At 40.7% G+C, this 288,358-nt stretch overlaps 1 long non-coding RNA gene across 1 annotated transcript; it reads right to left on the reverse strand.

Annotated features, from left to right (window-relative positions):
* Positions 1 to 227,879: 227,879 nt before the first annotated feature.
* LOC144365347 (uncharacterized) lies at positions 227,880 to 230,332 on the reverse strand. Its single transcript, XR_013423662.1, has 2 exons — positions 230,243 to 230,332; positions 227,880 to 228,109 (listed from the first exon to the last, which is right to left on the reverse strand). It is a non-coding gene; the product is annotated as an uncharacterized LOC144365347 (long non-coding RNA).
* Between the last annotated feature and the right edge of the window lie 58,026 nt (positions 230,333 to 288,358).

A 288,358-nucleotide genomic window follows, 5' to 3' on the forward strand; every position in this document is an offset into this window, starting at 1 on the left:
GACATAGTTAAATGTGCATCCACCATATGCGCGTGCACTCATGCGCGCGTGCGTGAGCGCACACACACACACACACACACACAAATGTTGTTTGTTCTGAATATTGTTTTGAATTTTATCAAGCAGCAAGAGTGAAGGTATGAGAGTCATTAAGAATGTCAAAAAATGATTGGATGTTATTTATTCATTATTGCTCAGCACATTATAGCTTACTTTCTTTTCTATTTTTTTTCACTAATTCATTTTAATAAGGACTTCTCAAGGGTTGTGGTAGCCAAATACTTTTTTTCCTCTATTGAAGTTGTTCCTGTGTAATGTAATCGTCTCATGTAATTCTCAATTTGTGCTCTTTTACATGAAATTTGTAATACATCTTTGTTTTTCACTTAACGATTAAACTTTAGAAACACGAACTTAGTGCTATATGATGATACATCTTCGATAGTCTTTTATTTATAAGCTTCAGGAAAAAGAGGGGGAAGGCTTTGTTGTTTTCACCAACAAATTTCTACCATCTAAAATAGGCCTGGAGGGCTGGAGTTGTGGTGGAGCCCTTGCTTAGTGTGTGTGAGGCTCTGGGTTCCATCTGCAGCACCACATAAAAAAAAATAAATAAAATAAAGGTATTGTGTCCATCTACAACTAAAAAAAATATTAAAAATAGAAATAAAAAATAAATAAATAAAGTGGGCTTGGCACTTAGCAACCACTCAAATATATAGATACAAATTTGCTATTTTATCATTACCTTGACCAGTCATATATTTACATATGATTTTATACCAGCTGGGATAATTCATGCCTTTTTTTTTCTGGTGCTGGAGATCAAATGGAACCCTGGGTGCTTCACACCGAGCCACATCCAGAGCCCTTTCAGTTTCTTATTTTGAGACAGTGTCTAAGTGGTTGCGTCTTCTTTAAGTTGCTAAGGCTGGTCTCAAACTTGTGATTCCCCCTGCCTCAGCCTCCCAAGTTGCTGGGATTATAGGTGTGCACCATCTCACTGTGCTTATCAATAGAAATTTTAAATAATTTTCATTTATACATTTGTGCCAATGAATAGGAATTTTTAGATAAAGAAAGGCTAATCTAGGCAAATAAAGTGATGCTACCTAAAACATTGTGAAGGAAACAAACAAACAAAAAAAGGACTTTCCTCGATGATGTGTTGACACTTTAAAAATGAGCCATCATATTAAATAATCAATTTCCGTTCCTGCAGGTTACCTTATACCTTACTCTTTTTAAAAACATTCAATGTTTTTCAGCATTCACTCTGATGATATACAGATTCGGTTTCTGCCACGTGTAAAACTGGGGAAATGGTCATTTCTATCTCCCACGGTTATTAGTTAGATGAAAAGAAATGGGGTCTCTGGAGCCTTTGGCCTCTGCTGGGCATAGCAGAAGGGCTTCCCAGAGAAGTGGTCCTCACTTCACTTGTCCCTATCATTTTCTCTGCCCCCAAAGCCTCACTCTCCTGACATGGCGGAGTATCAACAATTGTGGCAAATAATGCTATCCAGGGGCTGCTGCAGGGCTTCCCTGGGGTCTCAGGTAGGAGATGGAGAGCTGGAAAGCAGCTCACTGATGATCTCAAAGCAAGAGCTAACGACGTTCTTTCACCAGCAACACTGCTTGGGCAGGTTCACAGACCTTGAAAGTACTCAGTTTCCAGTGAAATCTCCGACTAACTGTTTTTTTCGCTGTTGTGAAAGAATGTGAAGGCCCAATTAGCCCAGGGGACTCAGGTTTATTGCAATGACACTGTTGGCTCCTGTTGGCTCCAGCCCCTGTGTCTGCCATCTCACAGGCACAGTTGGGACAGCATGGCCCAGAGAGATGCCAGTACCTGGCCTTCCCCTTTGACGGCTTTGCTGACAGTTTAAAAGCCAAGCAGCCCACAGGAGCAAAACAGAGGAGATTATTTGAAATCTGCTTCTGTGATCAGGAGAGACTTCAAAGAGGAAGGGCGCCTTGTCCTTTTCCGGTCTCACATAAACACTCAGGCAGGTACATAGGAGAGGGACGCGCAATTATCTCCTGGCCCTGTCAGATCCCTGTGTGTCTGCTTCTCACCGCTCTATTTAGTCTTTTAGCTTAAGAAAAAAAAAATGAGGCTTAACATTTTTCTTGTAAATAAAGAAAGTGAGCCAGTGTTCTCCAGGGACCAAGCAAAATGTGGGATTAAATTGTAACCGAAAGGTCTTATGGAATAAAGCAAAAGAATTATTTCTAATAGCATCGTTGTTAGATGTTAGGAGAATTATTCCTACATGCCCTGCAAGAAGATTGTATCAATTATATTTTGGGGGTCAAATCAGCAGTTATATCACCAAACAGTGGATTTCCTAATACTAACTTAATTAAGTAATCAACTTTTGTCACATAATTATTTTTCTTCTTTCTCTAAATGAACACTCTGGGAGCCCAGGTCTAACATCAGAGGTCAGAAGAAGGACTTTGCTTCTCTATTCTCGGGTTGCATTTTCTTTGGCTATAGAAGGTGCACGAGGGTAATACAGAGTTTGGTAACTTAGAAAAATTACTTAAAAAGTGTGATTTAATATATATATATATATATATATATATATATATATATATATATATGATTTTAGGTATGTTACTTAAAATCATTGATTGTCTGAGTCTTCATTTGTAAAATGATAAAGATGACTGTCCTCACTACCAGCTCCCAAGATTGTCATAAATGTAGAAGCGGCATTCGAAAACTCAATTTGAAAGTAGAAAGTCATTACCTATTTATTCAGAGTGAAAATCATTTTCTTTAAGTAAAAGGTAACAATTTAAGTAAGTATTTATTAAGCAATCTTTAGTTATAGGCAGTTTTCCAACTCAGGGAGATATGTGTACGTGCATATGAATTCCATCACATTCTCTCTGAATGATGCTGGGAAGGTAACCTAGGATCCCTGAGCCTCAACTCCCCCATCTGTGAATTGGGGCAATAATAGCACCACCACCCCCTTAGAGCTGTGGGGGTTCTGTACAATCACATGTATCAAGCACACTTTCCTTGGCTTGTGACCTAAATGACACGGGTGCAGGCACAAAGCACAATGCCAATAATACAGGAATACATGGCACAAGCATTTTTCAAACATGAAAAGAGCAGCAATGGTTGTCCCTTCCAGCCCCTGAGATGTCATCTTCCTTCTTCAACTTGTACCCTCCCCCAGCTAAATGCTAATTATTATCTGCACAATCACACTGAAACAAAGTCTAAACCTCCCGGCCATAAGGATGGACTAGCAGAAGATGAGAAAATTTTTGAAAAGTTCAAGATGCTTCATAAATGCCAATGAGATCCATTGACAGGGCTTAAAGCTACATCAGTGATTAGAGGATGTAGGAGACACTCAGGTCCTGTAAAGGTGGGCTTGTCTGGTTAGATGTCTTGACTCTGTTGTAAGAAGTCAGAGGAACAAGTCCAGTCTCTTTGTATGTGGACATCAACCCCTGTTTTATTTTTATAATTTTCAGGATTTGGAAATGAAAATCATTTCTGTTTAGCTTTGTTCTCATGTTGAGACTTCACTAAGCTTGGTCCCCAAATTCAATTTCTGAGTTCATTCATATTTACTCCTAATAAATTTAGCTAATTAGATTACATGTGCTGTTTTATAAATGGCAAACTAAAGCAATTTGGTTGATTCTAAATTTGATTATTTTTCTTTTTTATTTAGAAGCAAATTGTGAAAAACGTATCATGTCAGTGCTTTGGGGGGCTTACCATTAATGAGATTAAATCCATTGACTTTTACATGCTTTTCTTGATGGTCTGGAACAAATTGAGCCTTACTGGTATAAGAGGGCTTGGCCTCACATAAATAGACTATCATTAGCAATGGTGTTCTTGAAACGCTACCAATCTTGAATGCTCCTAGTAAGTCTGATGAGTGTTTATGAAGCATCTCCATCTCTCTCTGCTTCCTTCTTTTAAAAACTCCATAACTATCTTCTGCTAGTCTTCCCTATACGCACAGAGTTTAGATTTGGGTGTAGCTGTGATTGACAAAGAAACAAAGTTAGCTATCAGTTCCAGGAGAGGGGGCAGGAGGAAAAAAATTTTTTTTAAAGAATTCCAGTTACTTAAAGAGGTTCAAAGGTGGCCCAGGGAAACTTCCAGACCTTGAGGTCATCTCAAGAAGGATGGGAAGACCAAAGTCTTCAATACTTTTGTGCTGATTGTACTTTTCACCTCCAGGACACTCAGGGAGCTTGGAACTTTCACATGCAGGATTTTTTTTTAAGGTACAAGAAACTATTAAGAGAAGGAAGAAAGGAGAGTTCTTTTCTGAAAGAGTAATTGTTTTTCCGTCTTACAGCATTTGAGGAGTAGTGGCACAGGGGCTAAAAACCTCAAGTAACTCTTTTAAGTGTGTGCCTGTGTGTGGCTCAGTTAACAAACGAAAGCTGTGACCCATAGGGCCAGCTTTCCGGTGCTCTTCCCACAATTCCTCAGAACCCAGTGGTGTGCTGGTCACAGGGTGAGGATGACCTCAAATGCCACTTGGATGTGTGTTTCCTTTTTCTTCGACTTTCATCTCCAGAAGAGGCTCTTTCATTTTCTGTTCCCACAGTTTTTATTTGTTGTGCTTTTTGAGGGGACCACAAAATGTCGCTCAAGATTAAATTTCTCCTCAGAAAAGGAATGATGGCAAAGAATAGGCACCGAGGGCAGGAAGACAGTAATGGCACCCTCAGTAGTTGCAGAAATGGTTGTGATGGTGGGCCAATAGGGGACATTAATGACATGCTACCCATGCAGCTGAGCAAGAAGTACAGCTGGTGAGTACTGTCAGAGGCGGCTCAGCTGAGCTGGGTCTCTTGTCAAGACTGGAAGGAAGGAAGAGGTCAGAACCAAACGGTGGCAAGAGAGGCACAGGCCAAGTCCTGAGGTCATGCTTGAAGGTGAATCCAAGGCAAGGGTGGGGAAGACAGGCCACGAGTCCATTTCAGCTGCTTTATGGACGTGGTCACGATTCATCTGTCTATCACTCTAAAAGGTAAGCAGTTCAAAGGGTATTATAAATACAATTATAAAAGCTGAGGAAACAGTAACATTTTAAAAAATAATCCTCTTAAAAGGTAAATTTTTGTATAGGTTATAAGCTCTGAATTTCTGAAACACAAATAGTTTTATTGGGACTGTGATAAACTTATTCCATAGCAAATTCTGACCTGAATTGATGTGAAACCTACTTAGGATCTTTATGTATCCTAGCTGGCAAGAGAATCTAAATGTTTCACTGCAGACATGACGTAATTATAGTGTATTTGCACAAACTTCAGTGTGGATTTTGCATAAATTATAGCCTAAAACCACATGAGTTATCTAAAATTTTAAAAGTCTAAAATCTAAAATTTTTCTGGTCCAAGGATTTCAGAGAAGAGATGAAGGACTCAATTACAGATGACAAGGTTGAGGTTCTTGAGAAGTTTAAAAATACGACTTTCAAGTAGACTCATGGCCCCAACAGTCTTCAGGTGGACCAAGTGATTATTGGTGGGACCTGGTGGCAATCGATGGAGGCTAGGGTTGTGTGAGCAAAACTGAAAATTATTTTTGTATTCCAAACCTTAAATATTGCTCTGACTTTGATCAAAGATTATAAATGAAGCAAAATAAACACAAGCAACTTCCACGTGATGATTTGTGACGGCAAGGATGGGGCATTACAGAGCCACTGCAGTCACGGGCCCTTCCGGGTCTGAACAGGTTCAATAGTGAAGGAGATCTGCTTCCTGTAGCTTCACTCATAGGTTCTGACTTTAGTATCTGGGGATAGGGAGAAGGAAGGAGGTAATTCAGTCATTGGGTTTCCTGAGGATTGTTGATTTCAAGGGCTAAAGAACCTTTCCAACGAAGCTTACAGGAAAGGTGGGGATGAGCCACGGTTAATTCAAGGACAAAGGACCCCTCTGCTGACCTAGCCCTGGACTTTCAGAATCTGGAATGTCATCAGATATTTTTTCTCCATCACTTCTCTGGGCTTTCGTAGTCTCTCATCTCCTCCCTGAACATCTGCTTCTTACTTAATGCATCTCACAGGTTCCAGCAGCACCGGCTTGCCATTGGGCCAATTCTGGTCTTGTAGCCAGCTCCACTGTCCCCAGCCATCTGACTACAATTTCTTTCTTTGTGTTTTTGAGAAAGGGAGCCTGAAACGTGTGGTTCCTAGTACCATGAGAGCCAAGAGGGCAGGGCCACCCTACATAGGCATGGCCCCTGAGGTAACATCATTCCACAGGAGTGTATCTCGTCCGTGTATCTACGGATGGAGACTGGTTATACCTCTAAAATAATATTTTCACTCATTGTGCCAGAAATTCTTTGAGGGGCTTTACTTTGTCCATAACATTCTTTTTTTTCTTTGCTCCCCGCAGGAGCAACATAGAATGAGCTTGCTCTCTTGATACCTAACAAATCTTACACTATCCTTTTCCTCCGGAGGTATTTTTGCTCTAGGAACCTCAGATATCTTTCATACAACACGGTCGGTACGAGTTACTATCCAATTTGTCAGTGCTGCAGAAAGAATCCATCACAGATATAAAAATCCAGTATTAACCCTAAACAGAGCATCTTCAGATATGACAAAATGCATCTGACTATGGTATTCTGATCATGAAAAGCTTTTGTTCTACAAAATGTTTTCTGGGTATTGACAACATCCATACACATTCATAATAAATTACTTCTGGTTCATTAGAAAAAAATGATAAATGAAACCTTTACAATACAAAAAAAAATTTTCAATACGTATTCCCTCTTGCATAGATCACATCTATATTATCACATAAAGATTTCAAGAGAAAGATTTATGATAAACAGTTTGTTTTAACTTGTTTGATGGGTCAGAGGTAGATGCCTGTTATTTCTGAGGCTTTGTAACTTCTAGGTCATGTAAAGAAGCTTATGTGAAATAGAAAAAAAAATGAATTGTTTTGGTATCATCTTCCTCTGGCTCAGTTTAGAGGTGAATGAAGTCTTAAGAACAGAAAAAAAAATAAATTGCCTAAAAGGCCTTGAAAACCTACCTCAAAGAGCTTGCAATTTGTTACCAGGCTTTCTCTTGGCCCTGTTGTTAAAAGCTTTTCTCTCATTCACTTGTTTATTCCTCCAAAGCTTAGTTTGTCATTTAAATCAAAATGATTTAGATGAAGAACTTGATCGGTGAAAATAAATTTACAGGTTTTCTTCTGCACAGAATATCTTATTTTTTAAGGTGATAAACTTAAAAATATGTTCGGTTCAATACTTGTGCTTCTCATTTCTCTTTCTAAATGATGGTGCGATGTTATGTCATTGGCTGGTAAATCACTGCAGCATTTCATTCCAGAGGCGACAGGATTTTTAATGGTCCAGAAAATGACACCACATATATCAATCTAAACGCATCTCACCTGCACACAGGTAGAAGGCAATATGAGCTCTGACTGATTTTTCTCCCTCTTGTTCCAATGAGTTTGGAAGGAACTCGAATGTTTTCGGTTTCGTTGCATGAAATTTCTGTTGCGTTGTAATAAAGAGTAAGGTGAAACCACAATAGCCATTGTTCCTTCTGTGAGATTTGGTAGGTCTGCCATACTGTGAGTAAAGAGCTAACACCTGGCAATAATAGCTGCAGGGCTCCACCAATATGGATGCAAGAAAACATGGAACATGCAAGACCAGTAGGAAATACTTCCCATAAAGTTATCTTATTCTATAGGAAGTATTTAATTTTCAGTCTAAGAGTTAATACAAGATCATGTCAAGGTTCCAGGAATGGGGTAATTCAGTGAAGTTGTTTGATTCAGTAGAGTTGATTCAGCACCCTTACGTGTTGAACAACCAAAGCATCCATCAAATTGAAACCATGTTTAAAGTAATGTTATATTTGCATGATAAATAGCAAAGATCAATCAGTGTAAGTGCCTGGGATGTGATGAAAACTCAGTAAGGAAAAAGATATAATGAGAAGTGTCCATGTCCTGCATAGAAACTGCTATGGTTTAGATCTGAGGTGTCTCCAGAAAGCTCAGGTACGAGACAATTCAAGAATGTTCAGAGGTGAAATGATCGGATTTTGAGAGTCATGATCTAATCAGTGGATTAATCCACTGATGTGAATTAACTGGGTGGTAACTGTAGGCAAATATGGTGTGGTTGAAGGAAGGAAGTCATTAAGGGCATGGCTTTGGGGTTATATTTTGTCCTAGTGAGTGGAGCTCTCTTTGCTTTCTGATTGCCATGTATTGAGCTTCCTCCCTCCACCATGCCCTTCTGCCATGATGTTCTGCCTCACCTCAGGGGCAGAGCAATGGAGTTGGCCATCTAGGGACTGAGACCTTTGAAACACTGAGCCAAATAAACTTTTCCTCCTCTATGTTGTTCTTGTCAGGTCTTTTGATCACAGCAGCAGTAGCAGCAGCAACAACAACAACAACAACAAGATTACTAAAACAGAGACAATGCCTGGAAGACGTTATGAAAAAATTAAAGAGAAGAGAAGACCAGGGAAGAGTCCACTTTGAAACAAAGCTCCAGTAATTCTACTGCCTCAGTTATTCCACATCTATGAATTTTATAAATGTAGAAAAATGCTTTCTGGTATATGATGTTCACTTCAAGTAGGAAAACAAAAAAGAGGAAACAACAGACACGTTCAATATCTGAGATGAGAAAATAAGTTTTGATGCATCCATCTAGCGTGATAATAGGTAGTCACAAAATTATGATGCTATAAAAAGATATTTAATGATAAGACTTAGTAAGTGATGAAAGTATATTTTAGAGTGTCATATATAATTTTATAGTATCTTGGTAGAAACAAAATACGTACCCTATAATATCCATGAATGAGTATCTGCCTAGTTGAAATTGTGAAAAGATATTTACTAAAATATTAATAGTGGCCATCTCTGGATACTGAGATTATAAGTGATCTGTCTTTTGTGATTCTTTGTATTTATACTTTCTAAAAGGAGAATAATTTAAAACTTGTGCAAGTAAAAATTAAAAAAATTAAAATCAGGAGCAATGCAATATATCACGTTCAGACAAAGACAGAAAATGAACAAGCCAAAATGTGGACAATCGATATTCTTAAATAGTAGACCATAAATGCTTTTATCTTCTCTCTCCTCTTGCTTATGTTTTCACAATTTTCCTAAACAAATGATCACAAATCAGTTTTGTCATACAGGGGTGAATACTCTACATTCCTTCGCTTTGTGTGACCCAAGTTCTTCAATCTTGATAAATTATAAAAATAATGAAGACTTGCTATGAGATTTTACAAAGCTTATGCTTTGAGAGTACCAATGACCTTTGTCTACTTGCCTCAGAGTTAAACATCCCTTGAATTCTCAAGTAATAATAAAGACAGTTTCCTTTTCATTTAACTTTAACTTCTTGTGTAGCTGGTCACATACATGATTCATTTGGTGTCATGTTGGTAGAGGACTAAAGGGAGTATATGGGGTGAGAGCTACAAAGAAAAGCAGGTTGAGTTCTTGACCTTGAGGAGGTTACAATTTGCTGAGGAAAGAAAGATGTGTCTGCAATAATGGTTTGAATAGTATGTGTGGTTTATGGAACTTGGTTATATTAGGAGGGCATAATTAGACAGCATTTCAGAGTAACAAATAAACCAGGGCATATAAATATAATACAACGAGGAGTAAGAGAGATCATGGAAGTCATATCCTACCCTAAAGGGCCCCACTGTACTACTAAGTCAGTTTTAAGAGGGTCAATCCACTGTAGCAGACTTGAAGCATCACCCCAAAAGAACCATAGCATATGCCAAGAATCACACGAATGTGAATTTTTTTCCTCCACAAAATGAACCTTTACTGAGCATCTTCTTTGACTGCTTTTTATCTGGAGATTTCAGGCAATATGCCAACCAATGCCAACATCGTGGATTTATCCTCCTAAAATTTCCATTTTACTTTACATAATTAAAATTTTTTTAAAAAGAAACAAAGAAAAATTTCTAAAATAATGAAATAAATTTCAGAACTAAATTCTGGGGATTGATTAATTCATAGATATTTTATTCAATGCCTACTAGGTGCTTCCATGGTTTTGTGTTACATGTCTACCATTATGGAGCCTATATTCTGCTGTGTTTGTGGGGAGACATACATAGAAGCAAATGTATATGTATGATACATACTTATTGGGTTAGGGTGGAAGATATGAAGCAGGCAGGATAAGGGAACTGTCATGGTGATGGGCATTGGTCATGATTGTCTTCAGGTCTCTGAATGAGAACAGGCATGATCACATATCTTTAGAAGATTGTTCCAAGGGGGAACAGCAAGAAAGGAGTCCTGGAAGTTAGAGTGTGTTTCATGAGTCTAAGGAACAATCAAGGGTACAGTATGGCAGGAGTTGGGTGACTGGAGGAAAAGTAATTGGAGCTGATGTGAGAGGTGGCAAGTACAGAATTTGGCTTCTGCTTTGAGTGGGTCAGAAGGTCACTGGAGGATATGAAGCAGAAAGACTTGGATATCCAGAGGCCCATCCTAGCTGTTATGCTGTGGTGGACAGTAGAAGTTAAAAGGGCCGGGACAAGGCGGGTGGGGTATGGAAACCAATTAGAAGGCTCTCATGAAATTCTAAGCGAGAGATGATGATAGACTAGACAATGGCAGTTAGTGTTAAGAAACAGTTTGAATGTATTTATCACATTTCCTAGTGAATGTGGGTGTTAGGTAGACAGTTAAGCATGACTATCAGGGCTTTGTGATAAGCAATTAAAGTCTGAATCTGCCATGTATTAAGATGGACTGGGGAGAAACAAATTTTGTATGCCTTCTTAAACGGAAACTAACGTCTTTGAGGTATTTCTAGCCTGGGATGACATACTTGGAGTGGCCCTCTCAGACCCTCTGAAGGATCCATTCAGCCAAACTGTTCTTTGATTCTGGAAGAAAAGTCCCCAGTGGAGGCTCTCCTCTGATTCTCCTTTTGCTTATCCCTTCCCATGGATTGAAGAATCCATGAGACCAAGAGAATATGTGCACTAAGAGTCCACTCTCCTTCTAGAACATTCTCCCAGTAACCAGAGCTCCAGATTCCTTACCAATGGCTGCCAACCCACTCTCCAGGCTCATGTGGGCTTCTTCACTGGCTCAACCCTCTTTAGGTTGACTGTACCCTGTACATGCCCCTAAGGTATCGGGGAGCAGTTGCCATGGTGTTTGGATAAAGCTTATACATGCAGGCTGGGAAGTCACACAGCACCCAGGAGGTCTCTCAAGGTACATTAGGAGTCCGAGAGGAGAAGGACGGGATGTTGGTTAAGTGTCATAGACTGGAGTAGGGCTCAGTCTCCCACGCTCTCAGCTTAGAAAGGGTGGAGTCAGAATTCTAATTCAGTGGCAGTCTTCTAGGTCATTATAAAGGTATATATGCCAAGCTAGGATATAGTGCTAATTTTCTTAGCAGTTTGTTAGCCTAATTAACAATATAAATTCGGATATTAGTAGTGTATGCATTTTACTAGGTAGGAGTGGCAAGCAGACAACTAAGATTAGCATAGGGTACTTATCTTTAAGAGTGTTCCTGGGTCAGTCCTCTGTTCCATCTGTCAGGGTTAAGCCTCCTTCCCTTGGAAACTCCCTGAGCATAGGAATCCCACCATGTGATGATGGCCACCTAGTTCTGGCATCTCATCAGCCTATGAGCTTCTAAAAAGGTATGCCGTCTTGGACCCTGTGGATTACCCTGTGGATTCTGAAGAATGGCAAGCTAGTGGGTATATTTTCAAAAATGTTTATGGGGAAAAAGAAGGGAAGGTAGGGAAGGAAGGAAGCAAAGTAATGATTAATGGGACAATTAGAGCCCCAGTAGCAGAGACCAGATAGTCAGTACTGCCATACTTGGAGGGACCAAGCAATGCCTTCTTTAACGGAAGCAGGCTACACATTTAGGCATTTCAGCAGTAAATGTGTCCTTTAATGTTTCCTAGGAGTGGTCCAGCAGCCAGACAGTACCACTGACCTTGGGCCAGCCAACCAACTTACCTGTTCTGGTCTCCATCTGTGAAATGGGGCTAATAATACTTCACAGAGGTGTTGAGAGGATACATGAGATAATATATGCAAAAACTCTCTTACTTTTTCAGAAGAAAGACACTATATAAACCTAAGGTATTATTATCATTCATTTTAACTTTGGAATAGCATCATCCTGTCATTTTTGATCCCATAATTACAATACATCAGGTAAGCACAGATTTTAAAATCAAGGGAGCGCTGTACAATGCACGGAGACATGAAAACTTTGTCACATGAGAACAGCCCTGACAACTTCAAAAGTGCCTTAGAGCTGCATCTATTTCCATATTAATGCAAGTCATATACATCACGGAAAAGAAATGCAAACGTGTGGTGTTTGCTAGCCCGCACCTCTTATTTGACAATCACACAGAAATGGCCTGTGTGGGCTTCGTGGTGAGGGGCAACGGCTGGAAATGAGCACTCTTTATTCACATCAGGAAATGAACGTGACTTTTGCCTGAAGGCATGGGCCACCACTGCCCACTGGGACAATCGAAGGTCTCTGACTTTAAAGGAAAACTTGAAATTTAGGGATCAATAGTCTTAGCCACCTTTTTTTCAAAATATATATTCATGCAGCTCAGTTTTGGAGAGATTTTTTTTTTTTAATGTGGCAATTTTCAGAAGTCATAAGTGCTAAGTATTGAAACTTCAAACCTTTCCCTGATGAAAATGTTTCAGATTGTTTTTGGTCAAAAACACTTTATCTGCTTGCCTTTGTGCTCCTGAGGGCATACATCATCTGATTAAATAGGGTACAAGAAAGAACACTAGTGTAGCAACTGGGAGGCCTCAGTTTTATTCTAGTAAAGTGTGGTCTCAGCCAGGTTGTTGGGCCTCAGTTTCCTGATCTGTAGAAAGCAAGAGTGGACAGAAGTCCTGCAGTCCTCTGGCTCACTCACAGAAGATAGTGCCCAGGGCTGAGCTGGCCCTAGTGGCTCTTTCCTGTAATCCCAGCAGCTCAGGAGTCTGAGGCAGGAGGATTGTGGGTTCAAAGCCAGCCTCAGTAATTTAGTGAGGCTCTAAGCAACTCAGTGAGACCCTGTCTCAAAATTTAAAAAAAACCCCACTGGGTATGTGGCTCAGTGGTTAAGCACCCCTGAGCCAATCCCCAGTATCCCCTCCCCAGGAAAAAAATGCCCAAGGGTTGATAGTATAGAGATTACAGGATACTGTCCTTTTGGACCTTCTGGGCACTGCCTGTACTCAACAGTGCTTTTTGAGTGCCCAAGGTTATTTTTGGAATCACCCTCAATTTAAGAAATGACACTGGAAAAAGCTTGAGTAGGGTTCTGTCCCTGGTGGGAACCCTGCAGTGATACGCAGCTTTAATTAACAGCAAGATGATGTTGCTTTGGATGAAGACCAAGAAAGCCCTCTGGGTACCTTTTTGGAATTCATTATGGAGAGTGCATGGAGATTCCATCCTGATGTTCCTCAAGGCAAGACAAAGATGCTGAACTGAAGTGCACCTGGGCAGCAGTGGGGGAGGGCTCCTCGGAAATCAGTGTTTCACAAGAAGAGTGAGAGCCAGGAATCTGCCCTGTTCTGTGAATTGAGCCCAAGGTGCTCCAATGTGCCTCTTTCATCCCTCGCTCTCTACACTCAGCCCCGTGGGTCAGATGTCACCTGCTTTCAAGTACAACTAACTGCTGGGTGGGTAATATGCACCCAGCTGTTTGCTGTCACAACTCCAGTGACTGAGGGCACAAGTGTTGCTTTTGGCCCAATTAATTAAAAAAAAAAATTCATAATGGACCTGCTGGGAGGTGTGTGTGGAGCAGAGATCACGAGGACTTTATCCTTTAATTTTTTTTCTTTTATTTTCCTTGTGGTATAAAATTCAGCAATATTGAACAGGTTTTATATTTTTTTAAAAGGGGGAATAATGAGTATGTTGATACTAATTTAAATTTTTTTTATTGATGATCCCAGAGGTAGCTCTTGATTGGAAAATTATATTAGTAATAGAAAGGACTCCTTACTTCTACTCCATATGGGCAGATCAGGGTAAAAATAGTCTGATGGTGTAATTTAGGTATTCTCCATTGATCCAAATGCATGATCCATTAAACTCGTTATGTGCCAGACACTGTGGAAGGACCATTTACAGACATTATTTCATTTAATTCTCAAATCCTTGTGCTCTAGCCTCATTTATAGGTAGGAAAGCTTAAGTGAGGAGTTAGTGAATCACAGCTGGGACGGGAAACCAAGCCTTCTGACTCCCTGCTCAAGACACCCTTTCTACTATAGACATACCATCCAGGACAAATGGCAGTTCCTTAGGGGATGCTCCACTTTAAGAAAGCAATTTTCCCAGCAACTGGAGGACAGACAGGAAGGAAAGAGGCTTAAATCCCAAGTGTAACCCAAATATATCTCAGCAAACTTGGCCAGTCCCTGCCCATTGATGCATTTTCCAGACACACATCCAACCTCACAGGTCTAGGTGAATAAGGGAAATCCTTCTTAAGTGAGTCTTTTTCTTCTGAATTTATTTTTAATCAACTTATATAAGCATATCTCATTTAAAGAATTAGAATACCACCAGGAATTGTAAAGCTCCTCAGATTTTCTTATTTGCCTCTTTTATGCACTATATGATTACTCGATTAATTGTTTTCTATTTTCTTTTTCATTAAAAAAGACTAGATATGTATACCCAAACAACAGGTAGATTTTTAAATTTTGTGCAGTGACACCCTTTGTGTGGTAAAGGAAGGTAAAATCTACCTTCCTAGCAAATTTCCAGTAACCATATGATCTCACATGTGGAATTTAAAAAGTAAAAGACCTAGAAACAGAAGGTGGGTTGGTGGTTAGTTAGCAGGAGCAGGAAGCCGGAGGAAGGGAGAGAGGTTGGTCAAAGGGTAGGAAGTGGGAGTGATTTGGGATGAGTAAGTCCAGAGACCTATGGTACAGCATGAGGACTGCCGTTAATGATATTGTGCTGTAACAGTGGAAATCCTTGTATGTTGTTTTCTTGAGAAGGTTGCACAAAAGTTTAACTCTGAGTAGCATATTACACAGTGAGATACCCTTCCATTCCTGACAATGTGTCTCCTGCCAAAAGGCTGCATAATTGCCCTGCTCTCTGCTCTCTCCCTCGCCTATTCTTTCGTGTGCGAGTTTCTCTATCTCAGTTTCTCCATGTGGGTGCTTCTCTCCATATCTCTTCTTCCCCTGCTTTCCTTGAACCCGGCATGCCATTTTTCCCTCCTTCTGTCCTGTGCCACCATTCCACTCACGTACACCACTCCCAACTCGTGATCCTCTGCTTCACACAGACCCCCGGGGAAGTCTGTGACTGCTATTAATCTCATAGGGAACAGGCGCTGGAATTTTAGTGAATAAAATTCTCCATCTCATTATATAGGTTAATAAGCTCCTAGAGCATGTTCAGACCCTATGAAATATTAATGATGTGACCCAGAAGTTGTGGGCCGAGGGTATCTTACGCTCAGAGCATTAAGAGCCTTTGCCAATTGAACATCAATCAGAAATTAAAACAAAGAAATGTTAAATGTATTATTAAAAGTGGATGGAAAATATGATTTCTACATGTCTGATATGGGGGAGCAAATCTGGGGAAGAAAACGTTGCTTCCTAAAAGAAAGTATATTTAAAACTGAATATGTATGAAAGTTTCCTTTGAGAAAGTAAACAGCAGGTTTGGGTTATACAGAGCAAAACAGGAAAGGATTTGGGAAATCAAGGAATAGACCATTAAGTTAATATTTAGTGACAACAGCTCTTTTCTTCTCCAGTGGCTGATAGGTTGTGGGGGACATGAACAGAAATCAGGGTCAATTAGTGGAATCAAGTCTTTTTGTGAACTCAGCACCACTGACTGACACGTCCAAAACAATAGACAGGTTTGCACATAAAACCAAAGTTCTTCTTGAAAGGGTTCCCATTTTATGTGCTCCACAAAAAAACAAACGTACATAACTATCACACCCTACTGTCCTATGTAGAAAATGGCAATGCTGATCAGAGACACCCCAGAAGGTGTTTTGCTCATGGGGGCTTTGCTTTTATTCTTTCTGTCTGTGCAAAGAGGCTTCATTGCTGCAGTACCTGGTGGACAAGTAAGCCATGACCAAGTCCAAAACTTCTGGCAAATTCAAAATCGTGCATTCGGTTTTCCACTCTTGAGCATCACTTATCTTAAACAAGCCCTCAATGGCCAGTTGACCTACCTACCTACAAATTCCCTGAAGAAACCTCCAAAGGACTGTTAGGAGTGAGGTTTGCAAAAGTCACAGGTTCCCTGTCATTTGCAATAGATTCTCGGTCCCATTGAAATTCTATCCACTTTTAGAGGGACAGTTTGGAGAATTTTGACTTTATAGACTCCGCACATTGGAAAGACCCAGAATGGCCAGATATTGACATTTTTTTTTCTTCTGTAGATTTTGGAAATTGAGCAATTAAGTTCCAAAATGTAGAGAAAATTTTAATAAAGAAAGAAAATACAACACAGAAGTTCAAGCAACTGGCAAACCGTGAACTTAATGGAAGTATTTACCATGCCTTGCTCTGGGCTCTGGATTCTTAGATCAGGGAATAACCGTCGTGAAACTATAATCTCCTCATAGTGGGGATCACCGTTTGCAGGATGACTCTATTCTGAATTCTCTTCTCATTCACTGCCCTGCATCTCCTTTCTTGCAGCTATAGGTAGTCCTGTGACACCATATTAGACAGTGGAGCCAAAGCAGAATCAGAGGAACACAGGAAGAAGGTCTTTCTTTATTAAAAGGAACCAATAAATCTTGCATCTGTCTTTGGCCCCCTGCCTTGAATGCAGAGTCCGTGCAGAGAGATGCAACAGCCATCTAGACCATGAGGAAATTCAAAGAGAATGGCAGAGATCTTGGATCTCAGCCAAGGAACCAAACAGTTGCCTCCTTCCAAGGACTCCACTGGAAAATAATGGCCAGAATCCCTGTCTTTTTGAACTACTCTATGACAGGTTTTTTTTTTTTTTTTTTTTGAGGGAGTGTGGGGATGGGGGGGGAGGGAACCAGGGATTGAACTCAGTGGCACTCTCGACCACTGAGCCATATCCCCAGTGTTTTGTAGTTTTGTATTTTATTTAGGGACAGGGTCCTACTGAGTTGCTTAGTGCCTTGCTTTTGCTGAGGCTGGCTTTGAACTCGCGATCCTCCTGCCTCAGCCTCCTGAGCTGCTGGGATTACAGGTGTGTGCCACCGCACCTGGCTATGACAGGGTTTTCTGACATTTGAACCCAATGTATTTCCAACTGACAAAATACCCTAGCTGTTGCTTAGTAAAAAGGCTTTCAACCAGCAAGGCAGAGGGGACACCTAGGAAACCAGGCTTCCATGACCATTTTAGCAGCAATTACTCTAAAACCCCACTGCTTGGATCAGTCTCCTACCTGCATTTTAGAGACACGCACCCCACTGCCTGACGGGCATTCCCAACAGGCAGACCCACAGCATGGGCTCTTCCTGTACCAAGATGGACCTCTCTTTTTCTTTTTTCCCCCCTGAATCTATTCCTTTGAGTTCCTGTTTTAATTAATAGCCCTGGAGTCCCTAATTGCTGAAGTCAGGCACAGGCTGCATCCAATGGTAGACTGTTGGGCTGGATCAGAGTCTCAACTGGAGATCCACACCTTTCTCTGTACCTGAGCCTTTGTTTTTTTTTTTTTTTTCTTTTCCTTCCTTTTAAATCTGGAGCCTGGTCCCATGATGAGCGAAGGAAAACAATGCAGAGTGGTTTGTGATTCTCTCACATCCTTGCTCCTCCGCATTTTCAGAGGCAAGGACAAAAGAGAAGTGGACAGAAGATGGGAAGATCCAAGCCCAGTGATGGGCTTCTCCTGGCTCTGCTCAGCATCTTTGCCTTGAGAAATAAGGGAACCGTGGAAAGGTCAGGACAGGGCCAAGCAACCAAGACCCTTCCAAAGCAAAAAGACTAGGAAAACTGCCAGGGAGGAGCTATGTAAGACCAGTCCATTACATGCTTGTTTTTGAAAACACATCCTAACCCTTTACAGAGAGGCCACTAAGCAGGACTCCCTTTCTCCATGGCCTCAATAACAGTTAAGACTCTTCAGATGGACGTAGTAGACGCAAGTGCACCAACTAAAGCAAAAGAAGGAAATAATTTAGTTCGCATAAAACACCCTTGATAAAGGAGGGATTGGAGCTAGCTGTAGGGTGGACTGGAACCCAGGTTCAAAATCCTTTCAGTGGCCTATCACTTCATTCTCAGTGCTATAAGGCTGTTTCACACATAGCCTATGGGCACAGGCCTCAGCTCAAGCACACAGAAGGAGAGGCATGGGTGTTACTCTGCCTCAGTGCTAAAAGATCCCAGGAAAAAAAAATCAGTAGTAGTTTCTGGGGTCATTGAGGCCAGGCTTTGTACATAAAAAACTGTTTGCAGCTACTTGGTTTCTAAGATAAATATTCAATATACTGAAGTAATGAAGTTTTTTTTTCTTTAAGCTTTTAAGTTCAAACTACAAATCTTATTATTCTATCTATAAATCTAATAAAATTTTAAGAGGCACTTTACAATTTTGGCAATTAAATTCCCCTAAACAGTCTAAACTACATTTACAAATGTAATATAGACGATTTTCTTTTTAAGTACTTTAAATACTTGACTAACAAGCAAAACTTTCCCAAGTACCTAAGCAGTTCTTATAAATCTAATAAATTAAACTTTAAAATATTGTGACCTTTAAGTCCTCTTAAATCTTTCAGTACTGTTTACAAACTCAGCCAACTTCTCTTGGAACTTTAAACTCTAAAGCTTTACCCTCAAATCAACCACTTAATTAGAGAATTAAACTAGAATCACATGGCTAATTATAAAGTCGACTCTGCCAGAATCTCTTAAACATTAAAAACACTTTACAAACACTTTAATTACCAGACATACAGGGACTATCTTAAGTTCAACACAGAAATGTTAGAAGTTGTAAGATTTGTTTATTTCATCATTTCTATGGTTAATTCTAAAACCTTCCAAGGTTGGAAAACACCATATAAGGTCCCAGTTTTATCATTCCCAGAAAATTGGAATACTTTCTAGCTGTTAGGTGTTTCTCATTAAACCTGCTTGTAGACACAGATGCAGGAGCACAGGAAGTAAACACCTTCGCTTCATAGCTCTTAGTAGACTCTAAGACACTATAAGCTCTTTTTGATCAATTTGTATGCAAGAGATGATGAGCCCTTATTCTACAGATGGGGTGCATTTAGCTGAACTGAGAATGCTTTCTTGAGGCTGAATTCTTAACTCTCTAGTTTATAACTTCTTTTACCTGTTTTCACCCTGTTTGGATCCATGAATTCAGTAATTTTCTGTCTAGAATGGTTCCTCACAGCTAATCCACTTAGGGTTTGAGTCTAATGCTACTCAATCCTGGCTATGACTCTGAAGGCCACTTTAATAAGATGAAGACTCTGGCTATTTGGGTCTCATGTCCACCCACCAGGCCAGAGGAGCTGAACATTGGGTGATGTTCCTTTGGTTCCTGAGTCCACCATCATGTAAGGAAGAGGAGCAAAACCTCTGATTTTCACTGCTTAGAGAACTGCCAGAAGCTAGCTCTGATGGCTCCCTCTGTCCACGCCACATGCTCCTTCCCAGCCCATCATTCACTCTGAACCCAACGTGACGTGGAGACAGAAATCTGGGCCTGCATGCTCCTCTTTAAAATCCTTTCCTGGACTGGTCATCATCTATACCTTTGGAATCGTGACCACATGAAGATAATCATCATAAATATAATCATGTGATCTGTGGAGATCTAAATGTGTTATAAGCTGTCACACATGTTCCTTTCTTCATGTTCACCAATTCCTGCACCTTCAACACCCTTTCTTTCCTTGTTGGCTCACTCAATTCCTGTTCACATCTCAAAAACCCATTCCAGGATCTCCTTCCTCAACACCACTCTTTCTCTGATTTGTTTCATCTTCTGGGTCTCCATAGCGTCACTGAGAATTTATTAGGCAGACATCTCAATGTTCGGCCATCATTTGTCATTATGTCCACTTAATACTAGACCATCCACCTCGTGAAGGCAAGGACCTAGGTTATTTCTCTTCGTATTCTGAAGAGTCTCCTTGGTACCTGTTGCATAGACACCTCCATTGTGAAGCCTCTGGGAGTAACTGAAGTAAGGGGACAATTAATACAAATTCCAGGGCACAGTGGAAATTCCCTATTATTTATATGTGTATATGCATTTACACGTGCATGTTGGGTGTGTGTGTGTGTATGTGTGTGTGTGTGTGTGTGTTTGTGTTGCATACACACTTGGCTTAAAAATGAGAGAGAGAGGACTTAGGAACTATAGTTAAATCAATGAATGACCTTAGACTAAGCAGGAATACTAAAATCATTAAAAGCACAGACAATATGGGCGTATGGAGTCTTCAAGGCCTTTTATGTCTCTTCTAAATTGTAATAATAGAAAATGCTTAAATAATGCTTACTATGTTCCAGGCATATATATAGGAAGTATGCTCTTGACCAAAATTCTATAATAGGTACTACTATTTTTCCTCTTTGAAAGAGGAGAAATCCAAAGTACACAGAAGTTATATAACTTCCCTGCTCCTCTAAATACATGCAGCACTGTTGAAAGCTGTGCTCTATCATGAGATGGGGCCATGTAGTGATAAGCCAAGAAAATAAGAAGAAAGTGCAGAAAAAAAAAAGAATGGATGGGAAATCCAGAAAAATAAGTTTCCTAGAGTTGAAACCGTCTTCATCTATAAGGAGACAGTCACCTTTGCATTGGGTATTTATTAATGTTATTTGATGTTTGTGATCACATCTGAATGAGCACACTCCATTTAAAATATTTACCATTTGCTTAATAGATGAGGTCCATATCTTAATATTTGAGCAGATCCATCAACAACAGCCCATGTAAAGTAACTATACTTTCATGGATTTTCCAAAAGCATAATTAGCAATCCCAGCCACTCCCACGGGAAGGTTTATATTATTTTCAACTGAGTTAACTATTTGAACTAGAATACAATGACATCAGCAAAGCTCAGTGTCCATCCTGTGATATGGATGGTGACCATTGGGGTCTCCACACACTCATCTTTTTGAGCCGTTGCCACACTATCACAGACACCTCTGCATCACCCCACCAGGGACAGGCTGAGACAGAGGTCAGACAGTCAATGGATCCAGACTCTAGGGATTCATGCTCTTTTTTTTTGTTGTTCGTGTCATTTCTGTAGTTGCTACAGAACCCAAAGGCTGTCACTCCAAGTGATCACTCTTTTGGTGGTCAGTCCAAACTTGTCACACAATTGCTATCAGGTAAGTCCAGAGCAGTAAAATCCTTCTTGGCAGGACTACTAGCAACAGGGACTATCGGGGGCTGGTTTCTGTGCTTGTGACATCAGTTGACACTGTGAACCGAGATGTGAGGCCAGAATTCAGATCACAGCAAGCAGAGAGTGAGGTTGGGGAGCAATCCTTTCCTGTTTTAATCATGTGCTGGCAGTTGTAGTAGTTGGAGAAACAAGGTCATTTCCCTGGTTACAGGTACGGGGTGGCTGTGCCTCTGTGGATTGTTTGGCTGATGGATGCCAGGTTGGGAGTAGATGTGTGCCTGTGCTGTGTTTGAAGGAGACTGCAGATGTCTGTAATTAATAAATGCTTTAAATTGGAAACTGTATATTTATAATCGCTCCCCCTTCTTGATGCTGGACAGACTCCAGTGTGCTTCTGCATGGTGGGTCCATTTTGGACACTATGTTGCTCATGAAGCTTCCCGAGGAATCTTCGGCAAATATCCTATCCCCTTTAGTCCACCAACTTCCTCATCTGGGAAATAGCGAGCTTTCAGCAAATCATCTTCCCTGTGTCTTATACTGTTGTAATTCTAGAATGTGAGAGGGTCAGCAAATACTTGAGGTGTTGTTCATTCTCATGTGTTAGATTCCTTCCATTTGTGATATATTTGACCCACAAGGACTAATTTGTTTAGAAATGACGCTCTCCAGGGGTAGAAAGAAGGATGTATTGTTTTGTTTATTGGTTGCTGATCTGTTTCTTTGACTGGCGTCTAACGCCAAAACGATTGGCAGTGAAGGTTGTTGGTCAAGTTGGTCAGTCTGCTTTTTGTCACCATGACCGAAATACCCAACAAGAACGCCTCACAGGAGGAAAGTCTACTTTGGGCTCATGGTTTCAGAGGTTCAGTCCATAGTCACCAACTCCACTGCTCTGGGCCTGAGGGGCCTGGGAACATGATGGCAGAAAGGCCCGGTGGAGAGAAGCTGCTCATGGCATCCAGAAAGCAGAGAGGAAAAAGAAGGCACAAGAGACAGATGTCATCCAAGGACACACCCCCAGTGACCTACTTCTCTAACCACACCCCACCTGCCTACACTTACCCCCAGGGAGTCAGTTCAATTATGAATCCATCAAATGAATTAATCCACTGATGAGGTCATGGTTCCAATCACTGGTTAAAATTCCCACCTCCAAACTTTGCTGCCTTGCAGATCATGCCTTCAAAACACAGGCTTCTGTGGGACATTAAAGATTCAAACCCTAACAAGTGATAAACAACTTCTGCTAAAGAGAGAGCTGAAGTCGTGGACGAAGGCTCTCCCACGCTCTCTCCATCTCCTTCGCCTGGGGCATAAACATGTCTGTGGAGAGTATGCCGTCAGATCTCTTTCTAAAGTTTCCCCTGGAATGGGATGTGTCCTTCTAGAATTCAGTCCTCTTCTTCAGTTCCCTAACTCAGATTCAAAAACGACCCTCTGGGCTGGGGATGTGGCTCAAGCGGTAGTGCGCTCGCCTGGCATGCGTGCAGCCCAGGTTCGATCCTCAGCACCACATACAAACAAAGAGGTTGTGTCCGCCAAATACTAAAAAATAAATATTAAAAATTTTCTCTCTCTCTCCCTCTCTCTCACTGTCTCTCACTCTCTCTTTAAAAAAAAAAAAATGACCCTCTGATCACCCAGGACCCTTAGTGAAACCTATAATGGCTTCTAAAATGGTTCCATAAGGTGCCGGCCCCTTTCTTGGCCACTGGGATGTGATTACTTTGACTTATTAGGAAGTGTTTCTGATTCTCACCGAGCCCTATTCCAGGGGCAGGAGCTAAGTGCCCAGCGTGGCCTTCATTAGCCTGGAATCCCTCTCTGCTCTGGACTTGTGCTTCATGTCCTTGTCACAGTTCTGACACCTTTGTTCCATCTGTCTTGTCATTGTTGGCTCATAAAATTGGTTGTATGCCAAGTCAGCCCTTCTCTCAAATCCTGGGTGTCCCATCTCATCATGTCTTCCTTTTATCACTGAATAAAGCACAGTTCAGTGTTACCAATATGCTGTGTTTCTGTGTTCTGTCCTACAAATACAAACCTCTCCCAACAGGAGAAGCCTGGGCTGTTTTCTCAACTATGATTTTGTTTCTCCTCACTTTTCTACAGCTAACATAGATTCTAAGAAAGTGACTTTTTTGAGATGTGTGGTTCTTTGTTCACTTAGAACATACTCCATCACTAAGAGAAGAATTCGTATTCTAAGCCCATCCATTTACTTAATCTTCCTCTGGGACATCTTGCTTCTCATTCCGAGTATTTCAGTCTGCATTACACATCCAGATGTTCAGCATCTCCGTCAGCTTTCCCTCTAGTCCTGTGAGCCAGGAAGTCTGTATTGTGAGTCCCTTTTGCCATATTGCTGTGAATTTTTAAGTTACATAATGTTCAGTGTCATATCGTGTATGTGTGTCTCTGTGTGTGTTGGGCTTTGGTTCATTTTCTTGTTCATTTTTTTTTCATTTTCTTTTCTGCTTTTCTCTCTCTCTCTTCCTTTTTTCTACCCATCAATGTTCCTACCACATTATCCCCTTTTACCCAACATCTGTGTGTCACATTTTAACCACATAGTCTAGGTGGGTGTATGTGTGAGGGTCCTTATGTTTCTCCGTGTTCATGTGACCATATGCAAATGTGAATATGGAATATAAATATACATAGAGAGGATGTTAGCCAGGGTCCCAGCAGGAAACGCTTGGCAACCTCCAAGGAAGATCTTCCAAGTGGAGTCTAATATTGGGATTATTTATAAAAGTGTAGAGGAGGCATCAAAAACGAGAAGGATGAGAAATGTGCCCCAGGGCTGTTAACATCCCTAAGGCTGAAGGAAGGAAGAAAGGAGTGGTGGTCAGAACCGAAGGAGAGCTGTACAGCAAGGGCCACCTTGAGGGAAGCCATGATTTTCAGAGACCTCTTTCCAATTGTTGGCCAGGGCTCTGAATGGCCAGCCTCACCCGTGGTCAGAGGCTTAGGAGATCTTGTTGGTGGGCCCCCTACAGGTGACTTTCCCTGGTCACAGAGCAGGGTGGGGAGAGCAGAAAGTGATCTCCAGCAGAGGAACAAAGACACTCGTTCTGGATTTTGGTTATTCTTGTTATTCATTTTCTATAATTGTTATTTTAAAATGCTTTGCTACAAATGCTTGACTGACTCCACAATCCTTGGTAGGTCTCCTTCCACATTAGTGGATGTAGTTTTCATTTATTCTTTTTAATGGCTGCACGAGAGTCCATAGTGTGGGAAGTTTCCAATATTTTTAAATTCATTTTGTTGTTGAACAGTGTTGGAATATGTATTAGGTAAACACGTGTGTGTGTGTATAAATATGTATTTGCATGCACATGTGTGGGTGTGCATGTGTACGTATGCATACTGGTATTTTTAAATATATAGTTTTAATTCTACAATGCTTCACCAAATTGCTTTCCCTCAAACTTTGACATTAACACAGTATACGGTTCCCTTTCCACTCTCCTACTCCAGAAGCTGGTGCTACAGTCTTTAGTTCTTGCTCATCTGAGGGTAAAGGGATGCCTTGTTGATGCTCCAATTTGTGTGTTGCTAGGAGTTGCTGAATGTGAATGTCTTTTCTCACTTTGGCTGATGTTTGGGAAGCCAGCTGAACTTACTGACCTCCAGGCTCCCTCTGGTTGCTGGTGACCCTTTTCAGGACTACAGTTCTCTTTCTGATATTTGTGTCCAGCTGACCATCACCATTCTTGTGTTCATTTCTCTGGTGAAGATAGCTTTCCATTATTAATGTCTTTCATTTGCTTATACATTTGCACTTTCTGCTTACGAGTGTGGGCCTTCTCTCTGTGCCCATGAGCAAAGCTGAGGAGCCTGTTTTCTTTGGCCTGAGGACTTTCTAGATGGAGTCCAACCTAAAACTGTGTTCCCTTCTGATCATCATCATTATGGGTGCCTCTGCAAAGTGGCTCTAAGGCCTCCCTCACTGCCATTTCTCCTGCTAGAGTCTCGTGGACTGTGCTATGACTTTAATGACACCAAAGTTATCACTCGAAATGATCCTAAGAAGGGAACGAAACAAAGGCTATGAGGTTACCTGTGATGTGCCCACCTACTATCTTTGATATCTCATTGATTTACCCCAAACCTTGAGAGATCAAAGCCCAACAAACACCAGTGTGCATAAAAGTCAGCTGAGGAGTTGGTTAAAATGCAGACTGCAGTTCAGTAGAACAGAGTGGGGGGGGGGCTGAGGCTCTGTATCTCTAACAAGCACCCAGGGTGCAGATGCTGCAGACCCAGGCACCCCTCCCACAATGTTAGAGTGGCAAGAAGGTGGATAACAGAGGTGTTAGTAGATGAAGCAACTTTTAAACAGATTAAGGTTTTGTATACCTACTGTATTAGTCCTTCGTCTGTTGCTATGATAGAGCACCCAAGCTGTGCAATTTATAAAAGAAAAAAGTTTATTTAGCTCACAGTTCTGGTAGCCCAGAAGTCCAGGAGGATGGCACCAACATCTGTGGGCTTCTGGTGAGGGCCCTATGCTGCATCAGCTCATGGGCTTGTGGAGGAAAGCCAAAGGGGAAAGGGTGCAGTTAGGCACAGACAAAAAACCAGAGGTGGCCTTGCTTAGGACAGCCGAGTCTCCCGGTAACTAAACCAGTCCCACAAGAGAGAGAACTCACTCTCTGGAATGGGCATTAATCTACCCATGCAGGCTCTGCCTCCATGACCCAAACATCTGCCACGAAGCCCTGCCTCCCAATGCTGCTACTTTGAAGAATTTGGGTCCAACACCTGAATCTTGGGGAACACACTCAAATCATAGTAGCTACTAAGTAGAAAGTAATGGATGACCACAGTCTACCTGAATCCTTCATTTCTGGAGTAATACTGGCCTGTGCACTTGTTTCCTGTCCCTGGAATTGGGAAGCCGGTCCTGATGGTATGGGTTCCTCTTTCCTCCAGTGCACCCCAAGCTGCTCCAGAGCAGAGGGTGGCTCATCTCTGTATCCCTAGCCTGGCACTGAAGTATGTACCAAGTGACAAGTTGCAGAGTGGCACAAGTAAGCAGGATGTGTGGGACCTGGGACGGACCTGCAATTGTCACATTCAACTGTGCATAAGAGAGGCAGTAGGAAAGAAGCTTCCAGAACCCGAGGAGCCCAGAACAGAGAAGGCTTGGATGCTGCTCTAGCAATGTAGAACACCACTTTTCCAGGGTACTTGTAACTGCCTCCCAGCTCCGTTGATCAAGGAGGAGGAACAAACTCTGTGAGATGATTTATGGACGTCAACGTAAAGCAGAGGCACACTTGTCCTCCTTGGGGGAAAAACAGCAGGAAAATTGTAGAATGCTGTCTCAAGGGCACTGAATGGGCACTTCTCTGAGTGCCTCTGAGCGCTCAGTTGAATAAAGGAGGCAGAGCCTTGGCTTCAGGAAGCTCACAGTGAAGCCTCTAAGGCAAAAGAAGGAACAGGATAGAAAATAAAATGATAGAAACCATTTACTGACAGAGCCAAGGTTTCTGTAAGGACCTTCCATATACCATCTTATTGTGTTTAATCTTCATCCCAACTCTATTGCTTTGAAGATGATAAATTGAGGTTCAGAGAAGGTATATAACCTGTGCAGATCACACAGCAAGATCAGAATCAGGATTTCTATCAATGTCCACCTGGCTTGTTTTTAAGTCTATTAAAGAAAATTAATTTGGTGCCTACTCCAGATTTAAATGTGCTATTTGTCTAAAGCATGTCTTTCCCACTGTACTTGGCTACCTCTTTCCCTTCCTCCATTACTTTTGAGAAAATTAAACTTCTTGAGATGGTTCTAGCTATACAAATTGAGGAAGAGAAAGAGACTGAATGGACATCTGATAACCCCAGTCACCTTTTTTCTGCTGAGAAACTCACATTTGACAGTTGGTTTATAAACACAGTTGCCTCATCTGAACCTGCTTATGTGGCTAAGGCCAGAGTCACCAACTGCTTCACAAAGGAAAGTCTTCCAGCTCTCCTTTACCTTCTGTGAGGTGTTTGAAAACTTTCCCAGAGAATTTGAAAAATATTTGATGATACTACAATGCTAACTGAATAAGAGAAGAAACATCTGTTTTTGTTGTGACATCAGTGAAAGAGCTCCAAGCACGAATCTTCTCAGAGTTGCGTGGGAGCACAAGCTTATTCCACCCTTAGATTGTGCTGGGTTATCCATGAACCACTCTGTCCTGGATCTCCATCAACAGGGGGTGCAAAGAGTGGGAAACTATTAGTTTCCAGTGATGTGAAGCTTAAACTACAATGTAAACCCCGCATGGTGCAAAGTTGAAAAGTTGAGTTCCACGAGAACAGACCCTTTGTTTGGTGGGTCCTGCTGGGGCTTGGTGGCTTGGTGGGGAAGAGAGTCTGCAGGCTTGCTCGGTCTTTAGGACTTTTATTATCTCCTCTGCTTTGGTATGTGAGGTCCAGGCGCTGAAGGAGGGGACTGTTCTCCCTGGGTTCTTTCCTGATCTTCCTCCAACATGGCTGAGTAACCATGGCGACCGTGAGGACCTGCAGGAAGAACAGGGCCAGCTGGGTGTTTTGTTCTGTCCCCACGTTCCATTCAGTAGCCAAAAGCTTTAAAACCAAACAATCTAGCTGGAGATATGGAGCCATCAGGAGCTGTACCCACTGTCTCTGTCTGAAGGCAGCCACAGAGGAGGAGAAAGCCGGGCTCAGGCAGAGCAGCAAATCTGCCCAGGCATCACCAACTGAGAAAACAATCTGATTTTAAACTCACTGATAAATTCCTTCCACTTAATCTTTATTTAAGGAAACAGTTTTAATTAGCTGTGACTATCTCATGTAATTATCTTAAAATAGGATGGGTATTACATGCTGATAAAGGCAATCTCAAAAAGCAATAATGAATTTTGTTACTTTCAAGTGTATTATTTAAACCAACCATAGGTGAACACGGTGAAGTGAGAAATATTTTTTATCCATTGACACAAACATCCATGATCTGAATTAACATTAGAATTAACACTAACATCCAGGAGCCTCCTCTGCATTCTAGATACCCAACAATTGCTTATTTAATTTTTAGATTCACATTTTAAAAAGCAGATCTCATTTTATTAACACTAGACACCAACCTATTAATCAGTAAAATATTTATTGAAACTCCATATTGCTCAAGTTTGAGACAATACACCAGAAAATAAGATATGAACATGTCTATACTGAAGAAGACTATAATCTACTTGGGTCGGGGAATGGTGAGGAGTTTTAAAAACTTAATCAAGGTGGTACTTAAAAAACTATGGAATAGACTCTAAACTTGGCTTTGTTTGGGCAAGAGTCTTTTACTCTTGATCCCTTGGCACTTTCTGAAATGGAAAGGAAGAGAAAGGAAGGGGAAGGGAGAAAAAGAGAGGGAAGGGAAGGGAATTTGCATGCATCCGAGGTAATAAAAGTCAGTCTTCTTTTTCTAAACATTCATGCATATGTGTGTGTATCTATGTAAATTTTATACACACATATATACATATATTAAGTTAGATAGATATTATGGACAGGTAGTTGTTGCAACGTTAGTGAGAACCAAAGCTTTGTGAGCAGTTATTTCCCTAGAATCAAATTTGGTGAGTGGTCAGGAAAGAGGAGCAACGTAGACAAAGGCAGGAAGCATGGAATGGGCCAACGAGGCACAGAACTGCAAGCAATTTGGTCTGGCTCCAGGATAGGGTACACAAAGAAGAGGTAGGAGATAAGTGGAGGGACAGGCAGGAGGCAGTGACAAAGGATATACTACTCAGTTAAGGAATGTGTGTTTGGGTAAGAGTGACCATGACAGGGAATAAAAGTGGGAGAAGTGAAAGAAGAGCTGACTTCCAGAGACTTATCCAATGCTCAACGTGGTCAAACACAATACTAATAAATATAAAGGTCATTTGGGCAGTTAAAAGGTCAAAGATTGCATTAGCTTCTCATCACTGCAACAAAATAACTGAATCAACTTTAAGGCAGGAAAGGTTTGTTTTGGCTCACACCTTGAGAGGCTTCAGTCACTGGTCCGTTGGCCCCACTGCTTTTGAGCCTGTGGTGAGGCAGAGCATGATGGAAAGAGCACACAGGGCAGGGCTAACTTCATGGTATCCAGGAATCAAAGAGAAGGAGAGGAAAGAGCCAGGTCCCAACATCCCCTTTAAGAGCCCACCCCATGATCTAACTTCCTCCACTCGGCTCCACCTCTTAAAGGTTCCACCACCTCTCAACATCACCATAGAATGTGACCACCCCTTTAACACATGGGCCTCTGAGAGACATTTAAGATTACAACCACAAAAGTAACCTTGGTTTCCTCTTTATCTTGGTTCCTTGTTTTATTTATTTGTTTATTTTTGGTTGTTTTTCTTTTTGTTTATTTTCCAACTATTTTCAAGGTCCCCCATGAAGAAGTCCATTACACTTAGCAACCCCATATTCACACAGTATATGAATAGAACAAAATTGCCTCAAAGAAATATATATTATTACTACGTACAAAGTGCTCTGTTGTTTTTCTTTCTTCTCTATACTATTTATTTATTTTTAAATTCTTAAGACACTAAATTGATTTCAAATCCAAGTACAGATTGGTGACCAATAATTTGAAATCGGCTGCCTTAGATATTAAAATCACAATGCAACTTCAGTGCTGATTCTCCTACAACAAAGGATAGCAATTCTTTTGTTGTGTACATCTGGTTTTATACATCCAGTGAACTAAATTTGATTTTGTAAAGGGAAGACTCTAACTCTTGCGCTTGTAAATATGTTAAAGCAAGAATTCTTTTCATTCTAGTCTCTACTTCAGACCCCCAGACCTTTCTCAAAAATGTTTTAAAAATCATTCATACTGGGAGTTGTAAATTGCTTTCTGAAACCACCTGTCTTTAAAAGAACAGGAGCACTCTGCAGTCACAAAGATTTTTGTGTGATTATGGAAGTACGGAGGACAACAAGAAAGGTCCAAACTGGAAGACTTCACTTTAAATAAAGAAAAACAAAACAATTCCTACTTTCAAAAAAAAAAAAAAAAGATCATGAAGGATTTTCTTCCTTCTTGAAAAGAATGGAGTTTATAGAATATGAGAATATTCCCTACTGGATCACCTAATGAGAAAATCAGAACATATTTAATAAAATTTTTGTGATGCATATACATGTTTTCTACCTTGAGGGTTAAAATGTTTAAAGTAAAAATGACATTTTAAAATAATAACTCTGCTCCTTTTTAAGAGTTTCGCAAACAAAGACAATTAAGTCTTTTTTTTTTTTTTAAGCAGTTGCAAAACCAGGTCATATTTAAGACCTTTTTAGTGCTCCGTGTGGAGAAAAGTATTTTAAGCAAATATTTATGTTTGATTAAGTTTACTTAAGATAAAATTTTGGCAAAGATTTTTTGGAGAGTCATCACATTTTCTTAGTTTTTAATCTTTGCATAAGTCATTTGTCATCGTTTGACTGTAGAGCTTGATGGGTATAAAGTTGATACTAACAGCCTTGTACCAGATTTATTACACTTCAGTATTTATAGGTTGGCTTTGTTATAAAGCATCTTTAAAGTCCTAGAGATTTTAGAAAAGTAAGCTTTCAATTTTGCCAGTAGGAAAGGTGCTTCCTAATTTTCACCCAAATTGAGTGATGTGTTAAAATTATATTTTGAAATAAATGAGAAGAACAGTAAAAGATTAAACACTTAATTTCTGCATCAATTTCTTTTGAGCAGGATAGAGCTATTTTGGGCATAATAGAGAATATTAATTGACTATGAAACCCTCTTAATTGACTTCTATGAAACAGAAGGAATAACTGACATTTGTCATTGATTCTGAAAAGCACACCCCCAGCCAGGGTGGCTGTGGGCAATTCTCCAGCACCAGCCTCTGCTAGGCCTGTTGGTATGCAATAGTCACGTACCTACCCAGGGCCAAGCAGGTTTTCTCCTGAGTCCACTGAAGCCAGGTATACTTGCTGTTCCCAATAAAGGGGAATTCCTTGTCCTCACCCCTTGAATGTATAATAAGGGATTTTCCCCAAGTATTCTCCAAACGCTTTCTTCTCCTTCACTCCTTCCAGTCCTGGGCAAATGGAGTGATTTATGAATGGCAATGTTGGAGAAAATACATGGGATAGTTTGCTCAGCTTAGTTTTTCTCTCTTGAGTGAATATGTCAAGTTCTGCTCCCTCAAATCCCAAGTCCAAGGCCTCTTGGGACTGGGTGGTTAAGTCTTTGGCTTAATTCCTAGCTACATTAACAACTAGGCTGAAGAATTAAAGTCAAGTCCTTCAATATGGTTCCTGTAATTATGAAAATGACATTTTGCCCTCAATATTTGCTCTTTTTTTATTTTCAAAAGGGGTATGCTATTTGTGGACTTCCCCTTTATGGAGTCCAACAACATGAATTGCATTATTGGATCCACTATTGCTTAAATTGATGAAAGATGAGTAGAGTGGTTGATTTGACTAAGTTTAAGTCTTTTTAAATACTTGAAAAGAGAAATCATTTAATAAATGCTATTGTTAGTTGGTAGAGTGATTGCCTCTCATGCACAAGGTCTTGGGTTTAATTCCCAGCAAAACACACACACACACGTTATTGTGAGCATCACAATTGTAAACTTTCATCAGGACCTGATAAAAATCTAGAATGCTACATACATATTATTTCTCCACTGTCTTAAAAAGCCTCCCTTCATTTGAAGCAAACTGAAACTGAATGTCTTATATGATGCTTATTTTTTAAAGATAAATACAAAATTCCAATTAGCTTTCCCAAGCAGAGAGAAAAAAGCATTATCCCTTCTTCCCCAAATGGAAAAATTTACATATGCATATGTTTTTAAAGTCTAGAAAGCGTTTAAAGTATTTATGTGTCATTTTAAAATATTTTTTTTTCTTTACTTGGTCTTCAAAAAGCTATTTCTCACAAAATCCCTTTTTTTTTTTCAAGTCACTTCTATTGTCATTTTTATTTAAAGCTTTTCCAAGTTTTCAGACCAGGAACTCTTTGAGAACCCAGTAAAAACTATTGATCCTCTCTTCCCTTAAAGTACATATGCACACAGCCCAAAGCTCACAGGACTCATGAAGCCCATCTTTGAATTCATGAAAGACATCCTGTCCTTAGGTGTTGATGGTCACGTGACAAGATGGCAAGATGGCCCTCAGGTTAAATACTTGTGATGGAAGGCTGCAGGAATGGAAATTTGATAGCTACTTAATTTTTATCTCATCCGACTACATATCTAAAGATTTGTTTAAAGTTCACATTTTAAGAAGCATATTTAAAAACTAGAACCTATTTAGAAGAAATGGTTAGAATAATGCAGGGTATAGAAACCAGGCCATAGGACCAGCGGCCAGGGTGGTTTACTTTAAAGGAGAAAGTCTCAGGGATGAATGATACCTGTCCTGGATGATGGAGGAGAGCATGAAGGTGTGGGGCTGTTCTGAGACAGCCGGAGGAACATGAAACGTGGGAAAACTACCCCCTGGCAGGTGGAGTCCTCGCTGCAGCTGGAGAGAGGCATGATCAATTAGTAATCAACAAGAGTTTATGAAGACTAATATCTAAAATTTTTTAGATTTTTAGATTGCTTCTCTCCTAAGGAGTGGATGTACTTTAAATTAATCTTCAAGTTCTGAACAAACAAATGCACTGTTATAGAAATTGTTTTTCCACCTGTTTGAATAAGTTATATTTTTATTCTCCATTAAAAAAAAAAAGAGTTACAAAAGTATTTCCGTCAGGGACTTCCAGAGTATTACATCAATTTTTTTTTGAGTATTTTGTTCTCGATTGGTCTCTTAGAAAAGAATTTTTAGCCTCTTTCTGGACAATCCTTAAACATAACAAACAAGCTAAATTTAACAGGCTAAATTTAAACAGTCTCAAATTTCCCTGGGAAAACCCATGCATTTTTTGATCTGCATATGAATCTCTTTTCTCCTCCCACCTTATCCAATCCTCACAGAAATACTCCCTATAGAAGGATTTTAGCTTTTTAGGCATGTGAGATAAAGCATGGGGGATCTAACAGGAGAATGATATGTTGATCACTCAGAAAATGCACCTAGTCTGGTAATTCTGCTACTCAGGGTATAATCACATCAATAATCAACCATTTCATCACCCAGAACTTCTCTCTCTGTCTAGACAATAGCATAGTGAGTTCATGGAAGTGCCACTGTCCCATTTCCTTCCTCTGGAAAGACTCAGATAGGCATGTGACTCCCGCCAAGTCCCACAGCCCCTTGTCTTGCCCAGAAATGGAAAAACAACAACAACAACAACACTCATTGGATTGGTGGGTGGCAAGGATCTGCAAATATCATTTCACATTTGTGGGCTGGGTGGAGTTAATTTGTCAAAACTTTGTAAAAACAGGAGACTCCCTCTGGGTTCCATGCCTGCTCTGGACCTGTGGTAAGAAGCGACTGTGGTATTTATCCCCACTCTTCAGACTAGAACTAGACTTTTTCTTGAGGTTTACTGTTAGGGAATAGGATGCTTGCAAGTTTTCTGGCTGCACATACAAAGTAGTATTTAGTAATCAGTGTAAATAATAAAGCAATTTTGAGATCTTTATTACTTGGTCTCATGATTTACTTGTAAATTTCCTTTGGACTTGAGAAGAAGAAACAATATCGCTTTGTCCCCCTCCCAATAGCTCCACAATAACCCCCTCTCTCCATGTACACGTGCACAACTGCACAGATATCTCCTTTCCTCAAACCTTTGAAACTCCACTCTGCTCAGACCTAGCCCCTTGAACTCGAGGGCATTTTTTCTGCTAATGAAATTACCTGTTCTATGAAGCAGAGCTCTACTAAAAAGGCTTCATTTCTGAATTGAGCACTTTCGATAATTGGTAGGCTGGCTTTATCTAGGCCCTTCCTCCCTGTGGGCCTTCATTTTTATCATCTGTAAGAAGAAGATGTGGATCTTGTGATCCTGAGCGTCTCTTCCACCTCTGAAATTCTCCAAATTATTGCTTTGGGATCAGGGTTTCAGGGTCTTTCAAGATAGTAGCTCACATTATCCCCTGGCAAATTAATCTGAATCAATACAATTATGTGAAAGACAAGGAGGAGAAGGTGCCAGGTAGCATATATTCAATGAGATCATTGGGATATAATGTCCAAATCTGTGTTAGTTAATCAGGAGTGACTTGTAGGGTACATATTTGAGGCAACAGATAAGAATGTTTCTCTGATGGTTCAGGAGGAGATATTTTGAATAAGTCTGAATTTCATTGAGCTTCTAATATCACACAACAAAAGTGAGCTCTTGGGTTTTCAGGTCTAGATGCACTATCTTATTTGAACAGATTAATTACTTTAATCATCTCCTTTGTAAATGTAATGTTTGGGGGGCATACCCAGGAGGCAGGCATGCTTCCAGGCACTGAACTGATTCAGTGAACAAGACAGAATAAAATCTCTTCCCAGAAGGAATTTATATTCTGCAGTAAGACAACATTTAAGAAGGAGAAAAAGCAGAATAGAGACTTGGCGATAGAGATCCACTTGACTATAGTTTTTGAATAAGGATAGTGTGATGGTGGATTTTATGTTCAACTTGACTGAGCTACAGGGGACCCAGACATTTGGCCAAAGATTATTCTGGGTATTTCTGTGAAGGTGTTTCTGGCTAAGATTATCATTTAAATTGTTGGGTGGTCTTTGAGTAAAGCAGATCACTATATATAAAGTAAGTGGCCTTCTTCCAATCAGTTGAAGGCCTAAGTAGAACAAATGATCAGCCTCTCCAAGCCAAAAAGAGTTCTCCAGCAGATGGCCTTTAGAATTCACCTGCAACATTGGCTTTTCCCGGTTTTAACACTGATAGCCTTTGCACTCAAACTGCAACCTCAAATGTTCCTTGGTTCTTAAGTCTTCTGGCCCATGTGAAACATTATTATTATTATTATTTAACTTATTTTCTTTTTAAATTTTTCATTGATTCTTCTTAGTTATATGTGACAATAGAATCTGTGTTTTGATAAAATTATATGTGCATGGTTTATAGCTTATTCTAAATATGACCCCATTCTTGTGGTTGTACACAATGGTGGGAGTCACTTAGGTTGTTTTTTTTTTTTTCATGTAAGTACTTAGGAAAATGATGTCAGGTTACATGACAGATATTTGACTTAACAACCTCTGTAATTATGTACATTCCCACACATACACACCCACGAAAGCACACAAATCCTCTTGGTTATTTGTCTGAAGAGCTCTGATAAATACAGAGAAGGAAAATGAAGCAGTGGACAGAAGCTCTGGTGGGTGGGTGGGCTCAGGACACAGTCAGGAGGTTTCTACTCCATTTGGCTTGCTCGGGCTGCTGTGTGCAAGATGGATTGCAGGAGGCGAACGTGAAAGAATGGAGACCAGACCGGATGGCACTACAAGTGTCCAGGCAAGAGATGATGGTGTGCTAAACTGTGGCTGGTGCAAATTCCTTAGTCAGAGGTTGTTTGATTTAGGATGCAGTCTAGAGAGAGCACTGACAGAAACAACACTTTGATCTTATACTTATCCTCAAATCTGAAAAACAAAGATTAGTTTCTTCTTTTGCAAGTGTACATAAACAGAATGGATAAGTGGATCCTGACTCTGGCCTAGAAGGATCTGTAGCCATTGTGTGTGAACTGAAGAAAACAAAAGTACTGCATGTTTGCATACTATGTCAAAACACACTCTAACGCCATGTATGTCTAAAAGAACAAATTAAAATTTTTTTTTGAAGATTTGTTTTAAAAGAAAACAAAAGTGAGGTTGTGATGGGGGAATCGAAATGCCTGTTGCTATGGTTTCAGTATGGTTAACCTCAGCTAAAATGCATGTATGTGGAGGCTTAGTCCTAGGAAAACTGTGTTGAGAGGTGCAGGAGCCTTGAAGAGGCATTAGTGCTTAATTCATAGGATGGAGTTAGGTCTCAAAGGACTGGGTTACTGACCACAAGTGTGAGCTGTTCAGAGCAAGACTGACACCTTCACACCTCCATTTGCTCTTGCAATCATACGATCACCCCCCAACACACATCCTTTCTGCTTTGCCACCACAGGTTGACACATCCTGATGTCATGATGCCCTTACCAAGAAGATGCCAGTACCCTGCCAGTACCTCTGGACTTCCCAGAGCTGTGAGCTGAATAAATTTTTTTTTTTTTTACAACTTATCCAAGTCTCAAACATTTTGTTGTAGCATCACAAAATGGAGTAGGACACCCATGTTTGTTCTGAGTCCCTCTGATGACACAGGTGTCTCAGTTTCCACCTCTACAGCAAGAGGATAATAACAGGACCTAGCACAAAATGTTACCATAAGAATTGGCACACAGGGGGCTTGGAACACTGCCAGGTATGCAGTGAGGCTCATGTAAATGTTGAGTTAATACTGTAATTGCTGTTATTATTATCATTATCATCCTTGTTATAATTGGTAAAAATCCAAAGCTGGTCAGACTTAGATCAAAACCCAAACACTGTACCAAGGTGGGCAGGAGTCACACCTGGATTAGTGAAGAACACAGATTAAACAGAGGTATATGAGAACAGTGCAGACTCTGTGTACTGAGTCCTGTCATTCCAGCAATAAGCAGTTCAGCATACACACACACACACACACACACACACACACACACACACACACACACACACTTGGCCGGGCATACAAATTCTCCAAGGATCGGATAATGCCCTAGTCCTTAGATACCATTCTGATTTTTTAAAAATTACTTAGAATAGTGATAGTAAAGTCTATTGAACACATTTAATGTTGACTGTATGCTCTAGCCTCTTTACATGTGCAATCTCCTTTTACCTAGTTTAACGGAGCCATGAACCAGCGAGAGACGTTGTTATCCTCCTATTACAGATGAGAGGACAAGGCTCATGTAACTAGCCCAAGAGCTCGTGCTAATAAGTGAACAAGTCACATCTTTGTCTATTTCACACTCCCTGCTGGATGTATCGATTGGGAAAGAATGAGGATCACAGAGAGATCCATAAACTTCATTACCAGGAAGGGAACAGCCTTCTCTGGGTCTTTCAGGAGCACAGCAGCCCGGACTCGGTACCACACCGAGGGGAGCAGCCGCCATAAACCAAGGGGAGGCACATCTGACGTTCACTCTTCCCTCCCTGCCTTCATTCCATCTCCCTCCTTCCCCCAAAAAACAGCCTCAGGGAAAAGCAAACCACCAGACCACACTCACTCACACTGCAATGCCCACTCCTGGCCCATCTGGAGGGGAGAGTGGCTGTGGGAGCTGCGGAGATGGGCTCTCTGTGAACCCCCCCACTGGGTCCTTGGCTTCTCCTCAGTGGAGCCTCCTCTGCACAAGGGACTTTCATTTGACACACAGGAGAGAGTGTAATTGTGACTTGAAGGAGCTAAAGAGACTTTGTTCCTTGGTGTCCAGATAATAGCTCTGGAGCTGGAGGGTAAGATCGGTTCCCTTGACTCCCTTCCTGAGAACCTGGGAAAGAACTAAAAGGTGGTGATTTTAGAAAGACGCATGTACCTTTGATTTGTTATGTGACTTCTCTGGGCACGCAGCAAGAAACATGCCAGTGAGACCTGGGGAGCACAGGTCTCCACGAACACCTCCATTCACAGAGGCTCCAGGTAGAGGGTGTGGGCATCCGGTCAGTCTGCACTTGCCCAGATACATCTAAGAAATATCCTGGTGGACGCACATTTCCCCAAGTTCTCCACAGCTCTCCACCAAACCAGAAACCAGCCATGTTGGGGGCTATTTATCCTGGTTCCCCATTTCTCCCAGGTCCCAGGTGCTCAAAGTGTGATTGGCAGACCAGGGTTATGGGCGCCACCTAAGAGCTCTGAGAAATGGAGAATCTTAGGCTCCACCCCAAAGCTGCTGAGCCAGGCTTACAGAGGATTCACCACAGGCACGTCATGGTGTGGGACACGCTGTGCAGACCATGAAGGGCTATTCTAGGCTCCTCAAGGGGGGCAAACTCACAACCATCAGGTGGAGAGAATGTGTGGAAATTGTCAGCTGTCGTCCGCAAGGGGCAGAGAGAAACACTGACACCCACACCCTTGCTCCAAGAATGTGCTGAAGTAAAATCCCTGGGCAGTTAGTTGTAAGTAATTTGGTTCAAGAGCCACCAATGACATAAGAGGTGGAGGTGAAAAGACCACAGCCTACCCGGAGTCCTCAGTCCTCGGAGCAGGTCTGATCCACTGATATGGAGGACGCGGCTACCCAATCAATGGCACCCACACCATCACCTTCCTCTGCCCCAGGAACAGCAGGTGGTTTCACATAGCAGCATCCACACCTTTGACCCTCCCTTCTGACATAGTTCCTGGAGCTCCTGTCCTTATACCAGACAAAACTGAGGCCCCCAAAATAGGAAAAGGGGAAGTTCCTGTAGTTTTCCCAGATGGATGTGTGCTTCTGAATGGGGTGTGAAGGGAGGAAGGAAAGAGGTTTCTAGTACTGATGAGAGGAAGGGAAGCCTGAGTCCTGCTCCGCAGAGGTCGGCCAGGAGGTCAGCACTCTGTGGCTCGCAGCGCCTAGGCTTCCTCTCCTCCGGCTCTACCGAACCCTCCGGCAGACCATCTTACTGATTGCACCACTTTCCAGGTGAAGAAAATGAGACCCTGGGAAGGAAATCTAGGTGCCTAAGTGGGAAGCCAGTTCTCCTCGCCACCCAGAAAGGCAAAGAGAGGGTGTTTTCTGTGGCTCCGTAAAAATGAGGAAGGCAGGGAGGGTCTGGAGAGGCCTAAGAGGGCAGGAAGGAGGGATGCAGGAGAGAGGGGAGTTCCAAGGGCACACAGAAGGAAAGGCACTGATATGTCACTGCAATTCCCTCACAGTGAATCCTCCTTGCTTCAGTAATTGATTCTTTTTTGACACAGTTCTAGTTCAAGTCACTGTTTACTTGACATAAAAAAAAAAAAGATTCTTTAGTAAGGCTAATTACTAATTACATAAAAGATGGAATTGAAATTTCAAATACTCTGATTAAGTGTGTACATTCCGACCAAAATTAGGACGCATGCGGAATCCAAGTGTGTTTTCCAAAGTTGCATTCATGTGACAGCTTGTAATTACAGTCAGTGCAAGTCTGCTTATTCCAAAAGTTTGAGGTGTCCTATCTCAACTCGTTCCAAGGTCAACGTCCTCACAGTGGTTCCTTGGAGTTTGGCCTGAAGAGAAAGAAAACACTCTTTTGTAGGGAAGTATTTAACACATGTTTATTGTTATAATTACAGATTCCATTGATGAAGAGAATCAAGATCCTAAGTCTACCGAACGCTAAGTATAGGGAAGAACTAACAGGGATCTGCTCAAACCATGGCATTTCATGCTGAGCGGATGGTGACGCATAGAGGGTACCAGTGATTTGTCCAGGGTTCAATACCTAATGCTCAGTTAGAACTTGAGTCCAGATGCTCGGCTCACATAATATGAAAAATTATATTAAGAAGTCCAATATGCTATCCATTGCACAGTGGGGCCACCTAAAAATAATCTTTTAAATAAGGTCAAGATTTCCCTTTATTTTTAGAACATTAATCTAATCACTCTGACCTCTTATTATCTAGCTTATTGAATTTTTTTGACCGACATGTTTTTGCCTGAGACAATTTCCAGGATTCTTCCGATAGGTTTTTGAATAGCATCTGGCAATGATTGTGGGTCCTCAGCACCTGCCCGGAAGCCTTTGCATTGGATTAGCTGCTGAAATAAAATAACTTCTTGAATCTCCACAGTCTTGTATGTAGTAGAATCTCCATTTTATTGAGAAGAAAACTGAGTTTTCTCAAGGTCAAGCCGCTTGCCCAGAGCAACACAGCAAGAACGCAGTGGAACCCTGACTGAACCCCAGCCTGTCCCACTTGATACTCGGTGGCTTTTCCCCTGCTGTGAGCAAACATGAACCCTGCATCTTAATGAGGTAAATGAATAAAGGATGAAATGAAAGACGTGTACCTTCACCCCAAGGTCTGGAAGCTGCATTAACCGTTTTAGCAAGGGAGTCAAAGAAAAAAAAAAATCTATACCAGTTTGATATCTCAATTGCTTGCTAGAATCACCAGAAGGAGACAAAACAGCTAGAAGGGATCATGATGGGAGATATTGACAGAGACTGACAAGAGCAGCCTTGCGTTCCTAGCTCCTGCACCGTCAAAGTGCCTCCAAAAGAATGCAGAGTCTCTGTCTCCCGCTCAGGGCCACCAGGGCAAGTGGCCAACTGCCAAACTGCTCTAAATCTGTTTTTTAATTTAACCTTTTCTCTGGCCTCCCCATTAGGATCGCTGCACAAACAAGGAAACCACAGGGAACCCCTCTGTGATTATTATCACCAGAAGAAATGTGGAGAATGAAATCGAAAGGACAACAGCAGCAATGGGGGCAGGGGGAGGATTATTTCGGGATGGCAGGAGGGTCTTCATAAATAATCGAGAGTGCAAAACAGGTTAAACTGAAAATAAATGTAGCATACAAAATTATCAGTGTTGCTCTACAAGGGAGATGTTTAAATACAGCCAGAATCCTTGGAACAGAACCAGAGGACTCCTGTTGTCTCCGAAGCTATTCACAATAAATGGCCCCTGTGACTGCAACGTGCCAATTAAACAGTTTGTTTCTGCTGCAACCTTAATTTGGCAGACAGCTCTGTTGTAAATCTGCATAGTGGGATGGAGAAAAGTTGATTCCTCGCTGCACCCCCCAGAGTTTACTCTTTGCTTAACACAGAATGTAAATATGTCATGTTGTTGACTGGGAGTCAAATGAAAGATGCCGATTGGAAAGAAATACCCCAGTCCCAGATTAATTAATGCTTGAAAATATTCTAATTTACTTTTGCCCGTGATGTATGTATCGGAAGAGGCATGGGGGCTTGAGGACCTCGAAGATGCAGAACAACTTCGGGATTTATGAAGGAGAGGACTAGAAACTCAATATCGCCGTCCTTTTGTAAAGAACTGGACTCACAGCAACTGAAGATTACATGGTGTCATTCGAGAGGCGTAAGACACCATCGGGGGCCAGAGTGGCCACTTGACATAATCTAATTTTCCAAAGGTCAATGATCCACATTTAAACATTTTTCACAGTGCTTCTTTCTTTTTATTGATTTTGGGGTTTGGCTATGAGAATCATAAATAGCTGCCTGCTAGACAGAATCATGTTGGCAGACTTTACGGGCCACCCATTTAGAGTTTCATTATAGAACAACTCTCTAGAACTCTCTAGAATTTAGAGATCTTTATCCTATACGGTGGGTAATGGCGATTTTCCTATTGAACAGATATTTGAATATTCAGATTAAATGTAACAGATATAGTGACTACTGGGGGATCATAAATCAGGAGATTGGCCCAGCCTGCTATTAACAATGCTATACCCAGCCCCCAAGTTCTCAGGAGAACTTGCTCCCTTCCATAAAGACAAGGCCTGGTTTGTGGCAGGAGAGGAAAGTAGTCCACCTACCTTCTACTTTAATTCAGGGGTTTGAAGTCTTTCCTGAGATAGGTTCCCATCTGCTTGGAATACGAATGAGATGACAATAACAGGCAGGCTGTACCAAAAAAAATGTGATGTATACAATGTTCAATTGTTAACTAAGTTTTTGTTTTAATTTCAAAAAACTGGATTTATAGAAAAGTTGTCAAATTTATTACAGAATTCCTGTGTACCCCACATCCATTTAATTTTAGATTATCACTTTGCCTTTATCTGAAAGAATACTTGTTTGTTACTATTAACTAGACTCCAGATTTATTTGGATTTTTTTACTAATGTCCTTTTTTTCCACTCCAGACTCCCATTCAAGATATTCTGTTGTATTTATTGGTCCTCTCTGCTTCATTGTCTCTGGTCTGTGACAGTTCTCAGTATTTCCGTATCATAAAACTGGTCTCTAAATCCAGCTGTAAGTGATAGGGGGAGGCTGGTAAAGAGTGACTGAGCTCGACTCTTGGAGTGGGCTTATCTATGGATGGTATTTTAAATTCTTCTGTGAGCAACATTTGTCTTTCCTCCTTTATTTATTTATTTATTCAATTATTTATCTATGTCACTGTGGACTCATGTATATTTATTTTATATATTGGTTTATAGTTTGACTCATGTATATTTATTTTGTACGATGGGTTATAATTCAATACAATGTTATTTATTTTGTTGCTCAAATTCCAGCTCCGCCATCCAGAGCTCTTTCAGTTGGCCACTGTGTCCCTTTGACATGTCCCTTTCCTTTAATTTTTTGGAGCACTTCCTTCCTGGTATTGCAAGATGTGCCAAGTTCACCTCATATTTTCCCTGCCCCAGCCTAAATTCAGCCATTTCTCCAAGGAATTTTGGTTCTTTTATTTGGAGAACAGTATTTTTGAATCAAGGTGTGGATGCTAGTTTTGCTCAGGGCTATTGGGGTGTCCCTGTTTCCAGGCCCTCTCAGCTCATGGCACTAGGTGCTCTCTGTGTATACGCTAAGATCCACAACTATACAGCCACACAATTACAGATAAGTGTGTTTATACATAGCTGTTTAGACACGTAGCCATCTGTGTATCTGTGAAGCTAAACATGAGTTCACTCTGACGTCTGAGCCTGGAGCCCAGTACCACATGTTGCCTTCTGAGCCTCACTTCTTGCTTATCTGTCACTTTCCACTGCAGTGGTGAGAGGCCTGATTCCCATCATCCATCAACCACCTTTTATGTGTCCACTGCCAGGACACATATCAAGCAGTACCAGGATTGTTAATCCATACTCTCACAAGAGGCAAGTTACTAACTAGAATCCGATGTTTATCCTCACATCTCCCAGTTAAACACAGTTTTCCATGGTTACTTAGGGCAGCTTCTCTACCCGCCACCCTCTTCTGTAAGTTTGTTTCTTATGTTAGCAATAGAATTCAATCCCTGTGGCATAGTTTGCATGGTATCTGATGGTGATTGATGTTTTTGTTTAGCTTGCATACATCAAAGCTCACTCTTTGTGCTATATCTACATTCCTATTGATCTGAGACAATCACTTAAACAACAACAACAACAACAACAACAACAAAACACAGATCCAAGTTTCTAAAATGAGCCAGTGCAACAGGAGTGGGGTTTTGAAGACTATCCTTCCTGGTTGAGGGTCCACCCTCCATCCCTGGTACCAGGAGAACTTAGACTCAGAATACTATAAAAGTGTAGTTGGAGCTGGTTGACCACCCAAGAGGGAAAAGAAAGAGTCACAGGGAAGAACTCTAAACAGAGGGTAGGGGCTGAGGTAGAAAAGAGCATTATGGTCCTTATGGTATAAGAACACTTTGCCAAGGCAACAGGCACAGAGGACAGAGAGCAACTAGGCAGCTTCCTCAGGAGGCACCTACGGAGCCCACACACTGGAGGTTCGCCACATTTGCCTCCCCTATGCGGTTCCAGTTGGGTTGTAGGCTGACCCCTCCTCCAGATGGCCTAATCCTGTACTTTGTCTCCTCTTGGCTCCTTCATTTTCTTACTATGCTGTCACACACACCCCTGTCCTGGGAAGACCAAGCCTCTGCCTGAAGAGCCCCCGGATTGCCTCCTCTGTCAAAATCCTTTTCAGACATCATCTGGCCAAATTCAGCATCAACTTCTTGAAGGGATGATTTGGGATTTCAAGTTTTCATAGAAATACCTCCAAATATATACTGAATTGGAACCATATGCTGGCTTACTGAAATAAAGAACAATGATATTTAACTATGGTAATAATAATTGCTGCATTTGTTGAGCACTTATTGTATACCACCTACTGTGCTAACAGTACTACCCTTACACCTGGGCACCCTTGTGAGGCAGATCATCTGTGAGGTAGGATAGGCTTTATCAGAGCCTGCACTGACCCCCACCCTGATACCACTACACCCTGGCCTTCCTGCTCCCCTTCTGGGTACCAGGACCTAAGAATTCTTTGCCCAAAGCCTGAAGCCAGCACCCAAGGTCAGCATGGGTCTCTTTCCTAGGTTCCTCCTCCTGGGTCTGAAAGGTGCCCTAAGAAAGGCCATGATGTAGGATAGGGGAAGGATGGGAACCAAGCAGCAGGCTAGAGAGAGGGGAGTCCATTCAGACCCTTGCCTGAGTCATACAAAGATATCAGAGTGTATCATGTGTTGCATGCTTGAAATATCTCATTTAATCCATAAAACAGTCTTATGGGCTGTCTACATTATCCTGAGGAGCAATAGGGCACAGAGAGGGTAAGGAGATCCTCTAAGGAGATACAGCATGGGGTGCCAGCCCAGATTTATTTAACTCTACACTTAGGGATTTAACCTCTACATTACAGCACCCTGCATATGGCAGGGCCACCAGCTGCGTGACTCCATTGCCGTCAGGTGAATGTGTACCCTACAGATCGGGGCTGTACAACCAGCATGGCCGCACCAGGTAGGCACAGCTATGGAAACAAACAGGTGGTCATCCGTGGCATCCTACTCATTCAGCGTGCTGAGCTGCCTCATTTATCATTACCCACCTGGACCATTTGCTCCCTTTGGATTTGTCCTTAGCCAGCAGTGGGGGCTGCTCACAGCATCTATGGTCAGTGCACATGCGTGTACTTGAGCATCCATGTGTCTTTCAATCACCAGGTTTAAAATGGGGAAGCTCATTCTTAGGGAAATGGCAGATATGCCTCTCCAGGTGGGAGGGCATGACATTTCTGCCTCGTGCCACCTCAGCCCCCCTTCACTCCCCCACAGAGGAGTATTTTAATAGAAGGTTAATGGAGGGCGCACGGAACAGAAAGAAAACCCTGTCATCGTTATTCCATGTTTTACTGTAATAGAGGTCAGCTCTCCTGGTTTCTTCCTAGTATCCATCTTTAAAATGAATTGTTTAGGCTATGAAAACAAAACTAGTTTATTTATGATGACAGAGGAGCTGTAAATGTGCTCCTGATCTGTGCATTGACTAATTAGATTAATTAAGCCAGCATGCATTTCAGAACAGGCAGGCAGGTGGCAAATAACATTTGAGATGATTTATATGATATATTCCATCAAGCTTACAGTTGATAAATAATATCACATTCATTCCATTAAGATATCGAAGTGAAAGGAAACAGGGCATTCTTGGCTCTGTGCTCTCAGCCCCAGAGCAACTGGTGAGGTTAATACACTGGGCATCATTCACACTACCCAGAACAGTCAAGGAAAACCATGTCAGCCAGATCACAAACTCAAGTGCAGCTCAGCGGTCCCTCTCCTTATGTAGGGGTGATCTTCGCCACTCCCGTGGAATTGGATTTTTGGAATGGGATGAGATGTAAATTTCTGAAGACATTGCAGCTCATTATCAAGTTTTGCAGGCAACTCCCAATCCACAGTCCTTGACTAGTCTACCTGCCTCCCATGGATACGCCTGTGTGTGGGTGAACTCAAGGTCTCTCTCTGTCTCTGTGGTCTTAACACTTCCTCATATCTAAGAGATCTCTGTTGACCTGAGTGAAAATTCCTGGGCCCTGCTCCTAATAAATCTGAATGGAGTCCAATAACCTATTTTGGATTTTATTTCGTGTTTGTTCTCATCAATACCTAAGATATCAGTATCACCCTTATCAAGAAGCTCTAACACCAAGCACTGAATCTTGTGATTTGGCCTTTGGTCTTTCAAGATCCTTGAGCATGTCCAATATATTATACCCATTTCTTATAGTTAGGGTTTTTCAACGTTTGATCAAAGGAATTAGAATTTTCTAGGGGTATATTGTAAAAATCCAGATTCCCAGGTTTCACTTGAAATCCAACAAGATCAAATTAATAAGGGTAAAGCAATAACATCTTCAGTTTAACAAACAACCGAGATTCTTTTATATGCTAAAATTTAAGAACCACTTTTTTGGGGGCAAGGAGTATTCAATAGAAGTGTAGCAAAAATAAATATATAAATAATGAAAGCGTTCCCTGCATATCCTCCCTGCAGTTACAGTCTGTCCTAGAAGACAAAGATGCATGTCTCACCCTGCCTAAGTCAATAACCTCTCAAAGAGCGAACAGTGCTGAGATGGACTGATCTCCAGGCCGCCATTTGTCTTCTGATACTTGATAGTTTACATATGGAGAACTCTGCAAAATCGCTACCATTTTGTTGAGAGTTGCCAAGGCACTGGGAAGGAAGTGGTTTATACCAGGAGACCCCTGTCCTACTGCTGTAGGGGTATAAAGGTGTGACATGTAGTTGTCACTGTAGCGTTTAATCAGAAATTGGTCTGTGAGACAGACCCTGATCAAAACCTGACATCCTCCCCGGCCCAGGAGGAGATGATAACCCTTCCCATGAGAGCAGAATGGCAGGCACGGTGGCAGAAGAGAAGCCTTTAGGGTGGAGTGACAGCCGGCAGCCAGAGGAGTGCAGCAACCAGGTGACTGAGGAAGGGACAGCCGCCTCCTACACAGCATATGAGCCAAAGCAAAGCCTCCTCCAAAGTCATTGGATAATATCTGTGTTTAATCTTTATGCAATCATGTAAACAGAGAGAATAATCTGAAAATCATAGTGAGAATTCTGATTCTGAGATGCTATCATGTCTTCCCAGATTGCATGGGACCAGGCCAAGCTGGAAGGAAAAGGAGAACTCGGAAGTCTGGGAAGAAAGGACTTTGCAGAAGACCAGAAGAGATGCCCTTCCCTAATGTCACTGGCACAACGAGTACTTGTTACGGTGAGAAGGAGGCAGAAGCGGATTTAAGAGACTCTCCTACACCCCTCCCAGTTCTGGCAATCATTTCTTCCACGCATTTCTGTGGGCTGCTTCTCCTCTCACAGTGCACATTCAGGTTATTTACAATAAGCCTGTAGGCATCTTAGGTCCCAAAGGAGGGACCTTCCGGGAGTCAGTGCATACTGGGACCAAGGTGAAGAAAATAGAAGATTCTAGTTCTCCAAGGGGGCAAGACCTGTGAACAGCACTGCTTTGAAGCATCTTTCCGAATGTGTGAGCCACGTCTTAGAAATGATGTCATTCAACCCTCTAAAAATAGATCCTAGCACATTTAAAATAACTGACCCCAGGAAGCATTGTTCTTTATTAAGCCATAATTTCAACAGTATTCATGGTCAAGCAGCATTCCTTTATAAACAGGTTTCTATTGGAACTCAATTCTTGAGCAGTCTGGCCATCCCTAGCCTCATCATACAGTGGCTCACCCTACCTTGGACCTGTCTGGCAGCAGAGAGAGGCAAAGTGAATCAGTCACAATCCCTGACAGGGTTTTTTTGACAAGGGCACATGATATTGTCCTATCTTCTCAATTGCTCTCCTCAATTAGGCTTCTATCTTCTTGTGATTGTATATGTTATAGACTTCATGTTCTGCCAGTTTCTAAAAATGGTTCTTAAGTGTTTTATACTAAAAGACATGCAGAAAGTAGATTTATTAAAAATTAAGCAGAAAATGTCAATTATACCTATAGAAAGTGAATTGCTCATCCAAAGGGCATTCTTTGTCACCATGATTGAGCATTGTGTTTAACTATTAACTTCCTCAAAACTAGGAGAAGCACAGGGATAAGATGTATTCTTGTTATTTAGAGAAAAAATATCTACCAATGCTGCAAGGCATGAAGCCATAAATTTAGTTATTTAAAATGTGAATTTTGACAAACATATGTAGTTAGTTAGGTAACCACTACCATAGTCCATACAACATCCCACCATCCCCAAATCCCTCATTTCCAAAAGCCCCGTCAATCTCCTCCCCCAATATCAGTCCTGGAAACAGCTTTGCTGACAGCCACTCTTTTTTGGCATTCTGTATAATTTCACGTAACTGGAATCATGCAACATACAGTCTTATATCTGGTTTCTTTCCCTTGATGCTTTTTGAGATTTGATTATGTTGTTTTCTACATCAGTAGCTCATTTCTTCTTACTGCTGAGTAGTAGTTCATTGCAGAAGTTATGATGTGTTTATCCATTCACCAGTTAACTTTTTCCCCAATTTTTTACTTTTATCAATAAAACCATTTTTATGTGCAAGTCTTTGGTGTGAACATATGTTTCTGTTTCTCCTGGGTAAATATCTAGGAGTTGTTCCATATACTTGCTATGCTTGGTGTCTTTGGGCTTTGAGGGCTTAGCAATTCTAGTGGGTGTCTAGTGATATCTCTTTGTGGTTTTAATTTGCATTTTCTTACTGACTAATGATATTGCACATTTTTTCACATGCTTATTTGCCATTCATATATCTTTGATGTCTGCTCGAAATTTAGTAGGCTTTTTATTAAGTGGCTTTTATTCTTCTTTGCAGTAGTATTTTCTTCCCTGAATTTCAATAGAATCTCCTGATTTTCAACACATTCCAGCTTGGTTCAAACGTCCACTTTCAAACCGAAACATAATTCAGATGGTAAAGGAAGGAAACATCAGAAAGAGAGTGAACATATTAATAAGTCTTAACTAAAATAAAAACAAATGATCCAGCAAACCACACACATTCCTAAGGGTGTTAAGGAAAAAAAAAATAGAATAGAAACCACATCTGGGTTCAGGAAACAGGATGGATAACCTGGGTTCCAACTGGGGGTCCGTGGATTCCCAGATTAATAAGACAGATTCAAAGATCACACTAAGACCCCATCGAGGACATGAAGATTGACGTGTAGTTACTGACCAAGCACTCAAAGCCAGACAGAGGACACTGGAACTGATGTTTCCAAGCACAGATGCCAGTTCTGGTGTCCTCTGGTGGCCACCTCTTACCTCCACTTGGTCCTTCCTCAGTAGGTGGAGACAGAAGCATCTGGTGAACAGACGGCGTCCAGAAGGACCAACAGAGCTTTGCCAGCCAGAGGAGACCTGATTCTTGATGTGGCGAGTGTCTTCCACAGAGGCTGTCTTTACTTCCTTCCTGATGTCTCTTAAATTCTGGGGACTTGGAGGAAGACTTTGGAAACTGGAATGTCCAGACTGGATATCTGAGAGCATTTCTGAGTCAGCACAGAGTGGAGGAAAGATCTCAAAGAGGTGCCAAGAGTAATGAAAGTAGATGTAGTTTGTGTTTGTTTTAACAGGGTGGCTGGAAATGGGGTGGATCAGTGAAATCATTTTGAAGTAGCATTTCTGTTTCTCTTGAGGGTTAGACTTGAATCCAACTTTGAGAAAAAAAAATGCTCATCTGTTTCAAGAAAACCATCTTAATGAGTTCTTTTGGTTATTTCAAGCTGAATCTTGAAAAGGAGTCAAACAGCCTGCTTCAAATGGAGCCAGGGGCAGGGGCCAAGGACAAAATGATCCCACACTGGTCCTGTGGACAGTCTCGCTGGGTAGATTCTAGTCACCCCGTAGCCCGTCCAACTGTTATCAGTTTATGTTTCCTTATTACCCCTTGTCTATGTTCTCTGGATTTCAGATTATTTGCATAAAAAGAAAGAATGCTAAAACCAAGGAAAAAGTATGGACTTCAGTTAATAATGATCACCATGGGTTTATTAATTGTACAAACATGCTATACCCTCTTAGTAATCTTTTTTTTTTTTTTTTACAAATCTAAAACTGTTTTAAAAATAGAGCTTTGTTTTGTCTTGATTTTTGAAGGAACAGAGGCTTTGGAGGACGGACACTGTCTGTGTTGCACCAACATCACTGGCTTCTCGATTTTTCTTTGCTCTGGTAATGAATACCTTCACATGTGTGAAGACAAATAGAAACAGTGGGATGAAGGGTGACTGTGGTGTGTTGCCCTGCAGGAAAGCAGCTCGGTGAGAAGAATGTGGCGGAGCAGCAGGACACATGCCAGAAGGCAGCACATAATTTATGATGATTTCCTTGTTTATTTTTTAAAGCAGTCAACTTGCATATAAAGGAGCCAGAATTCTATGGCTTCTGTCTCCTATTAGCTTATTAATTCCTTAAAAGTATAAGCCATAACTTCTTGGTCCCTTTTGTAGCCCACAATACCTTGTGCTTGGTACATCCTCAACAAATAGCTGTAATTTGAATAAATTCTATTATATAGAGGTATTGATGAACACAGGGCAGTCTGTATGTCTTAATATGAGAAAATATACAACAGCCAACTATTAGGCTCTTAACAAATGTTTGGTACAGGTTCTTAAAATTAACTGTTACTAAAATTATTAAGGCAATGAAGTCTACATCATGAGTTCATCATTTTGAGAAAGCTTCTCCATCCAGAAAAAAAAAAAATAGGTTTTCAATTCAACAGGCAAAAGTCATATTTTGAAAGATTAATTTCCATCTTTTTGACATCCTTGTCACTCAAAGCCAGAAAACTTGATTTAAGGGTTTCAAACCTTGTCACTTAGAACAAATTTCAAGCTGTGGATGTCTATGCAAAATTTCAGTGGTGGATGTTTTCCTGGCCAAGTTGTGGCGGCCTTCAAAATAGAAATTTGCAGCAAAGACCCTGGCAGCTTCTAAATGTAGCAGATTGAATATTGATGTCATGTCAACGGAGTTCCATAATTAAAGGTGTTTTTTTTTTTTTACAGCCGCTCTCTCCGTCCATTCATTAGCACTAGAAATATTTATTGAGCACCACCTATTTGCCAGACACTTGCATTAGCAAGACTCTCCTGTTTCTTGAATCAGATGATACTCCATGAATGAACGAGTGAATGACACATGGATGAGGGAGTGAGGAGTGGACATGTCCCCCACAGCCACATCACTCCATGGCTTCAGAGCCCACTTGAGGTGGTGAATGTAAAGGGGGGGGAATTGAAAAGAACAGAACCGTACTGATTCAGAAAGGGGTCTTTGGAAGTCCCTGTGACGGTGTTGGATGTCTGCACATCTACCAAGTACTTCACATGTCCCTTGCTATCTCTTCCAGATTTCAACACAGAAAAGGAGCTGGTTGTCTTCAACTGAGTCTTCTCTTTCCCTCTGTCTCTGGCAATCTCCTCCTGCAGACCAAAAAGGGCTATCCCCTCGCCAACTGCCAGCGACTGTTCTCAGGCCACTCCTCATCTCCTTAGAGACCCAAGACTCCAAGACTCTGTCTCAACCTGGTCTGTGTTTCTTATACTTGTTTTTTTGTTTGTTTGTTTGTTTTTTTGTTTAAACTTTGTATTATGATGCCTTTAGAACATACAGAAAGTAAACATGGTGTTATAAATCTCCATACAGCTGTCACTCATCTCCAAACACCAGCAACTCCAGGTCAATCCTGCTCCATCCATACCCACATCTATTTCTTCATTCACATAATTTTGAAGTAAATCCCCAGCATCAAATATTTTCAGTTATACCTTGAATTAATGACAGAAAGATTGGGTGAATAAACACCAAATTCCTTGAAGGGGGAGGGGAGCAGAAAACACTTAATACTATTATCCACTTACAGAGGGTGACCTGAGGAATTAAACAGGTTCACCACACGGCCCAGCTCTGAAGGGACTGTGTAATGACAGCCCAAGCAAAGGCAACCTCTGGGGACCAGAAAGAAGTCTGGAATTGTCTTCTTGCTCTTGTTTTCTTTCTACTTCTTATCCCTGCATTTTCTTCCTGAAGTAGTCAGACCTGCAACATACTGACTTTCATCCAGAGGGAACCAAGACTGCAGAGGCCATCTCTACACTTGCCTACCAGTAAGTTCTGGATTGTGAAGGAAAGAGACATTCATCTTTACCAACTTTGATCTGAATAACGCCAGGGAGGACTCTGACGGGTCCAGCTGGAGTCATGTGCCCTTCCATGGACCAATGAATGAGGTCAAGGCTCGCCCGCCACCCCCCCCACACACACACATAGTGAGTAACTGAAGACTGTCCCAAGACACAGTCATATGGGAGGACAAGGGACATGATGCCTATTGACCTTCTCCCATGTGGCCAGCGATATCATCATTTATAAAAAAGTCCCCAAAGATTGGTCTGATTAATTTGCATTTTTGAATGAGGAAAAAGAGGGAAATTAAGAAAAGTTAGGCAGCTGTCCAAACTTCTGCTCTTTTGGTATCCCGTCTCCTTCCTCATTCATGCTTCTCCAGAGTCTCGAGTACACGACGGGTAAAGAGGACATTTTAATTGGCAGACTACACATGATTTTGACCACTACGAACCTTAGACACATAAAGCCATCATATAAGGTCTGAGCAGCACTCGTCATTTCTCTGTGCCTCAGTTTCCTGGTTTGTAACATCATGGCAGCGACATTCACCTTGCCAGGCTGACGGCAAGGATAGAGAAGAGGAATGTGCATCATGCATCTCGCAGAGTGCCCGGCTTACAGCATGAAACAAGCAAACGGTTGTAATTATTATTATTACTATTATTATTGTTATCACCTAATGCTCCAGGTGAATACAAAGAGGTGATTATCAAAGGCAAAAATAAATCTAGGGTCACCAACTGTGATAAATTACTGTGATTGTGAAATGAAAACACCTTGCCTTTATGATTTCCTAAAAGGAGAGATCCAAACTACACAAAGGTGTTTGTTATTTCCCATTATCGATTAGACCCTTTCTCCACAAACCAAGAATTCACTGAAAGCTGGACCGAGGAGGGTAATGAGTTTTTTTTTTTTTCTTTTAAAAGGAGAAAAAAAAATGGAAAAGCACAAAATACTCACTGACTTAGAAAGTGAAATGTTTGAGTGGTTTTGTCAAATTAGGGTAGATATCATTCCATTTCTGGTTCTTATTTGAAAGGGAAGCCAATAAAATTGCCATAAAGAGGAAAATTGTCCCAATGAATGGTTCTAGCCTTCTAAATCTATGTGACACCCAGTGTCTCTATTTGCTGCAGACGAGGCAAATGCTATTGCCACAGCTGGGAAAGATTGGCAGTGAAAGCAGAAAGGCAATTCTGGATAAATACCACCCTGGGAATATATTCAGTACTCTAGATAAAATTGTCTCTGCTTCAATTTGCAGCTTGCCAGACACATTTTTTTTTTTTCGTCATGAAGGATACAACTCACTCTAGAGGGGGATTGTGTAAGACTGGCATGGAGAAATTTAAGTCCATACAATGAAGGAATTTCATACAGGCCCAGAGTGAAGGTTCTGGAACCAGAAAACATCTGTTTAAAGTCTGGAGCGCTTAGTGAAGCTTCTTTCTTTGCTGCAAATTATTGTACTTTCCTCTATAGATGAATCTGTGCCACCTTCCGTCTCAGCCAGATGAAGTTCTGAAATTCATTCAGCAACTTGAGTCACAGGATACTAGAAAATCTGATAGAGGTGATTAGGGATAGCAAAATGTTGGGCCCTGCTTATACCTGGTTACCTCCCTCTGTTTTGTTACCTGATGAAGGGAATGGAAACCCCCGAGGATTTGCAATGAGAAGCCCTGTGGTGCAAACCACAGAGGTACCCTTTTAGCAAAGAGGCATCCTCTATTTTCATGATGTTGAAACTGCCTGAAAGACATGCACTTGGAAGCAAGAATTATATTTTATCCAGAGTTTTATTCCTGGAGACAATTACTTCACCTAAAACCGATAAACAGTCCATGTAGACAGTACACATGAATGAAAGGCTGCGGCGTATAAGAAGACTCACATTCTAAACAGCCTTAGAATTGATCAGGAGCCTGCATCTTAAGCTCTTGTCAGCCAAATTCTGAAATAAATCTTTATTTTCCACACCAGAGAGACAGGCTAAGATTGGAAATGGGAGAGACAATAGCAAAAGGTGGAAATGTCCCTTTGCATCTGACATCTTAGGTTGACGCTGAGACTCAATGACTTGGATTCCTTTACTCTTTCATTCAAAAAATGTGTTTTGCTTCCTGACTTGATCATCTGTGCAAAATCCCCAGTGATGTTAAGAATGGGAGAACTGGGCAGAAGTAAAGTTTGTCCAAGCTCTACGATTCCACCAGGAGCAAGTTCCTCTAAGACGGGGGGAAGTCCGGCCGGTAGCACTGGGTTCCTTGCAGGCTTGTCCAGCTTCCATATAACAAAGAAATCTCAGTATAATGTTCTGAACTGGAGTGTGGGAGTGAGATATGGAGCTTGGTTGTGCCATCTGTGGGTTTTGACCTAATCTTTGGCCTCTCTAGCGATTCTTTTTTTTTTTCTCTCTCCCCTATCCTTTCATTCCAACCAGACTCTCAGTCTCCACACTGAGCCCTAGCAGGGATCTGCTTGTGACCATGCTGGATGGCCAGGGAACTTCTTTTGCCTCTCAAGATTCCCCTGGTCTTGCCAGTAACCCACTCTGGGCCAACTGCTCTATGCCACCCTACTGGCTGGGCCACAACAGCCCTGGAACTGTAATGCCTACGTTTCAACCTCTTGTTGGCTCTTGACCTACTGAGTGGTCAAGTGCTAAATACAAATAAATGATACTACCTTTAGCTACCAATTGGTAAGGCCAACATGGACTGTTATGGTTTCTTTTATTCAATTATGCCATTGTTAACAATTACTTAATTTTTAAAAAAATTATAGGAATGTCAAAAGTATGTAAAAGTAGAATGGGATAATGAACTAACATATACCCATCATATAGTTTCACAGTTATTTTTTTAAGTTTATTACTAAAAAATGGTTGCATAACCAGGAAATCACTTCAATGTCGCACAATTGCATTTTCAACTAAAGCTGTGTCTGCAACTTGGCAGTTCTGGCAGCCTCTGCCTTTCAAAACCACATCCTGCCTGGCTGGGCAATGATGCTCCCTCCCTTTTAGCCGACTTAGTCTAAACTGCTTAAGCAAATCTATTCAAGATATTATATGTTTGCTCCCTTTCTTAAAAATAGAAGTTTATTTAAAGGTCATAAAGTGTTCATTCTTCAGGTCAGTGCATGCGGACCCCCTTTTTTGTCTCTGATAGCAGTTTGGCAGGGGAACGTGATTATTACAGAGCCACAGAAAGGCCGACGAGGTAACACAAACCACACCAGCCGCCCTTAATCATTAATTACAGGGTCCCTCCATGACTTAATCTAAACATTTCTGGAGGCTGTTTCTATTCCTAGACTGTGCCAGTTCTGAACAAGCCTGATAGAGACCAATGAGATAAGAGAGCAGCATCAGAAGGTGGTGGGCAGACACAGGAGCCCACACGTGCCTGGAACACCCCCAGATGACTCTGGTTAAAGGGACTCCAATATGCAGTAGGTGAGTGAGCAGTTCAACCAGTCCAAGGTTTCCTTCATTAGTAAAGAGCTGATCACCTAAATCAATATATCGTCATATCAAGGTGAGCACACTTCTAAAATATTAAAGTTACTGTAAGGTATTTTATAACCCATAATGCAATCTCAACTTGTGGAGATAGGGTGTGTGTATAAGAGATCTCCCTGGGGCTGGGGCTGGGGCTGAGCAATAGAGCGCTTGCCTTGCACTTGTGAGGCACTGGGTTCGATCCTCAGCACCCCATAAAAAATAAACAAACAAAATAAAGGTATTGTGCCCATCTACAACTAATATATATTTTTTTAAAAAAGAAATCTTTCTGTCCTTATCTCCAATAGCCTTTTTCTGGACATTTATTAAGGAAAAGATGAATTGTGTGTGTGTGTGTGTGTGTGTGTGTGTGTGTGTGTGTGTGTGTGTAGTTGTTATTGCTTCTTCAGGTTAACTCTAATTCTGAAGGTGATGAATTTGTATTTCCAAATACACCTGTAAGTTTGCAAATAAACAACACCTTTAACACTGCCACAGGACCTACCACACCCCTTTGCTTATCTTTCCTTTTCCTAATACATGATGCACTTATCTTTGTAGGGTGGGAAGTGGGAAGGGGACAATAAGGAGATAAAACTGGGTGACTATGGGTGCCATGCAGAAAAATCTGTACCCAATTAAAAAATTCAAAGAAAATACCAGTGGACAATGGATTCTATGACATGTCACATAAAAACAACAAACACTTGTGTATTCTGTGTAATCACATTTTGAGCTAACTTAAATCATATTAGTTAGAAAAAGCATAAAATACTAATAGAGTCTTGCTCTAAGGACACATCTGATCTAATACAAATGCCTACAAACTGAAAATGTATTCATTATTATCTGTGTTCTTGCTTTACCACTTAACAGTACTGCTTTTGTGAATATCAAAATAACTGTCATCCATCAACAGGTTTAGTCTTGAACCATGTGAATTTGAATGAGATGTGAAAGCACCCCTTGAACCAAAGGCAAAGCTTCTTAGCACTGAGGATTGCTTCTCCTTGAATGGCACTTTATGATTTTAGGTTACTCAATGGACTTCGCTCCTTGAAGTCACAGGGGTCTCTTTGACAGCCAGAGGGGCCAGGAATGTCCATCTGCCCAGGTGCTAACTGGGGAATAATCCATTACACTAAAGACATAATTCAATGATGAGGAAGCTGGTTTTTTTAGGTTAATCAATTCTGTTCCCCAAGGCGAAGGACCAGGGCTGTGTTTCTGCAAAATCATGGGAAAGCTCTGTCCACTGCAGGGCACGGGCTCACTCCTGCAATGGGAAGGGCTAAAATGTCCTCATCTCCAATACAAACTCCTTCTCATTCTGGAGACTTCGGCTTCCCCAGGGGTACCACCCCCAGTCTGAGGCATTTTCAATCATCCACACAAGCACAGAACTCAGGTTATAGACAACTAATGTCTATAAACCACCTGTAAATACTTCAGCATACACTGTGCGCTTGTTGGTCCTGAGTTACATCTTGGGAGTGCTTAGTCCACAGCTGAAGGACCTTAATCTAAAACTCACATTGGAAGTGCGATTAGTTAGCATTCAAAACCTAGTAAAAAAATCTATGCCCCACAGGCAGCCACACAAAGGCTTCAGCTACCTCTCTCTAATTACTGGAGGGTTTAACAATCAGAAAACTGTATTTTTAAGTGAGTTTTCATTAGTTTAATGAGTGGCATTTAAAAAATATGGACTAGCTAGAAGCCACAGAGATGAGGTAAGGAATTGTGCTAGGCAGCCCCTTACGGTGTTTGGAAGGATGCCTTTGGTTCAGGAGGGCCTCTGGTTCCGGATCCAGATGGGTTTGGACAATGCTGATGTCTGAATCCTGCTGCTGGAATATTGTCACATGAATCTCAAGGGAATTTTTTCTGACTCGTGCTTTGTCAGAGCATGTAAAAGCTCAGAGGGTGGAGTGGAGACAGCGGCATCCGTGATACCCAGGTGCTGGCTGGAAATGCAGAATCTCAGGTCCTTCCACAGACCCACCACATTTTGACAAGACCTTTGGTGATTTCTAGGCACAGGGACTTTTGAGAAGCACAGTGTATTTAATGGCCAAAAGCTGGGATTTCATCCAGCTCACAGATACGTTGTATGAGTACTTTTTTTCCATTTGAATATCAGTCTGTTGATAAGCGTTGTGTGGCAGAACTCCCTCTGAGAGACTTACTGTCACTGTAACTGACACCAGGTTGAGAGGAGGTGAGTGGAGAGAGCTGCAGATCTCTCCAACTGTAATTATTGGAGCCCACCTTCATCTGCAATAGATAACATGCCCCCTTAGAAGAAGGTAGGATCCAGGAGGACAGTGCAGCTAACATCTTGTCTCTCCTGCGCCTCCCTAGTCAAGCATCAAGTACTGTTACTAGCCAACATGCCATCAATATTATTTGAATAAACATTGTTGAAGGAATGATTTTTCTGAGTCGGCAGGGGAAATAGATTTAAGCTTTTATGGGCTTTAGAACTTTGAACTTACTCTCAGTTGTTGAGTGGATAACGTCTTTGTGACTTGCCCCCCTCCTCCAATTCAAATATTTTCCAATCTCATATATTATGCACTTCTAGTGCCTTTACTGTGAAATTTGAGGTATAAAAATTAATTATTAAAAGCTTTTTCTTTCTTTCTTCTCTTTTTTCCTTGCACTTATCATCTCGTTGGTTGGAGCATGCTAATCTAGAATGCACAAGTTTATGATCACGGAATGTGTAGCTGCAGTGTTAAAGAGAACATTGACATGACTTCTCTGGGCTCAAGGAGGCAGACAGCCATTTACCAGAGGGAAGAGAGCCAGCCAATGGTGACAGGTATGGCTTCTCCCAATCCCAGACTCTTTTGAAATAGAAAGTCTTATCAGAAATATGTAATCAATTTAAGAGTATTTTATGCAAATTATACCTTATTAAGGAAGCTTGTGAACAAAATCTCTGAAAACAAGATTCCGCAGGCTTTTTTGGCACTGCTATGATAGACAGTACTAAACGCCAGCAGACTTTGCATATTTAAAATATTTAATGACGGGAAGAAACTATAAAATTAATTATCTTGGTGAGAAAAAAAATCTGTCAGACAGATAATTTATTAAAAACTATTTTGGAAAATTGTTACATAAAACATTTCCAAATAAGAGACATTGATCTATCTAATAATAGATATTGGGAATCTACCAAAATGGTGCCAAATTCAGATTCATATTGAGCTCCAATCCAAACAATAGATGACAGAAATTGTACTTTTAATAAGCAATTGGTTGTGCATGACAATTTGGGGCCACGTTATGGCTTGCCAGCTCATATTTGTAGGTCCTTATATCTTTCATATTATTTTTTAAAATTTTATTTATTTTTATTAGTTATGTATAACTGCAGAATACAATTCAATTCATATTACACAAATAAAGCACAATTTTTCATGTCTCTGTTTGAACACAAAATAGAGTCACACCATTCTTGTCTTTGTACATGTACTTAGGATAATGATGACCATTGCATTCCACCATTTTTCCTACCCCCATGCCCCCTCCCTTCCCCTTTGCCCTATCTAAAGGTCATCGATTCCTCTCATGCTCTGTCCCCAATCCCCATTATGAATCAGCCTCCTTATATAAGAGAAAACATTCAGCATTTGTTTTTTTGGCATCGGCTGACTTCAATTAGTATTATATTCTTCAACACCATCCATTTGCCTGCAAATGCCATGATTTTATTCTCTTTTTTAATGACGAGTAATATTCCATTGTGTGTATATATATATATACCACATTTTCTTTATCCATTCATCTACAGAAGGGCATCTAGGTTGGATCCACAATTTAGCTATTGTGAATTTTGCTGCTATAGACATTGATGTGGCTTTGTCCCTGTAGTATGCTGTTTTTAAGTCCTTTGGATATAAACTGAGGAGTGGGATAGCTGGGTCAAATGGTGGTTCCATTCCCAGTTTCCCAAAGAATCTCCATACTGCTTTCCGGATTTGTTGCACCAATTTGCAGTCCCACCCCTGAAGTCATCCCACATCCTCGCCAACACTTATTGATGTTTGTATGCATAACAGCTGCCATTCTGATGGGAATGAGATGAAATCTTAGAGTGGTTTTGATTTCTATTTCTCTAATTGCTAGAGTCGTTGAACATTTTTTCATATATTTGTTGATTGATTGTATATGATCTTCTGAGAAGTGTCTGTTCAGTTCCTTGGCCCATTTATTGATTGGATTATTTGTGTGGGTGTTTTTTTTTTTTTTTGGTGTTAAGATTTTTGAGTTCTTTATATATCCTAGAGATTAGTGCTCTATCTGATGTGTGAGTGGTAAAAATTTGCTCCCATTCTGTAGGCTCTCTATTCACCTCACGGATTGTTTCTTTTGCTGAGAAGAGGCTCTTCCATATTATTTAAGGGAAATCAAGTAACTTTAATGATCCAGCCATGAGTGCAAAGGATATATTTCAAAAGAGTATGTGCTGGTTTGTGTGGTTTATTCCCAGACAGTTCTTGCACAGGACCATCTTCATTATTCTGCTTTTAGTATGGGAGATTTCTTCCTGTTTTTAAAACCACATGTCTAAGAAAAGAAATATGCAGGAAAGAAATCCATACCCCATAATAATCTGTGGGTGAAGTGATTGAAATGGTTAAGCAATCCTGCATTATTAAAACATAACATTTTCTTAGACTTTCAACCTCACAGAGGGGTCTTGCCATTTGAAGAGAACCAACTATAATATTTTATTGCTTAGAGATATTTATGCACATAGATCCCTGAAATGGAAAGGCACACAGTTTATCACCCTGCTCCTATAACTCAAAACCGTTGAATAGATTTAGTATTTTCAAAATGAATTAAAACCAGACATAGGCAATTTAAGCCCCAAATCTGGTGGTTTCAATAAGGAATGTGCAGAATAAAATAGCATGATGGAAACGCTTTTGCACAATGCTTAGGTGTGTGATCTTACTTTGAAAGAGAGAGGATGTGTAACCTAGAGGTGTGATTTAGCCAAAGAAGGGGGAAAGCAAGCAAAGTTAAAAATGCCCAAGGGGAGCATCCCAGAGCCCAGGTCTTCCTCACTGAAAGTGGAGGCCACCCACAACACCGGGCATCTCTTGAGGCCCTAGTGTTGAAGAGATTGCCTTTCTCTCAAGATTGCCTTCACTCAATATTCCTGGGCTTGCAGATGCCATAACCAAAGAGGATCTACTGGAGTCCCTTTTCCTAGTCTGAGTTTGCCAAGCGGGAGGATGGATGGTTTTCTTCTTCTGTGTCAGTTTGCCTTGACCTGCTCAGCTGCACTCACAAACTGAAGGGAAGCTGGTCTCAACTACTTGCCCCTGCACACCCCCATACATACTTCCATTCTTTACTTCTTAGGAGAGCACCTCCGCTCTTTTGGACTATTGCAAATAAGTGTCTCAGAACTTTCACAGAGGATCTCCACACTGTCACTTAGGAATTCCTTTCACGGCAGCAGAGTGGCCTTAGAGAAAGGAGACTTGGATTCCCACCTTGTCCATTTAGCTTAAGAAATGATATGCACGTACATTAATGTGGTTATTTTGTCATCACACGTTTTGCAAACATAAAATCATAGTATGTATATTTTCTGTATCTTGTCTTTCTCATTTGAAAGTAGTGGGTTGCGTTTTCTCTAAGTTTACTTGTAAAATTCCTACCCATTCTTTTCATGACTGGGTAATATTCCATAGTGTGGACATACAATTATTGTTTCACTCATTACTATCAAAACCTAGAATTTCATCTATAGGCTTTTGCTGCACCAAACCTAGAAATTCACAGGCTTTTGCTGCATTAAACATTAATGCGTTTATATTCTTAGATATTTTTACTTCCCTGTTTGAGATTCCCAGAATCAGAATCGTTAGGTCAATATACACACATGCACATGCACATGCACACACATACATATTCCATTTTAATAGATGCTGCCAGGCAGGTTGCTTTCAAAAATATGTTTTAATTCACACCACCAATGTGTGAGAAAATATTCTTTCTGTATTCTTGTCAGTAGCAGATGTTTCTGCTTATTTTTTTTCAATCTTTAGGAATTGCTTTCTTCTTTTTTCCGCATCAACTTACATTTTTAAATACGTTAAAACATTTGCATGATTCAAGCTAGATAACCCTTGTATTCAAAGAAGGCACATTGCTACCAATGCCCAGTCCTGCTGCTTCTTCTCCTATACATAATAACTTTTATTCATTTTTAGTTTATCTCAGTCTCTTTTTCAAGTAGATTTAATTGCACTTATATTTTTGACCCTTTTTCTTACATAAGGTACCATACTATGTATACACCACTGTTCTTAGCTCTTTTCATTTAACATACACATCTTAGTTATCAATCCCCATGAGTGTGTAAAGAACTTCTTCATCATATTTTTACAGCTACACAATGCTATATTATATGAATGCACCATATGTCACTCAACTACTTCCCAATTGATGAACACTGAGGTTGATTTCAATCTTTTACTATTCTAAAAAAATGTCACAGTGAATAATCTTGAACATAAGTCATTTTATGTTTTTTCTAGTGTAATTTTAGGCTTGATTCCTAGAAATGAGATTACTGTGAAAGGGTACATGAATATATAATTCTTCTAGATATTAACAAATACCTCTCCCCTGGGTTTGTACATTTCAATCCCACCGAAAATGTAAGAGTGACAGTTTCCCCTGAGTCTTGCCAAAATTCTCCCCTTCCAAATCTTTAGATTTTCATCAAACTGACACTTGAGAAATGCATTTATCTTTTTATGAGAGATTGTGAATCTTCTCATATGTTTAAATATCACTAATGTCTTTTTTTTTCTTAGAATTTCTTGGTTGTATAGTTTGCTCACTATTTTGGGGGGTATTTGGTCCCCCCCCTCACTTTTAGTAGCTATTTGTAGCATTTTTGATAGAAAACAGTAACTTTTTTGATAGAAAAGTTTTTTGAAATTTTTATTTGGATTATATTAAATTCAGAAAATAAGTTAAAATCTGCAGTGGTGCATGCCTATAATCCCAAGGGCTCAGGGAGGCTGAGACAGGAGGATCGTGAGTTCAAAGACAGCCTCAGCAAGAGCAAGGCACTAAGCAACTCAGTGAGACCCTGTCTCTAAAATAAAATTTAAAAATATGGCTGGGGATGTGGCTCAGTGGTCGAGTGCCCCTCAGTTCAATCTCTGGTACCCCTCTCCCAAGAAAGAAATTAAGAAGAATTAACAACTTTATGATATTGAGTCTTCTTATCCAAGAATAGTGTGGGTTTTTTACCTTGCTTAGATCTAATTTGAGGTCTTTCAGGGATATTTCAAGTTTTTCTCATTTAGCTTCAGCACATTTCTGGAGTTTATAACTTGGTCTCCCATTGTGTTTGTAGCCATTTTAATTAGATCTCTTCTTCCCTTCTCTAATCTGTATCCTTGAACTCTGGAATAAACTCCACTTTGCAATGACGTATGCCTTTCTAAATGTGTTGCTGGAAGCAAACTAATCATGTTTTTTTTTTTTTAATTCTACATTAACACTCATATATGAAATTATGGTTTTCTTTCTTGTACACCTGCATCCAGTGTTAATATATGTGCACATGTCTCTTAAAAAACAACTGGGAAGCCGGGGGTAGCTGCAGGCACCCCTTAGAACCCCAACAGCTCAAGAAGATGGCAAGTTCAAAACCAGCTTCAGTAATTCAGCAAAGCCCTAAGCCACTTAGTGAGATCTTGTCTCCAAATAAAAAGGTCTGGGTATGTGGCTCAGAGGTTAAGCACCCCTGAGTTCAATGCTCGGTACCAAAAACAGACACCAAATAACAACAACAACAACAACTGGGAAAATTTCCTCCCTCCTGTGTATTTGACATTTTAAGCAGTCCCGCTGCCATGACAGGAACTGGGCAGAATGCTTCTGGAGCGTTATCTGGGGCCTGTGGCTCTTTCATGGTGGAGATCATTTAAACTTTTGTACCTGTTTTTTGCCTGCAGGAAATTGTTTAGTTTAGACTTTCTGTCTTCACAGAATCACTGGGGGCAGACTATATTTTACTACAAACTCACTCTGTTCATCTGGGTTTTAAACTTGTTGGCCTAGACTCGTACACACAGCTCCTCTCCCTCCCTCTCTCCTTTCTTCCCTTCTTCCTCTCCCTCCTTCCTCACTCTTTCTTTCTGTTTCTACTGGTATCATAACTTCTGTTTCCTCTCATCTCTTATTTTGTGTTTTGTTCTTTCTGGAATTTTTGTTGTTATTTCCTTGTATGGATCAGGTTATCTAATGGTTCACTGCTTTAATTATTTTTTCCCAATGAATCAGGCAATTTTGTTTTCACTGATTTCCCTTCCAAATCCCCAATGGCTGCAAATACATTTACTGTTAGAATCTCCCTTCCACTACCTTCCAGTTTACTTTGCTGTTATTTCCAAGTTCTTTAGACATTTTCATTTCACTTATTTTTTATTTGTGATACAGTTATTTAATGCTATGAGATTCCTTCTAACCACTTTAACTATGTTCAAAGAATTCTAATTTATGTTTTCATTAACATTGTTTTCTAAAAATTTTGTAATTTAATTGTACATTTCTCTTTGATGCTAGACTTGTTTCCTTTCCTAAAGACAAATTGCAGGGGAGATTTTTTGATGTTATTTTGTTGAATTGTGATCAGATAATTCCAGTTATTGAAATTCTTTGTTTATTTAGGGGTCTCAGTCAAAAAAGATGGCAAATGTTCACAAATATGTTTTGTGTCCATGTTTTAAAAAATTATATTCTTTATTATTTGGATAAAATTTCAGTCTATGTAAGTTCTATTTCATTGATTGTGTTGCTTATTTCTTCAGGTCCTTACTAATTTTTGTCCCATTGATCTCCCTAGAGCTGAGAGTCACATTTAAAGTTCCTTTTCTTTGTGGATTTTATATTTCTCTTTTCATCTCCTACATTTTCTCACTATAAGGGTTTCTGATATTTTTAGTGCATAGAATTAAAAATCACCATATATTTATCATGTATTATTGAATTTTGTATTTTAAATGTTTTAAATTTAGTACTTTATGTCCTATGACCATCTAGTTTTGTAGATAGATTGCAAACCTTTGTTTTTTTGTCTACATTTACTTTTCTATTTTTACTCAATTATACTTACCTAAGGATATTTATTCTTTTCAATATTCTAGTCTACTCTTTTATATTTGAACAATGACCATCTTCTATTATAACTCATATCTCAATAGTTTATTGGGGAGCTCAGGTTATAAACTCCAGAAAGTGTGTGTGTGTGTGTGTGTGTGTGTGTGTGTGTGTGTGTGTGTGTACCTTGTCACCTATTGTTATCTTCTAATAATTTATTATTATGATTCTTCTTTTCAATGGTATTTTTCACACCTTTTTGATTTTTAGCATATGTATTCATTTTCTATTGCCACATTAACATTACCACAAACTTTCTTTTTTTTAATATTTAGTTGATTTTATTTTTTAAATACATGACAGTGAGATGCATTACAACTCTTAGCACACATATAGAGCACAATTTTTCTTATCTCTGTATATAAAGTATGTTCACACCAATTCATGTCTTTATACATGTACTTTGGATAATGGTGTCCATCACATTCCACTATCATTGCTAACCCCGTGCCCCCTACCTTCCCCTCCCACCCCTCTGCCCTATTTAGAGTTCATCTATTCCTCCCATGCTCCCCCTCTCTACCCCATTATGGGTCAGTCACCTTATATCAGAGAAAACATTTGGCATTCGTCTTTTTGGGATTGGCTAACTTCACTTAGCATTATTTTCTCCAATGCCATCTATTTACCTACAAATGCCATGATTTTATTCTCTTTTATTGCAGTAATATTCCATTGTGTATATATGCCACATTTTTTAATCCATTCATCTATTGAAGGGCATCTAGGTTGGTTCCATGGTTTTGCTATTTTGAATTGTGCTGCTATAAATATTGATGTGGTTGTGTCCCTAATTTAAGTCCTTTGGGTACAGACTAAGGAGTGGGATAGCTGAGTCAAATGGTGGTTCTATTCCCAGTTTTCCAAGGAATCTCTGTATTGCTTTCCATATTGGCTGCACCAATTTGCAGTCCCACCAGCAGTGTATGAGTGTGCCTTTTCCTCCACATCCTCACCAACACTTAGTGTTGTTTGTCTTCATAGTAGCTGCCATTCTGACTGGAGTGAGATGATATCTTCAACAGCACATGGGATTGCACTCTCCATGGCAGAGTGCATGCTTAGCACAGGCAAGGCCCTGGGTTTGAGTCTCACCACCAAAATATAAATAAATAAGCAAATGGTACCCAGGTACTAGTTCACTGTCCTGTAAGTCAGAACTTTAGGAGGGCTCAATTGAGTTCTATGCTCAGAGATTTATTGCTAGAGCAAATCAAGCTGTGAGCCAGGCTGAGCTGTTTGTTATCTTAACACTCAAGGAAATAATCCACTTCCAAATTCATTCAAACTGGCAGAATTCCCTTCTATGAGTTGTCAGGGTGAGATCTTCACGGCTCCCCTGGCCGGGGCCCCTTACGGGGCTCTTCAGTGCACCCCTGTTCTTTCTTATGTGACCTTCTTCACCTTCAGCCAAACCACACTGAGTCCTTCTTGTGCTTTGGACATCTCTGACTTCCTCTTCTGCTTTAAGGCCTCATGGGCTTAGATAAGACCCCCTTGAATCAGTTCTCTCTCTTAAAGACAATGGTAGCACATGAAAACATCATCATGAAAGTGACATTTCGTACCATCCACAGGTTGCAGGTATTGCAGAGGACGTACTAGAAGAGGTGACATTTTAGAAATTCTGTGTACTGTAGTCTGTCCTCTAACTCCCAAAGACTCACATAGATGTCAAATGAAAAATACATATTTACAGCTTCTCAAGGTTTCCAACCGTCTTATTCCATTATAGTATCAACTCTAAGTTCAAAATCTCCTCTAGATCTCAGAAGTCCAAAATCACATACCTCCATGATATAAATCAAGTGCAGGTGGTTTTGAACTTAAGATAGAGTTACAGCCTGATGAAACTACCCTAAACTGAAAATATCATAAATTTAAAATGCATTAGACACACTTAACATATCAAGCATCGTAGCTCACCTACCCTCACTCCAGTGTGCTTGGAACATATATATCAACCTAGCATTGGACAAAACCATTTAAGACAGAGCTTATTTTATAATAAAGTATTGAATTTTTCATATATACTAACAGAGAGGTGTTTGGTAGATATGATGGGATGCAAAATCACAAAACCCAATATTCAGAAAGAACCAGCAACACGTATGTAGATAGTGGAGTAGTGGTCATGCACCCTTGTGATCATGTGTCTCCCATACTTGTCCAGCATGGAGAGACTGTCATCCTGCCTGTCACTAGCCCAGAAAAGGCTTAGAATTCAAAATCTGAAGCACAGTTTCTACTGAATGTGTACTGTTGCTGCATCATTGCAAAATCCAAAATTCCTAAATCACATCATGTTAAATTGTGAGCCACCTGTACAACTGAGCCTCCCGTACAACTGAGCCTCCCGACCTCAATTGCTCTTCATCTGCAGATCCACGGAATCAGTGAGACGGTTTTCTACTCCCAACCCAGGATGACAGGGCAGGTGGAGGGTAGTAGTTACAGACATTCAGATTCACACAGGGCTACACCAGTTGAGTCAAACCATCTATTCAGGGGCTGGGGCTGTGGCTCAGTGGTAGCGCACTTGCCTACCACGTGTGAGGCACTGGGTTCGATTCTCAGCACCACATACAAACAAATAAAATAAAGGTCCATCAACAAGTAAAAAATACTTTTTTTAAAAAATTTTTTCAATCATCTGTACATAGCAAATTTGAACTCCAGTGGGGCAAACATTTTAGGTTTTCTCTGCTTTTCAGCTCCACTCTCTGAGCGCAGCACTCCACCCTACACGTTCTTGGTGTTGCCCTCAGACTCAGACTCGTTCCTTCTTTTTCCTTAAAATGGTAACCCTGTAATTTCAGCTGAGTATTTCTGACTGCCTGCATCCAGTTGAGAGGTACTGGCCTTTGCAACCTCCTTATGCTTTCTCAGCCTGACCAGGCAGCATTTCTGCTAATGTGAAATTCTCCAGAACCTTCTGGATGTGGATTGCAGGGTTGTTCAGTCCATTAGATCTGCTCACAGTCTCTCTTCTACTTTTGACTTCTGATGGGAGAGGCAAGAGGCATGGTCCTTGAACTTCATGAGGGCCTCTGGTTTGACTGAGATCATCTGTGACCCTTAATTTCCTGTTACTGAGTGATCTGACCTTTTGATTTTTCAGAGTTTCCGTAAGAGGTTTCAGTAAAATACAGCCATGCCCTTGAACTTTTTCTTCATGTCATGCTATCAGAAGCAATTTCTTTAATTTTAGCATCATTTGCTATCTGGAAAAAAATGAGTTTTCCCAAATCATCAAGTCTTGGTTCCTAAAATTGCAAACCCTTTCTGTAAGGGGGACTTCATAAAATTTATAAAAATTTAATGCTTATTTGGCTTTGGAAAAACACAGAAATCAGTGATTCTCAACTGTGGGTAATTTTGCCTCCAGGAGGTATGTGGTAATGTCTAAATACATTTCTAGCTCTCCTTTTTGCAGAGAGAGGTTGGTGCTTCTGATTTCCAGGAAGTAGAGAGGCCAGAGATACTACTTAACATCCTGCAAAATAGAGGATGATCCCTCCCCCACTGGCAACAAAGAATTATCAGGCCACAAATGGTAATATTGCTAAAGTTGAGAAAATTCATAAGCAGAATCCAGAACCCACATTTCTTTCTTCTCCATCATTTGTAGCTCCATATTCATCAATTAACATTTGAACATAGGCAGGCCATTCATTTAAGGACATCTTTAAATATTTTCCACAATTAGAAACTTTTGATAAAAGTATAGTATTTCAAAATGAAGAATAATGATGGTAATCATTTCTTATCAGTGCATGAACAGCACTCCTGGGACCTTCTTCCAATGTGTGTATGTTCAACCCAGTGACAGAGATCGCGATCCTTTGACCTTTTACATTCTCAGTGAGCTTCTCTCCTTACATTTTATTTTATTCATCTAGAAAAATTCCAACTTCATAACTATGGGCTGTGTAAATTATCAGATGGTTCTGTCTGTTCAGGTAAAACATGAAGGCAGAAATAATAGAACTATGTTTATACAATGAACTCTTTTCTCCAAAAGCGTGTTACTCTCAAGGACAGGAAGGTGGAGTATTGCAAGTTGGGAAAGAATGGCAAATGGGTTTGGAGTCCCATCTTTGACTGCACTTTCTGTGACCTACTGTAGCATATGCCTGTGTGTTTTCTTCCTGCCCCCAAAGCAGCCAGCTGCACCACACTGGGCCTTTGGGGACTGAGTTTTCTCTTTGTCTTAATTTGTTCTTTTTAGTTATATATGACATACAAACATGGAATATATTTTATTCCAATTGGGACCCCAGTCTTATGGAGGTACATGATGTGGAGATTCATTGTGATATATTCATATATATAGAGAGAGATGGGGGGGATGTGTATCCAGCTCATTCTACTGTCTCTCCTATATCCCTTCCCCTCCCTTCCTTTCATTCCCCTTTTTCTAATCCACTGATCTTTTATTCTCTCTCCCCTTGTTGTGTGTTAGCATCTGCATATCAGAGAGAGAACATTTGACCTTTGGCTTATTTCACTTGATATGTTAGTCTTCGGATCCATCCCTTTACTGGCAAATGCCATAACTGTCTTGTCTTTATGGGTGAATAACATTCTATTCAGTGTAGATACCACATTTTCCTTATCCAAAGAAGCAGGCGGATATCAAGTTCAAAGCTAGCCTCAGCAATTTAGCAAGGCACAAAGCAACTAAGCAAGACCCTGTCTCTGAATAAAATATTTTAAAAGGACTGGGATGTAGCTCAGTGGTTAAGAACTACTGGGTTCAATCCCTGGTACCAAAGGGGGAAAAAAAAAGAATTCTCATTTTATGATTTCAATTGACTTTTCTTCTAAAAAACATCATAAACAAGGCAAAATGTCAGTTAACTATGCCCCCCTTTCTACTACAACTTCAGATTTTGAACAAATCCCAATATGTATGATAGAACTAAAATGGATGGCATATTACCCCTGAAGGTAGCACTATTCCAGGTATCGCATATGGCTGAGGTGCTCAATTTGCACAACTCATTGGAAGAGGAAGAGAAGTTGGGAGGAGGGTCCTAGGGACTGAGTCCAGGGAAGCTCTACCATTACCTTTGTATTTTTATTTAGAGTCTCTCTAAGTTGCCTAGGCTGGCCTGGAATTTAGGATCCTCCAGTCTCAGCCTCCCAAGTAGCTTGGATTACTGGCAAGCATCATCACACGCAGCTAGAGAACTAGCACATCAACTGGCTCGACTGACAGTATACATTTTCTTGAAAGTTTCTGTGCCTTTTCCTCAACTATCAGAAGACTCTATAGTAGAAAAGCAAGGTGTGGAAGTCACTGTCCATCATTTTGAAGAGTGCGGTGGTGGAGACTCCGAGATGCCCTGGGGAGGAAGGCTTTCTCATGCACCTGCTCGGAGCACTGATGCAAGATGGCTCTCACCTGTCAGACATTGCTGCAGGAAACCCCTGCTTTCTAGGGCAGCCCACATCCAGTGCACGATTTCCATGGGGCTTTAAGGGCCCAATCTCTTTCCTGTGGCAGAGCATTGCAGGAAGTTGGCCAAGATCTTCAATGGTGCTGCTCAACGTCTCCCTCTTCCCCAAGCTACCTCCTTCCATTCCATGTCCCAGGTACCAGTCCCAAGAAGGCTTACCAGTAGATATCCTGAATTTTCTTCACCCTCTCAGAGATTTCTTCCCAGGGAACCCAAGCTGGAAAATGCACTTTCAAACTGAGATTGGTTCTGAAATTCCTTTTCATCTGTTCTGATCCCAAAGCACTTTTCCAAGCCATTTTGGTTGCATAAATAATGCTGTTCCTTTAGCACACTTTTTTTTTTTATTTGATAATAAAAGAAGAAGTCATCAAATTTTCCTCCCACGTAGGCAATAGAGTGTGAGGGTAGAGGGCTGGAGATGGCTCCCGAGGGGCCAAGCTTTTCGGCTATACCTCTAAACTTCTCCACCAATCCCTGATTTTTCAGCTGTCAAGTGAATATAAGAATAGTGACTACTTCATAGGATTTGTAGTGTGGGTTCAATGAGATAGAGCACCTAATGTGCAGAGGTCAAAGGGGGTTCTCAGTTAATGCTGGCATATCTTTTGCTTACTTGGCATTAGCTGAATCAGACACGCTGCCCATGAATGGTGTCAAGTAACCACACAGCAAACTAACTGCTTCCGTTCCATAGCTATCCAACAGATTCCTTTGATAAAAAAGATTTCTCTAATAGCTAATATTTTTTCCTTTCCAAGCACAATATTTGCCACTAAATTTTCTAAGCTTGTCAACTCCAGTATACTGTGAGTGGAGCAGGGTTTTGTTCTTTATTTTGATTTGCTTTTTCCTTCCTATCAGCAGGGCAACTCTGAATAGCCTTTTCTCAGCCCACAGAAAGGAAGTTTATCCATGGAATGCTAGAAAGCATTGTTTGATTGTCATTCTGAAAAAAATATATATATCGATTAACTCTCTAGCATGGGGATCATGCTTCAGAATGATCTGAAAATTGGTGGTTCGGTGGCACGATTTCGCCAAGTTCCCTATCGAGTCACTGAAATCTGAAGGGAAAATGAAAGTTTGATACAACAAAATCAGATTTCCAGACACCCTTTGTTCTTATTTGCACTTTTTTCTTTTCAGCTCTTGAAAATGCATCCCCTTCCGAAATTCAGTTATATCAGCATTTGCAGAATCACAGCCTAGGTTCACATCCAATCTGCAGTCACCGTAGTTATTTGCAATGTTATTCAGAGTTGTGTATTTGCTTCACTATTTCCATGACTACTCTTATGCTTCAGTTGACAACTTCCGTGCCATGGATTCATTTCTGTGAAATCAAGAACATAGCACCTTAGAAAAGTAACAATGAAATGTGGAAATCTAACCATGTAAACCTGAATATGCAAATGAGGCCAGAATGAGGTAGTTGAGGTAAACCACATTCTGTTCATGGAAAGGATTGTCAGGGGGCAGAGGGCCCTGCCCCTCATGGAATAAGTCGGGTCTCCCGGGATATAATCATTCATCACATCTTTAAAATTTAGCAAAAATTTGCATTGCTTTTGAAACTGCTAGTCTGCCACAGACTGTGAGACCCACAGAAACCTACAAACTGGGCTCTGAGACCCACCTGCTCCACCCAGAGTTGCTTCCGTGACCCTTCAGGTACCCGTCTTGCCCAAAGCCAGGGGGCCCAAGTGCTGGATCACACTCAATCTTGGGAGCTGCCGTCGAGTTGAATTTGGCCACTCACCTTAGTAATGTTCAGTTCCCCACAAGACAGAGCTCAGGGCCACTGCTAATCGCATGAGCTACTTGGGCTTCGTAAGTGGGTCAAGGACTTTTCCTCATCTTCTTGGGCTATTCACAAAATAGATGCCATGAGAATTAGCAAAAAAATTTAGCTATACTTGAAGGGATCTTTCTGAAATTAGGGTTGCTTGGGCTAATGCCGAGCACACACCAGGGATTCCAAAACCTAACCCTATTCTGCAAGTGCTTTGTGGTAGGGATTTAAGTAATGGTTCAATCTCTTTTAACTCTGTCTGCTTCTTCCTCAGGATTGAAGAAGTAACTGTGGCTTTCCAGTGACAAAGCTGGTATCCGAAAGTGAAAATCGAACAGATTGGGAGAAAGCCCTTTCCCTGAAACAAGAAGCCCAAGAACGCTGCCGTGGTTCAAATGCGCTTTTGATTGGCGGGGTGTCATTAAGAGGTGATGGGGCTGTGAAGAGTCTCATGCCTTTCTCAAGTGACGGGGTTAACCCTCACAGTAGTGAGTGAGGGCTCCCTCACAGGAACTGGATTAGCTAGTGAGGTAAGGAATTGTCTTCAAGCCAGGATGTGCTTTGTGTTTTGACTATTCCACATGCGCCTGGTTGGCTCTTTTGTTTTGCACCAGGAGTTGAAACAGCGTGTGCGGCCAGATACAGCCTCTCAATCTTGGATTTCCCAGCCTTCACAATCATGAGGCAAATAAACCCCTCTTCTTTGTAAACTATCTCATCTTAGGTACTCTGTGATGGCAACAGAAAATGGACTAAGGCAATGCCCAAATAGATCAGTTTTAATTACTTTTACTTTTAAATGTAACAGATCAAACTCATGGACCTTAGAAAGAAAGTCGATGCCTGAAGTGAGCTTCTCACTTCCTTCTTATGCTCACACTTGGCAGAAAGGGTGGCTTATGTCATGTGAAAAGTCAGGCCTAGTGAAAGGTAGTTTGTCAGTCTTACAGATGCAAGAGTTATGAGATATGCACATTAAAATGTTTTCTCTGATCTAATAATTTCTGGAAGGTGGGATTGAGGGTATTAGCAGAGATAAAACTGGGGGATAGAAAATGAAGGGTAGCAGGGAGATCAGGACAGAGGGAATTTCAAGGCCTCTCTGTGTGAAAATCAACTCTCTTGGGGGAAGGGAGACCAAAGTGGGAGGGGAAGGGGGCCATCTGGATATTCCTTCACACTCTGCATTCACAATCAGACAACAACGGGGTTGTGTTCCTTGTGGAGAGATCACTATGTGGCACTCAGAGGTTGAGGGACAGGGTGACATCAATGAAGATGCAAGTTTGAGGGACCAGATTCCCTTTCCTTATCCCACCCACCCTGGGTCCAGCCTCCTGGCTCCTCTTCTGTTCCCGCTCACCTATGTTCTGGTCTGCTTGCAGCTGGGGGCAAAAGCAGGCCTGTTTAACTGGAGACCACTGCAGCTCACTGGTCTCACGGGTCAGAGCTGTTTTGCCCGGAAGATTTTCCCTGGGACTTGAATGCACCATTTTTCAAATGGAATGTTTCTATATCAACTCTGAGGATAGCAAGGGGAAAAAAAATCGGTATCTAGAATAAGACATAAAATCTAGCAAGGCAAGCACTTAAAACACGTAATACCACTGAATGATGTTTGAACATTTTTATTTTGGAAGCAGAAAAAAAAATAACATTATTTCTTTAGCAGAAGTTTCAAAAGCAGAATTCACTTTTCGGTTCTATAAACTTATCCTCTGAGCTTTGATTTCTAAATTTGGAAGAGAAATAACTCTCTCTCTCTGTCACATAAACCTGAACATTTTTAAGGTGAGGAATAGAAAAAAATAAAAGAGAAAATGACTTCTGTCTCTATTTGTGTAGGTGTTTTTAAAAACAGTCATCACTTTGGTATGAAAGTGTCATTGTCTCTGCACAGGATGACAAATTTCATTTTAGCTTCCTTATCTAGTCATATTCACGCAGTGTTAACAAGTCATTGCTACTCTGACTTGAGAGAGACAGCCACAAAAGCACTCAAAATAATCATAAAAATCAAGGAACTAGGTTTTTATAATATTTATATCTCTGACAGGTGCCCTGCTGCTTGGAGTGAGTTCACTCGTATCTGCTGTTTGTGCCTCTAGCTGTACCTGGTGCACCCAGCACACGTCCAGGGTAGAAAGCAAATCACACCCGGCTAGTGGTGGGGGGACCCCCACTCTCTCGTTCACATGCTCCTCCTGTTCCATTGTGTGTGCAAGAAATGATCAATTGCCAAGTCGTTTTAGAATCACCTGGGCAAAGGAAAAGAAAAAAAGAGCAAAGGAATCAGGTAACAAAAGCCTGGACTCAGGAATTTTAAAGTGTCAGCAGAAGGAAGGGATGTGGATCACTGTGAGTGTGTGTGTGTGTGTGTGTGTGTGTGTGTGTGTGTGTGTATGTTGTGTGTGTAAGAGAAATGAAGAGATATTGGTGAAACTGCAAAACAAAGGGAAAACTGTCTACAGATAAAGAAATTAGAGCTGATCTACTTTGAAAGGCCGAAAGAACAACCAGGAGTGTTTTAACTGGTCAATAGGCTTACGAGAAAGTCAGCAAGAAAGGCTAAAATATAGATACTCCTGCACCTACCGTGAAGCCACGTCCTGAAACATCCACGACAAATTGGAAATACGTTGAGATTACATTTTGTACATTTTAACCAGACATCCTCGTTTAGACAGCCAACCTTCAATGTGCTCAGAACACACATTAGCTTATGATTAGGAGAAATCATCTCACACAGAGCTTATTTTACCATGAAGTGTTGTGGAATGTCTCCTGCAATTTTTCAGGTCACTGTGTCCAAGAAACGCTGGCAGCACAGCACACTGCGGAGTGTTGGTTTTGGGTTTTCCCCTTGTGATCTTCTAGCTTCTGAGAGCTGTGGCTCTCTGCCACTGTCCAGCATTGGGGGGAAAAAAAAATCATATCACATGCCACCAGCTGGGGAAAAAGGTGAACATTCAAAATTCAGCTTCTCAGGAATGCATATTGCTCTCACACAATCATAAAGCTGAAGACTCGTGTGCGGGACCAGTATAAGTCAGGGAATGTCCGTACAGGGAAATGTTCCAGGTCGACAGAAAGTGTCCAAAGAAAGTGAGACTTTCAGGGAGCTGTTAGGAGTACCATGGTCCCGGGGTCAGTCAGAATTCCACTCAAAAGACAATACAAGCTGAAGCAAGGAAAGGCTGGAGGACCCCGATAGAAAGGATCTTGTTTGGCTTCTCACCAAGAGAATGAAAGGAATCCAGAAAGCTGACAGGCAACTAGGGCTCAGAGAGAGAGAGAGAGAGGAGGTTTTGGAGAAGGGTCTGCTCCTGGCTTGGGGACACATCCAGGAAGAAGACAGGGAGTAAAACTTTGGAAACCGAGGCCAGTTGAATTAATGGATGGCAGTCATACTTAGATCTAACGTTATTGTCTGATTCTGGAGAAATCCAGATCTTCCCTGCACTCCATGTTTAGTCATTCTGGGGTCATCAGAGGCTGGGTAAAAGAAAAAGAGAAAGATGAAGTCGACTCCTTTGCAAGTTCTCACATTTCTGAAAAACGTTTCCAAGATCTGGTTACAGAAGAGTCCTCGAGGGGTGGTCTTATATAAAACCCAGCAGCAAAAACTGGGTTGCCTTCCTTATGGGGTATCTGGGCCTCTTCGACCACCATCCCACCTCGGACTGGAGAAGAGAATTTTCTTTTTCTTTCATTTCAGCAACTTTGGAAGCCTCTAGCTACTGCGAGCTCAAACCAAAGTCTAATGATGTGGGATGTTAGAAGCAGGATGGGAAAAAGAAACCATGTATTTTCATCCAAACCACAGATGCCCAACCACCTCCTGCAATTCAATGGTAAATAAATAAAGTCATAGTGCTGGTTAATATTCCAGGGATTAGAGGACCGTTATTTGATCCCCATGACCCAGTTACTCTGAGACGTCACCCGTTTAAACACTGCAGACTTATTCCATACCATCTTGTGGGCAGGCTGGGACCATTGGGGCTTAAAGCCTTCTCAGCTTGGCCTTCTTTCAAGTCACAGCTTATATTTTCCCTGCCCCAAATATTTCATCCTCTGTACCCGTGATTAAGTCAAGTCAATAAAGATGAGAATTATATGACCGTTCCCACTGTCCAATTACTTAACCTAATTTATCTTCTTCAAACTTCTCTAGCCTCCCTCCCCCATCTGCTTAGCCTATTTCCCACTCTGCACTTGTACAATTAGTTAGAGTGATAGAGAATTTGAGGAGTAGGTCAAAAACTGCTTTTTTATTTTTGGTAACAGTTTTTCTTTGGGAGAATGCTCTTTGTTCGGTTTTTTAAATGGCAGCTTAGTTGATTAATGCTGTCTCACTCTTCCCATCACACAAACTTGATCCGGGTCTTTTCAAAGGTGATACACCCAGTTAACCCCTCCATGCAGAAATCTTTTATGTAGACCTGTGCAATGCTCATTTCCTTTGGAGGTTCCAAATATGCTCTCTTTCCATCCACGTAGAGACACTGATGACTCCGTAGATCATCTTTATGTCACCTGTCAGAAAAATATTAAGTCACCAGTGCTTCATGGCTCCTAAGGTCTGGAGGTGCCAACGCAGTCTCTGGTTTCTGGATTTTCCTACTTTCTTTCCCCACAGCCCTTTCCTGAAAAACTTCATCCTTGAGTATTTTTATTTTAAAAGGAAAACTAGCAGCTCTGCAAAGGCTGGGGCGTCCGTTTTGATGGCAACTGTGGGAGCACATTTAAGGAATGTTATAAAGTGGAAGACATATATTTCTTTTATGTGCCAAGTATAATGAGCTATACTGATGAGTCTAACTCACGGAGGCAAATCACGACATAGTTTTAAAAGGTCTACTCTTCAATGCACCATAATTAAATTAAAGTTAAAATACTGTAATTATTTAGAACCAGCATCCATTTTTTTTAACTGCCTGTGAACTTATAGGCTCAGATGAATGCGGAGATAAAATAGCATAACACAAGTTGGCTATATATTATCTTGTCTATCTTGTATTTGGAATTGAATTACTTAGGAGTTCAGAGGTTAATGGGAAACACAAGAACTATCCTCTGTATAACAGTAGCTTTACACTGAAGAATTTAAATACAAACAGAGCAGGATTAACTTGCTTATTTGCACAGACACTGAACCTGATGTGTGCACATATGCACAGGGTGATCTCCTCACCTTGGCTGAAGGTCTATTCTTATTTTTTTTTTAATTTTTAAAATTTTATTAATTCTAATTAGTTATATATGACAGCAGAATGTAATTCAATTCATATAACACAAATAGAGCACAATTTTTCATGTCTCTGAACACAAAGTAGAGTCACACCATTTGTGTCTCATACATGTATTAAGGTAATGATGTTCGTCTCATTCCACCGTCTTTCCTACCCCCATGCCCCCTCCCTTCCCCTTCTTCCCCTTTGCCCTATTTAAAGTTCATCTATTCATTCCATGCTCACCCCCATCCCCATTATGAATCAGCATTCTTATATCAGAGAAGACATTCAGCATTTAGTTTTTGGCATTGGCTGACTTCACTTAGCATTATCTTCTCCAGCTTCATCCATTTACCTGCAAATGCCATGATTTTATTCTCTTTTAATGCTGAGCAATATTCCATTGGGTATATATACCACATTTTCTTTATCCATTCATCTATCTACATTGGATCCACAGTTTAGCTATTGTGAATTGTGCTGCTATAAACATTGATGTGGTTGTGTCCCTGTAGTGTGCTGATTTTAAATCCTTTGGGTATAGACTGAGGAATGGGATAGCTGGGTCAAATGGTGGTTCCATTCCCAGTTTTTCAAGGAAACTCCATACTGCTTTCCATATTGGTTGCAACATTTTGTAGTCCCACTAAAAATGTATGAGTGTGCCTTTTCCCCCACATCCTCACCAACACTTATGATTGTTTATATTCTTAATAGCTGCCATTCTGACTAGAGTGAGATGAAATCTTAAAGGAGTTTGCATTTCTCTAATTGCTAAAGATGCTGAACATTTTTTCATTTATTTGTTGATTTATCGTGTATAACAAAAAAAAAACCATGGTATCGGCATCAAAATAAACTTGTAGAACAATGGTACAGAATAGAGGACACTGAGACAAACCCACATAAATACAGTTATCTTGTATTAGACAAAGGCACCAAAAACATATATTGGAGAAAAAATAGCTTCTTCAACAAATGGTTCTGGGAAAACTGGAAATCCATACTCAACAAAATGAAATTAATCCCTTAAATTAAATGAAATCTCTCACCATGCACAAAACTCAACTAAAAAGTGGATCAAAGATCTAGAAATTAAACCAGAGACTCTGCACCTAATAAAAGATAAACTACTAGGCCCAAATCTCCATCATGTTGGATTAGGCCCCCACAACTTCCTTAATAAGACTTCTATAGCGCAAGATTTAAAATCACGAATCAATAAATGGGAGGGATTCAAACTCAAAAACTTCTTCTCAACAAAAGAAATAATCAGTGAGGTGAATAGAGAGCCTGCAGAACGGGAGCAAACTTTTACCACAAGCACATCAGAGAGAGCACTAATCTCTGGGATATATAAAGCACTCAAAAACCTTAACACCAAAAGAACAATCATCCAGTCAATGTACGGGCCAAGGGACTGAACAGACACTTCTCAGAAGATGCTGAAGCTCTTCCATGGGGAGGAAAGGCACTTTGCGGACACTGCCTCCTGTAACCCACAGAGCCACGCTGTCCATCATGTATTATCAGCCTCACCTTAAGGATGCGTAACGGCCACTTGAGTGTCTCAAAGGCGGTCAAGCTCTAGCCCGAATGGAGAGAATTATGACGTCGCCCCATCCGGGCCCCTCTGCCTTCCCAGTCTGATCTTTCCTGTTGTTGACAACATTAGAGGATGGCCTCACTTTCCATCTGGCTGCAGAAGCCGGAAACTTGGGAGTAATCCTCTCCCTTCTTTTCTCCCTGACCCCCTCCTCAGCGAGGTCTCCCTTGATTCAGCCCTAGGAAAAGTCTCTTGTTACATGTTCTTATAGCATCCTCACTCTGTTCTCCATTGCACTTGACCTACTATAGGAGTACACCTTTCCCTGTGTGGTCATTTGACGATTGCTTGCCACTCTGATTTGACTGCAAATGACCTGAGGAGAGGAGCCCCGTCCTTGTGCATATTCCACTCTAATCCAATGCTTAGCAAAATACCATGGTTAGCAAATATTTTGACCATATGTTTGATTGTTTCTTTGACTTTAATTAAATAGTCTAACTAGTAAATAAAAAGGAAAACAAATTTCAGTAGCAAGAAGGGAAAGCAGGTGGAAACAAATAGACTAAACAGAATTTTGATTGAGGTAAAATGGATTTGAAATTCATTATAAGAATCAAAGCAATTGTGCAAAGAAAACATGACTGATATTTCACAATTCATGAGGAAGATTTTAGCCATTCGAATGTTTTGGAAGGTTGGGATCCTCCCCTCCTTTTAAGCATTGTGAGGTTGAAGGGGCCAGGTGCTAGAGACCTCCTTGTTCCCTTGAATCATGTATCCTTTAGATGGAAGGTGTCTGAGTAGGACATTGAATTGAAAAGAATTCTGTTAGTGTTAGGCACCATGATACGAAGTCAGAGCAGATGCCTGAAGAGAAGATCTTGGTAGGCGGAAAGAATAACACTAAAGATAACTTATCCAAGTCGCCACTTCACTCCAGGCAGGCTCTGGCATGAGGTATCAGAGAAGAAGATCTATGAGCCGTGAATAATTAATGCAGTCCAGGAAAACTGCCTAGAGATAATTAATCCAAAATCGAGAGTCCAAAATATTTATTGCCATCAATGTACACAAATGAGCCCAAGACCACTTATCTTTAGAAATGAGATGATCCTTTGATGAAATCGCTTTTAATGGCCCGCATGTTGCAAACTAGTTAGCACGGGGCTCAGAAGTGACACACTTCAAGCGGGATAGATTTCAAAGTATGCCGTGTTTTCTGCTGTGGAGTACATTAAAAAATTTCTCTCTTGATCCCTGAAGAGATTTTTTAAAATTAATTACAGGTTTCCTATAACTTTGGAAAGACAGGAACAGCATTTTTAAAAAAAAAAACATACTAATGATGGTAAAACAAAAAATAACAATTGAATAGACACCCTCAGAAATCTGATCTTCATTGAGATGGTAACCAATATATGCTTTATTGGATTAATAAAGAAAGTTTTTAATACAGAAACGTTAGATCATAACAAAGTTGCAAAACTCTGAAAGCTTTGCAAATAGACCTGACCATTACAAAGATTAGTCAACTGCAAACCACCACTGGATATATATTAATTTAAATTGCCAGTGAAATTTCTACTAAAATACGTTTACGACTCCACTAGTGTCATGAACTTTCACTACCCATAAAAGCCTATGCAATACATCCTAGCATTTCTCCAGCTAATTTGCAAACTGTTCTTGCATGGCCATAATAACAATTTTTTTTTCCCTAGAGGGTGCTTAGTGGGGATTTAACCCAGGGACACTCAACCCCTGAGTCACATCCCCAGCCCTTTTTGGTTTTTTATTTTGAAACAGGGTCTTGCTAAGTTGCTCGGGCTCACTAAGTTTCTGTGGCTGTTCCTGGACTTGCAATCTCCTTCCTGAGCCACTGGGATTACAGGTTGTGCACCACCTCACCTGGCGCCATAATGATTTTTGACACAATGCATTTCTAGTACATTATATTTGAAACAAACAACATATATAAATCCCATTCCCCTCTAATTGCTCGTAGCAAAAACTAAAATGATGCTCTTTGTTTTAACTTCCTGGATGATTTTTCCAGTTATTTTTCAAAGAGAAATAGGGAGGAAAAGAGAAAAGCAAATGGAATGGAACCTGTGGACAGCCTGAGATGCGACTGAGCGGGGTTGTCTCTGCACACGTACATAACCTAGCTGGAAGACTGCACGCCATGTTTCACAACCAATTGTTTTTGCTCTTTAATTGAATGCATGTGTCCAAAGATAAACTGTATGGGTTCAAAGGGCAGGGAATTCATTAAAAGAAGTTCCTAATAAAAGTGATTCAATCTTTGTATTTAGCTTTTAATATAAAAAATTAATTAACATTTACATTATGAGACTTGACCTCCCCAGAGAAATATAATCAATTTTCCCAATACAAGATGGCTCTGCAGAGGACATAATTTCTAATTGTGGTGCTGATCAATCATGTCAGTGGTGCAGGGGAACTGTAAATGATGTGCCCAACTATTAAACTCTAGGCTCCCTTAAAGTCAGTTGTCAACACCACAGTATATAAATATATACTTAGAGTGGGACAGTTTAATTATAATATTGATTAAATTATGGCAATTCCTGGCATAATACATGGTGGTGGTGTGCTATCTGGAAGGAATACAGGACAACTGACACACACATCTAGAGTGTCACAAATGCAATGGCAAAGGAAATTGTGCTAATGATAGCAGCCGTCAGGTATCCGCCCACCCTTACTGCAAGGACTGCATTGTTGAGAGAGTATGGAGGATGGGAGAGAAGACTGTAATCAAGAAAGAGTCCAGTGGAGTTTAGTTTTTTAGGCCTTTTTTAAGCTGTTATTTTATTTTTGCTATTTTGAAGAATTCCTTTTTTAGTGGTTCCTGATTGGTCTTTATGGAGATAAATTTCCAATAACATTCAGTGGGTTTTGTTTTGGTTTGGTTTGGTTTTGAGTTTTGTTTTGTTTTTTGGTACCGGGATTGAACTAAGGGGCACTCTAACACTGAGCCACATCCCCAGCCCTATTTTGTATTTTATTTAGAGACAGGGTCTCACCAAGTTACTATGGAGTACATTAAAAATCACCATTGCTGAGGTTGTTTTTAAACTTGCAATCCTCCTGTCTCAGCCTCACAAGCTACTGAGATTACAAAGATAAACTGTATGGGTTCAAAGGGGAGGGAATTCATTAAAAGAAGTTCCTAATAAAACTGGCCACTGCACCCAGGCAACATTCAATATTTTAACCATTTAGTATTGTAAATTTCAGTGGTTTCTAGTATATTCACAAATGCTCTATGACCACCACCACTATCCAATTCCAGACTATGTTCTTCACCTCCGAAAGAATTTCTGTACCATGACGAAATCACTGACCATAAGTGTAATTACAATATGTGGCATTTTGTGTCTGGTTTCATTCATTTTGCATAATAATTTTAGGATTCAATCGGATTGCAGCATTTATCAGTACTTCATTCATTTTATGACTAAACAATATTCTGTCATATGGTGCCACAGAATTTGTTTATTCTTCAGTTAAAGGTCGTTTGAGTTGATTCCACTTTTGCTCTTATGAATAATGTTGGGATGAACATGAGCATTGTTTGTGCATGAAGTTTTGTTTGAAGAAGTGTTTTTAATTGTCTTTAATGGAAACCTAGGGTTTTTTTTTTTAACATTTCAGGAACCACGGAGCTGCTAGCCAACATGGCTAATCTTCTTCATGTTCCTACCAGTGTTAGATGAAGGTTTGTATTTCTCTACATCTTTAAAAATGTTTGCTATTGTCCTTCCTCCAAAATCATTATTCCTGTAGCCTTCGCTATGGGTATTCAGCATTACCTGATTGTGATTTGGATCTGCCTTGCCCTAATGACTAGTAACACTGAGCATCTCTTTACAGCATCATCTTCATTGGACTGTCTTCTATATAGACATATCTATTCAGGTCCTTTGCCCATTTTTAAAACGAATTTTTAAAATACTTTTGTTGTTCAATCCTACAAGTTGTTTATATGTTCTAGATAGTAGGCCCTTACCAGGTTTCCAATTTTGCAAATATTCTCTCCCCATTCTGTATGCTGGCTTTTTACTATCTTGATAGTATGCTTTGATTCATAAACTATTGTAATGTTAATGAAATCCATTGCTTGTCATTTCCAAGCACTTATTGCCAAAGAAAAAGTCAAGATTTACACCTATGCTTGTTTCTAAGAGTTTTCCACTGTTAGCGCTTACATTTCAAGTGATATGGAGGCTATAATGCTGAGAACAGTGTGTCAAGAGGTTTTCCCAAGTGGAAATGTGCTAGTCCCATGGATGTCATACTGATGGTTTAAAGCCCTAAACTTCAAAAAAAAAAATTAGTAAAGTGGTCCAGTTGAGTGCAGGTTTCCATCTCATGTCCAGGCACATTTGATTAGGTTTAGTTAATGGATACCCTAGTAGCAAACCTCTCACGTGGAGTTATAAGTATGAAAGATAATTTTTTTTCAAGATAGCAAAAGAAAGGAAGCATGTGAGGTTCTTTGCCAAGTCACTGACAAGATTTAGACACTCAAGAAAATTCCAGTTCTCCCTCATGGTACTTAGCCCATGTAACCATTTATTCTTCATTTTATCAAATAATGAGTCTGCAACCAAATATCCACTCAATATATATTTGTCAAGTTAATGTTGCCATTGTAAATGACAGGAATACTAATGTCAGAGGGCGACGTTCTCTATCACAGCACCCCCTGCCCACCCAGATATGGAAAAGAACAATATCAAGACTCTTCTGATGTCGGGAAGGTCATTACAAACCCAGCAAGTTAAAGACCATTCCCTTGAGCTTACAAAAAGTAAGGATTAAATATCCACTCCCTCTTCCTTTCAAAAAAGAATATTACTATCACATTTTCATTTTTAAAGTTCTTTGTAAGAAAAAGAAATATCTGAAGCAACTCTGAAGAATATCACCGTGAGGCAGATTCAACATCACGTACCTTTAATGCAACAGCATTTAATCTTCTTAACGCATTTGTTCCAGGAATACTGAGCGAGCGGTGTTGCTGTGTGTTTGTGTGGGTGCTGATAACACATGCAAAACATACTGGCTGTGGTGTCTGTCCTCCCAGGGACAGTAGAGAAGAGTAGGGAATCAGGACATGGGAACAGACAATTTGAGTTGTATTAGGAGAACAAAAGAAGTGCTTCTATGCAGAAAGTGCTGGACACAAAGTTGAGCAGGGGCTGAGGATCAGGGGTTGCCCTCTGGAAGAAGGGGTGTCTATTGGGAGATCTGGGAGCCCACTAAGAGGTAGCCATGTGAGTAGAGCCGTGTGGGTGGACAGAATTGCTGGTGGAAGAAAAAGCACACATGAAGGCATCAAGGAAATAAAGAACGTGACCCACTCCAACACCTGGAGAAGCTGCTCCACACTTCAGCGTGGCAGGAGCCCAGAGCCAGTGTGGCCGGAAAGGGATGTGAGAGCACCCGTGCCGAAGGGAGTTTGAGCCTCTGTTACAGCGCTCAGGCTTTATGCAGAGGCTCTCAGGGAAACCGTTGATGTGTTTTGAGCAGGGAGCCACATGGCCTGATTTTCATCTAGAAAGATCTTTGTGTTTGCTGTAGGAAAAATAAATATATGGCATAGAATAGAGACCAGGCCACAGACAGAAAGATCATAGGGAGCTGTTCAAACAATCTAGGCAAGAGATGGTAGTAGAATGAATTAGGATTGGCCTAATTGGTGGAGGTGTGTCCCCCCAGAATTTATGTTGATCCAAAAATTTATTTATTTAAATTTATGTTGATCCAAAACTTCATAATGTGACTTTGAATACAGGGTCAAGTCTGGGGATCTAGCTCAGTGATAGAGCACCTGCCTAGCATGCTCCAGGTTCAAAGCAAAGTATGGAAGGCAGGAGGAGAAAATCTTGAATATAGTGTCTTTTGTATGTAATTATTTAAATTAAAATGAGGTCGGTGCTGGATTAGGGTAGCCCTAAAACCAATGCCTGGTGTTCTTGCAAGGTCATATGAGGACACAAAGACACACTTGCCTGAAGTCCTATAGCAGAGGTTATAATGACACTGTCACAAGCTAGGAAATACTTGGGACCGCCTCATGCTGAAAAAGGCAAGGGTAGATAATCCCCAGAGTTTTCAGAGGGAGCATGGTCTTGTTGAACACTTCATTTTGGACTTCTGACTTTAAAACAACAAAAAAATAAAATTCTGTTGCTTGGAGCCACCCCACGAGGTTATTCCTACAGCAACCAGGAAACTCATAAACAGGGGAAGAGGTGCACACAGGTGTGAGCTGATTTGTCCTGTATTTAAGAAGTAACTTCTGACTTTGGTGCTCACTTGGCTCTAAGTGGCAGTGAGGGTGCATGTCAAGAAAAACTAACTCCCAATTTTCTCACTTCAACTACTGGGCAGTCAGGGTCAATCCTTCCTCAGGGACCATGGGGGAATCGAGATTTGGAGAGGAAAAACTGACCAATTCTGTCTGTGGCTAATCCAAACTTATCAGATTTATCCACACAATGTTCATCAGTGGCTTTACCAAGTATAATTTTGATTGGGCCAAAAGCGATATTGCAGAGGGTTGGGGCATAATTGGCAGGTGAATGATTGAATTTGTCTATGAAAAAAAAAGTGAGTCCAGCAGCTCATTCAAGGCCAGTGATACATTGTGAATAACGCAAGATATTTAGGGGCTCATAAATAGGAAGCAAAACAACGCTGTGGGCACAGGGAGGAAAAAGGAAGGGATACTTTCTAACACTGAAGTTCATGGAATCTGTGGCATTTATTTCTGGAACGTCCTCATTGAACATCTCCTTTTCTCTTCAGGAAGTAGAAAGGATAATTTGTGAACGGGAGACAGAAGTTGATGGATTTGAAGGTTCACACCAGATCCCATTCTCTGCATGTGACAGGTAATAATGACATCGCATGGTGAAGCAATTATTTTGTAGTTCCGTTGTACAAAAAAAGCAAATGAAGTCACAGAAAGAGCATGCTGAATATCTTGCCCCAAGTTCCACTTTTGGTGAACGATGACCTGGGGTTGAAATCTGGGAATCGCCTGATCTCAGAATTCAAGTCATTAGCCTTGACAGTGGCTCTCAACAAGCTGACTTTATGATTATGAATATACAGATGCAGATCCTGGGAGTCCTGTGGATTTTCTCTCCCAAATCTCTCCCATCCAGGAATAAGAACTGGTAAAACAGCATTACAGATATGGAGTTTTAATAAGCAAGTTTCACTGGAAAAATAAAACCACCATGCTGCATGTTTTGGCCGTTATGTGAAAGAGTAAAGAGAATTGAAGGTATTGGTCCGCAGGAGAGGGGGAATCCACACCTTGAGAGTCCAAATTGTTAGATTAGATATCCACAGGGATGCTGAAGACATTTTAAAAGATGGTGGAATCTGGGGAACTGAAGGTCTTTGAGCAGCTTAGGGTCAAGCCTTGGGCTTATTCGTTCCCCATTGCCTTGCTCGGCAGTCATCCCACAGCCCTGTCCTTTGATTTCATGGGTTATTTTATTTGACAGGATCACATAAAATTGCCCATCACAATATTCACAGCGTAGAGCTTCCATGATCTCAGAGACTCACTGTTCAGCTCTCCAATTCAGGAAGAGAAAAAGGAGGCACACACTCTATTCAGAGCAGATCCTTCCTTTCAATTATTTCATTCCTGAGCTGGTATTCAAGATCCATTCGTGGGCTTGTCTGGGAGTTCGTCTTGGGGGAATTCTGAATCAAGGAGGAGGGATGTAAGAGCTCTAAGATATTTATTCACAGTCTTATTGCAATTTACCGGCTTGTGCTTATTCTCTCCACTCTTACCCAGAGTCCTCTGTGGCAAGAGGTTCAATGGGGGAAAACACACTTTGAAGATCATTCCATGCCCACAACCCAGCACAATTAATTTACTTAAAAGGCTGTACCACTTGCCACAGCCCTTAAGTGAATTTTAGTGGTTTGTCTTTCCTATAATTATAAGGAGCCAGCACAGTGCCCTCCCTGGCACAGTGAGAGGGGACTTTCCCTGGGAAACCTCAGTTCTCATGGAAGCATGGCCTGCTCCTTGGGAAATCCTGGGATGTTCTGAGATAAGCATCAGTTCAGCCAACCTAATGAAAGGGATCGGCCAACGTTTCCTGAAGCGCTGGCACGACTGAGCTCTGCTCTGTGCCATCATACCCTGCCTTTGGAGAGTATCCAAGAATCCACACGGACCATGTGTGAGCTTGCAAGCCCTCAGGGCACTGGCCGGCTTCCACCACCGCACACAAAACTGACAGGGACCAGCTGACAAGCAGGACACCCATGTGCTCAGGAGACGAGAGCCATAAGGTAAGAGGGAAGGAGAAGAGTGTCACTCATCACACTGAATCAGGATGACAAGCAACGGGACCCAGAATAATGTGGAAGAGAAGGAGCCGAGTCCCTGCGACCTGTGATGGGTTGCAAAGGCTTCCCGTCTTGCACAGCCTGAGTAGAGGGGGAGCTTGGAACAGCCCCATGCTCCTCCCACCATCGCTGGCACTGTGACTCGGGACACCTGAGAAATGTTCTGGGGGAAAAAAATTTTGCAACAATTTTTATTATTAAATTAGTGGCTATCTTTGAGTAGTAGACTTATACTTTTTAAATTCCTGAGTTTATTTTTCTATAATTAAAGACGTATATGATTTTTGACAAATAGGCTTATTTAAACTTCATTTCCCTTAGCTTCAAACTTGGTTCTTTTAAATTATCTTATCTATAGAATGGATCCTAATTCTGTGGGACACAATCCTCCTAGCAACTTCTGACCCAGGATTTGGGGCCAATAGGGGCTGTGGTTCTGCACAGGCTTCTTGTTTTATTGAATTTATGACCCCTGCAGAGAAGGTCCATTAGTGGGGGCAGAAGTGTTCCCAGTCCAAGGGAAAAACATGAAAGAACCCATCACCATCAGCACCGCCACTTTCCAGAAAAATCATACAGCATCATCTGCAATATTAGCATCTTGCCTGGTAAAGAAAAAAGACTTATATGCAAATCAAACTAGTATGTTCTGTATGTTTTGATCCCTTTAAAATTCCTTTGTGAAACCTTTACCTTCCAGGTGACAGTACTAACAGATGGGAACTTTGAAGGGGGCTGAGATCCAGAGGGCACGCCTCATGAATGCAATTAGTGAGCTCATAAAAGAAGTCCTGAGGAGCTCATTTGCCCATTTCCACCAGAGATGGTCACAGAAAAAAAAAATGGAGGATGCATCTATGAACCCCAATATGGGCCCTCACTTGCCGCAGTCCGGCTGCAGTGCAGCAAAATAACCGGAGGGTGAAGAACAACTTGTGTAGATTGATACAGCAGGAGTGGGAGCCGTTTATTGTAGGACAGGAGGGGTATATATACATTCCACACAGCTTATCTTAATTAACATAAACTGGATACAGCAGTCAACCAATAAGGAATCTCCACACTTAATGGCTCAGTGGTGTTACTTCACAAACCACTCCCTCTGGCAAAATGCCAGGCGCCATCCTGACTTGTTTACAGACCCTAACACTCAGCATCAGGTCTGCTGGTGACAGGCCTGGACCTCCCAGCCTCCTGAAGTGAGAGGAAGGCACTTGGGCTGTGTGCCCTCTGCCCAGCAATGGCACTCATCCTGGCAATCCACCCACTCTCCTCACTCCCTGGCTGGCAACACCCAGCCAGATCAGGCCCTGACCCTTGCTTTTGTCACTTTATGCTAATCAATTATACAAGACTTGACCCAGCTGTGTGATGGAAACATTTTCATCTTCATGCTCTGTTCACTTGAGAAAGAGGACATGAGAAAAGGGGACTAGAAGTGAACTTAGATACTTAAAGTTTATTTAAAAATATTCATTCAAAATATATTCAAATTCCCTACGTCTAAAGCACTCCAAATACAATTCATCTCACTTCTGATTGTGCAGTGCACACTACCTGACCCTCCCTACCTCACCTGCTGGAAAGGAACCTGTGAACAGCCACTGGTGCATGTCAGGCGTGTGAACCACTCCGGAAACCTTGAATAAGACTGGCTAGAATGAAATCTCGGTAGAATAAAAGTGAACACTTCTTGTTAGGTTAATAGAACTTTATGATCATCCTCTCATCTCTGTCCAAAGAGTGGTTTCTCTCTACAATAGGACAAATTTACATGAACTAAATCTTGCTAAAACTATGAAGTCTCAGAGGGAAAGAAAGGGGTATCTACCAATAATCAACAATGAACAGGTACCAACTGAGCGTTGAGCACTGTTCATTTAGTTATGTATCTCACTTTATTTTTTTGCAAAATTGACTGAGTTGGGAATATGGAGATGCAGGGGCCAAATAACTTGCCCAAGATCTTACAGCTAGTTAAGAGGTTCGAGGTCTATTGGAGCCCACAGCCACCAGTTCCTTCCTTCTGCACAACTCCATTCGTTTCCATGAGCTCCAATAACTGATGTAAACTTTGAATCAGGTGCATTTAGCCTCCTGAAGAAGTGAAGGTAGATAATAAAGAAAAGTAAATCCAACAAATAAAAGTTAATCGTAGTGGCTTGACTTAGTCTGATGCCTCCATTCATTCATTACAAATTTCTCCTTGGGGATGCCACAAGCCATCCCCCTCATTATTTAAACATTTTGAAACAGTCTAAGTAATTTCTCTTGAGGCTATAATAATGCCTTTCAAAAGGTCCTTCCTACTTACAACTTGTGGACCTTCTCCTTCAAAGTTGTAAGGACTTAATGTGTGATCAAAATTCATTCACATCCTCCTTATTCTCTTTACTCCTCATTTGATTCATTTAAAAAGATTCTAAGCCCGGTTTTCGAAATGACTTTTCGCAGTTTTTCATCTTATGAGATTTAAATTTTAAATTTATGTCTTTGTACTCCAGGCTTTCTCGTTTCCTAATTTATTTTTTACTTACTTCAAGCCATCAACATATCCCTGCCGTCAGGTTTGATTTATAATGCCTAGGAACATAATCCAACCATGAATCTTCCTTGGGAATGCCAACATGGCATGAGACAGGAGAGAGAGAGAGAGGAGAGAGAGAGAGAGAGAGAGAGAGAGAGAGAGAGAGAGAGAGAGAGAGAGAGAGAGAGAGAGAGCTCACTTTAATGATCTTTCTAGAGTAGAAAACAAAAGACAAAAAATCCAGTGAGACTTTCAAAATACTCTCCATCAAACTCTGAGTCGATGGTGATATAAGAAACTTGGCCTTTCCCTGAATCCACTCTGGAATTCACCAGTTGAAGTTATAAATAAGATCCCAAATGACCAGAACCCTTTCCACCTCCATCCCAGGTCTCAGAGCCTCTCCACCAACCCAGACAGACATACCTGGTCCCACAGTGACATGAGCATGGTCACCCCCACCAAAGGGTGTTTCTGTTGGTTTCTGTTGATTGCCACTTGTAGAAGCCAGTGTTAGTGACCCCATTATGAAGCCCTCGGGTAGGGCAAGAGACAAAGTCACTCGAGGGACATGGGAGCAGGACTCCAGAGCCTTTGTCGTTGCTACTCTATATTTAGGGTGATAAGATTCAAGGGCTCCCGTACTTGGTATCTCTTTGTCCAATATTTACTTCCTCAGGATAGAGGGTGTCAGTGAAGCTTGAGCCCAGTGACCCCCTGGGTCCCACCATCTTGCCCAGGGGCGCTGAGTCCGCGTACGGCCATCAGAGTCCAATGGGGAATACTGGGAGTGACGGCTCTCTGAGGAAGCCTCCAAAAGGGGAGTTAACAACTACAGGCTCCATGCCAACCACAGGTCTCCTGAGGCTACAGGACACCTGAAGGTCAATTTGCAAACAGGCAAGCACCAATGGGCTGTTTAAGCACCACCTTAATTAATAGAAATAACTATTTTAATTTAATTTAATTCCATTGAACAAACTTCAGTAGGGCATTTACAGAGTACAATACACTACGTTATATATAATATTGGTGAACAAAAGAAAAAAAAGAGACATATCCCTACCCTCAAAATAAAAATTTCTCAGTTTAACCAGGAAGCCCCAATTAATGGTTATTTATCCAATAAACATTGACTAAGCTCTAACTGAATACATGGCACTGTTCCAGCTCTGGGAAGTTCAGCAGTGAATGCAAGTGACAAAAAAGTCCCTACCCCCATGCAACATTCATGTTGGAGAAGCAAAGTAAGCGATGGTTCAGGTCTGCGTGTGAATCACCTGCTAGATGAGGAACTCACTTCTGAGTCTCTCTGTGGTTCAGCTTTCTTACTTTGACACTGAGATGACAACAGAGTGTGGTGATCCTATAGTAAGAGCATCATCAATTGTCTCCTTGTCAGTGAGATCTCCATTGGCTCTCACCCTAAGTTCCATGCCAACAATTCTCCTTCTCAGCTCCGTTCTGCCCGGGAATTCTGAACAACAGACTAAGGAAGCTGGGCCCAGGAGTTTTGGTTACATGCATATCGACTGTGTAAAAGACTGTGCTGGATGTTATGCTCACCAGAAGCAGAACTGATGTGTCCTTGAGACACAAGATGCTTATTAGAGAAAGAGAGCAACATGAAGAAGAGCAAGAAGTTGAACATAGGCCCAGGAAATTCTCCACCAAGCCTCAGGATGCTCTGAAGCTAGAATAGCCCATAAGAATGTCCCTTGTTTGCCTGAAATGGATTATTATTATAATTATTATTATTATTATTATTATTTTGGTTCCTTGCTATAATTTGCTAGGGAACCTGGAGGATCTGACCTGTCTCTCTGTCTACTATAGATCAAGTGAGATCTGAATAAGAAAAAAAAAACATAATACTTAGTGATAAAAAACAACTCAGTGTGGGTGAGAGGAGCTTAAGTGGATCATGATAAAGGAGAATGAGCTCCAGAGAAGAATTGCTAAGCATTGTCAAAGTTCAGATGGTAGAAAGGGTACTTGTGGCTGAGCACACCAAACAACAACGTTTCCCTCTGAAGGCCAAGAAAACATTGAAAGGTGGATTGAGCAGAAAATTAATAAACTCTTGTATGATCAGTGCATTAGGAGTTCTCAGTCACTGAATATTCTCTTCAATTTAACTGGTATGAGAATACCTTACTGTTTCTATCAATGTAATTTAATGTGTAATCTACAAATTAAGATGGTCTGCAACTTGTTGCAAGCACTTAATTGGATAAGTATAGAGAAAGCATTCAGAAAAAAAATTTTTAAGCAATTTATATAGTAATTTTCTGTCTGTTAGTTCTAAATAAAATATTATGGCTTGTATTTAGTACATCTAGATTTTCTACTTCTTTTATCTGGTAATACATTTTGATTGTATCTTGCAGAAGGGTTTATGGTGAACTAAAGTTTTGGTTTGTTTGTTTGTTTTAAATATACATTTTCCTTCACCATTAGCTGTTGAAGAAGTGCTGGTTAACATTGAATTTGACTTTATTATTAAAAAAAAATCTTTGTTCAATTTTTGGAAAAAAGTCTCCTGAAATCTGAATCTCTATTATGCTTGTGATTATTAATTTAGGAATAAAAGTGTATCTAATTTAAAGAATGCAGACCTAAAATTGTCTAAATGGAGAATTATTTTATAAAAGTCCAATTATCTACTAAGTTTCATTTACTTTTAAGAGAATCTGACATACAAGTGACAGCAAGGAAGTGAAATACGACCAAATATGAATAGAAAACGTGCTCACATAGATGGCATGAACAGAGAATTTTCTGATGTATTTCTCTAAATAAGTTATCAAGCACACACACAGAAATATCATGATGTTAAAAAAAATTTTAAATAAGTCCCAAGTTAGAGAAGAACAGCAGTGAAGAATTAACAGACTAAAGTACCCTGAGCTGAGAGTTGCTCTTTCAACTGTGTTTGACTCAAACTATTTACAGTAGCTCCCTCTGCAACTGAGAATTGTTTCTCTTCCTTTGTGGAACCCCCACAGCCATCATAAATCATTATTATTTACTTTAATGTGGGCTAAGAAAAGGAAGGAACTTAAAAATCATAGAGGTATTGAATTAAATCCAACGTACACTCGACATTAAATAAGACAGTAGAAATGCACGAGAAGAAAAAGGTCCCGAGATTTTTAAAAGAACATATCTGTATGGGTGATGTAACAATTAAAAAAACTCTTCCTTATAATTTTTAAGTGAAACATTTTTAAACAATGATTATTAAAACAAGATTCTTTTCAAATTACTAAGTACGAAGGTGGACATTTTAAAGAAACCCTAATGTAAGCACATCGGATTTTGCTAAATCAATGCATCATTTGTTCTGCAAGATTTCTACCTGTTTGAAAGGCAACCACCAGAGTGGTGGGGTTTTAGCATTGTTGCTTTGTTTTGTTTCTAAGCAAACAGTGGCATCAAAATAAAGGCTTGCCTGCTTGCTTATTTATTTTTATTTATTTATTCTTGTCGTTGAACCCCACCTAGAGACAGCAACTGGAGGAATTCAAGAATTTGGGCTCTAGCTCTGTTCAGACTCCACCAGGCTCCATAGACAGGTCTCATCCTCATGGTCTCAGAATCACTGCCAGACCTCTGAGCATTTCATCTGAGTTCCCATTTTGAAAGCTAATAAGGGATAGAAAGAAATTTCATTCCAATTGAATTAGGGTTTTTTTCAAATTTTAATCAGAAAAACACTCTCTTTCCTGGAAGCTCTACCAAGAGGGCTTGTGTCTGTATCTAACTGTCAGCACTATCCAATAGCCCTCCTGAAACCCGGGAAGATTCAGGAGCTGGGCACACCGCTGCTCCAAGCAAGCCCAGGTGCTGTCAAGAATGAGAGGATGGGGACACTGCGGGGGTCGAGTGCAGCAGGCTGGCGGCAACCATCCAGTCCACACTTCCATTGAGAAGAAGGGACTCGAGGTCTGAAACGTCAGGAGGATGAAGAAGGAGGCCGGAGAGCACAGGCAGACCTGCGGGGGTCCCAATGCCTGTGCAGCACGTCTCCAGAACACAGCTGCTCGGGCAGGGATCAGAGACATACAGGAAACCACCCTGAAACACAGCCATCTCCCAACAGACCTATGAGATTCAGACAGGGAGAGTCCGTGGTGCAGCTCATAAAGGAAAAGGAAATCGAGATCTTCGGGCTGTGTACTCCAATGAAGTGACAAACCAAAGAGGCTGTAAGTTGGCAAATGGACATCATTTTCTTGGCCTCTATGAGAAGGAGCGTCACTTGGGCTTCGATGGGAATACACTGTCTTCCAAGTCGTCTGGTCCCTCTGACACTCTCACTGAGACCCCTTTCTCTAATCCCTGGATGTCATTTTTCTTCTTGCCTCTCCTTTGCCTCATCTCCTTGTGCAAATGCACATCGCCCTGTCCTCCACTCCCACCTCTCATAGACCTTTTTCAATACATCCTCTCTCCTGGGAATTTTTCATAGTAATTTCTCTTCCCAGAGTCCAAGAGAAAATGAAGAGAACATGCAAAAATGACCCTCTGTCCTAGCAGCAGGAAAGCTTTGTGTTGCTAGGAAACCAGTGGTAGGTACTAACCGTCCCTCACTAAATGAGGGCAGCTCCCAGCAGAATAATCCTTTCTGGGGAAGAACCAAGACCAGGATTTCACTTCCTACCTCTAGCTGGCTCTGTCCACATGTATGTTTTTCTTCTCCAATAACAAGCCGCTGAAATGATTAAAAATGATTTTAGGAACATGAAATTGTGCCTCTAAGGAAGGTCAGGGGAGGTGTGTAGCATAATATGGAGCTACAAGGTTGAAAGATTTCCCACTCATCAGAGGTTTAGGTGGCTGCTGAGAAAGAGGGAGAGAGACAGACAGACAGACAGACAGACACACTCACACACACACACACACACACACACACACACACACACACAATGCACAGAGCAGATTCTATTCTGCATAGGAGCCAATCAGAAAAATCTTTAAATTAGCCGTGGGTTAAATATAGGATGAAAGACGTTGGCTGGGAGGTTTGACACTCCATAGAGACAGACACGTAGCAGTCATTAAATATGATGTGGTCTGTGTATAACGTGCTGCTTTGTCACTCAGAGGCACGTCTGTAAAGTTGATTTTCTCATAGTGTGTTTGTCACCCACATGTTGCCAGGAGTGTACTTGTGTCTGGACTGGAGGGAAGTGAAGTTAGAGGTCTAGAAAGACTGGACCACTGGGGCTGGGTTGTAGCTCAGCGGTAGAGGGCTTGCTTGCCACGAGGTTCCATCCTCAGCACCACATAAAAATAAATAAACAAACAAACAAATAAATAAAGGTATTGTGTCCTCTACAACTAAGAAAATTTTAAAAAGAACTGATAATGTGTGGTGGTAAATCTGAATAGTTACTGATGTTTAAGAAACAAAAGGATTGGGCCATTGAGAGAAAGCTTAGGGTTCATGGAGATGAAGAGATGGTTCACAAAGGAGTGAGTGGTCTGTCAGCTCATTGGAAGGATATTTGCATGGCGGCTTTGTGCCAGGCTCTTCCTGGATGTTGGAACCAGCTTGGATCTCAAAGTGCTCATATTTTGGTGGAAGATATAATTGATGAACAGCAAAGGTAAGCAAAATGGATGTGTTAAATGATTCCTGTGCTGCTGAAGGGGCAGAGTACCAGCAAGACAGTGGGATGCGAAAAGTTAGGCAGGTGCCTCGAGGGGATTTCAAACCAAGATCTGATGAAAATGAGGGTGCACTGGAGCGGGGATGTCAGCGGGAAGACCAGAGGGAACAGCAGGAGAAGGCTCTACACCGGAGTGTCCTTGACATGAGCAAAACATAGGAAGGAGACCAGAGAGGCTGGAGCAGTGGGAAATGGAGATACGAATGGTGGGAATGTAGGCAGAAAGGTCAAAGGTCATGGTAGGGGAGGGTGGGAGGACAGGGAAGATTCTGGGGTGCAGGACCAGAGGGAGGTGCATTTGCAGCGAGAGATGAGGAAAAGAAGAGGCAGGAGAAAGGAATGACATAAAGGCACCAGGACTTTGGCTCTTCCTCTAAGAGAAAAGGTGTGGCCAAGAGAGCTACTGCCCACAGAATAGCCACCTATTCTTCTATGTATCCCAGTCACCTTTGCAGCTGGCTTCATGCCATGTGCCTAGCCACGCACGGTAGCCCATGAGCAAAAACAGTATGTATCATTTCCAGGCCAACACAATTTAAAAAAAAAAAAAACTATGCCTCCTCCTTATCTTTCTGTCCCACTGTCATCCTTTCAAATTCAACTGTCCCAAGTGGAAATGGATAAAAGCCATCTGGCTTACATCAGACTTCACCTGAGTAGAAAATAAAACTGTGCTGCCTCAAGCCACTAAAATTGTTAGGGTATATATGTTTCAGCAGCAGAGCCTGACCTGCCTGACTAGTACAGATGCAGAACAATCAGAAAAGTTTTGAGCAGTGGAGTGTTATTAGACTCTCCAGCTGCCATGGGTAGTCTATCAGATGACAGTGTAGAGAGAGAGACAAATGAAAGAGGAGAGATCCCAAAGGAGTCTATTGTGCTGGTTCAGGTGGAAAACAAGGATGTTGGGCAAAGGTTGTTACAGTGACAGTGGTGGTAGTATCAAATCCCATGAGATTAAGAGTCAGGTTGTAAGGGAGAGTAGACACACAGAGGTTTTGACCTGAGGAACTTACCCAGAAGGTTGGAGCTGCCATTGACTTGGGAAATTCTGGGAACAGGAGGAAGATCAGAAACCCAATTAGAAATTAGAGATATTAGTTACTCAATCAAAGTGAGGATACCGGGCAGCCAGGTGAACAGCAGGAGTGTGCATCTGGGACCCAAGAGATAGAACTGGGCTGGAGACATGAATTCAAGTCACCAGGACACAGATTACTTTAGTCACAAGGCTGGATACGGTTTTGAGGTTCCAAGTATGTATAAGAGGAAAAAAGTAGACTGTGACTGTGGTGTCTAGTGAAAACAAAGATGCAGATTCCAAAAGTGACACAAGGTCAGTTTAAGCTGATAAATTTAACCTAAGAAAGGCAGACAAATGCTGAGCAGAAGAATACCTTGGCAAATCCTCTTCAATATTCCGAACTTGAGAAGCAGGTGGCAATGAACTCAGAGCAACAGGTTTGCACCTGTGGATCAGGACTGGCCTAGGTGAGGCAGAGATGCTTACGTGGGCTGAACGTGACTGCGGAGGGAAGAATTCAAGTGTTTTCTGCACACAGAGAGCGGTCATTAGCAACTGGGAGAGAAGGCATTGATATGAATGGCATGATCCCTCACAAGGAGCCATCTTGGCCCCGGAGCCGGCATTACCAGTCACCTTGCCACCTGCTGGCCACAAGCTATGAATGAGAAGCTCAGCAGGCTCCCCTCCAGAGGGGAATGGGTGATATCTTCACTCTGATTTGATTCTGCTTGCAAATGGACTCGAACCCATTTTCTTCTGGGGAGAGACCCAAATAGCCATTACACTAAATAACATGGACACCTGAACGTCTGTGTGTTTTTAGGATAAACCAACTCCTGTAGCCAACCACCTTATTACCTGAGTGGCAGAATGCAAGAGGATTCATTTCCTAATCCTATTGTGTTCCAACTGGGTATTTAATGAGTGGCCTTCCAGGTAATGATCCTGATACTTCACTCCATCATTTTCTGGGGTCTCAGAGTTTTTCAGAAGGCCTTCTGCATCCAGGCAGGGATGAGAGAAAAGAGTCAGCATGGAAAATGTCACAGGATATTCTGAGTTGTTAGACCTAGAAGTGGCATTCATGGCTTATATCCTATTCCACGGGCCAAACCTCAGTCCATGGTCTCTGCTAACTTCGGGGGGACTGAAAGTGGCCGTCCAGCCATGCACAGGAAGAAGAGAAACAGGCGTGGTGCGTGCTTAACCAGTCTCTGTCCTGAGTGAGCATCTGCAGTCTCACCCAGATTTGGGTAGATTTGTGGATGTGAACTTAAACCCCCACTGGTGACAAAACAGACGGAGTAACAAGACTCATCCAGCCCGAGGTTATCCATTTCCATTTCCATCAAGCAGAAAACTGAGGTGATTTCTCTTTAGAATACCATCTTGGAACCCACTCAGAACTTTTATCCCCTATTTATTCTTACATGATTGAACAAAGTTATTGCCATCTCTGACCAGACCTAGTTCTGAAGAGGAATAAGAAATGATCTCTTCTGCAGTGAACTCGTAGTTAACTGGAGGAAAAAAAAATGTGGGACAATATTTCATATATCAGAGGAAGGTGTGAAAATTAACTCCAATCTCCATGGCAAAGTTTAGGGCAGGGACCTGAAAGAAAACATCAAAAAGGAGGTGATTAAAATGAAATTCAACAAACAAGAGAGCATTTTACAGGTAGAAAAGGAAAGGAAGAGAACTACACAATGAAGTACAAGCCTTCAGAGTTGAGCTCCAAAGGGGACAGATGAAGGAAGGGGACAGATGAAGGACAGGACAGCGTGAGACTGGGGGAGGTCTGAGGTGCCCGATGAAGAAGGAATTCAGACACTGTCCCATGAGCCTAGAAGAGTTGAGGGGGACAAGCAAGAGAAGCAAGATTCAGTTCATGCCTTAGAAAGGCCACTTGGGCAAAGAGAGACCACAGAGAGAAGAGAAGCTGGGAGGAACAGGCCACAGGAGAGCAGTTGGGAAAACATTGCAATCCCATGCAGAAGGATGGATGGAGAGGGTCGGCTGAATAAGCTCTCTACCTGGAACACAAATTCCATAGGCCTCGATACTTGGGAGGACGGGAGGGGCCGGGAGCTAAAGCCAGCTTAAAACTGGAAACCCCTCCCTACCTTTGTATCCCTAATCCTTGGCCAGGAGCCTGGAACATTGCAAGTGCGGCTTTGTTCTCCCTGCCCAGGGGAAGTGGTTTCAGAAGGACTGAGAAGGTTTTTAGATATAAAACAAACTCCTTTCTCAAAAGCTTTCTAATCCTAGAAATTTGTTTAGTAAGAATTAAAAACCTTTACAGCACACTTGGTTGTTGAGGCTGCGGGGAGATGGGCATCCCACACACCACCAGTGGGAGGGCCCAAGGGTACAAAGAGTGGGGGCTGAATTGGCAATATATATATTCAAACGACAAATGTGTACCGTCTTGGGCCCTGTAGTCCCATTTCCGGGGAAATTTCCTACAGATAAATTGGCTCATGCTCCAAATTCCTTATAAAAGTATTTTTCATTGCATCTTTTTTTAAAAAAAAAAAACAGATTACAATAACTCCAACATCCCTAAATAGAAAACTGAGTGAATAATTCAGTATATCCGCAAAATGGAATTCTTTAGAGATATGAAAATAAAAAAGAATGAATATATTACCCATGGATCGATGAGGATCTTCAACGTGTGTAGAGAAGGTAGTCATGGGCGGACAGTAGATAATATGCTACCTTTGGAGTCAAAGAGGGTCTCAGAATTCATATTTGTTTTTACTTATTCTTTTCTAAAAATTCCCCAATGATATTTTTAGAAGATTTTTAAACTCTAGGAGTGTGTTGCCTAATCCAAAAAACAAATTAACGGACTCTTCCTTTCCACAGTTATTTGAAACGTAAAGAACTTGCCCACTATCATCCTTGTTCCCTGTCCCTTAGTCCCAGGTGTCACCCTGATTTAAATTTTCACCACGACATTCATAACAGCAGAGCCTTTCATAAAACCAGTCTTTGAGAGGCAGAAGCGAAGGCAGGAGAGATCAGATATGACAAGTCCTGAGAATTCGAAAACCTACAGAGGCGAGATAAGAGAATTTCACATTTGAACAAGAAAAGTGGGGGAGGCAGTAGGCACTGTGGGGAGACTCACCAACTTCATGATAGTCCTCCATCTTTAGAATAAATAAATTCTATCATAATTTGCGGGCTATTAATCACAAAGATACCGTTTCTTTGGGGCCTTTGCATGATCCACATGGCCATTAGTTAATCAGAAGTATAGGCAGAGTTTTCTGGAAGTGAAATATTAATAAACCTGAGGTTTGTGGTTCCTTGAAATTTTCCTCTAGGTGTTTCATAAAAATTGGATTACTCTTAAAAGGTAAAGTAAATTTGCCTGAATGTTCTGGCAATTTACCAACCTATGGGGACTTCATTGGGAGAATTTTGATAGATATATCTATTTTAAGCTTGGCAATTGGCCAATGTCTGTAGCCTCAAGACAATTAACTAGTGCTGCCCAACCAGCACTTTTTCTACAGGAAACCTTGACCCAGGATAGCAACAGACTCTTTGTTTTACCCATTTTTACACCACGGACAGTCTCAAAGATTCCTCCATGATCCTAGAAAAATATTCCAAAGTTCCTTGTCATAACCATGGAGAGATTCTACGTCAGCACCTCAAAATATGCTTATTGCCCCTGGAAGTTGAGTTGTTTTCTTTGTTTACCAACAAGACTTTGTAAGTAACTGGGTGGCATACAACCAGACAGTAAGTGAAGCCAATCAGTCAGCTCTGCGTCACTGTGACCAAAATACCTGCAAGAACCATGAAGAACAGGGAAAGTTTACTCGGGACTCATGATTTCAGAGATCTCAGCCCATAAACTCCATTTCTCTAGGCCCAATGTGAGGCAGAACATCATGTCCAAAGGGCAGGACCTTATGGTGACCAGGAGACAGAGAAAGAGGGGCGTGGAGATGGGGCCCCAGGGAAGAACAACTCGACCAGGGCAGGCTCCCAGTGACACCCCTCCTCCGCCATAGTCCACCTACCCGGGGTTACCACCCCGTCTATATCCATTCAAACTAGGATGGGCTGGTTAGGTCTCAGCTCTACTGACCTAATTATCTCACCTCTGAATATTCCTGCCTGTTTGAGTGACAAAGCCTGACTTTTCCATACAACTGGCGTCCATTCTGAAATTACAAAGGGAACTTCCGCCATTTCACCTCCAGCATAACATTCCTGTCAACAGGACCTGTTGTCATATCCATTTCCCTCCCCTAGACACCACTCTGACATTTCTCATGTGTTTCTGGAAGATACATTTGTCACCTCACAGACTGGTGGAACCTGGTGTTATCTGTCCTTCACACACACCCTCAGACCCCAAGGACGGAGACTCAGTGAATGTCACTTCCACAGATGGCCTGGAGAAACCCACGGGCCTCAACTCCTTCCTGGACTCATGAGGTATGGGAGGGTTGGAAGCCACTACCCCGGCTTCTGTGTCAAAGTCTCCTACTCAGCATCTGTCCACTTCAGCCTTTACTACTAATCAGACAAAACTGTGCATCTCAGGAGCAGAGAATGATTTTTCTTGATTTTATTATTATTCTTTACTAAGAGAAATTCTTAGTAAAGACTCCATGGGAAGAGAAAGAGAGCTTCCAGTTTGTTCCAGAGACAATGTCTCCAGGCAACGTTCTCAAGCTGAGAAGCATTGTGTAGCTTTAATTTCTCCAGGAAGATTGACTCACATTCCTTCATTCGTTCATCATAGGTAGCATCATTGTTCACTCTATATTATAACAAGCTTTAAACTCCAGCCAGTCTGGTCCACTGGATGGCAATTTTCTCAAAGAGACGAACTTTACTCATCTGAAACCATCACAGCCTCTGCACGGCCAAAAATTTGGCAAGCAATGGTTCTCATAAAATATCTGCATGTATTTCCAGGCATATGCATCAGGATCATTCCTCTGGTATCATTTAGCAAAAGACCTAGGAGAAGACCAAGCCTTAGGGAATCCCTCTAGTTCTGATTCAGGTATTTCTAGTTCTCTTATAAATATGGACCTTACTCTCCAATATTTCTGGGGCTTTATGTGTGATTACATTTTTATTTGTCACGTTTTTGGTTTTTTGTTTTTTTATCATATAGTTGCTCATACTCGGGGCTATTTCACCCTGTTTCAAAAGTGAAAGTTCTTGGGTTGAAAATCACCTTTATCTATTAGTGAGTCTACTTGGTGGAGAAAGCAAAGTTGAAATTTCTTGCCTTCACTTCACACTGCTGCAGCTGCTCCGTGGTTTTTGGTCTTATCAATGAATTAGAAACCATCACAGCCTCCGCCCAGCCAAACACGGTCAAACTGTGGTTGGGGCTCAGAAAATGATACCCCAAAAGCGTGGTACCTTGGCATGCTGAGTACTTGGCACCGAAGGACACTGAGAGACTCTGAAAAGCAAAGTCGCTGTCTGGTCTTCTCCCATCCTCCCGTCCCCATCCATCTTTCTCCTCCAAAGCGACTCATGGAAAGCGGAACTCCTCTTCCTCCACGTGAGTCAGAGAAACCAGAAACATCACTCTGGACTTCCCTGGCCTTTCTCCTTTGTCTGACAGTGAATTACAAACCCTCATTCCAGGAGCAAGCTGTCCTATGCCAGGGAGGGAGAAGCACTACACAGCATGGCGAGGAAGATTCCAGACCTTCCTAGGTTTTCCTTTCCGGCCTCTTACCGTTGGGTCAGTCCCTTGTTGTTCAATACCATTTGTACATAGTTGCTTATTCTTCCTCAAATCTAAACACCAAAAAGAGAGACCTCTCCCTAGGCCTTTGGGTTTCCATTTCTCCAGACTTCAGTGTTGGGTGAACCTTTGATGGTGTCACTCTGTCGTGCTTTTATCAACCTACCTTGGGTTCTCAGGGTGTCAGCTGTGACCCTTACAGAAAGGGAGAAATGTATCGCACTTTTCTGCTCCTCCACCATAAAGTTGGTTTAAAAAAATTTTTTTTGAAGAAAGGAAATGACCCCAAGGAAATGACCAGCAAAAAGCTGGAGAGCGAGCACCAAAGAGTCCACTCGTTCCTTCCCTCAGCAGGTCATTGCTGAGCCTGACAATGGCAGGAACTGTTCCTGCAGAATCGACTCCTTCCTCTGTGGAACCCTCTATCAGACAAGAGAGACTGGGGTTCATAAAATATGAAACTTCTTTAGACACAGAAGAAATGCTTTTATCTAGCTGCTGCCTGACAGTTGGAAGGAGGAAGCACCATGTTCTGTTAACTCTGGAAATGTCCTGGCTGATGCTCATAGTCTGCTGAGCACTTTTTGCCGGAAGCCTTAGCTCCTCTGTTCCCATAACACGCTTTCTGAGACTCAGGTATGTCTGTTCTCAAGCAAACCACGGATAGCGGTTGTACAATTTATTGTAATTCAATGACTTAGATATACATTTTACAAATCTATGAAATGTGACTGTAAAAAGAGTTATTTCTATGAAAACCAAGTGAATGTTATTGAAAGATGTGACTGAGACATGCTACTAAAAAGGCCATTAAATTCAGGATAAGACAACTGTAAAAGACTGGTGGCGGGGGGACATGAAATATAAAGGATTCTGCTTTCAGATTGCCTCCCAATGTCTTTTAGTTCTCTTTACTAAAAAATGGAAAATGTGCGACAGACACAACAAAAGATGACAGAAGATTCTGGTCAGCGGACCCTGAACTCCAGCAAAAGACCTCATTCTACACCACAGATTGCAGAATAGATGTTTTAACTTAAAAATGTTGATATGTTTTGTTTTCTCCTAATTCACTGCTTTAAAATACTTAATTTAGCCGACTGCTGGTCTGGGCTATCCAGATGAGGTTGTCTCCTCTGCGCATAGCTGCCTAGAGCACATGTCCCTGGGATTTGACTGGTTATGGTTCTTCTCCAGGCAAACGCTGAGCTTGCTTGCAGACATGTAAATAACTGGCGACAAAATAGAATCATTTTTTTTTTTTTGTAAAGGAAGGTATAAATGACAGTGTGCAATTCGTCATTTTTTCATTAATAACTATTAAGAATTTACCAGAAATATCAATGTCATGCTGGTGCAGCTGGTAGTTATTTAACTAAACCTGTGGTACCTGCCCCAAGTAGAATCGTGCAGAGGGAAGGGAGCCCCTAACCTAGCGTGTTCCTGCAAGGCTCCCTGGAGGGGGCACTGTTCAATCGTGGCTTTGAAGGTGCAGGGAGCCTCCAGTTTCCTGTGGAGAAGCTGGGGGCCGGGAAAGGGCAGCTCAGGTGGAAAGAAGAGCATTGCTAAGGTCCTGCGGCAGGAAGAATCTGGCTCCTGAAACTGAGTAGTACAATGAACAGGAGCAGAGGGTGAGTCTTGGAGAGGCGAAGATGGGGAGATGGAAGAGAGCATTCCCAAGACCCCTGCGAAGGGCCCTGGGGGTGAGAGAGCAGAAGAGGGCTCTGCTCCTTGATTTCTACCAGGTGGCAGCTGATTCACTTTCAACTGGTTTGGAACTCAGTGAAACCAAGGCCTAACGCCCTGCTTTCTCTCTTCTGTCACAAAAGAATTCAATGTGTCCCTGTTTCCTGAACTAACAAAATATTCACATCACAGTCAGCTCTCCTTATATGCAGATTCCACATCCCTGGAATCAACCAACCAAGGAAAAAAAATTTTTTAAAAACCCTAAAACCAATAGAAAATAATACAACAATTAAACAATACCAACAATTAAATTAATCCAACTATTTACATCATGTTAGTTATTATGAGAAATGTAGTGATGATCGTCTCCAGGAGGGTTTGTGGGGGTTAGAAGGAAACACAGTGCCATATTACCTACAGGCCTTCAGCGTCTGCCTCTGCAGATTTTGATATCCGTGGGGGTCCTGGCACCAGGCCCCCACAGATGCCAAAAGATGGCTCCACATGCCAATGCAGCCACTGTGCCACGAGCTGTCCCTGTCTGTGGTTTCCACAGTGAATTCCAATCCCCCCTTCCCACCTACACTAATATCACCATTCTTTTCAGCTACTTCTGGTACTATCTGGGGGCTGCACAGCTTCTGCCTTCTCTAAAGACATCTCCACTGCACTGCCCTCCCTTCGGCTCTCCACCCCCACCACTTCCTGGTCCTCCCACCATTCCACCAAAAAAAAAAAAAAAAAAAAATTGCTCAGGCCTCCAGCCAGGAAAAGTTGCTAAACCCTGTCCTGTGCAACTTCACAGCACATTTGCTTTAATACCAAAAGAGGATTCATCTTGGCCAATGAGAAGCAAATGAATATGCAGCGATTCGCCACTTGCTGCAGAGCCCTGCCAACAGTCCCCGCTGCTGTGTTCTCTTCTGTTTTTATAATCAATTAAAAAGGTTCAGTTCGTTAGGGGCCCTTTTTTTTCCCCTCCCTCCTGAAAATGGAAAGGAGAAGCAAGCCGCTCTCAGAAAAGGCACACAGCTCTTCTGAGAACTGTCTAGCAGACAGAGCTGCTTACAGTAACACTTTATTTTAATGGTTCTTTAATGCAGAATTGACAATGGGATTCCCGCTGAAGCCCTCACAGCAGCCTGGGTCACACTAAATAAAAATGACGATGTTGCCAGAGATGGGCCAGAACTGAGATCTCGCTGCCTCCCAGGCCACCCCTGTGGAGGGAGAAGTAAGAGGGGACCCCTCCCTGTGCTTGGGGAATAAACCCTCTCTGCACCCTCTCATTCAGCTCTCCATTTCCTTATTTATATGAGCATCCTTTATACATTTAGGGAATTATTCTTTGGCAGAGACTCCATAGGTATCAGCTTGCTGAGAATTGGATTGTTCTTCCCAGAAACCAAAGGGAGCCAAGCTGGTTTGAATGCTCACTTGTGGGTGAGCCAAGGAGACACAGCTCAGGACTAGCCGGCGTGACACGGTGCACACAAGTACCCAACAGCCACTCATCACCAGCAGCAGATTGAAGGTAATGTTTTAAGAGGTTTTCAAGCTGCTGGGAAATTGTGGGCTTGAGAAATGTTCTTTAAACCTTTTGAAATTCAAATTCAATTTCAGCAAAGATGTTGAAATGGTAACCAGAGAAAGGAACAAAAGATTGACAGTTCACACATTCCCCACCGCCCCTCCTCGCCTGCTCTTGCTCCAGGACCCACCACGGGGCCCTTCACAGGGCCAGTCAGGTTGAATCGCGCAACCCCACTCAGAAGCCAGTATGGAAGGAAGTCACAAGGGCAGGGAGAGCTGGCATTAGGAACAGCCTGGCTGAGAGTCTGCTTCTGGGGGGAGGGGGAGGTGCCAGGCTGCTTGGTAGCCAAAGCCAAAAACAAATGTGGGTGATGTTAACACTGTTTATTAAGAGAAGGAAGTGTCGGGAGCAGCCACCATGCAGTGTCGCAAAGAACAGCCCAGGCTCTCTGTTTCCTGGGGGTGACTCTTCTTACTGACCACCTCCCAGAGGAAGAGTGGACATGCAGATGCTGAGGATCCCAGGAAACAGCAAGGAAGCAAGTGTGGGCAGGCAGAACCTGGAGAAAGTCACAAGGTGAAAATGTCCATTTAGCCCGAATCAATAGAGAAGAGGTAAAATGTCACAGCACTTAAGGAAAAAGCAAAGAAAGTGGTCACCCTACGTGGAAGCGGCAGTGTATTACCTGGAACCACACAGAGCAGGGTTGATGGTCTTCCTCCATATTGAGTCGCTTTGTTAAGTGGAGCTACTCATAGCAACCAGCTCAGAAGACTGCCTGTATTATATAGAACAATCCCGGTCAAAGGCTTAACCCAGCGCCATCATAGAGTAAATACTGTAAAAATGGAAGTAGTCATTATTTTGTGTGTGAAGGGCAGTCTGATAACCACTCCTTGCCAAGAGCTTAGGTTTCTACCACCACTTCTAAATACTTAGGTTTCCAAAGGCACTTGCTCCCACCTGTGTGAGATGTTCTTGAACATACCTGTTAGCATTCCCAGGCACCTGCAAGGAGCACCATGGATTCTGTATTTCCTAGCATTGATTTTTCCATTTCATTTATCATCCTCCAAATCCTTCTCAGGCTAGCTGCCACTCGATATTAGATGTTGATTGGAGAGCAAGTAGCTGCTCCGATAGACGAGTATTAGCCTGGGATAAGCAATGAGGCCATCTGTAATGACTGATGGCTCGTCTGGCTTTGAGTCTAGGCAGATGTGCAGTTCTAAGATAAGACAGAAACACACCAGATCGAGTCTTATCCCTTCTCTGATAAGCAGCATAGACAGCAAGGTCTGGAACTGATGGGGAAATATGGTACATCCTGGTGGAGGGGAAGGGGAAATGGGGAGACTTCAACAGTCATCTTTCTTGTTCCAGAAAGCGTTCTGCTTTGCATCCTGGGGTAACAATACACCATCCAAACCTGCTTTGTCCCACATTCAACATGAGTAAAATAAAGTCATACTCTCATTCCAACCTGCAAGAGGTAATCAACTACAATGATGAAATATTTAGCAACTGCGTAATTATTTACCATCTTTCTACAACTCAAGTCCTTTACAAACACACTAAAAAAACACCAACTAGAAGAGTTGACTCAAATAAACCCAAACATTTCACTGCTTTTAACTCACTTCTTTGATTTGGCATCTAAAAATTAATACTTGATGTCATCATGGGCCTGATAGAATCCTTCACTGAAGTCCTAACACATTCACAGGGTTTGAATTTCCTGCCCATGAGTGACTCATTTATATCTTCTGGCATTAGTGGTGGTCACCTACCGTTCTATTATCACAAACCATGTTTCCTGAAAAACAAGTTGCAAAGGAAAGGGAGAAATGAGACCAATGTCCCATAGTTCAAGCAATGAAGATGTATGGGACAGTAGTCATCATTCACCCAGCAGATGCTCGGATCTCCTTTGTGAAGAATTGAGGAGGTAAAGGTCCTGGACCCCACCTGCAGAAAGGGTTCTTCACACAGAACCATGAGGAGTGGAGGTCCAAATCATACTCCTCCCTATAAACCAAGCCCTGAGCAATGAGAGCTGTTTACCTCTCCAGCTGGAGACTCTCTGTTGCCTCCCCCCCAGCCTCCCAGCACCTGCAGCAGACAGTCCAGGTGCAGTTACTACCATGCCCCCCTACCTCTTGCTCACACATGCCTTTCTTCCTGCTTAGAACAATCTCATCCCCTCTTCCCCCTCAAGAACTTCCACCAATGCTTCCATTGTCATCTTCTTTCAAAATTCATCCCTGGCCTACAATTAAATGGGATTGTATCATTCATGTGTGAGTCTCTGGCAAATATGCATCCCCTATTTTAGCATCTATCATAAATACATTAGTAAAGACTGGTTGCAAGATGTAAAAATTAACCTGAGAGAAGGTATGTAAGATACAGTTGTGGTGTCACACTTCTTAATCCCAACCTGTGAGAAGTAAACAGATACAGAATGAAGGACAGACTGAAATTGGGCCATGGGAAAGGACGAAAACCAAGAATTGAAAGCCAACAGGAATTTTTCTTCATAGTCTTGCAAAATTCTGCATATCTACTTCCTTCCTGTCTTTAGAAACCAGATTTCTCTGCTTCCTAACCATATGGAAGAATGTGACAGGGCACAGCTTCAGCTGTACACAGATAACAAAATGTCCCTAAATGACACTTCCAAATTTTTTGCCATGGTCTAATTGGTTCCATTTAAGTTGGGCATCTAAAGAAGGGCCCATTTTAGAGAAGAGAGCAATAACTCTGAGATGAATCATTACCCAAAGATGCACAGTACAATAGTATTTGTAATTGCCTGGTGTATCTGTATTCCTCACCATCAGTAAGCTTTCTAAAAGTAGGTCAATCCAACCATGCCTATTTTATCACCATTGTATCCTCTATGAAATGATGTCAGACACATAAAAATGCTCAATTTGTCAATTTGTAATATAGAAGAATGGCCTCTATAATTACCACCACATCAGTGACTGCTTCCTAGCTTTCACCCATTTTCTTTCTCCCACTTCTCTCTCCCCTTCACACACACACACACACACACACACACACACACACACACACACCAATACCAACTAAATTGATTGGTGACCTTACCTCTATTCCTCACATATTTTTAGACTCTGCAAAATCTTCCCTTATCCTCCATAAGCACTCTCAGGGACTTTGCACTTTGTAAGTCTTCCCATGTAGACTAACGGTAAGAAATATAAATTATTTATATCGGACTGTGTTGCAGGCATGGTGATAGGCAAGTTACGTACTTTATATCTAATCTCCATAGCACTCAATATTTTCCCTAGCTAAAGCTCAGAATTATCTGAATAATTTGTTCAAAATCACAACCAATAAATAACCCTGGTCCATCTGACCGCAGAACCTGATCTTTCTACTTTCTAATCTTTCCACTCATGTACCTATTAGGCTTCAAGTTCCTCAAATCCAACAATCATAGTTAAGCTTATTTCTATCTCCTTATAATCTAGCATATTTCACATTTCATATTAAGTATGCTCAATAAATATTTGTTGACCAACGAATGAATAAGTAGATACACTCTACTTAGAGAAAAAGAATATATTCATCCTGAGTAAAATTTTCTCTGTCCCAGCAACTTTATGTCAGCAAAACAATGAGATGAAGATAAATATCAATTCCAGATATATTGTAAACCTAAAATGTGGAAAGTAAAACAGTAAAAACCTCTAGAAGAAACTAAAATGAAAAAGGCATTATGATATTTACAAGAACAAAGATTTCTGAAATAGTCAAAAGAGCTCTTAAAAAGGGGACAAAGATTGGTAACATATGCTGTGTTAATATTAAGAACTTGTGTGCATCAAATATCATCATTAAGAAAGTATAAAAGCACAGTACAGATTGAGGAAGGATATTCATGATTCGTAACCAGAATATATAAAAACTATTTCCAAATCAATAATAAAAATAAAGATAGGTAAATAGAAAAATAGCCACATATGAATACACACCCCAATAAAAGAACAAATAAGGAATAAACATCTTAAAGTATGCTCAAACCCAGGTGCCATGATACATGCCTGTAATCCCAGAGGCTCAGGAGGCAGGAGGATAGCAAGTTCAAGCCATCCTCAGCAACTTAGAGACTTAAGCAACTTAGCTGGATTCTGTCTCAAAATAAAAATAAATAAATAAATAAATAAATACGGGTTGGGATGTGCCTCAGTGATTAGGCGTCCCTGAGTTCAATTCCCAGTACAAAGGAAGGAAGGAAGGAAGGAAGGAAGGAAGGAAGGAAGGAAGGAAGGAAGGAAGGAAGGAAGGAAGGAAGGAAGGAAGGAAGGAAGGAAGGAAGGAAGGAAGGAAGGAAGGAAGATTCAATATGATTAAGATTATATCTTTGATAAAACTGAATTTTCTAAAACTGACAACCAACATGGGAAAGTGTGTGAAAAAAAATTGTAACTATCAAGTCCTCTTGGTGGCAATGTAGACTTGCACAATCATTTAGTGAAACTCTTGACAGGATCTACTAAAGCGGAACCTCCATGTGACCCATGACCAGACTGTCCACACTATTCCAACTGATACACATACAAACGTACACCAGAATGCATATTCAAGAATGTTCATAGTGGCAATTTTCACAGTGCCCCATGGCTAAATCCAAAATCAGCAACAGAATGGATAAATACTCTGTGTACATTTAACAAGTGTTACAATTACATAACTTGTCTCAGTTCATATCCTCCAATAAGCAAATGATTGAAAAAATTAGGAGTGAAAGATATCTATTGAGAGTAAAGCCTGTGGAATAAATGGCACAGGGTTTGGCAGGATGAGGCTTCAAAAACCAATGGAAATCTGACATTTGTGAAAGAAGGAGAGGGAATGAGGTTGGGGTTGGGAGGAGCCTCAGTCCACATACGGTATGGCTCTTGAGTTTATCTCAGCTGATCCAGGGGAAAGCCCAAGTGCAGCACTGTACACAGAGGAGTCCCACATGGAACAAAAGTACTCCAGCCTTTACTCTCTCCTGCTGTGATTGGCCACTGGCTGGACACTGCCCACAGAACATGTCCTGGACTGAATGCTCCAGTGGATCCCAAAGCTCTGTACCTGGAGGCTGCCAGCTGACCACTCTGCTCCAGGCTGCTCCTTCCATGGCTCCCTACAGTGGAGCTCTGTAAACCAAAATCAAAACAAAGTGCTACAAATACTACATGGGAAAACCTTACAATCATAATATTGAGCAAAAGAGCCCAGGCCCAAAGCAGTGATTATTGCATGACTTCAGACTTACAGAATTCAGAAATAGTCAAAAAATGATTTACGGTGGTAGGCCAAAGAATATGATTTTCCTTTGACCAGAATATAATGTGGGGCAGGGGAGGGGGACACCAGGTGGGTTTCTGTCACTTGCACATAGTGGCCTGGGTGGTGGATAGATATGTACTATCTATACGGTGGATAGAGAGTAGATACGTACTTTGTAAAAATTCTTTGAGCTCTATGCTAAGATTTGTGCCTTTTATATTTTTATTTTGGGGTACCTATATATGTATGCCATGTTACAGAAAAAAAGTTACTTTAAAAAAAATTGGTAGGATTAGATAAAGGTACTCACAGAAATAGATGCCATGTGAATACAGAGAACAAAAGCCTAAGGAAATAAAGGCTTTATAAACTGTAGTGAAATATGAAGAGAATAAAATACAAAAAAAAATTTAAAAAAAATAAAATACTAAATTATACAATGTGAAATAAAAGTCTTTGGATATTTAAAAAAAATAATAAAATAAAATAAAATACATTTATTTTGACATAGAAGATACTGATAAATTTACCAAAATATTTCTATTATTAAATTTCCATTATTCATGGGAAACAGGTAAAATGTTGCTGCTTTATTTGTATAAAAGTTTTTCCAATAGGCTAATAGCTATGATTTGTTATCTGAAAAAGCTTGCACAGATCAACATTTGTATAACACATCACTTCTCTCCACTTCTTGCTGAACAACACCAATGAAAATAGGAAAACTACTATTATGATGTTCCTTCAACAAGACTTGCATTCTACTTTGCATAATAATTAATGTTTATGTTGTTTAAATATAATCTTTACAAAGTGCTTCTCCATATAAGATGTCCTTTTCCCTTGGTTAAGTCATATGTACTACTAGCGTTAAAATGATAACCAAATGGGGAAAGAAAATCTATAGACCATGGGAATATAGACCACAGTTACAGCAAGTATTTTGAAATGACTTCAAATTTATTATGTTGATTATTAGAATAGTTATTAAATAAATATCAGAACCTGCTGTGTGGTAGGTACTGTTTTAGGTGCTTTTCATTGCTGCATAAGTACATATAGGCTAAAAATAAATGAACGCAATTGGAACCAGGGTGTGAAATTGGAAGAAACAAGGCTGGAACGAGTAGAACTGAGTTTGGTCTTGCCTCTGCTACTTATTAGATCTCTGTGATGTTGAGCAAGTGACCGAGCATTCTGGCCTTTCTATTCCCAAGTTGTAAACTCAGGAAGCAAATTATGTGACCTTTAAGTATATTCCGGAAGTTCTACATTCTAGATCTGGATCCCCCGTCTCAGCTTTGTGTCCCTGTGCAGTTTACCTCACCTTTCTTGTCTCTCTTTTCTCATTTCACCAAATGGTTGTGGCAGATACTTATGGAAGTCGTCCCACTTCTTCCTTCCTTAGCAGAAATTTAATTGTGTTCTTCATTGCGTCTTCCTGGGAGGAGTTTTTAAAAAAGGTGCTGCATTCCAGCTCTGGCTATGGTGGGCTAAGTGGATTACACTGGCGTCCCCCTCCTCTTGAATTTGCTGTAGATATGGGTGCCCCACATGATGGTCAAAACCAGGGAATGTGCTGGGGGCACCCAGGGAAGGATGGAATTTGCTCCTCTTGGCCTTGTCAGATCTGAATATGATGATGGATCTTCTGTAGTCATCCTGGGACCTGGAGAGAGGCCAGGATGAGTCTGAGGAGAGGACCGAGCGAGCTGGCAGAGTGTGGAAGATGAGCAGGTACTTGACACCAAGTACGTGGGAACTCGGTAGCATTCTAAGCCAGGGTTTGTGCTGTGCCCAAAGCCTGCCCTCTGGACTTCTTAGTGAGATGATACATTTATAGAATGTTATGAATAACCTACTATATATCTTATCTTTAAATTAACAGCATTTTGCTATACTATCTAGAGCACAATTCAGAAAATAATGTATGTGTGTGTGTATATATACATATTATTACACAGATATATACACACAAATTGTGGTGAACTTCAACATTAAAAAGATTAAATCAATGATCAGAGAAGCTAGGCTTCCTTTTATAATCAACAATTTCCAAAGCTCTATTTAGGAATGTATCCCATCTGGCACTGCCTTCTCCCCCACAATCATCCCCTGGCTACTAAGAAAGCTGAGCAGCTACTCACTCAGCAGGTATTTCATAATCTGTTGTGTTTGGGACACTGGGAAAATAAATGTAAGCAAATGTCACTTCATTGCAGGAAATCAGAGTGCGTGTGCAGTAATAAAGAATAATTATTAGAAATAGCTAAGTAACAAAGGCCAACATCTCTGCAAGATTATTTCAGAAAAAGTGGAGATTATTGTGGATTGGAAGGGCTAGTTATATCTACTAGCAGTTAACAGATCGCCAGAGGCATCATGACTCTCAAATAATGACTTCATATTCCTTCAACCTGAGACATGTTGACTTCCTTCCTACCGCACAAATAGTTATGAGTTTAGATCAAAGGTGACACTTTAGTTAGAGAGTGGAAATACATGGACAAGAGGATCCATGTCTGGGTAGGAAAACGTTCAAAGATGGAAAAAAATGCAACAGTTCAATTTGAGATGGAGAACTGCGCCCCTCTAACTAGTCATCACCTGGTTGGGTAAAACCAGGCAAACAGTTAAAAGTAAGAATATCGCCCAATCAGCCATCAGATAAGGGAACTAGAGGTTTCCAATAAATCCACAGAGCAGTCTAAACAGAGAAATATGGCTTCATTCCAACATGCTTATCTGCTAATTTTATGTGAAGCCAAAGCCTTCAGGCAGTGACTGAGGGTTAGATTATGAAAATGATCAGACCAGTAGATCATCTGTTGTGATAGGATGTGTTTCAGTGCCACAAAGATTACACAACAGACTGGTCCAACCTTCAGCAATACTCCCATCATCACCAAATCTTACTTGCTCTTCAAGAGAAATGTGTGGTATTTTCTTATCTTTGCTTCTCTGTGGGAATGCGGAACTCCATTGGTTTATCCTTTTTTTTTTTTTTTTTGAAATAAAGAGCACTGCAATAAATGCTGAGCCACATAGAGGCATATCTGGTCTACTGGACTCTTTCACTTTAGTTCCCAAGTCATAAAAGACAGAACTTGCCCGGTGCTAATGGGCACCAAGGTCCTTCCAAGTCCCACATTTCCACAGTCATTAGAATGTTGAGTTTTGAGGAGTATGATGCATACCCATATATGATCTCTAGATATCATATATTTCTAAAAAGAAATTTAACATAGTTTCAGAAATACTAATACTTAATTTGATTTCATTGAAAAACTAAACCTATTTAAATCAAAAGTGATTGTCAAGTATTATTCCCCAGAGGTATTGTTTCCCAGAATGGTCTGTGAATTTTATGAAGGTAAGTAATTTTAGCAGCTATATTGATAAGTATTCTTTATTTTATTGGTTATATATTTATTTTAATGTATATATACATATATATACATAGAGAAAAAATGTAAATATATACACACAATACCTCTAGAATATTGAATTCATGATATAAACATTTATTTTAGCAAATGTATTAAAGTTTTAAAGTGAGTTGATTTACACAAAAACATTAAATAAGTGTGGTAGGCAGAATTATCAAATCCCCCCCCCCCAATTCACACCTCTGGTGTACATGACCTTAAAATTTCTCTTGGATGCGGGAGGAAATTGGATGTGATGGGTCAATCATTTCCATGATTAAGTTTTATACACAAGAATGTCAGTGTAGACCAAGGGATTGGGGGGTGGGGGGATGAATTTTTCCAACAACCTGAATGTGCTTGGAAGAGAAGAAGTCACTAGATGAGACACCTTGATTTCAGCCTTGTGAGGCCCTACGAAAGAGAATCTAGCTAAGCTGAAGTCCTCTAAATGTGTGGTGATTGATTATAGGACAACAGAAAATGAGGAGAGTAGATAATAGAACAGCGTTATGGACCAAAGGCCCAAGGCAGAAAGCTTGTAATGCAAATGGCTGGAATAGGAAAAACTCACCCAGCCCCAGAGGGTATCAAACCCCACAAACGCCTACACACAGAATGACCAAAGACGTGGCTTGTCTCGGGTCCTGTACTCAGTGCTGGCACAGGGTAATCAGAAGTCCGAACAGCATGGTCATAGCCAGCACCATTCAGGTCCCAGGAACATGCTTCTACCCTTTTCCCAGCCAGTGTCTGCTCTTAGTCTATTGGGGGTGTTGTAACAAAATTCCATAAACTGGGTGACTTAGGAGTGATATAACTTTATTTTTCAGAGTTCTAGAGGCTGAGAAGTCCAAGATCAAAGTGACAGCAGATTTTTTCTGCTTCTTCACCAATGGCTGTCTTCTCACCACAACATCGTGGCAGAAGGAGAAAATGAGCTTTCTGGATCTCTTTTATAAGGGCACTAATCCCATTGATGTGGGCTCCACCCCCATGACATGGTTCCCTCTCAAAGACTCCACTTCCTTACCTGGTGGGGGTGGGCCTTAGGATTTTAATATGTAAATATGGGGAGGGGTGTGCACAATCAGACCACAGCAATTCCTTCAAACCAAACTGAGGGCTGCAAGGCTTTGTCCCTTGCTCCACCCCTGATATCAGAACGAGACAAGGGCTTGCAAGGATTTGAGCAGGGGGAGGGGAGAAGCTTAAGAGATAAATCAAATAACTTGTAAAATCTTCTTCTCAGCGTGAATACAACAGCTTCTTGCATAAGGAAGTATAGTTTCCCAGTAGGGTGAAGAATCTTTCCTTGCTTCTCTTCAGGTTCCAATTTGTGGTTCTGTGGAGTACTAGGGAATTGATGGATAAGAAGGTACACAAAATAGCTGCAGAAATTTTTGCAATATTAAACAGCTCATTTTATTCTTAAATGTGTGTGTACACACGCACACACGCAACACACCAATTCTTTACATTGGCAACTAATTGGACAATGGATGCTAAAACTGCAAATAGTTGTAATTTGGCAAAACATTGAATAAGGTTTAATTAAATATTTAAAATGTCAAGTGTTAAATAACACAATAGGGATTCAATAAACAAAAAGACTGGGGAAAACTTGATAGAACAGACAACGGGGTTTCTTCAACAAACAAATTGCAAAGAGGCAGAGAGAAAGAAATAGGGTAAGAAAGAAACAAGGGAAAACCGAAGATTAAACAAAACTAAAGGGCATTTCCACAACTTGAATGTGTGATTTTTGTCATTGTTAATTGTATGTCAACCTGAATGGTTCTCAGTGTGACCAGTTGAAACATTTTTTCTGGGTCTGTCTGGGAGAGCATTTCAGAGTGAGATTAGCATTTGCATCTGTGGACACAGTAAAACAGATTTCCCTCTTCAGTGTGAGCGGGCATCCTCTAATCCACGGAGGTTCTGAATAGACCAAAAGACAAGAAGGACGAACTCACTCCTTCCTTTTGCTTTGCTGTGAGCTGGGACATGGGACATGGCGTCTTCTCCTGTCTTCTGACAGGGATTTGCACCACTGGGGATTCCTGCTCCTCAAGCCCACAGTATTTTTGGATCTTCAGCTTGCAAATGGCAGATATGAGGCTTCTTAGCTTCCATATGTGAGGCAGTCCTCATTCTCTTTCTCTCTCTCTCTCTCTCTCTCTCTCTCTATATATATATATATATATATATGTATATATATATAATATATATACATATATATGTATGTATATTTGTACACACACACACACACTCTCTCTCTCTCTTCCTACTCTGTCTTCTAACCACACTAATACAGAGCTTTATTTGGCTTTAATTTTTCAAACCAATTGAATGTGCAGGTATGCACACGCGCGCACACACATGCACACACACATTTTAATGTAACATTGGAGACCATTAGAATAGTAGACATTCAGTGGATATTTGTTTATATCAGGAATGGTTGTCATGAGTTAGGGGTGATGATTATTATGTGGTTATGTTAAAGATATATACAGATATATATAACAGGGCTATCTGTTAAAGATATATACAGATGTATTAATTACAGGATGGATAGGATTGGTTTCAAAAATAATGTGGGGGGGGGCTAGAAACATGAGATAAATAAAATTGCTCCTGAACTGATCATTTGTTGAAGCTAGAAAATAGACATATGGAGGTTCATCATACCATTTTGTATACTTTCATATAGTTGAAATTCTCTATAAGAAGGGTTTTTAAAGGGAAAAAAATGTAAGTAACATTAAAATTCAGTTTAACAATGTTATTTAAAAATTGCATAGTTATTACAACTGAAGTTTCTTTTTAACCTTAGTAAATAATTTTGAGTAAACTAGAAGATAATACACTTTTAACTTTCTGTAAAAAAAAAAAAAAAAATAAAGCATTACTTTCAATTGCAGAAAACATTTACTGGAGTATGTATATTCGGTGGAAGTTTCTTCCAGGGTTGTAAGCTTCACATACAAATATATTTTCTCCTTTAAGCCTTTAGATTCTTGAGAATGAGTGCAAATGGAAAGGACGATAGAAATGGAAACTCTTAGAGTGGCGTTCAGAAAAGAATCAAAGGTTGAAACTGTTTAAATTTTTGAACACTAAAAGCAGATAAGAAAAGTAGATTTGTATTCAACATGTAAAATTCATGGATGTTGTACAATTTACATAATTATTTTATGAAAACAACAAAAATGAACAAACTATCACTGTCCCTAAGCCCTCAATTTGAATTGGCAAACACCATCTACCCTTTTTCACATTTGCCTCATGAACATTGGTGATTTGCTAGTCCAGATGATGAGTGTATGAGGCCTCAGTTTACCTTTTGCCCTGGTCCTCACCCGGAGGTGCTAAGAGAAGAGGGCAGCCAGGGACAGGCAATGCCAGATGTCCTTGAGTATTCTGCTGTCCCTTTTAGAAAACAACAATCAAAAAAAGTTCAAAAATTGTTTTGTATAATAGGATTTCAGCAACTAAGAGAATTCTGTAGCTTAATAATTAAAAAAAAAAAAAACGGTGAGTCTCATGGAAGGACATAGGACTTGATCCAAGAAGCATGTCATTGGGTGGGCTGGCAAAGGTCATTCCAGGCATAAGAAGAGAGAAAAGTGGAAATGGAAGAAAGAGGAGTCCAAAGAGTGTATAGGATTCCTTCTGATTCATGGAAATAGGCCCCATCAATCTTACCCCATGAGTGAAAAACTAAGCTGGATTAGTCTAGCCCTGCTAAGTACCTAGTTTAGGAACTGAAATATTACAGGTATGGCATGGCCGGCGGAGGAAATGAAATGGAAGCCTATAAACTACAAAGTGTATAGCGGAATGCAAATTCAGAGAACTAAGTGTAGTTTTATTTGGGGGCCAGACAGTAAAGGTGACTTAGGTAGACCCAAGGGCCAGGCCCTGTGTGCCTGCATGCGGGCGTCTAGTGATCATTAACTTTTGTAGGAAAAAAAAAAAAATGCTACGCAGCCTCGCAAGTAAAAATGATTGAGGTATTTCTTGTAGCTATTTCTGTGTGTCATAAAAACAGCAGGATTTTTTTTAGAATGGGCTGATATTCTTTATCCCAGTCCTCCCTAAAGGGAATTAAAGAGCTGAGACCTGTAAGAATTTATTGGCCTGACGGGATGAAAACAGTACCAAAAGGAGCGCACACATTCCCTGTGACTCATTTGAGTCTCTATCTAAATGCAAAGCCTGGTCTTATTTTTTGAAACCGGCTTCTGGTAGACTGTTTAATAGTTAAGGGATTAGAAGAACAAGCCATTGATCTCTCACTTCTAAGGCTAGCAAAGAATTCCATATTACTACATCCAGACCTTGAGTTCTCCACCCACAGATTGTAACTGGAGGGGAGAAAGGAGGGTGTTTTGTTTCCTCTGGGATAATTGGAAAGCTGCATGATATTCTTGGTAAGGAAAGAAGGAGAAAACATTACCTCCTAATGCAAACATTTCTTCCCGACAGACTGTGGAAGATGGGATGACGCAAAGTTCTGTGAAGGATGAACTATCTTTTAAAGTTAAGCAGCACAATTTAATGCACACTTATGGCGGTCGGGGGGGGGCATTGTTTTTAGGTGGAACAGTTTTGGGTGAAAGATGAGGGACTTACAAAGAAGATGTTTCTGCTGCTCCATCAATGAAACAAGCTGAATAAGTGTTTTATAGTGTTTTTCACACACACACAAAAAAATTGTGATTAAAGGAATTATAGGGGGAGATCACCTGCTGCTAATGAAGTAGAGGTATGTTGATAACATAAAACAACTGAGCTTTAAAACAAATATACTAACCTCGTACATCTCAGCGAGTGTTATCTCCCCCAGAGAGGTTACCTGGGGAATCTATAAGCTTAAACAAGGCCACCGCAGTTCCTTCAAAGGTGTTCCGGCTGTCCCACTCAGCCCCCAGGGAGGGCAGTTCATTGTTGAGACTATCTTCATAAATAACAAAAAAGGCTCCAACACATGAACATAGATTTTTATTTAGAAAAAAAATGATCCAAAGACCAATGAAAGCAAGCCTGGTGACTGAGGTAGATGATTAAGTTGTATAATACTGGTTTTATCTTAAAACATGTTGTCAGTTGACTACAACAAGGTGACTTTCAAGCACCTTTAAAACTAGATCAGGAGAAAAATGTTTCCAAGAATCATGAAAGTGATTAGTTGAAATAAGAGGAAGGACTCACAGTCACACTGAAGAGAAAACTTACCGATCTCAGACTATTACAGAAACGCTTCACCCTTGAACAGTCTAATGTTCATGCAACCATTCCGAAAATGGCAATACTGAACAAAATAGAAAATGTGCCTGTCTTTTGACCTCCCAATTTCACTTCAAGGAACTTGTCCTAAAGATTGGTGGAGAGGTAAACAAAGATACACATGTAAAACTGTTCTTTGCTGAATCGGTAAAAATTCTAAAAACATGCTAATTATTTAAGTTCAATGCACCTAAAGCTGCAGAGTAAAGAAGCACAGACGAGTCATAAGCCCCTCTTGGGTGAATGCTCAGCCATCTCCAGCTTGAACTGTTTAATAAGTTGGGGTGAGAAAGTCCTCATTTTCATTTTTGCACAGGGCCCCAAGGAATTATGTAGCCAGCCCCACCATGGACTGTAACCAAAGCGTAGAAAGACACGAAAAGAAATATCCAGGCTGCTCCATCTCTCTTACCTTTAATTTTCTTACTGCTTCCGACTAACCTAAGGTAAATGAAGGCTCATGGGGAAAGAAAACAGAGTTTAGAGGGCTGGCCCTGGACAGGACAAAGCAGGAGACGGCAGGGCGAGGATCTGAGTGCCTGCAAGAAAATAACCATCATATCCAAGGTAAGGGCCTGGGTGCCTACAGGTGTTCAAATGCATCAGGATTTGCAAAGTTATAGACCATGAAAGAGTGTGTGATTCCATTTACCCAAATACATGTATGTCTACATTCATCTTCAACAGCCAGGCAGTGTACATACCAAGACGATTCAAAATAGTGGTTGGCAAGTAAGATTAGAGCCACTTTCTATACTTTTTGTTTAGACTGTGTTTTCTGACATTTTGAATATTTTCATGAATTTATTTATACCTCTATGTGGCTTCATATACACTATGCCTATTATAATAAATACAATGGCTTGTTTAATTTAAAAAATATACAAAGAAGTCTGGCTTGTTAGAGAACTTACTATATCTTATCTTTTCGTCACTGGGGAAACCTAGAACAGGTCTTAGCTGCTAACCCAGTCTTGTCAAATTCTCAGGGAGATGGCCAAGGATGAAAACTAGGGAAGCAGACCCGGGATGGGGTGACTGGGAGGATGCTGGGGGTGGCCCACGACACAGCTGCAGTACCTTGGTGGAGTCTGAAGCTCGACTCTATGTTGTGGTGAGGAAACAGAAGCCAAGGATGAAGGCCGTTCCTTCCACCACAGAGCAGGCTGAGGGAGTGACGGACTGAGTGCCACATTCCAGCCTGACTGTCACTTCCGGGGTCCTTTCTCTCATGATGTCAGGCTGTCGCTCAGTTTGTTGCTTGAATTCGGGAAGCTTGCAAGTATCCCAGTCTCTCCATTGGCTGGTGCAGATCCAGGGGAAAAAAAATAAAGAGAATATCCTTTTTTAAAATGTTTAATACTACCATGAAAATAGGTGATTTACATACAGATGTTTGCTTGCTGAATAAATGATCACCTTAAAAGTTAATTCAGGCAGAAAGCTACTCCTTTCAGGAACTGAAAGATGCTGAATTTGAAGTCAGCCACTCTCAGCTTTTTTAAGTGCTTGAATTTGTACACAGATATCTGAATATGCCATGTTTTTGTAATGCTTCAAAAGCCCATTTAGGAGACAAGTACACCTGTCTTCTTCCTGTCAATTCTTTAAAAACATGTCCTGAAAAATGTTACGATACAGGAAGAAAATGGTACTTGAGACTAAATATTGGCAAAACCATTTTAAAATGACTGATTGACATGAGCATCTTTCTCTTTTAGCAAAGAAGCTGAAGACTTAAGAAAGAGAACTCCCACCATTCTCTGTGCGACCCTCTATTAGATGGAAACTTCTGCCAGTTCAGTAAGGAGATTCTTTGGGAGGCGCTGCTTTCGTTTTACATTTTTTGCTTCCAGAAATACAATGCTGATCTATGTCTACTCATTCTTCTCAGAGAGAATCGTTAACCTGCCCTCCTCCCTTTTCGTTAGTGCACATGTAAGCCCCACTGAGTGTGACCAGCTTCCCCTCAACCACATGGCATGCACACAAACGCACCTCCCTGGGAGAAATGTTCCCTTGGCCCTTCCTTATCACCTACACGCAGTCTGCTCCGCCAGGAGACTGTGACAAAGAGCCACAAACGTGACGCTTTCCTTGAAAGATATCAGTAAAATTTGACATTTTTACCCTGATTGAGAGGAGAAAAGGAAGGTTCTTGAAAAGATGTCAGATTATCTTCTTTTGTCCGAGGTTAAATGGATAATTAATTTGCATCTGTGCTTTCCTTCAGCCATTGTACACCTGTCTAATAGAATAAATTTGAAACCGTGAAAAATGATGAGTTCCCTCATTTGGATTTTGCTGAATAAAACCTTTGAAAAGGTCTCTCTTTTAAAACTATTCCAAAATAATAAACACTAGGGCCTTGGTTCTGTCATGATCAGGTCTGGCTTGGGTTTAACCCGTGAAGGCTGGAGTGCTACTTGCCAGTGAGGATCCTCTCAGGGTGCTCACTAGACCGTCGCGTGAGGCAGAGAAAGGGTCACAGGCCACCCCAGACAAGGAAGCTACAGGCACAAAGAGAAGCTGTTATCAACAGGACATCCAGAGAAGGCTTTGTACAAGGACTGTCTCATAAATCTTGAAGTAGCCTTTGAAATCGGGGTTTGATGTCAACAGATAGATGTGCTGGGGAGGGAAACACTGATTGTAAGATGAATAAAAGGAAATAAATGGTAATGGATGACAAAAGTCTGTGGTCATGTTGTTGGAGCCTCTAAATGATATAAAACGTGTCTGAATTTGACCCTTTGGGCAGAGGAATACAGATGTTCTTAAATACAGAAACATGGCATGATGATAACTGAGTTTGAGAAAGAAAATTCCAAGAGCACAAAGGAAGGCAGATCACAGGGAGACAGGCCCGTAGTCAGGCAGCCAGGGTGGACAACTTCAGTGGTTCAGATCAGAAAGGGAAAGGCCCCAGCGGTAGCAGCCAGAGTTGGGATGGACAGGCTGGAGCAGGTAGGAGCTGGGAGGAAAGTGGGCTCTGGGGAGCCTGGCGGTGATTCACAGGTGGCACAGGAAAAAGAAAAACAATACTAAGATTTTACTGATGACTTTGACATAATATCTTTAACAAAATTAAGGAAGATAAGAGGAGTGCTTCTGAATAGGAGGTAATGTGCAAAGTTAGAAAAGTGAGGTTGGAGGATTAGCAGACACTAATCCTGTGGAAAGCACCAACAGAATGATGCATAGGTGACAAAAGTTCTATGGAGAGGATGGGACAGAAATAAGGACATTGGTTGTAATAGAGAAATAAAATAGATTTCTAATATTCTCTGCTGCTTAATCATGTGAAATTCTTACCTTTATGCAATGGGAGATGGCTGAAGAGCATGAAAAGAATCTATTTGGAAAAAAAGAGCCAGAAAAATGCGGGACCTGAGGTCAAAGGAGGAGTTTCCTCTTTGTCCGTGTGTGAGGGCTCCAGGTATGAATGGAAGGTGGAAACGTGGAGACAATTCATACAAAATGCGTGTTTCAGAAGTCTAGGGTGAAAGATGGATGAGGTGGTCAGTGGCTGGAGGGAGTAGCAGGTTCCAGGGAAAGTATTTGGGGGGTAGGTGTTTTAGAAAAGGAGAATTCCATAAAAATGATGTCACTGAAGATGTAAAAGGGGATTGTGGGTGGCAGCCAGCAGTTAGGTCATGCTCTAGAATGTGCCTGCATGAGGCAGAGTCACATTCTACCATGGGGGTCATCGAGCCCTGGGGGGTCTCTTGAGCAAAAGCTTGTCCTGAGTCCCTCTCTGGCCTTTGCAAGGAAGTCTGTGGAGCTCAGCAAAGAATTTTAGCCAGGCCAAAAATCTGCAATGAAGAAACAAAGGAGAGAAGGCGCCTTGCAGACTCCAAACCCAATGTTGGAAGGCTGAATAGGGCTGTTTCAGGTCCTAAGACCCTACAAAGATGGAAAGGGACAAAACCAAAGCCACATACGGATCTTATTTCTAGAGGAAAGAGGCCATCAACAAAGGGGAGGCGGTCAGAGTTGCAAAGGCTCATGCCAGGCTTCAGGGGGCATATGCTAGGAAATAGATGATTGACAGGTTTCTAGTAGTACTAAGATCACAGCTGTGATCAGAGAGCATCAATCTGCAGTGCATCCATTTATATATGAAAACTATATCATGTGCACAAGTGTTGGCTCTCTAGCCAAGAGCTAATGCAGATGTGCAATATTTTGTCTCCAGTAGGGGTACTTCGAATTTTTTAGTCAACTCCACAGTCAGACACAATCTGAAATTGACCTCTCTTCCCCGATGCTGGCATATTTAGTGAGGGCTGCCTCCTTGCCTCTTCCCCAAGTCAGCATTTCTTGTTTGTTTTTAAAAACCGAAAAGAATTGATTTGTTTTTCTTGGCACTTCTGAAATCACCCCATTCACAAAGTTGTATTTAGGAGAAAAGGAAGGGGAGGAAAAGTGTTTTCTTCTTGAGCATGCTTCAATTTTTGGCAAGAAAAATAATCTTCTAGAGATCAATGCTTGGACACCTTGGGTGGAAGGTGACTGATGCTGTCTTTCCACGTGGTCCACATTGAACCAGTGGGAATGTGCTGGCTCTGGGCCTTGGAAAGCACCTTCATTTGTCCTGACTCCGTGACAGCTGTCAAACACCTACCTACCTCTGAGCCTCTACCCTCCTGTTGGATTTGGCTGACATCATGTTGCAGCGTAGCAAGCAGAGAGAGGCAGAGAAGCAGATGGTGATTTGAAAAGCATTTTTCCCTGGGGTGGGGGGGGGGGGTTACGAAAAAAACAGCTTCTGTTCTCACCTAAATTAATCGACTAGGAAGCTCCCAACCTACTGTACCTAAAACAAATGAGTTGGAGGTGGGGATAGGTATTTGGTAGGGGCAGAATATTTTCAAGAATATGCTCCATCTCCATCTCTCTCTTTATGGAATGCTTAACAAGCATTTACCAGTGAACCTTCGCTGCAGACCCCAAACGACAAGCATCCCTTTGTTTTGATGGCCCATTAGGGAAGGACCATTGGTTCCAAGGACCAAGATATTTGTCTCCAAGCCACTGGTATTAAACACTGAGTCTCCAGCGAAAGAGGTCGTGGAGGTCAACGGCAAGGCTAATGCCTTTGATTCCAGTCCCAAGAAAGCATCTGATTTTCAGTTCTGCATTTTTAGTCTTCGTAATGCCAGCAACCACAATTTGTATTACCGGGCCCCAGCTCTGACCCCCATGCGCTCTTCTCATTCAACAGATCCTTCTGGCATCTAGTGAGGGCAGATATTATTCTGGTTTCCATGTGAGGCCATGAAACTGCACAAATATTAAATCACCAAGCCTAACAGTGGCAGTCGAGGACACAGCCCAGACCTCACACAAAATCGGGGCCAGAATTCAAAGCAGACGGCAACACCCCTTCTCCTCCTTGCGTTTTAAAGCGTTCCTGGGCATTTCATTTTTCAACCTTTGACCTAAGGGTCCCAATTTCTAAACAATAGTTATTACCATTACATTTTTATTGTTAAGATCATGGTGATAACGAGACGTTCCAGTGGTGTGCAGTATTTAATATCTTAGAGTTGATGCTTCCTTTAATTCTCACACACCCTGTGCACATGTGAATGCATGTGTAGTCTGCCAGTGCATTTCACATGTGTGACAGCTGGGATTGTGCCAGCAAGAACTTCCTGTGTGTCACCCTAGTGGGTTGGTTTAGAACAAGAAAACACTCAGGATTTTAAGTTATGGAATATAAAGGGCTGGGGATGTGGCTCAAGCGGTAGCACGTTCGCCTGGCATGCGTGCGGACGGGGTTTGATCCTCAGCACCACATACAAACAAAGATGCTGTGTCCGCCAATAACTAAAAAATAAATATTAAAACTCTCTCTCTCTCTCTTTAAAAAAAAGTTAAGGAATATGAAGCACACCTTAGAAAGTGACAAGCGAGAGGCTGGCAGCAGTCTTCTAACGTCCTTTGGACATACTGCGACTTCCTTTTATCTTATTTTCTCACAATGCAAAGGCAACAGTCCATCCCAGACCTTCTCTGTTGTCCACACAAGACAACAGAGATGGAACAAGAGTCCCATCTTCTTTGACTGATCAATGAGTAATTCATGTGTTGTTCTGAATGAAAGCCTAGTTATATAAAAATAACACCCCCAACTTCCCCAAATATTCAAAGTGGTAAGAGCCTTCATAATGCACAGAGGTCTATTCGACCCACTCGGAGTCCCCTGTCAGCTGCACTGGGATTCTGTCCTAGTTCTGATGGTCCAATGACTGAAGAGGGGGCAGGGCCCCCAAAATGATGTTTCATCATTTCTGGTATAAATATGATCTTGATGTTTAAATCATTTGCTTAATTGACAAATGGCTGTCACTTTTGCTTTTGGTGACTCTATAAACGAGAAGTCAATTTCATTGAAAAGGGAATTGCTAGGATCAGAACTTAATTCCACTGCAGTTGGGTAGAAGACAAGAAAGTACGGCCATTCTATGGAGATCCCAGAAAGGATATAGTGGGGACGGTTGTCCTTCATCCTGATATTAATAGTCAGTGAGGAGCGGAACATCGCCTCACTCCAGAGCCCACGTGTTTAAAAAAGATTTATATTTCTTGCCTCTTATGTACTCTCTACCCTCCATCAAGGAGTGACTAATGGCAGAAAGAGCTAATTGTGCTTTGAGAAGTTCCAGTCCATGAGGACAGTCCCCGGATCTCAGCCATGATAGTACAGTACTGTGCAAATGTCCCTGGGCTGGCCCCTGGAAAGCAGGGCTGGGCCCGCATTGCCTGGTACCAGCTGGGAAAGGTACTCAGCCTCTCAGCCCAGGTTCCCACATGGGTAACCAAACGTGGTGAGCCCCTAACAAATCGATGCCTTAAGGATCCTGTGAAATAAGTACTCGGTTAACCACGCATTTCTATACAGATATCAGGTGCCCTTTATTATCCCAGCAATCCCTCCAGGGTTATCACTATCTTTTCTCAGTAGTTCTTTCTCAAATGGACATTTTACTATAAAGAATAAGTATCATCTTGATATCCTCAAATAATGGTGGGGTACTCAATAAATAGCAGTTGGTACTACTCCCCTGTGAAGTTATGGAGGCAACGTGGTATAATGCAAAGGAAACCGAATTATGAAATGTAAGGCAGGGAGCCTTGATCTGACCATCCCCCTATAATTCAGATTTTTTTTTCATCTATCACACAAAACAATACCCTGGATTTTGAGAGTGAAAATTTTAAAATGCAGGTGATGTTTTTTGAAACTTGGTATACCACATAAATGCAAATTTTTGCTGTTAAATCTTTTATGATGGTGAAATCTATGTTCTCTGGTACAAACTGCATTAACAATGTGTTTATGATCCTTCTCACCAGTCTTATTGGAAGAAGCAACACACTGTCCATAATGAGCTCATCCATTTTTTTTCCTTTCTTCTGTCGTGACAGGTGTACTCTGGGTAAAGGGCCTGCAAGCCTTTTGTCCTGCCTAGACAGTTTATAGGATGAAGAAATTTGAAAACCGCAAGATGGAAAGGTCAATTTCCCTCTCTTAGCTAAAAAAATAAAATAAAATAGTGGGAGTTTTCCTTTTATACAGAATATAGACACAGGATATCAATGAGGCCTTCTTCTTATATTTCTGTCCAGGCATCATATCATAACCCAGCAGAGCAAGAATATACCCAAATACGCTTAATCAAAACTCAGAAATGGCAAGGAAACAAAACCTTCAAACTTACTTCCATTATAAGAAACTAAACCCTATTCAAGGTCACACTGACAGCTTCATCAGAGCGGATTGGGGACCAGGGGTCTCCGTCTCCTGACTCCTTGTGGTACGTCCTCAGTGCAGCTGGACCATTGCACAACCTCTTCAGGTGCTGATTATGACAGTTTGTTCCATGAAAAGTGGAAATCGTGTGAAACAAAAAAACAAAAAGAACCTTTACTAGTAAAGAAAGTCACTTACTGGAGCTAGGAAGCAGGCTATTTTTTAATTCAAAAAAAATGTTTTTTTGGCAATTGAATCATACCGCTTCTGAGCAAATCTCATTTCAGCTGATTTTCTTTTTGAAAACCAAGCCTCTGTCATCAAAAGCAAATGCTGGGAAGGGTTTGGAAACCAAACTTATTTATACAATAGATGTTCATCCAAGGAAACGGGCTCAGGGAAATTAGCATGTCTTGAATGAGGTTACTCCCGAAATGTCAAAATCAGTCATTACAGCCTTTGCTTCTCTGGTGGTATTCTCAAAATGGATTATTGTCCCTGAATTTTTAATAACAATTTAGTGGTTCAAAATACTGACAGTGATGTATGACAACATCTGACAAAAAAAAAAGTGTTCTGGTCCTCGATATTACATAAACAGAATACAATTGTCTCCCTCTAGCCAGTGTCAGAATCCTTCCCAGAGAAGATAATGTTGAATCCATCTGCCAAGAGAAGGTCAAAAACACATAGGAAATAAATCATGACGGAGAATAGGCTAAAGGTTAAGGATCTAAAGGACAAACACATATTGGAAAGCACCAATCACCCCGCATAGCGTAATAATTGAAATATCCCCACTTCTGGATGGTTTCAATAGCTACACGTATTCCCAGAAAAACTACAATGTTGAATGGAACAACAAATGGAAAATGTCACTGGGAAAGATGTCAGAAACTTTTAGCTCCATACATAGTGCTTTCACTATTTTGCATGGTGCCTCCAGAGTAGCTTTAAACCTGCATCTTCATAGTAGAGGAATCCAATAAATAAGCCAATAGACCCCAGACATGGCATCCCAGTGACATTCTAGAAATTTCTAGATAACTTAGTCATGACTGTTGGGGTGGCACACAGGACAAGAATTAGCCCACAAGAGGTGGATGTGGACCTTGAGTCCTAGAGACCATGAAGGAATCTCAGAGCTCAGTGAGCTGCTGTAGTGCCTTGTCCACTCAAAGAGTCTCAGCAGCCTGCAGTCATTGGACCATGTGAAGCCAGCACCATAAGTAGATCAATCAGCTCTGTTTCAATGCGCTCAGTCAAAAGGAGACGTGGGGAAGCCCACTGAGGGGGAAGTGTTGCAGGAACACGGTGGGCCTGAGCCTCATTTAAGAAAGACAATCACCAAAGCCAATGTTTTCTCTCCATTATATTCTGTAGCTCATTTTTGACAGAATTAATATTTATAAAACCCATATCTCCCAAAGGAAAGCTCTACAAACATAAAAATGTTAGTACAAAGAATGGATAAAAAAATAAAAGGAGAAGAAGAAGAAGAAACCTTTGTGCACTCCAGCCATTGACCTGTAACTCCATGTTAGTCCTAATCACATACCACCCGGAGCATAATTGATGTTTAGATACAACTTTCATGGCTGAAGTGTGAACGTGCTGAAGATGAGGCACTTTCCATTCATCTGCACACCAGGCTCAGATCTCCTGCTGTGCACATGAGTTGTGCTCAGGCCACAACTGCTCATCTGCCAACTATAAGCTTCAGGGACATCATTACCAATACAGTCAGGCACATAGTAGCTGCTCCATAAATACTTAGAGAACAAATAAGCCAATGAGTCAAATGGATCCCCAGCCACTTTCCTTCAGTCCATTCAAATAATCCCTACTTACTAAGTTCAGTATATTTTCATAAATGGGGCACAATGGTGCACACCTGTAATCCGAGCAGCTCAGGAAGCTGAGGCAGGAGGATCACGAGTTCAAAGCCACCCTCAGCTACATACCGAGGCCCTAAGCAACTCAGCGAGACCCTTTTCTAAATAAAATACAAGATAGGGCTGGGGATGTGGCTCAGTGGTTAAGCTCCCAAGTGTAATCTGTGGTACCAAAATTAATAATAATGAGGCCTGTCTCCAGTGGTCATCGCTTACAGGCCTTCTACACATACAATTTCTTTATCACAGGTAAGGAAAAAACTCTCACTCTACCATGGAGTTAATTTTTCTCCATTTCTTCATTTTAAAATCTTCATGCAAGCTAGTACTTGCTTATCTTAAGTAAATAAAATACAGAGGTATTTAACATAAAAAGCACAATACTCTTTTTGTCCATACCCCCAGCCAAATCTCTGGAACTGTCTATATTCACAAAGTGAGCAGATAAAATGTTAGAGTTTACATCTTAAATGTCCTCAAAGGCCATGTGTCGAAGGCTTGATCACTAGCCTGTGCCACTATTGGGAGGTGCTGTAACCTTTAGGAACTGGGCTCTGGTGACAGGAAGTTAAGTTTGGGGGATATGTTCTTGAAGGGGACCCCATCCAGCCTCTTCTCACCCCTCCCTTCCTTCCTGGCTACCTGCCATGAGGTGAACAGCTCTGATCCACCATGCTCTCCCCACCACCATGTTCCTCCTCACAGGCCCAAAGACAAGGGAGCCAGCTCATTGTGGACTGCAACCTTGAACTGTGAGCCAAAATGAACCTTTTTTTTTTTTTCCTTTTAAGTTGATTCTCTCAAGTATATTGTCACGATGACAGAAAGCCAATTAACACGCAAAATAAGATTCTATTGGGGCATAATTCAACTACAATGTGAATGTCATGAAAGACCCAGCCACTCTCTTGAGGGATAAAGGAGCAAGGAAGTGTTAAATTCCCATCCATTTAAAGTCCTAGCCAGAAAACAGAGAGTAAATTCTCTCCTGGACCGTCACGTGTTCACAACTGTCAATTCTCTGAGCAAAGAATTTTATAAGAGTCTTAGACTAACATAAAGTACAGTCAGAAAATCAATGTTAGTTACCAAAAGTACCCCTGTCTTGGAGGACCACAGGATCTGAAATGGCCCAATGCCACGGAAAGGTCTGTCCTTGCTGGAATCCCTAGCATCTCTGCCAGTCACACTGGCTCCGCCTGGTCCCCAGGGAGGGAACCTGGGCTAGGGCTCCCTCTTGGCCTAACCAGCCCGTCTTCTCAACAGCTGTTCTGACCAAGGCAGCAAACCAGAGCTCTCCCCGGCTCCCAGTCCTCCCCCAGCACCCAAGGCCCTCCAATACCTCCTGGGTGGGGCACATGCAGGGAGAAGGAAGAACCCATGCCATCTCCTCTCTTTGGTGGGACTGGTGACTTTGCTCTTACCCTTGGATCTCTCACCTGTCATCATCATGTCCAGGCAAAATTGTCCTGATGTCCTCTCTGAGCAGGACTCGGTTTTTCGTTCTGAGCTCATGAAAACTCAAGTGGTTCAGAGAGTTGCCTGCCAGGGGCCTCTCCCTCTCTGGAAAACAGCATGTCCCTCCTCCCTGGAGCTCTTGATTCTTGTCCTGAGATGCAGATGAAGCTCAGGTGCTAAAGAGCAATGACTCCTACAAATCACTTTGGGTTTCCACATTTTTATGATGAATTTGAAACTTACACTCCCTGTCTTTTTTTTTTTCTTTTAAGTTGTTGGTGGTGAAGGGGGGTGTGTGTATGTGACAGTCACTTCTCTTGAACTAGGGTTATGACCTTTATATGTTTGCATACTGCTGATCACACTGACCATTAACTGGGTGCCCTTAATCAATCAAATTCTAAAACACACAAATTTTCTTCCGGTCAGCAATACCTTCTTCTTGAGATTTCAGGGTATGACAGTGTCTGCGGATGATGGACGGTGTGGGAGTCCGTCCGTCTCTGGAATATCGCTATTTCAGGGTCTGCTCACAATACCTGCCAAGCTAGATGGGGTAGGGTGGAGTAAGGAAGCAAGTTGTACATTATCCTAATAGATTAGGAAAGTATAATCCCATTTGGATCATTTCCTGGGCCTCTATCCAAACCATGAGATAGCTTTGCTAATCATTAAAATGTACAGGGAGAGGGTGGGCTTTTTTTTCATAACTATATTGCATTTCTAAAGGGCACTGTATTCATTTCTTTATGAGTATAATTGAATCAGGAAAATGATTGATTCATAGGAGGATTGTTCAATAAACAAACTTGCCTCTGTTTTGGAGGAGAATAGCAAATTCTCTTCCCATTTTGAGATTTTAGTTTACCCATGTATGTGGATGAACAAATATTTTCAGGAAATATTTTTAAATATTTTCAATTGCTTCCTTACTGGTTCAGCAAATCTCAGTCACCTGGCGGTTAGGGTCAGGCCCATAAAAGCATGGACAAAACCTAAGTGTAACTTAGCTTTGGAAGGACTTGAAACACAACCTAGAATCAAATGAACACTTTATTTATGTCCTGGGCCAATAGAAAATAAAATGATTATCCATTAACATGACATTAATTTGTTATGTGTGTCCATTAAACAAGAATAACAATATGGGAGTGATTCACGAGGATGCCCTTTGGGTTCTATATTATTTTAATATCATATTTGTGTCCAACCTGTCCTGGGGTCAATGATAAATGGATTTATTGGTTGTGTTACCAATGTGACACCGAGACTATTACAATTGAATTCATAATTAGAAAATCCAGGCCTTCTGGCAAAATAATGTTTAACAAATAAATTTTGGTGGTTGTTAAAATTTCTAGGTGTCCTCCCTTGATTCTTTCTGTGAGTTCGTTACATGCAGTAAATAGCCATCTCTGTCTATTAGCTTTGCTCAACTGCCAATATCTGGGCTCACCCTCAAATCATGTTGTCCAAATGTATTTGTGAGTTCATTATTCCAAGTAAATGCATATTTTATTTCACTGTTTCAAAAAAAAAGCTTTATTCTTAAATGTGGTTTTAAAAGAAAGATTCTGACATTGTTTGATTGTTCAAGAGTGGAGAGGTCACTAGACAGAAAAGAATAGTAGACATAGTTAGCCGAGATATACTAGATACCAGGCATTGTGTTGCCCGGATTGTTTTTATTTAATCTCCAAAGCAACCTACAGACTAAATATTGTCTCTCTTTGATGGATGACAAAATGATGCTGTGATCACTAAGAAAATATGTGCAAAGGCACGCAGTTACTATGTGCAGAGCCTGCTGGGCTGTCAGCACGCCTGTGAGAGGCTGCACGGTGAGCTACAGTCCCTGAACCAGGCGTGTAAAGGGTGGCCGTGAAGGTGGTCTCCTTATTTCTTAATTCAGCATCTTGGCCACTAAACTAGTCAATAACCTCTCTGAAAGTAAGGACTTAAGGCTTCTTCGTCTATTCCAAAAGCATTCAGTAAATTTCCAAATGCATTTACAGGTACATGTGGATATTAGTCAGACACCTTCTGATTCATAGAAGTGAATGATACTCAAAATGAGTTCTGCAAAAAGCAGAGGTACAAAATATGGAGGAATAGATCTTGTTTCAGGCTCAGCCGGATCCAGGATTTTGAACAATGCCATTCCTCTCACTATTTCTGAGATAAGTACTTTCTGTGATGAGAATATCAGCTCATCATGACTTGAGGTTCTTATATATTTTTTTTATCATAGTAGCCCCAGTAGCAGATATCATTCTTCCTGATAACTCTGGCTGGACAGATATCAGAAAGAACTGTACTCTTCCCAGTTTGAGTTAGATACCTGTGTTTGAAATGACCACTCTGCCCAGTAAAATGGGATATGTCAGTTAGCTGTACTCCTGGAATAAGGAGGATCAACTCGGAGAACTCTAACAGAATCAGCGGCCAAAGATGAGGAACCGTTCTCAAAAGGAAGGAGTATGGACCAGGAAAGCAAGTAAAGAAAACAAAAGAAAAGAGGGAAGAAATGAAGGGAGGGAGGGAGAGAAAGTAGATCTTTAGAAATAGCAAGCTTTAAAAGAGTTTGTCCCAGTATCCCACTAAGTCACTGGGCACGACTTACTTGATATAGACAAGATACCTGAGGGGAGAAGTGGTTTTTCCGTGGCCACACAGCTGGATAGGGTCGAGCTGTGCTTTATTTTATGCTGAGCTGCCTCTGATTTTATTGGGTTTGAGAAAGTGATCACCAGAGAAGATGGAGATGATTGCAGTCTTTCCATAAGTCACCACTATCAGCTTCGTAGACTTTCCTTTCCTTATTGCTGTACAATGAGAGCATTCTCAAGGGAGAGAAAATTGCTGGACGAAAAGGAAAGCTAACATGTTCTCCAAAGGCCGTGCCCTTCAAATCAAATTCAATCTGACTCTAGCATAGCTATAATAAAAAGAAAGATGTGATCACACACATGGCAAAAATGGAGAGAAATTGAAACTTTCAGATACAGCTGTTGCAAATGTAAAGTGGTTAATCTGCCTACACCTACGTACACATGAATGTTCACAGCAGCATTGTTCAAGTAGACAAAAGTTGAAGTAATCCAACTGTCCATCAACTGAAGAATGAATAATGTGTGGTATGTGCACACAGAGGAATATTATCCAGCTCTGAAAAAGCAGTGAAGTACTATTACATGCTACAAGAAGCCAGGCACAAGAGACCACATATTATATGATTACATTATGGTAAGTATCTTGGAATAAGAAAACCAATAGAGACAGAAAATAGACTATCAATTGTCAAGGAATGGGGAAAGGGAGAAAGTGCGTGGTATAAAGCTTCTTTTAGGTGTGATATAAATATTCTGAAATTAGATAGTGGTAATGTTACAAAATTTTGTGAATATGGTAAAAATGATTGAAATGCACAATAAATTGGTCAGTAGTTAAGATTATAGATAGATAGATAGATAGATAGATAGATAGATAGATAGTAAGAATTCTATTTGGAAGACTTATTAAGGGCTTACCAAGTTACTTCTGGAGTTACAGATGCAAAAACAACTATGGCTCCTTCCCTCATGGAATGTATAGTCTAAAGGGAGATGTCTAACCTACCAAAGGAGAATGAAAGGAGTAAGGACAAAAGAAGAGCGAGCGGTTAAAAGACAACCACAAGAGTTTCCAAACAAACCAACAGTCTCTATCAGACATGGTGTATTCTCTATGGAGTCATCTCAACTTCATGCCAGAAAACCCAGGGAAGAGTGTATCACCAAGTGGGGCACAGCTGCGGGAAGCTGAGGCTCGATGCCCAGGCTTACTAGAAGATCATGCATTTTGCATCGTAGGATTCTCCCACTGAGGGACACTAGCTCCTTCCCCTATGTGAGTTGTCAACTGCAAAAAAGACTGGGCGACTCCAGTTGTTCTGGAAGTGGTCAGTATGTATAAGAACTGTCCACCCTAGCTGCACATGAGTGGGCCGATGACCGTTTCAGAAAACAGCATCAAAAATCAGTGTGTGATCTCTCCCACCCACAAATTCATTAAATAGAAAACCTGGCTATTCCCATAGGAATTTTCTCCTTTACAATGGAAGAGCAATGAAATCATGGAGTCAGAGGGAGAGTAATATTATCCAGATACTTGCCTCGTAAATTCCAAGTCTCTAAAATGAAGCCAGTAAGCATTGAGCTATGAACATTCTAGACTAGACTACAATCTGCGTTTAGAAGAACATTTCCTTTTCTAAGCACTGCAGGTTTTCATGAAGACAAGGTGGTACTGTCCTGGATCTTTCTTGACATCGTAAACTTCCTGCTTTGGAGATTGCTTTGCATATTTCTGGCATATCTTGCACAGACTTGCTCCACTTATCAGAATCAAGTCACCAGCATATTTACTTAAGAACCTAATGAACAAAAGAAATAAGTGCATTGGATCTTTTAAAATGGGGAGTCTGAACAAGGTGGTGCCTATGGGACCCTGTATTCTGGCAGAGAGTGAAGAAATGAGGAGTAAGGGTCAGTTTGGAGGTGAGGGCTGATAAAAGTGGAGGTCAAACGTGATGTCAATATAGACCTTTGTGGGTCAGACTTTTTTCCCTCTATTTTTTTTTTTAAGCTAATGTTTTACATAGTAATTGGGTTCATCCTGACAAATACCTGCATGGAAATCAATTTCAGTTCATGATCCCCCTTTTCTTCCTGTTCTCCCCTTTTCCCTTCCACTTCCTCTACCCTTCTAGACTTCCTTTCCCTGCTCTATTAGTTTGTATTTGACTGGTTCTTTGTGCAATCTTATCCTTCCCTCCCCGTTTCCTTTATTTTCCTCGAACTTCTGCAAATGAGAGAAAACATTCAACCTTGGAGTTTCTGAGTTTGGCTAATGTCACTCAGCATGAGATTCTCCATTTCCATCCATTTACCGGCAAATGCCATAATTTCATTCTTTTTAATGGTTGCATAGAACTCTATTGTGTGTGTGTGTGTGTGTATCACAATTTCTTAATCCACTCATCTGTGTTGATTCTATAATTTAGCTGTTGTGAATTGTGACATTGAGGTGGCTGGGATCCTGCAATATGCTGATTTTAGATCTTTGGGTAAAATACACAGGAATGGGATACCTGGATCATAGAGGTTCCATCCCTAGTTTTTTGAAGAACTTCCAAACTGCTTTCTGGAGTGGTTGCACTAGTCTGCAGTCTCACCATCAATGTATAAGTGTTCTCCTCTTCCCACAACCTCTCCAGAATGTATTGCTGTTTGTGTTCTTGATCATTGCCATTCTGACTAGAGTGAGATGGAATCTTAGTATACTTTTGATTTGCATTTCCCTGATTGCTAGAGATGGTGAACATTTTTTTCATGTACTTGTTGGCCCGTTGTGGATTTTTGCTCATTTGTTGATTGGGCTATTTGTTTTATTTTGGAGGTAAATCATACATTTTTAAAAACCTGAAATCTATTTATTGTAATTTTTTAAAGTTTGCAATACTTTGGTGCTACATGGAATTGCTCATTTCTTACCTGAAGTTTGCCTACAGAAACACAGGACCTATTCAGTATGAAAGGATCAATGTCAACATGACTGGGATGAGTCATGGACCAGAGATGGGTGGCATCAAGCAGCAGGAAGCAAGGCAATCCTGTAGCACGAGGTCCCTTTCAACAGAACCTGATGTTGGGAGCTGTTGGATTAATGGGATGCGACCAGCATCGCTGGGCACTTACTGTTCACCCAATATTGCTGCAGGCTGAGGACATTCTGTTGCTGCTCAAATCCAATCCCAGCTCCAGGTCTTAAAGAGCTCATTATCGAGACGAAGACGCAAATGAGCGTGGGTGAAGCCGAATAGGTGGCCGGCTTGCTCTCCCTGAGTAGATGCCTACGTCCGGCTGTCAGCTTTGAGGTTTGGGAAACTCATTAGAGCAAGTGTCGAGAGTGAATTGGTCACTCAGAAGTCCCAGGAATAACTGGCCACTGTTGTGTCTGTAATTTTGATTTTCTGGGCTTTTCTGCTGACTACCCACTCTTCTGCTAGACAAGCTCTTTCCTTGGGTATTAAATACATTCATCCAGCTGCAATGTGGACACTGTTAGTTAAGCCCTGGAGATTTGGGTTCAGACAGTCTAGGCTTGACTCCTTTCTTCCGGAAGCAAGCTTGAACATTACTTAATAGCTCTAAACTTCTAGGGTAACTCTAAAAAAGCACAAATTTAAAAAAAAAACACTTATTAAGAGAACTGTGCAATGCTTATAAAGGACATGGCTTGTACCTGGTTTATAGTAGGTGCTAAGTTAACAGAATAACTATGCAATCCATGGTACTGATGGTGCTTCTGTCGGGGTGACTGCCTTGAAGCCAGAGACCCAGTCCTGCTCCTCCTGTTTCCAAGTTTCCCAGCACATTCCACGTTAGTCTCCCTGGCTGACTCTAGCAGTAGGCAGGGGCTGTCATGAACAAAACACCACAGGCTACATGGCTTACACCACTGAAATTCATTTTCTCAGAGTCGTGGAAGTTGGAAAGTCCGAGAGCTGCTTCCCCACAGGATTCAGTTCCTGGTGAGGCTCTCTGTGCCTTCTCGGTGCCCACGTGGCCTTTCCTCTGGCCGCACATGGGCAGTGCAGACAGCATTGGTGGCTCTGGTACCTCTTCCTGCAGGACACTAATCCTCTCAGATCAAGGTCCCACCCACAGGACCCCATTTAACCTTAATTACTTCTTTAAAAGACTCATTTCCAAGTTCAGTCATGTAGCAGGTTAGAATTTCAACACCGGAGTTTTGAGAGATGCAAACATGCCTTCCATAACAGAGTCTCAACCAGATCTTAATTCCCTCACCCCATCAAACTCTGATTTCATCTCTAAGCAATGCTACCTCCAGGACCCTGGAACTACAGGAATCATCATCTGAAGAAACACGAAGGACACTGGCCAATTGACTGAGTGATTGTCATTGAGCAACCTAAATTCAACAATCTCTAAGATGGCAGCCTTTACCACAGAGAAAGCTAGAAAAGAATGTACTCCCTGTAGCAGTTGTATGAAATGTGTTTGTAGATTAGGCCAACAAGTAAAAAAAAAAAAAGATGCCTTAACTTTCTACAAAGGAAAACTCAGAATTCAGCCATTTACAAGAAAATGCACCTTCTCTCCATCAGTGTTCCTAGCATTATCGACATTTTTTTAATCACAGTGACGCTTCTAGAGCAGCATTGTTCCCAAGGAGCACACCATGGACATGGTCATCTCCAACATCATCACTTTCCCCCTTTCAGTCAGCAAAGGGCAGAACAATGTGATCACGTGAACCTGGAGCAGACTGTGAAGAGCTGTCTCTCTGGGGCAGGCCTTGCATTGTGCTGTGTCCCTAGGATAAAGGGACTATTTTTTAACCAAAAACAAATTTTCAAACCAAAACTATGAAAATGGCTGATGAATGAATTAGTTATTAAAAACAAAAATATATACCATGTGCACTCTATGAATGCAGTATGCATGGCTTCATGTCATTTGAAGAATTGAAAACTGTTGGGCTGAGATCACTTTCTGCATCTGATTTTTTTGTACCTCATGAACAAGTTACTCTAAATGAACAGCTGGCTTTTTGCACCAGGGTCAAAAAGTTATCCCTACGGGGCTATTATCTTGTGAGCAAATCTTTTTAAAAAATATATCTCCCACATTTTGCTTCACTTTGATCCTGGGGAACTAACAATGAGAGATACTTTGTATTTCTAACTAGTGGTTATTCTGATATTAGGAGTTGGAAAGGCAGATGAGATGACAGTGACGTACACATAAAGGTGTCAACAGGACTGATATTTGGCGTATTGATATTGGATATACATCAAGGCACTTTTAGCATTTTTAGAGAGAATTTCAAAACCAAATCCAATGATTGCAGAAGACTGCAAGGTGGACCTACCACAGCCAAGGAATGTGGTGAATACTACAGAAATAAAAATAAGTGAATACTTAAATTTGAAGCCTGCTTGTAGCATTAAAGACTCTTAGGTGGTTGTTCATGTGTTTCAAAAATTAAAACACGATGGTATATGAAACAGTACGAAATTACTCAGGTCACTCTCTCTACCAACCTCACCCACGGGGGCTGGTCCTGAAATCAAAGTGCTGTGGGAAAAGGAATTAAAGAATAAAAAAAGAAAACAAGACATTTGGGTTCTGAATCTCAAGTCTGTCACGTGTGACTAGAGGTGGGCTGATCTTTCTGCACCTCCATTTCCACAGCCATGAAATACAGGTGATGGCACAACACAGAGATGGCAGATATAAAACGAAAATGACATTGAAGACATGGTTCAAGTATATCACAGTCCAGCAGCCCACAGATGTTTACAGCCCCCTAGCCCCCTTTGATGTTATCTCTAGGACAGCCTGGTTCTTTTTAGTTCTGCATTGTAGTAGAATCCATTTTAACCTGATTATACAGTCTTATTTTAATTACAACCCCATTCTCATGGATGTACATGATGGTGGGACTCACTATGGTGTATTCATATATGTACATAGGAAAGTTATGTCCGATCCATTCCACTGTCTTTCCTTTTCCTATTCCCCTTCCTTCCCTTTCATTCCCCTTTATCTAATCTATCAAACTTCTATTTTCCCCTCTCCGCTTATTGTGGGTTAACTTCCACACATCAGAGAAAACATTCGACCTTTGGTTTGGGGATTGGCTTATTTCACTTGGCCTGACAGCCTCCAGATCCATCCATTTACCAACAAATGTATGTCCATGACAGTTTTTTTTTCTTTCCATAGGCAAGATTTGATGGAATTTATGATTGTTTCCCTTACCTGTGGACATGTTTGCTATTTAAAAAGTTGTATCCCTCCTATTTCAAAAAGTCATGGCAGACTGAGCTTATAAATTATGCAGCCCTTTATCATCTTTTTCTGAGAAAACAGGCAATTCTGCCTTAATTCACTGGCCCAAGGATTGGAGCCTGAACCAGGAGTAGTCCAATTCTGAGATGCCTTATCATATGTTGGCAGAGTGGATTAATCCAGTTCCTCCCCTTTTGAGAAAGCTAGAAGTAGGAAGCAGAGACCCTCAGAGACATCTTGAAAATTCAGGAGGGGTCAGACCATTGGGTAGCACCATGCAGAACAAGTTCAACTCCCCAAACCATGAGCCCTAGCATGAACCACACCACCCTAATGACGGGATATCACATGGAGCGCTCCCTATTGTTTAGTGAACCTTTTAAATCTGATTTGGACCAGGACTCCTGTGAGCCAACCACAGCCTAGGAGAGAAAACAGAGTAGTTGAACACTCCAACAGAAGAGGAGGGTTTTCTTTTTTATTTTTTCCCTCACCATTTCCACCAACAAAACCTTCGGTGACTAGTCTACTTATACGCTTTGGGATATAATATAAGGTGCACCATAGATATGCAAGCTGAAAAACATTCAAGTGTTCAGTAAATGTGTATTAAACTCCTGATCTGGTTATAGCAATAAATAAAACAAAGACTCCTTATTCTCTTGGATTTAATATACTGAAGAGATAGTCAATAAATAACTATGTAAAAACATGTACTGATAGATCCGGAAAGGGAGATCTAGAATATGCTCAGGAACAGGGAGTTGTGTAGAATTTTCTTAAAGTGTTGGTTTCACCCCAAAAATGTGATATGTATAAATTTTAATGTGAAAACCAAAGGACAGTGGCATACCAAATATCTAATGACTACTCAGAATAAAAAAGAATTTAAGTTCAAAGACTTGAGGAGTATAGGGAAACTATAACACTCCAAGACAATGAGGTACAGAGCCCTAAGGGAACACATTTACTCTCCTCTGTAATCAATAGCAATTTGATGGGAATTTGGGGAAAATGATGACTGGGTACATCTTTGATCTGTTCAATCAAATAAGCCTAAGAAAAGATGTATATCTAAGTCAGATACCACAACAGATACTACTAAAATCCAGCAGATCATTAGGGATATTTTGAAAATTTATATTCCAATAAATTAGAAAATCAAGAAAGAAATGGAAGAATTTTAGACATATATGATCTACCAAAATTGAACCAAGAAGATATTTTAAAAAGTAAACAGCTCAATTAAAAAAAAACAATGAAATTGAAGCAATAATAAAAAGCCTAAAATAAATAAATAAATAAAGCCCCTGCTGGATTTCACCTGCAGTGAAATCTAAGCCTAATCTCTAAGCATAATCTAACACTAATTCTTCTTGCATTATTTAATAATATAGAAATGGAAGGAATGCTTCCAAACTCACCCGATACCAAAACTGGATAAGGACATAATAACAATATTTTTAAAAAGCAAGTTATATACCAATATTCTTGATAAATATGGACACAAAGATCCTCAATAAAAATACTTGAAAACCAAATTAAACCCATGATAAAATTAGTCTGACATTATTATCCTATGTACATATATAACTAAATTACTGGTGGGATTATACATCATCTACAAACAGAAGAATGAGAAATCATACTCAATTTATGTATGACGTGTCAAAGTGAATTCTACTGTCATGTATAACTAATTATAACAAATGAAAAACATACACAGTGAAAACATCATACACGCTAATAGAACCAAATTAAACACACAGTAAAGAGATCATGCACTGTGATAGAGCTGGTTTTATTTCAGGGATGTGAGGCTTATTCATCATATGCAAATCAATAAACATAATGCACCATATAAATAGAATCAAGGATACAAATCCCATAATCCTCCCAATAGATGCAGAAAAATCCTTTGACAAAATTCAACATCCCTTCATGATAAAGTCCTAAAAAAAAACAGGGATAGAAGGATCTTCCCTCAACATAGTGACAGCTACATATGACAAACCCATAGGCAATATCCTACTGAATGGGAAAAACTGAAAGCATTTCTTCTAAAATCAGGAATAAAATAAGGATGTTCAGTCTCACCATTCAAATTCAATACGTGTTTTTGAGATTTTAGAAGAGTAATTAAGCAAGAGAAAGAAAGTGTAAACAAATAGAAAAGGAAGGACTTAAATTATCACTACTTGCAGATTATATGATCCTATACTTAGAAGACCCTAAAGATTCTACCAAGACTTTCAGATTTTAGAAACAAACTTAATAAGTAGCAAATACAAAACCAACATACAAAAATCAATCACTTTTTAATGCATCAGTAATGAACCCACTAAGAAAGCAATCAAGGAAAAAATTTCATTCACAATAGCCTCATAAAGTAATAAATACTCAGCGATAAATCTAATCAAGATGGTCAAAGACCTCTACATAGGGCCCTGAGAAGCATAGAACACTGAAGAAAGAAACTGAAGAGGATGCTAGAAGATGAAAAGACCTCCCGTGTTCATGAATCAGCAGATTTCATAGTGTTAAAATGGTCACGTTACATATCGGTCTACAGATTCAATGCAATCCCCATCAAAATACCAATGAATATTTTTCACAGAATTAGAAAAAAAATTCAGAAATTCATATGGAAACACAAAAGGCCCTGAAGAGCCAAAGCTGCCCTGAGCAAAAAAGAGCAATATTAGAGTTACAACAATACCTAACTGTAAAATGCTCCACAGAGTCATAGGAACAAAACCAGCATGGTGGGCTGACCTAAAACAGACACACAGATCAATGGAAGAGAGCAAAGGACACAGAATAAACCCACAAGCTACAACCATCTGATTCTTGACAAAGGTATCAAAACCAAATGTTGTAGAAAAGACAGTCTTTTTAATAAATGATGTTGGGGAAACTGGATATCCAGGTATAGAAGACTGAAATTATATCCCTATTCCCACCCCTTACAAAACTCAAAATCCATCAAAGACCTTCATGTAAAAACCGGAACTTTAATAAAACTGTTAGAAGAAAACTGGGGAAATAATTCAAGATACAGGCACAAGAACCACGTCCTGAATAGGACTCAAATAGCTCAGGACATAATAACAATATTGCATCAAATTTAAAAGCTTCTGCACAGGAAAAAAAAACCTCATTTTTAGGGTAAATACAAAGTCTACAGGGAGAAAATCCTTACCAGCTAGTCTTCCAACAGAGGATTCATATTCAGAATATATAAAGAACTCAATAAACTCAACACCAAAAAAATTAATAATAATAACTCAATCAATACATAGGGAAATGAGCCTGTAATCCCCATGGTCAACCATGAGGAAATGCAAATCAGAGCTATATTGAGATTCCATCTTACTCTAGTCAGAACAGTTATCATCAAGAATACAACAACAAATGTTTGTGAGGATACAGAGGAAAAGGAACTCTTATGTACTATAAGACTGAAAATTTCACAAAACACTAAAAAAAAAAAAAAGCTATCATATGATTCAGCTACACCACTCGTGGTATATATCCAAAAGAATTAAAGTCAACACACTATAGAGATACCTGCATACCCATGTTTGTCAAGGTAAAATTCTCAATAGTGAAGTTACAGAATTAGCCAAGGCATCTTCAACACATGAATGGAAAAAGAAAGGTGGTATGAATACACGTGGAGTAATTCAGTCATAAAAAGGAACAAAAATCATGTCATTTGCAGGCAAGGCATGGAACTGGATGTCATCATGCTAAGTGAAATAAGTTAGTCTTAGAAAGCATTATTTGATGTTTTATTTTATATATGGAATCAAAGAAAAGCAATGGCATGAAATTAGAATGGAAGCTATTAGAGAAGGAGGAAGAAAACTGGAAAGAGGTCAGGAAGGGTAAAAGGGAGAGGTGCATGACCAAAGACTGCTACATGCATGTATAATCAGGCCACAAAAAAAGCCTGTTATTCTGTAAAGTTAATATGTGTTAATTTTAAAAAAAAAAGGCCCAAGTAATTGGCTGCAAATCACCTCTTTTGTCTTATATTGCTTTGACTCTTTCCATTTTTTTTTTCAATCAGTCGTCCTAAATTATTCCTTCTAAGTTACAAAAATTTAACCAGTATTTTATTTTGGATTATTCAGCTACTTAAAATCTGAATAAAATAACTTTCAGCTACTGTTTTAGTCAGCTTTCGCACTGTTGTGTCCAGAAGAGCCAACCAGGACAACTGCAGAGGAGGAAAAGTTTATTTTGGAGCTCATAGTTTCACAGGCCTCAGTCCATAGAAAGCAGACTCCACGTCACAGCAGAACGTCACGGTGGAAGAGTGTGGCAGACGGAAGCAGTTGGTGATGATCAGGAACCAGAGAGAGAGCTCCTTTTGCCACATACAAAATACATACCGCACAGGTCCCCAGTGACCCACCCCTTCCAGCCACACCCTACCAGCTGCAGTTGACATCCAATTAATCCCATCAGGGAATTAATCCAGTAATAGGGCTAAGACTACCACAACCCCACCATTTCTCCTCTAAACCTTGCACTGTCTCACACATGAGCTTTTGGGGGACACCTCACATCTACACCATAACAGCTACCATCTTACATCCTGTGGGGAACCCAAAGTTGGGGTCTCTACTATTCGTTAGTTACTTCCAGCTCCATTTTTCAGCTTCCACTAAATTTCCTCTTTCTGTTTTGTGTCTCTTGGTTGTGCCTTTATGTTTTGCTTGGTGATTCCTCTTTACCACACTCCTAATCTCAATAAAAACACCCTCCAAGGGCTGGGATTGTGGCTCAGTGGTAGAGCGCTTGCCTGGCATGTGTGAGACACTGGGTTCAACCCTCAGCACTGCATGTAAAAAAATAAATAATAAAAGTCCATCAACAAACAAACAAACAAACAAACAAACACCTCTTTGCCACTCCTAAAAAGCAGTTCTTGATGATAAACACTTATAGAGATGAGATGTTTCACTAGACAGTCTCTGTTCTTTTTTAATATTTTTAAATTGTTTTTTTTTAATTTGGTCTTTTTAGATACAAACGATAGTAGAGTGTATTTTGACATATTACACATACATGGAGTATATCCTATTCTAACTAGGATCCCAATTTTGTGATTGTATATAATATGGAGTTACACTGGTCACGTGTTCGTATATGAACATAGGAAAGTTATGGCAGATTCTCAACTAACCCTTTAATAATTATTGTTTAATTTGGTTCCACACTTTGGTAACTTGATCTGGGACCCCCTACTTTCCCTTCCTATCCTATTTTATGCCCCCTGCTCTCCATTGCTCAGTCTGCTCCATTACTTTTATTTATTTCTTTGAAGAAAAGCTTGCCTAGTTCCTCCTTGAAACATAGTCCTAAATTCCTTCCCTTACACTTCCAAGCAGCTTATCAAGATATTTCCCCAAACAGATCAGACTCCTTTCCTCCAGGGAAGAAATAAACAGTCAGTAAAATGCTTTTATAACTTCCCTACAGATAGAAACTGGAAAATCTGAGCTCTTTGGGGTAAAATCTTGAAACCATCTCAACATAATCTCTCATTTTCCTGTTTAAGTGGAAAACAGCGTGGGTCTCATCATTACCGCCACCAATGTGGCATTTTAATAACAAATAGTCATATATTTTCATATCATATTTCTTCAGTTCACCAGGAAAACTAGGATGGCCATGCACTTCTTTAAATTAGATTTGGCCAAGCTTAGGGGAATTTCAGAGCTGGGACTTCTGTGTGCTAAGAGCTGTCCTCAAACTGAAAAATCTCAGTCATAGCCTCCAGCTCTTGGGCAGTTCTTGGCTCAAGAAGCCCAGGGGCACATTGAAAATTCAGAATAGCTGTGACTATTATGCACACGATGTAAACATTTGGCATCATTAGTGGGCAGAGCTGTGGTATGCAAGAGCTAGAAAAAAAATGTCATTGCCATATGTAGTTAGAGTTCACAGTAAGAATCAAGTTCATCCTTGACGTGTGTGAGTGTGTGAGTGTATGAGTATGTGAGTGTGTGAGTGTGTGAGTGTGAGTGTGTGTGTGTGTGCGCATGAGCCAGTGGTTACCCACTGGGACCCCTGAAGAATTAGGAGATACACCTGTAACTCACTCACACATCTGGAAAGCTCTTACAGGAGACTCAAAATGTCCACCCTCACCTGGACTCTGGGGTGAGGCTCAGGGTGTCAAAGGTCATGAATCGTGGAAGTTTTGGGACCTCATTTTAGACTTCCTAGCTCAACCTTGAGGAAATAGACTGCTGAGGGAGGGACTCAGTCATGGGATAAGACAAACCCTTGGTTGGTAAAAGGTATTTTCCAAAGATAGATGAAGATGGAGATGAAGGAGGCTCTAATAGAAAACATCTGATCAGAGGAGGAGAACGGAAAGCTGGGAGCAAAGGTATCTCCACGGCAGGCTTTGGTTTGCTAGGGACTTGGTTTCCCTCATGAGCTCTCTCCCCTGCAGTTCACTCTTTCTGCTTATCAGCCCCTGAGAACTGAGTGCATGCAGGGGACAAAAACGAGGTAGGTTCTGCTACACAGCCTTCCTCTGCTGGCCCCAGGGTTGCTGCCAAGAGGTCAGGGCCATGAAAGCCAATGGACACAGCTGGGAAGTGGCCCCTGCGGAGTCAGGAGCACTGAGATACAGCAGGAGATGGGGGACACAGCTGCCAGCAGGTGACTGGGGCGGGGTGACAGGAAGCCACCACTTCCATTCCCTGGCATTCAATTGCATCTTTGGGAGATGCAATTTTGGATTTGAACTCGAAGATATTTTTGGAAGTAGGTGCTGGCCATGACTTACTTAATAATACTAAGTGTTTTCCAATTTGAAAAGGACTAACGTTTGCAAAATGTATTGATTTAAAAAGGCATGGATCTGGTGGAAGTGAAAATGTCTCCTCTCCTCCCTGGGGAGGTTACTGGGAGAGCCTTCCTCTACCCCACATCACCTTCTGTGCTTTACTCAACTCCTTGGGGAAGTGTGTATCTAACAAATAGTCCACGTCAGACACCCCTCCTTTGGTCTCTTTGGATAGGACCTGGTTAACAATTTGGTTTCTGACAGGGAGTTTATGACTTCAGTCATCAAAGCTTATTCTGACTTCTCCGAATAACCAATACCATGATGCTTTTGTTGAAAGTGACATCACCGAACTATAATCATTTTCTAGAACAGAAGGGTTCATGAGGAAGCACTACCCCATAGTAGTCACCGAGTCCGAGAGTGGAGGTTCCCCAAGACTTTATTGTGGAGGGTAATTCTATGGGTCATTCACCCAGGCCGTGGTACCCTGATATTTATGGTCCATCATTATTCTAGATGTTTCTGGAAAGGTTTTAATTATGAGATTAACATGTAAATGAGTAGACTTTGAGTAAAGCTATCACTTGGCCTACCTTATAGCTTTTGGACTTGGCAGCCTCCACTATAAGTCACATGAGCCAATTCCTTCATTCATTAGTTCTCTCTCTCTCTCTCTCTCTCTCTCTCTCTCTCTCTCTCTGTCACACATACACACACACACTCTCTCACACAAACACAAACACACACACACACACACACACACACACACACACACACACATGATTCTGTTTCTCTGGAGAACCCTGGCTAATATAGATATTAAAAATGTCCTGGGGCTGGGGATATGGCTCAGTTGGTAGAATGCTTGCTTCACATGCACAAGGCCATGGGTTCAAAAAAAAAGAGAGAGAGAAAGAGAGAGAGAGAGAGAATGTCCTGCATTATGGTTATATCACTGATAAAACTCCATTTTTTCATTTTTATTTAGCTCAGAAAATACCATTTTATAAATCAAAAGAGAGTACCAATCTACAGTTGCAAAAGTTTTTCTGAATACCTACTCATTCTTTCTTGAAAAAGTAACTATAGCACGATATAAAATCAATACCCATAAATAAAATGCATTTCTATATGTCAGTGATGAATCCTCTGAAAGAGAAATTAGGAAAACTACCCCATTCACAAAAGCCTCAAAAAAAAAAAACCTTGGGAATCAACTTAACAAAAGAGGTGAAAGCCCTCTACAATGAAAACTACAGAACACTAAAGAAAGAAACTGAAGAACACCTTAGAAGATTAAAAAGATCTCCCATGCTCTTGGATAGGCAAAGTTAATATTGTCAAAATGGTTATAGTACCAAAAGCTCTATAGAGATTCAATGCAATCCCAGTCAAAATCCCAGAATCATGTCTTATAGAAATAGAAAAAGCAATCATGAAACTCATTTGGAAAAATAAGAGACCCAGAATAGCCAAAGCAATTCTTAGCAAGAAGAGTGAAGCAGGTGGCATCACTATACCAGACCTTAAACTATACTATAAAGCAATAGTGACAAAAACAGCATGGGATTGGCACCAAAATAGACTGGTAGGCCAATGGTACAGAATAGAGGACACAGAGACAAACCCACATAAATACAGTTATCTCATATTAGACAAAGGCACCAAAAAGATACATTGCAGAAAGGATAACCTAACAAATGGTGCTGGGAAAACTGGAAATCTATATGCAACAAAATGAAATTAAGCCCCTATCTCTCATCATGCACAAAACTCAACTCAAAGTGGATCTAGGACTTAGGAATTAAACCAGAGACCCTGTGCCTAATAGAAGAAAAAGTAGGTCCAAATCTTTATCATGTCAAATTAGGCCCCAATTTCCTTAACAAGACTCCTATAGCATAAGAATCAAAATCAAGGATCAATAAATGGGATGGATTCAAACTAAAAAGCTTCTTCTCAGCAAAAGAAACAATCAATGAGGTGAAGAGAGAGCCCACATTTTGGGAGCAAATTTTTGCCACCCGCACATCAAATATAGCACTAATCTCCAGGATATATAAAAAATTCAAAAAAAACTTATCACCAACAAAACAAACAACCCAATCAATAAATGGGCTAAGGTGCTGAACAGATACTTCTCAGAAAAGATATACAATCAATCAATAAATGTATGAAAATATGCACAACATCTCTAGTAATTAGAGAAATGCAAATAAAAACTACTCCAAGATTTTATCTCATTCCAGTCAGAAAGGCAATTATCAAGGATACAAACAACAATAAATGTTGGTGAGGATGTGGGGGGAAAGGTTCACTCATACATCACTAGTGGGACTGCAACCAATCTGGAAAGCAGTATGGAAATTCCTTAGAAAACTTGGAATGGAACCACAATCTAACCCATCTATGCCAGTCTTTTGTCTATACCCAAAGGACTTAAAATCAGCATATTGTAGTAATACAGGCACATCAATGTTCATAGTAGCTCAATTTACAATAGCTAAATCGTGGAACCAATCTAGATGCCGTTCAATAGAAAAATGGATAAAGAAACTGTGGTATATATACACAATGGAATATTACTCAGCATAATAAAGAACTCAGAATAAAATTCTGGCATTACCAGATAAATGGATGGAATTGGAGAATATCATGCTAAGAGAAGTAAGCCAATCTCAGAAAACCAAAGGCCAAATCTTCTCTCTGATAAGTGGATGCTAATCCATAATGGGAGGAGAGGAATGGAGGAACTCTGGGCAAAGGGGAGGGAGTAGAGGGGAGAGGGTATGGGGGCAGGAAAGATGGTGGAATGAGATGGACATCATTACCATAGGTATGCGTATGACTGCACATAGGGTGTGACGTTACATCATGTACAACCAGAGAAATGAAAAGTTGTGCTGCAATTGTGTACAATGAATCAAAATGCATTCTGCTGTCGATATACACCTAATTAAAATAAATTAATAAATTTAAAAATAAATAAGACACAAATCTTCATCCCCTCCATGAGCCACACAATCAGTAGACATTCCGTTGATCCAAACCAAATATCAATTGGTGTTCAAGATATTGCACAGGATTAGGTGGGAATTTCGATATGAGTAGCCAGCCTTCTCCAGACTATTCCAAGAGAATAAATGGGGAGACAAAGCTGGCAGCACAAGATAATGCAGTCTACCTGGTGTAGGGTGTGGACACTGGAGGAAGAGCCTATCCCACAGCACTGTGGTGAGGGAAGCTTTGAGTGGTTCATCCTATCCAAGTCACTTTACCTCCCATCAATCACAGAAACCCCAAAAGTATCACACAGCCAAGCCATAGAGTAAGAGAGAAAACTCTTACCTTCAGAACATGCCACCCGTGTGAAAATCCCCAATGGCTTAGCTTAAAAGCCAGACCCATTTGAAGGGAGACTGTCTTTCCACCAACCTTTACTGATAAGTAAAAAATTCAGAAGTAATTCTGGATTTGCCTTTTGTAAGATTCCTTATAAAAAGATAATAATTTATAGCACAAGTTAAATTAGAAGTTATTTTTTCCAGAAGTATTGATTTCCAAACCTTTTGGATAAAGGATTCCTATAAGTGTCATTTAAATGATTCATCAAAATGTACAAAATAACTGAGAGCAAGAAGTTAACAAATACATCTTCTAAAAACTAATATGCCCAGTGGGCAGCCATAATCACAAATGTTAATCTATAAATTATTTAAGTGTAAAATTTGCTAATATTTCACAAGGATTATCAAACAAATATAAGAGTAGAAAAATTTAAAGAATGGGGGATAAAAATCAATTTTAAAAGAGCTAGTATTTTCTTTCTTCCTTACAAGATATCATCTAGGACTTAGAAATTAAACCTCTTCAATTTCTGGATCTACTGGAAATGTAAAAGTGATAACTTTATTTTAGCTTGTTAAGTTCGAATCAGTCCGATGGGGCCTATCTGATCATTATAAGACTGCAATAGGGATATCGTAAAAATCTCTTCTCCCGTGTATGTTTCTGAGTAAGAGCTTTTCTAACGCCCTCAAGAACCCACTTCAGTGCTTCCTTGGAGCATAGCTTTGTATGTCTCCATTCACCACCCTTACCTTTGATGCTTTTTTTGGAATGGCACATAATGTTCTACTTTTGTAGCTCTATTTTGTTTTCGTTCTTTCTCCTGCAAAACAAATTTCATCTTCCAAAGGCAGGCACAGCACCTCATCTTCCTCTCATTCCTCTACACGCAGTGGGTGATCCTTGGAGCCGCGTTTACCCGATTCATCAGAGGAGAATAATTCACGACCTCACTCTGGTCGGAGAAAGCAAAATAACTTTAATGGTGACAAACAAATCGTGGTGGCCTTTATTCATAATGCATTTGCTCAAAAGGCCAGCTTGCCACAAATACATCCACAGACCTGTTGAACAATAAGATGAACAGGCTCTGTGACACAAAGCTCCATGGTCTTCTGACCCCAACCCTGAGTCCTCGCCAGCTGGGACAAAGATTTAACTTCACATACAAGCAGCCCAGGAGTGTGGGGGAGAGCAGAATGCACCCTGGGTGCCTGTCAACACTGATAGGAGGTACACCTATCATTTCCCAAATAGAAGGTTGGCACCTCAGAACTTTCCTTTTGCAGGGTTGAGCAGGTCTAAAGATATTGCGGGTCTACAGAGTCACATTCAAGATGCTCAGAACAAAACCATCAGAACTAAACAGAGCATGATGAATGATACATGATACCACCATTAGCCACGGCTCCGATGAAGTAATGATTTAGCCACTGTACAAGATGCAGCTGGTGGGGGCAAGTCTTATACTGCAGAGGACTATGAACCTCGCTTAGTTTCAGCAGAAGCCGAGTATCTCAGAGCTAGAAGGAAATTTCTCTACCCAATCTCTTTGTTTTTATCAAATACTTTTTTTATAGGTCAGAAAGCTGAGAAATATACAAATAGCTAATAGAAGAATCATAATTAGATTCAAGGGGAAAAAAAACAAGAGAGCCAACACCAGGAACTACTTTACTTGACATATTTAGCCCTGATGTTTTTGAAGCATATAGGCTTTAAATAGCTGGGGAGGTGGGGAGTTGAGAATAGGACCAGAAGGAACGTGTTCATTTTCCAAGTCATTTCAAGACCTAGACTCATTTGATTTAAATTTGATTTTTTATTGCAAAAGTAATGCATTTGTGATTAACTGGTTACACCACTGCAGAAGTGATTTTTTACACTAACCTATTAGTTGCTATAAAGAGCTACCTATGTATTGTTTCAAATAGTTTTCTATTAGCTTAATACACACGTTTGTATGATGTATACACTTATAAATACGTGTGTCAAGAATACATGCATATTAGCACATTCTAGTTTCATTACTCAGTAATTTGCTCTTCCCTAATAATGAATCATAGATGCCTTCCTGGAGTAGCATGCACATATCTGCTTTGGGTTTTGTTGTTGTTGTTGTTATTGTTGTTTGGGGTTGGTTTTTGGTTTTGTTTTTGGTACTGAGGATTGAACCCAGGGGCACTTTACTACTGAGCATCATTCCCAGCCCTTTTAACCTTTTGTTTTGAGACAAGGTCTAACTAAATTGCTGAAGCTGGCTTCAAATGTGCAATCCTCCTGCCTCAGCCTCCCAAGTCACTGGGATTTCAGATATCTACCACAGGGCCCAGCTGCTTTGTTCTTTTTAAGGACAATATCATATTCCATGACATGCATTACTGTTATTCACTCTATTGAGGGGAAAGTAGGCCATTTCCAATTAGTTGCCCTTGGGAAGAAAGCTTTCTCAAACATATGAACCCCAATGTGATGATTTCTTTAAACGAACTATCTAAAGTGGATTTTCTGGCTTTTACAGTTGAGTCATCTTACTAGGATGTATAATAAAGGCAGGGTTATTTTTAATGAGTGGAGATTTTTTTCCATACATTCAAGTAATACTTTTAATAAACTACTTGGACCAGACCCTGAATTGTACCCTTGGTGGGGTATTCTCTGGTCTTCTGAGGCCACTTTCAGATTACTTGGTTGTAGGAATTTTTTTCCATTTATATTAGAAAACCCCATACAATGAATGACAAATGAGCACATGTCAATGAATATTCATGGTCCCCAGTACAAGTGTTTGGAGATGATTTTTATCTTCAAACTCTGACCTAGTTATGACCTTCAAAATTAAAATATTGCACAGGGACATAAAACAGTTTATATCACAGCCTGTGAAACAAAAGAGTAAGTATCAGAGATGTCATATTTGGTGATAGCGGTGGGCCCTGCTCTTCACCTCCTTCTCTCTTGGCATTTCCTGGATGAGAGTAACATTAAGTTTTAAAAACTGTTACCTGTGCCATGTGCACCATGATACCTTGAGACAGCAACCCCGCACAAGCCTCATCCCACTTCTTTTCAAATACATTGCAGGAAAACTTGATCTTGTTCAATTAGGACTGTGGAGAAAGTGAGGAAGAAAACTTGGATTTATCAGAACTTCCGCAGAGGTGGGCTCTCCACGTAAGTCACCTCTTCTGTCCACAGACAGCGCTCCCAGGGGGAGCTAGCCACGATTCATCCTAAATGAAGGTTGTTCAGGAACCTTCCACGACTGATAAGTGATGGATCAGAAATGCAAACCCAGATCTCCCAGCTCTGAGATCTCTGCCTCTGGGGTCACCGATCCAAGTCTCACTACACCACGCAGATGAGAGACCAGCCAGCAGAGTATAAAGGGTTTTCTGAAACCCACGTAGCTATAGTTCCAACCTCCTCTTCAACATCTGGTTGAGTGAGATCTTGGGTTTAGTGAGATTTTGCCGCCGGCATTAAATGTGACTAACTCTCAGTATCAAAACGGATTTCTGTCTCCTCATGCTGCTTCACTTCAGAGTCACCGTGTCCCTCTCCACCTTAAGGGGCTGGTTTCTAACGTGGACGTGACTGACATTCTGTCTAGCTCCTTCTCTCTCAAGGCTCTCCTCTCTGTGAGTATAAATCGGATTTACATTTTGCATACCTCATTCCATTTTTACTGCTGAATTAGAAATCAGGCCATAGCTCACAGCAGTCTTAAAGCCACACGTGGCTAAAGAGAAAGGAGAAACCAAATGATCTTGGTGTGTCTGTCACTACCCAGATAGGGCTGGGAGCTGGAGCAGCAGCCTCACCATGGAGTTGAACCGGCTCAGTTCCAGCACTGAGGACAGAGGTCCTACAGAAGAGGCCTCTTGGACAGTCTCTGTGGTCCCCACTATCACTGCATTACTCAAAGTCATCAGCAATAAAAGCCACAGTCACTGTCTTCTGGGACTTTCTGGAAAGGCTTTCTGTCTGAAACTTCATGTTTCATACAGCTATTAAAAATAACCACTGAATAAATGGTAACCTCACCAAGATTCCTCTCAGTGTGGTTTTTATCTTCCGTGAGCAACTGGATTTGAACTGCAGCAATTTCCACTTTAGATAGATATATATACTGTGTAGTTTCTTTTTGTTAGGGATTTATGGATTATAAGAGGGCTCACATTTTATTTAAACTATTCATCAAAATGCACAGAACTAAGTGGGATTAAGTGGAATTTATTGTACACACTTAAAGGAACTAAATAACTGGCTCTCTTCTTCCAGTTAAAGGCACCAACTTGAAAATTATGTACTACATTATTTCCCAGCAAATTGGAGAAGATAATTGAAGTGGTGATCTTTTGTCTACATATTCAGGGAGGCCAAAGAAAAGTGCGTACACTCTCAATTTTCCTTTGAAATTATCCTCTACAATTGTTTTCTAGAATTTTTCTACATGGCAAAATCTGTTACAAATTTCCTGCTTCAACAAAACCAGCTATTTATCCGACTCTAAAAAAAAACAATTCAATAACCCTATGTGAGCTTAGATAAGGAAAGCCATGTACCTGGTAACTTTTTATTAGAAGCTTTGGAAGAATTAGTCTCTCGCTTTAGGGACACTGTTTCTCATCGGAATGAGCAGAAATATCATCATGAAAGATTGACGAGGGCCAAGTTTCGATGAGTAAAAACAACAGCACCATCAATATTTCAGGATCTGGAAAAAAAAATGTGGTCATTCTCTTGCCTTGAAAAGATTGTTAGAAACCATTGCATTTTAATGCATTCCAAAATAACACAGGAGATTTGGAGGCTGTCTGACTTCTGAAAGTGCAGAGATTAATCAGATTTTCCCTAACTTCTATTTGAGTGGAAGAGATCCAACACGCCCCTCCACAGACCCAGGGCAGCACCAGGTACAAGGTAACTAGCGATCTTTTCATCGTGGTCCTCGTAGACTCCTGGTTTCCAGGCAGTTTCAGCTGTCACAGTTACTTAGAGTTTACTGAGCTGTTTTTAGTTACTCACTCAAATATTCATAAGAAGCGAGGGCTGCCGTTTGCTGTCTGGTAACAACTTCATTTTCGGCTCACACTCTGCTGGTCCTTGCGGACTGCTTCTTGCAACCCAGATTGGACTTGCGGCAGTCACATGACCTTTCAAGGATAATGGAGTTTCCTTGGGAGTAGGCAAAAGAGACGTGTTCCATCTTTTATCTTTGCTTGGCTGGACGATGAAAATAATTACAGAAGACAGTTATGGATTATCAAAGAGACAAGTGAAATAATCAAACCTATATCAAGCACGGCTTTGTGCTACCCAAGAAGGCAGAGCCTTTAATTATTTACCTTGTGAGACTACGTCCACCCAGGAAATCCTAAAATGGCAATGTATTGGTGCAAATATTTACTCAACAATATTGTTACTGAACACAATAAGGAAAATATGTGGAATCTCTTGTATGTTCTTGGAAGAAACTGAGAGATCGTGCATTTCTTAGCACAGGGGAATCGTAATCCTGCATTGTGGTCTCTCATTGGATTAAATTTCTGGTTAAATAAGTCCTTTAGCTAGACACATTCTCTTTAGTTGGGAGTTAATATTTAATATGTGAATTAGTTGCAGTAACTCTACAAATAAGCAACAGGATAACAGGCAAAGTGTAATTCTTTAATAAAACAATGACGTCAGCTGTACACCGTAAGTTTATCAACCAAGATGCTGAAAAAGAAAGCACTTGGCAGTCAAGAGATGTCTCTAAAATGACTTTGTGCTTTGGCATTAAAACTGAATTATTCCGGCTGTTACATAAATCATATTTGGAGAAAGGAGTTGATTTTTGCCTATTTATTATTTATACTAAATAATGTTTATTTTACAAAAGGAAACCTACACCCTTTTCTTGATTGAAATTTGCAGGCTCTTTCTTTCAAAGCCACCGTGTATTTGCACAGTTCTCCTCAACCTGAACACACACTCGGGTGCTCCCGAGACCATTTGGGTTTTCTAAGAAACGACCAAGCAGGTAAATTGTGCAGTGCTTCGTTTGGACTGGGGGGAAAATACAGCCCTGTCTGAGGCACAGCAAAAGGAATTTCAATCTCGCAGCTGCTGCCAGATAAAAACCTGGAAAAGACCATTAATCTCATTTGTTTTCATTATAGCGACGCTCGTTATCACAACTTTAGTTAAGGAAGTGCCAACATTTATACCAGCGATTATATATCAGCAAAATTAGTTCTAAAAAAAAATTAACCTCCTGGTACCATAAACTCTGCAGTGTTGCCGAGGCCTTTCCTGGTTGGGATGGAGAAAGGTGCATGGCGTGAATACTTTGTGGAATAAACAGTCGAATAATGCTTGGCAGATACCATAATACAGTGTTCATTCCTAAAGCAAGTGCCAACGTTTTCACAGATTGGATAGACTCTTCTAGCCTTTAAAGGCATATTTTCCTGACATGTTTCTTCCACCTTTGTAGGAGAAAGTGTGAGAAAATGAAAAGATTCCCCCCCATTCCTGTTAGCCTCATCAACAGTCCCATGAATGAAAGCCTTCACCACAGTCAGGTTCTCACAGTAAGGGACTACGAAGGAGACACGTGTCAGCCGCATGCTTTACCTTAAGCACACGCAGTGACAATGAAAGCTCCATTAAACAGGACACCCAGCACTAGGAAAGGAATCTGATGAGGATGACCTGCAGCCCGGCTACAAAATGTGGTTCTTCCAGGGAACTTAGATAAGGCACTCAAACTAATATTTCAGCACTGCCCTCTTCACTAAAAGCAAATATTAATTTCAAGTCATAGTGGAAAGTGATTGTTAAGATTTAGTAGGTTTTACTGTTTTAAAAATATATGTACTGGGGCTGCCGCACCATTCACACTATTAAAGCCCACCCTTCCTCCCCCACCAGCTGTGAGCTCTTTCCAAGGAGAGTCCAAAAAGTTCATCAGTCTAAAGAGAGTGAAATTTCATCCAAAGAGGAGGTCTCGATGCCGACTCCATCAATGAGTGCAAGATAACGGTGTGCACTTAATGATGGGAATCATTTACTGAGAGGCTTTGTGCCAATGACTTTACAAATGTCAGCCTATTTAGCATTTGTGTGAACTCAAGAAGGAAAGATTGCCTCCGTTTCATCAATGAGAAAACTGAGGTTCAGAGTCACTAGGTGGAATGGCCAAGGTTGTTCCCCTAGTCTTTGGCAGAGTGAAAATTCAAACCAACTCCAAGATGCACCTTCTTTTCACTGTGCAATGCTGTTTCACAATTGAAATTGATGGGATTAATTGGTGATGGGCACTATCCTGTCCCCTGAGATGAGTATTGCAGCTACCTGGTACTCACCAAAGAGAACTGCTCTGGACATGTGAAGCAAGACTAAATAAACTTTCAGAGAAACCCCAAGCAGACAGCTGTGTGTGAAGTCAGCTGCTGCGGCCGATGGGATCTGTAAGAGACAGGGGGGAAAGACAGACATAGAAGAAAAGAGAAAAAAAGCAACAAAAAGAGATCATCTCACAAAATCCTGTTACCAAATAACAGAAGAGAGTTTGCATTCATCTTCTGGAGGTGCTTGTGGAACCTGTGTGTGAGGCCCTAGGAGCATTAACATGGATAAATCTTGACAAGCTGAAGACCCTTGCTTTACATACTAGAGACTGAAAACTCCCAGCCTTCAGTACATGACCAGCGATAGAAAGAAATGACCAGTCCATTAGAGATTGGCAGGGCTCCATATAGATTCACGACACTAAGTAGAAGATGGTAGTGAGCCTGATACTGAGCGAAGGGGACGCCTAGCAGGACCCAAGGTGAAATCCAGTCATTGTCAAATCTTGGCTCAGGGCTGAACTGATTCAGTCTGATGAGAAGGACCTGCTTCCTAATTGCTGCATAATACCATGTGAAGTTCATGCACCTATGTGTATTTGAATATAAGTCTTTTTCAAAGCATTGCACTATTTACTCTGATCTGTTACAAATTTTTTTTTAGTCTTCATTATATCACAAGTTAAAGATCACTGAAAATAAATGTTAAAGTTTCTAGACTAAACATAGCCAAATGGTAGTTTTAAGGCCTACTCTGATACCCAGAGAGAAACAGACCTCATACACTAGAAGTTAATCCTTTGTTGAACAACTACCAGATTTCAATGATTTTAATCTTTTAAATGATCCTACAAATAAATATTAAAATCCTTCTTCATGTAGGAAAGGAAGGTTTTAGAGAAATAAAAGATTCTATCAGAGTCTTCCAGTAACTGCTTACAGAGTTAAGATTTAGACCCACACTGTTGGCTTCAAAGTTCGTATTGTTGCCCCATTTCAAATCCTTCCAAGAGGAAGGCTCAATTCCCAGGGACTGACCTTAGCATTGTCTATTATTGGAACAAACCTGAAATCTAACCACAAAATGTTTCAATCCTTCTTAATTTTCCTGAAATTCTGGAAATAACCAAATGCAAGAGAAATTAAAGTATGGTCACAAACTTTAGAATACCGCTGTTTAGTGTTATATAATGATAAAAGGACTGATTAGTTCAGTAATTTCTCTTTGTAGAATAATCAGTCTAATGTAATGTCTGTAATCTAATAAAATGTCCATCATTTTCATCAATTCTGAATAATCATTTTCTCATGTTTACACCTCTCAAAGGAGTGCCTCTCACAACTGTTGTCAGCCAGTGGGAATTACAGACTAATTAGCATCACTTGCTCATGTTTGAACTCAGATGTGACTCCTAGAGTCTCAGTTGGCTTATCACAATCCTTCAGTGTTTCAGTCAACAAACCCACTTAGGTCTACTTGAGAATGGAATATGAGTTCTGGCTATTTTCTGAAAATATTCTGTTGACACCTTCTGGTATAATCAAGTAAACACAGGTATCAAAACCTGCAAATAAGAAACTCTTCATGTAATAACCAAAATGCAGCTAAATAGGAAGAAAACTTCTGCAACACGTCAGGCAACTAGAGTTTACCACAGTTTGCTGCTTATTTTATACAGAACAAGATGAAAAGAGTTCAAAAGTTTCCAACACAAGGAAATTCCAGTTGCCCTTATTGAACCATTACACATCACATACATTTATCAAATTATCACACTCTACTATAAGTATGTATGTATGAGTATTGAACACAATTTTTTTTAAGGAGGAAAAGTTTATTGGGGGTTCACAGTTTCAGAAGTCGCAGCCCATATTTGGTTGACTCCATTTCTTGGAGACAGAGATGAGGAAGAAACATGGCAGAATTTTTTAAAAAGAAACTATTCATCCAACAAGAGATTAATATCCAGACTATACAAGAAACTCAAACAAAATAACAGCAGTAAAACAAATAATCCCATTTAAAAGTTGATAAATGGCCTGAATAGACATTTCTCAAAAGAAGATGTGCAAATGGCTAACAAGTACATTAAAAAAAAAAATCTCAGTACCACGGATCATCAGGGAAATACAAATTAAAACCACAATAAGATATTATTTCAACCAGTAGAAAGGCAAAATAACAAATGTTGGCGAGAATGTGGAAAGAGTGCAATTCTCATGCTGCTGGTGGGAATGTAAGTTAGTACAGACATTATGAAAATAGCATGAAGACACTGAAAATAGAACTACTATATGAGCCAGCAATCAGACTACTGAGTATGCATCCAAAGGAAATGAAATCAGTACATGAAGGAGACACTTGCCCTCGCATGTCTCCTGCAGCATGATTCCCAGCCAAGAAATGGAATCAACCAAAGTGTCCATCAATAGATGAATGGACAAAGAAAATGTGTTATATACACATAATGGGATATATTGTGATATTTAGTCATAAAAAGGAAGAAAATCTTGTCATTTTCAGTAATATGGATGGAACTGGAGGAAATTATATTAAGTGACATAAGCCAAACCAAGAAAGGCAAATATTACATGTTCTCACTCAAACGTGCAAGCTGAACCGAAAAAGTCAATTGCACAGAAGTAGGGGAAAGAATAGAGAGCTTAACGGAGGTTAGAAGTAGCAGTGGGAAGGAGAAGTAAAGGGAGGTTAAAAAATGGGTTCCAAAATACAGCTAGATCAGAAGAATAATTTTATGTTCTATAGCAGAGCAAGGTGATTATAGTTTACAAAACTTTACTATATATTTTACAGAGAACTACAAGAAGAAAGAGTTCAAAGGTTAGGAACACAAACAAATGACCAATGTTTAAGGAGATGGAAATGCTAATTTACCCTGATTGGATCATTATACATAGCACATAAGAATTGAATTATCATAGTGAGCCCCATGAATAGGCACAATTATTATGTATCAATTAAAAATTTTTTAATTGATAATAAAGCTGCTTCAAATAAGATCCCAGAGACAATATTGGAGCAATCTTTTAAAGAAACGTTGCATCATTAGCCAGGTATTGTGACACATGCCATAATCCAGCTACTCAGGAGACCAAGGCAGGTGGGTCATAAACTTGAGACTAGCCTGGGCAACTTAGCAAGACCCTGTCTCAGAAAATAAAAGGGCTGAGGATGTAGCTCAGTGATAAAGGGCCCCTGGGTTCATTCCCCAGTACAAAGAGAGAGAGAGAGAGAGAGAAGAAAAAAGAAAGAAAGAAAAAGAAATTCTGATCAATCAATAGTCTGGATGGCATATGTACAAAATCATGATCATCAAGCAACTCTGAGTTAACAGTGATTTCACAGAATCGGAGTATAGATATGAAAAAATTTAATAAATACCCTATCTACTTTTACTTTTTTTCCCTTTTGATGTGTAGAGAAGACAGAAATATGGTTTCTAAAAAATATAGCCATAATGAAGTCTCAAAAAATTATTCAAAATATATAAAATAAAAACTGATAAGTTTTGCATTGAGGGTGTGTACCTGCAGAGCAGGGTGGGGTGAGAAGGAGAAGGTAATGGTACATTTTTCAATCAACAGTGTCTCAGATTTTATAAAATTTGTGAATTTTTTGTATATTCAAGGAACGTATTTACATCTCATTTTCATTTCTTTGTGTGTGGCTATATTTTCTCTAAACATATGTTAGGAAATTTAAGTTCTCAAAGGAGATATTCACTTCAATTTTTGAAGACTTTTAACCCTACATTTAGAAAAATATTTTTTTCATTTGGCCCTTAATTGAATTACTTAAAAAACTGTGGCTTTGTTATGGCTCTCATTATATATTGTCCATACAACAGCTACCATGTACTATAGATGTTATATAGAACATTATTGCAGCATTATTCACAACAGCCAAGAAATTGAATCAACCTAGGCATCCAACAGTGGATGAGTGGACAAAGAAAATGTGATATATATATGAATAATGGAATATTATTTAGTTATAAAAAGAAATGAAAATCTTGTCATTTTAGTATGGACAGAATTGCATGAAATTATGTTAAGTGACATAAGCCAGACCAAGAAAGACAAATATTACATGTTACCACTCAAATGTGGCAGCTAAAATAAAAAAAAGAATAATTTGGTTTCAAAGGCTTACCTCCAAGGCTATCCCCATACAATGGGTGTGTCTTCTTCCTGTTGTGGGTTGGTCTGGTCACATGAACCATAACTGGTATAAATTTCTATACATTTATATGTATGGACTTATACATTTATAGAGTATGTAACTATTCAGTGTTTCTGTTCAAATGCTATAGGCAATCCCCTTTAGGAGATTTAGAATCATAGTTTCCAATTCCAAAACATAAATAAGACAGAATATTCAAGAATGGAGAAAAAGAAGTCTACAGAAACTTAAGAAAATCGTCTCCATTTTGACATCATGGAAACAAAAAGTAATATGTCGATGACCAGTGCTCCTTTCACCCTGTGTACTAAAAACACGTTTCTTCATCCAGTTTCATCTTTCCATTCCTCACCCTACCTAGGAGTTTCTTTTGTTAACCAATCGAATTCTAAATGATGCCTACAACACAGGCCCAGACAATCGGAGTAATTGATGCTGTGTGCAAAAGCATCGAAAAATTATTCCAGTTTCAAGTTGCTGTAAATCTGCCTGCTTGGTTACAAGCCAAATGGGTATTGATATTTGCTGCTCATTGGAACAATGTGGTTGACTTTGAGAATTAAATATATGTTGGGCAATTTCAGGTTGCATATCAAAATTGGAATGATTAACCAATGAAAGTTACTGTTCATGATTTCAATTTTAAAATTAGACAAGCTAAGAAGAAGAAAAACACTCACAATGAACAAGTTAAGAAATAAAAAAATGAATGATTTATAGATTAATTTTCAACTTTTACCAAAGCCCTTGGGGATCCTTGGAAATGACTTGGAGTCGTTCCCAATTACCAGGTTACATACTGTTACTTAAATTCAGCTCTCTTCCCTACAGACATTAACTGAGATTATAGGATACATCGAGCAAAACTGGAAACTTGGCTTTTTACCATTTTAAGAGAATTAAAGTATAATTCTTTTAGGTAAGCATGTATGTGTATATATGCATGTGCATTATATGTGTATTATGTACACATATATTGTATACATGTTTATTTTTATATGTACATAAGTTGTGCCTCTCCTCTTTGGACCCTAACAACTAAATGTAATGAGTCGATCTGCTGGGCACTCACTGATTTAAAGCTCCTACATTCTGTGCACCCTGGTTTTAGCACTTCTTGTGATCCAACCATAATTTCACATTTGCTCTGATTTTATAAAAATGCACTGCTTTGACTGGCCTCTGGTGATCAAACGCAAAGAATCAACACATTGTTTGGTATCACCCATCTTCAAAATTCTATATCGGTTTCAGTAATGGAAAAGCTTCTTCCTACCCTGGCATCTATTCTGCTTTTCAAAAGCAAATATATAAAGGACGTGTTCCAAGAACGAAAGGCTGCTATAAGCTAAAATAAATAAGTCCTTTCTAGGACATAAGTAATAATTGCACCGTAAGTTATTCAAGCCTGGGTGACAGTACTCCCGCAAAGACGTCCATTTATCAGTCTAAGCAAGTAATTCCCTCTTCTGTGAATGGCAGAATGAGACCAGCTTCAACTGATTTATGAAGTGATTTTTTTCCGTTCTACTGAATGATTGAGACAAAAGGTCCTGCAGGAATGGCAGTTCATCTTTTCTGTTCAAGTGCCAATTCTTTTTATTACTTTTATTTTGTTTCTAGTGCAGATATTGTTGCCTCATTCACCATCTGCTAATGTCGAATAAAAAGTGTTTAACTCTGGGCTACTCACGATGAATTGCCCCAAGAATGTAATTGAATGGTTACCATCTTTCTTACATGCTGCTCCAAGTATTACAGAGGCGAAAGTTTCTGGCCTGGGAGCCAAGAGGAAACACGGCATATTCATCTTTGTATACTCTCTCAAGTCTATGGTGGCCCCTGGGACACAGGAGGCACTAAAAATGAAATTGTAGCATCAAGTTGAAATGTCCTTTGCACCAGCCGGAGAAGAAGCAGGGTGTGATGGGACCGGCCACATCCAGAACCTCCAAATCCTGACTCTGCCTCTCGCAGGATGCATAGACTAAAGGCAAGCTTTGCAACCCTGTGACCCTTAGTTTGCTCATCTATCAAACGGTAATAACAAAACTCTACCTTACAGGGCTGCAGTGGAGCTTGAGTGGAACAGTGTAAGCAAATTGCCAGTTACTCAAATAAAGAGGATCGGCCAGGCTTTTTCTAAATAGATTCAGACCAGGGGCTATCACTAAGAGAGACAATGATTTGGAAAAATGACCCTTGGTCTTTCCTTCCCCTGACATTGATAGAGGCCAGTGGATTCCAAGGGTTGCTTTAATAGGTACGTGCATAAGCTTGCTCACGCGTGTGTGCACATAGAATCTCAAAGGCAGCCTGAAGCCAGAAGGAAATGAAGGGTTGGTAGAGAAGAAGCTGGTCTGTTTGTCTTGGCAATAAACACAGGCCTGGGGCTGCTTCTGTATTTTTGCCTGTGGCTTCTTGTCTCACCCTCTGCCCCCTCACTAGCTGGGAAAATCACCACCTCCTCTTCTGTGCTGCCCAACTCACTTCTTAACCAATGACATTGCAGCCATATAATGGTTCTGCCAAATTCAAGGCTCAGAACACCGGTTCTACTTCTGTTCTTCCCAGAGTGCTGTCCCAGGGCCCCGGGTTGTATCTGCACATCAGGGGCACAAACAGCCTCAGAGAAAACCACGAGGGTCTATTTTACTTTAGGATTTGGGGTTGCAGAGTAATATTTTATAGACAAAGACAAATGCAGATGTACAATGGAGGAGAGAGTGATATGCTCATGAATTATTTAAGACAAAAAAATGTGAATATTCAAGAAAATTGAAGCAAGCTGGGAGAGGGCAGGACCCTAGGCTAGATCCTCAGAGGCTCCACTTCCCAACTCCTGAGTATCATTTCCCTCCCTTGGCCGTTCAGAGCAATTTGTGAACAAAGAGTAAGAAGCAGTGCTTAGTGGATTTCCTTAGAGATGGCTCTAAATGTTTGATAAGGAAGTGGGTGTTCTTGGGAAACTGCCATCTCTGAAGGTAGAATTCCATTGCACTGAGTAGCATAAAAATGTCTGCATCCTAGTAACATTTGCCAACTAGCTCTAGTCCCACTTGCTGATTATTGATTTATTCCACATATTAATATTAATTTTAAAGCAACTACAAGGTCAATTAGGGGGAAAATATCACATTCAGCCATATATCTGTATCTATCTATCTACCTATTTAATTGGTAAAAACCGTTGAATGGAAGTCTTCTTTGGGTTTAATTTTAGGCATTGATACAATGTTACATAGTCAATAAAATGATTTAACAAGTGCTTATACAGCAAATATTATTGAGATGCTACTATGTGCTAATCATTTAGGATTATTCAAGGAAGAATAAAACATGAGGATTTCCTTCAAGATATCCACAATGTAAATAAAAGCTGTCCAATAGAAAACTAATGTAAATCACATCCATCATTTTAACTGTCCTGGTAGCCATATGAATAGAAGGAAAAATAAATAAGTGACATTAATCTTAATAAATTTAGTATTGATTTCCATAACATATTTATTTCATCCAGTAAGTCTCAAATGTAATCATTCCAACATGTAATCAACTTAAAAAGTACAAATGAGGCACAAGTAGTGTCATCGTAAGAAGACATTGAGATCACAGTACCTCTCAACAGGACTCACCACGTTGCAAATGATCCGGAGCCACATGTGACTAGTGGCCATTGTACCAGACAACAGAGACCTTAATCTCTAGCATATAACTCTTGAGCACACAGAACCAAGGCTGCAGTTGCTACAGGAGTTCCTGAAGATAGGAGGTATTATCCCTGTCCTGGAGAGCACATATTCTAGGAAAGATGACAAAGAACAAGTAAAAGTCAATTGCAAATGAGCAGTGCTACCACAAAGGAAAAGAGCAAGGGGCGGGTCCAGGGTGGGAATGAGAGGGCAGGTTGCAGGAGGCCAGATGGGGTTCCGTTTTAACGGGGTGGTGAGAGAAACGTGTCTCTGAGAGCATGGCATTTTCAGTAGAGAGCTTGTATTTGCTTCCAATCACAGCTCTAACCACAAATTCCATAGCTTAAAACAACACAAATGTATGACCCTACAGTTCTGGAAGCTGGAAGTCTGTTGTGGGTCCTATAGGGCTGAAAGCAAGATGTTGGCAGGGCTATGTCCCTTTTAGAGGCTCTAGGAAAAAAATTCATCTCCCTCTTCTTTCAACTTCTAGAGGCTGCCTCCATTTCTCTGCCTAGGGCCCCGTTCCTCTTCAAGGCTGCCAATCATATCACCCACCTCTTACCTCCCATTTCCTCCTTGGATTTTAGCTCTCTTGCCTTCCTCATTCACTCCTAAAGATTGTTGTGGTTCCATTGGGCCCACCTGGACGGGTCAGAAGTCTCTCCCCATCTCAAGATCCTTAGTCACATCTGCAAATTCCCTTTTGCCATGTAAGGTAAAACATGCACAGGCTCCTTGGGACAAAGCTTTTTAGACTTCTTTGGGAGGCCACCAGCTGCCTATCACTGATGTGAATGTTAAGAAATAGAAAAAAATGTATTTCCATCCAGAGCATATAATAAGAAAGAATTTGGCAAATTCAAGGAACTGAAGGAAGATCAGGGTTGCAGGAGTACAGAATGTAACAGGGAGAGTGACATGGGACCAGGCGGAGAGCACAGCAGGGCTAGCTCTTAGGCCATGGGGAGGAAGTCAAGCTTATGCTATTTGCAGTTGGGAGCCACTGGAGGTTTTCAAACAGTGGAGTCAAGTGATGGAGATCATGTAGTAATTAGCTCAGTCTGGTTGCTGGAAGAGAATGGATGGGGGGGGGGACATAAATGGAACAGAAGACAAGCAAAGACTAAACACAAACTGTAAGTACGGTCGCAGGAGCTATGGACAGATGTGGCTCAACTGGTGCCAGTGCTGGTCTCAGGGGTTGGATATTTATCAAGACTTATTGCGTTAATTATATATGCATTTAATTGCCTATCAGATTTTAAATGTTATAAAATTAGTTTTTCCTCTACTACAAAAGATACAGAGAGAGATATAGGACTTTAGGCTTCATATGTTTAGACATCAACCTGCATTTGGAGCCTGATTTCCAGTGGCAGGTTGCTCAAAATACCGTGATGGTATCCATTTTATTTCAGCCTCCTATCTGTCCTTCCCTCCTCTGAGGAATGGACATTTTACCCAATTGTCAGGATGAAAACTCTATTGGGTCCACCTTCACTCATTAATTCTTTCATGCACACATGTGTTCTCTACCCTGGTTATTGTTCTAAATATTTTATGTATATTAACTCCTTGAATCCTCCCAACAATTCTGTCATGGAGCTATTTCTATAATCCCCGTTTGGTAGATGAAGACACTGAGACACAGAGATGAGTAGTTTGCCTACCTGGTTGAGCCAAGCTTGGAAACAAGTATCCTGAGCCCTGTGACCCTATTTTCTCATGCTCACAATGAAGTGCCAAAGGCACCTCTTTCCACCTGGTTCTGATTTAGGTAGTTTGGGGAACATCCTTAATAGCTTTTTCTGAGAAAAGGCTGTTGGCCAGGAACTAACTGTTCCTAGTAATTGCCAGTTGAGTTCAACTGTTCTTGGTCATCACCTAATGAGAGGCTAGAATGCCTTGGCCCACCTGCTGGAGGGAGGTAGTAAAGTCAAATGGATTGGGGTGGATTTCAGTGGCTAAAGAAAGGACTGTGAGGTTGGCAATGAGCCTGTAGCCAAATCCCCTGCCGGTGATCCAGTTTCTGTCTTTGAGAACCTCTGGAGCATAAGCATTCATTGCTGATATGCCTGCCAGACCCGTGAAGAGTAGAAAATCCTCACCCCAGGCAGATGAAGACCTTGGTCTTTGCTGCAGCTCTGCCCTTGACCTTGGACATCCCCAGGTTTGGGATGTTTCGTTTTCTTGCCCTTAAAATTAGAGAGCTAGAGTAAGAGGTCTCTGCAGCTCTCATAGACTCTGAAGTTACTGAGACACCAGAACAATAAATGTGGCTCATCTCCCATGTTTCTGGAAAAGAAGAATCATGGGCCTCAAAGATAGATAACCCTCGCCCTTCACAGTCCAGGAATTCCTGACACGTGGATGATAAAAGTAGGTTCCAACAAACAAAAGAGTTATTTTCTTCTGCAACACTTTACAAAACAGGGAGATTTTTATTGGGATAATATCAAATATATCTGAAATGAAACTCTAAAAGGAATGCAAAAATCTGATTTACCCAAATGTTCTGCCTACCCCCAAATTTGCATTTGCTTGAATCCATATACTTCCTTCTTTCTTTCACCTTATTAATTGTTCAAATAAGAGGCACACTGAACATTTATTCCAAGTACAGAAATTTTTAAAATAATGGATTTAAAATAATACACTTCTTTTGTGTTTCATTGTAATAAAACCTATTGTTTCATCAAGCTCATTGGAGTAGATTTTGACCTATACTACAAAACCCACTCAAATGTTCAAGCTTATCTGTGAAATGAGAGGACTCAGGGGACAATTGCCACTGTTTCCTCCCCCACCCAATATTGTGTGATTCTCCATGGAAATGTTATAATAGGTCAACAGCACTGTCATTTTGCACAAAGGGTAGGACCTCTTCAACAGGCTAGAAGCTTAGAAATAGGATACAACCAATGATCTCAGTGAATGCAGAAAAATCTTCATAATCAGTTAGGTACACGTTTTCATAATCACAATAAAATTTGAAGAAAGAGCTTAGAGGTCTCTCAGTCTGTTTCCTTATCAGAGTACAGAATCTAGAAAAATGCTCTTACAAAGAGTATTTTGATGTAGCTTTTTTTGTTGTTGTTGTCCACATCAAAAATAAAACACAAACTGCTAAAAGCAAAAGACCATTACAGAAGTTACCTCTCAAATCAGGCTTTCAGGAAACTACATTGCAGCATGTGAAATGAAAGCATCAGGACTCTGATTTTATTTACATTACAATTACATCATATCTGGCTCTTATCTTAAAATATGCTCATCTAAAAATTAAGGCCTTTTAAAAAAAAGTTTTTACTGGATACTGAATTCCAAGACTGGATCTATGTATTCTTTATACTTTTCAGTTGCCAAAGTGTCAGACCATATTGCCAAAGGTTCCCTTCATGTTTAGCTGCTGTTTCCACCATGAAAGTAATGGGCAATTGCATCAATAAATTAAGTGAATAAATAAACTGAGCATCTGACCCATATATTTCTAGCAAAAGGCAGCAAGCAACTTCTTGGAGCAGACAAATCTATTTTTTTTCTGAGTCTTTTATATTCCATGTTATTGTTTAAACCAAATAAACTAAGCAGTTATAATCTTCTACTTTTTTTGATAAAAGAAATCACATAGGAAAGGACGTGCTAAGAAATTAAAAGCAGATTCAAACATTTGTCAATGTAGCAAAATACTTACAGATGATATCAGTTTACTGATCACTCAGGAGAGAGATTTGGTTCTTTCTAGTGTATTGAATTCTTTCTTTCTTCGCTGCCACAGAAATCAACCTGCTGAGAGCAGCCCTGAATGAGGCATTGAGGCACACATACAATCGGGGTCCTAGAAAAATGTCTCAAGAAGAGGACTTGGATTTCCAACTCTTGGTCTTCAGATCCATGGCTTGGTGAGGCCACTAGAGATCAATTTGATTTCCATCCGACGGCCTGACCATCAACCCAAACACTGAGCCAATGGTGGACATTGAGATCCAGTCAATTTCCTGAAGACCCAAAATCTGCACAACAAATCCTGTCCCTCCAGTGAGGGTTAACCTGCACCTCTTCTCTGTATGTTTTTATAAATCATGTGTCTGTATTTTTTACATTAAGTGGTTATAATTAATATAATTTTGTTAGAGGCTGACTAAAATATAAAGCCATATCAATTAAGAATGCATAATATTCCATCTTCTGAAATAGCATCTCCTAAGAATTAATGCCTTCAGACTATCATAAATAAAACATTGCGAAAGATGCTTGTGCATAAATCTTTGACCGTATCTCTAATTTTTCTCCAGGAAGAGACTTCTGGAAATAATTCTGTCAAATTGAGAGGTAATAAAAATGTTCTCACTTAATTTGAATTTTCCTTCTTATTAGAGGTTAAGCATTTTGCATACGGTGGTTGCCATATGTATTTCTTCTCCTGTGAAATATCTACGTACATCCTTTGCTTATGTTTCTGTTAGTCTTGAGTTTTTAATATTTCATTCGGCTGCATGTGTAATTTGTAACCAAAAATATGATTGGGGGAAGGGCAGTTTACAAATGTGTCAACGTTATGGTTTACTTATTTCCCTAAAGCTTCCTCTTGAAGTTCTTTTAAAAAATGTCTAAAAATTTCTGTACATATGAGAGAACCAGACAGACGCCTGACTCCCAAAGGTGGTATTGGGCTGCCACCTAGCATTTCAGTGTGGTACTGCCCACCACACTCCTTCCAAGTTTTCCCATATTCTTCACATACTGCCAACAGTAAACACAAAAATGTCACCTTATGTCCTGAATCTAGATAAGGCTAAAGATGAATGTCAATGAATGCAAAAACCCAAAGCTCCCGTCGCCCGCCCGAGGGGCAAGAAATGCTCTCTGTGTCCTCTACAGTTCACACTTGTCACTGTTCACCTTGATTGAAAGAAAAAGAGCCCGACTCTGAAAGAAAGCTCCAGTCCTCCTTCTGAGCGCAGTGCAAACAGAGTGCATCATCCACAACCCACGAGTGGCCCCAGGACTCCATTTTTCCTAAAAAAAATAGAAGGAAAGATCTTCTCTCCCTCGCCCTCCTGCAGGGAGGGTGATGCTAGTTCTCAGAGAACAGGATGTGTCCAGGACGCAGTCACCTGGAAGGTGGGATGTGGCTTTGCACTCCAGGTCTTCCCGTCACCTCTCCTGAGCACAGTCCCCATGGAGATGGAAGGCACATCTCAGGTGGAAATGCTCAACCACAAACCACAGAGCTGCGGTCTCATGGAAAGCTTTGGAAGGATGGGGGAGGGAGACAAGGTGGTGGGAACTAAGGACCAGCGTGTTCGCGGTGACAGTTGCAATAGCCAAGGTCCCCTCCTCACACAGCATCCAGGGGCCCCGTGGACATTCATTACTCCCATGGGCTTCCCGATCCTCCCATGTTCTTCAGCAGCACCATCCTGTCCCCATGACCCTTCCACAGGCTGCAAACACTCCCCCAAAGCAAAGCGTGTCTTTCATTTGCTCTTGTCCCCTCACACCCTCGCCCTCAAAGGCATTACTTGTTTATACTTTTTAAACTCCTGGGATTTGATTCAAAAACACTTTACTCCTGGGCAGAACGCTCACTTCAATGCTGGTCGCCTGTGTTCATCTGCCCGCTGGAATTTTTGGTGGGATTTCCCATCCCTAGATCACCCTCCCTCGAAGTGTGATGCCAAGCACCAACTACTTGCCACACAGTTGTGTCTCCTGCTTGCTCTTTCCTTTCTGTCAAGAGAGTCTCCTCATGGCACAATGGCGAGGGTGGATCGCTATAATCCTACTTCTTTAGCTTTTTGTTCTTTTAATCCAGATCTCCCCCCCCCCGCCCCGCACACCCCCCACCCGGCAAGCAGAAGCCTGCTACCCCCCACAGTGCAGCACTGGTGTGGTTTTCTCTGTGTGTCCAACAGGAGGACGACTGGTAAGCCCTATGGGCCTCCGTCCTGCGTGTGTCTGACAAACTACACATCTCCAGCCTCATCACTAAAGTTCTAGCTGTTCATTTTGGTATTCTAGATCTTTCAACAAGGTCCAATTCTTTCTCTTAACCTTCTCCTTCTTCCTTCCCACCCTGCCCTACCAGGATTCCTGTGTTACAACCACCCTTGTTTCCCCAGATCCTCTGATCATGCCATCTAATGCCTTGCTGCTCAAAATGTGGGCTGTGAACCAGAAACAGAGACATCACCTGAAAATATTTTTTGAAAATGCAAATTTTCAGCCAGACATGGTGGTGCAAATCTGTAATCCAAGATACTGGGAAGGCTGAGGTAGGAGGATTGCAAGTTCAAGGCCCTCTTAAGCAACTTAGTGAAACCCTGTCCCAAAATTTAAAAAATAAACAAATAAATAAAAAGGACTGGGGATGTAGCTCAATGGTAAAGCACCCTGGACTCAATTCCCAGTACGGGATTCCTGCTTTTGAATCAGAATCCGAGTCTAAATTCTAATAAGATTATGGGCAATTAATATGCACATTACAGTTTGAGAAATACTGAATACAACCCCACCCTGTACTCCCTGTCTTTCCCTATCATTTCGCCTATTTCCTTAATTGCAATTCACAATCTAAAATTGACTTGTTTTTCTTCCTTTTCTTTTGTTGTCTGCCACATCACATTGGAAGGTAAGCTTCACAAGAGCCAAGATCTTGTCATACGGTGCCATGTTTTCCTAGTAGGCACTTGCTTAATCAATGATTATTGAATTAATAAGTTCAGAACTTATTGCCTTGTTCTCACTTTCATTTATGTCATTTCTAATCCATCTTGCCTCCTTTTCAGGCTTATCCATTCATCAAATCCCAACTTCAAAACACATTTACCCAATTGTAACAGGAAAACACATGCCAGCTTGCTAGGGGACTCGGCAATTCACCCATTCCAAAGTGTTCCTGCAAAGTAATTTGCCCCCTGATCTCCCAGAACTTGTATGATCAAGATACCTGATCACATATTCACCCCCAGTGTTTTTTATACACGTGCTTCACCTTTCCAACCAGAAATTTCAAGAGTGGACTTTGTGTTCTATGCTTCTTTGGTATTTGCCAAACTTTTCAGTGGACTCATCAATGCATTCATTCCATGCAAAAAGAAAGGCTCCAAAAAAAGTCTCAGAAAAAGACTGGAAAATAAAAAAACCTAGAAAAAATGATTTGACCAATCACTTTATGAGAACTCTAGAAGGTGAACGGACTTTGGGGGTCCCAGACCAAACAGGCATGTGCATTCCTGTTACAACTGGGTAAATGTGTGCAATTTAATTCTTATAAGTTAATCACCTCACTTTCAAGTTGTGTTTTACATTTTAATGTTATTATATAGTCTCATCAAGATTACTTTGAAATAACTTCTTATCATAAAATGAAATTGCATCTAAAGCTGGTTTGAGATCCCGTATTTCATTCCAGCTTAAGTAAGATTCAATTAGAATAAGTTTAACTTAGGATACGTACACTCCTAGTTTCCACTTTGATTTGTTAAGATCTTCCTAATTGTGAATTTGAAAATAGGGCTGATCTTGACAGTAGTGAAATAGGACCTCTTTACTGTAGGTCTCTGATTGTTTCAGTGTGTGAGAGAGGTTTGGAGAGCCCAGACAGTAGTTATGCCACTTTTCTGCCTGTTCTTACTCTGCCAGTTTGCTGCACAAATCCCAAGAAGACCAGGAGGGCTGATGAATCAATCCATCAGTCTTGAGAAAATGCCTGGAAATGTCCTGAGGAATTACACAAAGCAATAGTTTACAACAGAGACACACTACAAGCTGGAAAAAGTTTCAAGCCTTAGATGAAAAACACTCTGCAGTACCAATTATCCCCCTTTACCTGGGTTTTCCATCGTCTTTTCTGTCTTCAAGGTGACATTTAGCGTAAAATACTCACACTTTTTACATGATACTAAATAGAGAATACCTTTATATCTAGAAAATGAAAAAAAATAAAATTGTCAGGAGTAGTCAATTAAAATGTTGCTAAAATGAGGTTCAGGGTAGGCTGAGATCCTTTGCCCATGCACAGGTGGCGGAGGCACAAAGAAAGGAAACATTGGGAAGTAAATTCAGCCTCCTGATCTCAGTTTCTAATGGTTTTGATTTATATCAAAGCCAACTGCTGTTGATCCATTACTAATCAGTTACCTGGAAAGGAGAGAATGAAAGCATTAGTTTTTTTCATCTGGACCTCAAACTCAAATGAAATTCAGCAAGGAAAATTAAGTCAGAGATCCAGAGATTTAAAAAAAAAAAATTCCCTTCTAGGCCTCTGGACTGGAACTTGTATTTTGTGAAGTTCTGTTAAATCATTCATCTTATTATAGCACACGTTATCATTATAAACTGGCTGAGCTGGTTCAGTTTCAAATCTGGGTTGAGAGGAGGTGCTCTCCTCTTTGGTTATCATTCATCGACTAAGCAGAGTTTCTAATTAAAGCCTCAGAGATGTGTTGACACTTTTTTTTTCCTGAGCAGTGTATTGACCATTTCCTCATGGGGTCAGGACAGTGTGATCTCGGGCCTCCTGTGTGGCTCAGATGTGAGCCTCCAGACCTGTGCCTCTGTTCCGCATCCAATTGTCACTTGACAATTCCTCACTGCCTATCATCCCATCCAGGTGCCCCTCTCTGCTCTGCAGTGACCTGATGTCACCTGTCCTGGGTCAGCCCATCATCTCTGTGCTCTGGGTGCCTTTTCCCCCTGACAAGGCCAGTGCTTCAGTTTAAGCTGGTGGCAAGCAGGGGACAGAGGTAAAAGTGGCAACTTTTTATGTGCCCATTTCTCACAAACAACCACCTAATTATATCCAAGTCCATAATTAGATGACGTGTAAAGATAAGTATAGACAGAAAGGGAAGGGAAAGAAAAGTTGCCTTGGTGTTTCTAAAAAGCCAGAGTTATGGTTTGATTTGCTGCAGAAACGTATTATTCATTTTTATTTGTTTGTTTGTTTGTTTTGAGCAGGCAAAACTATTACTCCGCTAGATAATGGGCCCAAAAAGATCTAACACAACTTGCAAAGAGTAGCTGAGTTCACAAATTAATCTACAACCCCAGAAGAATTTGGGAAATCTGATTCTGTATGTATTCTTTTTCCAAAGGGTATAATCAAAATTAACATAATTGCCATTTACAGAAATTATTTAAAGACTATAAATTTTAATTGATCATAAGCTGCAAATTTCTTAACTCCTCTGAGCACTTCTGTCAAGTGGGGCAAAATTTAACTAATGGTTTAAAAAAAAAACTGCAAAGCAAGGAGACCTCAGAGATGAATCATAAATCAGAGTAAAAGGTTAACAGGTATAAGTCATCATCATCGAGTCGTGTCCTCACCCCCCTCGATCTTCAAGTTCAAGGCTCGGGGAATTGAGGAAGGTTTGCCAGTAATCCTGAGAGTGTAAAATGCCATCTTTACGAGAGTGGCTACTTGACCCTACTCGAAGGGCTGTACACCTGCACGGGTAAATCCCTCTGCAGATTTGATCAGCATGCCAAATAAGGAAAGCTGATTTCTGCCTTAGACTTGGAACTACCTCCTAAGAACATTCTCTGGAGAGGAAGGAGATAGAAAAGTAAAAGAGGAGACATCTCAGTCATCCAACAGTATCAAAATTCCTGCTAAACTGATACCACTTCCAAGGACAGACCTGGTTTCCAACTAGGAAGGGTATACTGATCTGGCCTAAGGTCCTTTTGCATGTATGCATGTTTTCTCCTCCCTAGCAATTAAAGAGTCACAAAACTATACAAAAAGAACTCAGGATCCCTGCCAAATCCAAGAGATCACAACTATTTGCCTCAAACATTTTCATGGATATTTTTGAATTGATTGGATTCACTCAAGTGACAAAGATTAACAAGCTAAGTGTCAGCTCTACCAGGGGTTCCAGCTTTGACAGAGACAAGACTTAGTGAATCAGCTTGTTGCTAAGAGTTGACAGCACCCCACCCTAACTAGCATTGTCCTGTGGAAGGGGACACTCTTGACTATCACCCCTACCCTCCTGCCCACACACAGCGCCCTCCAGCATGATATGAGATGGGACATAAGACATGGGGTGCAAGATGGAAAAGCCATTTCAGGCTGGAGATGCAGGTCAGAGGTAGAGTCCTTACCTGGTACATGTGAGGCTCTGTGTTCAATTCAAAGCACTGGAAGGAAAGAAAAGGAAGGAGGTAAAAAAGAGAAAAAGAAAATGTCATCTTCCTTCAGCCTAATACAGTAATTATTTTGTGTGATACAGGGACAGCCTGCTAAGGATGAGAAGCCCCAGGTGACAGTGATGGAGAGACAGGCTCAACAGTGTGGGTTGGCACTTGGGAGTGAGCAGCATAAGTGGGCTGGTAGGGACACCGTCAAAGCAAAGTATAGTACACAGTGACATTGGCCTCGAGTCAGAAGGACAAGACTAAGAATGAGCAGAACAAAGGCAAAGTGGAAGCAGATTGTGACTTACATGCAAGTCACAGACACATGCCTTAGAATCTGCAAGAGAACAGAGGAAGGGGAGGGCCAGAGGCCATGTCATGGGGCACGTGACCATCTCTCCCTCTTTCCTTTCTTTGTCCCTTCTTATACAATAGTCCATACTGGCTACTTCCACGTCCCCCTCTCCCATTCAGTCCTCCTCTCCAGCCACACTGTGCTTGTCCATTGAATCTGCTCTTGTCCCAGCTAGTAATGGATCAAACCCATTGGTTCTCAGGCTCACCTTCCTCCCCATCTCAGCCCTATTCTTTACAACAGACCCCTCTTTTCTTCCTGATCAACTCCTAATTCAGTCTCCAAAACACCAGTCTCCACATCCTCTGGCCTGTGCATTCTTATTTACTTTGATCTACCCTGCCGTTTTTCTGCCCTCTAAACAACTCCAGAAAAGTGTTTGCACCTCTTTCCCATGCACACTCACTTCAAAAATAATCTTACTCACTTCTGTGAGCTTTAAATATGTTGAAGTCCCCCCAATTTGCTTTTTTATCTCAGTGCCTTTCCCAAAACACCAGATTCACATATCAAAACACCTGCCTCCCATCTCCACTAGGACATTGAATGGACATCTCAGAGGTAGCATTTATAAAACCAATGTCTACTCCACTTCCACCCACACCCCTACACTTTCTCCTCTGCAGTCTTTGCCTTCTTGGGGTCCAGGAATGAAGATGCTCAGCCAAAAGCTTCGAGCCATCCTCGAAGCTTCTCCTTATGTCACATTTCATACTTGTAAACCTCTCAGCTGTACCTCTACGGTGAATCTAGCCATGTCTCACCACTTCCATTGCTAATACCCAAACCCAATCCGCCATATTGCAATAGCTTGTTCCCTGGCATCTACTTTCACCCTACTATAGACTGTTCTCACTATCACAGGTTGAATGATCCTCTTAAATAATCATTCAAATCATGTCACGCCTCTGCTCAAAACTCAAGCCATTCAGAATACAAAATCATTATTCTTGACTACATGCACTGCAAGATCTGACCCCCAACCACTCTTCTGATCTAATCTCCCATTAACTTTTATGTGAACTTCCACCAACACTTGCCCTCCTGCCAATTCTTTTTTTAAAAAATTCATATATATATATATATATATATATATATATATATATATATATATATATATATGGGATAGGGAAGAAAAACCAAACACATCACAAATCAGAATGCTGCACTTATTCCTCCCTGCCGATCTCCCTCTCCTCCTTGGCCCTCAGGCCTCTGGTTAAACACCCCTTCAGAGAGCCTTCTTTCCCCCTCGAGGGACCAGCACATGGTGCTCTTCTCTCATCTTGTGGCATTTTCTTCCTGATACTTTCACCATCTGACACATGGAATACCTAATTGCCTTGCTGTCCGACTTTTCTAACTAGGATATACGCTAACTAGTCTTTGTAAGGTATGAATTTTGTTGCTAGAGAAGTGCTAATTAAGATTAGCTAGGATTAACTAGAGGAGTCAAGTTCTCAGACTCTAAGGCCAAGCACCAATTAGCTTTGGGAGCCTCCATAAACCGGATATTCCCTTCCTGCTTGAAAGGTGCTATTTTTCCCTCAAATGCTTACAAACCGTTAGAAAACAGCAAGAATGGGGAGAAAGCTGGAGGAGCAAGCTGGAGCTGGGAAAACCCTTCCGGGGGAGGGCAGCAGCTCCCAGCTCCAAACAGCTTTCATGAGGGAATGTCACGGAGGAAGGGCACTGGCGACTCTGTTGACCAAACTCCCTGAGTTTTAACTCTCCTTTTGACACTGAGTTCTATAGAATGTTGGCTGTCCTTTGTTTTAGTGTCAAAGGGAGCTCCCCTGGCACGGCCACCCTTGAGACCAACACTGAGGGACAATCATCATGTAAGTCATCCTATGGCTTCTTCTGCCTGCAGGCCACTATTTGCAACCTTGGCTTTAAAATACTAGCTGTCTGTCACTGTGTTAGAAACACTGTCATGTCACAACCACTTCTGAAGCATGTCACAATTTGTGACTCATATAAGCATTAAAAAAAACAATATTTGCAAATTCTTTTGTTTTTAATGAATTATATTGTTTTGGGTGGTGACCACACTCTATTGCAATGTGCTTGCATTCTGAGATGCATCTGTGAACTGGAGAGAAATACCTTTCTCGTATGAAGCTACCTACAAGAAATTAGAAATATCCTATCTGTAGCATCTGCTGCAGGCTAACATCATTTTTCACGTCCACCATGATGGAATTGAAAAGGTTGAGAACAGTTGCTTTAAAATTATCCCTGTAAGAGCACGTAATATTTTCCATTAAATCTGGACTAGAATTTTTAATTATATATAAATTTAGTCCCATTAAATAGAAAGAAATGTCTTGGCAGGAAGTCAAGACAGAACACTTAGTCTGAACTATAAGGTCTCTGAGAAAACATCCCTTAGCACTTTTCCAACTTTACCTCCCACTCTAGACTTTTGATTTCCTCCAACAGCTCCCCGATTGTACCTTCCACATTTTACATCCCCGTCCCTGCCCTTGTGTGTATGCCTCACACCTGGCATCCACTTCCCCCTCTTAGCTTCTCTTATTTAAATCCTAGCTAGCCTTCAAGACCAGAGTGATTTTCATTTCAAATACAAGCCCTTCTTGAGCACTGTGGTCCCCGGCTCTGCCTGCCTTAGAGACTCGGGGATCTCCCCAGTATTGAGTGTGGGTCACATGGCCTGACATTGGCAACTCTCTCTTCGTGTGGCAGACGGGATCCAGTGGACTGATGTGGGGCCCCAGCACATCTGAAGCATATAAGGGCGGAGGCTGCAGATGCTGACGGTGGCTTCTTCACAGTCCCTGGGGCTGCCTCCAGAGGCCACTTTCAACCGTGACAGGGCAGGTCACAGATGCTAATAGTTTCCTATTTCAAACTCACCTCTCAGCCTGTTTACCGGAGGGTTCTCAGCCCAAGAACCAGGTCAATGGGCCAAAAGTGTCCATGAGTGATCCTCTTAAGAGCAGCTTGATCCTTGAAGGATGAGTTGGCAGATCAACACCCCAGCACCCTGGCCCCTGGGTGGGAAATTCCTGAGGTGTGCTTCCTATCATTGCTTATAGACCCTAATACCCCGGAACCCCACATTCACAGAATTATGACCTCTTTTAGGTTTAAGCTGTCTTCCTTCCTTTGTGCTAGGTTCTTCCTTTGTGCTAGGTTCTGATTGTGTCCTCAAAATCCATATGTTGAAACGCGGTCACCAATGTGATATATTCAAATGTGGGATCTTTAGGAAGTAAGTCAACCTCAGGAGTTTCCCTTGATGGGAGTCATGACTTTTATGTAAAAGAAGCTGAAGGGAGCTTTCTTGTCCTTTTTACCCCCTGTCCCTTCTTCATGCAAGGATACAGTCTGTCCCCTCCTAAGGACACAGCCACCAAGCCCCACCTTGGAGACAGACAGTAGCCTTCACAGGGCACTGTCTCTGAAAACACCTTGAACTTGGACTCCCCAGTCTCCATAAATGAATTTGTGCTATTTATAAATAATACATTTATTTTTAAGTATTCTGTTATAGAAGCAGAAACAGACTAAGGTACCTTCCTTCTGTGTTTCTTGGGTTCATTTCAGAAAGAAACCACTAGTACCTCAATCCTCATCTCGGAGCTTGCTTTTTACAGAATGCAATCTAAGAAATTCCCTGATGAGTGTACTTCTTTAAAACAGATCTTCTGTCTAGATTTCCTGTACAAACAAAGGAAAGCGAAAATGAGAGAGGAAAGGATTGACAACTCCTTCTAAGGACACATTCCAGAAGTAAAAGAGAACCCAACTTACACCACATAGGTCAGAACTTAGTCCTAAAGCCATCCTCAACTGTAAGGAGGTTTTATTCCAAGCATCGCTAAGCCAAGTTGAAATTAGAAATTGCATCAGAGATATCTTGGTAGTGGAGGAGAACGGTCATTGGGAGACAACTACCTGCCTCTGCCACAACTGACATGTCCCCAGAAAAACATCAAAACCTGCCTGAATCGGAACATAATGCTAAAAAGCACTACGTGTGTGCAAGTGAGAGGTACGTTCAGATTGTGCCTTCACTGACCCACCAACAATTTCATGGTCATGGGATGAGGATGGAAGAGGAGATGGAGATAGGATTTCAAAGTGGATGGTCGAAGTCCAATGTAAGCTCCTACTAGAAAGCCATGTATACATCTTTCAATGACACCAGTTACCAAGGAAAGATATCCAAACTTGGTCAGGCTGTTACTATCAGAACTGACTCTAGTGTGACTTATGGAGGACAGTCTGCCTGGAGTGCTCAGAAGAATTATCCAGAACATTCCAAAAAGAAAAGAACTTCAGGATTCCAAGTCTGTGCTGAGTTATAGCAGGTTGGGGAGATCATCTTCAGAAGGGACTTGAAGACCAGCAACCATTCAAATCATCTCAAAAGCCTGGCAGGGGCACCAGCATTTTACAGTGTAAAAGGGATAGACAGCACTGAAGCTGGGACTGGTCCCTTCTGTTATCCTACCTTGAAGTGCCATCTTGAAATCAGCATGCATCACGAACACTCTGCCCCTCCTTAGCTATGGAACACCTGCACCTTAGCTCACCATCATGACCAGTGTTCCCACTCTACAAGGCTGCAGGGAAAACTCTTCCTACAGGACACACCAGAAATGCAAGAAGGCAGGTTCAGAAGAGGGAAGCTTAGAGCAAGCTTTTGAAAACCAAGATGGAAATCGCATTGATGGTCACCTTGCTGGTCCTGGTATTAACAACTTGAGCATGGGAACTGGACCCTGCAGCCAAACAAGAATGTGTGAAGTGATATTGGATGGAACCCACATTCCCAAGCACCATCAATTTTGTGGAATCATTCCCAAAGTACCAACTCCTTGGCTGTCTTAAGGAATTCTGTAAGGAGGAGCAAGGTAACCGTCATTCAATGACTCTTGTTAAAGAGTAATCAATTTCAATTGCTGTAGGATAAATGCAAAAGTGATAATTTTATCAAAAAAAATCATCACAAGTGTACAATTTAATAAATTCACTCAAATATCCCAAATAAATAAATAAATCACTAATAAACATGTTTTCTCCTTTGCTCTTGGCAGTTTTGCTTGGTCAGGCTGTTACGCATCAACCAGTGTGAGCCACATCTGACTTTATGGGTTTTCACTTCCTTTTAATTAACTTTAACATCTTATTAACCCAATTATTAGCAATATGTTACAAGGCACCAAGACTGCAGCTGTGCATGTGTCTTTATTAAAAAGGCACTGCCACGAGTTAAGAAACTTTCAACATTATTATAAATTCCATCAAGGCTAGAGAGATAATTCAGTTTGCAAATTGGTCCCAATTCAAAGTTAGCAAAGGAATGCAAATTAGGTTCGAATTAATTTACTCCCCGCCTCCCTTTTCTTTTCTCAAAACATGTAATTCCTATTAGCAATTAGCATCGGTAGACTTTACACTGGCACTTGGAAAGGTGTACCCGCTCATGAAATAAGAACCCAAGGTGTGATGTTATTTTAACTTACGAACTGACGTGTGAAGAAGGAAATATGATTTTAGATGTATCCTCATTCCCAAGGGACACATAAATAACCCGAAATTTTACGGAGCTTGAAAAGCAGGAATATCGTAAACTGTTCTTAGCTGTACCAACCCAGGCATTGCTAAGAGGAATAAGAATGGATTTGTCATACACTCAGCTCCACAGAACATTCTAAATATAGAAGGAGCCCTGCCTTTGTCCACAGTTCTTCCATTCTAATAGCTTGACCAAGGGCTCAAACAGTGGGTTCCTTTGTTGAAAATGGAACTGTATCTTCAGGTGGAGAATATTTTGAAAGCCTTTTCAGAGTGAAGAAATAAAAGAAAATGGCTACACCAAAGACCTCTAGGGATCCATCTATTCTACTCCAGGTTCACAGAACGTCTGATCCAAAACATAAAACCGCAGGCTCTGCCTACTACCCTTTGACAGTTCTTACACATCAGAGTCCAGTAGTTCTTAAACATTAGAAGGCTTCAAATTATTTGCAATCTTTTGGAAAATTCAGATTCTCTGAACTTCCCCAGCAGGAACCTGACATACTGCATCACAGGCGGGACAGAGGAATTCTCTTGGCCCTGGAATTTGGGGTGTTCCTCAGGGTCATTTCTTGTTCAACAAGGATACACAAGCACAATCTTGGACAGGGACCCAGTAAAGAAAGAAAGAAAGAAAGAAACAGGCACATGAATATATAAATAACTTTTTATCTTGTTTGACCGCCCTGAAAGCAGGAAATTTGTTATTTACCAAAAATGTTCAATAAATATAAAAGCAAGTCATATTCTATGTCCAGTTACTTAAAATTTTTGCTGCATGTGATCAAGTTCACCAGAATGAGAAGCACATTTCATACCCTTAAAGCAAAGGAGCAAAATCTTTCTTTGCAACAAAATTCCAGGTAAGGCCTACTAACAAAACACAGCCATGTAATATGAAGAAATAGTTTGTTACCCTGTAATACTAATCCATAAAAATAAAAATTCTAGGTGCATTTGCATGTTTCTGAATTCCTGCAGCAACTCCCATAAGCCATTCCTCTCCGTAACTGCAGAGTTTCCAACCTTGGCGCTATTGACATATGGGTCAGAACAAATGCCTGCTGCTGGAGGCCATTCTGTGCAGTGCAGGATATTTAGCAACTTCCCAACATCTCAGCCTCCACTTGGGTGGCAGCTGCAGCTCTTGGTCCTCCAGATGTACAATCAAAATTTCTCCACATTGACTAGAATCCACTGGTGGGGAAAACCAACCCCAGTTGAGAATTGCTGTCTCCCAGTATTTCATCCCACTAATATTATACTTACCAAGTGCTCATATGCATAGTGTTATAAAGGGTTCATCTGATGTTGTTACTGCAAATACATTTAGTATTTATTATGATGGTACTATGATTTTTTAAAAAGAGGAAAAAATCACCTTATGTATCTGATATTGTTTAATCATCCTTATTAACTTCTTTTTCTTTTTTCTATAGTCAAGCTTAGAGAAATTAGAAGACTTGTCCAAGGTAGGCAGTGATTTTATTGTTCAAACCTGAAGTGTCTCCCAGCAGCTCATGTGTGAGACAATGCAAGAACACTAGAGGTGAAATGATTGGGTTGTGAGAGCCTTAACGAATTAATCTTCTGATGGGGATTAATTGGATGGTAGCTGTAGACAGGTAAGGTATTCCTGGAGGAGATGGCACCTGGGGGGTACCTTTGGGTATATATTTGTTCTTGGTGATGGGAGTTTCTCTCTCTCTCTCTCTCTCTCTCTCTCTCTCTCTCTCTCTCTCTCTCTCTCTCTCTCTCCTTCCTGTCATGTCTTGAGCCGCTTCCCTCTGCCATATCCTTCCAACCTCATCTCCTGCCTCATCTCAGGCCCCAAGGAATGGACTTGGCCATCTATGAACTGAGACTTCTGAAACCATGAGCCCCAAAATAAACTTTGTTTTTCCTCTAGAATTGTTCTTGTCAGGTCTTCTGGTCACAGCAGTGAAAAAGCTTTCTAAAACAGTGGTAGAATGGAGCTTCGTGAAGCCTGGGGGCTTTCCTCCAGAGCCCACAATTTCCTTCCATGACAGTAGACGAAATCAAAATCATGACAACTGTGACCACTAGGATTTTCTTTCCAAAATAAGCAACACTCACAAAGGCCTTCACTAACCAAAATAACAAGCACCAAGCACAGAGACAGCTGCTCAACAGGAAAAGGATATGAAATTCTGTGTTTTTTTTAAATGGTAGACAATAAACCTCCTTAATTCTGACTTTATGAATTTATAATTTGCCATAATCCCAGAAGCAGTCAAGCCAGCATGACTTCTCTACTATTTACCAATTTTTTAAAAAAAAAAATCTGTGAAGTGACAATATAGGTAAGGTAAGTAAGTACTGGGGAAAACATAAAAATGTCCACTTCTACACAATCCAGTCACCATCCATGTAAAGGCCAACCCTGCTTAGAGGCTAAGAGCAAATGATTCATCTAGTTATTTGATGTCAGTGTCTACTAGGCCACACTGCTTATCTAGAGTGATAGTATCCACTATGATAATAGAAGTGCATATCTTTAAAAAGAAAAAAAGGATGCAGTTGTGCTTTCATACTGTTTGCAATCTCCCCCTCCCGCACCCAGACTCAGAGCCCACTGATGACTCTCCAAGGCTGACACCATGGCTCTCCGCACAGCTGCCCAGGAAAGCCATCCCAACTGATCACTGTTTCCATGTCCTGTGCACACTGGGATGAATGAAAATTTTAATCTGTTATATACATCAGCATATACTCTGAAAATTTAAGGATGTTTTTGGGTTTCAGTCACTGTGTCAGAAGGTGGAAATACAAAGAGGAGCTAAGCACAGTCTCTCCCCAACACACACGCGGAGTTTCACACTGGTAGGACAGTCAGACCAAGGAACAGGTGAGGGTGACATGTGCCCAGGTACAATGTGTGCTGGGTCCAGCTACAGCACAGAAGGACGGGTCCTAGAGAGATTTCCTGGAGAGTTCCTGGAAGATGACTAAAGAAAACAGGCTCTCAGAAAAATGGAAAGAAGTGATTACCTGTGATGATGCAATTCTGAGAAATTCCTATTTTCTTTATGCTTTTCTGTATTTCCCAACATTTCTTGAGGAGAATGTACTTTTGAAAAAAAAAAACTAGGAAAATAGAATTTAAAAATTAAAAATTACGTATTAAAGAATAAAACTTAAATGAGTGAGAAGAAAGTGCGGACAACATGTAGATTATTATGACATATAGATTATTTTTATGTTATATATAATTAATATATAATATGATAATATATGGATTATTATTTTTAAGAACTTTGCTACATAAGAAAGGAATGAAGTAATAAAGTGGATAAAAGGTTATATAAGGTTGAAAATTACTTTTTCTTTTAGTCTCCTTTTTAGGCTAAAAGTGATTTCGTAAGCTATGGGAAGAAAACACAAAAGAAAGAAGGACTAACAGATGGAAAAAGTCTTGCTCTGTGTTGGAAGAGGTAAGAATCTGCCTGTTCAAAAGAGCCATTTGGAAAGATTAGTATTAAATCAAAGAAATGGTACTTGTAAGGAAAGGGGAGAGAGCAGGTTTATCTACACAGGGAGTAGGAACTGACTGCTGAGGTTACCGAGGTCCGCAGGACCACAGTGGAGATGCAGCCCATCAAGAATGGAATTACTAATGCTACAGAATCTAGTTCCCAAAGGCCCATTCTCTGCTTGAGATTCCCACAGGCCTTGGGGTGAAAGATGCTGATCAGTCTGACAGATTTGCCAACAAAGTTGTGTGACACTTCCCATGCATGTAGTGAGATTCCTTTCCCTCCCAGGGGTGTGAGGTGCATCCTTCTCTCCGTGCCAGGAAAGAAACTCTCCACAATCCTCATCTCCAGCATCCATTTGTAGCTGCAAGCAGGGGACAAGGGCATTTCATTACTTGACTGGAAGTTCACTCAGTGGCAGGCTTACGTCTCCTTACCCTGACTTTATGGAATAGAAAGCAAGAATGTGAACACGGTCAAGACAACACATTGATACAGCCTGTTACAGAGGGATCCAGGACCACTGTGTGACTTCCCAGTTTATCAAAGTCATCTTCAGCTTCCAGAATTAGACCAAGTGGGCAAACCTGATGAAGACACTACTACCTGGATCAAAGCAGCAGAGGGCTGAGCTGGAAGCCAGGTTAGACATCAAAGGCAACATTGGGCTGAGCTTGAGAAGCAACCACCCAGAGCACTGCTTGAGCTAGCTTCCTCTTCAGGGAAATATTTTGGGCCTGCAACCATCCAAAATGTACCTGTAGGCCATGAGTAATGCCAATAATGACCACATCCCTTTCCCAGTCCTCTCCAACATCACAGAGCAACCAAAGGAGCTGAGGAATGGGACGGAGGGACCCTCACCAACTCTGGCTGGTTGGCTAACTGCTGTAACCACAAAACAGCCCTGCACTGAAACACAAAGAAGGTTTGTAAACTGGCTATAAAATTTAATATCTCCCAGTAGGCTGTTTTCATCCTGAAACATGATTGAAAGCCTGGAATTATGCTAATTTGAATTTAGATAAACCTTCTATCCAGTGGGAAAGATAGGCCAAAGAAACCTGTTGGAAGCAACTGTGGGGGAAGGGGGAAGCATTTTCTTTTATCTTGTGATTTGAGGCTCTTCAGGTTAATCCTATATGTATATGTGTGTACATGCACATGTACATACACACACATACATATACATGTACACACATGCATAAGTCATCACTATAATGACCACAGATAAGGCAACTTGTGAAGGAAACTTTGTGTAGTTTTAATAGAAACTAGAAACTAATTCTGTCATGGTTTATGTACAGTATTAAAGAGAGAAAAGATGACAGTGAGTAGATCTGTATAATTTAACCCTTCTTAATCGATCTTTAGAATCAAGATAGACATTTCTGAAACCTAACAACAGAGACAGTTTCCCTTCTTTTTAGTGACTAGATGAGCAAGAGGCACTTGGGTATTTGCTCTCTGGACTGGATTCACTTTGTTCTTGAATAGCCGAGCCCTGACTCTGTGCTTCCTGTGAAGGCCAATAAGCTCTGCTCTGGGACCTCAAGGTTCTGGCATGTCCCCTGTAGGGACCAGTCACCCTGCTTTGGATCTATTTCCCTTTGATCTGTCCTCTACTCTTGTTCCCAGGTCATTCTCCTGCAACAAAGCCTATTGCAATCTTTCTCCTATTAGAAATCCTCAGGGGCTTTCTATTGTCCAAAAGACCTTTTTGCAACGTGGGACCCAGCCAGGCTTTCAGTGGCTGCTCTGCAGTATTTGTCCCCTAACTCAGGACACACCTCTAACACACTGTTTTCTGTGCCTGTGTGTTGTGGCCCACGCTGTCTCACCCCCATTCTTTAGTTAGCAACGCTCATCCTCCTGAGCTCTGTCTAAATCTCATTTCCCTTGCAGAACCTTCGCTTTCTCCCACACCTCGTCCATTGCTGCCCTTCCCTGCAATTCTTCAGATGCACTTGGGATGTGGCTAGGTATGTGGGGTGAAGTCACCTCTGACTCACCACCTGCTGTCCATTCAGTAGTGAATGTGTAATTACAATCTAAAGGAAGGGCCAAGGCCACAGAACCAAATCGAACCTGGGTGGTGTGTAGATCTGGCACACCACCGGATAGAACCAGGCAGCAAAGAGTGAGGACCAGGGCGGCAGGAGTAGAGAGCCATGTTCCCAGAAGCTCCATGACAAAAATGTGTTTTCTCTGAAAACAGAAAGAGGCCCATGTGGCTGGGGTGGCTGAGCCAGTGGGAGAGTAGTGTGAGGTGGGCTGGAGATGTCCGTAAGACCCAAACCTGCACAGGCTCCAGAGACTTCCTTCTTCTGTATCTTAAGAACAATCAAGAGGCAATGAAGAGTTTTGTCTCTGGGGAATTTTATGATTCTATTTGCATTTGAAAACAGCTAAGCTTCAGGGTGAAGAATAATTTAGAACAAGACCAGAGAGGATGTGAGGAGCCTTTTAGGAGGTTGTTGGGTACAAGAAGAAGATAATAGAAGCTGGAATAGGGGAGAATCTGGATGGGTTCAATTGAACTTCTTTCCAGAATTTCTAAGAACCAAATAGATCAGGAGCTCACATTAAATACTCAGGTGCATAAAAGAAGGTTTCATATTAAAATTACGATTACTCTGAGCAGCATATCATAAAATAAAGTAGTTAAAATGGAATTGGTTAAATCTTACTATACAGGAGAAAGCAAAGGATGAAAATATATATGTATAATATAGAGGAGACAGTAAAGCTATCTCTCTTAAGCTCTCTAGTTAAAAGAGCATCTGTTACCTTTGAGAGCTCCAAGGAAGCTCTGAAATGAAGAAATAAAGTTTACAAAACCTTAATAGCTGACTATTGTCTTATTTTATAACAGCTTTTTGCAATATACTTCCCACAACATACAATTCCCCATTTAAGTTTACAATTCAGAAGTTTTTAGTTATTCACATAGTTGTGTAATTTTTACCAGCTAATTCTAGAACATTTCATCATTCCCAAAAAGAACCCCATTCCCATTGGTAAGTTTATGACTATTCTTTTTTGTAAATCTACTGGGTCTATGCCACCACTAAAATACCTTATATACTTATCAATCTACCTACTCTGGGCATGTGTAAATGGAATTATACTATATTTGACCCTTTGATTGACATCTTGCCCTTAATATGATATTTTCAAGGCTCATCCATTTTAGAATATATATCAGACTTCCTTTTTATCACCAGATGATGTTCCATGGTGTGAATAAGCCACATTTATTTTTCTAGTCATTAGTAGATGGGTATTTAGTTGTTTCCACTTTTATATTCCACTCTATGTTTCCAGCTATTATAATGCTACTGTGAACTATTGAGGGAAATATGTTTTCTCTTGGTCACATGCGTAAGAGTGGAGCTACTGGGTCATATGGTAACAATGTTTATCATTTGAGGAAATGCCAACCTGTTTCTCAAAGCAGCTGTTCCATTTTCCATTTGTATCAGCAGAGTGTGAGGTTTATAATCCCCATAAAATCACACCAACAGGGCTGGAGTTGCGGCTCAATGGTATAGCACTTGCCTCATGTGTGTGAGGCACTGGGTTCAATTCTCAGCACCACATACAAATAAATGAATAAAATAAAGGTCCATCAACAGCTAGAAAAGTATTTTTAAAAAGATCACACCAACACCTCTTACTCTCTGCCCTCTTTCTTTCAGCCATCCTAGTGGGTATGAAGTGGACCTCATATTGGTTGGATTTGCATTTCCCTGGTAGCGAATGGTACTGAACACTTTTCATGCATTAGCAAGCCATTCCTACATCTTCTTCAGGGAAAGGTCTATTCAGATCCTTTGCCCATTCTTAAAATTTTGTTGTCTTCTTATTGTAGGGTTGTAATGTTCTTTATAGATTCTAGATGCAAGTCCTTCATCAGATACATGATTTAACCAAGTTTTCCCTCATTCTGTGGGGTATTTTTTTTTTACTTTCTTGATAGCATACTCTGAAGAACAAAATAATTTTTTTTAAATTTTGATCATTATCTAATCTATTTGCTTTGTCTTCTGTTGATGTGCTATATTCTCTCTTAAAGAAGATTAACTTTTATGGAGCTGTGGGATCATACAAGTGAGTTTTGTCAAAGATTGCTTTTGTATTTTTTTTTCCTACTAACAAGAAGAAAATGCAGGAACCATACTCCCCAAGGATTTGTAGTCATTTTCTTTAACATTTGTATTGCTTCTCCAAAGTTAAAAGACTATAACTAATGTCAGCCAACTCTATCTTTAGCAAAAGCAATTAAGTAGCATTATTCAGGCTTATCAGTCCTATGCCATTTTATTAGCTAAAGCAATTAGAAGAACTTATCATTTTTAAAAATCACATAATTATTGACTATCACAGGCCCCGTTACTGAGAAAGGTGTTGGCTTGTAACACTGCTAGGAAGTCAAATGAAAATAGACTGAAAAAAAAAAAAAGCCTGAAAGATAGAGGTTAAGGGAGGAAAGAAACATAAATTACAATTAGAGTGAAGCAGTGTGGAACCTTAATGCATTTTTTAAGACCCTTTAAGTCAAATTAATAAAAATGAAAGAGACTCAATATTTTCGTTGGTAGAATCTTGACTTTAAAAGTTAAATTATTTCTTTGAACTGCACCTCCTACCCATTCTTGTACATCTAAAGCCTTTTAGAAGGTACAGAAAAATACTTTCAAGATTTTATTTATAAAATAATAAATAGCAAAAGATGCAGGCATGAATCTAGCAGAGCATACTACAAATCTTCACTTCGAACATTCTAAAGTCTGTGTGTTCCTTGAGAGCTGGCCTCCAGGGTCATTCCTGTCTGTGCCCCAGTAACCAGTATGTCACTCTTAGAAGGTGCTCAAACCCCCAACATGTGAATTAAATTAAAATCCTGATTTTGCCATTGTATCATCTTTTTCCCCTCAACGATTCACTGAATACCCTTCAGAAAACTATTTTTTAATATTTTTATTTGTTCTAATTAGTTATACATGACATTTGAATGCATTTTGACACATCATACATAAATGGAGCATAACTTCTCATTCTTCTGGTTGTGCATGAAGTAGAGTCACACCAGTCATGTAATCATGTATGATATATAATGTCAGATTAATACTACTGTCTTTCCTACCTCAAATCCCTTCCCTTCACTCCTCTCTGTCTAATCTAAAGTATCTCTATTCTCCCTAGCCACCTCCCAGACAGTGAATGACATGGAGAATTACCTTGGCAAGAATAAATCATCCACATATCAGAGAAAACATTCGGCCTTTGGTTCTTTCTCTGGGATCGGCTTATTTCGCTTAGCATAATAATCTCCAATGCATCCATTTACTGGCAATGCCATAATTTCTTTCTTCTTTAAGGCTGAATAATATTTCATTGTGTGTAAATACCACCTTTTCTTTATCCATTCATCTGTTGAAGGGCATCTAGGTTGGTTCCATAGTTTAGCTATTGTGAATTGAGCTGCTATAAACATTGATGTGGCTGCATCACTGTAGTATGCTGATTTTAAGACCTTTGAGTATAAACCGAGATAACTGGCTCAAAGGGTGGTTCCGTTCCAAGTCAGAAAACTCTTTTTAGAGCTGGGACTATAGCTCAGTTGGTAGGGTGCTCGCCTTGAATACATAAGGCCCCAGCACAAAAAAAAAAAAAAGAAAAGAAAAGAAAAGAAAAGACAAGAAAAAAGAAAAAGAAAGAAGACTGTTTTGACATTGATTTATTCTTGCCAAGACAATTCTCCATGTCATTCACTGTCTGGGATGATTTGGATAATGTTGATGAAATGGCACGTGGAAACAGCCTGTCACTCATCAGCTCAAAACCTGACATCTCACCTCCTCTATCTGCTCCAGGGATCCTATGTCCTTCTCCATTGTCTTCCAGCAGTAGACGGGGATCATAAACAGCAGCTATTGACTACACATCTGTCCCCGATCACCTGGACCCTTTGGTCCCTCCTTCTCATCTCCGTCTTGCTCCACTGAAAATGGTTTCACCTTTCATCCTCACTGTGTCTCTGCCCAATGATCAGGTCCATGAATTCTGGAGGTTTCGCTCTGCTCCCTTCCCCGCTGTGCTCCTCCACCCAGGCAGAGTGAAGGAATGATGTGCACCCAGAGCTTGGAAGCACCATCTGCACACCATGCTCCAGAGAACCTGGTGTTTGTTGTTCAAACAGCCCCAAGTTCACTTTCAGGACCTGCACAGGGTTCCTTCCCTGGACCAGACTCTGTTGGAAAAACTCCAGGCTTGAGGAATAAACATGGAGCGGTTGTTGGCCGGACAGACAGAGGCAGAGCTGAACTGCACAGGCTGAGGGTCTAAGGGTATTCATTTAGGCTCTGTCAGGTGTAGATGGCGCAGAGCATGGGAGAAGGGTGTGGGCTACAAGCATGGATGGAAGGCCAGGGCCAACTCTGCCCATGCTCCCAAAGGCCCATACATAACTACAGAACTCTGACATTCACTTGGTCTTGCTTATTCAGGAGCATCAGCTGTCAAGTTGGGCAAATAGAGCATAATATACACAATAAGTTGACCTGAATTCAAAATATCTATATATAAGGCATGAGGGTGTCTTCTGTACTTCCTGACAATGAAAGCAGCGAGCCTACAAGATTTAGCATCCAAGTTTAGCTGACTCATTAAAAATATTTATTTATTTCCTACTTTATGCTCTCTACTTCTTTATGCCCAGGAAACAGCAGTAAACTGAAAAGAAAACATCCCTTGACCAAGGAATTTACATTCCAAGGAGCAGTTAGGCAATGACGAGGTAAACCAACGCACTCACTCACTCGTTCCACAAGTATCAGTCAACAGAACTTGGCTCCAGGCATTTGAGACTATTAACAAAATAGGCACAGATCCCTGATCATGACGCTTACGCTGCAAGGTAATTTTAGGTAGTGAAAGAATAAAGACAGAAATTCAAAAAAGTGAAATGTTAGACCGTAATAGGCCCGGGGATCATGGGCCCCACAGATGAGGTTGTTGGGAAGCCACAGGGGGGTGTATACAACTGAAGGATCCAGTAGTTAAAAAAGAATCCATGAAAAGAGCCATTTACAGAAAAGATGAGCAGACACAGGAGCCAGGAGGAGGGACCTTGGAGTGTTCAGGAGGAGGACAGACATGTGGCAGAGCATTATGAACTAGGAGTTGAGTGTCTTCCCAGGGAGGCAGCCGTGGTTTTACTCCTATGTGCCCCCGCAAGCCCCTTATTCTTGTGTTCTGTGAAAGTCACAAAAAATCAACCAACCAGGACACTGGCAGCAGAGCAGCAGCAATGGAAGGAAGGGCACCGACCTGTCAAGGTCTCTATCTGAGCTCCGTCCTTCCTGGCAGCCATGCCACAGGGTGTCACCCAATGGACAAGGTGATCAGGGTGAGGCAACTTGAAGGGGTGTCCTCTCAGGTTGGAGGTCCACAAGGCTGAGGCCAAGGTCCATAGTAGGCCTCCAACAGTCTATTGCTAGCAGTGGATAAGCTCCACCCAGTGAGCTTCTGAGGAGTCTGGGCTGCTGTCCATGGTCTGTACCTGCTTCCTGTAGACAGGGCTTGTTCTGGAGCGCAACCATCTTACTGCGGTGCCTAGGCACCAAGCACAGACTCCGTGCGGCCTGTGCACTTCCTCATGCTAGTGAACTCTCTCACAAATCAATGATTATTGGATAAGAGAAACCAGGGTTCAAAAGAGGAAGAGACACCTCAAGTGACATGTTGGCTACGTGGTGGGTCTCTGTCTTGATCTGATGCTGCCCGCTGCAGCGGACAGAACACAGACATCGAGCTGACTTTTGCACAAAGAAGGAAGTGTTCAGCTCTGGAGCAAAATGTATCCAGTATCTCAAATTGGCCACTGTGCCACAGTGTGACCTTGATCAAATGGCCGCACTTCTCTGAACCTCAATTTCTTTCTCTGAAAACTGGAGATAATTGTAGTAACCATTCAAATGGTTGTGGGAAGACAGTGCATGGCAGGTCCTGGAACAGAACAAGAACTGAACTAACATTGGCTGGCTGAATTACTCTCATTTTGATGTGCTCCTCTTTTCTGTACCTACCAAGGAATATCAGATGCTTATCCATCCCCAGTGCTTTTTGAACATGAGCCACCAACCACCTATTTTTAAATGTGCCAAAGCTTGTCAAGTAGAGTGCTACCAAGAAAGCATGAGCCATGAATCCTTAATGAGCAAACCACCCATTTGGGGAATCAACACTAATATTCACCCAGTAAGTGAGTGGTAGGCAGTGAGTCACTGAGGCATTAAGAAATGATTGCCCCAAATAGATGCACCCTCTTTGCTTGAGTTATACTCCCAATTTTTGCTGGGAAGCTCAAGCTTCAGGGGGACTCTCTAATCCAGAGCCTGCAAAGTTGATAATGAGCCTCCCAGGAAGACCACACCCCTGTACGCATCAGTGACCTCAGAGCTTTCACAGGGCTAGCCCGTTCTAAGAACTCCTGGGTCAGAATACAACTCTACCATATGCTTATGCAGACTTGACTCTCCACCCTTCTCTATGGCTTCCGGAAGAGGTTTGCATATTTCTTCTCTGTCCCAGATATTTGAATTTATTTAGAACATTGAACACATACTTGAAGCAGAAGAGCCCTGGATGCAATTAAGGAGAAGGCAGAAGGCGGGAAGATGAGCTCCATCTCCGCACTATCTCTCAGTCACATCCACTAACAGCTTGGTGGTCTGCTCCCTCATACACCCCTGGGAGTCACTCCCAAGTTCCTTCTTCCCATCTGCAGTGACTTCTCTCTGGAAAGTTCACAGGACCATTGATACTCTACATGAGATCATATCACCCATTAAATGTTTGTAGTGCTTAGGAGGGAAGGACACAAGGTAAACTCAGGTGTAATGGTTAATTTGAATTGTCGACCTGATTGGATTAAGAGATGGAAGTATTATGAGGGTTATGGGCCTGCCAGTGAGGGTGTGTCTGGAAATGATTGACATGTGGAATAGCCAATTGAAATGGAGACTCTCCCTTAAATGTGAGCAGTACTGACCAATAGGATGATGGCTTGGATGGAATAAACTTGGAAGAACAAGAAAGCAGCTGGTAGATGCAAGCTCCATTCTTCTTGAATGGGTTCATGATTGCTGTTGCAATCCTCTGAGGATATTCACCTCTGGCTTCTTCACTATTCCAAAGTGGATTCCACAGAAATCTTTGCTCTCCGACTAGGGTAGCACCACTGATCCCTTTTGTTCTGGGTCTCCAGCCTCTTGGACTGTGCAGCTATGATCCTTCCAGCTCTCCAGCCTGGAGACGGCCATTGTGGGCTATCCATCTTCTGGTTGCATAAGCCAACCTAATAATCCCCTCCCCTTTTAATTATACTTCCTGGGATTCTGTTCCTCTAGAGAACCCTGACTACCTACATCAGGGTACTTGGTATTTCCTGTTGCCTCCTCATTCTCTTCATGTGAGTGAAGTGGTAAGTGGCCTAATGCAGTGATTCTCAAACTGTTTCACTTGCTAACTATAATTAAAAATAAAATTTAGCTCTTAACCTAGCAACTAACCCTAAAACTAAAGTTTTATTCTGTGGGATGTAGCTTTCCTGAGTGCCTTATACTCTGAGAATTTCTATTCCATTTATTTTAAAAAAATAAGTTATTTTCAGTTTATTTAGTTGATCTTACGACCTGCTAATAAGTTATGACTTTCAGTTTGTAAAGCACTGTTGAAAAATCTAAAACACATATTTGTATCCTTTATAAAAAAGTGAATTGTGCTCACATCATACATATCCCCTCTACCAACTAACGTGTATCTGAACACTCAAAAACCACCCACCCTTTTCAGATTAAATAAAATTAATCCAGAATCATTGGTCACTTTCCTGATTGCCCTCATGATACTGAAAGAGAACAGAGTTGTTCATTAGATGAAATATTTCCATCCATCCTCAATATGTTGTTTTATTTTAGGAATACAAACCACAAAACATGAGCCTTCTGAAAAGTATGCATATTTACATGTATTTCTGCTTAAGAAATCTTGAACAAGCAGATTTTTCTCTTGAGAATTTGGAAGAGCTTATTTCTTAAGAGAAAATGCAAACATGCATGTTCTCATTTAAGGCATTGAAATTTTTGCTTTATTATGAAGGAGATGATGGAAAAGAAACGGGTAACCAGGGGAGAAAGAAAAAAAAAAAGAAGAAGAAGAAGAAACTCAAGTGAAAAGGGAAAAGATTCAGACTTAAGATACAATTTGTTGCTTATAATTTTTTTTCAACATATTAGGGTAATTAATATTAATCAAACATCCTATCCTTATAGTATAATACTAGTTGAATTATAACTCATTAAAGGGAATGTTGTTTTTCACAGAATTCGAATGGGGATAGTCCCAGGCAAATGAGGGTGGTTGGTTACCTTAGTAACCCTAGTTATAATCCCAGGAATAATATTGTAATAGAATTCACGACATGTTTAGATGCTGCTTCTTGCTTTATAAGTTCTTTCTTTTCTCAACAACAGACAATTTAGAACAAGATAAGCTTGGTAGTTTTCTTTTGTTGCTTAGGTAATGAAACTTCATTTTTCAATCAGTGTTAGGTTCACAGGAAAAGTGAGGGAATAGTAGTTCCGCAAGCCATAGCCCTGACCCTAAACGCAGACGTTTGTCATCATCAGTGAACCCACTCTGACTGCCCGTTATCACCCACCACCTGTAGTTTACCTGAGGGCTCCTTCTTGGTGTTGTGCATTCTCTGGGTTTGAGCAAGGGTACGATGTGTGTGCCACCACACTGCTACCTTACAGGACAGTTTCACTGTCCCCAGATTCCTCTGGACTCCATCCCTTTCTTGCCCCTAGCATCCCCTGGTCCTTTTACTGTCTCTACAGTTTTGCCTTCTCCAGAACGTCACCTAGCCAGAGTCATGAGCACAGAGCCTTTGCAGATGGTCTGCTTTCACTTAGAAATATGCACGTGCGTTTCCTCCGCGTCTTTCCATGTCTTCATCCGTGGTTCCTTTCTTTTTACCACAGAGTCATATTCCACTGTCTGGATGGACCACGGTTTGCCCATTCATCTACCGAAGGATCTATTATTGCCTCCAGGTTTTAGCAGTTGTGAATAAACCTTCTATAAACATCCACATGTAGGTTTTTGTGTAAATATAAACTCTCAGTTCATTTACAGAAATAACGAGAATGTCATTGTTGGGCAGCATGGTGAGGGTATGTTGAGTTTCCAAACTATCTTCCAAGGTGATGTGGCATTTTGCATTCTCTCTAGGATTGTCAGGATTTACTGTTGTTTCACATCCTGGCCCACGTTTGGAATTTTTAGTGTTCAGGATTTGGGCCACTTGAAAGATTTCAAGTGGTACCTCATTGCTGTTTTAATTTCAACTCCCTAATGACATATGATGTTGAACATCTTTTCATTTGCTTACTTGCTATTCTTATATCTCCTTTAGTGAGGAGTCTTCTCAGGCCTTGTGTCCATTTTGTAATCAAGTTGTTATTTTTCTTATTGTTGAATTTATGTTGTTCTTTATATATTTTGAATCACAATACTTTATCAGGTGTTTTTGCAAATATTTTCTCATAGCTGTGACTTATTTTCTCATTATCTTGATGCTTGGTAGTTTTAGGCATTCCCAAACATGTTGAGTTATGTAGCTTCCTAAAGAAAAGAGAAATCTTTATCTAGTTTCCAGATTGAATTGTGAAGTAAATTAATCTCTGGTGTTTTACTTTTATCATAACTGATTATGAGGCCTTTGAATAAATCATGTTCCTTTCAGAAATGAAAAGTAGGCTGAGAAAAATAGATTTTGTTATCATCCCCAATTTGCCTTTTCAAAGACATTTAGTTTTTCATAGCCAGTGAAATATCATCACATACAACCTGTTTGTCTTTGGAGAGGGGTATAGGCAATCAAAATGTGTTTTCAATAAAATAAAAGAGGTTAGCTTTAGAACTGTTGTATAAGACAAAACTGTCAGGGGTGTCTTGATTAAAAAGAGGTTGCAAATAATGAAAAAATCCTCTATTTGAGTATAGATATATTTCTACACATGAAAAATATAAACCCCATTCTTCATGTAACTTAGTATAACTAAAAAATATTTTAAAAACTTATATCTGTTATTATTGTGTATAAGCATTTAGAAGTACTTACCAGATTCCTCTGCATTTCCACGTTTATCTGAGATGTCATAAATTCTGACTCCAGGTATGTATAGTCAGATTGATTTTTCAACAGAGCCATGAAAACTACCTAGACGGTTAAATTACAATTAATGTAAATATTAAATTTTTATTCTCATGGCTCCAAAATACATTATCTAAATTAAACACCAAAAAAAAAAAAAAACCTGTGAATTGGTGAATAACCTTATGTAATTCCACATACGAAAAATAAGAAGTATTCAGTAGGGACCATTGTTTGGATAGATTTTCTCTCTAATGTTGACCTAAGTTTATTTCCCCCTGATGCTGTGTGCCTGCTGTCCTTAGGGGTCCTATCTACCAGTGTTGGCCTCAGGTTCTGTTACGGTTTGAAGATGAGGTGTCCCCCAAATGCTCACGTGTGAGACAATGCAGGAATGATCAGAGCTGAAGGATTAGGCCATGAGAACTGTAACCTAATTGGTGGCTTAACCCATTGGACAGATTGATAATTTGAAGGGATTATGGGTGGTTCCTGTAGGCAGGCAGGGGTGGGCTGGAGAAGGTGTTCTGGGGGCAGGGCCTTAAGGATGATATTATTCCTGGCTCCTGCCCCTGGAGATCTTCTCTCTGCTTCCTGGCTGTCATGAACTGAGCAGCTCTCCTCCCCTACACCCTGCCATGACGCTCTGCTTCACCCCCGGCTCAGAGTCGTGGAGTCAGCCAGCCATAGACTGAACCTCTGAAACCTCACACCACAGTAAACCTCTCCTCCTCTAAGTTGTTCCTGTCAGGCCTTTTGATACAGTAGTGGAAAGCTGACTAACACAGGTTCCATGGAAGGTCCAACTTACCTTTGCACTGTGGAGAGAACACGATTCACTCACCAGTGTTTGGGCTCTGGCCAGCAGGCCTTCTGAAACTGCCTAGGGGGAACTTAGCAAACGTACAAGGATGGTGTCAGGTAAGACACAAAACAGTCGAGATTCCCAGATGATCACAAGATTGCCTGGGTCTAGCTCAAAGAGCTGCTGCTTAGATTACTTGAAGTCCTAGGCATCCGTACACAGATCTGGGGGTTGGGTAATGGAACCTGTCAGGTTTACCTAGAAGCAGTTCTGAATGAAAAACCCAAATTTGAGAGAAACAGAAGCTGAATGAATCATACAGGGACCTAGAACTCTCTGTGTACTTCAATTATTCATGAGGCTGTGGATGTGGAAGCTTGACCTGTAAAACTCTTAGAGGTCAAAAGACTTTGCTTCTAGCCAAGACTCCAAAAAGTACCCCAAATTACTTATTTTTTCTGCTCTAAATATCAGTCGTGGGTGTCTTTCCCAAGCTTGTCTTTACCTCCTGTCCTCAAACTCCGAAAGAACAAACCAAGTAGCTGTTTTAAAAATATATTGAATTCAACTAAGACCCCGCCTTGGGAATTCTGAGAAAGTGACCATGGGCTCCCGGCTTGGTCCTCATGGGAAAAAGACCTTGTCAGGGCCCTGGGAGGCCAAGGAAAAAGCAGCATCCCCAGTGTGAGCCAGGACTGCCTTAGCCAGGACTTCTGCAGTCCGTGTGACCCCCGTGTCTGGATTTTCATCTCTGGGAGCTAATTAAAAACAGGGAGAGTTCAGGGTATGAGAAAGCTCCAAGTATGAAGGGGAGAACGGAAATGAGTGTTCGCTGAGAGCCGACTATTCAATAATAATAAAATCGTAATGATAAAGCAAAATGCTAGCACACACAAGCTACTTAACATGTGCCAGGACTGTTCGACATGGTGTCACTTAACACAAAAGGTCATTTCATCCTAAGAGCAAGCCTGGAGTGGGTGCCATTTCTGTTCTCTGCCCTGGCCCTGTGTCTTTCCTGATGCTTGGCTCTGTTTTTCACCCTACTCTAAAATAAAAAGTAACTGCAAACACAGGAGAGAGCAATGTGAAATACTGTTCAGAAAGAATCTCACGGGAAGGTGGAAGACGACGTCCACATCACACAAGGCTTCATCCGTGTACACATCAGGCATCTCAGTTCTCATTCCACCAGCCCCTTCTTACATAGGACTTGAGTGACCAGGCCCTCTGTTTGGAGTCCACCCAGGAAAACACACTAGCAGCCCCCTGTCTCATCCCCCACGTAAAGCAGTTTAGGAGCAGCACTCTGCTTCCAGGTGCCCACCTCTGCCTCTGAGGAGCACATTTTTCACTCAGTCTCTGGGTCTTTTCCTTGAGGGGAAATCTGTGGCCAGGGAAATGAAGTGTCGTCCCTGACATCACATCATGCTCCGCGCACTTGCAGGGGCCGTTACTAATTCCTTGCCATGGCACTGTCCAGCAGCTATTATCACTTCCTAGTCCAAAGATCACGGGCTTCAGCTCTACACAGGGGACTACTCCCATTTTAAAAAGGGACATTTTAAGGTCCTGGGAGACTCCCCTATCTTTGTCACTGGTCACCCTAACACTAGTAAGGGAGCAGTGGTTGGTTTCCAGCCCAGGTCTTCTGACTCTCCAAGTAGCTATTCAATGAGCACCTGCTGTTTTAAATAAGGAGTGAGGGAGACCTTGGAGGAACCATGAAGGGAAAAGGAAGGAAGGAAAGAAAGAAGGAAGGAAGGAAGGAAGGAAGGGAGGGAGGGAGGGAGGAAGGAAGGAAGGAAGGAAGGAAGGAAGGAAGGAAGGAAGGAAGGAGTAAAAGAGTGTAAAAGAAAGTGAATGGAACAAGGGGGAACTAGAAGCTCCATGGTGATTCAATATCTCAAGAATCTTCTTGTTGACGATGTTCATGCAAAGTGATAGGTACAGATATTTGGTTAATAGTTAAGGGTTCCTCCCTAATCATGAATGGTTACATAGCATTTAAACTATAAGTGCTTGAATTATACCTAGAATAACACTTCAGAGTTGGATTATCTACATAGAGAATATTAGAAATAATATTTCAGACATGAAATTAGCATCACCTAACCACAGTGGACGAGCGGGGGGGAATCCAGCAAGCCCAGCAGCTTGCCTCTCTTTCCAAGTGGCACTCTTGACCTCGAATTCAGTCCCAAGTCCTGCAGCTTGATGGACGATTCCATTCCCTTACTCCATGGAGACAACTGGCTGTTGAGTCTATCTCCAGAGAACCTTTTATGCAGAGAACTTACCACCAGGCGGTGTGAAGCAATGAAAGACAGGGTCTGAAGGACAAAGAATGGGGTCTCAGTGACTCTGCAAAAGCAGGCTGCATGACGGCTTTGCAGTTGCTTGCTGATAACTGCTTGCATGAGCAGAAGATGGGATGTGAGACAGGTTTTCATGATAAGAGTGCCTAGTGACAGAGCTGTAGGGAGAGAAGCCTGCAGCCCTCACCTACCTCAAACCACTGAAGGCATCTGTGATCTATCATGATAAACTTTCTATTTGTGACAGGTCAGATTATTACGGGTCTGATCTCACCCCTCATTACATTTAAAAAATAGAAAATTTAAAAAAATTGCTCCTCTGATGAATCATCTATGAAAGTTACTTGCTTTAGCCAGAATGACTTTAAGCAGTTGTCTATAAAATAAGACTTCCACAAAAGCTGTGATATATAAGCTCTTAAAGAAAGAATGAAGGAGCAATGATGATAGTTATCCAGCATCTAATTAAAACAAAAGAGCCTGAAATGGCTTTCTTCTTATAGTGGTGCCATTAAAGATGACAGACGATCTGACGTGCCTTGCTTCAGCAGAGGACATCCTCTTTGCTTCTGGGAAAAGGAGAGTCCGTCCGAACAAAAGAGGACTGTTAGAAATCTCCGCCAAGTCCACACTTGGAGATTTGTGTTTCATCCATTGATTCTTTGACCACCTTTCTTACTTTTGCCAACCCACTAAAACCCTTGTCAGGCCAGAAATTCAACTTCTGTAAAACGGCAGTTCCTTCTTCACTATAAAACATGTAATCGAGTTCATATTTCAAGGCTTTCATTACCATCCTAAGGAAGCATTAATGGGGAGAGGGAAAAATCACCAGTCAGCAAAAATTCTATGGCTCTCCCTTCAGTGGATGTGACCATTAACTCCCTCCATAGGAAGATTTCATTTCCTGAAGGATCTGAATGATGATGAGCTCCAAGGGACAGTTGAACCAGCTGAGTACAGAATCGCAACCCAATACAGGGAGAGAGGATTCAGAGCAAATCCAAATTTTTTGGGCAGGCCTCCTACCTCATGGAGAACCCTTTACCCAGAAGAAGTAGGTAAAGCGTATCACCACCTAGGGGCTCACCATCTGCCTTCTCTTACAGGTAAATCTTGGACTTCCCTGGGTATCTTTCCAGTTTTGCATATTTTTGCATATTTAACATTTTAAATCACTATTAAGTCCTTCTGGATGTAGATGAGTGTGGCAAATGCCCTGTGGCACAGCAAATCTATCTTTAACAGAACTACTTTCTCGGCAAAGATCCCTCGAGTGATGCGTAGGTCTGAGCCTCATGTCCCCCAAAGCAGGAAATTTTTAAAGTAGTAAACATATTTCTGAGGTTTTTTTTATGCTTAAGACTAAGAAAAAGGAGTGTTTTCTTTTTCCCCTGCCTTGAATTTTAAGGTCTACACAGACTCAATCCTAAATAGCCCACAGATCTATTGATTTGAAAGATTTGATCTCAACTTCAGCCACAAATTCTGCATAGAAATAATGATGGCATTAGGCATAAAAACCAATTTAAAGTGAAGAAAGAGTCCACTTAGGAAATTGGGGCTATTTGGTTGATAGGAGCTTCTACACTTTCCACAGGAAAGATGGGCCAAGTGGGATCCAGGGGGAAACACAGGATCCAAAGAGGGAGGGGAGAAGCTGGGGCTGACAGGCAGCAGCTGGTTCTAGATCAGGCTGCTCTGATCACACTGGGGATGCTGCTCCATTATGGACACTGCACATGGAGAAGAGCCTGTTCAACATCTTGCAGAGCACTTAAAATTAAGAAAAATAAAATCTAGTAAATTAAGTCTGGAAAAGAAACAACCACAGACAGAATTCCACAGTTACTGCTGAGAGAAAAACGAGGACCATTGCAGGCAAAATACGGGAAGGCATATTTCAGCATAATCAAAGGAAGAACTTTTGGTTTTTGGAGTTGTCCAAAAATGAAAAGGTTCTATCAGGTATTGTAGTTGCCATTACCAAAGCTTTCAAACAGGAACTGTGCAACCTCTTGCCTGAAGTGCTGTTTGGGGAATTTGCATGCAGATCTGGAGGTGGAGCTAAGTATTTCTGGATCTCCTTCTGTCCCATCTCTAAAATTCTGCAGTGCTTAATAGGGTAGATTTAATGATATACTGGACCACTGGGATGAATAGTCTATATCTGAAAATTAAATAAGAACAAGAAAAATCCAGCACAATAAAAGCACAATTTACAGTGGCTCCAACAAACTGAGGTTAATTTTGCTTTCCTAAGGGAATATCCAGCCTCAGGCTAGATCTATCAACAGAATGACCAGGGTCCCAGCAAAAAAACAGCTTCTGGATACAATGTAAGCAACTCATGCCTTCAAGAGTAGTTTCTGTGTGCAGAAAAGACCATTCAGAGTTACACTTTGCTTAGTAAATGAACTTTCTGAAAATGAAACTCACACAAGCTGAAGCTCTCAGCTCAGCCTATTATCCTTATTTTATTTATAAGTTTAACAAAGTTTCAGGGTTCAGAATAAATTTAGCCCAATTTGCAAACTTAATTATATACCTCCAACATTTTTAACTGCATTATAAATGTACCAGGCTTTAAATACTTTAATTTTCTGCCAGAACAAAACTTCTCAAGTACCTAAAAATTCCAAAAAGTCTAGTAAATTAAATTCATAGGAGCATTAAATCCTAAATTACCTTAAGTGTCCTAATGAGATTGTGTGTGTGTGTGTGTGTGTGTGTATGTGTTATGTAAGAAGAGGTGGAAGTCTAGGGATTCAAAAGCTAAACAGTCTATAAAAAAATAAATAAGAAGAGATAAGAAGAAAATGGCAAAATAAAAAATTCAACTTACAGTTACTCAAATACACTGGAAACTATTTTTGTGTATGTTTTACATATGTCATAACTATTATATATTCACAGATATGTTGCCTTTCAAACAGTGAAAGTAACACAAAGCACAAGCTGGACTTTTATTTTAAAAGTCAAATTCTCTTTAAAATTATACATATATAGAAATACCAAATATGTAAAAATCCCTTAACAAAGTAATTTCAATAATACAGGTTATTTTTTTAATCATACCTATAATTAATTCTAATCTCTCTGTGATCCAAATTTTTCTAATTTATTTAGGGAATTTTTATGTCATTCTACACAATTTGTGCTTCTTTTCCTTATTACTTATAGTACTGTGGATTCACATGTGGGTTGAGATGTCCACTGACCAGAGATTCTATCCAGATCCGTGGCAGAAGCTGCTAAGAAAATACTGGAAGATTATTGCCCGGAAGTTAATTCTTATTTATGGCCAATTTTCTCACTAATAATAGTTTCTGAATTTTAAAAAGAGTTAAGAATAGGTGACAGAGATGGCACAAGAAATACACAGCCTTAAATATTTGCTATCTGGCCCTTTTCAGAAAAGTGTACTGATCCTAAACTATATGAATGACATGGGTGATACACACCAGCAAAGAAATGTATGCTGTAAATTCTAGAACCAAAAGTATAATTGATAACATGATTAATTTGAAGTATAATTTTAACAGCAAATTAGAGATAACAGAAAACCCAGTGAGCTGGAAGACAGGTGTCAACAGATATCATGAAACATCAAAAACATTTTTAAAAAAATGAGCAGAATTCAAGAATCTGGATAATGTCATCAAATGATCAAACAGATATAATTAGAGTCCTAAAAATCAACGAAAAATAATGCATAAAAAGTGACCATAATGTGGACAGCCCCGCTGACCCACACGGAACCCAGGCAGGACAGCCCCACCAAGACCTTCAGAGCAGCCACAACACCGCTCGTACAGAGCTGCATCCCTTAACACATCTCCCAACGTCACTGCCCGGCACCCCCCTACCTGATGGGACACTGCATGGCTGAAAGCAGTCGCCTCCATCTTGGGACACCTTCGTCACCATCTTTAGTTGGGGCAACTCTCAGCTTGGAACACTGGCTGGGCAGATACCAATAGTCCCCAAGTCCCCTCTCTCCCCAGGTGCTGCTAATGTGGCACAGCGACTGCCCAGTGCTAAGCATCTCTCCAAGACAGGTGCGCATACATAGAACATAAGGAAAACCAAATACAAGAGGCAACCCACAAGACCTCTGGAGAGAAAGGTCCCTGATTAGGAAGAAGACAGGGAGAGGGTGAGGGAGATACAGTTTAGAGACTAAATTAAAAACCAGGAACTGTGAGGTTTACGGCAATATAAGGAGATAAGACCAGGTGCCCACATCACACGCTGAGCCCCAAAGGAGATCCTTACAGTGCAATGTCCCATTAGGGACTGGCAAGTGCTATAGGCCACTTTCAGGTGCCCTGCACCCAAGACCAACCCTCCCACCCTAGTAACCTTCACCATCCTGAGGCTGGAGATAGCAGCAAACAACAGGCAACCACAACTATTCAATGAGAAGGGAAGCAGGAAAGATACTGCTCTCTAATAAAAACAATCCTTGATTCTTTCTTCAAGATTATTTTTTCTTTTTTCTCCCACTCACACATTTCCAATGTATGTGAAACTAAGAACTTTGCATGACTTAGGATACTGAGGACTTGTATCTCAGATTAGTATCTTTATAGTTGTGTTGTATATTCTTTTATCTCCTATTGTTACATTTTTAAATTTTTCTTAATATTCATGTGTGTGTTTCTTATGCACATTATTGTCTTCCCTCTTACTTGACTCCCCAGAATCACTTCCTCTCTCTTCTCCTGCTACTAACCAACTTCTTTAGATGCCTCTTTCACACTTACTAAGATCTAATAACTCTCTATCCTCACCTCCTACCCTCTCATCTACACCCCACCCTGGGTTCTTTGTCCACCATCAGAAACTGTAAATCTTTTTGCAAACCTACTATTTATATTGTAGATAATAATTGAACTCATAATTTCCATATATTGTGACAAAACTGTAAATGTCTTAATAACAGAAGAAATGAGAGAGAGTTCAGACTGTACATAATTAAAATGTTCTTTGAATTAAAGGATGATATAAAAGAGCAAATACAGGCAGCAACAGATCATTTTGACAAAGGGCTACATAAGCAAATACAGGAAGCAAAAGATTACTTCAATAAGGAGATAGAGGTTCTGAAAAAGAAAATAACAATAAACCAAATTAAAAGCAGCTCAATAGAAAGCATCACCAACAGATTAGACTAGTTGGAAGACAAGACCTCAGACAATGAAGACAAAATATATAATCTTGAAAAGAATATAGATCACACAGTGAAGATGTTAAGAAACCATGAGCGGAACAATCAAGAAATATAGGATAGCATTAAAAAAACAAATTAAGAGTTATTGGAATAGAGGAAAGCTTAGAGTTACAGACCAAAGGAATGAACAATCTATTCAATGAAATAATATCAGAAAATTTTCCAAACATGAAGAATGAATTGGAAAACCAAATGCAAGAGGCTTATAGGATGCCAAGGCACTTTATAATGAAAATGCCCAGCACACAAAATAAGAAGAGAAATTTAAAAGCCATGAGAGAAAGAAATCAGATTACATATAGTGGGAAACCAAATAGGATATCTGCAGATTTTTCAACCCAGACCCTGAAAGCTAGAAGATCCTGGAACAACATGTACCAAGCTCTGAAAGAAAATGGAAGCCAACTGAGAATCTTATATCCAGCAAAATTAAACTTTAGATTTGATGATGCAATAAAAACCTCCCATGATAAACAAAAGTTAAAAGAATTTACAACTAGAAAGCCTGTACTACAGAACATCCTCAGAAAAATATTCTGTGAGGAGGGAATGAAAAACAACAATGCAAATCAGCAGAGGAAGGTATTACACTAAAGAAAAAACTAATCAAAGGAGAAACAAATTCAAGTAAAAGAATAAAAATAAACAAAAATGACTGGGAATACAAATCATGTCTCATAATAGCCCTGAATATTAGTGTCCTAAACTTACAGATCAAAAGACATAGACTAGCAGATTGGATTTTTAGAAAAGATCCAACAATATGCTTCCTCCAAGAGACTCATCTCATAGGAAAAGACATCCACAGACTGAAGGGAAAGGTTAGGAAAAATCATACCACTCACATGGACTGCAGAAGGAAACGGGTGTTTCCATCCTCATATCAAATGAAGTAGACTTCAAGCCAAGTTAATCAAAAGGGATAAAGAAGGATATTCCATACTACTCAAGGGAACCATTCATCAACAAGACATAACAATTATAAATATATATTCCTCAAACAATGGAGCATCTATGTTCATCAAACAAACTTTTCTCAATTTCAAGAGTCAAATTTACCATAATAAATTAATTCTGGGTGATTTTAACACATTTCTCTCACCACTGGATAGATCTTCCAAACAAAAGCTGAACAAATAAACTATAGAACTCAATAATATGATCAATAACTTGACTTAACAGACATATATAGAATATTTCATCCATCAATGAGCAAATACATTTTCTTCTCAGCAGCACATGAATCCTTTCTAAATAGACCACTTATTATGCCACAAAGCAACTCCTGGCAAATACAAAAAAGTAGAGATACTATCTTCATTCTATCAGATCATAATGAGATGAAATTAGAAATAAATGATAAAGTAAAAAATTAAAGCTTCTCCAACACCTGAAGACTAAATAATATGCTATTGAATGAACAATGAATTGTAAAAGACATCAAAGAGAACATAAAATAATTCTTAGAGGTAAAAGCCAGGTGTGGTGGTGCATGCCTGTAATCCCAGTGGCTCAAGACACTGAGATGGGAGAATCACAAGTTCAAAGCCAGCCTCAGTAATAGTATTGGTGCTAAGCAAGCCAGTGAGATCCTGTCTCTAAATAAAATACAAAATAGGGCTGGGAATGTGGCTCAATGGCCAAGTGCCCCAGAGTTCAGTCCCTAGTACCCCCAAAAAATATTCTTAGACATAAATGAGAACACTGATACAATATATCAAAATCTCTGGAACCCTATGAAGGTAGTACTAAGAGGAAAGTTCATTGCATGGAGTTTATTCCTTCAAAGGCAAAAATGTCAACAAATAAATGATCTAATATTATATCTCAAAACCCTAGAAAAAGAAGAACAAATCAACACAAAAGCAGTAGAAGACAGGAAATAATAAAATCAGAGCTGAAATCAACGAAACTTAAAAAAAGAAACAATTGAAAAAATTGACAAAACAAAAAGTTGGTTCTTTGGAAAAAATAAATAAAACTGATAAATCTTACCCATGCTAACAAAGGGAAAAGAGAGAAAACTCAAATTATTAACTTCCGTGATGAAAAAGGAAATATCATGATGGACACTACAGAAATACGGAAGATAATTATAAATTGTTTTGAAATTTTGTACTCTAATAAAATAGAAAATATCAAAGGTATAGACAAATTTCTAGAGTCCTATGATTTGCCCAAACTGAATCAGGATGATCTACATAATTTAAGCAGATCAATTTCAAGCAATGAAAGAGAAGATGCCATCAGAAGCCTACCAACCAAGAAAAGCCCAAAACTAGATGGATGCAGAGCTAAGTTCCACAAGACCTTTAAGGAAGAACTAATATTAACAGTCCTCAAATTATTTCATGAAATAAAAAAGAGGGAAAAATTCCAAATTCATTCAATATCACCCTGACTCCAAAACCAGACAAAGATACACCAAAGAAAGAAAACTTCAGACCAATATCTCTAATGAACATAAATGCAAAAATTCTCAACAAGATTCTGGCAAATTGAATAAAAAAAAATATCAAAAAGATTGTGCACCATGATCAAGTGGGATTCATCTCAGGGATGCAAAATTGGTTCAACATACAGAAATCAAAAAAATGTAATTCACCACATCAACAGACTTAAAGATAATCATCTCAATAGATGGAGAAAAAGTATTTGACAAAATACAGCATCCTTTCATGTTCAAAACACTAGAAAAACTAGGGATTACAGGAACATATCTCAACATTGTAAAAGCTATCTATGCTAAACCCCAGGCCAAAATCATTCTAAATGGAGAAAAATTGAAGGCATTCCCTCTAAAAACTGGAACAATACAGGGATGCCTTCTTTCATCAATTCTATTTAACATTGTTCTTGAAACATTAGCCAGAGCAATTAGACAGATGAAAGAAATTAAATGGATGTGGATAGGAAAAGAACTTAAATTATCACTATTTACCGATGATATGATTCTATACCTAGAAGACCCAAAAAATTCCACAAGAAAACTTATAGAATTAATAAATCAACTCAGCAAAGTAGCAGGATATAAAAACAAAGGCATTTCTGTATATCAGTGACAAATCCTCTGAAAGAGAAATGAGGAAAACTACCCCATTTTCAAAAGCCTCAAAAAAAACTTGTGAATCAACAAAAGAGTTGAAAGACCTCTACAAAGAAAACTACAGAATGCTAAAGAAATTAAAGAAGAACTTAGAAGAAGGAAAGATCTATAATGTTCTTGGATAGGCAGAATCAATATTGTCAAAATGACCATACTACCAAAAGCACTATACAGATTTAATGTGATTTCAATCAAAATTCCAATACAAAAAGCAGTCATGAAATTCATCTGGAAAAATAAGAGACACAGAATAGTTAAAGCGATTCTTAACAAGAAGAGTGAAGCAGGTGGCATCTCTATACCAGACCTTAAACTATACTACAAAACAATAGTAACAAAATCAGCATGGGATTGGCACCAAAATAGACTTGTACACCAATGGTACAGAATACAGTTACTCATATTAGACAAAGGCACCAAAAACATATATTGGAGAAAGAATAATGTCTTCAACAAATGGTACTGGGAAAACTGAAAATCCATATGCAATAAAATGAAATTAAGCCCCTATCTCTCACATTGCACAAAACTCAACTCAAAGTGGATCAAGAACCTAGGAACTAAACCCAGAGACCCTGAGTCTAATAAAAGAAAAAGTAGGCCCAAATCTCCATCATGTGGAATTAGGCCCCAACTTCCTTAATAAGATGCCTATAGCACAAGAATTAAAATTAAGAATCAATAAATGGGATGGATTCAAACTAAAAGCTTCTTCTCGATAAAAGAAACAATCAGTGAGGTAAATAGAGAGCTTACAATTGGGAGTAAACTTTTACCACACACACATCAGATAGAGCACTAATCTCTGGGATATATAAAGAACTCAAAACTCTTGACACCAAAATAAAAAAAAAAAACCAAATAACCCAATCAATAAATGGGCCAAGGACCTGAACAGACACTTCTCAGAAGAGGATATACAATCAATCAACAAATATATGAGAAAATGTTCAACATCTCTAGCAATTAGAGAAATGCAAATCAAAACTACCCTGATTTCATTTCACTTCAGTCAGAATGGCAGCTATTAAGAATATAAACACCAGTAAGTGTTGATGAGGATGTGGGGGAAAGGTACACTCATACACTGCTGGTGGGGCTGTAAATTGGTACGGCCAATATGGGAAGCAGTATGGAGTTTCCATGAAAAACTGGGAATGAAGCCACCATTTGACCCAGCTATCCCTCTCCTTGGCCAAAGGACTTAAAAGCAGCATACTACAGGGACACAGCCACATCAATGTTTGTAGCAGCACAATTCACAATAGCTAAATTGTGGAACCAACCTAGATGCCCTTCAGCAGATGAATGGATAAAAAAAAAATGTGGTATATATACACAATGGAATATTACTTAGCATTGAAAGAGAATAAAATCATGGCATTTGCAGGTAAATGGATGGAGTTTAAATAGGTAATGCTTAGTGAAGTTATCCAATCCCAAAAAAATCAAATGCCAAATGTTTTCTCTGATATAAAGATGCTTATTCATAATGGGGATGTGGGGGAGCATGAGAGGAATAGATGAACTTTATATAGGGCAAAGGGGAGGGAGGGAAAGTCAGAGGGCATGGGGGTAGGAAAGACAGTGGAATGAGATGGACATCATTATTCTAAGTATATGTATGAAGACACAAATGGTGTGACTCTACTTTGTATAGAACCAGAGACTTGAAAAATTGTACTCTATATGTGTACTATGAATTGAAATGCATTCTGCTGTCATATGTAACAAATTATAATAAATTTTAAAATGTTCATAATGTGATAAAAAAGATTGAATTATAGACCATAGAAATTCAGCAAACTCTAACCAGGATTAGTGCAAGAAAAGGAAACCGCCTCATTGAATATCTGCCGATATCCACATAAAAAAGAAAAATTTTAAAGCAGCCAGATAAAAATGACACATGCACATAGAAAATGATATAAATAAATAAAAGCTGATTTCTTGTGTGGAACAAGGTAGGCAAGAAGACAGTGGAACACCATTTTTAAAGTGCTGAGAGAAACAAAAATTTTGAAGCAAGTATTCCATAGTCAGCAACACTATTCCTCTAGTACAATAGTCCCACGAAAGGACGTGGTCAGCTAAACAAAAGCTTAAGCAAATGTGTCACTAGAAGAAGTGTACTACAAGCAATGTTAAAGGAAGTTTTCCAAGCAGATAGAAAATTATTCCAACTGGAAACCTAGATCTTCAAAAGGAAAAGTAAAATCATCTGAAACAGTAACTATGTGATTATTCAAGGAGCCTAACTATGTTGTACCAAACAGCTGTGTGTTAGTTGCCCTGAGTAGTAACCAGAAATGACTGGTCATGTTCCTAATCAACTCCCTCATAGTCTTTCATAGTGGTTATTCCAAACCTTTACCAATATTCTTACACTCTCTACTACACAGTAGCTTCTTGGTCTCAATACCTGATCTTGCCCCTATTCCACAGAGAATAGCATGGTTATTCAGCCAGCAAAAGAGCATCACTTTTTGTTAAAGGTTATAGTAGACAAATGTTTATCGATTAGCATCTTTTTCTTCAGGGCAATTCAGGTGCATATTACAGTCACCTAAGTCAGACCTTTATTTTTTAACGACATTATAGAATTATAATTGGTACTCAAAGAACTGCATATATTTAATGTGTATAATCTAATGAGTGGACATACGTAATCACTACAACAGACATGTCTATCATCTCAAATTTCTCTGTGTCTTTTTGTTTTTGTTTTGTGGTAAAAACAATCAACATGAGATCCACACTCTTAATAATTTTGAAATGAACAATATCCTATTGCTAACTATAGGCACTCTATTGTACAGGAGATCTCTAAAACTCACTCATCTAGTACAGATAAAATGTATAGTGTTTGAACAACTCCTGACTGCCTCACTACCCTTAACACCTCACAAGCACCATCATTTTCTCTGTTCTTAGAAGTTTGATTATTACAGATGCTTCACATAAATGGGATTGTGCAATATATGTGCTTCTGTGACTGGCTCATTTCACTTGCTCCAGGTTCATCCATGTTGTTGCAAATGGCAAAATCTCATTCTTGTTCAAGTTGAATAACACTTTATCATCATATATATGTACATATATGTTTTCTTTATTCTTCTGTTTTCCAATGGACACCTGGGTTGTTTCCATACCTTAACTATTATAAATAATGTTTCAATGAATATGAAAAATTGAAATGGAAAAAATCTCTTTAAGACATTGATTTCAATTCTTTGTGATATAAACTCAGAAGTGAGATTGGACTTTCTTGTATAGAAATAGAAAAAAAAAGGACAATTCTAAAATCCAAATGGAATCACAAAAGATCCATAATTATTAAAGTGATATTGAGATCAAAAGCAAAACCAGAAGCATCACTTCTTTCTGATTTTAAACTACATTACAAAGCTACAGTAATTAAAACTCTATAGTATTCTGTTCTTCCCCTTCCTACCCTCCCTTGTTGTGGGTTAGCATCCACATATCAGAGAGAACATCCCAGCTTTGGTTTCTTGGGCCTGGCTTATTTCATTTAACAGGATATTCTCCTCTTCCATCCATTTACTGACAAATGCCATAATTTCATTCTTCTTATGGCTGAGTGATATTCCATTGTATATATACCACATTTTCTTTATCCATTCATCTGTTGACAAAGGGGAATGAGGTATGGTGGGGGAGGGGAGTAGGAAGGACAGTAGAATTAATCAGACATAACTTTGCTAGCCTTGTATTTAAACACATGACCAGGGTGACTCTGTCATGTACAATCACAAGAACAGATGCTAATTAGCATTAGTTATACTCCATGTATGTATAATAGGCCAAAATACACTGTACAGTCATAGCCTCTCAGGTGTCTCTCCTAAACTCCTGCCCTCCATCAGCAGTCCCCTCACCCACCCAACTCCTCATCTGTTATGGTTTAGATCTGGAATGCCCCCCAGAGTCTCATGTAGCTTAAAGGCTTGGTCCCCAATACAGTAATGGCCAGAGGTTAGGCATTTAGGCATCAGTGGGTCATGAGAGTTCTAAGCTCATCAGCACATTAACCCACTTGAATGGATTATTGGGAGGTGAGACCTATCTGGAGGAAGTGGGTTGGTGGGTGAGTGCTCTGGGAGGGTGTATCATATCCCCAGGCCCTGGCTCATGAACTCAGATGGCTGGCATCTGCGTGTGTTCTCTCTCTCTCTCTCTCTCTCTCTCTCTCTCTCTCTCTCTCTCTCTCTCTCTCTCTCTTCCCCCTCTCTCTACTCCCTCCCTCCCTTTCCCCTTCCACCCCATTTCCAAACTGCCATAAATGTAGCAGTTTTCCTTCTGCCATGTCCTTGCACCAGGATCTTCTGCCTCATGTTAGACCCAGAGCAAAGGAGCCAGTGACCATGGGCTGAAACCCCTGAAACCGCAACCCTACATGAACCTCTCCTCCTCAAAGTTGTTCACGTCAGATGCTTTGGTCACAGTGACAAAAAGCTGACCCACACACCTTTCTTCAGGATTCGACTCAGGCATTGCCTCTTCCAGGAAGCCTGTCCTGATTCCCCATTCTCTCTTGCAGGATCTTGTCACCACAATCTACACAGTTACCCCACCCTGTAGGAGCTTTCTGTTATAACTCTCCAGACTGCAAAATCCTTGTGGCTGTAACTATGCTGTATTTATCTTTGTGACTGGCATATTAAAAGTATTCAGGAAAGATTTACTGGAAGAATAAAAATGTAATGGTTATTGACCATTGCTGAGCCCTGTACATGGACTATTTTGTTGGGCAATACAGCAGAACACCATTCTAGAATTTCTTCCTCATAGACTGGTCAGCTGGGAGGGCATTTTGGAACCTCATTTTATCTGTTCCTGATCTAATGCATAACTCTGTGACATTTATTGCTCAACTCAAACAATAAACACTATTTATGTACATTATTTATGTCTTTCTACTTAATAAGAAGAATCATATTTTTGTCAGCTGTTTTTCTGAGGTTAATGTGCCATTCCCCAGCCACTTCTCCTGGGTCTCCTGTGAGCTGAATCAGTGAGGAAACACTAGGAGAAAAGAACAGAAAATGGGAGGCCCCTGGACAATGACCAGCTCACCCCTTGACTCTTCTGGGTCTGGTGTGGACTAGAGATTGGGAGAAAGTCAATGAAGGAGTTGGCTATGGCCCCTTATTGCCTTCCTTTTCTTATTTACATCAGTAATGTAAAAAATCCTCTAAAATAAGGGACTCCTTTTACATTTTTTATTAACATGTAATAATTGTATACATTTTGAGGTTCAGTGTGACATGTCCATACACATACACAGTGTACATTCCACCCTTCCCCACCCACACACTCCCTAATCTCCAATTCTCCATTCTATTTACACGTCAAATGTTTTAGCTTTCTCATAGGAGAGAGAAAACACACCATATTTGCTCTCTTTGTCTGCCTTATTCCCCAGAACATGATGTCTTCCAGTTATACCCATTCTCCCATGAACGACAGGATTTCATTCTTCTCTGTGGCTGACTAATACTCCATTTTGTATATATACCACTTTTTCTTCATTCATTCTTCTGTTGATGAGCACTGGCTGATTCATACCTTAACAAACAGTGCTACAACAAGCATGGACATGCAGGTATAGCTGTGGTATGCTGATTTCATTTCCTTTGGATGCATACTCAGGAGTGGGGTATCTGAATCATAAGGTAGTCTATTTTTAGTTCTTTGAGGAAGCTGCATACTGTTCTCTGGAATGGCTGTACGAACTCACATTACCCCCCAACTCTGTATAAGTTCTTTTTTCCATATCCTCACCAGCAAATCACTGGCTCTTCCCACCCTCAGGATTAACTGACATTCTTGCTCTGTATGACCCTGACTGATACCCAGTGGCCTCTTCCTACTATATCCACTCAATTCTACTCTCACCCATGGAGTTGTTCACTTCCCAAGAATAATTGTATCTGTTTCCAAAGCTGCTCACACCAGTTGTGCTTGTTATTGTTTTGTAACACCGTGTAATTGTCAGATCAACTATAAAAGTGCAAAAGCAAAGAAGTCCTGAAACGTCCCCTCTTTTTTTTAACATATATTCACACCATGAGTGATCTCAACCTGTCTCGTGGCTATAATTTTTATTTATGTACTTAACAATTCCAAAGATATATCTCCTGTCTGGATAATTCCTTGACATTTTCACTTTAATGACTAAGAGTCTTCACTATTTTATTTGTTCCAACCTGAACTCTGACCTCTACCCCTACCTGGTCTTTTAAACCCCTCATGGTGCCCATCTCAATTTTGTAACTCCATTCTCCAACTTGCTCCACCAAAAAATCTCGGATTCATCTTAGCTCTCTTCTCTTCTCTCACATCTCATATCCAATCTGTTGAAAATCCATTGCCTGTACCTTCAACATATGAACAAAATCCAGCCGCTCCTGCTCACGCCAACCATCATTCGTTGGTCTGAGCATCTTCATTTCTCACCTGAATTACTGTGACAACTTGTGTGATCCTCTTGACTGTGTTTCCTCGGCTTAAACCCTTTGGCTTCCCCGTTCTTCTTGGAGTAAAACCAAAATCCTTGTAACAACCACGAGATCTGCTCCCTGGTCCCTCTCTGAGTCCATCTCCTGTGACTTTCCTCCTCCATGGTGCTGTGCCAGCACTCTGGCCTCTTGAATGTCCCCTGAGCATTCCAGACAAACAGCCACAGCAGAGCCAGGGACCCAGGGATCCTCAGATGCTTCTCCTCAGATAGCTTATCTTCAGGGCCCACTCTGTCTCCTTTCAGTCTTTGTTCAAATGTCAGGGTTTTTTATTTTAATTTGTTCTTTCTAGATACACATGACAGCAGGGTGAATTTTGACACATCATAGATGAAGTAGAGCTTGTTCCAATTCAGGTCCCTTCGTGTGGTTGTATATGATGTGGAGTTACACTGTGGCTGACTAATACTCCATTTTGTATATATACCACTTTTTCTTCATTCATTCATGTATAAGGACAGGAAAGGTATGTGCAATATGTTTTTACCCTCTTCTCTATTCCCATCCCCTCCCTTCTCTTCATTCTTCTTTGTCTACTCCAATGAACATCCTCTGCCTTTTTGTGGGTTAGCATCCACACATCATAGAGAACATTCTGCCTTTGGTTTTTTGAGACTGGTTTCTTTCACTTAGCATGGTATTCTCCAGCTCTATCCATCTATGGATGTTCTCCAGAAAATGTCATTATTCCATTCTTCTTTAAGGCTGAGTAATATTCCATAATGCATACCACATTTTGTTTATCCATTTATCTGTTGACAGGCACCTGGGTTGGTCCCATAGCGTGACTATCATGAATTGAGCATCTATAAATATTGAATTGGCTGTGTCACTGTAGTATGCTGATTTTAATTCCTTTGAGTATAAACCTAGGATAGCTGGGTCAAATGGTACTAGTGTTTTGAGGACTCTACATACTGTTTTCCAGTATGGTTGTACCAATTTGCAGCCCCACTAGCAATGTGAAGTGTACCTTTCCCCCACATCCTTGCCAGCATTTATTGTTACTTGTGTTCTTGATAATTGCCATTCTGACTGAAGTGAGATGGAATCTCAGTGTAGCTTTGATTAGCTTATCTCTAATTGCTAGTTGAATTTTTTTAAATATATTTTTGAAATGTCAGCTTTTCACTAAGGGTGACTCTGCCATTTAACATTGCAGACCTTCCAACACTCCAGTCCTTCTTATCTTATTAGATTTTCTCCCACAGCTTTTAGCATCTTCTAACAACTTCAAAATTTGAATATGTATCATGCTTAATGCTTAGTGTTTATTCCAGTAGAGTATAACCCTCCCCTATGTACATAATTGTAGCAGTTTTCTTCACTGATATATCCAAGGCACTCAAAACAGTAGCAAATAACGGGATAGAGGTTCAAATAATTGCAGAAATGGTCTTTTAAAATGCTTTAAGAAATGCAATACTTTGGAAGTGCTATTTTTGTTAATGTGGATTTGTTTTTGATTTTGTGTTTCTTAATTATTATTGTTGTTGTTATTGATATTGTTTCACCTATTTGGTCTTATTTGGCACTTTTTTAGAAATGAAGAAAAGCAGAAGAAAGTGTTGTGAAATTCTGGAAGGCAGAAAGTTTTACAAGCTCAAAATATAACTGTGCTTAGAACTACTGAATGGAATTTTAAAAGATGGGTTTTCTCATCAGAACATAAAAGTAAAATAGGAGCTATCTTTTTTATGTAGGTGAGTCCTTATAACTCTTTTTAAATACTCTATAAAATTATCATTCTTCCAGTTCCAGGTCTGGGAGATCTTTCCCTTTTAAAATTCTTCCATTAAAAAAAAAAGTCACAAATCTAGTATGACAGGAACTCTTAAAACCACAGATATGATTAAGGCTCAGTTCCCTAATAAATGTGCAACGAGACACTTGTCAGCCCTTGAAATAATGAGCTCTGATCTATGAAAAATGTGCCAATAACACATTTTCCAGGACAGCATATTTCAGATTGGTAGGAAATAGTTGAATCACAGCAGGATCTTATTTTTACACAAATTACTTCTAAACTCCAAACACATCTAAAATTAATTTCTTTCATCACATTAACACTGGGTTGTTAATCACTGGAATGTGTGCGGGTGTTTGACAGACATAAAAAATTGATTTGCATTTGCAAGAGGAGGAGGATATGCATCAAAGAAGCATGTTCCTAGGGTGCAATAGTTTTGCATATCCAGATCCATAAAGCATATTGTTTGTTTACTAGTAACAGATGATTATAAAGGTGACTGTGGTAATGGCTTAAGAACTTCCAATTAAAAGAGCTGACCTTTCTTTAATAGTATGCATGAATTAAGTACAATGTCTATGAAAATATGTCTGTAACACAAAGTGAAATTACAACGTGCTTAAGCCTCTCCAGTTAATTTCTGGGAATTAATTTATTCACTCATTCAGTCCTGACTACTCACATAGAACAAATATTGGATTTCTATGATTCCCTACTCACATGGAGCTCCAAGTCCAAGAGAGAAAATAATTCAAAGTACCTATGCAATCATTGCTAAGATAACGAAATGTACAGAAGCGGTGGGAATATGGAAAGGAGACACTACCTCATCTACAAGGAAAGCTAACCGTAGTTTCTATCTCAGAGGATCAAGGTGAAGATAAAACAAGCTAGTGCATATGCAGCTGCTTACACAGAGCCTGGCCCACGGTGAAGACCCTGTGCATACTGACCTGTGGGACAGGAGGGCTGTTCAAGCCACATGTTATTAAATATCCATGTTTATGGTGGAACTAGCCACACAGAATACATCAGTAGGTAAGACAGAGGTGGCCCCTACCATTGCCCAGTGTTTGTAGCCTAGCGGGGAAATCAGTCTAAAGTGACAAGTGTCCCAGGAGAAGATGCAATGGGTCCTATGAAAACAGGCCCCAGGTTCCAAACTTCTAGGAATCCAGCAAAGGCCTTGCATGCTTGTATGAGGACCACTGGGTGCCCCCCTCAGGATCCCCTCAACCACTGGGTTTATAAAGAATGGGCTGAGTTCCCTGGTAAGAGAAAAAAGGACAGTATTCCACAAGAATTGAAAAATGAAGCCAGCACGTGCCAGCCTATGACTCTTGACTTTCAGAGTCTGACTTATTTCAGATAGCATGATGTTCTCCAGTCTATGTACAGTGAACAGAGTCCTTAACATGCTTGGTATATAGTGGTTCACACTGTGTTCACAGACCCACTGAGGGCCTTCATCCAATACCAAAATGTATGATTGGGATCAACAAGCGTGGCGGTTGAAACTTGCTCTATGGGGTAAGTAGAGCTATTGAAGTGGGAAGGAGACATAGAAATCTGTGACCAGGTTAACAAATGAAAAGCAAAACTGCATCTCTGGGGGATGGCAGATGTGAGTGATCTTCTTAAGGGACTGAAGGATGCAGGGTGACAGCCCCCTTTATTCCTCCAGTCTGGCCCCGTTGGGCTGGAGAAGGAACCCTGGAGGAAGACAGTGGACTTCTGCCAGCTCAGCCCCAACTGCCTCACTCACTCACACCGGGTGTGGCCACTGATTTGGAGAAGCTGTTCATTTCCATCACTCTCAGAAAAAAAGGATAAGACACAGATTGGATTCACAGGGACTTAAATACAGAACTTGGGTTTTCCCTAGGGCTACATTAACTCACCTGCATTTTGGCACCAAACAGATCAGAACGACACATCAATTCATTCCATCAATGGCACTATGTTGGTCAGTCTGGATGAGTAAGAGGTGGCTCACGTGCTGCATCACATGTGCCATGAAGGGTGAGAAATTAACTTTGCAAAGATTCAGAATCTGCCACATCTGTGGATGTTGAGAAGTCCATTGGTGAGTGGCACATCACGGCATCCACATAAAAGCACTCTGCCCCATATCAAAGAAAGCACAAAGAGGAAGGGGTCCTCTGGTATCCAGCTGCAGCACATTCCAGCCCAGGTTACACTGTGAGCTGAGAGCTCTGTGTGTGGCCTGAAGCAGAAAAGGGTTCTGAAGCAGGTCTGAGGAATTACAAGCAGATGCCATTGGGCAAAGTCAGTCCAACAAATACCAGGTGTTATAAGGATCATTAGTGAGCAAGGACGTTGTGGAGAGTCTGTGGAACACCTCAGGTGGAGAGTCGCAGCAGAGGCCCTGTACTGAAGCAAGACATGGGCAAGTCTCCTGGAGAATGACACACCTTTTGGAAAACAATCCCTGTCATATCGCTTGGCCCTGGTAGAGATGGGACCATCAGCAACCATTCAGCCAGGATCAGGTACCTGATGAAAACATGTGACAGAGGCATTATACCTTCCTCAGGGTGGTCCTGGAAGACAAGGTGGGGGAGATCCTTGTAGGCAGAAGGTAAGGAAGCACACCTGATCATCTCCTTCATTGGGAAAGGCAGGCGCTCTTCTCAAGGGCAGTGGTGCATGAACTGGTCACCTGGGCAGAGACACAGAGATCAATGGTTAAAAATCCTGGGCCCAGGCGTGGAATAATAGTTGGCTCTAGTAGGTGGGTAGGAGCCAGCTCCAGTCCATGGCCAGACATGGAAGTGACGTAGGCTTTTTGCTAAGAAGCAGAATGAAGACATGAAATAGGAAAGTAAAGATGATGAATCTTCATACATTACTTGTATGGCTTGTGCAACTGATACTTGCTATTTTTCCCTGATTGCCATGTCCCAGAAAGAAATAAAAAGGATTGGCATGTGCCAGGCACGGTGGATTACATGTGTGTAATCCCAACAACTTGAAGGCTGAGGCAGAAGAACTGCACATCAGGGGTCAATCTCAGCAACTTAGTGAGACCCTCAGAAAATTAGTGAGACCCTATCTCAAAATAAAAAATAAAATGGGCTGGGGATTCATCTCGGTGAAAGTGCCCTTGGGTTCAATCCCCAATTTCCAATACCAAAAGAAAAAGGAAATTATTGGCGTAAAGTTCAACTCCAGGTGAAGATGTGCCCAAGTCCACTTCAAACAACATAAGGGAGGGAAAGACAGAGTCCTGGGGAATGAGAGTGATCAAACTCTTGTGTGTATGTGTGAAAATAGCATAAAAAAATCCACCATTCTATATCATTATAATGAACCGATAAAAATAGTGTGTTGCACAAATGTAAAAAAATTAATTGATATTAATTTAAAAGGACACAATATAAAAACACAGTAATTCTGCTAAAATTTTCAAGTATCCATATATTGTATGCTAATGGGATTAAATGCCTGTCACTGAAGTTGTAAGAGAGGATCACTTCTCTGCCTGTTCTCCACTCACCAGGAACAGGGTCTTTTATAATTCATAGCACAGGCCACTAGGGTCATAATCTTGATTGAAGTTATTTAGTTTTAAATTAAATCAAATCAAAAAAAATCAAAGCAAGATTCTATTTAGCATTCACATTATGACTACAACTATAAAAATACCACTTGGTAAGTATAAATTGAACTAATTCTGAAAATTTGACTTGTCCTCCATGACTTTCAAAAGCCAGAGGAATATATGCTATTATAAAACAAAAATAATTTATTTAAAGATCAGTACAGGATCTAGTAGCCAAGCTAATTTAAAGAAAGGAGGGTTTAATTCAAAGCAAGAAAGAAATAATTTAGAGAATAGTTTTCCCACAGTCTACCAATCTGTGCGCCATTTTCTCCCAAGACACACTAGAGGGCGAACTTTCTCTTTTCTAGAAATCTTCCTGGGTGCATCCTTTCCAAGGGATGAGATGATCTTTACAGAGGAAATTGGCTAATTTCCAGGAAATCTTCAGAACAAACAAGTAGGCTTAATTAGAAAAATCTGCATCAGAGGACTCCAGGAGAAAGCTATGTTACAAGCAGAGTTAAATTTAAAAGAAAATAGCAAAAAAAAAAAATCCTATCCTCTATCAATAAATAATGTTTTATACTTGGCACATTATAGAGTGTGCTATGAAAATCACCTCCCATAATCTCACAGAGACCCTAGGTAATATTTCTGCCCACTTCTAAAATGAAGAAGTCAAAGCTCAGTGGTTTTAAGAGACGTGCTCAAGGTCAAACAGGCTCAAGGCAAGAAATGAATTCAGGTATGATTTAAACCAATTTCTCTTCTCCCAGTTCAGCTCATTTCATAGCTCACAGTTCTCTATAGCCTTTCATCCAAAAACTCAAGCTGTCTCTGGGCAAAATCCTGGCTAGACCTTCTTAGACGAACAAACTAGACCGTAGCTCTCCCCATGTTATACAAGCTAATGAGCAGAAACCATCCATGACATCCGTCTCTCTCCTAAGGCTACGATTAAATCATTGACTTAAAATATAATTATAAGTATGACACATCGATGATCATTTGGCCCCAGGGGAAAATATTATAGGATATGTGCTAATTTATTTACTATATTAAGCAAAGATTTAGAAAGAAGCTCTTTAGGTTACAATCCAAATTAAGAGAAAATATGAATTAGAATGTGATTCCTTCTGTCACAGAGGGTCCCTTGCTTTCAAAGCCTTCGCTCCAGGGTTCCTTTGAGCTGAGAGCTGCCCAGCTGTATGTTAAATGAATCTGTTTACTGTACGAGGGTTCAATTTACATGGAAATGCCCCATAGCTATTATAGTGAGGTGCATCTGCACTGTACTTTGTATGAGCAGCAAGATTAAAATTTATGGAAAATGCCACACAGGAGCCTGTCTCCAGCTGAGGGTAGCTCCCCCTGCAGCCCATAAGCCAGGAGGTGGTAATGATTCTAAAGACTCATCAGGTTTCTCCCTTTGCCCCCAGTGCAGACCTGGGCCTCAGTTATCTTAAAGTCATAGTCTTCTTCCTGTTGCTACAGGCCCCCACTCAGCTCCTCATCAGCACATTCTGCTCAGGGCCAGGCTTGGAGTAGTGCGTGGAGTGGATTAAAGAAAAGGTCTATCCTCTCCCTTCCTGGAGGTGACATTCCCCGGGGTGCACAGGTGCCTTCTCAAGCAGAGCCCAAGCACCCACATATGGGTAATCCCAACAACTTGGAGGCTGAGGCAGCTGAACTCAGCTGAACAACAATAGGTATGAGTGGATGATTTAGTCACATGCTCCCCTCTTGGAAAATACCCTTGTGCACATCAGGTCTTGCGTTTGGTCCCTGGTATCTCCCCCGCTCTTTGTGGAGGGTTTGTGGAACAGGTGCAACCAGAAGGCAAGTAGAAGACAAAACAAAATGGAGACAGGGTTTCCAAGGTCAGCTTAGGGATTTGTTTACTTTCTAGATATTAATGTACTGATTTTTTTTTCTCGGTGCATGCATTCTTTGCACCATTTAAAGGAGGGATTTAAAGAAGCAAATTTAAAGAAGCACCAGAACACAGTAAATAGAACAGCAGAGGGAAGGGGGAAGAGAAGCTAAGACAAAGGAGAGGTGGGTTTTCCCATAGTGTACATAGCTTGGTTGTCCTCCCAAAATATTTCTGTGGATCCTTGATCTTCAAAAGTTCAGACTGTTTTTTAAAATCCAGCATGGGTTTGGATCTCAGCAACCCATTCAGGGAGGAGAAACAAGGTCAGTTACACAATTTATATCCAATTACAAAGCAAATCAGCTCCTCAAAAGAGACCCAGTTCTTCCCGGCACCAAGGTCTCTGAGAAATCACTTCCTCAGTCTTTGATGTTTGGGCCACAGCGCTCCTGCCCTGGCATGCTGGGAGAGACACACCACCTCCTCCTTCCACCAAGACACTTGGTATGAGCCCATATTAGGTCAGCCACAAGCTGTTTATTTTTCCTAAGGACAAATGCAGTGGAGGAAGAAACACAGAATAAAGAATATTTCTGGATGAGCCATTTGGAAGGTAGCATTCACCCTGAACCTTAAAGAAATAATAGATCCTGTTTTTACTAAGCAAGCAGATTGGGCTCCTCAAAGGGAAGAAGACTCCACCTATTCTCATGGTCTCTGTGTCCACCTGGGGGCTGGCCCAGCACACCACACAGTGGATGCTCTACGCTGTGGTGTAACAACTGTCCTTGACGGCATAAAGCCTGAAGCCCCCTGCCTCCTTTGCAATGATGAGCCAGATAACCTCCCTGTGGCAGATTCTGGAAATGCAATTTACAGGGAGCTCGGCTTAGCAGGGTCCTGCTCCTAGTTTCGTGTTCCCTTGTCACCACCTGGAGAGAAGTCATTGTAGAGAAGGAGCTCTCATTTTTATCTTGCACCAAGCCCTAAAAATAACCTCGACATTTATAGCTTCTCTGCCTCCCCAGTAGACACTGTTGGTCACTGTGGGGAAGATACTGAGTGTTCTGGGGTTTTGACAAGTGGCTGTCTTCCAGATAGAGCAGACACCCTGGTACCACTGGGGGCAGGTGGGGGGCTTGAGAAAAGCAGCTGGAAAGAGGCTCCTTCTGACAGTCGCACGGCTCCAGACAGAGGCTGTTGGTCATGAAGCAGAGCCTAAAAGATCTGTCATTTCTTCACCAGGAAAACCCCCAGTGTTGTGCCCATTCCTTCCACCGAAGTCCTGGAGACTTCCCAAAAGTCACCTTCGTCATTATTTTGAAGGCATAGATACCCTTTCCAGCTCCTTGATGAACTGCAGACTCTCTGAGAAAAGGCTGCAGTTTCTATGATCTTGCATGCCACCGTTGTAAGGGTCGTATTATGGCCTGTGCTTAATAACTAATACGGAGATCTTACACTTGCATCCCACGTCCTGCTAAAAATACCTTCCTGTAAATCGTCTCGACTGAGGATTGCATAACCCCATGAGTTCGGCACAGCAGGCCTTTTCTTCTCCTTATCCAGATTAGGAAATCAAAGATTAGAGTGATCCTAGTAACTACCTCTACACACCAGATCCAGCTCTGCTGTCCAATTCTGCCTTGTCACTGTTGAACCCTGGACCTCTCCATCCTGCCCTTTCCACGCTCCCAGGCCTTGACACCAGGCCTCACTCAACAGCCACCCCCTCCCTGCTCAAGCCTGCTCCTCTTAGAGACTCTTCAGCATCCTAACATCATCAGCATCCTCCCAATTGCCCAAGCAAGACACCTGGCCATTGTCTTGCACCCCACCCTGGCTCCAGTCCTCCAGGGCCAGTGGATCTCCAAATCCTCCTGCCCTCTCTTCTCTATTCATCTTTCAGGACACCAGCCCCCGGCGCAGGCTCTGACAAGTGTTGGTGTCTTCAAACATTTGGGTTGGACTGAATTGAAGTCCTCTCAGGCAGTAATGGTGGCCACAGTGACTTCCCAGCCATTGCTGGCACGGCTCTCCTGGTGGGAGAGGAGGCAGTACTTTTGCATTTCCTGTCAGCCAGCTTTCCCGGGGTAGGTGGAGATGGGTGGGAAGCCTGACAAAGGAAACCTCTCTTCTCCCACGCAGGCCTCTTGTGCTGTCAGGCTCTTTCCCTATTTCCCTGTTGCTGTTGGTCTGTAGGCGTTTCTCTTCATACCACCATGTCCCCCTCCCAGACATGGAGAGGTCTGCACATCCTACAACCCTAAAACTCTCCATTCCCAGGAAATTTTCAGACAAAGCACACCATGCATACGTAAAAGGATGGAAATCCCAAGGGGTGGCCATGAAGACACCAAGTGTTTTGAAGGTCCCAGGGTGGAACATTCCAGAGAAACTCCTGAGTAATCCACTTGGATTGTGCCAGACAAGGAGACTGGAGCCTGCAGCGATGATCTAAAAATATAGACCACCAAGAGCCAGAGTTGAGTGGCCTGGACCAGGGAGAACAGATGGTGTGAAATCTCAGGAAAGAAAAAAACAGGACCAGGGAAGAGGAAGAGGGTGGACAGGAGGGAGGGAGGCGAGTGGCTCTCCATGGGGAGCCCCGTGGAAAAATAGAGGGAGAAGTAAGACAGACAAGCTTTACTGGGTGAGTAAAGGAAGCGTAATTTGCTCAGTGTGGCTTTATTTAGGGTTTGGGGAGCTTGCATTTCTCTGCTTCCTTTTAAATATTTTTTTCCACTGTTTCTTTTCTCCTCTGTATCTGTCTCTGTTTAGAACCTCTCCCTCCCATCTCTGTCTCTCTGTCTCTGTCTCTGTCTCTCTCTCTCTCCCTCTCTCTCTCTCTCTCTCTCTCTCTCTCTCTCTCTCTCTCTCACACACACACACACACACACACACACACACACACACACACGGTCACCTACAGAATCTGCTGCAGCCGTGTTCCTAAAAATCAACCAAGTAACTCGCCACAGCTAGTCCACCCAGGGTAGGAGCAGGAAGCTAGGTGAGAACTTCAGCTGCGGGCCACTCTCTGGTCCCCATGAGAAAGGCTTGTTCCCCATGGCCACTCCTCCTGTCCTAATGCCCAACAGAAGCAGCAGATGGCAGTGGTGGGTCTCTTTAATTACAGGACAAACAGCCACAGATATCTCCAGAGCAGAAGAAAGAGCCCCAAGCTCTTGGCACCGAGAGCAAGACATTCAATTACAGGGAAGTGTGAGGGTCTCTGCATGGAGTCAAGGAGACTTCTCGGAGCCTTCAAGTGAGACTGGTGCAGAGAGAAAACGCACGTGGAGGGGGCTCGGCCCGAGGACGATGGTGGGAGAGAAACAGACAGATTCCAGCACCCCAACCCAAGACTCAGAGGATGGGAGTGCTGGGGTCTCCAAAATGAGCAGCCGGCCACTCAGCTCAGAGCTAAAAGGAGAAGAGACAGGCTTAGAATCTGCTTTCTCATGAGGCTAAATTACACTGTATTCGGCAGCTGGAAATTTTCTCTGGGGAATACTGGGAAATGCCTAACAACTATGATGCACATGTTGTAAGGTTCACAGTGAAACCCAAGGGAGGTGACAACCGAAAAGTTTTAACCACAGCTTAGGACGGGAGGAAAGGAGGATATCTGTTAGTATAACAGAAAGAATGACTATACACAAGGACAGCCTTTGACAGCCCTGAGGCCAGGCAGGGCTTGGCACACAGGGAGTCCTCCATCTCCGCCTATTCTGTCTCCTCCATGGGAGAGAGGCCGATTTTCTCACCAACTGGTCTACCAAGTCAAACTGGTACTAACTGTGGCTTTACAGCCCCTTTCCAACTCTGCAGGCCCACTGGAGAAAGCCACTTGTGGGCTGTTGTGAGAATGCTACCTTTGGGGTATTTTTTGGTGTGCACTGAAGTAAATGCTCAACTTTGGGTATTTTCTAGTGTTCCAATGATCCACCCAGAAGCAGAGAGAAAAAGAGCAAAACTCAAATGTGTGTCCTTTGGTCTAGCCTAAATTATCTGCATGAATCAGGCTGGAACACGAACCAGAGTGTGGCACCAAGGTAGATGAGAAGACAAGCAGAAGAAAACGTCTCAATAGAAGCAGGACAGAGACACACGCACCACCCAGCTCCCCCAGCCCAAGGCGCATCGGTGTCTTTTGTGGCAAGTCAATACCAACAGGGCCTCTTAATTTTTGGTAAGCTTTCTGTCCTGCATTATGTGTAAATAACAAATAAATGTGTAACATACATTTACGGTTTAAATACATTCTTGGTGACAGCACAAGTGGAATGGAAGGCGAGTCCTGATGGGTTCAAGTCATCCTCCTGTTGTGTCTACAAACCCCTTGAGGTACTGCTCAGGACCCGTACCTCCGACCCACTTGAGGACTGAAATCAAGACGTGGGCACTGGGAAAACGCGAACAATTTAGAAACAGAGGGTACAGAATTCCCCTGCCCCCAGACACTCCCTGTCTGGGTGTGACATCCACTGTGGCTGTGACAAAGCATTATGAAACAGGACAGCTGGAAAGTCACACCTGAGTAGGCACCTGGGAGGGAGAAATAATGGCACTTTGTGTTTAAGGACAGCCTTTCTTCCAGAGAGTTGAAATTCTTTGAACAACATTATCTCATTAAGCTTCCAAGAAAGAGCCCAGGAGGGCCAGGCCAGGCTGGGGGAGGGGAGATGAACAACCTTGCCTTAGATTTTGAGCTGAATAGCAGCAAGAGGCCTGATGAAGACACAGTCAGCATCCTGCCTCCAAGAGCTACTGGTGATGGGTGTGTAGACGGGTCGTGAGATGGAGGGGTTCACGGGCTTGTGAGACGAGATGTGCAATAGAAACAGAGTCCAGTTTAGAGTCCCTACCCCACAGTGGGCCATGTGTTAGCCCACAATTTGACAAACTGATGGCTAGTTTTTTTCCAGAGCGGGCCTGGAATTAGGTTCCTGTGCTCCTTGTTCTTTCTTCTAGAACGTTTCTCCGTTCTAAAAATTGCCAGTCCTACAGAGATTCCTGCCATCAGACCAGTCCCATTGCCACGGTTCTCCCCAGCTATAATCTAGCCACTTCCTAGTTCAGCCACTACTCCCTGATACCAGTCTAGTGACTTTAGCATCCAGGTCGATGTCCCCAAGAGTGAACAAGTGTTAGCCCCACCCAGGGGCACAGACTTGGACCGGATGTCCATCTCACTCCTGGTCTCCAAAGCCGACCTCTAACTGGAGACCCACAGCAGTGTTTATGTCCCCTGGCATTCATGAGCGCACACGAACACACCCGAGACCCTGTGGTCCTTGGAAAGTCTGTGTGCTCTGTCTTCCCAATCCTGTTACCCTGTCACGGACTCCTTTGGGGAAGGTTCAGGGCAGGTTTGTCATCTCACCCTGAACTTTCTTCAAGGGGTTCTGAACCCACACCTCAATCCATGAGCTCACTGTGATTTTCCATTTCAGTAGGTGACCATCTTACTAACGAGCAGGTGTCTTCACTATATTAATGAGCAGCCCAATAAGCTAACATCTGTCTCCCCACTAAGAAACCAGATCAGGCGCCATCTTCTCAAAGCCCTGAAGGTCCATGCACCACCACTGTCCTCTATGCCTGCTTCCCTTTGAATCGATGCCTGCTTTGTCTCTGATGGTTAAATTTGAGCCCTGACTTCTACCACCCCACAGTACCACTGTTCTCAATGCTTCCGGGAAGTTCAAGAAGACAGCTACTCTGTGAGATTATCAAAGATGCCAAAGCTCCTTACCAACTTGTCTCTTGTCTTTTATGAAGAAAATGTCCTCTGAGCTCTCCTCACATGGTAAGTCCATCCCAACAGTCCCTCTTCCCTGCTTCTAGCCACTCCTTAATGCCTTGCTATGGTAGTTCTGCCAGCTCCACCTCAGCTTACCAAAGGCCACCATCTTGGCAAAACCCTCAAGAGCTATTCCAACCGTGGTCTGGGACTAGTTCCAGTCCTGGCTCAAATGTCAAACTCCAAGTCAAAAGAAAGTAGTCCACATTAACTCCTGCTTATACAGATTTATATTGCATCTCACCACCCCTCCCATCTTGGCCACCCTGACAGATGGTGTGAGATTCTGAAGTGCATCAATGCACACCTTCACATGTGTTCCCCTGATTCCCACCAATTCATTTTAGACAGGCGCTGGAATTCCCCCGCGTGGAAGCTCTTTCTTCCATCACACTTGCTCGATCTTCCAATTGGACTGTGATAGGACATGACCCAGGTCCGCCTAGAGGGAAAGGAGTGACAAGGGAATATATTAAGAAAGCCAAGTGCATCCTTCTAGTGAGGACTTGGGGTGGCTTGAAGAAGTTTATGCTGGAATGTGACCAGGAGTAAAGGATAGTGGGAATGAGAAAGACAAGGAAGAAAGGGAATATAAGAATATTAGTTTGCTGCCCTTATGGGTAACTGGTGCTCAGGCCACTGAGATCCTCTGAGGAGCCTTGCAAGATGCATCTCAGAACTGCTCATCGGAGCACTGAGAGTGAGAAGTGTGAATCCACTGACCCCCAGTTCCCCATCAGGCAGGGGTGATCCTGGGCACAAGTAAATCCCCTGTACTTTCAGTCCAAACCTGAGTGAGCTCAGAGTAAGTTCTTGGGTGTGATCCCCCCAAAGCCTCAGGGCTGCAGATAGAGGTGCATGAGGTAGGTCAGAGGCAAGACTCCGATTGCATGTGGGAGAAGATGGTCCAAGCTCCAGTGGGCATTGGTGGGGTCCAGAAGCTTCTCAAGAGGAGCACAAAGTGCCCACTCTAATGTCAATGACCTCCTTAAGGACCACTGTTGTCCTCCTCTCACTCCTCCTCCTGCAGGGTTGGCCCCCCATTCCTCCTTGAAGGCCTCTTCCCTTGGCTCCTGAGCTATTGGCCTTCCTCTTACTGTTCCAGCTCTTCCTTCCTACCCCATTGCTGATTCCTCGCCTTCTCCACCTCTAGAGTTTAAATGCCCTGGAGCTTTACCCTCAGACTGTCTGGTTTTTTGTTTGTTTGTTTGTTTTATTTTTTGTTTCAAGAGTCATTTGCTAGATTGTAATTCCAGCAACTTCCGAGGCTGAGGCAAGAGGATCACTAGTTCAAGGCCAACCTCAATAATTTAGCAAGACCCTAATTAACTTAGCAAGACTGTGTCTCGAAACATAAAAAGGGCTGAGCATGTGGCTCAGCTGTAAAGATCCCCTGGGTTCAATCCCTGGTAGAAAAAATTAAAATAAAAAAAATTAAACTGAAGAAGTTATTTCCTAGGGTTATGGGATTAAATCCAATCTATAAATTGCAGAATCTCGTATTTAGATCTCCATCCCATACGTCTCCATCTTCAGATTTGAGTGTCTGTCTACGCAACACCTCAGATTTGACTTGTCTACAGCAGAACAGGAAAGCTCTGTGGTGGAAATATTCACTTTTCCCTCAGCTTCCTCCAGATGTAAACTGGAGGAAGTTCATCAGTTTCACAGGTGAAAACCTCAAGACGGCCTTCACAGGCTCTCTTTCCCACATGCCCCCCAGACCCTTTAAAAACATGTTGTCTGACTCTGCATCATCACCACCCTTCAAGTCCAACTGCGGAGCAGACCCTCTCCAGAAACACAGCAGAAGCTTCTCGCCTTCCCACTGCCGTCCCATAGCTGTCAATCCACCAGACAGCAGCCAGGTGATCTGTTGAGATATGAATAGATCAGATCCTCATCCCACTCTGAATTCCCCAGTGACTTCTATCACACTGCCTTTCAGAGTCAAAGTTATTCATGATATGCAACGCACTGTCTTTCCCCAACTTCTTCCCAGAGTCAGTAACACTCACTCCACTAACTCCACCTCAGGGCATTGGCACTTGCTCTTCCTTAAGGTTAGAGTGAATTTTCTTCTATCCCCATCTATTGCTTTTGAGCCTCTGCTATCTCTTTTCTTAGCACTTAATATCTCTCTCTCTCTCTCTCTCTCTCTCTCTCTCTCTCTCTCTCTCTCTCTCTCTCTCTCACATGAGATCCCTGGAGGATGCACTGTCTTCTCCCTCTGCATCCCCATCACACAGCACAGTAATCACCATGGAGTAGGCACTTGGTCACAGAGACCCAAGAATCTATAAATGACTGGAACAAGATGGCACTAGAAACTGGGACAGTACCACAATGAGGAACAGCAAGATTTTTCGAACAATATGAAAGTTAAATATTATAAAAGTCAATTTACAAAAAAGCAGAAAGGAAACCTGTAGAATTTGGAAAGAATTTAAAAATTAAAACTGTAGAGGAAGAAAAAAATGCAAAGAACAAAAAGAAGAGTTCATTTTAAAATGTAGATATTTAAGAAATGAAAGGTTTTTAAGATCAGAGTCCTGTAGTAAAATATTCTACTTACCAGGCCAACCTTGTCAAGGTGTTTATAACTGACCACTCTTGTTTTTCAAAGAATACCATGCATTTGTGGCACCATACAATTGAAAAATTCTTCCACGTGCAGCATTTCCTTTGACCTTTAAAATGACCTTGTGGGGTTTATCAGACTAGTGTTCCATCTGCATCTCAGGCTAATGACAACAGAGATTTCTGCAAGTGAGGACTTGGTCCAAAATATCTAGCAGCAGCTATTGAGAGGCAAATTTACCAACAAAGTTTTTACTCCAAAGGCTAAGTACTAAATACTGTGTCTTCCAATTTGGAACACCTAAGATGATTATTTTGCAAGATATTCAAAACTACAATATTTTGTCCTTGGATAGATGTAAGTGTATGAAAAAAATTTTGTTTTCTATCTTTTAGCAATTCTTTGAACAGGGAGGGAATATCTTGGTTTTCTCAGGAAAAAAAAAAAAACTACAGATCTGTACAGGTGATAGAAAGTTTCATCAGCATTTTGAGGAAAAAACCCACATGGTCTCCTTACTCTTAACCTTGAATTTATAATAAAAAGTACTGTTCATGTTGAGGACAACACTTAAAGAAGGCAATCTTGAATATGACACATTACTACACAAAAATTGTCTTCGTATTTTTTCATTTAAATGACCTTTAAAAAATAATATTCCCCTGGGAATTTAAAACTGGGACATCCAAAATTCTGACCATGTGTGAATCACCAGGGATGTAAATCTGAAGGTTCTAGGTTCCAGTAAGCTTCTTAAATGACATGTTAAGAAACTTCACTGTTTCATAATGATCATCCTTTCCAGATTTCCAGATTCAACCTCAGGTTGAGTCATGAACAAAATGTGCTCTCCTGTCTATGGCTGGCCAGGCTGCCCATCACTGAACTTGAGACTAGTGCTTTCAATCATCACCTACCATGCACCCTGGCTTTCCTTTGTGATTTTTCTGATGGCTACAAAGAGTAAGTTAACTACATGGAATCAAGTACTCACTGGTGCTTCTCAGTAGCCTAAATTTAGGGCTACGGAGAGAAAGTTAACAAAGGGGACTAGATCAATACTGTTAGAAAGATTGGAGAATCGTAACCCAATCCCTGAATAGAATTTCAAAAGCCAAAATGAGTGGGAGAAGAGACAGCTTTAATGTCTGGTGAAATATACTCTAATGGACAAAAGCAGAACATCATACAGACATGTGCATATATTTCTGCATATACTATATACCCATATACACTGCTTTACGGTATTAAGTAATTTTTCCAAGGGTTTCCAGATTTTTTTCTCCTTTATATTCTTTCAAATACAATAGAACTACAGAGTTTGTGCTCCTTTACACAGAAAAACAAACACAGCAATCTATTACTGGTGGAAAGTATTTTGTCTTATTTTTTAATTGATTTTTTAAAAATAAATGACAGCAGAATACATTACAATTCTTATTACACATATACAGCACAAATTTTCGTATCTCTGTATATAAAGTATGTTCACACCAATTTATGTCTTCATACCTGTACTTTGGATAATAATGTCCAACACATTCCACCATCCTTGCTAAGCCCCTTCCCCCTCCCTTCCCCTCCAATCCCTCTGCCCTATCTAGAGTTTGTTTATTCCTCCCATGCTCCCCCTCCCTACCCCACTATGAATCAGCCTTCTTATATCAGAGAAAACATTCGGCATTTGTTTTTTTGGTATTGGCTAACTTCACTTAGCATTTTCTTCTCTAACTCCATCCATTTACCTGAAAATGTCATGATTTTATTCTCTTTTATTGCTGAGTAATATTCCATTGTGTATATATGCCACATTTTTTTAATCCATTCATCTATTGAAGAGCATCTAGGTTGGTTCCACAGTTTAGCTATTGTGAGTTGTGCTGCTATAAACATTGATGATGTGGCTGTGTCCCTGTAGTATGCTGTTTTTAAGAATCTCTTATTTTAAATGCTTGGGACAAGAAGTGTTTTGGATTTCAGATTTCTTTTTTCAGATTTGATAATGTAATTTGAAAATACATAATGAAATATCTTGGGAATGGGAATCAAGTCTAAACACTAAATTCATTTATGTTTTATATACACAGAATCTGGAGGTAGTTTTATTCAATGTTTTCAGTGCACCTGTGTTTTGACTGCAGCCTGTCGCAGACGCTCAAGCAGAGAATGTTCCACGTGGGACATCATGTGGGCACTCAAAAACACTTGGATTCTGGAGCATTTCTGAATCTGGATTTTTGGATTAGGGATGCTCAACATGTATTACTGTGGACAATTTTTACTCATTTACTGTGATCATATTTTGGAGCAATACAATTATGAAGTATGGAAATTACTCAAAAGCAGTATCTAAATATTCAAAAGATATTCTATTATAAAAGGAAAAGAGGGTTGGTGTGATTCAATAACATGGACCATAAAGACCACCCTTCACCAATTTTAGGATGAACTTTATTCACATTTTAACCTGTCTGAAATTGGCCCATATCTTACCAAAAAGGCCTCTTGTAGTGAAAATCATCAGAACATTTGCTCTACCTCAGTGGATATCACGGCTGAGCTTCTGAAACAGCACCTCATTCCATGGAGCAAGTAGGCACCTGACAGACGAAGCTTGTGGGCCATTGACCAGGTTCTGATGAAAAGTTTCAGCTCATCACAGATTCTGCAACTTACCATCAAAATGTGATGTTCCGCTTCCTTGCACAGCACACACAGGGTGACTGCCTACTGGGAAGGAGGGTTTGCCAGAAGCTTCCTTTTTACTGTATCAGTGAACATCAGTTTAGTGTGGGTTGACATAGACACAAAGAAATGAAGGGGGTTGGGAACTGCCAGGTTACATCCTCAAAAGCTGAGTCGCCTTCCAAGTACCCTCAGTCCTATTGATCTAAAGTAAGTGAGGTTGAGGCAAATCACCTGGGTCCGAGACTCTCCGCCCCAGCACTAGTGACTTTTTGGACTAGATCATTGTTTGCTGGGCTGTGGAGATTTCCCCAAGCGCTGAAGGATGTTGAGAAGCAAACCTGGCCTCTCCTCACTGGATGTCAGTGCCAATACACTACCTGACCCTAAGCTTTGCCGTCAAAAATGTTTCCAGACACTTGTCTAAATTCTTACAGAGCAAAAATCACCCTGATGGAGGGCCACTACGCTAGGTATTTTCTCATTCTTCGGTACTTCCAAAACTTCAAATAAGTTATATAAATAAATGCAAAAAGTAAACATCATTCATAAACGCTCCTTTGAAAATGATGGAATCGATTTGAAGCTTCATTGATGCCTTCAGGTATCTGGGCTGCTCAAGACTAGTAAAAACTCTACATATAGCACTCACTATCAAACTTTTATCTGTATCACAGTTAACACTATGAAAAACAAACTGATAGGTCTCTGATCAATAGGTAAACTGGAAAAAAAGTGTTTGATTTATTTGATTGATGTAATTGTGTTTTCCTTTATTATTGTCATTTCTGCTGTGAGTCATTAAAAATTTCCTGGTTTTGATTATGTGATAATAACTAAAAACAACCAAAATGAGAGGGGAAGATGAATTAAAAATACCACAGTGTGGTATCTCACATTTTCATAGCAAAAACTTATTACCAGGCACAGGGCTCTGTGCTTTATACATTACTAAACCATTTAAAATGTACAACATTCCTGAGAGACAGACACCATCCCATGAAGGGAACTTGTTTTACTTAACATGACATAGTTTTTAAGTAGCAGATTTTAAAATCAAGCTCAGAGCCATTCAACTTCAAACCAAATCACTCCTGACAGCCACACTTTATAGACACCCCCTTATTCTGACAGCTGACACTCTCCTACTTGAGCTCCCCACACCAGGAACTGGTCTATTCCCAGTTGCCACCAGGGCACCTTTCATTTCTAGCTCTGTGTCTTTGTTTATGATGTTTTCCCCAGAGGAAAATTTACTTCTCTCAATTTGCTTTTTCCTAAATCATATCCTTTACCTGATCCTGAGATTTATGACCATTTCCTCCAAGAAATTTTCTAAGGTTTTTCTAGCTATAGGGATTTCCCTCCCTCTGAACACATTTTATAACACACCAAATTAGATGTGTATTGCACAAGATCTCAATGTATTTATTCCAAATAACAATAACTCCCATGCATATGGATCTTAATAAAGAGATACAAACACCAAGTCACATTATTTTATCCTCATCTCAACCTGCTTTTCTGTTAGTCATTTCACAGATTAGGAGCCTAAGGGTCAGAGTTAAATGGAGTTTTCAAGGAGTTACCTGATAAGTGTAAATTTAAGTCTTCTAACTCTAAACCTCATATTCTTCCTAAAAAACACAGACCATATGGCAGAGGTAAGAGAAAATCTGCCTCACTTATTGCATTGCAATTTTCTTTTTCTAAGTTCTTCCACTTCTTTCGCTCTTGCCCAAGTACTTAGTCAGCACTTAGAATAATTGTTTCTCTATTGGATGAGCTTGGCCTACCAGGCTTTGGAGTATAGATCAGTAATAACCATAATGACTGATGTTCATTAATCTCTGAGTGCATGGTCCACTCTCTCAGCAGGACACCAGGAATACAGGAAGAAACTGGATATAATAGAAAGCAGGGGATTTTAAAAGTTGCCTGTCACTTGAAACTCCAGTCAATCTACAGTGAGATTTCTGTTTGAACTTGGTGGACAATAACCCCCCAATAATTAGCCAGTATTCACATCTTCTCAGTGGTTCTTTCTCAAGTAATTCTGCCTGCATTTCCGCCCCCGCCTTTCCCCCCGAGTTCTGAAAAGCAAACAAACAAACAAAAAACACTACAGTGTAAGAAGTTACCCTTTTATTCCCATTTTAGGAAGAAAATGTGTTAAGTAACACGTAGAAGGTTGAATAAAGCAGATTTTAACCCAGAAGCTCACTGTTGACTTTTGACTGTTCTTCACCACAGAAAGCGGAGATACAACTCTAAAACTTGTTTTTAGATCAATCATGAAAATGTATGCAGTGAGCCATTTATACCTACGGGCTCTGATCTGCAAATTCAACCCACCCCAGAGCAAAAGTACTTGAAAACAAATTGTGCCACACATGTACAAATTCTTTTCCTTCTCCGTATTCCCTAAACCAATACGGTATAACAACTACCTACACAGCATTCACATTTTATTAAGTATTACAAATAATCTAGAGATTACTTAAATAAAACAGAAGTGCATAGATGATGTGTGAGTACTATGCCATCTCATATAAAGGAACTGATCATCTCGGATGGACTTTGGTAACAGTGGTACACCTTGGAACTCATCCTCCATGGTACCAAAGCACAAGGTAGATGTACCCTGCTGTATTCAAGTTTTCACACCGGAGGTGATTTCTGGAGTCCTGGATTGTGTCACTCTACAAGTGCTCAGACAGAAAGAAGAGACTGCCAGAGACAAATTCCAGATTGTCAGTTTCGCCTGGTTGAAGATTGCAAGCACCAGCCAGTCAGAGAGAAAGCTCTACTTGAGAGTCCCTAACAGGCTGGGGGTGGATCCCCACAGGGCTGTGGTCGCTTGGAATGGAGTTGATTTCCCTGAACCGGTTCTCCCACCCTGGCCACACATGGGACATGAAAAATGCAGGCGCCTTCATCAGGCAAGTATTGCTGGTAATTTCCAGTTGTCTGAGAGCTGTTTGGCACATTCTCAGGAGCTGACATCCAAACAATAAGTAATCTGGTTTTCAATAAGGTAATTACCACAAGGCTGCAGGGTCTGGAGACCTGATCGGTGTGTTTCAACACACTTGCACAAATAGCACACCTGAGTAAGCTTGTAGTCACCAGAAACTATTATCTTTAGTCGCAAGATTATGACAAAATTTCTCTATTATTTGTGTGCAGGCTTAAATCCCTGCTCTAAAACCACATCGTCAATATTGGCTCACTCTCATTTTTAGGGCACTGCTAATCTTGAAGGTATTTTTTTCTGCATTTGTTTGTTACCTATCAACTTAGTTCAGGTACCACAACAGTGTGACCCAAGATCACATCCTCCCATCTGTGTGTGTGTGTGTGTGTGTGGTGTGTTGAACTGGACATTGAACCCGGGGCCTCATACGTTCTAAGCAAGCCCTCTACAACTGAGCTACAGCCCAACCTTCAGTGTTTGTCTCATCAAAAAGCACTGCTGTTCAGAGGAAAATTGGGCTGAAATTTCATACCAATCTTCCCATCACAGAGCATCCTTTCAACCTTTTTATATAAAAATAACACAGTAACATAGGAAAATATAGCTATTCCAGAGGTCAAAAAAGAATGTCTGCTCTTTTTCCATCAGGAATCACAAACCCCTTGACACTGGAGAATTGATAGACTAATCAGTGATCATATCTGAGAATATTTTCAGAACACTTTGCTGAAATCAATCAACTTAGAAATCACTAACCACTTTCTAGATCCATCTTACCCATGTGCAGAAGTTCATTATACATATATGAGTTTCCCAGAAATTAATTTTAATGGGATCTTAGAGTATGAAGATTAGATCAAAATCCAGGAATTTGGGGGTTTTGTTAAAGAGATTCTCATGGATAAACTTGATTCTTTGTGTCTCCCCAGACCTTAGTTCCCTTCCATTCATTAACTGGCAATGTATTTGTGGTTTCTCCTATTGCCAGATACTATAGTGTGGGCTCTGGATAAAACAGATAAAAAATTCTGCTTCATAGATCTCACATTCAACAGGAGGAAAGTGAATAATGAACAAATGTGTAAGTATACGATGTGTCAGATGGTAAAATCCATGAAAAATAAAACATGAAGAAAAATAGAGAATCACAGAGTAGAATTCTAGACACGAAAAGGATTGCAACTTTTAAAATGTTTTATGAGTGCATTATAGGGTTACAGTTAGACAGCATATTGGGGTTCATTTTGACATAATTATAAAAGTATGGAATTTAATTTGCTCCATTTCAGTCCCTAGTACTTCCTCTCTCAGTTCCCTCTTCCAGCCTCCATCCCTTTTCTCTATTCAACTCTATTCAACTTCTATATATGTGTATTTTTTTTAATTAGTGCATTATAGATATACACCAAGGGGAAGTTCATTGCTGTGTTTGTATATATATGTACATAGAATAATTTCATCCTTCCATTCCTCCCTTTACTCTCTCCTTTCTCCCCTTCCATCCCCCTCCTCTGTCCCACTGATCTCCTTTCTATTACCATAACTTCTCTCTCCCTCTCCCCACACCTTATTTTGTTCCAGCTTCTGCATAAGAGAAAAAAACATTCTACCCTTGACTTTCTAGGTCTGGCTTATTTTACTTAGCATAATGTTCTCCAGTTCTATCCCTTTACTGGTAATGCCATTATTTTATTCTTATTTATGGCTGAGTAAAACTCCATTGTGTATCTCTCTCTCTCTCTCTCTCTCTCTCTCTATATATATATATATATATATATATATATATATATATATATAATCTTTTCTTTATCTATTCATCTGTTGATGAGCACCTGGGTTGGTTCCATAACTTAGTTATTGTGAATTGTGCTGCTATAAACATTGATGTGACTATAACCCTATAAAGTGCTGCTTTTAGATCTCTTGGGTATGTACCAAGAAGTGGGATAGCTGGGTCATAAGTTGTTTTCATTTCTTTTTTTTTTTTTTGAGAAATCTTCATATTGCTTTCCAGAGTGTTTGTATAACTTGTAGACCCACCAACAATGTATGAATGTACCTTTTGCCTTATACCTTAGAAGCATGTTATTATTTGTATTGTGACTGGAGTGAGATAAAATCTCAATGTAGTTTTGATTTACATTTCCCTAATTGCTAGACATGCCAAATTTTTTTTTCATATATTTGTTGGCCATTTGTATGTCTTCTTTTGAGAAGAATCTAATGTATTCTTTTGCCCAGTTATTAACTGTGTTGTTAGGGAATTTTTAAGAATAAGTTTTTTAGTTCTTTATATATTTTCGATGTTAATCCTCTGCCTGAGAAATAGGTGGTAAAGATCTTTTTCCCATTCTGTAGGCCCTCTTTATTCTCTTAATTGCTTCCTTTGCTGTGCAGAAGCTTTTTCATTTGATGCCATCCTACTTACTGATTCTTGGTTTTATTTCTTGCACTTAAGAAATCTCATTAAGGAAATTGGTGACAGTGCCAAAAGGTTGGGGTGTCGGGCCTAGGTTTTCTTCTAGCAGTTGCAATTTCTGGTCTAATTCCAAATTCTTTGATCCACCTTGAGTTGACTTTTGTGCAGGGTGAGAGACAGGGAACTAATCTAGTTTCCTTCTTCAACATAGGGATATCCAGTTTTCCTTGCACCATTTCTTTAAAAGGCTGTCTTTTCTCCATTGTAAGTTTTTGACACCTTATGTCAGGTATCTGATGACTGTGTCTACATGGGCCTGTCTTTGTGTCTTCTATTCTATTCCATTGGTCTTTGTGTTTGTTTTGGTGCCAGTGTGCTACTGCTTTTATTATATAGCTCTGCATTATATTTTGACATCTGGCATTGTGATGCCTCCAGCATCAGTCTTCTTGTTCAGGATTACTTTAGACATCCTGGGTCTCTTATTCTCCAAACAAATTTTAAGAAGTGTTTTGTTTTTTTGTTTTTTTCTGTGAAAAATGTCATTGGTATTTTTGTGGGAGTTGCATTGAATCTGCATAACACTTTTGGTAGCATGGCTGTTTTGATATTATTAATTCTGCCTATCCAAGAATATCAGAGGTCTTTTCATCTTCTAAGCCTTTCTTCAATACCTTTCTTTTATATTTTCATTGTAGAGGTCATTTACCTTCTTGGTCAGATTTAATTCCAAGTGTAACATTTTTTTGAGATTATTGTAAATGGAATAGTTTTCCTAATATCTTTTTCAACAGATTCATTATTGGAGTACAGGAAATTGAATGATTGATTTATGTATGTTGATCTTGTGTCCTGCTACTTTTCTGAATCTATCAGCTCTGAAAGTCCTTCTGGTGAACTTTTTGGGGGGTCTTTTAAATATAGGATCATGTAATCAGCAAATAGAGATAATTCGACTTCTTCTTTTCCTATTTGTAAAGGGATTACAATTTTAGAGAGGGCTATCAGAGATGTTTTCTAAGAAAATGACATTTGGGTAAAGTTATAAAGGAGTAAGACAGCAGGCCTTATGGATATATAAAGGAGAGCATTCCAGGCAGAGAAGAAAAGAAATGCAAAGGTTGTGAGATACAAGGTTGCCTGGAGAAATTCCAGGATTAGCAAAGGGGCCAGTGTAGCTAGAACAGAGTGAGCAAAGGGAAGAGGAACAGGAGGTCACGTCATGTTGGGTCAACATTAGGACGTTGGCTGAAGCACTGGACCGGAGTGTGTGTTTTCCACAGAATGGCACAGTCTGACTTGCGTTTGGAAAGGTCTGTGCTAGCTTTTGTGTGCAAATAAGGCTTCATGAAAACATAAACCCAAGTGTTCACTCATCAAAGAACATCAAGTAGGAGACAATTACAATAATCAGGGCCCAACACAACAATGGTTTGGATTGAAATAAGACTGGTGGATATTATTGGATTCTAGATATATTTTTGAGCATGCGTTAACAGAATTTTATTAGGAAAAAAATGTGGGTTATGAAAGAAGTCACAGAAAAGTTCAAGGTTTTGACTTAAGGAACTAGAAATAGAGAGTTGTCCTTTGCTGAGCGAGGCAGACAGTAGGAGAAGTGGATTTACTAAACAAGGGTGTGAGGGAGTCCGTGGAAGTCAGTTGGAACATGTTTGGTGTGAGTTGGACAATCAGGTGCAGAAGGTTAGGAAGCAGCTGGTTATCTGACTCTGCAGTACAGAGGATGGAAGTGACATGGGACATCATGAGAGTTGACAAAAGTGTGTCTAGGAGGAGGGAGGGAGTCAAACGCTGCTGAGAGGTCTCATGAGATGAGGACTTGGAATGGACCTGGAGCAGCAACGTTGAGGCCATGAGGATCCTGCTGAGAGTCTTTCTTCTAAAGAGAATTAGAGGACAGGAATGGAAGCTAAGAGTACATGACCCTTTCCAAAATTCCACTCCAGGTGGAAGCAAGAAAAAAAAACAGTAGCTAAAAAGAATGTAGAGTCAAGAGACTCTCTAAATCAATTTTATTGAGGTGTAAACTACATTTAATAAAATTCACTAAGTTCTGCATTTACTTCAATGACTTTTGACAAATGTGTGTTCCCATGTAATCACAACCACAATCAAACTAGACCATTTTCATCATCTCAAAAGCCTCTCTTGTATGCCTTCTCAATCAATCTTCTCACCCCTGAACCCAGGTGCCATTGATCTGTTTTCTGTCACTCTAAATTATATATGTTTTAAAGTGACTCACATAAATAGAATCATGCAGTATACAATCTTTAGTTTCTGGTTTATTTTGTTTAGTACGTTTTCTAGAAATACCATGTTGATATATGAAATGGTATTCGCGCCCTTCAATTGCTGAGTAGTATTTCATTGCATGGATATACCAGAGTTTACTTATCAGTTTGCTTCTTCACTGTTGGGGATCAAAGCCTGGGCTTCATATATCCTAGGCAAGCACTCTGCCACTGAGCAACACCTCCAGCTATAACAGAGTTTTCTGGTTCATTCTCCTGTTGATGGACCTTTGAGCTGTTTTCCAAATTTGGAAACTATGTTGAACATGTCTAAATCCTTTGCAGGTATTTGCTTTCATTCAACAGAGTTTTTTTGTTCAAGATCAAAGAAATTTGGGAGTTAGCATTTTGATTAGGTTAGTAATGATGATATAATTCCTTGAAAAGTCAGTAAGCGTCATTCATCTATAATCATTTATTTAGTATTCCACTCCAATGAACTATCAGAGGATATTCCCAATGCCTTCAAGTACACATAGCCTAATGAGTAAAATAAGAGTGAAATTAAATTGAACGAAGGTATGTTCCTTAACGGTTTGGGCAATCCAGGGTCTCCTGGTCACAACTTTAAGTAGAAAAAGTTTGTAGGTAATGATGCAATTAGTCTTCCCATGTACATAGATGGATTCTTCATCAGTGTTAAGGCTGGGTATGAATATGATTCATTCCTGACCCTGAAGATAGTCACCATCCTCATTGACTGCACCCACCACTCTTGTGTACCTCGTCCATAAGTCAGCCATGATTTTGATGACCAACCACTAGTTTGGGATTGGAGACACTTATCATATATTGTTTATAGTCTGCCGGTTCACCATTTGCATGTTACATGGTAACTTTCCTAACTTGGTATCCCACTGTTTCTTCCTTTGTAAAATGAAAATGACATTTGAGTGATATTAATGAAGTGTTATGGAATGTATTGTATTTCCTGATGACAGAGTAAACTATGAGAGCTGACAGCAAGATATTAATTAGCATGAGAACATGCATTTTCCTGTTTCTCCACTTTGACTATAAAAATTTATGAAATCCTATTCCTTCTAACTGTCTAGAAATATATGGAACACAAGAATGGGAAAAGCAGACCCTGACATCTGGGAATTGGCCTGGCACCCAGTGGTAGGCCTTAGCATTTCTTGCTGAATATGAATAATCTCAAAGAATAGTGACAGCAGACATAGTCCCTGTGAAAGGTGAGGTACAACAAGATCACTTCACAATTTTATCTAAGAACAGACAAAAATATTCTGCAATCCACAAAATGCCAACCTGACTGATAATGTGCTCACTGCTTCATCAATTACAGTTTTATCATTGACCTATACTCTTCTCCTTATAGATAATACTTATTGAAATACCTAATCACAGAATTGTCCCTGCTGACAGCAGCCATTCCAGAACAATCCACTACCTCCTCAGACCCTTCTTACACTTAAACCAAGTCCAGATCCCATAAGTGATTTCTAACCCCCTCTCACTGAGAGGTCCTGCAGATGCTGATGGTTTATATTCTTCCTTGGTACAGTGAGAAACCAACCCAACTTGTCCAACCGCAGACATATCCCTGGTGGTCTTTAGAAGACATTGGCAATACACTTGCTCAGGATTTTCAGTAAGGAAAGGGGAGACTTGAGGCAGTACACCTCTTGGAAATATTTCTATTTTACAGGCTTTCTTTGGGAGCTTATAAACCTTCCTGCATTGGAGAACTGGTTCCCTATTGGCATAATAGATTCTTCAATGAGGAGTGGAGTAGAAGTGACAATACTGGAACTAAGGGTACCAAAATATCCCTCTGCTAATTCCAACCTTCTCTGCCTCACAATCCCTGCTTCCCTGGCCAATTCTTGACACCACCCTGCCCAGGCTGTGCAGCAGGGCAGGGATTAGCACCAGCATGTGGAGTCTGGAATTCATCTTCCCGCTGTAGGCCTGTGTCGTGTGGGCCCCCAGCACCAGGCTGCAGCCTTGCTCTCTAACCAGACTTCAGCCTCAATTTCCTGCTTAGGATTCCAGCCCATGGCTGGGCCTGGACCTTTGCCTAGAATCATCCTAACCAATTTGGCAGGGGTCCAACACCTTTCTGTCCTTGCTCCTGTCCCTTGCCTGGAGGCTAAAGCTTGTTCCCCATATTCCCAATTGCTGCCAGATCTGCCAATTCCAAACGGGCTCGCTCCCCAGAGCCATGACGTGGCTGACCTTTCCACCACTGGCTTCAGAATGAGTGTTTCAGCTGAGAAAGTTCTCTAGCCTCTTCCCATCTGGTCCTAGGATCTTTCCATACTTCCTCTTGGCCAGTGCCAGCATCCCTGATGGTAGAGCCCACCCAAGTTCTAACAACCCCAACTCACTACGTACAGTTTATTCATGTGCAACTGGACACCTTGCTTGGCCATCACCCAGCAGGGAAAGTTGCTACAAGAACGAGACTGCTGAGTCTTCAGGGCTTCCAGACAAAAATCTCAAATTCAAGAAAGCAGCAGGAAACAGGAGGAGGTTAAGTCCTAACACATCAAGGATCACGTAACAAGAATTAAAGCCATTCTTCTACGTGCCTATATCACTTCCTGGGAACCAATAAATGCAACTTCAAAAACAACCCCTGTGACTTAAATACATGAGAAATTGATGAATACCTACAATTTGAGAATTTACTAGATGTCTGATGACTTCATGGCAAGTATTCAACAAATATATGTCTGACTAGTGAATGGGGTTGACAAATGTAGAGATCAAGGTATAATTTCTACTGCTTTTGCTCAGGGTCACCCAACTAGGTATGTTAAGAACTAATCTGCCTTAGCTCTAATCCAGACTTCTTTGCACTGAAGCAGAATCATTATTAAGTAGATACTGGTTCTTTCGTAACAGCACAAACTTCCAAATAGATTTTTTTTGGATTTTTGCCTCTAAAATTATTAAAGTCTAACTCGTTTTTGGAAACCAGTACTAGCTTCACAATCACTTCATCAGAAAACATGCAATAATTATACCTGATTCTGTGACAAAATTGGGAAAAGAACCCATCCACCCACTACCAAGAATTTATAAACATTTTTATCCGCAAAAGAAACTTTATTGAGTACTGTTATAAAACTTGAAGATTTTTATGCCTTTGGATCACAGAGTGAAAATGAGCTCTGGGAAAAAATGAGACATGGATGGGAAGAGGCAGAAAGGGACACAAAAAGGAGGGAGAGGGGAGGGCATAGAAACAGCTTGGCGGGTTCCTGGAACTGAGCCTGTCCTCCCCCACTTATCACTTCTGAAAAGGAGGCTTTAAGGCAAGAGTATGGGTTACTCCACTGTTCTTCCTGCAATCCTCAAGGATTGCTGCAAAAGACACACCTCTGTGAGTGTGCAAAACCCAGCTGTGTTAGGCCTAACACTCATTTACACTTTAATTAGAAGGAATCCCTTTAATCAGATGATCCAATTGTCTTGCTACTCAAAAGTGTGATTCGCAGAGGACCAGTCATTGATGTGATGCAGACTCTGGACTCCCCCAGACTTAGTGATGCGGAATCTGCAAGAACCCAGATGACTGGTATTTGTACTGACATGGAGAGGCATCCCTCTCACTCAGGCGTTATATGGGGGCAATCTAGACTGGCACAGGCAAGAGGTCATTCTGGTTCTTTAAAGGCCTTCAAAGAAGGTATGGGTGGTGGGCACTGACAAGGATGAGAAAAGGTGCCAAAGACAAATTTACCTTCTCAGCAAGTTTCATTAAGGATCCAAAGGCTTGCAAACCCTGCCTCCGCCCAAACCGCCTGAGTTGTGTCATGGGTTGCTGAAGCCTGCAAGGCTATCTGACTGTGCTGAACTACAGACCATGTACATAACATGTATAGGAAATAAAGTAACAGAATCTGTGTGATAGGCAGTCAGATGTAATACTGGACAAGAGAGATGATGTGATTCTCCAAGGCACCCCTATCACAGCCAAAGTGCACCCAGAAATAAGGAGGATCTGGCTCGTAAATGCCTATGAGTCTGTGTCAGAAGTTCCGATCAAACTGCTGATCCACAATCCACACCACATAAAATTCAGCATGTGCAATCAGCTAGAGAATGAAGATCAAGGGATGCTACTCTGAAGAGCTGAGCAAACTACTTGAGTTTGCTTAATCCACTCACACCAAATTACCTAGGCAGCAACTTCTTACACTTAATTACCTACGTTTGCCATTCAAATAAAAACAAGCATTTCTACTTTTATAATATGCCTCTCTTCTTTCTCTCTCTCTCCCTCTTTAACCTGCTTGTCAGCCTGTCATAAACCTCTGAAAGCTTTAATTACATGTTTTCCCTGGGACCGAGTCTAAATCTCAAGCGTTAACTAATGTCTTTGGCCCGTGGGGGGCAGTGAAGGACAGTAGAACTGGAGGAGGTGGCTGGCGACTGACTTCCTGCTGGGTGGATTTAACCACACAGTCACAATTAGAGACCGGGAGATCAGCTGTTGAGTTTGGCGCAGGTAGGAGCGCTCTAATTAAGCAAGGATGCCTCAGAAGGAGCCAGTGATCCCAGAAGAGGGAGTGCTGAGAAACAGCTAGAAAGGAGGCGAGGAGAACCAGCCCTGATTGCATCCTGGGGAGAGCAGATCTCATAAAGCCCTAAGGCTGGCCTCCAGGGTCTGCCTCCTGGAGCTTCCTAAATCAGAGGTAGGAAGCTCTTCATTTTCAAAAAATAGCTCAGTATGGAGCCACCAACTCCCTCATCCCTCTTGCAGAAAAAAATCCCCTTGTTTCTCCCCGAGGAATGCAATGAAGGTTGAACCAACCCGCCAATTAAGCCACAATAAGAGGAGCCCATAGGGCTTGGAAGGGGGCATGTGTCCTGGGAGCAGGAAACCCCTGCTCACCCACACAGAAAGCTTGGAGGCAGGATGTCCATTACTGTGCATCACCACCAGCCCCATCCTTTGGGAGTGAATTTGGATTCAGCTTTATGCATGGGTATCTTGGTAAAGACGACGTGGGAGCAGGTGCTGAAATTTGAATTCTACTTTCCCAAATAATTTTTAAAAATAAACTTCCCTCCCACGTGACTCCTTTAATAGCAGTCTGACTGCATCTGCATCTGCAGTGCCAAACTTTCCTTCTCAGGCTTCACCCCCACGCCTCAGGAGCAGTATATACATGGTTTCTCATTCATACAAGAAGCCAGAGAAAAATTAAAATGTATAGATATGCTTTGCAAGAAGTGGGTTATTTTTTGGAGATCTATGAATTCCTATTAAGGAAAAACTATTCAGTTGTGATTCTTCCATCTTCCTTTAAATTGACTATTTCTGAACTTTATAATCTTTCTCTCTTTTTTTTCAGGATTTTTTTGATCAAAATATTCCACAGATTTGTGTAATAAAATCTCATAAAAATAATAATCACGCTTTCTACAATTTCACCAAACACTGTACAAGAGACCATTGCCCTGTTTGCTTGATGCTGACATCCACATATTAGAGAAAAGGAAAAAGTTCAACAAGTACAGTTATTTCATTTACGGGAAATAAATGGAAATAACTATACTTGTTATTTCATTTATTTCCCATAAATTAAATAACTGCCTCCTTGGTTAATTCTACAAGTAAATACAATACTCAGTATTATAGCCACCACAAATTTACTGCCACAGACTAGCCTCCTTGTGATGTTCATAAATGTGAGTTTAATCCTCACAAAATCTTTCTGAGATACCTGCAATTTCACCATGGCGTAAATGAGGGAACAGCTCAGCCTCACTTCTCATAGGTGGCAAAGCTAAGAATCTAACAGGGATCTCCCAATGCCAGTTTCAATGTATCTCCACGAAAACCCAGTTGCCTCTCCACTAAAATCTAATTGTATCACAAACAAGCAAAATACAGAAGGTCAAGCTCACTTTCGCAGTATTGCAGGAGGAGTCTGTCTTACTGCTAGGCCTTCGTGGTCACTGGTATGCACTGGACTCTTCCTGGAAGATAACTAGGATGACAGTGGAATTATCTCAGGTAGCCATCAGCAAGAATTCTACTCAAGCCCTCTGCTGAGATGCAATAGCTATCTATGCACTTACGTGAGTTTGTTCCTTATTCCTTGACTTTTCTTTCTTCGTTAACCAAATAGGCATATTTACCCGTCTCCTCACCCTCAACTTTGGAAATTAAATTCCAGGAAGTCAGGAAATTTATCTTGCTCAATGATTTTATAGCAAATATTTTTTAAAATAGTATGCAGTTACAATATTTTTGTAGAAAGAATAAGGAATAAGTTTGAGGCAAAGATCAAATGAGTTCATGTGCTTGAAAATTCAGTTGATTTTCTTTTTCCTCCCATTCCAGTGTGGGGTTAACCCTCAAAGTAGGTTGGTTTAGTCTTATAAACATGCTCTTTCTATTTATCTGGATATGCATTCTCCTCCAACTTTTTTTTAAAGAGAGAGAGAATTTTTTAATATTTATTTTTCAGTTTTCAGTGGACACAACAACTTTGTTTTATTTTTATGTGGTGCTGAGGATCGAATCCAGTGCCAAGTGCATGCTAGGCGAGCACATTACGGCTTGAGCCACATCCCCAGCCCTCCTCCAACTTTTGAAAGATCTTAGCCTTTAAGTATACTCTGAGAACTTCTGAAGTATGAAGATTTTTAAAATCAGGTAAGTGAAAAACAATGGCCAAAATATTTTGATTTGTGTTCCAGTCACTCCATTTATATGACTTTGAGTTGGGCACATAACTCTCTGAGGTTCTAAAAATGGGCATACTATTTCCTTATTTGGTGCTATTATAAATTATTGGTTAAGAAAGTATATGGAAGTATATCCATGTACTTTCTAGATGAAAAATGCTTTTAAGGCAGGTGTGTTCATTAAAACTGATAGTAGTTTAGATTATAAATTCAGGTCATTGCCTTAGTTATTTGACAAGAAACTTTTAAACTTAAGCACGTTGTGTAATAATCACAAGAGCTAATAGCTTGCTGGGAATTTGTCAGGGCTGGGGGCATATTTCAGCACTTTACATATAGAAGTCATTCAAATCTCCCATCCCTATGAAGTGAGTGTGGCAGAGGGGTAAACTGAGGCACAGACAGGCAAAGTAAAAGACACAACTAGAAAGTGGCCTTTGAACTAAGCAGCTGGATTGAGAAACAGCTTTTAACTACTAAACTACATGTGCTTCAGCTTCATGATTTAACCATCTCTTCACATCCATATTCTTCACCTTTTTGCACCATGAATCCTTTTCACAATCTAAGGAAGTCTACAGAGATCTCCTGAGAATAATGTTTGTAAATACCTTAAATACATAAGATTGTAAAGAGAATAAATAACATTGAAAAATTATTTAAGTATTCTTTAAAGCTAATGTCATAGTATGGTAGCATATCTGTTTCTCTGGTACCCATTAAATAACAAAATATTGTGTCAGGGTACTGTCAAGGACTGCCAATTACTGGTAATGAGGAATATATATTATAAGATGAAAATATCTGCTTTCTTTTGGTGTCAAAGTCTCGGGTATTGCTAAACTATGGTTGTTTGTGGCCTACATTCCTGATTGTAGGAAATGCCAAATTTCAAACATGGGGTAGTTAAAATAAAGATGTAACTTTTTCCCATTTGAGTCTATGGACCACTGAATCCTACCTTGTTCCTCCTGAGCAGACCATTAGTTCAGTAGTCTAATTTTAGGATCTACTTATTGGTTTTTTTTTAAAATTTAGTTGTAATTAGACACAATACCTATATTTTTATTTGTTTATTTTTATGTGATGCTGAGGATTAAACCCAGTGCTTCGTACATGCTAGGTGATTGCTCTACTGCTGAGCCACAACCTCAGCCCCAAGGATCTACTTATTGTTTACAGGTAACAGAAAACTCTCATTGACAAGACATTCTAAAGTAGATAAGGCTTGGCCTCCTGGTTATTCACTTGGTAATTTTAACAAACTGCTCAAAAACAGAGAGTGCACATGTTGAAAATACATGGAAGGGCTTATTTTCTCTATGTGAGCCTGAGTCTCTCACTCCTCTGTTTAGACTTCATCATCAAACCTGTGCAAAGCTGCCACCAAATCCCTTGAGTTTCATTATAGAGTGGCTTGCTGGTACATTTCCCCAGTACTTGAGATTCCTGAGTCATTCTCTAATTACTAAAATTCTCCACATTGTTCCATATAACCACTAGATGGCACTGATTGTTTGATATTCTCCTTTCTGCAAGAAATTCTGCCCCAGGCTTCCCACCCAAAAGTTGATTTGCAATTGAGAAAGATTATCTGGCAACTTTATCCACAAACACTGAGAGCTGACATCTCTCTCTCTGAAATGAATTAAAGCTTTTCTCATTCTGTTCTTTATTTTATCTTTAAAGACCATTACATCATTCTGCTCTTCCTTTGATTCTCTAGGGGCTTTTTCAAATCCATTAGAACTTCAGCAGTTCAAGATGTTTCACACCAATTAGGGCTACCTCCTCCAAAATGCCCTGTGCTTTCCAGCAAGGACAAGGAAGCATTGCTGCCTATCTGGGTCGTGGCAACTGAGGCGCGTTTAGAGCAGCAAAACGATGGGGTCCGATGCTTTCCTGCAGCTAGGTATTGTCCTCCATTGCTTCAGAGAAATCACATTTATAGGCTGATGCTTCAGTTGTGGGTCATAAATAGGACAAGGGCTGCACTCAATAAAAGATTGGACCAAGCACTCTTGGTGGTTGGGATTTGCAAGAAGTATTTTTAAAGGAGTAATAAAATGTAACTGTGTTTTAAAACTGTCTCTTGAAATAAACCCGGTCATTATATTAACAACTGAAGTCACATACTAGCGAGAAGCATGATAAAGATATACTCCCAGTCTCACTGAAGTCCCATTGTATTTGCTTGATGCAAAAAAAAAAAAAAAATTATAGCTGTTTGCTTTGCTTATTGCACATAAGACCAAACTTTGCTTATTGCACATAAGACCAAATGGAATGAATCAAAGATGTACGCTGCTATACTCATCAGTCTGATCAAGAGGAAAGAAACTGGATGGTCATCACTGAGGGACTGGTGCCTGCATCCTCTCTGCCAACTTAGGAATCACCACTGGAGCTGTGCCTGACAACCCCACATCGAATGTGCACGATCTGATGGTAACTTCTACATATTTATACCCCCCTTTCTGTCCCAAGCTAACCTTGAGCTTCCCTTGATGTAAAATTCAATCCCAGGATATATTCACCTGCCTATCACCTCTCTTAAAGAGAAGATGGTCAGAGCACAGGCTTCTGATGACATGGGTTTTCCTTTCTCACAAGGAAAGAAAGAAAGGAAAAGGGAAGCAACTCTCGTTGATATCAATGCTCAATATCTGTTGCTTCTTCACTGACTTGGGGCAGAGACCTGTGTGGGTACTTTCAGGAGAGGGCAGCAAGAGAAAGAGGGAGCCGACCCCACACAAAAGCCAAACATGCATTTCACTAAGTGAATGACCTGAGATGAGATCACAAATGGAGTTTGTTCCATCCCCTGGTTTTCTTGTGACTGTGCCTATCTGTATACTGATGAAGAACTATGTATCTCCTCATGGTATTCAAAGAGCCTTGGCTGCCATGTCTCCTATTCCCAGCCGGTGTGCCAGTCCCAGAGCACCAAAGTCCATGCTGTTCACCGCTGATGGCAGGCGGGGGTCCCAGGATTCCCCAGCACAGCTCTACAGGCTGAAAGGGAGATCTGTCTCCTGGCCAGGAAGGGGACAAAGGGGACAATCCCAGAATGCACTTGGTGCTTTCCTCACAGTGGTTCCTTGAAACATTCCAGTGCAGCTGCCCCTATAGGGAGAGAAAGGAAGGAGCCAACTCAGTCCCCGGAGGTAGAGCATTAGAGAATAAAAGGTGCCTTCCACTTCTTTGGAAGACTTCTTGTCTTCCAAAATGCTTCTTATTTCTACTGCCCCCACCCAAAGTTAATTAGCTTAGGGTCTGGGTATGGGAAAAACACTTTCACGGGTCCATTTGATTAAGTACTTTTTTAATTATTTGTTTTAAATTGAGCTTTCCACTCTTCTTCAACATGCCCATAAGTCATCACAGACTTACAGACACTTCCCAAAGAAAATGAGATGGAAAATAATAATAATGGCAATAAAGATATGGACCAGAACTCTAAATCTTAAAAGAATTTGTTTTCCAATAGAAATAATGGGCAATAGATATTCTGAATGTGTGTGTGTGTGTGTGTGTGTGTGTGTGTGTGTGTGTGTGTGTGTTTGTGGGTATGTTTGTTATACACGTCATGAAAAAAAATGTATTTCAACAATTTTCTTTCTTTGGAAAATCCACTTTGCTGGAGGTAGGCTCATCTCTTCTAAATATTTTTGGATATGCCTACTAGTCTTTCCTTTCCCTGGGCTTTTCTCTCTGGCCCACTTGTATAATTCGACGACCAATCAATCACTATGAGTCTTCATTCTCTGCAATCTTTAACTTAGTGCTCCATGATGATTACTATGATCTCACCACGGTCTGCTTAAGCCAGACAATTGGATCTGCCATTTACCTGAGCCTGTGCCAGGAGGCGAACATGTACTACATTTCAGGAAAAACAGACTGATTTGTTCAGGTGTGAGCAGTGGCTTCTCGGCTGCCAAAGCATTCCAGTTGAACAAGATGTTCCAGGAAAATATAATTTTGGAACCAGTCGGTTCAGCTCTAGGTAGGAGAGGCTGCTTAATTACTCTCAGGTGGTCCAAGCAGGCCCTGCAAGAACAGAGTCCAAGCTTCCCAGCAAGCAGGATGCCTGGAGCAGGTAGGCAGGCCCAAGGCCTGAGCCCTCTCCAAGGCCAAGACATGGAAAGTGAAGGAAGAAAGTGGACCAGGTCTGTTTCACAGTGGAAGTTACTGGAAAGTGCCAGAACTAACTCTTGGGCAGAGAGTGAAGGAGGTACTAGGTGGAGGGCATAGCAAACCTGAATCAGATTTGTCTCAGATTCCCCAAGATCTTATCAGAGCCACTCTGTGCTGTTTTACTGTCTGCATTCCTGCCTCTCTCCTGCCACTTCCCATTACTTTATCTCCCACTTGAAAAGATTTCATTGTTAAATAATCTGCAGCATTTCTACTAATGAATCCAGTCCAAGACAAGCATGTGCTGACACTGCTATCTCCTTCATTTCATTCCACATAAACATGATCAAGCAGAGGGCAGTGGGAGAGAGACATCACAGGAAAATACACAGCATAATGAATTTGCTTTGCTGCGATGCTTAGGAATATTCTGAAACCTTAGTTGAGTTACCAAATTTTTACTGAGCTACCTTCTATTAAAACTCAATCTCCTCCCTGCTGTGAACCTAAAGCACATCCTACTCTAAAAAGGGATCAAGAACTAATAGTGGCCAAAGAAGAAGATAAATTCAAAGCTGTAAATTAAGAGGCAAGAGGCTATTTCCTGGAAACCTAGTTTACCTAGGTACCGGTGTGCAAGGTTTACTGGTCTGTAAGAGAATAAAAGGGAGAAACCATTTGAATTTATGAGCTCAGACTACGACTACTACAGAGATCATGAAAAACAGAGTTTTGGAAAGGGTGAGAGAGAAGGTAAAAATCTTTCAACAGAAACAAAACCAAAAGAAAAACAAAAAAATAAAATAAAAGAGTTATATAGTTCACGGCCAGGGTTTCTCATCCTAAGCAAGTGTTCGTAGAGATCCGAGCTAGAGCCAAATCTTAAATAGATCACAAATGACAGCCTGTCTGAGGTGAGATCTACATGCACAAACTAGTTTGGCTCTTTGACATGTATGAAAATCATTTTAGTTCTAAACAGATTAAATTCACAAGAGTCTTTCCTCCACTACATATTGCCAAACTGGCTAAACTGATTTTTTTTTTTAAACCACTGTATGAGCATGGGATAAATAATCATCTGTATATTCAGAACACAAAGGGAGAAAGCAATAATGTCTAAAGAATTTGAATAAGGCTAAGCCAAAGCCTGGGGCCCTGATGCTTTGAGAATATACGGCAAATCAGTGAGAAAATATGACCAATGTTACTCACTGTAACACAGCAACTGCTCTTAGACAAGATGCCAAATGCTTTTTTAAAAAAAGATTTTCCTCATCTTTAAAACTCATTAACAGTATTTCTCATTTGCCTCCAAAAGATTTGAAGCAGCACTCTGAATCCTCAGCATGAAAGATGCTTTATTAGTTTAAGATTTTTCTTCAGATCAAAAATTTTTTACTTAGTTTGGATTTATACATCATCCTTCCTTCATACAATGTGTAACTCTCTAAAAGAAAGGGAGTACATTTATTCTGCTAAATGAACAACAACAAAAAAGGAAATAGCCAGTTTTATAAATAACATGGAAATTTGAATTCAATTTTAAAGCAAGATAAGTATTCCACTAATTCAAAAAATAATGAAACAGTACTATATACAGTTCAGTGCAACTGACATTATCAGGTGTTATTGGTGAATTGTAATTAGCATCAGTCTTGGGGAAGCTATTTAGAAACAGATATCTAATGATTTTTAAAGTTATTAAGAACAACAAAATTTATAAAACCCTAAAGTAAAAGAAATAAGCTTTAAGTGCACAGATGTTCAACAAAGAACACTCTGCAGTAAAAGAAAAATTTGAGGCAGATTTTAATATTGTCTGACAGTATGGCTGAGCAAATTACAGTACAAATTTAGAACCCCTGATAATACAAAAGTGCTTATTTTCCAAGAGGCCGTGGAGAAAAAGGCTCAAAATATAATGCAATCTTAAAAACAGAATGCAGGGCCTGGGATTGTGGCTCAGTGGTAGATCACTCGCTTAGCATGGGTAAGACTCTGGGTTCGATCCTCAGCACCGAATACAGATAAATAATTAAAGGTATTGGGTCCCATCTACAACTAAAAAGTATTTTTAAAAAACCAGAATTCAATTTAACGAATGTTCAAAATGATATGTACAATGCTCCCTTAACCATGATTAAAGATTAATATGAAGAAAAACAAAATGGCAGATGTAAAAATAATAATAATTGCTACGTTAGGATAATGAGATTAAAGGGTTTTTCCCCTTTCATTCAATATTGTCAATGTGCGTTACATTTTTTAGAAGTTTAAGGGCCAGGCATGTAGCTCAGTGGTAGAGTGTTTGCCTGGTATACACAAGATCCTGGGTTCCATCCCCATCAAAAAAAAAAAAAAAAATTCCCAAATCAAAGAAGAAAGGGGAAAAAAAAATCTAAAAACTAGAAACAGGATAAAAGTCATTGCCTTATCAGAAAAATACCCAAACCCAAACCAATGTATCTTTGTGGAAGTCCCAGCTGCCAAAACACAAATCTAACCTCAAGATTGTCAGTTGATTCAGGCACAGTCACTGACGGATTTGGGCTGCAGCGTCAGACACCGGTTTTACTTACTCAACTTGAAAACCACCTCCAGGTTGTAGGGGAAGGAGAAGGGGGAAGCTCAGGCTTCTGAAGAAAGACTTGAAAAGTTAAATATGTTTCGTCTGGGAAAGAAGACGGAGAGGTGATCTCATTTCAATGTTTGGATACCTGCAGCAGATACTCCAGGCCCAAGATGTGACCTGTCCTACCCACTCAGAAGCAAGACACAACTACAGAAGGAGAGGGTTACATTAGAAAGATCTGCTCTCAAACATAATTAGACGTTTATTCCAGTTTTAGTCTGAGTGACAGGATTACAGCCCCCTCCCATCTGTAATCCGGGGAGACTAATGCTTGCCACATACATTTTAATGGATAGAATACTTTGAGCATCTGTAGAATACTTTGAGCTCCTCAGATGAAAGATGCCGTGTGAATGCAAAGAATTATTGTTATGATTTTTGTCTTCTGCCTTCCCTGTTGGTATGAGTTTCCTCGTGACATGAATGGGACCCCTCCAGCCAGCCAGCTGTTCTGTGGCATGTCATCCCAGTGATGTTTTAAATCCTCACGTGGTTCCGGTCCTGCCCAGAACAAGAGCTGCTTAAATGTTAATTGTTTGTCCTGAAGGAAGTAATAGTGCTCACAGCATCTGTCTGGAGCTCAGGGTCAAGGTCTTTGCTAACATGCACTTCCACTCGGCCGGCCTTAGAGGGGTAGCGTGGTTGGTGCGTGTTTATTTCCTTTGAACATCTCTGAAGGCAGAGACTGGGACATTTTTTTTTTATGATTTGTCCTTTGAGAGTTTGCATTCACATGCCACTAACACGTAAGTACCGATTCAGAGTATACCTGGAACCCTTGGCAGATCTTTGACCCACACTATCTCCTTGTTTTTTAAAATGACTTTTCACCTTAAATAGCAATTTATGCTCATTACTTTAAAAAAAATGTGGAAAATACAGAGGAAGTTTTAAAATGCTTTAAAAAAATAGAGCTTACAACCCCAACATCAAAAAAAAAAAAAAAAAATCACCACTGACATGTTGTAAATATAGCTCATTGTTTTTTATTTACTTTTTCTGTGATGTGGGTGCCTGTGCATGTGTCTTTTGCCCACTTAATATAATTTCACAAATATTTTCTCATATACCCAAAGGACTTAAAAACAGCATACTACAGGGACACAGCCACATCAATGTTTATAGCAGCACAATTCACAGTAGCCAAACTGTGGAACCAACCTAGATGCCCTTCAATAGATGAATGGATATAAAAAAAATGTGGCATATATACACAATGGAATATTACTCAGCAATAAAAGGATAAAATTATGGCATTTGCAGGTAAATGGATGGAGTTAGATAAGATAATGCTAAGTGAAGTTAGCCAACCCCAAAAAAACAAATGCTGAATGTTTTCTCTCATATAAGGAGGCTGATTCATTGTTGGGTAAGCAGAGGGAGCACAAGAGGAATAGACGAACTCTAGATAGGGCAGAAGGGTTGGAAGGGGAAGAAGGGGGCAGGGGGTTAGATATGATGGTGGAATATAATGGACATTATTACCCATAGTACATGTATGAAGACATAAATTGATGTGAATATTCTTTGTATACAACCAGAGATAAGAAAAATTCTGCTCTATACGTGTAATAAGAATTGAAATGCATTCTGCTGTCACATATAAATAAAAAAATTAATTTAAAAAAATATTTTCTCAGACACTTAAATTTTCCCAACAAAACACAAGCAATCAGAGCAGCATAATATTCCATCCTACCCTGATGCCATAAGTTTTCACACTTCTCATCTGGTTTTTATAACATCAACAGTTCTCACGAATATGATCAATGGATTATTTGGCTAAGACATTTATTTTGTGTCTTTCAGTCCATATTTGGTCCTCAAAATAATGCTGTGCAATAGAAAGAGCAGATAGTCTTCTCATTTCAATAGATGAATGGATAAAAAAAAAAAAAAAAAAGTGGGCCTGAGGGATAAAGCCCCTGTGCCAGGTTCACACTCCAGGAGACTGAAGAACAGAACTGAGTCTCGTGACCAATCCTGGGCTCAGGGTCTTCCCTGGATCATGTCTCGTGGCCTCAGTGCACATCACCAAATCCTGATCCCGTGCTTGATGGCATTTGTTTCCACATCTATTGAGCTTCTCAAAGTGCATGGATAAAACAGAAGTAAAATAAAATGGCCCTTAAATAAGAGAAGGTGGATAATTAGAGGGATTTTGAAAACAAAACAGTCATGGACATTCCCCCACCACCTGCATTCAGGTAGCATGTGCATTCTCCCTCATGTTTACAAAGCACTTTGTGTATTCATTACCTTTCATCTGACCCTCAGGCTTATCTTACAAACCAGGCAGGAAATAGTGTCCCCCCTCAACTTAGGATAGAATGGAGGTCCAGAGAACATAGGGACTTACTGAGGCCACTCGAGTGACTTTGAACAGAGCTGCTGCTCCTCGTCTGCCGCTCTCCCCACCACATCATCTTTGCCTACAGTTAACATGGGTCTCTCACCTCCCAAGGCTTCGATCACTGTCGATTTTATTACTCTTTCTTTCTTTGATACAATGAATTTCTGGCTCTTCTGTCTAGAAATGTCTTCATCGTGTTTCCTTCTCCAAAGATCTTCCAGATTTCCTAGATATAATGTGAACTGCAAAACAGTTTTCCTGACTGTAAACTCCGCAGGTCTCTGCGAAAAGGGACATCAAAGTAACTAACAGCCCTTTCTTTGGGTCAGGAAAAATGGCAAGGCTTGGTACACATTCTCTCATTTAATCCTCCGAACAGTTCTTCATCTTACTAATGAAGCTTAAAAGAACAAACATCTTGATGGAGAGATCAGGAAGGTGAAACTTGAACGGTTGCCATTTTGACCCTTAGCTGTTAGCAGTCGGCTTCTACTTCTTCATGGTGCAACATTTTGCCAAATGTAGTTTACTTAGCCTCACCTAAGAAGTAAATAGAGGATTTCCTCCCCCTTCTCAAAAGAATCTAAAGCAACCTTCGGTTCAGAAACAAGTGACTAGAGTAATTACTGTGGACTGAATGTCCGTGTGCCCCCAAAATTCTTAGGCTGAAACTGAATCCTCGATGGGATGTCACTGGGAGGTGGGACCTTTGGGTGGCTGTTAGTAGTCATGAGGGTGACACATAGTCAAGAATTGGATTAGTGCCCTTAAAAAGGGGCTGAAAAGACCAGAATTTGTCCCTACTGCCAAGTAAGAAAGAAAGAAAAAAAAAAATCCTCGTGTCTAAACCAGGAAGCGGGCCCCCACCAGATGGCAAATCTGCCAAGGTCTTGACCTTGGACTTGCCAGGCTCCGGAACCGTGAGAAACAAATTCCTGGTGTTTAGAAACCATTCAGTTCGTACATAGCACTTTTTTATAGCAGCCTAAATGGACTAAGACACGAATAGACCTAATATGACAAGAACACACATTTGGTGAATGATTTTTATTTTTCAGACCAAAAGCTTAGCCAATAAAACTGAAGAAACGGACCAGGAAACAGATCCAGATTTGTGTGCACTGGTTACCTCTCAGGCGGAGCATATGCACTATTATTCTCTTCTGTCCCAGCTCAGTCCTGCTCTCAATTCTGACCTGGTCACAGCTATAATATTAGATTGATTGATATATTCGTAGATCAAATAGGTAAATGATAGATATAAAATCAAAAGATTACACAATCTCATGGTTTGTTTTAGATCAATTCAGAAATCAGTGATAAAGAATAAGTGTGTCTGGATATGTCTAAACATAGCTGAGGGATACAAGAATTTAGGTCATATTCTACAATCAAAAACATTCTCAACAGCCTTTTTTACTTCACAAACCAAACTCCTCAATTCCTGGCTCCCAGTGTAACAACTGGGATGAAACTTTGGCTTGAGTTCTAACATCAGTTAAATAGAACCACATATACACGAAAACAACTGGAAGAACAGTCGGCGATATAAGGAAGCAACTTGTAAGTTAATTATAACCCAATTGGAATTCCATCTTTCCATTATCCCTCACACCTTCTTTCCTTTTCCTTCTCACTGGTGACCCATGATGATTTATGTCTTTAACCCCCTGTGCCAGGATGATTTGAAACTACCTTTTACCTATTTCTCAGATGCAGATGTTACTCTATTCTAATTAGCCTCGAGAATCACCAGCTCTTTAATCATTCCAAAGATTGACCAAATTCTAACTCATCTCCTAGTTCCTATCCTCTTGCCTGGTGGTCCATCCTTCTAGCTGCCTCAGAACAGTCTTCCCCAAATACAAAGCCTCCAGTGCTTCCCCATGTCAGAGATACTGACAGCTAAATGTTGTTTCCACAGGTTGCTGGACTAGCTCTCTAGACTCTTCTCACAAGAGTCTCCTCCCCTGGTCCCCACATCTTTCAACTCTGCCCTCCCATCTACAAAATTTATAAGAGAGAGGAAGGAAAGAAAGAAGGGGAATATTTGCTCATGCACTAAAAGCCCAATTGGCCATTAAGGGTCTCATCCTGCACCACGGGCTCGAGGCAGGATGGTTGGATCAAGTAGGTCACCTGCAGAGACTGCAGATGAGGAGCTGCTCAGTGCAGTGATAAATGCAAGGACTGACAGGGTAGGAGAGAAGCGGCAATGGGACTTGCAGGCAGCAAGAGCTCCTGGAAGGAACCAGCCAGCTGGGAGCACAGTCCCCTTCCTAGCACCTCCCCTCGTTCTCACAGCCAGGCCCCCGAATCCTTGTCTCCCGCTTGCTTCCTGTCTCATACATTTTCTGATGCTAAAACAGAACACTGTAAACTGGGTAAATTATGTACAATAGAAGTTTGTCTGTCTCCTGGTTCTGCAGGCTGAAGATTCCCAGAGCATGGCATCTGAGGAGGGCCTCCGTGCAAGAGAGCAGAAGGGCAACAGAGTAAGCACAGGACAGAGAGGGGAAAGAAGTGGTAACTAACCCACACCTGCAGTAGGGGCACCATCCATTCTGAGAGCAGAGCCCTTTCAACATGGTTCTGGAAGGGCCTTTCAAACCATCCTCTCTCCGTTATCATTCTTAAGCCGTTACCTTTCCATTCTAACACAGCCCCTGGCTTCATTGAGGTTATCTTTCTGCTCCGTCCGTCCTCTACCCCTCTCTCCCAGAAATCACAGCACATCTCACCTTGAAAGACCCGGAGTCGGAGCCCAGCTCCCAGTCTTATTTCATGGACCACCTCAACATCCATATCCACAATCTCTCTGAATCACTCTGCTCAGATTCCCTAATCTCTTCACAGCCATGGTCACCCCCAAAATATCGGCACTGTCCAGAACTGCTTTATTGTGGCAACTAATATATATATTTGTAGTTGGACACAATACCTTTACCTTATTTATTTATTTTTATGTAGTGCTGGTGCCCTGCACATTCTAGGCAAGCACTCTACCGCTGAGCCACAACCCCAGCCCCTATTGTAGCATTTTTTACTCCAATATGACCATGTTTAGCTTCTCCAAGCCTCACACCTCTCTTTGGGAACCCCAGTTTCTCAGGCCTTCCCTTTCATTCATTCTTTTGTGCTCTCATGGTGTCATACCTTCTTATCCAGCTCAGAGCCATGAAGCCTCATCTTAAACCCTTTCCTTCTGGTCCATTCTCTCTTCTCTTTTAGGAAGCATTTGACTTCCAACTTCAAACATAAAACAAAAGATGAGACTATTGGTATATGCTTCCTTGGTTTATATATATATATATTTTTTTTTTCTTATTTCTATATATATTTCTGATTTCTAATATATATATATATATATACATATATATTATATTTCTTATTTCTAATACATACATACATAGATGAAACCTACCACATTCTATTCTAGGCCAAAGGGAGGCCTGTCCCCACTCCCAATCAAGGCTACTTCTCTACCCGGCTTCCTCCACCAGAAATCACAGCCCTTGCTCCACTGGCCATTCTTTCTTGCTCTTTTATTCTCAGTCTCTCCCTTTTATCTGATTCCTTCTTTATGGACTCTCAGTAGAATCAAGAGCTTCGCTTAAAGAATAAATTTCACTTGTCTGCTTCCCCCACCTTCTAATCCTCTGGGATTGTATTTCCAGGTAACTTCTTAGAAGGGGCAGCCCAGGCTCTAGCCCAGGGCTTCTGGAACTTGACTTATGCATGAATCTGGGGATTTTGTTCAAATGAGATTATAACTCAGTAGGTCTTGGTGGAGAGAGAAAGTCTGACTTCTAACAAGCTCCCAGGGGAGACCAACGCAGAGGGTCTCTCCACGATCTACTTCTCAAATTCACATTTTCTTCAGTCCATGTAGGTCTCATGGCAAGGTCACCAACAACCTCCTAATTGTCACATGGAACAGGCATCAACCTTTATGACCCACGGGGCGGGGGGGGGGCATATCCAGTTTACTTTTCCCTTTGTGAGACTCCTCCCTTGACTTCCATGACACCACTCTGCCTCGGTGTGTTCCCTGCCGCTCATCACTCCTGCTCAGGCTGCAGAGCCAACGCTCCTCCTCGGTCCTCGTTTACTTGGGGTGTCATAACAAAATGTCAGCAGACTGGGAAGCTTGAACAACAGAATTTATTTCTCACTGTTCTGGAGGCTACAAGTTCCAGGTTAAGTTGGGGCAGGGTGGGTTTCTTAGAGGGGTTCTCTTCCTGGTTTGCAGATGGCTGCCTGCTCCTACTGTCCTCACATGGCCCTTCTCAGAATGTACCTATGCAGAGGAAAATCGTCCCTATCTCTTTCTTCCTCTTCACTTGAGGTCACCCATTCCTATAAGATTAGGACCCCCATCCATATCACTTCATTTAATCTTAATTCCCTCCTAGCAGCTCTATCTCTGCATACAGTGACAGGGGGGATGAGGATTTCAACATATGAATTGTGGGGTGGGAGGGAGGTGACACAGTTCACTCCATAGCGTCTTCCTTTGCTGTCTTTTCGAAAGTCCACATCTTCTGTCCTACTCTTTCTCTTCTGGTCCTTATGCCTTCTCTGGCTAATGTTATTCATACCCCTGGCCTAAAGCACTAGACTCATTGTTTCTCAGATTTCCCATCTGTAGGATGAGGGTTACAACCTCACTACCTCCATCATTAGGAGGTCATAAATGAAATAAGCTGTGTGAAGCTCCAAGCTGAGCACATACCAAATATTCTATTAATATTAGCTAATATTGTAACTGTTTGCTCATCGTTTGTGCTCTTTCTAGAATATCTGTCTCCTCCCTCAATTCTCTACTGGACCTCATTTTACAAAATCAAACTCCATAGAAATGCTCTTAAACTGGTAAGAATTGTAAAAGTTGGTTAGTTGACTGAACTAATCTTTAAACTTGATATGAATGAGTTATATGATTATAAATTATGCCTCAAAAAAATCATGTTTTTAAAAAATGTTAAAGGTCACCTCCAGCATGAATCCTTTTTATTTTTTATCTAGCCTCTCTGGACTAATGTCCACTCTTTCTCTCTCTATCCCCAGTACCTATATCTATCCCAATTCCTGTACTACTTTGGGGCATCTATTGTTTACATGTTTGCCCCCCCCCCCGTTTTTAAGAGTTGACATTCTTAAAAGGAGGAACCACACATTATGTCTTTGTATCTCCAGCTCCCAGCCCAATTAAGTGAATGACTGAATGATTGAATGTCAATGTCTACAAAAAGAAGTGTTTGTTATCCATGCAGGAGCTCTAGAAAGAAGTCACTGGAGAAGAAATTATATTAGCTATTCTGCTGTTGGAGGCTCAAAATCAATGATACTTTGGTACTAGATATGAAGAATTTACTCAATCCAACCATATACCTGATCCCGGAATCTATTAGAAAATTAAATTGAACATGGTTCTTTACTTGGGCTTACATTCTACCAGAAACATTTTCAAATGTCCTCCTTACAAGTATATGTGTGTGTGTGTATGTGTGTGTGTGTGTTTTCCTATGTACTTAATATATTGCAAAATCCTTAAGGTAAAAGACTGAGTCTCATTTATTCTTATTATTCTTATTTTAACTATCCTCAACCCCCATGTTTTGAGATAAGAAGCACAAGTTTACTTTTTAAAGGAAAGCTTTGGCCCATAACATTTAGCCTTTAAATACTTCAGTATTATTTCCAACCAATAAAAAATATTTTAAGTATTATAAGCACAACGCATTATCAACACCTTTAAAATAAACTATTTCTTAATATTACCTTATGCTCAGTTGGTTTTACAATATGTTTGCTTGAATAATTGTCCAGTGTTCATGCATTTCATTTTATTGATATTTATCTCTTAAGTTTCTTTAGTATGCAATAGTTAGAACAGTTTCCCACCCTTTTTCTCCATGTTATTTATTTGTTAAAGAAACCAGATTGTTTATCCTGTAAAATTTCCCACATTCTGCGTTTGGCTGGTTGTTCCTGTGATATTAGTCAACCTGTGCTTTCCTCCTTGTTTCCTATAAACTCATGGTTAGGTCTAGATTATGTCAACAACTAGGAGGGGTCAGATGAGGTTTCACCTCATCTGCAAGCTGAAATCCAATATGCCCAGTTTCATGAATTTTGTGAGAAGACACAAGACTCCTGGGTCACAGACCAAAGACGACTACTACTCAGAGCAATTGCAGTAGCAGGGGTATCAACATTTCTCCTAGTCCCTCAGCCCCAACTCCCAAAGTGTGATGCAAAAAGAAATTTGATAAGACCCTAAATTGATTGAAATGGTCAGTGAGGCTTGAGCACCACTAATTTAGAGGCTTCACTGGATTCGGTAAAGTCTGGCTGTCCCATTATTTATCATTATACCCACAATACCTAACCGTGTTCCTGGCACAAAGTAGGTTCCCTATAAATAATAGCTAATATTTATTGAATACCTATCACATATTCTAAGCCTTTTATGATTTTACCACCTAATCTTCTAAACAGTCCTTTGAGTTAGGTAGCAGTGTCACTATTCCTCTTTATATCTAAGATCATAAGGCATAGAAACATTAAGTAACATATCCAAAGTCAAGGAAGCAACAGAGCCAGAATTAACCCCGGGCCCAAGTGTGCATGTTGCTATCCGCTGCACTGTAAACTATGCAGGATGGTGGAAAGAATATGAATGAATGGGTGAATCTCCTGGCTTCCTTGACCAATGCAGTATATTTAAGAGATGTGATAACAGCTCAAGAAAGAGAGCTGATGCCTATTTATCTTCCTTGACAGTTAGACCTAAAAATATCTTAGTCCAACTTCTTTTAATTTTTTAACAAATAAAGAAGTACAAAATACAAGATCAAGTACAAAATACAATGCAGATGAGAAGCTGGTAAATGCTCTGACGTGGACAAAGACAACGACAATGTGGGAAAACAAATATGGCTTTTCTGTGTCCTTTGAAAAAGTGGGAAAACACATGCTGGAGTTCAGAGCAAGGAAGGGGTCTCCAGTGCAGAGGTCACTTGCCCCAGTGCACCTTTCCTCTTCTCCTCAGAGGGCATCAGCGTGTGAAGGAAAGGCCTTGGGTGCCAGTCCAGGGACATGGCCACACCACTGACCTCCGTGGATCATCTCTGAGAGTTGAGAAAGGAGGAAGTAAAGGGAACTTGAGGGAGCAGCATCCACTCACACCATCCATCCTGTGAGTGCTCACGGGGGGGGGGGGAGGCCAGGTGCCTCCCCTTCCATGAACTCAAATATAAAACACGTGCACTTCACATTTGCAGCCTGAGTTCAAGAGCATCCCAGGGCAGAAGCCATTGGGGGAGCACGTTTAAGGAATAAACATGTCTGTTAGCTGTATTTTGGCTGCCTGCCATTTCATTCGCCTTCCCTCCATTACTTAGAATTACCTGGGGCACGTGGGGCAGATTTAAGTTCCTGAAGGAATAGGACTTTTAAAAATGGATTTTTTGTTCATTTGGCCATTGAAAAAAAATTTTTTGAACGTTGAATATGTTGAACCACCTGTGGCTTGCAGGACATCCCAATAATGAACAAAAAGAGTGTCACTCTGCACGAGATTGCAGGCAGAGAAGACATTCAACAAGTAAGCCCACAAGTATATAATTAAAAATTGTGTGAAGTTCTACAGAAGAAAACATGAAAAGACAAATAGCTTAATGGAGGAAATCTAATGTACACGGAGGTCTACAAAAAGGACTCTCTAACACTTATCCTAAGATGAACATGGATCATAGAGTATAATCAGTAAAATGATGAGGACAGAGATATATGAGCAAAATTTGAGTGAGGCAGTCAACCAATGACAGGCAATCACAAAAATTAAGAGGTAATGAATAAGTAAATGCTAACATGAGGGTAAGGTGAAAATGGAATATAAGATTCATCTATATAACATTGGATCATGTTTTATGAATCAGGTGGACATTGGGTCTGTTCTGCACCTATCATTCGCATATATCCATTGTGCCAAGCCCTATTCTGGATATCTAAGGGTAAATTTAACAGGTCAAGTTCTCTGAATGGTACAGTGGCTCTGGGTCACCTCTTTAAGCTCATTAAGGCCTTTTCAACAACATCTCCCAGCAAGAAGACTACATTATATGACAGGCCCAGGCTAATCCAGGGAAAACTGGTCGAAACTAATATGGATGCCGATTCTGTATAAAATCTTGTGACATCAAACCGTATAATTTCATCATACCGTTCACCATAGGAAAATAATAACAAAACAGTTCCCTATGAAGTGCTGATTTGCAATACTAGAAAAGCATGTAACCTGAAATATTAAAATGCAATTATTAAATAACTAAGTTCATCCAGCCACAGACATTAATTGATGTCACTACCCCAAAGCATACAACATGATTAAATTGGCTATGGCTGGCTAACATGTTATTTTCAAATGTCTTCAGCAGGAATTTTGACCAGACAGTGATCATTGTAGACATCTAATGAACAGTCTATCTAGGACACATCCCTCATATTCTGCAAACAGTACCTACCATCTTTGGGGGATCTTTTCTCTCCGTTCTCTTATTACCCAGCTCTAATAGTAATGATCAAAGGGTTGGTACAATCTTTTTTCATGGATCCTCTCCCTGGCCACAGTAACTATCCCTAAGATAGTTAGGCGATGACCCAAGCAGATCCAAGATTAATTTTTCACCCCCTGACCCAGTTCATGGTCATTTGTCCAAGACTTGGGCAAGTAATCTAGAGTAAGGCCATCTGACAGATCTTAGATTATTCAACCATTGCTGGGAGAGAAAACCCTTCCTTGTGGATGGCAATGTTGGTAAGATGTAATCCCAGGAAGTGTGGTTGGATGTATTATCCCACACTTACAACTCCATGGAGAAAACCAGTCCACAGCGAGGAAGACAGATGAGGTGTAAAGTTCTGGAAGCGTTCAGGTCCGTGTTCCAGTGTGAATTCCTTGGAGTGGCCCTGGCTCCTCAATGCCTGAGGCTTGTGAACCAGTTATTCCTCCAGGGCTTGGACATTCTACCAACTTACATCCACTCCTAAGTCCCCCATTTTTATTTGAGTTGGAGTTGAATTTCAGCCTCTGGAAACTAATGGCATCTGGCTGAAAGCATGATACATCGTTCATTAGGATGACCGAGATAACCTCATCCAAGATGCTAGGCAGTTTGTACTCATGTGGATATGACTTGGTTTAGCACACTATTCCTGCCCTTACCAACCACACTATGGGAGTCAGAACTCCGTCTCTGCCCCTCTGAACCACTCAGAATCTTTTAGAGAGTTGTTGTTGTTGTTGTTGTTGTTGTTTTTAAGGAAAACCAACACCCCCCCCCCGCAAAAAAATTTAAAAACCCAGCAACAACAACAACAACAAAGACCTTAGAAAACAATGGAGGGTTTATAAAATAACTCTAAGAGATGAAAGGTGTCCCATGAAGTCAGGAGAGGTGTCTTTTGCATTGTGAGGGATGAGGAGAAGTGCACCAATCATGTAGCAATCTGGGTAGAAAGGAAAGCATTTTGAAAGCTTAAGGGTATTACTGTGGAATTACAAGGAAGTACATAACACTTATTTTGGTAAATTGTTTTCCTCCATGATGTAGAGAAGTCAGAAATCTTTTCTAGATTAATGAGAAAGCTTGCGTATGACAAACCCTGAAACAGGAGCAAATAAAGTTGGGTACCCTCATTACTGAATGCTGTTCTGTATGGAAACAACACCGTGAACTTGATCCAATTCAAACAAGAAAGGATTTGTCCCAAGGCTCTCTGATCTCTCCCTGAAACGATAAAGATGTGAATAAGACCTAGGTCCTCCAGATCACTAGAGGATAGCACTACAAAGAGAGTTCACAAATAGAGTCACACAGAGGAGGAAGCAGTTCCTTCTCCAAGGAGACACCAGTAAAAGCATCGTGGAGAAGACAGAATTGAAGTAGGAACTTAAAATGTGGGTAGAATGTCCTCTAGAAAAGAAGGTGGTTTAGAACAGAAGTTCTTAAAGTATGATGTGAAGACCCTTTCAGGGCAATCATGAGGTAAGAAATATTTTCAGATGCATACTATGACGTCATGTGCCTTTTTGCTTCTCATTCATTCATAATGATACAATGGAGTTTTCTACTGTACATTTGGAAAATATGTACCACACAGAGAATCATTATTTTGAAATGACCATTGCATGATGTTACAAAATTAGGCGTGGGTAAAAGAATCTTTCAAATTGCAAGATATGCCCATGCATTTTGATGCAACAATAGATGAAAAGCTTAGTGACATGATTTCAAGTTCCAATCAATACTAAGAAACGGCCACTTACCAAGTTTTGGTGTAGCATCAAAGCCAATTCCCTACAATTAACTGAAATGGCTGTAAGAGTCTCTTTTCCAACCACATTTTTTGTGTAAGACCATATTTTGTTCATATACTCAACCAAAACAATCTACCCCAGCAAATTGGGAAACTGAAAGAGCCACTTCTATTAACTCACAGATTTAAAAGATTTATAAAAATTGAAAACAAGTCCATCTTCTCACTAATTTTTTTTTAGTTTGAAAAAATATAATTATTTTCCCCCAAAAAGGGGTGTTCATGCTAACATGTGTTACAGGTTAAACTGTGTCCCCCCCAAAAGATGCTGAAATTCTAGCCATCATTACCTGTTGATGTGACCTTATTTGAAAATAGTCCTTACAGAGGATCAAATTAAGATGAGGACCTTAGACTGGGTTCTAATGCACTGTGACTGGTGTCCTTAATAAAAGGAGAAATGTGGACACAGACAGACACAGGGAAAGCCCCATCTGCAAGCCAAGGAATGCCTGAGACCAGAAGCTTCAGAGGGAGGCCTGGAACAAACAGTCTCCCTCACAGTCCTCAGAAGGAACCATCTGCTGACACCTTTGTTTTGGACACGCAGCCTCCAGAACTCTGAGATGACTAATTTACACTGTTTAAGCACCTGGTCTGGGATGTTCCGTGACAGCAGTCGCAGGAAACTAACAAAACGTATAACTGGCTTATTGTTTTTAACAGATGCACGAAAGTATTTCTAAATTTCACAATTTTAATTTCTGGTGTCGTAAAACCTGATCAATATCAGGCATATAGTAAAGCTCTTTAATAACTTTTAAGAGTAAAAAGGGATCCTGAGACTGAAAATTTGGGGTCACGGGATTAGCAGTTTCCACAAGTAGGGACAACAGGAACCAAGGCAGTAGATCCCAAATCCACTCCCCTATCAGCACATCAGACCCCAAGGTTTGCTCCACACCCACTGAATCAGAACTCCAGAATTCTGGCCTAGGAAATTATGTTTCTAAAAAGCTCTCCAGCCCATTCTTACATGTCACTTAAATCTTGGAGTCAGAAACATCCCAAATGAGTTGACAAGCATTTCAGCCAATACATTGGGTTTGCCGGAATATAGACACTGGAGTGAGCTCAAGTACTCAGGGAGCTGATTGCAAAGATAAACTTGGCACCACCGGTGCAGGGATCGGTTCCTTCCTAACAGGTGCTGAAATAAATCTTGCCTTAGAACTGCAGGATGGATCCCGGCATCTTCAGTGAGCCAGCAAGCAGAAGTGTGTGGCGCTTGGGACTTTGTTCTGCCACCAGTGTGACTAATGGTGACTAGGGGGTTCTGTACGCTCCCCAGGCAGATTTCTGTCCCTCCTCCAAGTCTCTGCTTCTCTATACCCCTGGCTTCACATGGCTTTGGCTCACAATGCTTCAAATTCACCTCAAGGCAATTTTGCAGTTCCTTCTTTATTGCCAACTGGCAGATTCTTTTGTCTTTCTTAATTTCACTCCCAGAGATGGAAAATCTGATTGGTCCAGTTTGTCTTCTAGAGCCAGGTCATGCTCAAATTTGCTGAAAAAAAAGCCTATGGCTTTGCTGCCCTGGAATCAAATGCCCATATCTTGTTCAATCATCTCTGAGCACACAGCCTAGATCAACAAGGTATAAAACATGAGAGCCAATGCAACAGGCACTGCGGCCGGGCAAAAGAGGTCCATCAATTATCATCTTAGAATAGTTTTGATGCTCCTCAGGTAATTCCAAAACAAAAAATTGATTTAAATTTTCTTATTAAGAAATCTGATCTGATCGACTCTTTTTTTTTTTTTTTTTCCACCATAGCGTGATCACGGTTAAGGTGATGGACTGGAGGATGATTATAATGATGATAGGACTTAAAGATCCTAAAAATATAGCTCATGCAGTCCTCTTTGATCCTCTGGCTATTCATTAGTTAAGTAACATCATTCTACTTGTTCTTTTCCTCCTCCTTCATCTTCATTCCTTCTTACCCAGTCCTCTTTCTCTTCCTCTCCCTCCTCGATTCTACCTGTCCTCTAGTGGGAGATTAAAAAAGAAGAAGATCAAGGCACTAATTTCACTAGTTTCACATTAGGGTTTGATTTGGTTCTAGAATAATTTTATGTAATGGCTCTGTCCCTTGCTGTTTTTAAGGAAGAAAAAGCATGCAAATGTTAAATTATTTATCATAAATTTAACAACCACTGTATATTTCAATGATTTGGGTTGTCACTGTAGAGCAAGCTCTAACTGTTGAGACAGGACAGATACCTTCTTTGTGTATTGGTACCCATGATTTCAGCATGTGAGACAGTTTAGTTTTGTGTTTGGGTAAATTATTGGTGTGTGTGTCATTGTATAATTTTTTTCTGTGTTTGTGTATACATGTTTGTAGTTTTCTCAGTATGTGTGTCTTTCAATGGAACAAAATTGCATTGTTTTCTTATGTTGTTCTGTATATTTTTCATTTGTTGCTCAAAATTGAAAGAAGACAGTTTCTATTTTGACTAAATTATTGGATTTCTCAAAAAAAAAAAAAAACAAGCAGAAACATCTCCAAGATTTTGTTGAATCCAATTAGTTCTATGCAACTTGTAGTACATCTGATTCTTATTATATGCTTTTGTGTTTTCTCCAGTAAATCAGTTGAAACTAAGTGACTATGACATTTGACCTACATAGTGAAGGTGTAGATTCAAATTTGCATGTTTTATTGTTCTCTGTCTTTTACATGTCAATGTTCCTCTTAGGACTCTTCTAAGAAATTAATGTGCTTTTTCCTATGTATGGTGGCATCCAAGAGTTGAGCACATCAGCTTCTCTGCAGCGAGTGGTATTGATTCAAGTTCATTTAAATCAACCCATGCTTCTAACTCAACTGACTCATTTATTCATAACAGAAAATACTGGTTCACAGCACACACAACTGAGGACAGCAAAACACTGCAGGAGCAGTTTGATCAAGGTCTCAGTCTCATTTCTCTGTAGTTGTACAGGCTCTGCCTCCCTGATGTGCTGGACCTGCACCAGATCATCTTCCTCCCTGGTAGCCAAGTAGCCACTCTTCATCAAGAAGTGAGGAGGACTTATGCCCTCTCAACCACTGAACAGAAGTCATCAGTTTCTTAACAGGCCAAATTTAATCATGTGTTACTTCTGAACTAATCCCAGTGCCCAAGAATATAATATGCTTCAATTGTCTTAATTCTAATTAGATTAGAAAAATTGTTACTTCTTCCTTCATGGGAGCAGAAATGATTAGAGCAGTCCCAGGCTTCACATCCACACATCACATCATTCATATGAGAGAGACTCTTATTGGGAAATATTGAACATTGTACTTCACCTGTTTTCATAGGAGCCAGTGGAGTAGAATTACTCTGGGGTCAAATCCTTCAAGGTTAACCCATGAAGCTATTGCTGAAGATCAATCTTACTCAAACCAAATGCAATTATGAAATAGGGGAGAGATAGGGTGCATGTTGAGGAGCCAACAAGCAAAGTCCTCCACATGACCACCATGTTTGATTTAATAAATCTCACTGCAAGTGAAAACCACCATCTCCCTCCTCTATCCCATCTGTATCTCTCCAAAAGATACAAGCTCTCTTGAAGAACACAGACTTTCCAGGTATACAGGGTTATTTTTCTAACCAACTTACATGACTTTATCTAAAGTTGCACTGACTATAAAGGAAACTATTAGAGGCGGGTCAGTACAAACCCATTTGGTCTTCTTTCCTCCTAAGTCTCGTAAATTCCTTTGCAAATTATAAGACAGTCCATAACACAATTCCCTATACATCCTATTACATTTGATTTTTCTATTGCTGCTTTTCAAATATTTGGTTTCTACCTATGCACAATTCAATTCAGAACTTTGTATTTATTTCTGGGTCTAAAATGTGGGTCCCACTAAGCATATCATAATACCTTGAAAACATTTCACAATCAGGCAGGACTCCAACATTCATGTTTAAAAATCAGGCTGTTGTAAATTCTCCACCAAGTCCAAGAACAACTGTGAATGGCTTCCTTGAGCATTCTTGCAGGTGCACAGGAAAGAGTTCTGGCCAGAATCAGAGAGGTGCTGGGTCATGGGACAAGAATTCAGTCTTCAACAACAAAGACTTGGGGGATCTACTATCACAAATAGCCTGCATAAAGCCTTCCTTCTTCTATATCAACCAGAGAAGGCGTCTCGACACCCAGTGCTTTTAGTCTCCTCTTTATCTTTCAGGTACACAAAAGGTTTACCAGAAGTATAAGGAAAAAAAAAAAAGACATTCTCTGCAGGCATGTAAAATACTCATGAAAAAGCACAAAAGCTTTTAGGACCTCTTTCTATTCGTTTAGATCTTCATAATTATAAGAACTATTAAGGCATTTGGAAAACAAGTAAAATTTTAGGTGACACTGTGCTTCTGTCCCTAAAATGGTTCCAACTTAATAAAGGTTAGACTTTCACAGGTCCACTTAAGGTTTCACAGCAGAGGGCTCTTCTGGAGACATATTTACATAAGGGTCAAGAAAAAACACAATACTACTAAAATAAAATACTTTGTGGGAAGGGCTTTTACTTCTAATAGACAAATATTCACAACTAAAAATCAGTGCATATTAAAAGTCATCAAAGAAGCATGTGGCAGAATGCACAAGTCAAACCTCTGGCAGTCAAGAATTCTGTCATCAGTCCTCACCCACTGGCCCAGGGTCAGTTCCTTTTCCATCAGTTTTAGCATACACAGCGCCTCACATATCCAAAACCATTTTAGGTTCTCTCTTCCTTTTCCCAGAGGCACCCTGCATAATATCTTTTCATTTTGTTTTGAAAACCAGAAATTGTGCTTCCTCTGTGCTGCATTTTATGCATGTGGTAGAATATGCAAGCTGAAAGTTCTCAACTAATTCCTCCTGCTGCACAGGTGAGTGAGAAGCAGAAACCGAAGAGTGGGAAATTTGAGCCCAACAGGACAGGTTGATGCACCTATAGCTTTCTAAACGTGGAGGCTGGGTCTTTGTTCTCATTTCCATTTCCAGCAGAGATGATTAAATAACTCTACCCTGATGGTTGTTGTGTTGCTAACTAAACATCCCTAGAGTCAATGTTATCCGACTTAGTTCTGAAAGGCTGATATAGTTTCTATTTGTAAAAAAAAAAAAAAAAAAAAAAAAAAAAAAATCAGGAAGTTCCTTTTAGTCTCATAAAGCATTCTTAAAGTGGAAAAAGTTGGGAGGAAGAAACATCATAGGCTTCCAAATTGAAAGACAGAATCAAGGGTGAGACCAATTGATGCATCTCTACAGAATTTTAGAAAAAAAATTGAAAGAAAAATAGAGGAATCAGACACTACAAAAATCAAAATGTCACCTTGCTTAAAATATATATTTTTTTCATAAGGAAAAAAAGTAAAGACTGGTGGGAGGATGTGGATTTAAATTATGATGGAATCTGTTAATATTTCATCTTTGAATTGAGTAGCCTCTTCCATTGGGTAGTTACTATAGCTGGGCAAATGAAAAATCCATCAGTAGGCCAGAATGCAGATGGGAGAGGAGAGGGTCCTACTTGTCCTTTCTCTCCAACTAACCATCTAGTAGCCCCTCTCACTTCCTGGAGATGAGTGAAAGTGGAGCAGGACTCCTGAGCTCCTCCTCCACTCCAGGACCTTCCCCATCATGGAATCCCAAAGCAGTGGAAAGACAAGCTACGGACACCTCCCAACAAGCTCAGGATCATTAAAGAGGTGCTGGACCTCAGTCCAACCAAGATGTTATCAACACTGGTAGTGGGCTGACTTTGATAAATTCTCAACAAAATAGAATTGTTGCATCACTTGGTCTCACCCCTTGATTCTGTCCTTCAATGTGGAAGCCTAGAAACAGAAAAGGGACATAAGGGACAGTAGCACAAAACTGACAAAAGACAACCATGCTTCCCAAAAGACAAGCGCGCTTCCAAGCTCCCCACCTCACTACTCTCACACACTCACACAAACACACACACACGCACACACACTGAACATGTAAAAACACAGTGTAGATGCTGAGAAAGTGGCAGACATGGAAGCAATCAGGAGGATGTGGGGAAGTAACAGATTAGGCAGGAGCACGTGCACGCCAGGCACAGAGGGCCTCCCCTGGTGGCTAATGAGACGAGGCTGGCCTTGGAAAAGCGACACTAAGGGAACCAGACTCCGGTTTCACTAAAAGAACAGATCAATCCTAATGGCAGTTCACTCGTGTAGACTAAAATCCCATTTTCCTCCAACAGGAACTCAATGGGAAGGCCATGTGGCCCCAATTTGAAAGAAATGGGATAAGTAAACCAGCCCCAAGTCCCACAGAGTGCTGAAAAGCAGGCTGTCCGTGGGCATGGACATGTTCTATCCATGGACGTTTCTGCAAGACCTAAAAGTGTGGGAGAGAAGAATCATGAAATAACAATGTGGAGTTTTAGGTTTCTGATTCAAAAGATGCCATATTGAATTATAGAAACATGAGACATTTGCCAAATCCAAATTTCTTAATTATGTTTTATTTACTTGGACTTGAATCCATTTAAAGAACAATAACTTGAAAGTAATTTGGGCATGAAAAAAAAATGTGGACTCTCAGAGCTTCCAGAGCTCAAAGCTTCCAGTTCCAGAAGGAAAATGGAGTCTGGAGACATGTGACCTTCCCCCCTCTCCAGGCTCCTCAGCACCGAGTCTGCGGTGTGACTTAGAAGGGCACCCAGCATCCCCTCCGAGAAGGCAACCCTCCGCCAGAGGCCCTGTGGCAGAGGCACCCAGCTGTTTGCAAGCACTGTTTGAAAAGTGTTGCATCCAAAATGTCCAAGACGAAGACCACACACTGACCGCTGCCATATGCCCTGTGGAACAATGAGAAGCACGATACTGATTTAGTGGACTGGCTTCTTGTGCATTTCTCTCCTCCTGACAAATTTGCTTTGAGCTATTTTGTTTTCTCTGGTGTGAAGTACAAGGTAATGAGACCAGTTTGCGAAAAATCACATGTGCAAGTCAGCATCAGTTGGCCTGCCTTCCATTTGCACAAAGTCTTATGGAAGTCGGAGCAGGTGGACTTTATTGACATTTTCAGAAGCAGCGTTGAGCAGGCAGCATGCCAAGTCGCAGTTTTGCATTCCGTAAATATGCATATTTAATATCTCTCTGCATGAATCAGGGATTATTCTATTCTGAAGCACATAAAATTTCATGTGAATTCCATTTTTTTGTGTGTCTTGAAATATATCATTCATAGACGGTACCCACAGTGGAATTTACTTAGCATTTAACAATGTCATTATAATAGACTCTTTAAAACTATTATATTTCAGATGGGTAATAAATCAGATCAAACTTTAGAAGAGCTGTACTAAAAACTGAGCTGGAATCTAAGAACACCGAACATTTCTCATGTCTATTAATTTTGATCCTTATAGTTGGCATGTTAAAAATTTGGGAATTACTTCAACGTAAAAAGTGTCCGTTGTCTAATTTTAAATGAAGATCAAATTTCAAGCTCCTGATAGGTCTCTCAGTTCTGCACACTTAGTGCATTTCAAATGCACAGTATTCAACACTTTCTGTGAACAAAGCAGGAAACTAGAGACATGAATCCCCATGATTTCTGAATATATGAAGAGGGACACATCAATTTATGAAATAGATTACCCCACTCTGTTATTTCTCAGGATGTCGTTAAACATTCATTCTTTAAGAAGCAAATGACCTTCAAGATAAAACATTTTGGTAATTATGGTGTTAAGCAAAGTTAAGGATTTGAAATATTTCTTTATTGTGGAACTTCTTAGAAAGTGTTTACATGTGTGTGTGAGAGAGAGAGAGAGAAGTGGGGAGATGTGGTGCATGGTGCTCATGTGTGTCATGCATCTCCAGGATGAGTAGGTGGCATGCAATTCCCAAATCAATCTAAAAATTCCCTTCATACCCCACTCTTTTGGATGAGCCTCTATCAATCATTTCCATGAAAACCCATGTAGAAAAACAGACATCTTAAACTTAATCCTGGAGTTTTCATTTTCCCATTTTTTTTTAACTATGCTTCCCAGCTGGATCATAAACTGCCTTGAGAGCAGCCATTATATTTTTTTAATTCTTTACACCCCATGTGGATCTGGAGGCCTCCCCAATCTCATTTGTTTGCTCCACTATTCTCCTCTCTCAGCCCCACAGTGGTTCACACAGCCTGTTCCTGGCGTGGACCACGGAGCTTCTCATTCGTGTGTTTTGAACCTTCTACCCAAAGACAGTCATGACTATCTCTCACCTTTCATACAAGTTCTACTGAAGTGACACCCTCTATTTGTTGAGGGCCACAGCCGAGTCAGGATGACGCATGGCATTTTTGCCAAAAGTAGTGGTTGAGAAGTGACGCCTTCAAGCCATTAAGACGATGACTTTTGAGTTCTCGCGGAGTCCCCGTTGAGTTCCCGTTGAGCTCTTGTGGGGATTCCTGAAGAGTTCGCATTGGTTGAGGAAGTGCTGGAGGAGGGATTTCCGGTTGGTGGTTCCTGGAGGAGCTGCGTGGCATTTGGGAGAGTTCCCAGGAGCATGTGTGGAGTGTGCTGGTGGAGTTCAGAAATAAAGTTTGTTCCTGCTTGAGCGGCTCGTGATTTGTGCCCAGCCAGACTGCGGCATCTATTGTTCTTCCGTCATTTTCCTCCCTTGTCCTACTTTTCCTCATGGCTCACAACACTACTTGACATTTCTATTGTCTGTGCATTTGATGATTGTTCCTATCTTCATCTTCACCTATTAAATTATAATCTCTACCAGCACAGAGACTACACTTCCTTCATTCACTGCTGTATTCAGAGTCCCTGGGGCATTGCCGGCTGCCTACCTACAAATGAACAGGTACCTACTGAAAGAATGAATCAAAGAATCCTGCAAGAGAAAAGAGACAGTGAGAGAATCTTGTTCATGGCACAATTCTTTGTACTGGTGCATCTCCATTTTCCATAGTGGGACTCACTGTGATATTTTCATATGGCACAATTCTATTTGGTCTGTTTCATTCTCTGGTACCCATCCCCTTTTCCTCCCTTCCTCCCTCCCGAATGCTCTACCTCAGGGGATCCCCCTTCTGCTTTCATGAGATTCCTTTTCTTTCCTTTTTTCACTCTAGCTTCCATATATGAGAGAAAACATATGACCTTTGACTTTTTAAGTGTGACTAATGTCACTTGGCATAATGTTCTTCAATTCCACTCATTTTCCTTCAAATGGCACAATTTAGATCCTTATGACAGACTAAAACTCCATTGTGTTTATAAACCCTATTTTCTTTATCCAGTCACCCATTGATGGACACCTAAGGTTGGTTCCATAATTGTTATTGTGAATCGTGCTGCTATAATCATGGAATGCAATTATCACAACAGGGTGCTGATTGCTGTTCTTTGGGATAAATCCCAAGGAGTGGTACAGCTAAGTCACAGGATGGTTTCATTCCCATTTTTTTTTTGAGGAACCTCTATACTGGTCTCCATCATGGTTGTGCTAATTTACAATCCATCTAACAGTGGATAAGTGATTTTTTTTCTTAGCACCTTTATCAGCATTTATTATCATTTGTATTCTCAATAATTGCCATTCTAACTGGGACAAGATGAAATTTCAGCATAGTTTTGATTCACATTTCCCTAGTTTGATAATGCTGAACAGTTTTTTTAAATATTTGTTGAACATTTGAATGACTCATTTTGAAAAAAGAAATCTATTCACTTGCCCATCTATTGATTATTTGATTTCTTCAGGTTACATTTTTTTTAGTTCTGTCTATATTCTGGATACTGTTGGAAGAGTAGCTGGCAAAGATTTACTCCCATTCTGTAAGCTCTCTCTTCATGCTCTTTATTGTTTCTTTTGCTGTACAGAAGTTTTTAAATAGGATATCTCCCATTGGCTATTTCTTGGTTTTATATCCTGAGCTTTAAGGGTTTTCTTGAGGAAGCCATAACCTGTCCTATAGGATGCAGTGTTGATCCCATGTTTTCTTCTATCGGCTGCTAAGTTTCTGGTCTGACTCCTAGGTCTTTGATCCACCCTGAGTTGAATTTTGTGCAGGGTGAGAGGAAACTCATTTCATTCTTCTATATATGAATATCCATTTGTTAGAAGCACTGAAGCACCATTTGTTAGAAGTTTGTCTTTTTAGGAGGGACTTGGTCAAGGATTAGCTGACTACATCTGCATGGGTTTGTCTCTGTGCCTTCGAGTCCATTCCATTGGTCTATGGGTCTGTTTTATGCCAGTACCATGCAGTTTTGTTCCTATATCTCTGTAGTGTAATTTGAAGTCAGGTGTTGTCATGCCTCTGGAATTGCTGTTATTGCTCAGAATTGCTTTGTCTATTCTGGGTCTTTTATTCTTTCATATTAATTTTAGAACTTTTTTTTTCTTTTTAGCTCAGCAAGACAAACTTTACTTCTGCAGAAGACTGTACTATCAAACAAAGTCTGGCAAGTAAGCACACTTGGGTGGGCAGTCTGTCTGCTTTTATCCTTAACACAGCACTTCTCCTTACTCTGATAAGAGAAACTCAGGATCACAATATTCCCATTTGGCTAATTTTAAAATTAGGGAGAGCAAAGGGAAGGGCTATAGATCTGACATCACAGGTAAGTCTAAATATTGTTTTCTGAAAATGGACCGTGGGACATTTAATTTCTCCCAGTCCTCCCTTTTCCTTTTGGGCTCATTTCATTTTGCAATTGTGCCCTTTGGTATTGCCATCCATCCTAGGTACATTAACTTTGTGGGATGGAAATCACCCATGGTAATAACCTCTCCCCTTTTTATCAGTTCAGATGGCCATCCTGAGGAGCATGTGGGAAGGTCCTTTCCAGCTCGGTTGAAGGTTGTCTTCTTTCCAGGTCTTGATATAAATTAAGTGGCCAGGCTGGAAGTGATGAATTGCAAGCTTCAGAAGAAGAGTCTGAGCAGCAACTCATGATAATCATGCCAAAAGAAAGAAAGGTCTCATATTGACTCAGAACAAACTTGTGACTCTGACAGAAGTTTTTGTGATATTTATCAGGCAGTGTTACTTACTCTGGGAAGGACTGACACAAATGTACATCTCAAGTAACAATGAAAGAACATTGTCTTATTATCCAAATGTCCATGTATGGCAATGTTTTGGTTATATTCTGAAAGGTTTTTAAGACCAAGTTGGTCATAACTAAACTTATTTTTATCTACTATTATAGTCAGCTGAGATTTGTCAAGGGTAACTCTTGGGAACTTGTGAGAAGCCTCTTGGCACCTTTTCCTGTACCAGATGTACCATCTCCCAGGATGGGTCAGGGTCTTGCTGACTACATATGGATTCCCTTGGAAGCATCAGGGATATTCCCCTCTCCAATGACCCTCCTCTTTGCAGAATGTGCACTGGTTGGCTTCCTGTTCTCTAGGGTCCTTTTAATCTCAAACTGAGTGGGGTGACTCACCGGAGCTGCAGGGCCCTTATAGGGGGTCCTATAATTCCCTGGATTCTGGCCAAACTTTGGGCAATGGCCAAAATATTGGCTGCTTTTTCTTGACCCTTTCACTTCCTTAACTTTGTCTCCAATTTTTGGTTTTAAACACCCAGCATGCCAGTTTCACCAGTCTTGAAGTAGAAGTACAGGGCTTTAATTTAAATGTCTATAATTTTATAGTTACCCCTTCCATTTAATTGGGGTAAGTATTAGTACTAGAATTTAGCTTTATATCCCATCTGTCCTGTAACTGATGGTTTATTATGGCCTTAAATTAACTGAGGTTGTTCTATTAGAAGCAACGTTTCTGCAAAACACTAACATGGAATAGTGATAACATTTTACAAGGAAAATACAAAATGAAGTTAGCAAGAGCAAAAACATAATCCATTTGTATAACTGCTATGAACCAAGAAATATGATTTTTATAATCCCAAAACTGTAGCGATATATTATATCCCCTATTTAATTCCTTATTTATTTTGAGATCCCAGTAACCTTTATAACAACAACAAAAAATCTACCTTTTGAACATGACTTTCGATGTGCTTAATTCTGGTCTACTTTGGAATCATTCTATCCTGGAGTAGGGTGAGAGACAGAGCCTTCTCTTAGATGAAGCAGGGCTTCAACAAATCTTAGGTAAAGTGCTCTATTTCTGAAGCTAGTTTTTGGCTCTTTCTTAAAAATCATTTTACAAAATTCTCACATATTATTGCCTGAATCTATCTGAATATCAGTTAACATATACAACATTATATCTGAAACATGAACCAAACAGAAAGGCTAAGAGGGCTCTTAAACAAATCAGACTCTCCTACTCCCTTCCAAAAATGCATATAAATTTTCATCCCCAGTGTGAATAGTAATACAAAATTACATAAGTTATTAACAGGATAAATTTATCCAATTACAAAATGCTAAATGACATATATACCAACCAATTTTGTTGTTTCTGTGTAAATCTGAAGGATACTATTGCTACAGACAATTTTAGTTTGGAGAACAACAACTTGATAAGATGCTCTTAAGCTTTACATGCTAAAAGGCTTGTAGAAAATGAATACATCTAATAAACAGAGAAGCCAATAACGGTTAGGGTCACAATTACACAGATGTTCTTATTAACTAAGCTTAAATTTTACAAAAAAAAATCTTAGACAAGGCTCAAGCAGTTCTCAGATATATGAATAACATTTGTTTATTTAGCCAGTTATGAAATAATAACTTAAAAGGCTTTAAAACAAATACAAACTCTAATCCCTTTAAGACTTAGTTTGCCTAAGTAATAAAACCTAAATGCACAATAACTTATCTTGATAGATAAGAGCAGATCAATGTTTTAAGGAGTCCTTGTTGTTTCTAAACATAGAGAATTAGCATGTTAAAGGTTAACTTTAGGGGGTAAAAAAACCTTTAAATAAATTTGTTTTGTGAAATCCTTTGATTTACAGTACTTAAAACACAGCTGGAACTTTTGTACTCTTTGCATATAGAAATACCTGTCAGAATTTTAACTTGTAGTAACCGTGCATTCAGTGAAAACCCAGAAACAAAGCAGATTTGAACTGTTTCCCATTTACCAACAAGTTATAAAAACACATTAAAAAGCTCAATCCCATTTATTTCAAACTTATTTACACATTTTTAACTTAGATTATCTATGAAAACTAAGGTATCAGACAAGTCTAGTTGACACTTCAATTCAGTTATTCCTGCCAAAGAAAAATCCTTTAATGCTGTGGACATTGTACTTTTAATATTTAATAGACATCAATGCTCTCTTGATTTACTGGATACTTTAAAAAACCTATGGATTGTATCATAAAGATATTTGTACTTGTCTATTTAACCAATTTAAGTCATGTGATCTGAAAGGCATTTGGATTCATTCCTTTTTTAATGAGCGCTCATTTATCTATATGCTAAATTTGGCACCATGTAATTGATACAGACACAAGAACTTATGTAGACACAACACAGAATATACAGGTGTGCACATATATACATAAAACAGACAGGAAAAAAGGGTTCTGTAGCTTTTACCAGGTATTAAATCCCAAAAGATAGGAGAAAAAAAGAACTATCAGATTTAACCTTTTAGAAATTAAAATAGAGCCTGTCACAGATTTTTACAGTATGACTCAGACATGGGAAGGGCCTGTGCTTCTCATTTTCCTTCCCTGTCCTTAGGCCTAGAAATTTTCCTGGAGATTTCTTGCATACCCCAAACTCCCTGTATGTTCCACGAGACCAAATGAAACAGTGTTTTATCATCTTCGGTTTCTTTTTCCCTTTCTTCCTAGGACTATCTTTCCAGTATTTGAATATAAGGCCTAGAGGGCTACTTGGGGGAATTCCAGTGTATTCCCCTGTAGATTATTTTATTTAGAGGCTCAGCCTCCCCACTGGAGGTTTCTTGCACTACCTCTCCCCATCCTGCTCTCCTGGGTGTGGTCCCTTGTTTCTAAATAGAAACTCAACCCCCATTCAGTTTGGAGGTTTCTTGAACTTACATCTCAGTCTCATTTACACAACCTCAGGGATATGCCAAGCACCAAGGAAGTACTTCTTTCTTGAGAATACATTTTCCTACCCGAGTCCAGCATGGAGTTACCTGGTCACTGCAGTGCTTGCTTGGGCTCTTGCTCTGCAGTGAAGGTCCACTTTTGATTTGGGGTCCATTCTGAGGTGCTGTGACAAGGCAGCAAAATGTATCTCCTCTCAGGTGAGAGTCCCCAGAACCCCCTAAATGACATATCGAAACTCATGTTTAGCATCAAATTGTTCAAAATGCCAGGATGCTGCAAGGCATAAAACACATGCTCAGAAGTAGCTCGACAAAGCACACTATTTCTGGAGAAAGGTGTGATACTGAGGAAAGTCTGGCAAGCAAGCAACCTATTTTTCTGTATTTTTCTATTTCTGAAGAAAGTCATTGGTATCTTGATGAGGCTCTTGAATCTATATCATTATTGGAAATATCACTATTTGGACAATATTAATTTTTCTATCCAAGAACATAGGAGGTCTTTCCGTCTCCTAGTGTCATCCTAAATTTCTTTCTTCCATGTTCTATAATTTTCACTATAGAGGGCTTTCACCTGCTTGGTTAGATATATTCATGGACATTTAATTTTTTGAGGCAACTGTGAATGAAATTATTTTCAATCAGCTCCATTAAAGGAGCTTTGAACTAGAGACTCCCCCAACCTAGAAGACCAATACCTAATTTTTAAACTAAATTCAAGATTTGTCTTTGAAAACAAAATGACAATGGAAAAGAAGCTCACGGGTAGAATGAACCTGTATCCTACCAGATAGATGCAAAAGAGAGGAGGTCTTTTGGACATCAAAGTTTGCCAATCAGATGGTTGGAATCAATTGCATACATCTAAATCTTACCTGTTTTCTTGTTTCTTAGCAGAAGCTGATAATAATCCAAAGAAGCACTTAATAAAGAAGATTAATGTGAGAATCAAGAGAACTACATTCTCAGCAATGACTTTGTCACTAAATTCAATAAATCATTTAAAATCCCTGGGCCTGCTCTTTCATTCTACATTTTTATGAAAAAATAGTTTGAAAATTTTTTCTTCACTAAATGTAAGTAGTATGAATTCATTCATTCTTGATGTGGTCTATGCTAAGAGAGGTTTAGGAGATGTTGGGATACGGAGCTAACAAGTTATCATGACAGGATTTCTCAGAGCTTTCAATGTTCACACATATATTAGGACCCTCCACTGTGATAACTAAAGTAGGCAGAGTTTTCCAAATATTTTTTTAACCAAAGAACTGACTTCATATCCTCTAAGACATTCCCCCAAGAAACACAAGTTTAAGAAATACTAGAAATGGTTGCTGAGGCCAGTTGTTGTGCTGACAATATCTGACTGTGAGCCATTCTGAAGTCAAACAACAACAAGTGCTGGTGAGAATGTGGGGAAAAGGGTACACTTGTACATTGTTGGTGGGACTGCAAATTGGTGTAGCCAATTTGGAAAGCAGTATGGAGATTTCTTGGAAAGCTGGGAATGGAACCACCATTTGACCCAGCTATTCCCCTTCTTGGTCTATTCCCTAAAGACCTAAAAAGAGCATGCTACAGGGACACTGCTACATCGATGTTCATAGCAGCACAATTCACAATAGCAAGACTGTGGAACCAACCTAGATGCCCTTCAATAGACAAATGGATAAAAAAAAAATGTGGCATTTATACACAATGGAGTATTACTCTGCATTAAAAAATGACAAAATCATAGAATTTGCAGGGAAATGAATGGCATTAGAGCAGATTATGCTAAGTGAAGCTAGCCAATCCCTAAAAAACAAATGCCAAATGTTTTCTTTGATATAAGGAGAGTAACTAAGAACAGAGTTGGGAGGAAGAGCATGAGAAGAAGATTAACATTAAACAGGGGTGAGAGGTGGGAGGGAAAAGGAGAGAGAAGGAAAATTGCATGGAAATGGAAAGAGACCCTCATGGTTATACAAAATTACATACAAGAGGAAGTGAGGGGAAAGGGGGAAAAAACAAGGGGGAGAAATGAATTACAGTAGATAGGGTATACAGAGAAGAGGGGAGGGGAGGGGAGGGGAGGGGGGATAGTAGAGGATAGGAAAGGCAGCAGAATACAACAGACACTAGTATAGCAATATGTAAAACAGTGGATGTGTAACCGATGTGATGCTGCAATCTGTATACGGGGTAAAAATGGGAGTTCATAACCCACATGAATCAAAGTGTGAAATATGATATGTCAAGAACTATATAATGTTTTGAACAACCAACAATAAAAATTTTTTAAAAAAGAAAAGAGATTCATAAATATTATCATTTAATAAAAAAACAAACAACCCAGTAAAAGCTGGCTTTAAATATTTTTAAAAATACCCAAATTACCAATAAACGCATGAAAAAAATTCTAAGCACCATTAATGCAAATTTAAACCACAATGGGAAACCACTATATATACCCATTGGAATGGCTATCATCAAAAAGACTAACAACACCAAGTGTTGGTGAATATCTGAATACTCAGACATTACTGGTGCAAATATTAAATTATACAGCCATTTTGGAGAACAGGCAGATGCTTTAAAAATTAAACATACACTGACCTTAGGGCTCAGCAATTCCACTCCCAGCTGTCAACTTAAAAGAAATGAAAATATGCATCTATAGCAAAGCTTTTACACACATTTTCATAGCAGCATTGTTCCTAATAGCTAAAACCTGGAAGCAATCCAACTACTATCAACCGAAGAATAGAAAAAAAAACATGAAATATAAAAATAAATACAAGAAAAAGTTACAAACTGCTGATACATGCAGCTACATGGATGAATCTAAACACATCGTGTTAAATGAAAGAAACCAAATGGTAAATTGATTAAGATTAAATGTGTGAAATGCTTAGGAAAGATGAATTACAGAGATAGACATCATTTTAATCATCCTCTGGGGCTGGGCGTGTAAATGTAAGTCAACAGTTAACTAAAGTGAGAACACTCAAAGGGGTGAAAGAAGAAGTGCTCTAAGATGAATTTAAGAATAGCACACAGTGAATCAATTAAGAATCATTAAGCGTATGCTTACAAAGTGTTTTTCATGCAATTATGATGTGTGAATAGCACATGAATTATACCTCAATAAAACTGTCTTAAAGAACAATTCAGAGATGTTTCAATGTGAGGGTGAAATGAAAAGCATGGAAGAGGAATCCGTGGAGGGCTGGAATACCACTCTAGAATGAGGTCATGCCTTCTTCAGGTGAGAATGTGCACACACAGTATAGCAAGCACCCCCTGGGATGGTTTGCCTGATTGGAACTACAAGTTTTTATTAGTTCAAAGCTGTCAAGAGCAAATCTGCAAGACTTCCTGGAAGTGTGTATACATGTGTGTAAGTGCACACGGGTGCGCATGCATACACACACACACTCACACACACACACACACACACACACATTCATGTATTCCCTCTTTTTTGATAAAGTGATAAAACTAGAGGGAGCCACCAAAGACTCATGACCCAAAAGAGACATGATCTGGATTGCAGTTTTACAAAACCACATTGGCTGCTTTGAGGTAGGGAAGAGTGACCTCAGCCAGCATGAGGACTTGGGGGTCTACTGTGGGAGTCCAGGTCAGCTATAGCAGTGACAGCTTGAAGGCATTTAGAACAGTAGCACAGTAAAGAGCAAGAATGATGGCATCGAAAAGATGCAGGTTCGTGTCCCAACCCCACTCTTTCCCATCCAAATAGCTTTAAATAGCCTTCTGAGTCTGCGTGAGCCCTAGCTTCCTTTTTAATCGGAGTGGTGATATCACCATTTATTTCAGATGATTATTAGAATGATTCACCAAAATAGCACATACAGAGCACTTGGAATATAGTATGTGCCCGATAAATGATAGTGCTGATGCCACTTCGAAATGCATTCCACCAACTCTGCCATCCACCGTGCAGCAGACGCCTCGATGCTCTACTCATGCCACCTTGAACCACCTGGGCCCACCAGCAGGTACGGTGGACAGTTTCTAGCACAATCAACCTCCCACCTTAAGCACCAGCCTCTCCACTCTCTGCCTGAGGATTTCTCTGGCATCAGAAGGACTTGCTGGACAATGAGCAGAAGTTAACTTCACAGCAGAGGCAACCATCGGCCAATGGAGGATGGTGGTTGGTGGATAGACTCAGCCGGCTCCCCCTCCTTGGTGGCTTCACACAGTTTCTTGGAGAGGGACTGAGCCTCATTTGTTTGCAAGGAAGCCCACCCGTTGACTTGCTCTTTGTCCTCTTCCCTCCCTTCCCTGTCACTTTCCCCATTTCTGTACATCTGTTTCTAGGGATCACCTCCCAAACAGACCATAACCATGACCTTGTCTGAGAGTCTGCTTTGGGGCAATCTCTAACTAAAGCAAATTAGCTGTATGTGCTTAAGCATCTCACCAGATCCCCTGAGCTCAAAATGAGGTAATTAGGGAGACAATTTCCATGATTGTAAAGGTTATTTATTTTTGTCCACACACATGATAAATGTAATGTACGTGTTTTTAGTTCAATGATTTAGAGTGAACACAAATCTGGCCACGCATTTTCCTTTTGTATAAAGAACGCATGGTCTCTGCGTGTGTTACCACAGGAAATGATATGCTGCTGATTTTTAGTGATCATGGAACATGGTATCATAAACGGGACACAAAGGTTTGTAACAGCTGTTGAAATAAAGGTCTGGTGAGCTCATTTAGGTGTGAAGAACATGACAGACTACATTTTACAAAGATGGTCACATTAATGGCTCTCGTCTCCCACAGGCAGCCTCACCCTGGACCTTGCTGAGTCCAGAATCTTGTTCCCTCCCTGGCGTCTGTACGGGTCCTGGGCACACTGTGGTAAACAGGATGGAAACAATCTTGCCCAAGTTTTGAGTGAAGCATTAGTTCTCCCGACACTTCTGGTCTTTTAGGAGACCGGAAGGGAAAGAAAGGTGGAGGAGGGGAGAGTGGCTTTCCTGAGACTTCCCTGCCCTGTGAGAGCCGAGCCAAGTGGCCATGAGACAGAGGGCATCAACGTGCATGGAGAAGCCCTCTTCAAGATGCATCCTACAGAGCCCAATGTCCCTGGTGGTGCAAGATGGACAGAGACATGCTGCCCAGGGAGCTCTCCATGAACCCCTGCCCAGGAAATCATGAGAAAAATAAATAGTTGTGTAAGTTGCTAAGTGTTGGGGCAGCTCATTTCACAACAATAGAGGGTGGAAGTGAAGAATTTTAAAGTAATAACTGAAAATCAAGAATTTCAAAGTTTATGAAATGCTATTTCCTACAATTAGACTGACTTCAGAAAAAAAAAAGAGTTATAGATATGGTTTCAGAAAACGTGGGGATGAAGGTCCTTTTGGGGGAAATAGAAACAATAAAAGCAGAATCCTATTTGAAGTCTCACTTTTTTCATTAGCTGCCGAGTAATGAAAAACAGCCACCCGGAATATCCCATTTCCCCCAATACTTTAATTCTTTTCTGAGGCTGGAAGTTTTAACAATTCATTCTTTACTACAAACTGAAAAAAAAAGACATAATGATTTTTTAGACTTTTTTTGTTTCTGGGCAGCAGATTTTGAAGGTGAAGCTTTAATCACGCGCTAGTCTTATAATCACTGCTGGTTTTCAACTAAAGTATTACAAATTGGGCTTTAGTTCAATTTAAATTGCATGGGCCAAATCCTACCCTTGGTTATTACGGGCGACTCCCATTGAAATCATTAGTACTTGTACATGTGTAACTGAGGAGATAATTTGGCCATATGTGCTTTTGTCTCCATGTGTCTCTCCACAAGGACAGGCACAGAGGCTGGGCTACACAGGGGAAACATCTTGTGCAATTTGGAATAAGTTATCTTTTTGCCATACTGAGTTCATGTCAACATGATGAAAAGAAAATGTAAATGTAAGGAGAAGCAGCACTTCTTCCCCAGCTTTCAGCGACCTAGTGGTTCCTGGCAGCTCTGACTATAAGCAGTTGCTGCTCCTACTAGTAACCATAAGTGGGGTCCCAGGCCCCGTCCCCAGCACCCCTCTGGGGAGACCCTGCTCCACTAACAGCTAGCTGGAGGAGCGGTGCCTCCCTATCAGTTCTTATTTACAGCTCTTCAGTGGACAGCTGTCTTCCCTGGCCAAGTGTCCACTTTCAACTCAGCAAATGTTCAGCACACATGCAGCCCAAGCCACTGGCCAGAGCTGTTTACAGAGAGTCCTGGGTGGGGTACAAAGGCTCCTTCAATAGTCAACCCACACTCTTGAGCATCTAGAAAGGTGGTTCTCAATCTTTAGCATGCTTCTGAATGACCATCAGGCTTGTCAAAAGACAGTGCGAGGCCCCACGTCCAGAAATTTTAATTCAGTAGGAGAGGAAAGGGAGTCTGAGAATTTGTATATCTAATGATTTCCCCCAGGTAATTCAAAAGCTGCTGGTCCAGGGACCACACTTTGAGAAACACTGACCCTCTAATTTGGATGGCACCCTAGACATACTTTCAAACAAGATACGGTGCTCAATGAACAAAGCTTAGATTCTAGCGGGGTGGATAAGAAGGCAAAGCAACAATTGTCAGATGGTTGTGATATACAATATTTAGGGATCAAAGAAACCGACTCTAGTGATAATGGATTGTTTCTGTCGAGTATCCCCTTTTTTCTTCTAATACTAAAACAATTGTTTTCCTTTGGGGAGCTGACTGTCCCTGGCTTGATGTACTTTTGCCAGCACTGTGCTCAAGGCTGGACAATCAGAGCCCTTTTTTGGAAGGAACTGACAATAACCTTGAAAGAGTCTTTCTCTTTCTGAGATCCTATATTACGCCTACCTGGAGCTTCGGCCCACCATCTTGGCTACCATGTGCTCAGAACCAGGCTGAGAATAAAATCATGGCTGATTGAATTTTGCAAAGATAACCACAAAAATGTCTCCCACCCCACATACCTTTCTATGACTGCCTCCATTAAAATGGGGGGGGGGGTGTACATTTCCTCTCCTTGAATCTTGGAAGTGGCAGAAGTGACAGTGTGACATCTGGAACCAGGGCATAAAAGATACTGCTAGTTTTCCTGGTTCTTTCAGGATGCTTACTTATGGAACCGAGCAGTCATGCCATAAGGAAGCCCAAGCAGCCAAGTGGAGCAGATACAGGTGAGTATTCTTTCCTGCTGAGGTCCCGACCACCCACTAGCCAGGTCACTCATGTCAATAAATGAGCCTTCAGAACTTTCTAGCTCTCAGTTACCACCTAAATTTCAGGTTTTTCTAGCTGAGGTTGAAGACATTGTGTAGCAAAGAAAAGCTATCCCTGCTGTACCCTTCCTGAGTTCCTGACTCACAGATACCCTGAACATAATGAAAAGTTTAGGATGGTGGTATAGTTTAGATATGAAATGCCCCCCAAAATGCACGTGTGTTAAAGGTTTGGTCCCCAGCTTGATGCTATTGGGAGGTAGTGGAACCTACTGTGAGGTCCTAAGGTCTTTGGGGGTATGTCCTTGAAGGGAAT

The sequence above is a fragment of the Ictidomys tridecemlineatus genome, chromosome 7, assembly GCF_052094955.1.
Source record: "Ictidomys tridecemlineatus isolate mIctTri1 chromosome 7, mIctTri1.hap1, whole genome shotgun sequence".
NCBI classification, from domain to species: Eukaryota; Metazoa; Chordata; class Mammalia; order Rodentia; family Sciuridae; genus Ictidomys; species Ictidomys tridecemlineatus.